Below are 283907 nucleotides of genomic sequence, written 5' to 3'. Positions count from 1 at the left end.
GGTTTAGCACAGTTCCGGCATTGTTCGTGTGTCGATAGTTGTAGTATGGTTTATTCCATAAGGGATGTTTAGCATTAAGGTCACAACCTATAATTATTTTATCACAATTTTTAATTTTGGAGGTTGATTGAATTATTTTGTTTAAGTCAGAAGTTGGAAGTTTGTGCTAGGGGGGTTTGTATAGTGAAAATTAAACGCATTTGGTTGAACGACCAAATTGATCAGTAGAATGGATTTGTATACCTACAGCTTCTATATATTCCATTTGGTCGATTTCGATAAATTCAAATCTGATGCCATTTTTAATGCATAAAGCAACTTGGTGTCCAGATTCACCTTTGTTTTTCTGATTTTTTATTGCTGTAGCGCGGGAGGGCGTTTTTTGCATTATAAATTGGTGTGTGTTTGTCATTGTGTTATGGGAATTAGTAAGATTGTGTTCAGCCAGCATTATAATTTCTGGTTTATGTTTTTTTTTAAATAGGTTTAATTCTATTCTTCTTCTAAGGAGAATAATTCCATTTACATTTTGGAAGATTAATTTCATGATTAATTTATGGCTATTTGAATGAAAAAATCAAGAATTAAAGTCTGTTTAGCTTTGGTGTCAGTATTAGCAGATGGATATTTATTCACTACGGATTTCATTATCTCATAGCATGAGAGGAGGTTTTTGCCGAAGGCATCAAAAGAGAGGTTATTTAATTTATCAAAGGATAAGAGATTGATTTGGTTTAATTATAGGTGTGTTGTTGTTTTTTGTTTTTAAGGCTGCAGAAAAGCTAAGGCCTTCTTTTATTTTTGTTTGTAGGAACGGAATCGAACTTGTAATTTTATTGTTTAGTTTTTTATTTTGTAATTGTCGTTTTTCTGTGATAGTTTTAATAAGTTTGATTCGGACGGGGCAAATTTTTGCATTAGCGGTGTGATTCCCTTTGCAGTTTGCGCATCGGGTCTCATTATTAGTTTGTGTGTTGTTTTCATCAGGTTTTTTGATTTTGCATTGTCCAGGTGCGTGCTTTTCAACGCATTTAACGCAACGGTATGGCATGTTACAGTTGGATGCAACATGTAGGAAGCGCTGGCAACGCTTGCATTGTTTGATTTGGTTGAGATGGGGCTTAAATGGTTCGATTTCTACTTTGCAGTTTAGTAAGTATTTAACTTTGTACAGTTTACTTATGTCATTTGATTTTTTTATTACGACTAGCCAGTATTTTTTCTTATAGGGTTCTACTGAGATTATTTCTAAATTAGGTACATTTTCTTTTAAGGCAGTAAGTACTTAATCTTTGTTGAAAATTAGGGCAGGTATTTTTTTTATAATAATATTATGAGGTTTTAGTTGTTTAGGGGTGTAAGTATAAAAGTGTAGGTGATTTTTGGTAATTATTTTTTAAACTTTTTTTTATTTTATTTTATTGTTTTTTTTTTCTTAATTACTATACATAAACTGGGGTTTATAATTTAATAACTAAATATAATCTTAGAGTACTAGCTACAGTGGCCATCGACTCGACGATTCGAAAAGAAAAATATAAGAATTTTTATAATTGCAATTAAGTAGTATTTGTTTTTTAAATTTTGTCAATGATTTTACATTTGCGTAAGAATGATAAGATTAGGTTGGCATTAATGGTTGAAAGGTTATTTAGTAATTGTGTGGAAGAAGTAAGTCCAAGGAGAGCAGTTCTGTCGTTTTGATAATGTCGGCATGTGTCCAGCAGGTGATTGACTGTTAGTTCTCCGCCGCAGTGGGGGCAGTTGGGTTTCCTTTCGCCGGTGAGGAGGTGTTTATAGGTGAGATCAGCATGTCCGGTTTTTACCCTGACGAAAATGGCGCATTCCCTTCTCGTACTCGAGGCCGGGACGTGGATATGCGTTTTGTCAGGGTTAAATTGCTTGTAACGGTGGTTGTAGTCCATCTGAACCAAAAATGTTACATTTTGACTCGTCAGCAAAAATAAAGTCATCCCAGAACAAAATCGGTGAAAGTATGTGCTCCTGTGACCAAATAAAGAGTTTGAAAATAAGCACCTGAAACCTACGGTCAAACATGGCGCTGGTCCCGTCATGGTTTGGGCCTGTATAGCAGCCTCTGGCGTGGGCAAACTCATTTTCATTGATGGAATCATGGATGCCACAACGTACCTCAACATTTTAGAGGATAACCTACTGCAAACTGCTGAAAAACTGGGCATACGCGATCGTTTTCGATTTTACCAGGACAACGATCCGAAGCATTCAGCAGGAGTTGTGAAGTCTTGGGTTACCTGAAACTGCCTGTCGTTATAACGCCAGCACAGTCTCCAGATTTAAAAGTCATCGAAAATTTTTGGGAAATATTGGACATCGCTATAAGGAACAGGAAGATTTCGAACAAAAACGCCCTGAAAACTGTTCTTATGGAAGAACGGCAAAAAATTCCAGTGAAAACCACTAAAAAGTTATTTTGCTCCATGGGAAATCATCTCAAAGATGTCCTGAAAGATGGACATACAGAACAGTATCTGTTAAATTAATAATAATAAGTTAAGTAGAATCTGCTGCACGAAATAAGCTGCAACATGAAAAAAGGCTGTTCATTTTGTTTTTATTAAATATTTTTTTTGTTTTTATGATTTTGAAAATCGCTTTCGTTCAATAAATAGGTTAATATTCCATATTAAAATACTGCATTTAAATTTTTCTGTTATCTTTCTTAATTTAGCAGGAATAAGGACTTGAACTTTTTTTAGGTTACTGCACGAAATAAGCTGAGAGCCACTGTATTTACAAGGGTGGCATATTCGGTGTCTTCCCCACAAACAGTACCCATGCATTTCTTTGGAAAAATAAAGAAAATTCCTCCATTATTCGCATTAATCGAAGCCCTGCGGTTTCTTATAATAAGTCCAGCCTTGCTGAACAGCCTTGCTGAACATACTCTTTTAAGGTTGCGGGAACACATAGAAATTTTGGATCGAAAATTTTTAAATTAGAACTATTTTTGTTTTTCATTTCTTTTAACCAAAATCTTGCAACCAAACCTCATATTTTGTGCCATCGTCAGTGATGTCAAAAATCCCCACCACCATCGATAGTATCAAAAAACTATTAGAAAGGCAAAAATTCGATACATCGATAGTGTCATCGATAGTTTCCCAGCTCTACTGTGTTTGTGAAATGAAAAAATGCCGCCGAAAAGAAGTGGAAAGCCAAAGTGACAAATTAAAAGAAACCCTAGGCCAAAACCAGATAGTGACTGATAAACAACATATTGCACATTATGTACAGGGTGCGGCGCTTAAATCCGGACAAATTTGAATTTGAATTTCCCGCCACATAGTCATTCCGACAGAGATCGCTACTGGCGTTCTTGTAAGCCATGGGCACCTAGTAAAAAGTCATAACCTAAAAATGGCCGGGATGTTACGTGCAAGTGCGGAGTACAACCGAAGAGCCGCGATTATCGAAAGTCTTCGCGCTGGGCGTTCGCCGACAGAAATAATTCGATTCTTCGGGTACCCGAGAGCAACTGTATACGACATTACATCCAAGTACAATGCTTTTGAAGAGTCAAGGGAGGGTTTTTCTAACCCAGCGAGGAGAACTCATTCGAGGGAACGCATTTTACGAACTCCGGCAGTCGTTGCGGAAATTGGCATCAGTATTGGGTGTCAGCGAGCGAACCATGCGTCGGATTGCAGAGGAAGACCTTCGTTACGCATGGTTAGCTCGCTGACACCCAATACTGATGCCAATTTCCGCAACGATTGTCCTGGGTTAGGCAGTCGAGTGATACCTAAAAGCATTACAAAACCAAACAAAACAAAAGATAGTGACTGATCAAAACAAATTGCACACTGTGCTTAACTTCAGTGAGTGCCCAAAAACAAAACATCAAAATGGAAAAGAAAACACAGGCAGCCATTAGGCGACAACAAAAGCAATGGTGCAACGCACCACAAAACTAAAACCCATACGCCGCCCAAAAAATCACAAAAAATGCAACACAACACAAGTGCCTTAAACAAAAACCCAAAACAAAAACCCACCGATCTCAATGGAGAAAGCAACTGCCTTATCTCCAATAAAAATCGTCGAACCGGAACCCAAACCTAAACAACAAATTGCACCTCCTGCAATGGTTAACCGCGAGGACGAAATGGACTCCGAAGTAATAAAAGCCAAACGAAAGCGCATAACTACATCTGAAGAAGACACCGACTTAAGTCTTGAATCGAGTACCGACGATGAAGACGAAGAACGTTGATGATCCTCCAAACTTAAACAAAGCCGAAATCCAAGGGCTTTTTATGGAAATAAAGAGGCTTGGAGAAGTAATTAAAACATTACAACAACAACTAAACGCAACCAAAGCAAAAAATGACAACTCTAGTTCAAACAATAACAACACACCCGGAGAAGACGACAACCTCTGCAAAGTGAACTACAACAACAACAATTCCACCTTCATGGACAACTACACCTACAGCGAGGACACTTCGTTCCCTCCACTCAATTCTACAAGAAACAAACAAAAGAGGACATCGAAGCTTGCAACCAAAAAGACATCGAACGCTGATGGAACTCAAGACTCTTATGGTAAAGTTAAGAACATTCCTATAATAGTTATATATGACGAAAATCCTAAAAAACTAAAAGCATTATTTAATTTTAAATACACTCTCAATCTAATTAATAGAAATATAATCCATCTGAAAGTATACTCTATAGAAACATTAGAAATAGCCAAAAATATCATTGCCGAAAATCACCTTCACTTTTTTACATACACCCCTAAACAATTAAAACCTCATAATATTATCATTAAAAAAAATACCTGCCCTAGTATTCAACAAAGACGAAGTACTTACCGCCTTAAAAGATAATGTACCTAACTTAGAAATAATATCAGTTGAACCCTACAAAGAAAAGCACTGGCTAGTTGTAATAAAAAAATCAAATAACATTAATAATCTGTACAAAATTAAATATTTGCTAAACTGCAAAGTAGATATAGAACCCTATAAGCCCCATCCCAACCACATAAAACAATGTAAGCGTTGCCAGCGCTTCCTACATGTTGCATCTAACTGCAACATGCCGTACCGTTGCATTAAATGCGTTGAAAAACACGCACCAGGAGAATGTAAAATTAAAAAACAAAATGACAATAACTTAGAAACCATTAATGAGACTCGTTGCATAAATTGTAAGGGTAATCACACTGCAAATGCAAAAATTTGTCCCGTCCGCATTAAACTAATCAAAGCCATCACAGATAAACGCCAAACACAAACTAAAAAATTAAACAGTAAAATCAAAAACTCAATTCCATTCCCACAAGCTAAAATTAAAGATGGTATAAGCTTTTCAGCAGCACTAAAAACAAATAACAACAATACACCAGTCCATAAACTAAACCAAACACAAACCAGCAATAAATCCCTGTCCTTCGAAAAATTAGACAACCTATCATTTGATGCCTTCGGCAAAGACCTCCTGTCTTGCTACGAAATTATGAAATCCATTGCAAATAAATATCCCACCGTAAATACCGACATCAAATCCAAACAATCATTAATTCTGGACTTTCTTATTCAAATTGCCACCAACTAAATATGAAATTAATCTTCCAAAATCTAAACGGAATTGTTCTCCCTAGAAAGCGAATAGAACTAAACCAATTTTAAAAAAAACACAACCCAGATATTATGATGTTGGCTGAACACAATTTAACCAATTCCCAAGCCCCAATGACAAGCACTCATCAGTTTGTAATGCAGAAAACAACCTCCTGCGCTACAGCAAGAAAAAACCTGCAAAACAAATGTGAATCAGGATACAAAGTAGCCTTATGCGTTAAAAATGGCATTAAATTTGATTTTATTGAGATTGAAGAAATGAAATATATTGAAGCTGTAGGTATCCAGACTTACTCTACCGATCAACTTGGTCGTTCAACCAAATGCATCATAATGTCGCTATACAAACGCCCCCAATATAAACTTTTAACTTCTGACCTAAACAAATTGATTCAGTCAACATCAAAAATTAAAAACTGCGACCAAATTATCGTAGGATGTGACCTAAACGCCAAGCATCCCTCATGGAACAAACCACATTACAATCAACGACACGTAAACAGTGCCGGAAGGATACTAAATAGCTGGCTTTCAAACCAACCATTACTCAATCTCCTTCCTAGTTGCGAACCAACCCACCCTAATCTAACAGTAGACTCATCAATAGACTTTTTTATAACATCAAACTCCATATCCATAGACAACCATACATTTACCTACGGTTGCAAAACCATACAAGACTTCTCCTCTGACCACTACGGAATTGAAATAAAAATTAACCAAACAAATGCAATATATAACCAACCTAAAACAATACACAATTTCAACAAAATAAATTACTTACTTTGGAACACAATCATATTACAAAATATTAGGGACATTCCAAACCATCAAAACATAAACTCAGACGAAATTGACAATCATATAGAAATTCTCTCAAATGCCATCTCAACAGCACTCGAATCCGAAAATGCCATCCCAAAAATAAAAATTAACCCCAATAAACCCCACCATCCGGTTGAAATGAACAGCCAATGTTTATTACGCATAAAAACAAAATGGAAATTAAGACGTCTTCTTTACCGCCACCGCCATACCCTAACCCAAGAACAGCGAACTCAAATCAATAACATCATACAAAATTTAAACATGCAAATTACAAATCTAATAGAAATGAGTGAAATAAAATCAATAGCCCACAAAATAAAAAAACTAAACAACAATAATCTTAGTTATAAAAAAATCAAAAACTTAAACTCTAACTCATACGGCAAAGATCAGCTTTATCCCAACCTCCACCTAACAAGCCAGGAAACTGCCCTTATTGACTTCACTCCAAGCAACCCACTAAGTTACCAACTTCAAGACCCCCATGGAAACTATCTGAGAACTCGTTAGATACACAATTTAGCAGATACAACAAATCAACCACACCAAAGGACATCTTTACAAAAGAGTTTTTGGTTAAAAAACGAGATTTGCATAACTATAAGTTAATCTATACCGATGGATCATTATCCCAAGAGGTTATTGGTTACTCCGTAACCACGGAGACCAATATCCTGAAATTGGGGATCCTGCCAGCTTACTCAACGGTCTATGCCGCAGAAGCAGTAGCTATTCTTGAAGCTATCAAAATTGGACTTCTTATGAAAGGAAAAATTTGCGTTGTTACGGACTCTCTTTCAGTTATTGAAGCAGTAGCAAACATCGATAATTCGACATTTACGATTTCCCACATCCGCAGACTTCTAACAAACTCCCCAAGCAAAATTAAAATACTTTGGGTTCCGAGCCACTCTGGAATCGCAGGAAACGAATTTGCAGACCAAGCAGCCAAATTAGCCACAATGTCTCCAGTTCTCACAAGCCCTAATATTAACAAACCAGAAATTCGTAGATTCCTAAAGTCTACTTTTTCTAATCGCAATTCTAATCTCCATTTAGAATCCTCCAACTGGTACAAACAGCTGAATGACGGTTCATTGACCATGGCTGATTTTACTAAGGGCGCTTATTTTTGCAATTTATCGAGAAAGGAACAAACGACCCTAATACGACTACGACTTGGCCACACAAGGCTCACTCACAAAAACAAATTCCTACAACCGCCCTGCAACCAATGCATCTTCTGCAACAATGCGAACACCTCTGTTTTGCACATATTAAACGAGTGCCCGACTTTTAATAATCTTCGCCTTAATATACCAAATTCCGATTTCCTTCCGCTCCTTGCTAATCCATCACCCATGAATTTAAGCCTAATCCTTAATTACCTTAAGAAATCGAAATTATTTAATCTCCTTTAGAAACTCATAAGCAAACAAACTGTGCCCGAATTTTGAAGTAATGAAGTCAATCAATTTATATAATATAATAATGAATTTACTTGCTTATAACTAAACTAATATTAAGATGTAAAATACTTTTTGTTTATTTAAATAAGTAGCCAGCCGAAAGCCCCAGCAGCTATGGCTGTTTCCCCTTCCCTGTAGCCTAAGTTTTAACATAGGTATACAGTGTAAAATAAATAAATAAATAAATAAATAAATAATCCACCTAAAAGTATTTTCGATTGAAACATTTGATAAAGCAAAAGATATAATCTCTAAAAATCATTTACACTATTTCACGTACACCCCTAAGCAACTAAAACCGCATAATATTATAAAAAAAATTACCGGCCTCAATATTTAACAAAGATGAGGTTCTTATTGCCTTAAAAGAAAATGTACCTAATTTAGATATAATTTCAGTAGAACCCTATAAAGATAAATACTGGCTCGTTGTAGTTAAAAAAAACTAATGAAATAAATAATCTTTACAAAATTAAATACTTAATTGCAAAGTAGACATTGAACCATACAAATTAATCACATCAAACAGTGCAAGCGTTGTCAGCGCTTTCTGCATGTTGCATCCAACAACAATGAGTTAAATGCATTGAAAAGCACGCACCCGATCAATGCAAAATAAAAAATGTGTTATCTGCACAAACTATCAATGAGACCCGATGCACAAACTGCAAGGGAAATCATACTGCAAACGCAAAAATTTTGCCCCGTCCGCATCAAACTCATCAAAACTATTACAGACAAACGACAAATACAAAACAAAACCCTAAATAATAAAATTACTAACTCAATTCCGTTCTCACAAACAAAAATAAAAGAAGGTATTAGCTTTGCTGCAGCATTAAAAACAAAAGCCAACAATGCACCAATCAATAAACCAGGTCAATCTCAAACCAGCAATAAATCCTTATCATTTGAAAAACTAAATAACCTATCCTTTGATGCCTTCGGCAAAGACCTTCTGTCTTGCTATGAAATAATGAAATCTGTTGTAAATAAATATCCCTCCGTAAACACCGACATTAAATCTAAACAATCATTAATACTGGACTTTCTTATTCAAATAACTGTAAACCAAAAATGAAAATTATCTTCCAGAATGTAAACCGAATGGTTCTCTTAAGAAAAAGAATTGAACTTAACCAATTTCTAATAAAACACAAACCTGATATTATGATGCTAGCAGAACATAACTTAAAATTAACTAAAATTAAGAACTGCGACCAAATTATTATAGGCTGCGACCTAAATGCTAACCCTCCCTCCTGGAATAAACCTAACTTCAACCGTCGACACGTGAACAACGCTGGAACTGTTCTAGACCAATGGCTGTCAAATCAACCAACTCTCCACCTCCTAGCTAGTGGTGAACCAACCCCCCAAATTCAATAGTAGTAAGTTCCATCTCCAAAGACAACCATGCATTTATCTACGGTTGTAAAACCATAAAAGATTTCTCTTCAGGCCACTATAGAGTAGAAACAACAATTACCCAACCTAAAACAACATACAATTTTAACACAATAAACTATATACACTGGAACTTAATCATACTACAAAATATTAGAGACGTTCCAAATCACCAAAATATAAACATAGACGAAATTGATAACCATGTAGAAATACTATCAAACGCCATAACGAAATACTTATAAGAACTCGACTCTGAAAATGCCATCCCAAAAATAAAAATTGATCCTAGTAAACCCCACCAAACCTTTAAACTAAACAGACAATGTTTGTTGTCCATTAAAACGAAAAGAAAACTTAGACGTCTTCTCTACCGCCACCGCCACATCTTAACCCAAGACCAACGAACACAAATCCATAACATGCCGACCGCTCGGATTTGTGACCAACACAGAAGTGAAATAGACGTAGAAATGGCAATGTGGACAGTGCTGCCAGAATTTAAAAGATAAATTAAGCTAGATTGAAGAAAAAAATAAGCTAGAATAAGCTAAAAATTAAAAAAAAGAAAGCTAAAAATATGCTAACCATGGAAAACATTAAAATAATTGATTTTTTACTTTTATTGATACGATATTGATATGATATTTATATAACTATTATAGTAAAGAAATAATTTTATCAACTTCATCATTAGATTCCATATATTTGGCGGATGATTGAACTAAAGCGAGGTATTTCGTTGGAAGTTGGTAGTCATGGCAACATTTGCTATGACGCAGTCCATATCTCTCGTCGTTTCTAAAACGACGCAACAACAATCGCAAAACAAATATGTGCAAAATTTCAGTGTGACCGGAACTTGCTAAAGATTATTATTAAAGTACAACATATATGAATTTGGTCCAAATTATCGAAAAAAATTACCAAAAATTATAATACAATCAAAAAAAAAAACATATTTTGTTATACATTTTTTTAAGCCGAAATTAGCTAAATGAAATTTGAAATAAGCCAGATTTTAAGCTATATGCATTTCAAGTATTTTTCAAGCTATTTCATTTTAAAATATGCTAAATCTAGCTTGAAATAAGCTAAAATGGCAACAATGAATGTGGAAGCTTATTTATGCACACGCAACGTAATAACAGCTGATTGACAGTAGGACCGCACGAGTTTATGGCCAAGAAACAAACCTTAATTTGCACAACCTATAACTTAGATGTACTGCTAGCCAAGACACAACCCTTAATTTGCATGAAATAAAATTTATCCGCAAATTTTTAAAATATTTCTGCGAAGCTAATTGGGGAGTTTTTCAAACACAAATTTTAATAAAATATAAAATTTTTCCGCCATTTCCTATTTCCAGTCCAGTAAAATTGTTATCGAGACTTTCACAATGCCGAACTATTATATCGTCGTCTTATTTAAATAAAATTTAAATCAAAATTCAAGAGCGATGACTCCAGATATACGGGCGTTATTCTTATACTGTTGGAGCAAAAATAAAAATTTTGTCCCTATTATTCAAACTTTTTGCACTTACAGAAGAAAATTATATCAAACGTAGCATCGAAGGACTCGTTCATCAAGGTCATAAGGGCCGCACTTGAACAAGAGGAATAAAGGCTCAAAAGCTTTTTTTTATACGCTTTACAGCTTTTTTTTAAACAGATTGATTAAATATAGCAGCAATAGTCGTCCGATTTTATAAAATTTAATTATTATTTCTTTAATTGTAAAAAATGCAAATCTAGGGGAGAGTGGGGATAGGTAAACCACTTTTTTTGTTGAACATTATTATGCCTGAACAACTCGACGTTAGGGTCTGCTGTTTATAGGAATCTAAAAGAGCATTCATTCCTTTGCATTTAAAGTATTTTGTGAAAATAATATGTCACGTTTTTTGAACTTTATGAGCATTTTAAATTTTAAATTTAAATCCCCACCCGTTGGGATACTTGAACCACCCCACAAACATAGTTGAACCACCTTTCAGGCTAATGTAATATTTTTTTGAAATGCGTGAGATATACGTGAAAATAACATAATTTGCGTCTATTTAAGTTAACAAAAAATTTTCTAGAGTTCAATGCCACAGGCGGAGCACAATCCTGATAGAAGGTGAAATATTACTAGTGGTTCATCTATCCCCATGGTTCACCTATCCCTACTCTCCCCTACATTATTTACCGAGTATGTTCAAGAATAAGAAGCTATGTTTATGTTTTTATTATATGATCTATTTTTTCTAAAATTGTCGCTATATTTGATAATTTGATAAATTATTCGAAGCAGATAATTTATAAAATTATGTTAGATTTTAGGTCTCTGAGGTTGTGTTTCCTCTGAAGGCGCCCGATAAACTTATTATGGAATTGATTCTTAATATAAAAAATAATATAGCTAATAAGAAGTAGAAATATTCATATTATGATTTAATAATACATACTTAACTTATGCACAATGTAAAAAAATAAATTATAAAATAATATTTAATAAATAGTTATAATAAAAGGATAAATCATACTATGTTACAGATTTATTTATTCTTTTATAAATATTGAATAAAGAAGAAATAATAATAAAAATAGGTATTACTTTGTTATAAATAATTGGTGAATTCACGTATGACATGTTTTAAAAAGTCACCAGGGTTTAGTGGGGTAAATGATTTTTTCATTCGGGATAATTTTTGAGTTTTAAAATAAATCCGCAGAAAAACAGTCCGCATGGCCACCCAATTTATGGAAGTTAAGCATTAACATAGAGATGGTGTCTTGGCACCTCACTCTGTAGTTCATACACTAGGTGATAAAACTTGCTTATCCGATCCATTTCATATATAAAATTCATACATAAAATTATTAAAAAATTGTCTTTAACTGAAAATATAAAATTTGACTAATTTCAGTCAGAAGTTTGCAACGCAGTGAAGGAGACACCTCAGACCCCATAAAGAATATATATTCTTGATCAGCATCACGATCAGAATCCAAATACGTCTGTACGTCTGTCCGTCTGTCTGTTTCTCTTCAAACTAGTCTAAAAACTTTCCCAAAAGTTGTGTAATTATCGCACGCAGTATGTAAGTCAGGGCGGGCCGGATCGGACGACTATTTCACTCACCCTCCGTTATTTTTGATCCGATCGACTTGACTTAACCACTATTGAATTTCGGATTAAATTTGATAAACATCGGATAACTCTATCATAAAGCTGCCAAAATGAAAATGAATTTTTAGAAATCAGAGAGAGCCTGATCTTGCGTTTCTAAAGTTGTCATCAATCACATAAGATTTGATGATAAGATGGTGCACTCCGCAGACCAATCAGAAATGCTCATAACCACTTATTTCAATATTCGTTATTTAATTGGTTCGTCACGACGTATGACTTACTCCGTTGTCTTTAAAAATATACATTTTCCTATGTGTGTCAATACTCGTATGCCACTTTCTTTTGATTTATTTGGAGGAGCATTATGCTACCGAATCAAAATCAAATCCGCCTGACAGCCTGATAGCTGCAACGGAAAACGTTGGTAGAATGAAATAAAATCTTAACACTGACACCTATGATAATTACGGTGAGAGTCAGTGCTGAGTTTCCGTCAAAGTTTTCCTCCCTGGCTTATGTCCGGGCTAGTGAATTTTTTAGGATTAAAGGTTTCTTTGGTAAGTTTATTTGCTTCACAAACTTGGCCACACTAATATCCAGAGCATGAAAAAGGGGGAATAAAAACTAATTTGGACAAAGCAACAACAAGCAGCAGTGTCAATTGCCAAAGCAAGCAACGGATCAGAAAATAGCTGCAGGACTTACTTAGATCGACTTGCAACATGTTTGCCAGCAAATTGTTGACCTGCTCGGCACTATTATTGCTCAGTGGGGCAGGTGAGTAAAATACGACGAACTACGCGAACTCTTTTTTCGCAGCCAAAAAAAAACTGCGTCGCGCTGTATGCCTTTGTTTAATGTGCTTATTCATCGCAAATTATTTATACTTGTCGTTTATTCGCTAACTGTTACTCGCCGTCTCGCTCGCGCTCACGTAACCAGCTGGGTTAGTTCGAAGTGTTTTTTATCTGCGGAAAAAGTAAAAAAAAGGAAAACAAGTACGATTGTATAGGATTTTGTTTTTGGGGTTCTGGCGTTGTGGACAACGAAAAACGTTGATACGCCAGCCCTGCAAATATCCAGTTAGATTGTATATTCTGCCGGTAATTTCTCTTCATTCTACGGAAATGGTGACCCTTATTGCTGCTTTGAAGTCTCTCCCCTGCCACTCTCTTTTGGCATGTATTACAGCTGGTATCGGCTACCTGCATCCCGAGAGTTTCAACTAGACAAATTCATGGGCCCCGTTATGCAGGCATATTCTATTTATCATACTTTTTTCCTTCCGCCCCCTTTAGCTAATACATATGTGCACAGTGCTAACTTAAGGCATTGCACGTAAAAAAAAATGGTTTAACTTGTTCCCAATAACTATTTTTGGCCACTTTTTAATTTTCAATGGAAAAACAAAAATCGAACTTATTACTTTTTTATCTTCTTGTTGTCCATGTAAAAAAGCTACTACGTAAATCTTAACTTAAATTAAAAACTAAAAAATTATTTTGCAAGATTCGGAGCCTTAATTCCTATTAAATAATATTGTGATGCGTAATATATTAAAAATATAAGCTTTAATTCACTAACTTCTAGAAGAAACTCTGTAAGTGCACTGTTTGAATTGTTTATTTGCTAACTAGATCGGTGGCCTATTGTTCTCAGCTTATCGCTTTCGTCTCCGACGATGAGGGCGTCCATTGTGGAACGTAATTCCCCTTTAGTACTGGCATTGCTCCCCACATGGTTGATGTCATTTGCAGTCTCCGATTTCTTGCGGTCTGAGGCTTGCTTGCTAATCTCCATATGCTGGGAGGTATTTGAAATAGATTTCCCAAGTAAAAACCCAAGTTGGCGCGATAGTCATGCAAAAAGGCTAGAAACATCGGAGAGCTTTAGTAAAACGTATATTTTTTCTATTTATTTTTTTTAAGTTAATCCTCTCCTAGCGATAATTTTTATTCTTTGTAATTTATGTGCTCTTAATGTTAACATCCTTTAAAGTTTAAACGATTGATTAAGTTCGTGGGTTCGTTTTTGATAAGAATAGTTAAATAACTAAAAAGTATACAGAAACCTATATCATATAGGCTATATGTGTTATTTTTACTCAGTTTGCGTTTAAAAGCAATGGTATTAAATAAATAAACCCTTTTACCAGATGCGATTTGTTTCCCTAGCATATTTTTCTGTGCGCCAGAAAATTATCTTACACGCCCCTTGTCTGTAACCTGTCTTTCCTCAGTCTTTTTGCTCGCTTAACTTGCATTTAAAGGTCATCTCTCTGCAATGCATTTCAACGGCATTGAACTAGACCAGGCGCAGTGGGTGAGTTCGTGACGGCACATTAAGTCGAAATGTTAAAGCGGATGTTATGATAAAAAAACCAATTCATTCCGATTAATAATTTGCTTAACAACAAGGGTTCAATTAGTAATGAATCACAACCAGACATAAAAACAAGTAGTTGATACATTTTCAAAGGCTGTTAAAAAATAAAAAGTATAGATAAAATTGTTTTATGCTTTCTTTGTATGCTTTATCATTAACTTGACAACTTCATAGCTTTCTGGTCAAGGCTCTCTTTTTTATTCGTATAATCGCTTAATTATGTATGTATGATTAATGCTTAAGTTCATATGCATTTTTAATAGCGCACAGTGAATTTGATATTCTCTTATCTTTTGTTAAAAACGTAAATAAATTATTTACCGAGCGAAAAGTGACTCACCCTATTTGTGAACCGCCTGGTGAAAAGAGAACAAAGAAACTACAAACACTGCTAAACTTTTACTGAAACCCCTTGTGCTAGCTTAAATTATATAGAAAGATAACAAAAAAAACTTAAATATGTATATAAAATAATAATAACTTTAAATTCTTAAACATCTTGTTATTTCAGTTCTATCTCAAAATTTGTTTAGTTTGACTGGTGCCGAATTTAAAACTCCTAAAACAAACTTGGATCAAACGAACCCATTGACCACCACACCCACATCAACCTCGACGACTTCAAAAACCACAGAGAAGCCAACCACCTCTAGTTCAACATCGATCACTCCGACGACATCCACCACTACCTCCACAGAGCCGCCAAAGACAACGACTACACCAGCACCGGTGCCAACCACGACTCATGCCCCACAACCCAATCCTCCGCCCTCCGTAGGCACTTGGAATGCCTCCTGCATTCTGCTTCAAATGGCAGCCCAACTTAACTTCACCTACGAAGCTAAGGGTAAGAAAACTTTGTAGTCTCATTATTTAGACGAAAAACAGATTCGATTAATTAAGAGCCTTAGCAATTGCACACATTTTTGTAAATATGTTGGAAGACACGTTTGCTATGTGTTTTAAATATTTCAAGTTGTTCAAGGGAGGTGGGGGTATAATAAGGTACTGGATTATATAGTTTTTTTTTGTTGTTTTTCAAATTTAGATGGAAACCTTACCCACGGCCTGTACAACATCCCTAGCAATGCCACGGTTGAAGACAAGGAGTGTAATAGCAAGACCACCCAGGATATTCATCTTATCTGGGGTCCCGATACTTCCAAGCAGTCGTTGCTGATGTATTTTGACAAAAAGAACGACACCACTGTGCTCTCCTCAATCCAAATTCATCTGACGGTGCTGCCCGAGGACTTCCCCGACGCCAAGGGTATGGAATTTTTAAATATGTTTTTATGAGAAAAGTTTAAGCCAATTGGGTATTGCAGAAAACCAAACTATTCAGCTCCTTCATAGGGGCGATGGTGAGTTTAAGACGCCGGAAAAGATGTCCTTCCATTGCACACGTGTTCAGAAGATGAATCTGACCGAGACCGTGGATGCTAAGCAGTTGATCGGATGGATAAGCGTCAGCCACCTCCAGGTTGAAGCCTTCTTATCGGCTAATGCCACTGGATTCTCAGCCGGACATGATTGCGACAGCTCTGAAACGTCGGACGTGGTGCCCATTGCCGTTGGCATTGCCTTAGCCGCTCTTATTCTGGTCGTTCTTATATCGTATTTGTGTGCTAGGCGTCGTTCTACTTCCCGCGGCTATATGAGCTTCTAAGAGAAGAGCGTCGACTTATTTGGGGCAGGTTAAAAACGCAATTGAAAAAGAATGGAAAGCAAATCGTTAGAGAGAAAATTAAGATTGATTTTAATAATTGGAAGCTGTCTGTGAGTATGCGAAAAGACCCATTTTGTTTTGTATCTTATGGTTTGTAGAGGTTGAAGTCGTCTGTTTTGTCCAAGTCGGCGTTAAATTGGCTGGAATGTGAGGTACAGGGAGAAGGAGATTCAGGAAGCTGAATAGTTGGTTAGGAATATCAAAAAGTATAATCTAAAACGGGGGTTATTTGTCTGTAGCTGTCGAAACTTTGTATTGTGAAATGAAATTGTTTGAAGAGAGAAACACCTAAAATTTTAAACTTACAATAGAAACACATATTTTACTCAATAAACCAGTCACCAAAATCAAACAAGGAAAGTCGAACAATGGAGAGATCGTACCATATGCTAAAATATGACGATATCAACGGCTAAATTTTCTATTCAAATGGTCAGCATTTTAACTTTTCCACCCCTGTTTTATGGCAACACAAAAGATGTATGTATTACTGGCCTTAAAAGCGTAATAAAAATAGTATTTAAAATATACTCGATGTAATTGGTTAAGGGGGGGTAAGGTTTTAAAAAATTTTTTTTTCGATTTTTTTTTTTTTTTTTTCTGAATGACCAATATGTCGAGAACATTGTGTAAAAATTTTAAGTCAATTAAAGTCAAACTAACGAAGTTACAGCGTTTTAAACAACCGTATTTGGACGTATTTCCACGTATAAAAATACTTTGAATCGATTTTGCCGAAGACGTTATTTTAAAAGTCGGTGAACATCAGAACTCAAAATCTACTGAACCGATCCTTTTCAAATTTTTAACACAAATTCTCAATATAAATACGCAGGTAATCAGGAAGAGCTTTTTTTAATTTTTAATTTTTTTCTATTTTTAAAAAATAAATTAACAGCGATTTTTAAAGCTAAAATCGCACTTTTCACTTTCAAGTGCTCCCAAAAATAGACAAAAAAATAAATTAAAAAAAAACTCTTCCTGATTACCTTGGGAAATTCATTATCTTTACAACGCATATCACATTTTATTTTTAAGATGATCCGTTAACGCCCTATGATGTTCACCGCAAAACAACTTTTTCTTCAGGCGCTTCGGAAGATTAACCGCCACAGGCTTATTTCTTAATATTTTTTAATAATTTTTTTTTCTAATACTCTTCAAAAGTTAAACAATAACATGTAATTAAGCTCAATAAAATAAACTTACTCATATCGCCGCAAAAAAAAAGTCAAACATGGACCTTTTTTTGGCCTTTAAAACCTTACCCCCCCCTTAAAGGGATCGTACTTCGGGATTGGACTACTACGTTTCATAACAGCTATGAAAAAACTATATATTGGATGAAAATTTCGACATATGTAGCTAGAAAAGTACTTTACAGTACACCTAATTAAAAAAAAGATGAAGGTTGGACTAACAAGAGAAAAAAATTGAGCTGTAGATATATGATGATATCTGGTAGTTTGTACAGTCAAGTTCTAACTTGGCTCGCCGAAGCTTGAAATGCATAATAATGTCCTTGCTAAAAGGACATTTAAGGAGGTAACTGATCACTTTTAGGGGCGTTTCTAGTTTTATAAAATGTGTTTGTTTTTCTTTGATACCAATCACAATTTTTGAATCACGTTTGCCGTAAATCTTTTTATGCCCTTGTAAATGCGATTATAATTTCAGTCAGTAGTTTGCACCGCAGTAAAGGAGACACCTCAGACACCATAAAGTATATATATTCTTGAACAGCATCACGATCTCAATCGAAATGCGTGTGTCCATTTGTCCGTCTATCTAATTTACTTAATGTTCTAATTTCTCAGCTTGAAGAAATTGCACGAAGAATGACTTTTGTCGTTACATTTATACTACATATAATACTTTACGATTATGTACATACATGTATGCTATACTCGATCAAGTTGTTTTATCGACGGACCGTTAGAAATATTTATATTGGCTGGGATGAATGCTAAGAAGAGTGCTGAATTACATTTGAACATTTTGTTTAAACTCTTATTGTTCTTGTAAAGTTTTACAAGGCATTTAAGACTATTGATTTCGTTATAATTAAAAAGCCATTTACTTAAATGGGCAGAAGGCTTTCGGCATTCATTTCCGCATCATCATCCGAATCGTCTCTGCTCTGTTGAGCTCGATACATGCCAGTGCGGGGACGTTCCGCCGGAGGACCCAAAGGATCGAACTGCTGGACTGTAAATTGACAAAATAAGAAGATTCCCAATGTTGTAATATAACTTTACCGGAATACGTGGCGGGACTTTGGGTATAGGTCATACCCTTTGAGATATCGCTGTTCTCCTGCAACCTTTCCTCATTGGATTGCCTTACAGCTGCAGTAAAAAGAAAAGGAAATTAGGTGAGCAACAACATGTACAACATGACCGTCCATTTACTTCGCAAGCGGCTGCTACTCGAGGTCGCTGATGACAGGCGCTGTTGCTGGTAACGCTGCTCGTTCTGCCGCTCTTGCTGCTGCTTTTGCAGACGCGCATAGTCCATTGCGTACCGCTCGTGCAGATCGCCCAGTCCCAGAGACTTGGTCACCTGCATTAGCGCCCGGACGCAGGTGAGGTTGTCTGGGAAACGGGCGTAGATCTTCTGGAACATGCCCAAGTACTGCTTGGGTGGCAGGTACGAGTTGCGGAAGCAGCTGGCGATGCGCAACATCAGGTTGGGGTCGTTTGGATCGGCCAACACCGCCCGCTCGTAGTAGTACAGTGCCTTTTCCGTGGCCTGCAGCTTGATGTAGTAGGAGCCGATGGAGCTGGCGATGCTTATGTCACTCATGTTTATACGGTACGCCTCGTTGTAGTACTGGTTGGCCTCCTGATGGTCCTGAATCTGCTCGTACAGGGAGCCGACCTTTTCGTAGAGCCGTGAATCGATGTCGGCGGCGGAGATGCCTAGCACCTGAAGGTACGCCTGCAGAGCCGCCCCAGGCGTGGCGGTGGGCTTGAATGCGCCCCCCCAACCGGCGTTCCTGCAACTTGGCCAGCTGGTAGAACACATGGCTGTGCTGCACAGAATGGGGCGTCATCAGTTGGGCCTTTAGCAGCTCAAATCGCTCCTCAGCCAGCTCAAAATCCTGCTGCGCCAGGGCCACCAGGCCGAGATTGTAGTTGGCCTCGAAATTCGTCGGCTGGAGCTGCAGAGCTCGTTCCAAATGGTCGCGGGCTGACACGAGGTTCTGCTTCCGCAAGTCGACAATGCCGGCATTGATTAGGCCAAGAGCATTGTTTTCTAGGGCCCCGATTTCCTGAAGCTGGTTAAGGCAGTGCGTGGCCATCTCCAGGTTGCCCAGCTGAAAGACATTACTTTACTGAAATTACTTGTACTTATATTTTTACACAAGAAGATATTTTGTACTCGAGTGTCGAGCCGCGATTGTCGGCCAATAATAAAAGTTTCAAAACATTTCAGTTCAGTTTAACATTTACACCGATTGTAACCCAGAACTTCACAATCTCTTCCAAGATTTAAATGTTCATACGGACACAAAGGCGGTCACGACTTCGGAAATCTTCGTTAGAATCCGAACTCCGGCTGCCACAGAATTTAGCTGTGTCCTCCTCTTTTAAGGCATACCATTTTTATAATATTGTCGGAACACTAACTTCACTTTTTCATCTGCTTAAACTTACACTTATATAGATAAAACTAAGGTTGGTTAGGGCACTGGCCGTCATGGATCCCTCACTCTTACGATCGTACATTTGTAGTGTTTCAATCGCTTGATTTACATCATTTTGTCGAAGGTATACTAGCGCCTTGTTTAGTTCCAGTTCGTTTGCCAGCCATGAAAGATTTGAAGTTTTGATGATCTCAATGCACCAATTGTAGCCTGCAAATTTGATTATTACTCCAGGTACTTCAGACATGAACAGTACTAGGCAAAAGAATAGTGTAAACTACTTTCTTCTTTATTTACATACCGTCATTATAGTTCTCTTCGATTAATGGGGAGATGAGATCCACAATCATTGTTATGGATCGCTTCTCCGCATTCCGTCGTTGATTGGTATACGCCGCAAGCTCGTCCTTTTTAATGGCTTTGAGTACGCTGCGCTGTTTTGTCTTGGCCGAAAACTTAACAGGCTCCTGAACCTTTTCGTAAGATCCGCCGCCCTCTGCGTCGATGACTGCCACGTCCGCACCCGCCATACCTCCGCGGTCCAGGGACTTTTGCGAGTCGGGATCCTCAGCTTGTCCACCCTGCTCGGCTTGCTGCTGCAGCTTGATTATATTGCTCTCGCTGCCCAAGTCGGTTTCCGTTTCCCCGGCGTGGACATCGCACAGGCTGCGAAAGGCCAGTTTTATCTTCTCGACGTCGCCCATGGCGTAGTAGCAGAGCAGGAGGTGGACGCCACTCTTGATGTCCGGCCGCTCCGACATAATGAACTCAAAGCTGGAGGCAGCATCCGAGTATGAGCCCATGCGGACGAAGAGGACTCCGATGTTTTCACGGATCTTCAGCCGCAACTGGCTCAAGTTCTTCGGCACCGAGTCGAGGGCCATGCGGTACATCTTAACCGCCTTCTGATAGATGCCCATATTGTAGTAGATGTTGCCCATGTTGATCTTCAGCTGGTTGACGTGGGGAAACATCTTGTTCTTGGTCATGATGCTGTATGTGTTGAGCGCCTCGATGTGCAAGTCATTTCGTTCGTATTGCTCGGCCAAGTTGAAGAACACCTGCAACAGATCATTTAATATCCTGTTATACATTCGATCGTTGTCGGTCCTACGGCATATGTCAAATCGAAGTTGTGGTAGACATTCTCGCCCTGCTGGTCTCGAAATCGGTGCAGTGTTCGGTCCAATGAGAATGCTTCCTTGGCCTTATTCAAAGATTCAGACAGTGCCGACTTCGCCTCCGAGTTAACATCTCCGCTCGCCCGAGCCGCCGTGCTCTGCCAGGCCAGTACGATGGACGATTCCAAGAGCTTCACAATCTTGGCCTCCAGATTCTTATACTTGATTTGGGGGCTATAACCGTTAAGGATATCTCAACTTAGATTTTTACGGACGATAAAAGCGATGCTTGTGCAACCATGTTTATTGAAAATATGAGGGTGCGCAAAAGGTTAAGCAATTAGAATGGAAAGTGCTTAGCAAAATTAGACAAACACCAAAACTCTGCACTGAAACGAAACACTGCATCTACTCACTTCACTTCCTTGGCGGCATCCACGGCGTTCGCCGATGAGAGAGTTTGCTGCTTGGCCTTTTCTAGGAAAAACTGGTCGAACCTTTGGCCAGCAGACCCGCTATTGGCCGCGTAGCCCACGGCCCTGACCGCTGTGGACGGTCTTGCCAAGCCTGATTTATCGCCCCCTGATGTCCGACTGCTAACCAGATTCCCGCGCTGAATGACCGGAATTACTAAGCGGACTAAGACTGCTTTCGTCTTTGCAAGGACTCACCGAAAAGAGCTGCGAGGTGGGCGGTCTGGGCCGGCCAGCCGCCGTTGGTGGGGGAGGAGGAACTGCTTCCGCTTCGGCACCACCTTCCACCGAGATGGACTTCTCATCGGCACCGCTTTTAGAAGCCATTGCAATCCAGTTTATACTTTCCGTCTATTCAATGCCTCAAAAATATATTCTTTTAAAATGTATACTCCAACAATTTTAGGGGTTGGTCCTTGTTATGGCCTAGTCTCCTTGGTGATCAGAGTACATTAGCTGGCGTATTACTATTAACCAAAAATACCAAAACAAGTATTGCTTCACGCTTAAATTAAAACATTCTATCTTGCCAGTTTATTAAATTTTTTATAACTAAAAACTCATCGGGTTTTTAGTTTTTAATTAGCCTTTTTAAAAATTATAGCAACGTTTCCCGCTATTATTTTTACCTGTGAAACTGTTTTATAAAAAAAGGATGCTACACCCATGTACTTAATAGCGTTGAGAAGCTTCTTTAAAATACTCAGTGCTTATCAAATAACAATCAATTGGTATGAACTTTAAGATTCTGAAAAAAAAAAATGGCCATAGGCAAAAAAAATTAAATTTTATATATCCTCTATAAAAATATGTATATAAATCTTATAAATTTTAGTTTTTGAAGATATAACAATATATTTATACAAATACATACTAAGGTTTGGATATGAGCTCAGTCAGTAAGACTAATTTAACATTGCATAATCACATATTTTGCAATGGACTTTTCAAGTTCTTTTTTTGATGACACTAATAGTCAATGACTTTCGGCTTAAACCAAAGAAAGTTGTTTGCCCAAGACTTAAAGTTTCAGTGCTTATTTTGCGCAGAAAGAATAATAGGAATATACAAATGTTCCCAGATGTGTGGGATAATCCCCCTTCACTATTTCTGACATTTTTACGATGCTTCTGTAACTATGAAACCTGGCCTGAGGTGAAAAGATTATAATATGGTTGCGCTGGAGATGTGAAAACGCTTCTTAGGGCAGTTCAAGAAAAGATGCTGCGTGTGGTCATGTCGTATACTTGATTTTTAACAGCAAGCTCATAATACCCACTTGGCTGCTGTCTGGACCTCTTCTTTTCCCTACCTCGTGTTATCGCTGACAATTTAGCTGGAGCAGCATTAGAAGGAAGAAAAGGAACGGGGACTCGAGTGCCAAGCGAAGTGTAATCTGATTGTGTTTGGCGGCGGCACAAAGCGAATGAGGACGATGAGAAAGATAGGGTGTCAGGTCCTGGTAAATGCCAACGGCGTTTCGCTTAATCAAACGTCGCCCTTTGTGTCAGCGCGATTTCCACATGGCCCACTTTCAGGTGTCTATTGCTTCGTTTCCACGCCTTCGGCGACACTCATCGAGTCAGTCAGTGATTTAGCCAGGCAGGGCATCGTTGAGATTGATGATGTCTGCTCCAATTTGGGGAATGTGAGCAACGTGGTTCTGCCTTTTGTACATATAGTTTAGCTTTTTTTAATGCTTATATTTTAAAAATATTTTAATAGGTTTTGTTAAGGATGCAATTATTCGAAACTTGGGTTATCTTGGAAGTCGCTCTAGTGCTTTATTTCAGTCAATCAATCGCTGGTTTTCTAAGTTTTTTTTAAATTATATTGCCTACTTCAAGTAAGTCCATTTGCAAACTATATTCAAAATATAATAAATAACTTCTTATCCTTTACACAAGGTATTTTTAAAGTACGTGCATACATGTCTAATTAAATCTTTATTTTACACTTTCGTTTATACAATATTTGTAAATTATAGGCAAAATTGGCAGCGGGCAAGCAGCAAAATTGAAAGTCAGCCGCCTCATGTGAGAACCTCCCGACGAACTACCAATATGACCCAAAGTTTCTGGCTAAAATTTACTTTAGAACAAATTAAAAGTTCAAGTTTTCTGCCTCGACGGGGTTCAATGAGCGTGTGAAGTTTTACAACCAATGGTCAGAAGTTTTCTCTTCCTGTCTCGCATGTGAGCGTGGGCGTGATTGCACTCAATATTGTACTTTGCCTTGTACTTTATGCGCCACCGCACAATCATTAAAGTTAGTATGGAATCGGGACTGTTCTCCGCCATCAGTCGCCCTTTTGGCCCCCTCAGCTGCGAAAGTTTTCGATTGTTTGTCATTGTGCCGAAATTCTTCGTTCCCTCTCTTTCGCCAGTAGGGGTTATGTGATTTCCTCTGTAAAATTGGTATTTGCAATTTCTAAGGCAGTTGCCAGATGGGAAAGAGGGTCTTGATTAATTATTTGAATCATTTTGCTGCTTAACTGTATATATTTTAAGCTTTTATTTTGCTTAATTCTACTTAACATTAAAAATACTACACAAAAAACCCTATATGTAAGTATGCATGTTATTATCCCCATATCTGTTTGTTCGAATTGTTTCGCTTTCGGAATATCCAACTTCGAGTATGTTGTAACACAGGAGAAACTGAGAAACACACAAAGTCGCTCAACTGCCAACATTAATTCGCTGTTCTTTAACAGATAACATATAATATTAAAGCTCCAACTCAAAGAGTATAGATGTTTCGGCACGCCCAAGTCAGATTTATTTTCTCGTCAGTGAAATACAGAATTTTTTCTCATTTTCAGTTGCCGCTTTTTCTTTCTATCTTCCGATCTATAATTTAGATAGTGTTCGAGCTCAGGTTTATAATCCTGTTGAAACTAGAATGTTTGGAATGCACATAGATTTTAATTTATTTTGTGGAGGCAAAGCAGTTTTTGTATCGAACCCACTTTGACACTTTTAGTTCTTCAGAAAACTTACCTTAGCTTTTCTTAACCATTAACAGTAACTCCAATTCAAAGTCAGAAAATCAGGATGAATTTCTGAATTGAACACTTGTTAATTCTGAAAAACTATTTAAACAAGATAGTTATTGAAGATGGTCCAGTTTGGCTAAACCCTTTTTTTAAGCCTTGTGACTTAAAATATTTCCTAGTTATACAAAAAGAAATATATCCTCATAATCATTAATGATAAATTGTTAAACAACCTTGGGCTATGAAAATATTCATACCCTTTTTCATGCCAATAAATGACCAACTGAAAACCAAAAAAAGGCGATAAGGCGAAGAATTTTTTGCAAGGCAAAGTAATAAAGAAGAACACACAATCATTTTTTATGGCAAATGCAAACCTTCTGTCAGCAGAACAAACGCCACAAGGGAAATCCCAATCTTTTTTTCCTAAAAAACTAAAACCGCAAAACCCCAAGCTACATCCTTTCCAGCAGCACACTTTTGTTTCCCATTTTATAGGTATCCTACAGTTGTATCCTATATTGGGCTTATGACCAATACCCCATAATTCTATAGGTGGCAACAGCGCTGACCATCCTGCGTTCCTCTTCTTGCGAATAAAATGTTTTCCTTAAAAATTGGGTTTGCGTACAAATTCGATTGAGCTATGGGAATATTCGATGCCCAAATATTTAGCTGGGAGGAAAAACAAAAATGGCTCCAAGAAAGCCACAAGAGCAGGGATAAGGGAACCTAAAGCCAGCCAATGCGTCCTAATTTGGTAAAGAGCTAAAACCGATTTGGTTTGCGGGCGCGTAGCTGAAAACTTTCTGCCAAAAGAGGTTCGGCGAACACAAAACTCCGCAAAGCTTTTGTGGTTATTACATTTCTTTTACTTTTTCTTTTCTGCCTTTTTCAATGTAACAATCATTGGTGCTGCCAAATACGCCGGAAATTTTTAATGATTTCCGCTTCTAGTAATTTTCTGTACCGAGCTCGGCCGATGAAAACAAATTGCAGTTGCTACGGCCAGCAAAAGTCGCGGCCATGGGCATTTATTGCGTTCTCTTGGATTTTTAACCTGTGCGTTTAAAAATATGAAGATTTTCCGAGTCAGACTCGGGGCAAACCAATCGCCTTCTTCTTAGCAAATGGTGGCTAACTTTCTTTCATAGCAGAGTATTTATGGGAATATTGCTATTATGTGTTTCTGGCATATAACAGATTGGAGTCATTACGTTATATATTTGTTTTAGTCTGCCTACATCAGTATATCTATCATTTCCACCAATACTTTCAACTCGATTCAAGAAAATAAAAATGATTAAAATACTTAAAGTTCGATAATACTTATGTAGCAGCAGCCGGGCACAATAATTGTTCAATAAGAATTAATCTTATACCTATGCAGGGCAAACTATTAAGATCTAAGCGTGGTTGAAATATGCAAATTCAAAAGTAATCTCCACCAGTTGAAAGTCCGGAAGTTGACACTTTGGTTTATAAATCCAATAAAAATCACATTAGCCCGGCGGCGGAAGTTCGTTTTCAAACAGAAAACTGGTACTTAAATATGTTGGCGTGGGTACGAAGAAGCCAGTCTGTAAGAAAAATTTTCCACGGCACTTTTCGATAGGCGCTTCTGAAATGCCAAGAAATGCTAATAATCGCCCGAGCTCGGCATTTTCGAGAAGTTTAAACGGAAGTTAAAAGCGAAGGCAAACAAGAGCGTAAATGGCTGAGACCACAAAAGGCTTTTAGGAGTTAGTGAATCGACCAACACTGTTGACGGCTCTAAACTTACAATTTAAAGCAAAGGGTGTGTTCTAAAAACATTTACAAGTATTCATTTTATGTATTCGGTTTAATTCCTTTTTAATTGGTCAAAGTTTAGCTGCTATAGAAAATGATTGGATTGATTTCGGTTTTAGCTGCAAGAATATGTTAAAGTCGGCTTGACGAAATAATCTTCCGTTCTCATTAATTGGTATCAATCTAAGAAAATCGTTTTTCTCCGCTCTGGATCTGCATTATGTCTGCGATGAAGCAAATAAAATGTGGGATTAAAATTTGTATCCATTGAATAAGTGGTAATTGTATACATTAGCAATTAGAGTGGAGCGTTGGTTCTTGTTTAGGCGTGAAAGGATACGAGCTGCTGCTGCGAGTGTGAAAGACCAATTATGCGCACATTTCATGCATACGAAAATTCAATTCCACGTTAATTTGCACATGTAAATCAAATTTATCTGCGGCAAACACGCTCTTCGGCACTTATTTAGGCGGGATGACATCGCCAGGCCACCCAAAGTGGCAGACGCCATCACGCTGCAAGTAGTTGATTCTATCATTCTGCCTCTAACACATATTTGAAGTTTAACAGCTAACCTTGGCAGCGATGTATCTGATGCATTTCAAAGATATTGTAAAAGGGATTTAAAAAGATTAAATTACTTAAAATTAATAAATATGCTTTCGTTTAAACATACTTAATTTAAATTAATTTAAATAATTTACTTGTATTACGTGGATTTTAAAAAACTCTTCTTGTTATGGTCGTTTAACGATTCATCTCAACCATTCCTGTTATAGATGATGTTATTATCACGTCGTTGTTTTTTATCATATTGGCATTAGTGCGGTTAAGATTGCTCTACTTTGACTACTATTCATGTTTCTGACATTTGTCATTGTCCACTTATGATAGAACCCTTTATTAGACTGGAACATTTTGCCACACAAAGCATGCCCAATATACAATGTGAATAATTGAAACCAAAATATTGAAGTGAAAGCTTCTGGTCAAGAAGCGGGTGGGTGTTTTCCTATTTAACCTGAGTATTTCATTCTCTGTTGTCCACTTAAGGAAAAGGGGTTCTTGGAGAGGGTGAGTATTGCAATCCCTGGTAACAAAGGACACGATGAGCACAAGCTGCACAAACAATCGAAGCGAAAGGCATGCGAACAGGAACGAGTTAGGAGCAATGTGGAAGAGCAAATCACCAATCGGCAGTTCTGGTTAATCTCTAACGATTAAGCAGCTTTTGTTCACTAATGTTAAGCACCTTTTCTTTCATTTGGGCACTTATTTTAAAACCAAACAGCTAAGTTTTTAATAATCAACGCCTATCCTTTTTCGAGAGACATAAACATATAGCAGATCCAGTAGAAATCACAAATATGGATGCAGGAATTCGTCCACAGGTTGGCCAACACTAACAATGTCATCTAAAAAATTGTTATGTAAAGTAATTGTATTATTTAGGTTTAAAACTACTATACCATCTGCATGGGTTTAGGATAGCCTTCTGAAGTGTTTTAAGCCCCGTAAAAATGCTACGCTTTTGCTTCCTAATGTTCTTGAGCAAACTCCAGCAAAATGTAATCTTCTAGCGATGGTCAGCTCTGGCCAAACAAAGACATTTTGTTGCCTCTTGTCAGAGCTTCTCCCGCCCACTCCCACTCCCACTCCCACTCCAACTGCCGCTGCCACAGTTGCTGTTTTATTTATTGTTTGCGCTCATTTGAGTCAATTACGACAAACGGAGATTGTTAATTGTTTTGCTGCTGTGGCTGCCTGGGCTGCCTGGGCAGTGGTGGCCGCTCAAGTCCAAGACAAACAGCGGCACTCTGGACCGGTGCCCCAGAGTGCTCCCCAGTTCATCGTGTCATATTATTTATTCGCCCAGAGCTGACTCCTTGTTTTTGCTTGACTGCGCGTCCGCGTCTGCTGCGTTTTGTCCTGTCGCATTTGGCGTTTGCTCATCGCTGTTGGCCTTTGTTTGCTTACGGCCAATAAACGGGCCATCTCAGTGCCGCCATTCTAGTTCTCTGGGCTGCGTTTAATGGCGCGTTTAACATTTCATTTGGTCGACTTTGTCCCCCGATCCCAGGCATCTGCTATCCGATCCGTCCGCAACTCGAAGTCCTTGCTCCCCCTTTTGCTGTTGACTTGTTGTCGTATCTTGAGTAAACTTTTATTGACATTCAGTTCGTCGAGGTAAGTTTTAATTAATTTTTCTTTCACGGTGCACATGTGTGGCATCAAGGCAAGACCCTTGATATTATAGACGGATAATGATAAGACGAACATGACACCTTAATGAAGTGCTAATGGTTAAAAACACAGTTTTCCTTCGGTTTTTATGAATACATCACCTGAACGCTACGTTTTCTGATGACTAGATTATACTTTACGGTTAAGAATACTTTTTGTATATAGCAAAATCAAAAATTTAATGATCCAAACTCATAAAAATAATTTCGGTTTAATCTGTCCAATAGCTGTCCAATTTTAATGGCATTTATTTTGTGTGCTAAGATTAACAATTTTTGTACCCTGGCAAGTTCAGTCAGAGCCCCATAAAGAGTATATATTCTTGATCAACATAACGATTTAAATCAGGACCGTTTAAAATACTTTAATAATTTTGCTTTACAGTTATTTTTAAGAAAATTTAAATGAAAACCTTGTTTTACTTTTTTCTTTATAAACATTGAATATTTTTTAATGATAATTTAACAAACTTCTAACTTATCCACAACCCTTCTATATTTTGGGCTTTGGTCGACAAATCGAATATTATAAATTATAATTTATTAATATAAACAAAAATGGTTTTTCATCAATAAATGCAATATTTGTTGTTGCCATCAAGACTATTTTTCCAACTAGCACTGATTTAGTTTAATCATTGTTTAAAAATTCTAAAACATGCATGTTGCCTTTCAAACTCGTCGGATTCCCTTTGATATCCAGGGCTTAAATTCAGCCACTTTGGCGAAAACTCCATGGGGTTCTGGATCGGTAGACCATTTTCCGAAGGAGACAATGCCAACCAGTTTGCCGTCGGACGCCAAAGGACCCCCCGAATCCCCCCCTGCAGGCATCTCTTCCCGGGGAGCCTGCAAAGTGCTGAACTTTATAGAATTGGACAGGAAAAGCATTTATGCAAACTCTCCGATTCAACATCTTCACCCTGGTTTTCCGCGTAACCTGGCAGGGAAGCGTTGTCGGCCAAGCGAACGAAGTTCGCATTGTCACCCATTTGAAGATTGTTTTCCAGTTCTATCACGGCTATTTCAAGGGAACACTCATCGTCATCATCATCATAGTCCTCGTGGGTAAGGATCTGCGAAGACTTCCCTCCGACTATTCTTTCCGGAATCCATTTGGAGGAGATCAGAGTGACGATGGAGAGCAGGAAAATCCGTTGAGCAAACATTTTCTACTGGAGCTTCCAGGAAGCGACACACACTTTTGAACATACGAGTACATATGTATCTTGCCAGCTTAGTGCATTCCGTTGGGTACAAACTATCACTGGAATGTTAATTGGCTGCATAAAGATATTGGGCTATGGGTTTATCGCAACCATTTGAAAACATGCTAACAGCGAACTGAAAATATCTGATTTATGACTACAGAAACAGCTTTTCTTTTTACAAACTAATCGATCCAACTGATTTGATCAAAGGTGACAGGTTTAGTAAAGAGAAACAAGTATCCACTTCCCAAAGCAAGTTATTTATTTTCCAAGTTAAGATCAAACAGACTCAACGGCTTTTAAAATCCAGTTCCGGAAGTAAGGTACGCCTGAGAAGGCTTCAAACTCATCGCAAAACTTACTTGTACCCCATGAGGTAACACCGACAAGTTGCTGGTCAACAACCAAAGATCCGCCAGAGTCGCCAGAACAAGTCGATTTTTTAAAAGAATAGACAAAAATGTTATCCTTCCTCTGGGAAAAACGTCGTATACGAAGGTGTACTCCTTGAAGATGTTCGTGATATTTCTCCCTTGGCTTTCCTTTGAAATCTGTTACTTTCACTGCTCCCCAGCCAGAAGCCATCGCGAGAATTCCAGGTGACGGATTCTTTTCGGCTAAGGGGATCCTCTGCACTTTGCTGGAGAACACAAGCGGATCACTTAGTCGCATTACAGCAATGTCGTTTAGAACTGAAGGTGGGCTGTAGTCCTCGTGTGATTTAATCGCTGCCACTTTGACCAGACTCCCGCCGCTGTTTTCCAATGAGGATCCTGCGCGAACTTGGAAGTCCTCGGCCTCAAGTCGTTTATCTTCATAGTCAAAGCGGCAGTGGGCAGCAGTAATGATGATGTCTTTGCTGTAAATGGAGCCACCACAATAGTGATGTCCTCGGAGCTGTAAGGACACCTGCCAAGGAGCCTGTTCTATTTCAATGTCTTTTCCGCCGATGATGCGTTCTTCCGGTTGGGGAGGACGCCCTGCGGACAGCAAGTTGATTGCTGATAGCAGAAGAAAGCACTTGATGAACATCTCGACTAGCTTGGTTGGGGTTGAAGGCTTCAATGTTTTCACAACAGTTAAAGACAGTCTTTTATAGGCCAGGAATGACATTCTTTTTTAAACCATTCTCGATTTAGCACAAGCTTGCCAACTGACACTGCCACCTTAGAGATAAGAAAATTGAAAAATGCCAACGGAACTGACTTACGTTGTCCTCCAGCAATTATATAAAGCTATTTATAGCTGCAAGCCTTCGCCTTTAGAAACCAGAAATATTAATTATTTTGTTTACTTATTATACCTTTGCACAGGGAGAAGACGTGTTCGTCCGTCGTTCTGTTTGTTTATTTTTTATCGCACGAGCATGGTTTTTGGAATATAGAATTTTCTTTCCAATCTTGAATTACGCAGGATTTTATCATATAGCTGTCATATGAACAACCGTCGAAAATATATTGTTTAATTAATGTTGTTTTGCCTTTATGTATTTTGTTAGACATATATGACGACTTCGGCTTGCCGAATTTCCATCTGAATGGTATGGAACCGGGTTGCCGAGAAACAATATTCTCTAAATTTCTTGTTGCTTTACTGAAATTTATTGTGCCAAAAATAATATATTAATCATAAACTATAATTCTTCTTCATCAATCTTAAGGACAAACGTAACCGAACTTCCTGCCATCGCCTACGGGGTACATTAAATATCTAGACGGGGTATGGACCTGGATCCTGTAGAACCCATTTATTATCATGCGTTATTGGAAAATTTACTCCACTTTTTTTACCTATTTTCCATTTAGTCAGGGAGTTTAAGTTTTTTGCAATCGGTTCCTTTGCTACCTCTGTCGGTTTTCGCAGAATCTGATTTTCCGAGGCCAGATTAATCAATGAAGCTGTAAGATTTATCAGTAAAATGCTGCATTACTTCCTAAAACCGAAGTTATTTCTACCTGTTTTTAACGCATCCACACTCGCAGCTTTGCCCAGTTTGCCTTCCACTTCAGGCGATTTCTGTTGAGGGAGCTCGGCCATTTTTGTTGGCTCAGCCAGCACTGGAGCGCTATTAAGATCGCCCTTCTGGTGGTCCTTTTCCACTTTCAAACTGCCTCCATTGAAAGCGGAAGCCTCCATGGTTGCTTTCTTAGGCTGCCAACGAGGGATGCGCTGGGTTTGCGGCTTGAAGTCGATAGCGCCAGTTGGGTGGCTGGTTTCCATGCCCCTCGCTGGCGCGCTGGAAGATCGCGGCCGCTTCGTCTCCACCATTGCAATGTTGAGGGACATCAAGCTGGCCAGCTTCTTGGCCGTCTGCGGCTCCTTAGCGAGCAGCTCCTCCGCGGAGCGGTCGATTCGCTTCTGAATGTAGTGCGCCTTCAGAGACTCGTTGCTCCTGCTGAGCTGCGCAGCGGCTTTCTTCAACTCGAGAGTCCTGTTGTGCTGCGGCTTCCGAGCGGTATCCACGAGCAGGCTGACAGGCGAGTTTTTCGACCAGGCCAAGTGGTCGGTCATTTTGGTCACTGCTTCGCCCGAGACAACTTGCTCTACTGCCGCTGGTCGTTGGGCCACGTGGCTATTCCTTGATTGCTGACACATCAAAACAACAACTGAAAATATAAAAAAGTCGCCCCATTTAATCTCTACTATACGGAGAAGGAAATGCCTAAATTGTGTTCTGCAATTCCATCAGCTTTTCTATCTACTTTATTTTACACAACCATTACACATCATCTCAAAAGGTTTCTCACCGTTGCGCCACCGATTTAGTTGTTTCGAAAAGCTTGTAACACCATCAATTTTATTAAAAGCCATATTTCGACCTAAAATTTTTTCACCAACAATTTTAATGTTTTAAACCGGTCGTAGGCTCGTTCCGAGTAAAACTAATTCCAAGCTGCCAACTTCTAAATTCAGAACGTAATTACAATGTCTAAGGTGACTTGTTTGAACCTCGTGCCAGAATAATAAATAACCCGAGCAGATCCCTTCTGATCTTCCGATACGCTTCATTAATGGGGTCAATTAATTATGACCTGCATAACAATGTTTCCCAATACGAAGAGTTTTGGGTTGCTCACCGCTCGTCGAAAAATCCGGGTCTGGTCAGTCCTCAACCAGCCGAGGCCATCGTCATCATCGAAAAGTTGAATCCCAGACGTGCTCTCCCCGAGGTCCGTGTTGTTTCCCGCTCAGAAAAATTGCTCACGCATTGCCCCACTCGTCCTTTGCTTGGATCGGGGATTGGGGATTGGGAGGAGTGGGGCAGGGCGGTAGCCTTTAAGTGCTGGACCGCTCTTGTGGCTTGCCTTGGCTTTGATTTTGTTGGCCGTGCAGCATTTACCATTCAGCGTTCGTGTATCGCCCGCCGCCTAAGCGCATTAAAAGTTTTTTTACTTTACCTCGCTTCCGTCCTTGCTTTGTTTCCTTTATTTCATGTGCACTTTATCGAAAGCACGTCACGTCCTGCACCTGATTTGCTGACAATCCTCGGACATTCTAAACAGAATCCATCAGTGCGGAGCTTAAAATCGCCATCGTTTCACTCGAGCTGCATACTAAACTCTGGCCAAATAATTGAGATTAATTGCTTCGAAAAGCATTTGGCTACGAAAAGCTAGTCCGGTCTGGGCTGTATAGCCCTCGAAAAGATATACGATATAATCAATACGCTTTACTAAGTAAATTCCATATACAAAAGTACAAAAGTAACGCATTGGGTGCTAAACTTGTAAAATCGCGATAAACTGGGGGTTTTACTTAAATATTTATTTCTTGAAATCTAAAAAAGATTCTGAAGGAGTAATTATTTTATTTGACTTTAAGGTCTTAGGTAAAGGTAAAGGTACTTATGCAGTCAGTTTTTATCAGATTTCTTAAACCGTTTTGCTTTATGTGAAGGTTGTAAGATTATAGGACAGAAATTACACGTTTCTTGGCAAGTGGCAAAGTTTTTTAGTTTCATCATTCGAATCAACCGCGTAAAACTACTTAAAATAAAACAGCCCTAAATTTTGCAGATTATAGGACTTATCCTCTAGTTGAATTAAACTTTATTTATAAATCCAAATACGGTGTAATTGAGAGATCGTTCTTAAAATGTATGTTAGCCGCGACAAGGGAAATATCTTTATTTTGAGCTTTAAAGCTTTAACTCAATACAAAAACGGATTTTATTTGGTTTATTTTACATTTGTATATATTATACTCTAAAGCCTCCTTAGCCCCTTAACAAATTCTTAGATATAATTCGAATTTATCAAAAAGATTGCCTTGAAATTAAAATCAAGCCACAACAATTTTCGCTGCTTTTTTGGAACCTTATATTTTTCAGTTGAACATTGAAATTCGAACTCTTCGGACAGTTTCAGGACTGACAAAATTTCTAAAAGTTTTATTTCTTTTGGTTTAAGTAAGTAATCCTTGAGAGTCTTGACTGCAATACAATAAGCGGCGTCTTTATAGAACAAAGCAAGTCACCATGTGCAGCTATCCTTGCTATCCTTGCGCAGCGTTGTGTCCCTGCGGCGGAAGTGGACCAAGTGGCTTCTACGATCCTTGCTTCGGCCCCTACAACGGTCCCTTTAACTCCTGGTGTGGGGCCAGTGGTCCAGGCTTCTGGCGAGGAGGTTGCTGCTAATTTCGGTCGCAGGTTGCGGGACTGCTCCTTCCTTTCTCTTGCAATTTTTATTTCTCGCTTGCACCGATTTCAGATGATAGAAGAACACGGTTACTGTCGCATACGAAGAGTAGAATGTTTATTCAATAAATTGTTCAACACGTATTTTTTTATAATTGTTTTAAATCGGGTGGAGTTGTTGGCACCACTGAAACATCGCTTATTTGATTGACTTAGGTGCTGGCATTGCGCAAGTTTTGGGTGATGGAAAATAATAAATTTTATTTTTCTGCCTATACACTGCAAACCACAAGTTAAGTAAATTTTGTACAGAAAATCACCTATAATAAATATGCCCCTTAATTAACAAATAAAATACTAGTTTTCATTGCCATGTACAATGTATGGGAAGAGACCATAGATGTTCTATTAAATGCACTTTAAATTTTTGAATGGCGGTAATGTTCGATTTGGGACTGTTGAATGAGATGGAACAAAACAAGCAGATGTTTCCTAATTTTCTTCTGTTTCACTGAAAGACCAGCTTAGATCCTTGAGAGATCAACAGCAACCGCCTCCCCAAAATCCGGGTCCACTTGGGCCGCACCACGAGTTGAACGGCCCGTTGAAGGGTCCAAAGCAAGGATCATAGAATCCACTGGGTCCACAGCCCCCGCAGGGACAAAGGGCGGCGCAAGGATAGCACGGATAGCCGCACATTTTTGTCTGCTTAACTACTAAAAAAATTTAAAAAACATTATCCGTGTGTATATATTTACCAAAGGCATCATTCAATTTCACTTACGTTTTCCAGCCAACACAAAAATAGGAAACTATAATCGAAATATTAATCGACTTTTGAACTTTCAACAACCCAAACCAAACGAGTGTCGGTGTACAACTGAACCATTTGTATCCATTTTATCATCTTGTCGATAAATTCAATTTCACAGCCTACTGTTGTCAAAAAATTGTGGCTTTTAAATTTAGTATAATTTTACTCTACGAAGCTCTTGCTGAATAATTTGAATTTTCATGAGTTTGAATAATGTTATTTTCATGCATTTTTCCAATATTAACAAGAATAAACGCCATAAGTTAATTATTCCACAGATATTATATAAAGAGCTTTTTGCATAAACAAACCAGGAATCATTATTCAATCGTCAAGTATTCCTTTACTTTTTTAACTGAAAGAAACCAAATGAAAAACCAGCTTGGAGATTCGAAGCTTGTAAAGATAAACAATAAAAACTGAAATTTGTCAAATCTTTAACAACAATTTTAATGAAAATTATATTTTCAGTCCTCTTGAAGGCGAAAGTGTCTCCTCCCCAGCAATGACAACTTCTGTCTAACAAAATGTCTTGTGCATTTTTAATATTTGTTTTATTAAATTGTTGATAGCAAGTAAAATAAAAGTGCAAAAGGTGAGATAGTACTGCGGTTCTCAGCATGCATCACCAAAGTTCAGCGAGTTTTACTTGCCTTTACTAAAGTTGTGCAGAAGAACAACCACTCGACACATCGAGCCCTTTCTTTGTAATTACATTTCCCTTTCTTATTTGAACAGGAAACTCGGCAGCGCATAATTTTTGCCTTCTTCTAAGTGACAATAAAGTTTATAATTAAGTTTAAAACCGCATGAACCGTAGGGGTAACTTTATGTATCGTCGCGTAGGAGAGACAACGCCAAAAACCAGAGCGGAAATGAATGCGCATTTCCACTCCCACAATCCTTGTGCAAGAGACAGCTAAATAAATGAAATAATATTAGCCGCCATTTCTGTGGGTTTTTGTTGAAGTTACGCATACGCCACATGTGGCAGCTGCAGCCCACCGTTACTTTCTGCTCATGAGTTAAGTGCGAAAATGCGTAAATTAGATTTTGCGGCATCTTGCGTACCGGTAAAAAACCATTTTTGACACCACCGCGTATAAATTAAATAGGAAATCAAAGCCTTTCATGGAAGTAGATTGTCTCCACGTAAAAAAAAGGTTGATCTCTGAAGATAAAACATTATTGGTTCTTGGTCTTATGGATCATGGGAATTGTTTTTATTTTAAAAAACTTTAAAACCAATTACTTCTTTATGTTTTTTATTCCTTTATTATGTTGCACAAAATAAAAAAAATTAATTATCCTATTACCTAGAAGCTTATCTTTAAAAACAGAAATCAATGCCTTCAGCAACTTCAGTCAGCCAAGTTATTGTCGAACGATTTGTCAGCCATATGTACTCGTATTATCAGATTCTTGAACGAAATTCATTTATAGTAGCTGTGAGTGAAGATTGATTTGCAGAAAGAAAAACAGTAAGTGCTGGGCTCAAGAAGAACCAAGCGCAATGTGCAGTTAAAGAGGAAAATGATTGATTTCTCACACTCGAAAAACGAACTATTAGAAAGCCAACATAATTTTAAAATCGCTCTAAAATTTGACCTATAAACAACCTATATCGCGCCAATGCTGGTAATGATTTAAAGTTAAAGGGCGAAAATGATAAGCTGGTATAATTTTTTCGAGAGCATAATGCCAGGAAGGCTGGTTTTAGTTTTCTACGTGAGTTTCGATTTTCCCACCCCGTTGCCCAGTGTTTGTTTGAAAACTGGAGCACAGAGGGCGGTAGGGAGAATTGGCTAATTATCTATCAATCATATTCGCTGGGCTCTGCATAAAATAGAATGAGGAAAGATTCCAGTAAGCCAGAAAGGCATTGACTTTGCTCCTACACAGTTTTTACCTGCAAAGTATTCGCAATGCTTGCATTTTGCGCTTCTGCTTTACCATTTTACATTTTATTTCAGCTGCCAATCAGCGTTTATGTTATTTTATTAAATACGGCTTTAAAACTGTCGGAAAACAGAAAGATTTTGCGTAAGCAGCATATGATAACAGATAGTCGTATATGATATCAACTGTTCAGATAAGGAAGACCAAAGGCAGAAATGTCGCAACAACCGTGTTCTTGTTTGTTTTCAAGATCCAAAAACTATCAGCTTAGTGTTTTTTGTGAAAATTTCTTAACCAAACTGCTTGATTTATTTTTTAACGACAAAGTTACATTTTTAACAAACTTAATGACTTTTTTCTCTAGCCAAAAGTAAACAATATTTTGTATCAACTGCCCACGAAAGAAATATTAACTAGCTGTTAACTGTTTCTAGATTTCGAGATTTCTTTAACTACATAGCCACGTTAAATTGCTTGAATTTTATTTTTACGGAAAAGCATAAAGTTTATTGGGCATTAACTGCAATTTGCAATCCGCTCCGCACACGTGTGGGACTCCAAGGAAAGTTTTAGAGAGCTACAACTCACTTGCCCTGCTCATTGCTCACTTACTTACGCCTTCTTCGGTAGCCAACCAAGCGTTGGGTATTTAGCCGAGTTCTGGCGCTCGGATAAGTGCTGGCCCAGGAGGGAAAATCTAGGATGGAGATCTGAATAAGCTGTGTTTAAAGTTCGGGCAAAGTTTTAATTTAAATTGAAACGCAAGTGCAACTGAAGCGAATCGGTTGAAGCTGCCTGCCAACTTGATTGACGCAATGAATGATTGCCAGGAATCGAATCCTGCGGCTGCCATCGCCTAGGATAAATGTCCCTGACAGTTCCGGTACGTCACCCTCCGCCGATAAATGGAATCTCAAGTTAAGTCTTTGACTAGGCAATTCGTTTCATCGCAGGTGACGCCAATGCTGTTTACAGTGCAGTTAGTGTGAAACATTATCAAAAGCATTTTATCTATAAAAATCAACGTTTTTCGCATGGTTTCGGAAATATAGTCGGCATTTTGAAAAAAAAACGCACAACTTATGTAAAAAAATAAACAAAATTGAAACACTTGCAAAAATCGCACATTTAAAAACAATTTATTCAAGAGGTATTTTATATAACAAATATAATATAATAAATTCACGTAATTACTATTGTATTGTATCAAATAACAACAGTAAACCATTTTTGGGTGCTAAAGAATTTTTTAATTTTTCTTTTAATGGCAAGGGTATATAACCTTGCTGAATATTAATAAAAATCACTGTTGAAAGGCATGCTTTGTATGTACTTTAGACAGAACAAAAAGTTTTACTTCAAATATTTTTAGATGATAGTTATAATTTTTAAAGTCAGACAAAAACCCCCCAAGAATTACGACTTTAATGGTTTTTCGCAGACAACAAGTGCCCCGAAATACACAGATTCTAACAATTTGAAAAAGGTCGGAGGTCAAGACTTTTCAGAAGTACGCCAAAATTTATACAGCTTATCCATTAGTCTGCAATAAACCTGATTTAATAATATTTCAGGTGAGTCCACAACCCACGTCGACTTCAGAACAATGAAGGCTCCAACGCAAAAGCAAGAAAAAAGAGACATGAAAAAGCATTGAAGAGTAGTGTGCCTGCAATTATGTGATCGGATCTCGGTTCGAATTGGGCTTGGACATGGAAGTTTTAAAAGTGCCTACATGTATGCGTACACATTAATTCACCTGAAGTAATAAATATATTCAACGACACGCAAGGCAATCAAAGCACCAAATGATAATTCTCGTCAAAGAGGTTTAATGTGTGGTCGATAAAGAGCCTTTTGGTAGAACTTAAAAATTTATGAAAACCATCAAAGGAAGCCACCGTAAAAACATAAATAATTAAGGTTTTACAGCAGAAAATAAGAGTATGCATTCTTCGCCTACTCGCTTTTTGCTCTTTACATACATACATTGTAAAGCAGCCAATATACTCTACAATTTCCGACTCTTAAGAAGATTTAAATGGTAGGTAGATCTTCCTCATGACCATCACAGTTGGGCGAACCTATTGTAATGATAGCCGCTGAGCACAGCGGTCATAATTGATAGTGACCCCGGTGAGCTTTGACCTAATGATGCTTTTCGTTTATTGAAATTGCCAATAATGACCGGTTTGGCGAAACCTGCAGTTCACCTTTGAGGTAATAAGTGGTAATCAAGGGGGTTCACCATTAGGAATTTCCTGCATTTTATATTAATTAAAGACTATTAAAGAAATCACAAATAGCTTCGAAGTCATTGCAACATTATTTGAACAAACATGAGTGCTTCTTTTGGTGCATCACATTATTTGTTCATGTTTATTGTTTCTTATTTTGGCTGGTAGTTTTTCTCGTTCGATTGCTACCTCCTTTGTCCCATATTCCCATTTAGGTCATACATACTTAATGTGGATTTAAAATGCCAGCTCATGCAATTTCTCACGCAAATCCTTTTATTGCACATTTGGCTTATGCCGGGGTTTACGTACCAATTTCCTACGGCTCCCCCACTCCCTCGGCCACGCCCCCTTTTGGAGCAATGTGATCCGATGTTGTTGCGTTTTTATTTGCCCAGCCACCGCTCGAGGGCCAACTGCCGCCTACTTTATTGGTCACATAACAAAAGATTACAGCCAGAGCGACGGGGAATCGCCGGAAGGGGAAGCCAAAAATCGTTTCGGCCCTTGTCCATGACCGTAGATGTGTGGCGATGGGAATCTTTATGTCTACGTTGCTATAAAAATATGATGAGACTTTTATTTATATAGTATTTCCATTTCCATTTTTGTATTCTCTGCTCTCTTCTTTTTCGGCTTCTTTGCCCTCAGTGGCCGTTGATTGTTGGTTTTATTGACCGAATGATGGTGACAAAATATGAGTAATTTAACGCTAACCTTTAGCATGTTGAAATGTGCAGAAATTAATTGAACTTGAAGCCGTTTGAAAGATTTCTAGCAACCAAGCTTTTCAAGAAAATTAGCCTAGACTGGTTCCCTTTTCTCTGGCAAAATCAAAACTCTACACCCGTAACCATTGGGGATCAGTTCGAAAATGAAATAAAAAGATTGCACATTGTCTGAATCAGTGGTTAAAATAATTTCAAGCTGATTAAATAATCTGCTGCAAGTCTGCAATACGTGAAGTGCAACATTCGGAGTGGAATGGTGGCAGAATGTTGCCATGCAGCGAGGAAGCTCTTCAAATATTCAGAAGTCACTCCATTACTAAAGTGACTTGAAAATGCTTGCAAAGCGAGTGAAACAAGAGAAAAACATTGGATTCCTGATTTTATTTTGTTACTCTATTCCTTTCCACGCTTTAAAAAACGCAGTGACGTTTCTTTGAGCAAATTCGTAGATGTTGCCGCATCCTAGTTGCGATTTCAACATATCGCATGCTTAGCTGCTTGGTCCGCTTTTATATTTTGGCAGCCTGACAGTCTGGCGCATTGAGTTCGCACTGACAGTTTGCCAGCGCCAAAGGATCAGACATTTCGAGGGGCGCCAGTTCGACGGCGGCCCAAATGAGGGCCAGAAGATATTTTACTCGAAAGCCTGATGAAATGCACTTTAAAGTTTTATTTGATATTTGGGTTGTTCTGCTTTATTTTGTATTATTTTGTTGTTTTTGTGAGCAGCATTCGAACAGTAGCTTTTACCCGAGTAATCACTTTATTCCTAAGCCCATTAAAAAGCGGCGAAATCGACTTATACACTCGTCTCTCGCCCGACAAACAACCACGCAAATTAGGGCACAGGTTTTACGCCCTGAAAATGCGCTAATTGGTGTCAAAATGTCAATTACTAAAACACTTGTCAAGCAAATGCCGATTAGGCTCTCCAGGAGAAAAGGGCTGAGCCTTAAACTTCCCCTGCGAGGGTAAAATCGATGGCCGAAAGTGTTTAATTGGCTTTGTGTAACCCACACATAAAAACAGATTTCCCATCGAAATATTTTCAACTGAAATTTGCATAACCCAAATGCCCGCAACTCAATGCCAGGACTTGAAGATGGAAAACGAGAAGGAAAACAGCCTAAATTGCAGCTCACCGAGAAACGGGAAAAGGGACAAATGAACGAAGACGGAGGAAATTCGGGGAACTCATATTGGGCAAGGAAAGAAGTTGCGGGCGCGGAATTTTCTTAGAGTGCCCCGCAACGGTCTTTCAATTTCATTTGGCTGAATTCATTAAACGTAATTACGAAATCACAAAAGGATGCAGGGAGAGCAGCACATCTCGCGATAAACCCAAAGTCTTTCCGAACCTCGAACCCCGGCTTTGTCCAACCTCGAGTTCCATTCATTCGTACGGGCTTTGGCCATTGAAATCTGAATATTTAATTGATTAGGAAATGAGTTGGGCGAGGTTCAAGCCCCTCAACGTAGATCTCTGGACTAAAGCCGTCGTTGTGGCTGAGGGCTCGCCATATTTTCCAATGCATCCAGAATATGAAACGTAATTAGGAGTTGATTCAATAGAATTCATTTCTACTTGTTCATTGCAATCTGCATATCGAATACAAAAGTTTCTTTCTTGGAACGAGCATTTTAGTTGAAGCCAATCAACAAATCGGGCTTCCTTACATAAAGATACTGTCTTACTAAAACATCGAAGACTTCGAATGAAAAGAATTTGGTCAATTGTTTGTTGTGCATATGTTTTAAAAGCAACTAAACCTTTAGATTTACTGAAAAACTCCAGTTACCCGTTTACAAGCATTCTAACGCGGGTAAAAAATATTTTGCTATTTACTTTGGTCTTGTTTTTTTCTCAAGACAAAAAATTCTATTGAGGCACACAAAGTGCGCAAGTATTATGTGAGCACTTTAGCAAATTCAAAACGATTAAGGAGGATGAAAAAGTACCACTGTGTAAAATGGGGCAAATAAAGATAAATTCTGGAGGAGCCTTTTAAATCCAAGCCTCTTTGCATAACTTCAAGATTGTCAAAAGGATACATTTTTTCATTTAAATAACTGCACTTGTGATTCAATCACTACTTCCTATTTAATTTACTTATGTCCGAGTAGTGGATGAGTACCTTTAATCTGCCTGTGGTTCACCTGCTCTTAAAACCACTGCTACACAAAACCCCAAGTAAATAAAACCTCCCAGAAAATTGTAGTGTCAACTTGCGCAATTAACTATTTATAGGACCGCTTTGCCTCTCTGAAGTGCATGACAATGCGGATCGCCTCAGGCAGGGCTACACCCATTAACATCGTGCATTAGTCAAGCCCTCATTTATATGGGCGACAGCCGTTCGAGCTTGGAAACCTCCCATCACGCCAGAGCTAATCTCTACTTGGACCAGGAATTGGGGCGGCTACGGTTTTCTCCGCCTCATTGGAAAAGCCGATGCTCACATATTTATGATCACTCAATTACTGGGGGCGGTGCTGAGGCGGAGGAGAACTTTCATTTCGCTTATGGGCTCGTATTATTTATTCCGGTTCGCTTTTCTTTCCTATTTTTCCAGCCTCCCCCTCGATTGGCAACCATCGACAGACTCGAGTGACCGCCCCCTTTGTGTTTTTGCATTAGCTCTGTCCCGTGCCGTGCATTAATGTTAATAATTGATATGGAAAATGTGCGGCAATGTACTCGTAAATAGTCAAAAATTATATTTGATTACACTGCCCGCTGGACGAAAGCCTCTGCCTCGCTAGTTCCCCTGCTCATTTTGTCTCCGATATTGAGATTGATTTTCTTGCGTGTGCAAATGTTTTTATCTCTGGAATAGAGATAAATTGTTCAGTAGCCACTTCGAGTAAGTGTTAAACAAGTATGAGATTGAATATCAACAAAGCCTCGAGCTACATTGTTCTTCATGGCGCAAAAAGTCTTACGATGCGGTTTAAAAACTTTAGGTGCCAGTGTTAGTTAATCAAAACATATGTACCTAAATATAGAAAATTTAATTGCCAACTCAACAACATAAAATGGGAAAACTTATACATATTTCACTTATATTTACTAACCGAAATTTTTTATATGTATGTACATGCGCAGTAAGCCGATCATGATAACAAGTAGTGATATTCTCATTAAACTAATTGTAATTTAAATATTTGTCAGCAAATTTGTTCAAAACCAAAACATATAGCTAACCGAATAAGAGGAACCTTACCTTCTCACTTATTTCCAGTAAATCACAAAAGTTCGTGTGAACTTTTCAAATTCTTATTGTTTATTTTGATGTTATTCTCGCCGTCTAGTTATTCGAGGAGTCTAACAGCTAAGTTAAATAATTTCCATTCTACATGGGCTTTTGCGTCTAGATATGGTTCTTAATGCAGTTTTCTTGTCAGCTGCCTGCATATAAAGTGAAAATTGTAACTAACCGAGAGGCTGGATGGGTTTTATGCAGTGAGATGCCACTTGAAGGGGCTTGTATGTCTAAACCAAACATCACCAACAACTCAGGGCAATTAGTCAAATTTTAATCGGTGAAACGGGCAGCGGCTCCGTTTTATTTGTAGTTTATTGAATATGCACACCGCCGAGAAATCAGTCCTCGTTCCTCTACATTTTCAATTTACTATAGTCAAGCTAAACCGGTTTCCAGGGCCCCGGACCTCAGTTGACCTTTGCGATGTGGCCAACTCTTACATGTCTATCTTAATCTTTTCTTTCAGATTCACCACCTGTACTCCTTTCAAACCTCCTGGCTGACTTTCGCCAAAGGATAACTGCTTCCGATTTGGTGAGCACATTTTCTTTCCACAGTTCTTAGTGCGCCCAGGTGATAAGAGCAACACGCTTTCATTCATTCCACGCTGGCGGTCCTCGGTTTTTGGCTTTCAGAAATGCTTGGTCAGGTGGAAAATTTTAATTGGTAACGGTCTTGGTCAGCAGTGTTCAATTTCTACGTTCCTAGGGATGTTAAAAAATCAACGCAGTATTTGCCTCGACTTTTGATTACCCGTTGCTTTCATAAACAACTTCTTTGGGTTTTGAATATATTTGAAGCCACCTTGCGCTGCCTATGAAACTTTAAAATCTAAGCCATCACCTTAGTCCTTATGGTTACAAAGAGGTTGATGTTCATTAGCACGGCCGAACAAAGTCCAACTCGCCTTACGATATTAATCAGGAAAAATGGAGTATTAAAACCTTTGTTTATACCTTTTTCCTTCAAAAGTAAACGGTGATATACAATATTTAGCTAGCTTGCCAAAACAAATAATTCATCCGTGCAATACTAAATTCTGACATTTTCATTCTATATATTTATGCTTGGTGATGCTAGTAACATTTGTGTAAGAAAAACTAAAAACAAATATATTCTAAATGCCGCATTTATAAATATTTTAATTTTTTTGGGTGTTCTTGATATCACAATTATTGGTCGGGATACTACATATTTTCAACCAGGTTAGTATTTTGTACTATTTTCCCTCTTATTAAAAAAAACTTGATCAAAAATCGATATTAACAATTCTTTTTTCCTTTTTTCTGTTAAAATAGTACACTTTAGCCTCTTGAGTTTTAAGACAATTGTGAGCAAATAGAAAACAGAAAACTTCCTAATAAAATAAAAAATGTTGGTATGTTTTGTAATCCCAATTGTAAAGTTCTGACTTTGCGCCGTGTTATTTTAGAACAAACTGGGGCCCCTCCTGAATTAAATTATATTTTAATATGGTGTCTTTAAAGGGCAATCGCCATTCATTTGTTAAATGGACGTTTTTGCCGTTGCTGCTCTATTTACGGCTGCACATCCGGAACCACATAAACGTTTACATTTGCGTGTGTTTTTTATTGGAGCAGCAACTTCAGCAGCTACAGCGAACAGTTAACCGTCGCTCGTAGGCGGGCAGAATGCATTCGATCGAAAAGTTTCCATTATGTTTCAGAGAACTTACATGTCTACGGATGGATACGGATACGGATCCTGAGCCCGGGTCCATGGAACAGGGCTATCAACGCTTCAGTTCATTTGTTTGCTGACTGTACGGATGTATGTTCACATTCATGAGTGACCTCGCCTGACTGAATGTAACTGAGTGTGTGGGGCGGACCGCTCAGTCAACTATTTAGCACTTGCACAGTAGGCAAATTGTCCTACGCACAGAGCCATGAAATTGAATTGCGATAGCTGCAGATAGCTGAGCAGTGCCAACGCGGACTATAAAAGGTTCAGAAAGAGCTACGTGGTAAGGAAAGTCCCTTCGTTTTAAATTTAAAGATTTACCTATTGTTGTCCAAATGGGGGTTTTAATTTTTTAGAGATCCTATAGTTTTTTCTTCATAATTTTAAAAAAGGTTATACCTAAAACTTATACCTATAATATACTTTGTAGGCATTACCAAAGTATTTCTACAGCGTTCTACCTATAATATAGTAGTAGGTTTAAGTTTTTCCCATATCGATCCAATTTCATATGCAAAGAAGTGTTAACATTTCCCAGATCAAACAGTCGTGTTGGCGTTAATAGGCTTTACACAAGAACATAAAATAAAATAATCAAGCATAATGTGCTCACAAAAGAAAGCGGTGACAAAGTCATATTTTTATCGTTCACTCGACCGCCAACATCGCAGCGGGTTTCTTGGCAGGAAATTTTAAGAGCATTAAAAAGCTTAAATTCTTTCTCGGCCTAAACAAAGCTCATTTGTCAGTTGAAAGGCGGGATAAGATTTATAAGCCATTCGGCTCAAACCTATCTCCTTCCAACAAGGTTTGCAACATTTAAGGTTGGATTCCACTTACAACTGGCAACATATCGTTTTCAGCTATCAATATATATTGTTTATAAATAAATTAAATAATTAAAAAATATGGAAAACGCATGTGAAAATGTAACAACTCGAAGCACAGCCAAAGCCCTACAAAGTCTAAAATATGAGTTGAACCATCGAATATTAAGATTTAAAATATATTTTTCAATGAAGCTGGACATCTTAAAAGTAATCCCAAGCAACATGTATTTGAGTTTCCATTACTCAATGTTGCCAGCAACAAAATTGTTGCTAGGAACATTGAGGGGAAAGTGTTGTTATCAGATACTCACCACACCCTGCAACAATTCCTGCTTTTCACTCAAGTGTTAGTTGCAGTTGCTAGCCTAAGCTTGGCAGCAATGTTGCTTGATCTCACCAACATGTTGGAGTTAATAAGCAACACAATGTTTGAATTGTATAGCAACATGGAGTTTTGTTTGTTATAAAATTCAAGAGCTCCCGCAGCTTCGCCCGCGAGTATTATATTATGTTTTTATAGACTTATGTATGATTACCTACTGAGTTTGCAATGTATAAGCGGAAAAAATTTACATCACATATTTACATCACAAAAAAAACCTCAAAAATAATAAATATTTTATTGAACATATTGTGAATCTAAACCATCTTCAAACCCCCTGGAATACACAAAAAAAATTTCATCAAAATCGGTCCAGCCGTTTAGGAGGAGTTAAATGGCTAACACACGTACAGAAGATTTATATGTATGTATATCTAAAGATATTACAACATTTTTAACATGTCTTGAAACTCAAAAGCTGAAGCTATGATTTTATTAGAAAAAAAACTATGGCACAGTCATTTTGGAGAAAAAAAAAGTATCCTGTCCAGCTTACCAATATATACTATAAGTTCTAAAAATATGAAATTTTGATGCCCTTGCAGAGCAAAAGGTTATTATAATTTCAGTCAGAAGTTTGCAACGCAGACAAGGAGACACCTCAGACCCCATAAAGTATATATATTTTTGATCAGCATCACCATCTGAATCGAAATACATTCGTCTGTCCGTCTCTCCATCTGTCCGTCTGCCCATTTCTAAAGTTTCCCAAAAGTTGTGGAACGGGCCGGATCGGGCGACTATATAGGATAGCTCCAATACGAGAGAATGATATAAAAAATTCTCCCGCTGTTGTTTTTGATCAGATCGACTTGATTTCTTCTAGAGAACGTTTTCTAACTACTATTGAATTTCGGATTCGGATTTTATCAAAATCGAATAACTCTATCATATAACTGTCATAGGAAAGAGCGGAAAAAAATATATATAAATATTGGGAAAAAATATGGAGTTTTCTACTAACCCTTGAACTGAGAAAAACATTTCATTAAAATCCGACAACGTTATCATAGAGTATAGCTGCCAATAGGAAAGGATCGAAAAATCTAACGGAAATTATAACATCGTTGTTTTTCATCAGACAAGCCTAATTTTTGGAATATAAAGTTTTCTAACTGCTCTTAAATTGCATATTAAATTTGAAAATCGGACAACTATATCAGCCCTTATTTATTTTGTTCGACATATTTGATGACTGCAAGTGTATAGTATGTAAGCTAAGTATGAAGCTAGCTTCCTTTCTTGTCATTCTTAAAATTAACATTATTACTTTATTTCTAAGCGAGAAATACAAAAAAAAAAAAAAAAATAGGAACCTAATTTATTGGTTTAATATCATTATTATGTTACTAAACAAAATACAAGTTGCTACTAAGACCGAGCTATTGGGTTATTTTGTCTACAGTTACAAAAGCGATTGACATCTAAACATATCTTAAAATATCTGTTATACAATTTTGTGACGAAAAACATGACGAAACATATTTCTTTATGAGATCAACAACATCAACTGGGTAACGGTGACTGATTAGTTTGGACCGGACATCCAAGGACATGTGGCGGCGCAATGAAACCCTGTTGCCCACTTCCAGCTCCCAAGAGTGCAAGCTCGGCGCTTAAACAATAGCCCAAGTTGTCCTGTCAGGAGCAGTGCACTGTGTTCTACTGTGGCATACCCGCAGACAATGGCTCGGGATTGAGTTTGCCCATCGAGGCGTGCATTGCATTGCATTACGTAAGGGGCCTGGCCAGCTAGCTCCGAGTGAAGTCAAGAGCAATGCATAACCGCAAGACAAGGCACGGCATTGCTGGGGACCAACAATCAGACGACGGAGGGAAGGCGGGAGTGGAAGGACTGGCTCCGTGTCAGGCATTAAATGTTCCTCCTGTCACTTGTCACTTCTCCGATCCGTCCCGCTGTCCCTGCATTAATTAAAGATGCGTGCCATTATCGGTTGGCTGGTTCCATTGCGACAATTGCTCGGGTCCAGTTCATTGTGTTTTGAATTAATGTCAAAGTGTCCCTGTAATTGGGAAGTGCCTTTCTTCGAAAATTGGAAAAGCTGACACTTGGCTACTTGGACTCCCTCTCGGCAGCTAATTTGCCTACTAAGATAGTTCCAATTAATCTGCTTTGGCAACCAATTGTTCGTCTTACCAAGTGAAGAAGTTGAACCGCAATAAACACCTTTTTTGGATTCGTTAAAAGATAAAAGTTCATGATTTAAGTTACAGCTTTGGCGATTACAAATATCCTTTATCTCCGAACCAGGTCATTGTACTCTCTGTGTTCATAAATTCAACACCTTGATTAAGAATTTGAAACACACATCTCAGCTTCTAGTATTTATTTATTAAAAATATACGCAAAAATATTTTAAACTCTAAAAACATACAAATTATTTCTAATAAGGAATATGGGATAGTTAGGTAGGTACATAAAAACACATGATTGTTCCTGGACGAGCTGTGGAGCTCGTCTGAATTCCTCGACTGGTCAAATAGAAATAGAAGGAAATTCGATACAAAATGTAACTAAGCTTTCAGTGTATAGAAGTAACGTAGTGGCGACTCGTGAGTACAATGCAAAATAATACTTAGATATCGAAAGTAGTGTTTGAAGATTATAAACAAAAAATTCGAATAAGTAATAAATTCGAAAGTTGAAGAAATGTGTGTTCTTGTATAGAGCATACAATGCATTTAATCGTTGATGAGCCTACGTAGATTTGGGGATGTGCTAGGTGCTGCCTGTAATACTTTCGATCAATTCTGTTGGGTGAGGAGAATCCAGTCCCACTTCCGCATCAGGAACAACAATTAGAGCTACGTTAAATTGTTGTTATCGTTTTATCTATCATCTGTCTCACGCTTTAATCACAGCAGTCATTGGGATTTTGCCTTTTCCTTTCAGCTTTATCAATTCTAAATAGCTAATTTTTCTATACAAAAATAAGTTAGTCTTTTTGAATGGTTCGATATCTTTCCCTTTTCCGTGTGAAATATTGAAGTAGTGTGATGACCTGGTTGTTAGCCAACTTGACAAAACTGCAGTACAAACTCAACTCCAGACGAGGAAATTGAAGAGCGGGAGAGCAGGGACTTTAATGCTAAAGGCCACTTAAGTACGGTTCTGATTCGATTTAAGTGAATATTGTTGATATTTGACCCTTGATTAACCTTTGCCCTCACTGCGATAAGTAGGCGGCCTTGAGCTTTTGGTATTCCAGAATTCGTGCAATGCCATATTCCTGGAAGATAAATGGTAGTTTAATAATAGTTGCTTATAACCCATCAAAAGGGTTTTATTTGAAACACAATCGTAATGTTTACTCACCCAGTAACCGAACTCGATGGCCGACGTGACATTGATCACGGACCAGAGGCTCCAGAAAAGATGGGAGAGCATCGTAAAGAACTGGATCTCGGCATCCACCTTGTCCAGTTCCTGGCCAGTGGGATTGTAGTTCTCGTCGTCGTGATACTTCTTCAGGTAGTTCACAATGAAGTCGCGTCGCTGCTGCACAGTAGCACAGTTGCTGGCGTTGTGGTAAAAGTAGGGGAACTGTGGATTGGTGTAGTCGAAGGTCCACTCAATGAAGTGATTGGCCAGATCATATCCACGGTAGTTGTACGCACAGTACTCAAAGTCAATGATAATGAGATCCTGGAAAGTATTTCAAATTAACGATGAGCGATTAGCTGTCTAACTGAATAATCTATAATAATTATTTATTTTTGAATGGAAAAACGTTATTTACCGGCTCATTGTCGACTGTAAAGCTGGCATCTAGCGCTGAGTCGTTCGTGGTGTCCAACTCGGGGCAAGGCGAAGGCGAAACGCTGTGCGATTTGCTGTGTAATATGAAAAGTTAATGAAACAGTTAGCACTTCCTTTACATCGCTCCAACCGAATGTCATGGATAACCTGTGTTCTGTTTTGCTTTGGCCAACAAATTTATTGACTTGACCAGCATACACTTTTTTAACTCAAATCACGACCGCAGCAAAATGGGGCCATCTAGAATTGTAGGTAGTTTTATATGGGTCTGGCGAGCAGAGACTTACGACTAATGGGCCAATGGCAAGTAGTTACTGGTTAGCAGGCCACAACAAAACATCGGGTTAGCAGTGTACTTGTTTCTCGAGTTCTCGAGGTGTACTTACTTGGTCTCCGGCTCGGAGATGTTGCTGTTGCCATCCAAGCTATCGCCCAATGTTTCGTCGAAATTGGATCTGAAAATATATCAGTTATTATATGTGTTTTCGGACACCAATCAAGTAACTCTTGCAACTAGCAACTAACACAAAATAAATAACTTTATGTAAATCATTGATATACATTGCAATAAAGATCTCCTAACAAGATATAAAAACAAGGATCATGGGTGAGTTAATTCTCCTGACCCACCTTGAAAGTGATAAAGGATTTATTGAAACCAAGAGCACAAGTTCCTTGTGATCAAACCCACCTCAAGCTGCTAATCGATTCCAGCGGCGTGCGTTCGTTGTGGCCAGCCGGTGGTTGGCGCAGCAGTATGTTGCCCTCCTGCAGATCGTTGTGGCAAAACACAACTGGATAGTCGCCCTCTTCGATCACCGACCGCATCCAGGCGATCTCCTGCACGTAGTCGAAGGTGCGCATCAGCTCCATCTGCTTCTCCAGTGCCAAGGACTTGGGCTCCGACTTGATGTTTCCCTTCACAATGCTCCCGAGGCCGGACACCCAGCGCTCCATACAGTTCCAGATCCAATCCGGCTCCTTAGACATTGGTATATTGAGGCTGTGAATCTCGCCCATTTTCTCCGCCACTTTCATCAATATTCGCTGCTCTGCCAACTCCGCGGTGGTCAACGCACGTGCCTAATGAACGATTACATAAATATTAATAAGTTGTATATAACATAAAGTCTTTCTAAAAGGACAAACGCATGTGTTCATCTTTCTAAATGTAAAATGTAAAACGTTATGTTGTACTCTTTCATATTTTTCACTGGTTTTTGTAAAACGTTGACCCGGTTTTCGGGTTTCTGAAATGAGTACGTATTACGTACCGGGATATACTGTTCGATGCGTCCGCCGGGGAAGATGCCGTGCAGCTTGGGGCCGAAGTTGCGCTCACTGAGCAGGGCGAACACCACCGACTCGGTGATCATGCTCTCCAGCGCGTGGTCGCCGTGGGTCTGTCCATAGATGCGCAGCAGGACCTGAGGAGACGGAAGGGGTTAGGAAAAGGACAGGGGCCGGTGTCTGCGGTGGGTGACCTACCTCACGGGGTTCCTGTTTGGGGGCGTGCAATCGCTTGAGCGAACTCGAGTCGCGGCTATCGCTATCGAAGCGCTGACGTTTGTGCGCCTGCTTGGCGCTAGTCGCTGCGTCGTCATCGTCGTCTTCGTCGTCGTCGTTGTCGTTGTCGTTGCTCGCCAGCTCCGTAGACAGCGATGTCACGCCCACCGACTTGGCCTCCACCACATCGTCGCGTGTGAAAACCGGGCTGTTGTTGGACAAAGTTGCGGTGGCTATGACGTCTTTGCCGACGCTCACGTTCGCGTTTGCCTGCAGCTGCTGTTGTTGTTCCACCAGCTCATCCAAGTCGTCCAAGTCGGGTAGACTTACGTAGTACAAAAAGTTTGATAAACCACCACTGAAAGCAAAAAAATTTTAAACGTTGGAACAATATGCTGGCTTAAGTATTCCCAAAATAATCAAAATATGATAGGCAAACTTAAAAACCGAACCATATATTAAAAATAAAAATGGTATACTTTGGAAATTAAAATTTCGATATCAAAGAAAAAAAAACATTTAGTTAGCAAATAAAAACTAAACTATATTGCAAATAGAATACATTATTTTGTAATATATATTATTGTAATATAGTACACTTAATTACAATACATTTTGAATGTGTGAAAAAAAAAATTACAACACATTTTAATTGTGTGAAAAAGTGAAATGAAGTTACCTTATGCGTTTCACCACCAAGTTTTCAGGAGTAACCACCTTCCAGCGTCCGGTTAAATAGTCCCGGCAAATGCGAGCGGCCGCATGGCGAATTTCCTCAAGGGTGGCCTGTGGGCGATGGGGAGGGTGGTAAGTAGTAAAACACCGATTGTCGCCAAAGAGAAAGTGCCAGAAGAGAGGGTCGAAAAAGAGAGGGAGAAAAACTTATAGCGAATCGACAAAACAATTGGCCCTGGCGGTGCACTAAAAATAACAAAAACACCGCAGGTACGAAAATCCAAATGCAATTAGAGGCGCAGACAAGCGAAAGGAAAACATATTGATTAAATAGCTAGAGGCAATCGAAGGAAATCCAATTTAATTGTGGTTGATTATAAAACGTAAGGAGTCCAACCTAATCAATAGTTTAAGGGCTAAATTTTAAAGGGCTTACATTGCGTTTGAAATGTTGCCAGATATTATCATAGTTGCAACGTTTACTCAGACAACAGTTTTGATTTGTATTTTCCTGCTGCTGGCGACGTTTAAGGGCTTTGTTGTTCCTTCGGTTGCGCTGTCTCATGCTACGGGTAGTGAATTCAATAACTAGGTACTGTATAATATAAATCGTATTATATAAATAAAGAACCAAGTAGCGAAGGCACACAGGAAGTCTTTCGGTTGCGTTCGGCGCTGAGCGATAAGTAGTTCCCAGCTGGGCGTACAAAAACAAACTGACTCATCGTTACAAGACCAAGACCCAGGGTAGCCGAAACACAAATAATCTCGCATCGCTCTTGCTCTCTCGTCGGCGGCAGTGGTTTCTGCACCACCACTGCGGACTAGGGGCGCCACCCCCACCGACCGGTTGCCACGGAAAACATATGTTGACCTTATCGAGGGTTAGGTAGGAATCGGGAAAGGATTTCGCTCGCTGGGATTTCGAACAGATGTTCCTCGGCGAAGAAGCGTCAAAGAACCGCGATGATGACAGGTAAAAATAGTGGGAAACAAGCCCGCTTGAAGGCTATAATTGCCTGTAATTCTGGCCAACACGCTGTTATTGGCATTCGACAGATAAGACAAATATTTAGCCGCGCACCTGTTAGTAATCTATGGTTCATATCTATTTGTATTCAGAAGGTGTTGATATGGTCAAGTGCCACTACTTTGTTTCTATTTAGGCAAGAATCGAGATCGTTTGCTAAGATCTAGCAAAAATATAATACGCTGACTCGATTTTAAAGGGTTTTTACTATATTTATTATTATTGAAAGTTGTTTTCGAATGTTAACCAACGATGGAAGTGCATCTTGCTAATACGATCTAATCGTTGACGGAAGCAGCGCGCTCTCGCTTAATCCATGGAATTTTCCACGCAACCATGGTGAAACGCGTGAAAATCTTCCATTCAACATTTACACAAAACACATACTCTTATCATCTCTGGCCAGTTTTGATTTTCAGTATGCCCCATGCTGTTTTTATATTATTTTTCCGCTCGAAAGAAGTGAAAACAAGTAAACAATGCTTCAAACAAGTGCGATATTAATGAATGCGATAACAAAATATACAATTTGAACTCAAAACTATTAAAGTAAGTCTCTAATTATAGGGGAAACCAATTGCGCCACGAATTGGCTGAAGCTATAGCCAATAATTGGCAAACGCGAAATGGCCAACTGTTGTAAATAATTTGCAAAATAACTTTCATTGGGCTGTTCCGGTGCCTTATCTTCGTCATAAAATGTTGCGTACTAATCTGGAATTTATTATAAAGATAAGCAAATACTTAAAGTCATTTCATTTAAGGCAATAATAAATGGTGCGTTTAGTGCGTAACTAAAAGATTTATATAACTCTAATCTACTGACAAAATTCTTATCAAATCGTTGTTAGAGGTGCAATAAACCTTTACTAAGATACAATAAAATTAACGGGTATCAATAAGCGTGTGCTGGAGGATTTGGCTTTGGTCTTTTTGCATGTTTGCGACTTGGTATAATCAAAAGGTTTGACGCCAACTAGCACTATGTAGGTCATTTTTTAATTGATAAGCCAAGTCGCCGAAAAACAGAGTGCAATCGATAAGATTTAGCAACTGAGCTCTCGGTACTTAACAATAATGACTTTGCGCCGGTCGCGTCATTTACTACGTCTCTCCTAGAAACAAGTAAAGTGTACACGATTAATCCAAAAAGTCCCATTTAAATGGACAAGTAACGCTTTTCTGAGTGCCATAAATATTATTCAAATGACTATAGTGATACCTATCACGTGATTTCTTTTTTGATTTGTAGACTCTGGTTATTGCCTGAACCTTATCTAATGCCATCAAGATAGCTTATTAATCGTTAAGTGGTGTTCATTAATAATAATGAGAAATTAACCCCACCCGATGGGTATTTAATGGTACGCCGTATTTAAAGCTTAATTTGCAAAAACGTGCAAGTTGGAAATGAAATTTTAACCTATAAGAGCACAATAATAACAATAATAACTATACCTTAAAATGATTCTGTCGATATTTTTTTTTAACAACCCAATGCTTTGTGGTGGGAAAAGTGTTCAATAAACTTTGGGAATAACCGGAATCGCGATAAATAAAAAAAGAACCATAATGTTAGATATAACCAGTATTAGGGCTTTTTTATAATGAGTCAATAAAAAGCAGCAATAGAACCTATCTGACTGCAATTGAGATAACAACTGCGCAATGGCAAATTAAACACGTGATTGAGACTGGTGACTATCTAACCGCAACAATGTTGTCGAATTCACCCTGTCATTTAATCAGATCTGGCCAGAACCCACCTTTAAGGACCGGCTGATCGCCACACGCAATTCAACGCGAAATATACGAAGTGACTATGCGCCAAATTGCTGATAACAGGGAATAAAGGAGGGAGGCAATGTACGAAGAAGTGATCCACGAGTCGCGATAAGAAGCCTTTCTGTACGAGTGTGAATCCAAGAATCGCAAACACTGTAAATGGAATGCGAGCCCAGTCCAAGATAACAAGGGGTCTCTGATCGAGCTTTAAGACAAGCACTCAAAGGCAATATTTGAGAATAGGAAAGTTGATTAAGTGATAAAAAGTCAATGAACCATCGAAGGACACATTTATCAAAATTCATAGTAAAAACCAAAATTCTTACTGGTTCATACATATTAATTTGGTTAACTATTTACAAACGTATATAAAAACGAAATAAAAATCCACCGTTTGATTATTAAAAAAGCGTTATTTAAATTTATCCAAGATACACTACCACAAACGCAGTTAAGTGCGTTTGTTTTTGTTTGTAATATTCAATTAATATAAGATGTTTTTTTTATATTTTTCTGGTGAAACCCCTGATTTTGTTGTCAATAATAACAAAGTAATCTAAATATATGCAAAAGCAACAGTCATGCACGAACGATGTGGGAAAACTCAAAATCGCAACTTGCTTGGAAAAAAATTTACAAGCGACGCCTCCGCCTCCGTCTCCGACTTGGACTTCGACTTTGGGCCCGGGGCTCTTACCTTTTGCAGGTTGGTGGACATCGTCCTCCTCTGATTTATTAAAGTTGGTTGGTAATCCGGAACGCAAACACTTGCAAGTACACGGAGGCAGACAGTACAAAATGGAGCAACAATGGCACGATGTTAAAAGCACTTGGACGGACTGTTGTTGGCCGATGTTTCGACGTCACTTGGTTTAAATATAGTTGCAACAACAATGGCAATATTGTTTTATAAAGCACATGCGCGAATTTAGTCACAGTTAACGGTTTCAATGCGTCTACACGCGAGAACGCTTCGGTTTCCACTACTTAACACTCGCCGCCTTCGATCGGCGCCAAGTGAAAAAGCTTTTGTTGGTTAGAGCAATTTGGAAAAAGAGAGCGAGAGGATTTTTAAATCTCTCCTTCGCCTCTTTTCGCGATTCTCCTGATCATGGTACAATTATACAAGGTAGTCTCGTCGGCAAAAAGCACTCCCTTATTCATTACTCATCACAAGTGCGAGTGAGAGGAGTCTGCGTAGTAAGTGCGAGTGAAACGACAAAAGAGCTTTTAGTTTAACCCTTAGATTGTGCATGGGGCTTAAATTGCTCATTTATAGTAATAGGAGTTGAAGTTTTTTATAAATTAATTTTAAATAGTTTTGAATTTAAAATTAAACGTTGTTTGTATTTTTGGATAGTTATTTCTTTGTTTAGGTTCTTAATTTTAAAATAAATGTCAATAATAAAGTAAATTTTTGTAATATCTAAGTTAATGTTTCTTAGCAGCTATTAATAGTTTCTCCTTTACATTTTTTGTTATACTAAAATTATCTGAAACGACATGTTAAAAAACAAAAAAAAGTTTGCAGCTAAGGGCAGAAAGACATCTTTGCACAAGGGTTAATGCTCTGAAAAAATTCGTCCGCACGCGTGCTCATCCTTCAACAAGCACGAACGCACTGACTAAAAAGCCGAACGATTAGGCAGCCGACGAGACTACCTTGTATAATTGTACCATGCTCCTGATATCTTATCTTTTTTGCTTTGCGATGTGGTGGGGCCCAGAAATATACTGAAATACTACACTACCGCCATCCAAATTTAAGTTTTTACTTTCAAAACTGTATCGAAATGAAGTACCAAATAAATTTGAACAGATATCTATCAAGCAACCTACCTACAAAATGAAACCAAATTTAAACTACGCATTGACAGCAAAACAAAACCAGTTTTTGCTGGCTTATGTTCCAATACGCCATGTTTTTAGTCTTTATTTATTTTTCTAGTCGTTTTCTAGGTCAAATACGTTTAATTGCGTTATCATATTATGTTTACAAGGGCTTTTCTGGATGTTTCCACGGAAATTTCGTGGCATGCGGCACGAACGCCTCGGAGCTTCAGAACGTTTTTATTTACATATATCAAATTGTTTTATATTAGGCGCTGTCCAACTTTTTAATTTATTTATATCATTTAACGATTTGTTTATTTTTGATATAACATTAAAAACGAAAAAACAAAACATGTTTTTGTTTTTTTTTTGTTTTTGAAATCTACCGCTTGTTTGAAATAGAAGTATGGCAACTCATAAACCAAACTTGGTCTGGTGCAGTCTGGCAGCCCTGTGAAGCCAGTGTTGCTAAGGTGAGTAAGCTGAGTGTAAATGCCTCAAATAAACATTTGTTATGTTAATTTAAAATAAAATTTGTATATCATTAAATAATATTTTCAAATAAAATACAAAACCAAATTTGTAGTAAATGCTATTTCTTTTTAAGAAAAACTTAATTGAACTAAAAGAAAAAGTTTATATGAATAAACATAAGTTTATATTTTAAGTTTCGAAGGTGCATACATATGTGGATATGTTTATCTTAAAGCCAGTATTGTTAAAATTGGTTAACTTAAAGTTACAAATAAAATTTGGCATATTCCGATCATTTCAAATTAAATATATTAGGAGTCGACGATCCAAAAGAAATTTAAGTGAAAGTCGAGAAAAATGTTTCAAATATAGGAAAAATTATGCATATGAAGATGAGAATAAAAAAATCGACTTGTCATAATATTTGGTCTTAAGCTAAATTTTTAATAAAACTGTCGTTTTGGAAATATACCTAACGGTACACATTTTCAAACAGTACAATAAGGGAACTGTACTAAAGGCAAATAACCGAGATAATCTATGTAGTTTTTCTTGTATTTATTTTTAAGACTTCAATACATTAAAAAAATACTTTAATATTCATACAACTGAGTAAAACACGAGCAATGATTCACGCAAAAAAGATTTGAAAGCTTTTCTACAACCAATTACTCGAAAACGAATGATTCACTTCAGATCGTACATATGTATATATGAATATACATATTTTGGTAGTACCAGGAAAGCTTTTTCGAGAAGATTCCGGATGAGTCAAAGAAATAATGATTCCTGAACGATTTAACATACACATTTCCTTTTCCTGAAAGGTGTTCATTAGATTCCGTGCGAGAGCTTTTTAAAACCTCTAAAATTCAAAACACCTAACCTCTAACCAAGAAAAATGCCAAAATTTTCAGTGTTTTTGTAAGTTTTTCTTCCATTTATTTTTAAATTTTCTTGTTGCTGAATGCCGGTTTTGTTGGCCCTAGTGATCTTGGGCCGCTAACTGATGTATGTATGTCGGTATCTGCTTGTGACAATCAGCTTACTAACTTACAAATTAGTAAGATAGATTTAAGTACACTCCCCAAAGCGTAAAGACAATAAAATTGAGAACGGAACATTGCGAGTAAAACAGAAGATATAAAACTAGTAATTATTTGATGAACAAATTGGTAATTGCAGACCTTTCTGACGAGTCGTCCGTCTTCAAGAAATATGTTTTGATTTATATATTATAAAAATGTAATTTTATATTTCATTTTTTTTTCTTTTTATTGTTTCTATATGGTATGATTTGTTGTCTCTTTTCGCTAGAGGGCAGCAACTTTTTTGGGGGTGTTGTTGTTGGCAGCTCGTTGTTACATTTTGCTGATTTTATAGTTTGCTTGTTTGATATATATATAAATATTCATACACAATATAGGATAAGGTTGTAAAATTATAAAAATTGTAAGTGACAAAAACGATAGTTTGCCTTTTAATTTCTTATTGTTTTTCTTATTTAGAGATTTTGTTTGCAATTTTTTTCATTCGCTTCGTATTTATTACAATTATTAAATTTGACGCTTTTTGTTTACAACTTTTAATCTTAAAACATAGAGGGTCTCGCATCTTACTTTCGCTTACTCTTTTTTTCTCATTATCTTTTGCTTTCTATATATAATTTGCTTTAAAGTTAAGTTTTTAAGTAAGGTTTTAAATGATAATGGATTTTTGTTGTTTCTCGTTTGTTGTTGGTTGGTTGGTTGGTTGTTAGTAGAGACAGAGAGAATCGGTACGCTTTAAGACTACGCTCCCATTGCAGGATATTATTAGGGAATTGTGCCCGCCCACCCACTCATCACCCGTTCACACGTGCGGATGTGGGTGGTTCGGTGCGTGTCGCCGGCGGCAGAACCATAATTTGTGTGATTTGCGTTTGTTTGTTTTTGTGTTAGTAAGTATTTTATATGTAGATTACTGAGTGTGCTGCTCTACGGGCGATTCCCTTAGGCAGCCACTTCGCTAGCCTCGGCCCCGTTCTGCACCTCGTCCTTTGTGCTGGCCTCGTCCAGCTTCGCCTTCTTCTCCGGCGTTGCGACGGCCTCGTCGGCCTTGGCGGCGGCTTCGTCCACCTTTCGCTTCACAGCCTCGACGGCGGGCGCGTCTAATGATGTATTTAAATAAAAAAAAAATAGGATTAACATTTGAGCGGAAAATCCCAATCTGACAAACTCACCTGTTGAGTCACCGTTGGCGGCCTCCTCGGCTCCGTTCTCAACAGCAGCTGGGACAGCTTCGCTACTATCTTTCTTTGCCTCCTCTCCGTCAGTGGTGGACTCCTCCTTTTTGTCCTCATCCTTCTTCTCCTCGGAGGCAGCAGCGGCCTCGGCTGCCTTCTCGCCATCGACGGCATCAGCCTCGGCGGATGCAGCGCTGTCGGCGGCCGATGCTCCGTTCTCCTTGGAGCTCTCCTCTTCGGCGGCACCGTTCTCTGTAGTGGTCGGCTTCTCAGCTGCTGCCTCCTCAGCGGCAACGGCATCCTTCTTCACAGCATCGACTTCCTCAGCTGCGACCTTCTCGACAACAGGGGTCTCGCTGTTGATAAAGGGCAAAACAAAACGGGTGGTAAAACTCTTTAAATTTAATTTTAAAACAATAGTACTTATTTAAAAAGGGATAAGACACATATGCCCTGAATTTGGTTAATTTTTAAGAGTTCTAAAAAATTATTCTACACACACGATATTTCAAGCAGTTGTGAAACTAAGAAAAATTTTCCATTTAAAGCCGCCTATAACGTTTGGTTTCCGTCATATTTGTCCCCTGCTCACCACCAACACCAGGACGCCCGGCAACAACACAAAGCATCATTGTAACATCTGCCGGCGTCGGCGTTGCTGCCGCAAAATGATAAATGGGAGCAACAACTCGTGCAAACTGCGACGCAAAAAGAAACCAGAAAAGGTGAGCGGTATTTGGCAGCGTGCTCTTTTCCATATAAATGGCTTACGCTCATGTGTGTGTTCTCCTTCTCTGCCTTCTACACACACAGACGAAAAGTGGGCAACATAAAAGAGATGCTTGCAGACTTGCAAAAAGTAAAAGCCGCGACTTGTTTGAAATAAAACGGACGAGCCAAGAGAGAAAAAACTGGTTTTTATGCCGCTTGAGCCACTATGGTCACCTCACTCGCACTCACCGACAATCTGATTTAACGTGCGCGCGTCACGTAGCAAAATGAACAAGAGAGAGGGAACTAAGCAGTGCGAGCAAGAGGGTTGCAAAGTGTGCAACTTAAAAAAAAAAAAAAAAATAACGGTCGAAAGGCGCACATAAAACACCCACTATGCTTACCTCCCCACTCCCCCTTCCAAAGACGAAAAACCGGCACAACCTAAGACAACAGACAAACGATTTAACGGGTTTCCTTGCAGTTTCTTTCCCACCCCCGTTAAACCGACAAAAATATGCCAGAGAAAGAATGTGATTCTCGAGCCGGCAAGCCAGCAATTATTTTCAGCTATGACAAAATACCTGTAAGCAAGAACTCGTCGCCAGTTAATACCAAGCTTTAAGCTTCATCGAAAACCGAGTGAGAGATAACCGACCAAAATTAATGGTCAGGCGGGAAAGAAGCAAAATGCTAAAGCAAACAGAGCCAGAAAAAAGACAGCTGAAATCAAACAGTACAAGACAAAAAGCGGCAACTTGAATGCTACACACACGCTAACACATTTTTGCGCACTTCGCTTGGCGCACGCACACTCACACAAACTTTATTGCCCCGCCACCGAACCACCACCGCACGCACATACACACAAGGCAATTCTCGTTGTCGATGGTTTGCCGGCCGGAGAGTGAACGAGAAGGCACCATGACGCCGCGCCAAATTCAACGGCGTCGTTTTTTGCGCGCACACCTTCTAACCAGAGGGGCGAGCGAGACAACTGTATTGATGCCACCAAGCGGTTTGCGTATATAGACACAGAATTCAAAAGAAAATTTTCCAAACCGTTGCGGCGAATAGCAAAAAAAAAAAAAAAGATGTACACTTGCGAAATGCGCTGCAAATCCATCCAATTGTTTAAACAAAATGCACAGGCACACACAAACTCTCGCATACAAGCCAGACAAAGTACTCACTTCTTTTGCTCAGCCACATCAGCCATTTTGATTTACTGTTGGTTTTACTTTTCAAAAGCGAAGCGCGAAAACACGTTTAAATTGTGGGTGCGTAAGCGCTAAACACGAATCGCAGGGCACAAAGATCAACACGTAGTTTTTAACAAACTGGCTAATTTTGTAAATTAGTGCTAACTGTCGTTTCCTCTTAGTAGCTTAGCTAGGAAAGTCGTTGGATTGCTGGAGATTTAGCCGCACAAGTGAGAACGTCCACACAGTCACGAAGAAAAACGCCGAATGAGAGAGCGAGGAGCGTCGGAGCGGCTTTTAAAGCCGCGCGCTCTAGTGTTGGTAGGCGTCGGTTCTCTGCCTGCGATAGGTTGGCCTGCGGCTTAACAATTTCCCTGAGATTTTGAGCACGAGGGCGTTTTATTCCGGTACTGCTGTATGTTCTTACAAATTCAGCTATCGATTTAGATTTTTATTATGAAACTGCCATTCCCTTAATGTATTTGTGTTCTATTCGTATATACGGAAAAAGCTAACGGATGAAGGCGAGAGCTTTGTAACTTGCGGCGCGAAGTTTGACGTTAAGCAACACCCCCAAAGAGAGCGGCATATCACGCTCTCCCTTAAAGAAGTAATGATAACCTTATATTTGAGTCGCAAGCATTTTTAAAACTAACCCTATAACTGCAATAATTAAAAAAATTGGTAAAATAACTTTCTAAATATTGACAAAAAATAAACTTCAAATTTGTATGACATTGGTAAAATACAGAAAAATGTACACAATTGTTAGGCCACGGTCCATCTCTAAAAAGGGTTGTCAGCTTTTTAATTTTTTTACTTACTAAGCGGGCAGTAAATTTTGAAACTGCTTGTAATTTTACATTTTTCTCCAAATCTTGTACCTAAGAGTTCAGGTAAAAATGCCCTACCAAAACCAAAATCTATGGATTAGACCGTCTCACGTGCCACTATGTCTGCGTAGGGATTAATTTTCTTAAAGCGGAAAACAGAGGTATAGGACAGATGTTAATGTTGCAGGATTGGGTGATGTCCTTCAAAACTTTTGAATCAAAAGTTTCCAGATACATTAACTGTTTGTTAAATTGATTTGGTGTACCATTAGCTTGTGCTTTACTCGACGCGTAAAATAAAAATATCGGATTTTTCTCATTTAAATGCAGTCGACAATCAATCAAAAACGATTGCAACTTTCTAGTCCGTTCAAAACCTTTTTCAGGTAGTCAGGTTTTGCGCGCGTTTTTGATCGGTTAAAGTCGAACTGAAATGGAATGCACTACCGAGCAGCTGCTGGGAAATTTTCTGTCTCGCTGTGAATTCGGTGCACATGTTTCCCTTTATTTGGGCTCTCAGCATGAGAGAAGCAGCTGTACCATCCAATAACATTAAATATTTTTTACAGCGTGTACACTACTAGACATCAAATTAGAAGTAAGATTTATTAAATTTACCGGGAAAACTAAGATTAACCAGCATTTCTTTGCTATGATGATCTAAACCACCCCAAAGCCTTTAAACAAAAAATTAAAATCATTCGTTTTTAAGACGGTTTAAGAAATAAAAAAAATTGTATTTGAGTTGGTTTTAGCTTAATATACGCAGACGGCTACAAATTTGTCAAAACTAATTTAATTTGCTCTCCAAAAATAGATTTTTATCCTAATTTTTAAAACCCTTGCTTATCAACTGTTTAATATCATCCGTATCTGTATACTTTAATCACTTTAAGCAAATGTACATTATATGAGTTAGAATATTAATTTTAATATTTATATTTTAAAAATAAGGGGAATACACACATTTTTACAATATGATTGCCGATAAATGGGTTTTGTTTATTTAAAATAAATAAATGTTGACAAGTTTCTTATTTATGCTAATTTTTATGAATAGTAGTGGTTTTGAATTTTTGTTTTGTACAAAAGCACATGAGCGCACATTTAAAATTGAGTAGTGCCTAGTGTTTAACGCCCTAATGTTGAGGAAACGTAATGTCTTCCGCATTTCTTTTGCATCTGCCCTCGAAACACTCTCACACACGTTCTTATCAGCAGCTGCACCATTTTCAATGGCCAGCTGCAACCTTTTCCTTCTTCTTTCCCCGCCGTCCATAGTTTTCGACAAAAGACATTAGTCCTAATGTCTTATTACCTTAAGGCAAAGTAAGGCAATGTAAAATGCATTTTTCTAAAAACTACATACTTATGTATGTATTTAGGTTAAACTATTGTAAAAACCGTTTTGAAACTAATCATATTTAGGAATTCAAAATATTAAAAACGACTTGTGAGTTGTTAACCTTTTATGCAAAATCGTTATTTTTTGAAAACAAATGTATTAAAAGAAGATATATGTTTTTAATTACTATTGAAGAATTTTCACTTTTAGAGTAATGGGGCATATGAAAAGTAATTAATCTTAGTTGTTTTTAAAATTAATAATCATTTTGAGCCATGGTAACAAACAATAATAATAATATTAAATCAAAATATAAAGAAATCCTAATATTTGTATTTATATTATTATCAATTCAGTGATTCAAACAACAACCGTCCTTACTTTTTAGAGATGAGCTCGAAGTTTATTTCGAAATACTTGATTTATTGCTTTAAGTGTAAGTTTAATTTGCCTTTTTCCCAGGCCGAGACTCTTTATTGTGTCGCTTCCACGGATTTTCATAAAGCAAGCCAGTAAGTTTGGGCGGCAGAAACACGAACATTAGCTTAGCCCCAACAAGTGGCAAAAAGGAGCGGTGTAAATGCAGTGAGCGTTGCGTTCTTTAAGGCGCTTTTATGCTGGCAGGACCCGAAATAAACTGGCATATGCGCCGTGCATTTGCAGTGCCAGAATCAGCAGCCGTCCAATGTCGTTATCAGTGGCATGCCCCGCTCGCAGACATGCGCTGCGTGGAGCTTTCAGCAGCGAAAGCTCGCTCCCGCTCAACTAGCGGAAGTCCTTGCTGATGGGGCTTGTTGACTGTCGAAAATTTTCACTCGACAATCAGTCAAGTTTATCGGGCGCTTTAGTTTAGTCGAAAGAAATCGCGCGGCGCCAAGCGTGAAAAGTCGCTAAGCAGCAGAAGCAAAACTCAGCTCAGCTCAGTAGCAAAAAGTGGATACAACGAAAAGTGAATAACTGCTTTGCGGCAGAAGTATGTTAAAAAACCTCCACAGTTTAATGCTAGGCGGAGTTGGGGGAGCGCAAGAGACGAAAAAAGACATAACAATACATGCAATAACTGTTCTTGCAGCCTCCCGAAACTGGGGATTGCAGGTCTTTTTGCTGTTGGTGTCACTTATTTGGATTAAAATTAAAACTAAGGTCCATCTGCAGTGCAATAGGAAGTGTGTACACACACACAACCCCACAGCTATACAAACAAAATCAGAACGCATTAAAACGAACCTTGAGCAAATCAGCCTTACCCACACAAACACGGACAAACACATGTATGCGCATACCTAGACGCAAAAAGGATTTTCCGTAAGGAAAAAGAAAGGAACCGTGTTACACAGTCCATCAGTCGAATATTTGGCAACGGGAAAAGGAAACGGCAGTCAAATGAAGAAGAAGCAGCAACGGTTGGGGCTAACGCTACACAGGGAGGCGGGGAGAGAAAGAGAGTGCGCGAGAGCGGAAAAGACTCTCCTAGAACCGTTACCGTGGTCTGTGTGGGTGTAAAATGTGGTTGAAAAATTCATAATTTATTCATATTTAGAGCAGGTGAACGGAGAAGGCCTCCCCTGCGAAAAATTTGACAAGTCAATTTCGATTTTCTTCTAAGTGGAAAACTCAATTTTGCCTAATTAACATTTAACGGAAATTGACTCTCTGCATTCGGAAGGCAGAAGAGAAGCGCATTGCAAGCAGGATATTTAGGTTTTGGGGCGAACATCCCAGTTGAGATTATTTACATGGAAAATTTGAAAAAATATTTTTTACTTATGTATGGAAGTAAGGCAGTCAGCTATCGGACAATGATAAAAATTAAAACTAACTTCAAAGAAAACCACGTGTTGATTGTAGTAATGTAAATATTTTACAAACCAAGCTAGTTCATTCATTATATAATATTTTTAAAATGTTTAGAGTACGTGTAGCCTGCTTTATGGAATTCATGGGTTATCGCTAATTGTTGCCATAGGAAAAGTGTCTAAATTTGTCAATTATTTCCGACCCGTGTCAAGAGATAAGAATGTGAAACTTTCAAACCGCTGTTATCAAAATTTATTTCTCTGGGGCTGACCATCGATGCAAAAGTGCGATTTTGCCTTATCGTATAGAAATATTTTTTAAGCGGGAATCTCTAAATATTCATTTGCGGGGGATGCGTGTACTTACATACATATGTACTTACCTATTTCATTCGAATGCTCGCCACTGTTCGGCACAAAGGCAGATACACACACACATACTTGTTCGCAGGGACACACTCGCCGCTCTCGTACAAGGACGCTTCCGCTTTGCCTCTCGCTTCCACCCGCTCACCTAAGAGAGGGGAGGGCGGAAACGGCGTTAAGTCTCAAATTTACCGTTAACGCGAGTTTGTATTTTCACTTGTTTCTGCTTGCGCTCCCTGTGTTTGAGTTTGTGCTTCGCATTGCTTCTATTTACCCAAGCGTCGTCTCGCAGCTTCCAGGGCCCCCAACATCATAAATAAATAAGACAGAAAATGGTCTCGCTTCATTCATAAACCAGAGAGCCCGTAGAGGGTCGCCGATCAACGAATAATTAAAGGGAATTCGAAACACCCCAAGGAGCAGGAGGCACCTAGCGGCCTAGCAGCATGCCGGAGGAGAAGGAGGCCAACCTGGAGAACGGCCAGGCGACGGCCGCCTCCACGCCCAGCAAATCGAAGCCGCAGCGCCAGAAGGCCACCGCCCGCCGGCGACAGAACGACAGCGATGTGGCCGGCGGCGTGGGAATCACCGGCGGCGGGGTCGTCATCCTGCCGCAACACGTGCTCAACGAACTATACCACAACTACTCCATCAAGCAGCGCCGCAGCGGTCTCAAGTGGTTCCTCTTCGGGGCAGTGTTGTTTAACATCTGGACCATTGTAATACCTTGGGATCAGGCGCTGCCCACAAGAGGTGAGTTGGGAGAAGTTGCAAGGGCACAGACGAGTGCCATTGTTAGGAACCAAATACCAGGATTGGGGACTTCAGACCTCATAAAATGAATACATTGTTGATAAGGATTATCAAATAAGTGGTCTATCGACTCGAGATTTTGGGAACTATTAGAATATTATGATTGAAGATGAAGATAGTCCGTTATAAGTGCGCATTGCAAGTTTATTAAATTTCTGTGCCACGCCCACATTTACGCTCATAAGCTTTGAAGGCTTAAACGTCGGGATCTCGGAAACTACATATAAGAAATAGCATATTAGGTTTAAGATTACAGTTTTTTGGGATAAATGTGCAGGAAATTAAGGTTTTTAGGAAGTTTTATTTATAATTTAAAGTTGAAAACTTTATGGTATGTGAATATAGCATTTTACCTAGTATTTTAATGAAAATAATTAGATTTTTCTCCATCTTAGTGGTCAACTGCTGTATGCTGGTGGCGTATTTGGCCTTGACAGCTCTGCTTCACATTGGTCGCCGTTCGGAGCAACCGGCATTGCGTCGCTTCCACCAAATACTCCTGACGGTTGTGCCACGAGCACTGTGGTTACTCAGTGTTCTTCATTTTGCAGCCTATATTATTCTGCAGCCTAGCTTTTCTCCAAGGTAAGTAATCGTTTGCAGCCTAAAAAAAGGGTAGCTCGTGTTTGTGTCTAGTCCTTACTTCTTGATGTGTGTTTCCTTAAAAACTATTGCCCTTTCAAGAGTGTGTTTGTTTCCTAACATATCTTGCCTTGCTATACCTAGTATCAAAAATACATACGCGATCACAGTCTTCATAAGTGAATGGTAGTCATAGAGCTATGATTTAAATGCTTATCACAAAATATTAGCAGGTAGAAGTATTTTTGAAAAAACACTTGAAAATTGTCAATCTCTATCTCAACATGAAAGTTATCTTTTGGTTAGTTTCACATGCATGCGTTAACAACGCGTTTAATAATATTTTCTTTTCTTTTAGGGATGTTCTTGGTTGGGCCATATTGCTAAACTTCCTGGTTTATGTGACGCTGCCGTTGCCATTGATATTCCTCGGCTTGGCGATTGGTTGTTTCACGTATTTTATTTGTCTCAGCCTGCCCGTGGGCTACTCCCGTTGGGATCCCCTGCTCTCCAACCAGCTGGCGGCCAATGCAGTTTTAATTGCCACAGCCGCGCTGATAGGGCTCCTGTACTACTTCATGGGCGAGGCCAAGCAGAAACGAGCCTTTCTGGAGGCCAAAAAGAGCCTCGAGGTGAAAATGGTCATCGAGGAACAGTCGGCCGAGCAGGTGAGCAATTATCACAAGAGTTACGACCCGCTGGTCATAAATGTAATAACTTAAATCGTCATCAGGAGCGTTTACTGTTGTCCGTGCTGCCCAAACACGTCGCCATCAAGATGCGGGAGGATCTGGGCTCATCCAGCTCGGAGGCTTTCAAAAAGATTTACATGAGTCGCCACGAGAATGTGAGGTATGTATGTCTTTAAGTTGTTTTATATTCGTTATATTGTTTCATAGGCATTGATGCAGGTTAATTTAGAGATTAAAAAGACGATTTCGACTTCTTTGTTAAGAATTCGAATTAGAAATAAAGTTGTGGAAGGTTTTGAATTCGCCTTGAGGGTCACATTTTAAGTAATAATTTCTAAAAAGCTAGTTTTATTGTGCCACACATGTTTTTACGGCTCCTGTTTCTTAATTTCATTAAAAAAGCTTAAAAGCTATGGGGATTTTAAAATTACCAACAAATGTGGCTTGTGTGTAGAAAAATTTCAAAAGTGGAATATTATTATGTACTTTTAAATTGTTTCAAAGACTAGGAATGTTGTTAAACGAACAGGGTAATCAAAAACATAATTGAGCTTAATTTAATCGTTTAAATTATCGCAATGAGTAGCCACAAGCGTTTCCAATTACTTCCATGCTGCATATTTCTAGGTGTTAATATTTAAATAAAAGTATATTGCACTGCCGTTTGTTTAACGCTTAAATTCCGGAATCTCTCCCACTTTTCCTCGTACAAAACAAGCATTCTATACGCGGATATCGTCGGTTTCACCGCCATCTCCTCAACATATAGCGCCCAAGATTTGGTTAAAATGCTTAACGAGCTCTTCGCACGCTTCGACAGGCTTGCCGAGGTAATATTTTTTGTGTTTTTCTCTCCAACGTTTTCCATTGTTTTTTCTGCGCTATTTTTGTTGGTTTTATTTCAGCTGTTCATTTACCTGACCGGGTGTTTTGGGGGTTCAACCCGTGGCGTTTTCTTCTAATGATGATTATGATGTTTAAGATACGCAATCTTGAATAGGGACTTTTTCATTTCCCCTTCTCGGATGGCTCTTTACTTTAATTTGAATTTTTGTTCTCATTTTCCCCGGTTTCTAGCTTTCATTCCGTTGCCTCTTTACAATTTTTGCTTTCTTTTTGGCCGTTGTGCTGGGCGGGTTGGAGGGCGAATGACCAACAAAAGTTATGTCCAGTCAAGCGTTCTTAATGTTTCGAGTTGATTTTTTCCTTATAGCGAATTTTTTGCGGTTATTTTGGGTGCGAGGGGTTTCCTGGTTTATTTTGGGTTCGGTTAATATGACTGCGACTTGCCTCGGCTTAAGTCAATAGGATGGGTCCTTGGTGTGCATGTGTGTGTCTGTTTATCCTTCCACTGATTTGGCGGAGTATTGTTTTTTCAGTTCATTTGCTTGCTTCTGTGGGCGAGGCAGAAGTGAGTGATGATGAGTATAGCTTTGCTGTGGGAACTGATGTTTGCCTTCGAAGCCTTAAAAACTTCGTAATGAAAAAGAGCAATTATTGTTTTGTTTTTCAACTCGAATTTTCCCCAACACAGAACTTCTTTGTTTTTTTGTTTTAATCATACAATGCTTTTTATTTCGACGGTGCTCCTTGCTTGAGTGGAACTAACTCGCTTTGTCCACCCAGAAATATCAACAATTGCGCATCAAGATTCTCGGCGATTGCTATTATTGCATTAGCGGGGCCCCCGACGAGCGACCGGATCACGCCGTCATGTGCGTGCACATGGGACTCTCCATGGTGAAGGCCATCAAGTGAGTAGCCCCCTTGGGAAAGGAGCTGGCGGGCAGCTTGGCAGGCGAGCGGGGACGCCAAATCAGCGTTTGTTCAATTAATAATAATTGCACTTAGCCACGCTCCCCGGCGAAAGCCCTTTCCCAAGCATACTTTCCGGCTCCACTGACAACCAACAACGAACAACCAACAAACAAATGCTCACCTGGCGATGTGCGTGTCGCCCTTTTCCCTTCCGTGTTCGCAGGTATGTGCAGCAGAAGGCCAACTCACCTGTTGATATGCGCGTGGGCATTCACACGGGAGCAGTGCTCGCCGGCATTCTCGGCCAGCGCCAGTGGCAGTTTGACGTCTACTCCAAGGACGTGGAGCTGGCCAATAAAATGGAATCGAGCGGCAAGGCCGGGTGAGTAGGGTTTAACTGCTGTCACGTCACTCCCTCGGTTGCATAATTGATAACGACCATGGTGGTCGTCGTCGCTTGTGGCAGGTGTTTATTATGATTTGACTTTGTCACTTTGCCACTTTGTCACTTTGGCATGCAAAATTGTGGGTTTGTTTGCGCACTGTTCTACTCCCCCGCCACTGCCCCACGCTTTTGGCTGGTATTTCCCCATGTAAACTGTATTTGCCCTAATCTTCTCCCCAGCCGTGTTCACATTTCGGACAAAACGCTGGCGTTCCTGAACGGCGAGTTCGAGGTGGAGCCCGCCTTTGGCGAGAAGCGGGAGGAGCTGTTGCGCATTGCTGGACTGAAGACCTATTTCATCACCAAGGTGGTTAAGCCGGTAAGTTGCGAGTAGCTGAATTGGATAAGTTTAACCATTTGGAGGGCAGTTTTTGTGATGTATATTATATTTAAAAAGTCTTAATACAGTAGCTTACCCAGGTTATAAAAGTTTTCATTTTGAAGCAAAACAGATACACTTTTTTTGATAAAAGCTTAGATTCCTGATTGTAAAATAAACCAGGAAATGTGGAACATACGTTGATGTCTATCGGTTAGTTTTACACAAATCATATTTATTCTCCCTACAGTTCGCCTCGCCTTGTGCCAAGAAAATCAACGAGACCCAAACAGAAAGCTCTCACCACAGTCCCAATGGATCGACTAGCGACGTCGTGGCAGGCGAGGATGAAAACGATGCCACGTTGGACGACGAGGAGCTCCTGGCCCAGAGTGCTGTTTCCAACGGGCACCAAACAGCGGTGGCCGAGGATGAAGAAGAACAGGTTAAATTGGAAAACTTTAAGCAACGATTAAAGGACGAACTAGTGACCCGCGATGGACATGAGTAAGTGCTTTTCATCAGAACTGAAAAAAATACTTACTTTTAATATCATTATTCATCGCACTTTTATAACTATTAATTATTTATTAATAATGCAACATAACTTAACCACCGACACCATTGAATACTTTTTAAATAACTGTGATACTTTTCCTTCAAGGAATCTCACCAAGGACACGAACATATTTCTGCGCTTCAAGAACCCTCAGCTGGAGCAGTCGTACGCCGTGTACAGAGAGCCGTACAGCTCCCTTCCGCTCCTGGCGGCTCTGCTGGTGCAGTGCATCGACGTGCTGTACTCGTATCTAGTGCTGCCGCGGTCCACGCTCCACTTCATCAACATCGCTGCCCCGCTGGTCCCGATCGCCATGCTGGTGGTGATCAGCATTGCCGAGAGCTTCAGCGGCATGCTGCCCAAGTTCTTCGTGGACGTGAGCAAGCGCTTCAATGACATCACCTTCGTTCGCGAGCTGGCCGCCATAATTATTGCTCTTACCATTGGCCTCAGCAATGTCATCGACATGGTTCGTCCCTGATTCCGACGAATAGCCCGTGTGCACTTAGCAAAACAGTCACCCTAAAAGTTTATTTTTCAATTCTTAAAAGCTGCTAATGGTCCAGTTTTTTTTCCTAGAGCTCCATTAAAATGAAATTAAATTGAATCAAAAATCAACCAATCATAAACCATATACTCCGAACTAGAGGATTATGTTGTGGAGTGAATTTGACTAAAAATTCGATAAGTTTCTGTATTACTATTTTGAGTACCACCTTAATCGTTTAGAGGTTTTGGCTTTTGGTTTTGTGAAAATCAATCCAATTGATTTGGATGTGACTTTTTTGCGAGTGCTGCACAGGCGTGCTCAAGTCCTGCCACTGATTTGCCTCCGTTTCCTCGACAGTTCTTCTTCGTTACCTTCGTGCGCACCGAGCACATTGTGAGTGAGAGCGAATTCAATGCCACGGCCGGCCTCGAAGGCGATGTGGACTTGGAGGAGGGGGTCATCACCGCCGAGCACCTGCTGCCCGCCTCGTTCGTGGAACAGATGCGCGAGGCAGTGCCCCCGGAACGAGTTCTATATCCGTCCTACTTGAGCAACTTTGGAGTACTCATACTGATTGCGATCGCCGTGATTGCCCAGCTCACGCACCTCACGAAGATTCTGCTGCTTTTGTCCATTGCAGGTGAGTCTGGTAGTTACGCATTTCGCGCATAAACAACCGTACTGATTTCGCCAATTCAAACAGCTCTCCACTGCTACTTCAATATATTCATTATGCAGGACCTTTACGCTCTAGAGGACGACTTTGCACATCAACCGTAAGTGGAGTGATAACCATTTGGCTTTTCCTTGGCTGAACTTGCGAAATTATCTTCTATCTTGTTGACAGTATCATATCTACGCGGTATTGCACTTCAGGACTTTTGCTGGTGGCTGCTTTGGCGTTAAGCACATTGGCCAGACACGTATGAGCAAATCATTGATATGCGGTCAACAGACCTAAAGAATTACGAATTTTAGATGGACCATGAGGACAGGGTTATTTTCAAGTGGAAGACCGAGGTGGCCGAGCAGAAGGAGACTGCTAACGATATGCGGCAGCGCAACGAGGCTTTGGTCTACAACGTCCTGCCGGTTCACGTGGCCGAGCACTTTATGAAAAACACCAAACGCTCCCACGATGATCTCTACTCGCAGAGTTATGCCGAGGTTGGCGTCTTATTTGCCAGCATGCCAAACTTTTCGGGTAGGTTCAAGCCACTTTAAACTATTTTTAGGAGATCCTATATAATAATATTTACCATATAAAAAATTTGTTCAGTTTTTACTGACATAAGTGAAGCAAAACCCCTAAAGGCACAACTCATTTTTCAGATTTCTACTCCGAAGAGACGGTGAACAATCAGGGCTTGGAGTGTCTACGCTTTCTAAACGAGGTTATCTCAGATTTCGATGCGGTAAGTAGATACTTCCACACATTTTTTTATATTTTTATATCTATAAAACATTGAAAACTACATTTCAGTTGTTGGAGCTGCCGCAGTTTCAGGACATCATTAAAATCAAAACCATTGGCTCCACTTACATGGCCGCCAGTGGAATAAACCTGCAGAGGAACCTCCGGAACGACGCCCCCATCACTGAACGCTGGTCGCACCTTGCGGTTCTGGTGGAGTTCGCCCTGGAACTGAAGCACGCCCTGCAGGGCATCAACGAGCAGTCGTTCAATCACTTTGTCCTCAAGATGGGCATCAATCACGGCCCGATAACGGCGGGCGTCATTGGAGCCCGAAAGCCGCACTACGACATCTGGGGCAACACGGTGAACGTGGCTTCGCGCATGGAGAGCACCGGCAAGGCTGGCGCCATTCAGGTCACCGAGGAAACATGCAACATTCTCCAGCCGTTCGGTTACACATTCCTGCAGCGCGGCTTGGTGGCTGTCAAAGGAAAGGGTCAGTTGATGACCTACTATTTGCAGGTACGCACATCTGAAAATTGAAGAAAGCTTTAAACAAAATTATATAAAGGGGGAAAAGAAAATAAGAATTTTAAAATCCTATTTAAAATACCGTGTTTATATCGCATGCTACAAAAATATTGTTTCGAAGACTCCTTACAACTGATCAGCCTTTGGAAACAATATCTATAAGTAGGTATGCAAAAAATATGGATTTTGAGAAACCAAATATACATTGCAATTTTTTGGTGTTTTAAATTAAATAAATAAATAAAATTCTGAAATATTGTTTTAAAAATGTTTTTAGAGAATGAACATATAATTATTAAAACTCATTATTTTCGGGGACTACTTTTTACTTACCTTCCAAAATCGTGATTCATAGTTTAAATCTGATGAATATAATATTATGTAAATTATTTAAAGCTATAGTTTATAATGAGTTACCATAAATATGTGATTGTGTTTAAGCCAACTAAGTTAAAAAAATACGTAGTTTTTATTTTCAGGGTAAATTAATTAATGTTATACAATGGTTGAATAGCCATAAAAATATGTTTGTGTTAATACCAACTAGGTTAACAGAATATTTTTTTTTAAATTTTCCAGGGTAAGTCCCAGTCAAGTGCCGAGCCGGTGGCGCCTGCTGCCGTTGAGCTTCATGGACAGGAATTATCCGCTTTGGAATCCACCACCGAACTGGAGGCCTCCGACATAAAGACGCCCCTACTGAAGGCGAAAGTCCCGGAGGCGTCGGCTGGCTGTGAGGGAATCGCCCAGGAGCAGGGATTGGGGAACGGCACTGCTGGCCAAGCGGGGGCTGCGGAGTCCCAGTCCTTGCTCGAATAATTTGCTAACGTGGTTTTATTTGCTCTAGAGCCTGTGTGAGAGTGTATCTATGAGTGAGCGCAGTGTGAATGCGTTGTTTGGATGTGTTTGAATTGAAAACAAAAGTTAACTGTTATAATGCTGTTATACTTGCTATAAATTTGGGTTTGCCTCAGTATTCGTGTGATATTCCATGCCAGATGCAGCAATTTATGAAACAAAAAGCAAAATTCCAATTTAGTTAAATTTATAAATTTGCTTTCCAAAAGTTTGTAAACTGTGTACCTAATAACAAAAATATATTTACCTTTTAAATATATTTGACTACGCCTAAGTATTTTCAGTTATTATGAATTAGCTTTTGTTTTAAACAAAATTGTTATCTCTTTTCCAAGAACTGTAATATATAAGCGAACCACTTTGCTTTACAAACTAATTGATGTGTAGTTTAGTAGGTCAACAAAAACAAACATTTTGCATCTCAATGTGTAAAATATGAATATGCGCATAAACTACGAAATACTTAAAAAACGACAAGTCCTAATAACATGGTTATAGAGAGAATATTAGTTGAGAATCCGAATCCCACCACAAACAAATGCAACCCACAAGTCAGTCCAAATAGCAAAAAAAAAAACTAACGATAAATAATTAGTTAACGAAATTACTTAAATATAGACAATGCAATAGAGGTCAAGCAGAATAATATAATATCCTTGGCATGCGTTCTTGAACGTCATAAACCAATATATATACACCTTCTAATATATAGAAATATATAGCTGTAAACAAACTTATAAATGGCATCGCATGCTTGTTAGAACATTTCAACGAATTAGCAAAGGAACAACAAACGAACTTACTAACAAAACATTAAACAAAACTTGAACTAAAATCGGTTTTATGCGTGTGTCCATCAGTCTTTACCCAACATTAATTTATCTTTGTTTGATGGCTAAAAGCGTGACAATCAAGACAAGGAAAACGGTATAAATGATTGGTTTAGCTTGAAAGATATTTCATTCCTTTTCACTGGTTAACTAAACACTAATAAAAACCGTTTTAAAAAATTAATTTTTATCCAGGAACTTACGTTTTGTTTTCATTTGACGATACCTATTTTTGTGTTTTTGAGCTATGACCACAAAAATGTTTTCCAAGCTTTCCAGGCTTTCCATGTTTTCTATCATTTTAAAATAGAGTATAAACAAAAACTGAAATGTAACTGTAATTGAAAAACAAAATACCAAACAATTAGCAAAATATATTGAAATAAATAAACCATAGTTGTAGATATGTGTAAATATTTTTGGGAAACAGGTCTTGCAAAAAGGTTAAAAAGTTTAGCTTTATTCTTAGATGAAAAAAAGTTGGAATTAAAAGTAATTTGACTTTGAAGTTGTTTATTTTCATCAAATGATCAGCTCTGGGTGCATTGATGACTATTTTTATTAGTCATTGAAAGTTCCTTGATGACTCGTGACTAATAAAAATAAACGCTTTAATATGTATATTCTTAAATTACCATTCGTCTTGTGGCATTCAAAGCTACCAGTTGTTTCTAAATTGGTCGAAATGATTAGAAAAGAAACGCGCGGTAAATTTATATTGCGTATGAAAGCCGAATTTCCCAAAGTATTTCGGTCTGATAGGTCAGTTTTATTTTGTGGATGTCCAGTTCAAGGAAAAAAAATATTCCAAGTAAAACAGCATGTTCCATAATTGAAACACAAAGCGGCCAAAGATAGAAGGAAGAAAAAGCCGATTAGGGAAGCCAATCGTTAATATCGGATCTTAAACCAAAACCAGGACCAAATTTTCGGAGTTCAAGGTGGATCTGTGAAAAACTTTAGTTTTGAAATAAAGAACCGTCTTTTCCAACATATTTTGACTATTTTTTGCATAATTCTTTCATATCTTTTTGTAATTTTAAATCCGTATTCTTGAGCGTATTTTACTATTTTTCGTGCATGCATATTTTGGCCTTTTTCCGTGCATAACTATCCGAGATCTACTTATTACCATCAATAAATTTTAAATTTTCGAGCTTAAAAGTCGTGCTCACGGATGCCGATTGCACGCAATTATCGGCAAACCATAAACTGTCAGGTTGAACGCAATAATGAGCCACTGAGTAGCGAAGCTTATTCTCCTAACCGATTAGCGAAAAAATAGTACAACATTTATCATTGTTATTATTATTATTAATATTTTCCCAAAAAAATGTTTTAATAGGTGCAAATAACAGAAATTCTTGTTATTTTAAAGGCGAACAGCTGGCGGCGCAGTGGAAACGTGCTACTTGCGGAAAACAGTGTGTGTGCATCCCTACCATCGCATATCAATAACAACATATCGATGTATCGATATCGTCCCCGTCTGACGACCCATTTTACGATAGCAAAAAAAGTGCAAAAATCTAAATTCTCGGCGTAATTAATTAGTAAATAGCGTAGTTAAGCAGCAGGTGAGTAGGTGCCCGGCCGCGCTTTCCCCGCTCGCCGTGGAGTGGTAACTGGCCAGCTGTGAAATTGGCCGAGGGCAAGGCCAACGAGCTGAGCTGGTGGCCCTCACACAAAAGTGAGCGAGCTGCGCGATTATGCCAAAAGGCAGAAGCAGTTGTCTCTGCCAGCGAACGAGGTGCCGATCGCTTGTTGTTGTAATCGCGCAGGCCGCGGGACCCGACCGCCTTCTAATCCGCCTCCCTCCGCTCTGCTCCCGTCAACCCCTCCAGCCAATACCACATCCACTTCCATCCCCAGACGGACCCAGGACCCAGACTCCAGACCAGTCGAGATGTCGCTCAAGCCCAAGATCGTGGAGTTTGTCGACGTTTGGCCGCGCCTGCGCTGCATCGCCGAGTCGGTAATAACGCTCACCAAAGTGGAGCGCTCGGTGTGGAACACAAGCTTCAGGTAGGTCTCTGCTGCCCACAGAAGCGGTCGGAGGGATAGCACCCGCTACGAGCAGAGATCTTGATAAATATTCCTCAGATTAAACCTTTTACTTCTAGGCAAAGAAGTATAGGTATAAGGGCAACCTTCATTTTGTAAACACTTAGTTTTTGCTAGGAATTGCAAGACCGTTTTGAAGTTCAATATGAAAGTAGTCCCGAAAAATAGTTTGCATTTGTTTGGTTTAACTTTCAGCTGTTATCTAGAATTCAGCCATATGTTAGGACCTGCGGCAAAATTATGGGAAATGATTAGCAAAGTTTCTTATTCTTAACCCTGATTGGTTCAATAATTAGTTAAATATTGTGTTTTAGCTAAGAGCAGGTAATATTTTAAATGAAAATAAATAATAACAATAAAATTGTGGGGTAATTACTTGGCTCCTTTGTTAAGTAGTGTTCATAACATTTATATAATTAGGTATACCTATAAAGGATTAGGAAACCATATGCAATTAATAACTAAGATTTCCAAAAACGGCGTTCTTTGTTTGCTCCGCTATTAATCCGACCTCAACTGTTCGCATATGTGTGTGCAGCGTGAGTTGCCAAAATGGAATTGCTAAAATAAAACACGCACTAACACATCGCCCTGTCCAATCACCTTCCCGAAACACAGCGACGTTTACACGCTGTGCGTGGCGCAGCCGGAACCGATGGCCGATCGCCTCTACGGCGAGACAAAGCACTTCCTCGAGCAGCACGTCCGAGAGATGCTGGCTAAGAAGGTGCTGATCGAGGGCGAAAGCTCCAACTCCAACGGCGGGCCGGACCTCCTCCATCGCTACTACACCACCTGGATGGAATACAGCCAAGGAATTAAGTATCTGCACCAGTTGTACATGTGAGTATATTGAAGAACCTGTCCTAGACAAGCACTAATCGTTTATTTTTTCAGCTACCTAAACCAGCAGCACATCAAGAAACAAAAGATCACCGACACGGAATCGTTCTACGGCAACCTGTCCAGCGATGCTGCAGAGCAAATGGAAATTGGCGAACTTGGACTGGACATTTGGCGTCTGTACATGATCGAGTTTCTGGCTAGGGAACTGGTGCGGCATATACTGGAGGGGATCGCCGCAGACAGGGCTAGCAATGGCACCTTGGATCACCACCGGGTGCAGATCATCAACGGGGTGATACACAGTTTCGTAGAGGTGCAAGACTACAAGAAAACAGGCTCGCTGAAGCTCTACCAGGAGCTCTTTGAGGTCGCCATGCTGGATGCCAGTGGAACCTATTATACCGACGAGGCCAACAAGCTGCTTCAGCGCTGCTCCGTGTCCGAGTACATGCAGGAGGTTATCCGGATACTGGAGTACGAAAGCAGGCGAGCCCAAAAGTTTCTGCATGTGAGTTCCCTGCCAAAGCTGCGCAAGGAGTGCGAGGAGAAGTTCATCAACGATCGTCTGGGCTTCATCTACTCGGAGTGCCGCGAAATGGTGTCCGAGGAGCGGCGTCAGGACCTGCGGAACATGTACATCGTGCTTAAGCCCATACCCGACAACCTGAAATCCGAGCTCATTACGACCTTTCTCGACCACATCAAAAACGAGGGCCTGCAGACCGTGTCCGCGCTAAAGGGCGAGAACATTCACATTGCGTTTGTCGAGAACATGTTGAAGGTGCATCACAAGTACCAAGAGCTTATCGCCGACGTCTTCGAAAACGATTCTCTCTTCCTTAGCGCGTTGGACAAAGCCTGCGCCAGCGTTATCAATCGCCGGCTTACCGAGCGGCAACCGTGCCGAAGCGCCGAATATGTGGCCAAATACTGTGATACACTACTGAAGAAGTCCAAGACGTGCGAGGCGGAGATCGACCAGAAGCTGACCAACAACATAACCATCTTTAAGTACATCGAGGACAAGGATGTGTACCAGAAATTCTACAGCCGGCTGCTGGCTAAGCGTCTCATTCACGAACAGAGCCAAAGCATGGACGCGGAGGAGGGAATGATCAATCGATTGAAGGTCAGAATTTCCAGGGCATAAAAGATAAATAATACATCAAAAGTATCGTGGGCATTTGAACAAAAATCGTCTTAAGAAATTGTATTCATTTAGACCGAATTTCCATCGGCAGTCTTGCAATGTGTGTATTCGTTTTTATGACGTACTTCTTTTAAAACTAGTAAATAGTAAGAAGTCAATATTTGACTAATAAGCATGATAGCTAAATTTACCTAAAGATAATCATACAAGCTGACAATGCAAAAACTGACCTTACATAAGTAACTCAATTGAGCGAGCCCCAAACGATAACAGAATTTGATTTATTTTTCATTAGTCTTTTTGTTTTAGCAGACCTATCTTATCTTGGAATTTTTATTTACAATAACATTTTTTTACTTTACAGCAAGCCTGCGGATATGAATTTACAAATAAACTGCACCGCATGTTTACGGATATATCGGTATCTACAGACTTAAACAACAAGTTTAATACTCACCTTAAGGATAACAATGTGGACTTAGGTGTGTTTTAAGTGATATTCACCTTTAAACATATTTTATTCAACTGTTTGTTCCTACACAGGCATTAATCTCTCCATAAAAGTACTGCAGGCGGGCGCTTGGCCATTGGGATCCACGCAAGTTATACCATTTGCAGTCCCACAAGAGTTTGAGAAATCGATTAAAATGGTACGTTTTTGAAAGATTTGATTTTATTTATTTAATTACCATACTTACAATTTTGATTGCCTCTTTCAGTTTGAGGATTATTATCATAAATTATTTAGTGGTCGCAAGCTGACCTGGCTGCATCACATGTGCCATGGGGAACTAAAATTGAGTCACTTGAAAAAGTCATACATCGTGACGATGCAAACATACCAGATGGCTATAATTCTGCTGTTTGAGACGTGCGATAGTCTAAGTTGTCGGGAGATCCAGAACACGCTACAGCTAAATGACGAAACGTTTCAAAAGCACATGCAGCCTATGATTGAGTCAAAGCTTTTAAATGCCAGCTCTGAGAATCTCGCCGGGGAGACTCGAATAGAATTGAATTTGGACTATACAAATAAGCGTACAAAGTTTAAGATTAGTTCAGCTTTGCAAAAGGAAACGCCACAGGAGGTAGGCATGTACACATTTTAATTGACAAGACATTTCTTAAGCACTGCCCATTATGTAGGTGGAACACACGATCAACTCGGTGGACGAGGACCGAAAACTGTTCCTGCAAGCGGCTATTGTCAGAATAATGAAGGCGCGCAAGGTCCTGAAGCACAATGCGCTGATACAAGAGGTATGACTGATAAAACATCGAAAGATAAACTAAAACTAAAAAGTAATTTCCCTAGGTTCTGTCCCTGTCAAAGGTGAGCTTTACGCCCAACATTGCAATGATCAAAAAATGCGTGGAATCATTAATTGACAAACAATATATTGAGAGAACTGCGAATTCGGGCGATGAATACAGCTACATGGCCTAGGCTGTGCCAGAGATTATTTTATCTAAAATCTATTTAAAACGGGACTACAACCCCCAAACACAGAAGGGGAAATTGTTGATCAGGCGGCCTGTTTTGTCTTAATACACCTCATTCATAGACAGGATTGTAGAAAACTACTAACATCCGTATGTTTACAATATCCTTAAAAAAAAGCAAAACGAAGCAAATGAATGGTTAAGCAATTTGGAGTTTGTTTTTTTTTTATGATCTTAGCATATTGGATTGAAAGATGTGTGGCGATCGAACGATGTTACTGATACTTTTAATTTAGTTTAGTTAGTTGCCCCATTTTGATTTATTGCGTGTGTCCTGTATAATTGTAGATATATTCCTTTTATGTATTGTATATTTATCTGGTTTTATGCACACACGCACAAAGCAGAACAAGTTGCTGGAAAATGTATAATAAAAACCGAAAACAAGTTTTCAAATTCGAAGCAAAAACTTATGTGTGTTGGTAAGACATTTTAATTTATGGTATACTTAAAAATCAAACTAAATTATGAAAATATTTTGAAGAAGATACGGAGAACAGCAACCCAAATATAGGCTTCCAGAAGAATCCAGATCTGCGTCAAGAAAACGCTTTATTTTGTTAATAAGCGATTTAATTAATTACAGCGAGCTTGATAACAGCTGCAAAGAGAATATTCTTATGTCCTCAGAATGAATTTTTTACGAAAAAAATCCACTAACTATCGACTAAATAATGCGAAAAGTGAAATCCTGATCCGGAAGACTGCGCTTTGGATAATTATTATTATTATTATTATCTAATGCTAACTTATAGTTAAAAACTATAACCTAACAATGGTTTCATTTTTAGAGCTATAGCAGCAACAGGCCTTAAGCTCGCTTTTTGTAGTTTAGCAGTTGTGATTATTATTTTTATTGTATTTTACAGATTTTTTATATCTTATATAGTATGTTGCAATTATTAAGGAAAAGTATAATTTTCTGGGTGTTGATTAAATTAGGATTTGAGATACTGTGGAGAGGGTCTTGGGAGTTGAACAATGCAGTTCGTTGGAGAGTAAGGGCGGGACAAGAGGTAAAAATATGGGTTAGGGTAATTGGGTTGTTGTTGCACATGGGGCAGATAGAGGAAAGGTTTATATCAATGTAATGCGCGTTGGTGAGCTTGGTGTGTCCAAGTCGTATTCTGTTGATGATAATTTGGTGTCTTCTATTCATTTCGTATTTGTGTGGGAATGTTGGGGGTTTTATAAGTTTGTACCAAGGAGAGGCTGTTTCCAAGGTGTCTATCAGTTCATTGTCTGAGCATTGTTTAAGGAGGCGAGCAATGTCAGTAAAGTTGTAGTTAGGGGTGTATATAAGGGGGGATTGAAGGGTAAGTTTGGCAAATGAGTCAGCAGTTTCGTTACCTTTTATTCCTATGTGGCTAGGAATCCAAATAAGGCTTATTTTTGGGAAGTTTTTGGTTAGGATGTTTCTTATTGATGTTATATAGTAGGAGTGTTTATTGTGGTTTTTAATCGAGTTAAGGGAGGAGAGGGAGTCAGTGCAGATTGCGTGTTTTCCAGACTTTCTTTGACAAAGTTTTGTGGCTTCTAGGATGGCAATGATCTCGCTCGTGTAGGAGGAAGAGTACATTGGAAGTAGACCGGATTTTAAAAGGTTATTTTCATCGGTAATACTGAATCCAGATATACCATCAGCCTTAGAACCGTCAGTATATACAAAATTGTGTTGTGGGTATGAGGATTGTAAGGACCTGAAAAGTTGTTGGTAGGTTGTTGCAGGGGTATTTTGTTTATTATGAGATGACAGAATAGTATCTATAGCTTTATGTATGGTTGGCATATTAAATTTATTACATTTACTGGTTCGGATAGGAGAAACGGGAAGAGATAGATGGTTGCATGTTTTGATTATTCTGTCTATGGTACTAGGGTATTTGTATATTCTTTTGTGTGGCTTTATTAGTTTAGTTATATGGGTGTCGTGGGCGAAAAGGATATTTTTACTTAATTTGGCTGTAAGGAAGTTTCGTTTTTGTTCTATTGTGTTTGTTTTAGATTCTAGTAGTAAGTTGTTTACTGGAGTGGTTCGATAGGCTCCCATGGCTGATCTTAGAGCTGCATTTATTATTGTTTTTAAGCAGTTTAATTTAGATTTGGGAGAATACCCGTAAATAGGCAGGCAAAAATCGATTTTTGAAATAAGGATAGATTTAATAGTATTGATAAGAGTGGATGTGTTACAGTTATATTTAAGGGAAGAGAGATGTTTGATGATATTTAAAGGTTTTAATAGTTCTGTTTTTAATTTTGAAATATGGTTGGACCAGGTGTATTTGTTGTTAATAGTAAGACCTAGTATTCTGAGGGAGTTGGTATTGGGAAATTTTGTGTCGCCTGTAAGTATATTGGCAGAACAGTTATGTTTTCTGCATATATGAAGAACTTGGCATTTTTCTTTCGATAGGATTGATCCTGAGTAAGTACACCAGTCGTCTATTTGAGAAAACAGGGTTTGAAGGTTGGAAGTGGGGTTTTTTTGTTTATTGTGTTCGATTATAAGATGGAAGTCATCGGCGTAAGCTGTTAGTTTTATTTCTTTGTGTACGGAGATAATATTGGAGAGTGCGTTGTAAGCTATAAGAAAGAGAATTACTGAGATTGGAGACCCCTGGGGGATGCCATTATTGAGTGGGAAAATGTTTGAAAGGTTGTTGCCGGATTTAATAATTATCTTTCTGTTTGTCATAAAGTTAAGGACGTAATTTAATATGCGTTTGCCAATTTTCCATTCCTTCAGCTGGTTAATTACGGAGTGTATGCCAATTTTATCAAATGCCTTGTTGAAATCAAGAGAGATCAATGTGATGTGTTTCTTGAGGGAGAGGGATCTAGTTGCTATGTGGTCTACTAAAAGTAGACTGTCTATGACAGATCTTCCCCTTCTAAATCCAATCTGATGGCTGTTGATTAGATTGTTATTTAAAACAAACCACCACAGTCTCTTGGCGATAATTTTATCAAGTGTTTTGGCGAGGCATGAGTTTAGGGATATAGGACGGTACGATTTTAGGTCTGTTTTAAGTTTTTGGGGTTTTAGAATAGGAAGTACTAGGCTATGTTTGTAGGCTTGGGGGATTGAGGAATCTAGGATTGAGTTAAAGTGGTTAAGGACTCTATGTTTGAATGATATAGGGGAGTTGTTGATCATAATGTAAGAGATGCGATCTAAGCCTGGAGTTTTGCCTTTCAGGGAGTTGAGTGCGCTGCTGAATTCAATGAATGAAATGTCCTTTTCTATTTCGAGTGCAGAATTGGAGGGTTGGTAGTCTATGGTGGGGTTTAAGAGAGATTTGTTAGTGCGAAAAGTTGGAGAAAAGTTACTGTCGTCGCCTTCTTTGGACCAGGCAAGTCCAAAGGAGTTAGCAATTTCGCTTTGGGATGTTCTGGGGGTGGGGAAGGAAGGGTCGTTAATGCAATGTATATGCTTTGAGGGGTAAAAACCGCAAAGCCGCCTGATGTTGGACCATGTTCTAGCTGGAGATGAGAAGGGGCTAATATCAGAAGTGAAATTGAAAGTAGAGATGCGTTTGGCTTCTCTAACTGCTTTTTTTAGTTTCGCGTTGGCTTTTTTGTATTCAATTGTATTATAAGTAGTAATGTTGCGCTTTAATATAGACCACTTAGACGCTTTGGCTTTCTTCAAAATTGATAAGTTTTGATTCCACCAAGGGACTGTTCTAGGAAATTGAAAAGTAGTGTTCTGGGGGATAGATTGGTGCGCGCTTTGGATAATAATTTTTCTTAACATAGCTGCTTCTTTATTGACATTTTCGCTTGGAGGCTTGTCAGTAGAATTGTATCGAAAAGATTTTTTGTATGCTTCCCAGTTTGCTTTTTTTAGGTTAAAGGAGGGTTTGGAGGTGTAGGATGAGGGGGAGGTATTAAGGTTCATTGAGATTAAAATAGGGAGGTGATCACTACCGTAGAGGTCGTCTATTGTTTCCCAGAGAAATTCTGGGGCTATATTGGATGAAGAAAAGGATAAGTCTATATGTGTGAAAGAGTTGTGTGTGGAGAAGTGGGTGGGACTTTTGTCGTTTAATAAGATGTAATCTGAACGGTCTAGGAATTTGGCAATAATATTGCCTCTGGCATTAGGGCTAGGTGAGCCCCAGTAGGGGTGCCAGCTGTTAAAGTCTCCGAGGACTAACGTGGGAGTGTTGTCGAAACAGAGGACGTTTTCTAAGTTATTTCTGTTAAAGGGCTTGGTTGGTGAAATGTAGGCTGATATTATGTTTAGTTTAAGTTTAGTGTCTATTGAGACTCCAGTTGCTTCGAAGTCTTGGGTGATTGAGATTTGTCTTTGAGATATTGAGTTATGTATCAGGAGTGCTGCGCCCCCGTAAGAGTTGGTGCAGCATTGTTGGTAGAGTGTGTAGTTAATGGGAATGGGTAGAGAGTTAAAGTTGGTTATGTGTGTTTCTTGTAGGGCAAGGATTAGGGGGTTAAAGGTCTTGATCAGGGATTGGAGTTCGATGTAGTTATTTCTATATCCATGGATGTTCCATTGAATAATTTTAAGCATTATAATGTAAGGGGAAGGAGTATTACTTAGTACTAGTTTGAGCGATTAGTTTTTAAAGTTCAATAACAATAATAAACTAAAAAAGAAAACTATTTAAAGCTCTTCTTCAGAGCTATTGCGATTGGCTAATTTGCTTAATTCGTTTGCTAATTTTGATGTGTTTATGGGCTTAGATTTGTCAGATTTGTCTTTAGCCTTGAGGGAGGGTTTGGAAATTACATTTGATTTATCTTTAGTTTGGCTTCTAAGCTTACGATCGGATTCAAGGGTTGTATTTTTAGAGCGGGTAGCGGTGACTTCTGCGGAGGTTTCAGTATCCATATGTTCGATGCCGGGGTTTGTTGTTTGCTTGATGAGTTTGGACGAAGTGCTGGGTAGTGGATTGATAATGTCGTTGTAGTTCCTTATTTCACGGTTGGTGTTAGTGTTGGTGCCTTCGGTGCTGGCAGTCTTTGGAGCTTGGTTTTCTGTGATTGTAGGTTTTTCGGAGGATGCTATCTTGGAGTACGGGGTAGATTGGTGGGTGTGGCGCGTGTGATAGATTTTTGTGGCGGTTTTGTAGTCGACTTTTTGTAGTGTTTTAATTGTTATTATTTCTTTTTGTTTAATGAAGGCTGGGCATGTTTTATCTAGGGGACTGTGGTTGTATTCGTTGTTAATGTCGTTTTTGCAGTTTATGCAAAACTTGGGTTTGTCGCATTCAGTGTCGTCTGGCGTGTGTACTTCTCCTGAGCAGTTGCTGCAGGCTTTGGTGGGGGTCCTGCAGGCTTTCGTGGGGTGTCCAAACCTGAGGCAGTTGCGGCATTTTAATGGGCGTGGAATATGTGGACGAACTCTTATTCTTTCCCATCCTATCATTATGGTATCCGGGAGAAACGTTGAAGAGAAGGTGACAATTACGAGTCCAGACTCTTGGAGAATGTTGTTCTTTTTGATGAAGATTTTTTCAACATTGTTGACCCTTTGAAGCTTAAGCTCGTTTAATATATCAGCTTCGTCTACATGCCGTAGTTCATTTGAGTATATTACTCCTTTCGAGGAGTTTAAAATTTCATGTATAGTGACTTTTACAGTGAAGTTGTGGAAATTGGAGAGTTTTAGCAGTTTTACTGCCTGTGCTGAACTTTTGGTTTTAACTAATAGGGTTCCGTTTCTGGTTTTAGTGCATGTTTCAATTTCTCCGCCGCAGGTGAATTCAATAACTCTTTTTATTATGAATATCGAAACTTTTTCAAAAGTCTCGTTATCTGTTCTGGAGATTATGAGGAACTTCGGGTCAAGAGTTGTTGTTTTATTACCCAGTGCAGGGTAATCTAGATCAGGTGGTCGATTCATTGTTATTGTGCTTGGGCTGTCGCCCGTTGCACAGAGCACTTTTGTAGCGGTTTTGCTGTGATAGTTGTTCTTGGGTTTTTTTGAAATCTTCTTTACGCACTTGTTTGTTTTTGCCAAAATTGGTAGAACTTTGTTTTTGTAACTGATGGTACTCGCGAAGTTCTGCCGATAGCACGTCTTTACTCAATGAGGTTTGGACTGGTACTGCGCTTTGGATAATATTGTGTACCGTTTCATTAAAACACAAGAAAAATATTTTTCAAAATTATTTCAATATTCTTCTTTTTATTCCATTTGGTTTACCCTCATATACAATTGTTTAATTTTTATATTAAAAATTTGCTTTTTCTTGCTAAAAAATTATATATAATATTTTTTTTTGCCGTCTGTGTCTGTATGCTAATGGTGTAACTTTTTTAGATCATTTGTTCGTTTTTTTTATTGTAATTTGTCATATGAATTGGATAATGTCTAAATGGTATCCCAGGACTTTCACAGAAATACATAACATTTTTTCAGTTAAATACCTTTCCAGTATGTGTGAGTGTCTGTTTAAAGATTATTGAAAATATATATTATAATTGAGTAAATATTATGTTATTGGCAGTTTACTTGAAAAAGAAATAATTATATCCAGTTCTCGAATGTTAAAAGTTATCTTTTTATTTAGTTTTTATTCCCAGTACTCCTAAAATGTGGATTTTAATATTTTATAATTTTGTGTTCAATAACCATTTAAGTTTCGCCTATACCAAAGGATCCAATTTTAAATTGATATCTATCTGAAAAGTATACAAGGGCCATGGATTATTGGTTTTTTTAAATTTTATTTTGTTTCATGCTACTTTTCTAAAAAATATATTCAATAATGTTAATTCAAATAATTGTACATATATCATTAATTATAATAAATACCAACTTGCTATAGCATATAATATAATTCGTTAATAATACTTTCAACTTGTTCTTGGGGGCCAGCTCCTGCTCATAAAACGCTGCCAAATTTGTTATTCTTGGCGCCTCAGTGAGTGTTAATAAAAAATATGTTATCTTTCATATATATAATTTTTTCTGTTGTTTTTTATATTTAATGACTAGTAAACGTTTACAGTTTTGTTGTTTTACATTGCAGTTTTCCTTCGACTTCCAACTATTTTAGCGCTCAAAATTTGAGAAATGCTCTCTGGTAAAATTGTCTTGAGCATTCATTATGCATTGTAAGATAATATTGATTTGTTATCAATTTCGAATTCGTTTTATTATCAAACATTCTTTGAAATGTGGAGGGCTTAACTTCATTCTTTTTCAGTTTTTGAAAATGTAATACATTATTAGAGAGTTTAGATTCTTGTTTATTACTGCGACTAGTTTTAAATTGAGTTATCTGGGGATGACTGGAGGGGCAACGCAACGGATATTCGCTAAAAGAGACCTGAGATATATGTTTTAATTAACTATACCTCCTCTCAAATTGCACTATGCCCATAATCCAGCGGCTCTAAGTCCCTTGACGTACTCCAAAAAATAGAAAATAAATTGTCCAATAACCCAAACCTAGATCTCAGCTACACAAAAAGTGCTTTAAGAATTAAACATCATCATAAAGTAAGTAATGTTGCCTAGAACCCTAAACGGTTCAGTTATAGTCCAAACTATATATATAGCGCTCATATCTATATACGTATATATAAATTCAGTGCTTGTAAAAGTTGTAAATTTCTTTCTGCGCTCAATGTTGCGTGCATTCGGTTAGGTTTTGGCTGTACGGCCTTGGAATAATTGCATTATTTTCGTTTGGCAAATTCAAGGTCGGGGGAGACCGCTCACACACAAGAACATTATAATATTGCCGTGCGATCCATACAACTGCATTGTTTTTTTTTTTTTTGCGAGAGTGGAATATTGTTTGCATGTGTCCAGTTAATTTCATTGTCGTTCATAACATTTTCGATTTCGGTTAAATTTTCTTTGTTTTACGCTTTTTTCATTTTCAGTCTTTACGATTCACGGCTTTTGTGCATTTGAATTATTCAGTTTTTCATTACTTTATGACCAATATACGATGCGATGTGTATATAAAATTGCTTCAATTGTCTTCAAGGTGAACGAACACGAGCGTGAGAAAGATTTGCTGATCGGATGAGCAGATGAGTGGGTGGGTGGGTGCAAAGGTTAACTCTCAACTTGCGACCCGAAAATCGTGAGTGTAAGTGCAGGTCTATTATCATCTTCGATGCTATTATACGCTTACGGTGTACATGAAATTTGGGGCAGTGCTTAGGCTTGCCGGCGAGAACTCTCTACTGATCCAACGAGGCGGTTTTCGTGCGTTTCCAAAGGGATTTGAATAGGCCCTTCTTTTTGGGTTTGGAATTGGTGGCTGCTGCCGAGGCACCGTTATCCTTGCGATTGGTATCTTTCCGCTTGGTAGAGCCTGAAAAAAAGGTATTTAATAAGCAATTATCTCCATTGATAAGTAATAAGAAATGTATCTTTTTTTACCGGTCTCGAATTCATAGGCGTGCTTGCTGTTGCTATCATCCATGAGTTGATCGCAATATGCCTTATGTTTTCGATCCTTGCTGTTCTCTGTTGGGAATAGAATAGTCAATTTATTACAAGATCCGATTGCTGCACACCAACTTACTCTTTTTGGTTATCAGCAAACTGGTCACTCGCCGCAGGGCCTCACGAGGAGATTTGTTTAAAAAGGAAGGCGTAAGATTTGGTGGCAGCGTAAGTGGCTTGCGGGACTGTCCGGTTCCGGACATGCCCGCCGGATTGTCCCACACTCGCACGGACGCCAGGCGGTCGATGTTCTCGGTGGAGACCGGACGCATGCCTCGTTGCTTGGGATACCAGCCGCGAGCCGGTGCACCCGTCATACGAAGCATCTCGTTGGAGGCCAACGCATGATTAATGGAGCGCTGACGGCAAATTTGAGCCGTACCATAGTTGCCGGCTAATAAGAATAATAACAAAATTAATATTACAGATTTATTTTAACTAGGCAGATTACTAATGAGCTTTTCCGGTGACCCGAAATGCTACTCATTTCCAAATGAAAATAATACCGAGAATCTGAGAATTCGGAGATAGACTGGCTTTTAAATGTGTAGAAAGGAGCTTTGACTACATGAAGTTATTTTATAGTTTCCGATATTACATTTAAAACAAGGAGATAGAATTGTCTTGTACAGAATATAAAAGATCAATCTAAGTTCTTTTTAAACTTGTTCCTCGTACAAATCATGAGAAATCATGGGTATATTGACCCGCGGCCTAGTGATGCTATGGATATACAACCGAAACTACCCGGAAATCCCTGGATAAATTATTAAGCCCTTTTGTGTTCCAAGCAGTCTTCCCCGAAACCTAAAAGTGACTTACCTCCAATCCCCAAAATGGAAGTGCCCATGTTAATGCTGTTCGATGTGCTAGATCTGGGCGCGGTGCGCGACCCGCTGACCACCGGCAGTGGCTCGTTTTGGCGTCGATATGGCGTACGTGGTATGTCACAGCTGCAGAGAATTGATAATTATTAGTGGGTAACTTTCCCGTAGGTTAGAACTCACCCTCTGGCAAAGATTGGCGTTTCAGGAAGACTACATGAGGTTTGCAGGCGGTGCTCCTCGCGCGGGGACTGCTTCAGGCTGCGCTTGGTGCCATAATTAATATACCGCCGTTGATAGGACCCAGACCCGCCCGCCATTCCATCGAGAGGGGGTGGCGGCAGCGGGGGCATCGGGCCCAGACCGGTGGGAGTGGTGATCCCACTGCCCCCGCTGCTGTAGTGGCCAAATAGCTTGGGCGACCTCTTCCGGTACTGCGAGTCGATGCTCCAAGACTTCATGGTGTTGGCCGAATGGCCTCCAGTGGCTCGATGCGGGGGCACCATGGGCGGCCCGGGCAGGCCCTCCACGAAGCTGGCCGACTGGTGGGCAGGCGCCGGTGGAGGCGGCAGCTCGTCGGTGAAGTGGCGCACGGCGGCGACATTGTCGCGACTCCGGCGCGTGTGGCTGTTGCTGCTGTGCACCGCTGCTCCGGAGGCGGTGGCATGCACCTCCACCACGGTGGTGCCGCGGTTCGGTGGCGGGGCACCGGTCGACGCCACTGCGGGAAGCTCTAGCTGTTTGCGCGGCTCCACTGGCGATGGCGGCAGTGGGGCATCGTAGTCAAACAAATCCGGATTGGAGCTCGGCGGCGACGGTGGGAGAGGGCCCAGGCCGGGCATCTGCGACAGCAGCATCTCCTTGGCACTCTCGGACTTGTGAACGCCTGGCCTGAACTCCAGCACCCGCTTGGCGTGCAGCTCGGCAGCCGTCGCAGCGGCTCCGGCGGACCCGCCTCCATTGCAGCCAGCCGGTTGACCCACGATGGGCATTTCTCCACGCAACAGAGCGCTAATGTTGTGCTCGATTTGCGTGAGAGGAGCACACCCATAGCTAAAGTCGGACAGCTCCTCATCCTCCTCCAGAGTTGGCGCCAGATCGGTGTGTGGGGTGGTGGCGTTTGAAACTCGTTGATCTACATTCAAGGAAAACAAGAGTTGATATTAAGGGTTTTTCTTTTACATTCTGAATAGTCAAGAGGTGCACTCTTTATCTGCATAGTCGCACCATCAGTACGTGGACCACTTACCGCTGCCGTTGTAGGTGTACAGCTCGTAGCTCCCGTTACCGTTGAGACGCGCCTCATCAAACTCCTCGCTGCTGGAGGTGTTGTCCGGCATGGACTCGGCGCTCAGGCGCTTCTCGGTTAGCATTGCGGTCTTGCTCTTCACCGGCTTGCAGTGGCCCAGTTGGTCCGGAGCCTCGGCGATGTCCAGCGAAAGGGCAGCCCGGTGTGCAGCAGCCATTTCCAGTCCGCGGCGTGTATGCGCCGCATTGGCCTCGCATTCTTTGTAAACAAAGTTCATCTCGGAGGCTGCCGGCGGCGGCGGCAGTGGAGCGGCGTCGCTCTGCTCGCTGTCGCTCGTGTAGAACTCATTGCTGATCGCGCCAGCTCCCACTTTGGATGCGGACCCTGCTCTCTCGGCCAACGAGGGACGTGGCGGCTTTGGTATACAAAAGACGTCAGCAGCTCGCGGCGGTTTCTTGGCAGTGGAGCGGCGAATAATGAAGGTTCCCTTGCCCAGCATGCTGTGCTCGTTGTATACGAAGCTGTTGTTGAAGTCGTCCAAGTTGTTGGCACGCTGTTGCTGCTGCAGAACAAAGTTGAGATGTAGGAGAATGCTCAAGTCCAAATTCTCAATGAAACACCGATCGGTAAAGTTACCTTTTTGGACGCAGCACCCGACGTTTTTTTGGAGTTGGACTTCTTCTTGTTGCTCTTGAAGTGGATTTCCCAGGCGACCCCGTTTTGCTTGACGGGCGTGAGGTCCGTGGAGATGGTGGACTCCTCCAGCGAGTCCTCCGAGTAGTCATCGTCCCTGCCAGCCGACTTCGAGGTCGCCACGTTGACGTGGGAAGCAGCCGGCGAGGCCTCCCCGCTGGACGTGTGCTGCGAACCGGACGAGGAGGTCGAGCTACTGGAATGCGGATTGAGCATGTGGCACACCTCCTTGTGCTTCTCCACCGAGCTGAGCAGCCGTTTGCCACGGGCCCCCTCCCCGCCAGCCGTCTTAGAGGATGGGCCCGGGTAGATGGTCACCGGATGTTCGTTGACGAAGGGCTCCGGCAGCTTGGCCAGGTTGCCACGGAGCACAGCGTTGTGCACGGCACTGATGTCGATGCCCAGTGCGTTGCGGCCACCGTTGCAGCTGCCCGGGTGCCGAATGGCTGCCAGCCCACTTGAGGAATTCCCACCGGAAGCTCCGCCCAAATTCGATGCCCTAGCCCCGCAACACGGCAGACTCGAGTAGTTCGAGTTGGTGGCCGGAGTCGAGCTGGAACCCCGGGCCTTTGGCTGCAGGAGCGGGATGAGAGAGGTGGTTGTGCGGTGAGTTAATTGGTTTCCCATTAGCTGGAGAGCTTGCAGCGGGGCGTCCCCAAACTCACCAGCGTTGTCTGGATGAGAGGAGTCGTCGCTTCCTGTCCGTGCTCCACCTCAGATAATTTGGTTAGATTCTCAGCCGTGCCATCCACCTCGTTGAAACTTCCCTCGGGCACGGTGTCGGTACTGGGTGTTTGTGGCACATCTTCGGAATCCTTTTTGGACATGCTGCGAAGTCAAAGTTGAAAATTGGTTAGCAGTGGCAGCAGAGGTGGTGTGGAGTGGTAATTGGACTGTGGTGACTCACATGGTTGATTGCAAGACAGGTTGGAAACTTAAACATTTCATGTGGCAAAAACAGATGGTTTAACTGATTTACGGTTTGCAAACTTTTAACTTAAGAAAAGATTCTGTTCATGGACAATTTATAAAAATTGTTCATTTGGGCAAAAGAAGAACTAGATTTGTTTTTTCTATGTTCATTTTAAACTTGATCCTCTATGGATTTAATAACATAATATAGTACACACATACTGATTTTAAAAATAAAAAAATAATGAGTTATACCAGAAAAAGCCTTTTTTTTTATGATTTTATATACCCTAGTAGCCATAATTACATATATGGACCATTTATAAGTTGTTAAATTCCACTTTAAAAATTTGGTTTACGAATTTTTAAGTTTATATGTATTAGTTGTACATAAAAGGTTAAAAATATGCAACAAATTTAAAAAACCATTAAATTTAAAAAATTATGCCGACGAGTAGTGTAGGAATTTCAATCATCAAATATTAATTTTACACTCACTTTTTGCGACTCAGGCTCATGTAGCCATCGTCCTCAGATTGATTTTCGCCACTGCTGCTGTGCAAGGCCACTGGCTTGGTTGCGGCCTCCTCGAACTCCGAAATAATCTCGTCGAGGACTTTGATGGGCTCAGGTATATCATCCAAGGAGATGGGCTCCAGCGACTGAAGCTGCAGTTGCTCATCGATGCTTCAAAAGAACACAAAATTGAAAATACTCATTACTACATTTTTACTACACATACTACATTTTAACTACACTACCCTGGATCGGAAATAATTTTTTTCTTTAAGCATAGCATAATAACTTTTAAAGTTGTATTGTATTTATTTTTGAAATGCACTGATTTGGTACTTCACAAATATCCAATTGTGAACCATAATATTGTACAGAAGTTGGACACGTATATGTATATATATTTCTCGAAAGTGTATTTAAATAAATATTAAAAGATTTCGGTGAAAGACCCTTTGTTCCCTTTAGATGACCAATTCTCCATTCTTGCTCTGTGTTCCATCAGGGGACTATTATTGGGGATTAACAATTGAATTTCGTTGAACAAAAAGTTGCGACATACTTTTGCTTTTGTTGGTCAGCTCCAGCCGCGGCAGCATCTGCATCTGGGTCTGCCTCCGCCTCCGCCTCTGCCTCCGTCTCCGCCTCCAGGGAATCCAATGCGGGCTGGGAGTCCGTCATCGCCACCTGGGACCGCCCCGCCTCCGGATCGAACGCCCCCTCGCTCTCCGGTTCGTTGGAATCGCGTGCTCCACACGATTCAGGTGCCGCTGCCATTATGCGATTCTCATTGAAACCATCGACGGGAGACCTGCTCTGTGGATTTCGGATGTTTCGTCGATTATGAAAATGTAATCAAAGCGCCCACTGACGTCGAAGTCGCTGCCTCAGTCAGCGTCGCTGCTGACGTTGCTTTGTTGTCGGCTGTTTCAATTTTCATCTATGCAATGTGTGAAAGTGATTGGCGGTTTTCCACGACTTCCCTCGCTGCTCTTGCTTCTCTGATTTCAGGTCATTAAATTCGTCATCGGAACGTCGAGGCTGCAAAGAAGGAAAAATGGGGGAGTGATGGGTCAGAGGTTTTCGGTGCGAAAGCCGCCGTAAGTCGCTATTAATAAATAATGAATATTGATTTAGCTGGCGTGATTTCCAATTAGGAGACCATTAGTCTGCCGTGCGATTTGAATGCGAACAGGGAAAGTTCCGCCGGTGGATATTGATATTTTCCGATTAGGTCGAAAGCGTGTGAGCGGAAATTGAAACTGACTGGGCAGGATAAACTTTTTGCTAATGCAAGGCAGGCAACCTGTCAAGGTTGATCTCCGTCTCGGAATGGAGCCCACGATGGCAGGGAAGTTATGTGTGTATACAGTTTTCAGATAAGTTCTCATAATCATTGAACACGCTATATGTTTTATAATACATATACTAAATGGCCGTGTCCCACGTTAAGCCTTCTGTCCGATTTAAGTAGCGGTATAACGTCATATATAATTTTGTCGCGACTTATGTATATGTATGTATGTATGCATATTTTTGGTTATTGAATTTGTGTTTTGACCTGTGCAAAATAATACTTTGTTTTAGTTTTTATATCTACCTGATAGGTTTTGGCGTTTACACTTAAAGATGTATATTTAACTTAAAGTCCAATAAGGGCATTTAAAAAGTTATTAGAAGTGTAGAGAAAAAACTGACTGCTGACATTTACTCCTTACTTTTAAGTTTTTATCGATTATGATAAAGACCGAAACCCAATACCTGTAATTTGTTTTATTTTTAACTCCAGTTCTATGACCACATTTTTGGCATGTAAAAATGTGTCTGTACAATAAAACTTTTTTGATTTTTGCCATACTTTTTGTTCCCTTCTATTTTAGTTCACCCGTTGTCTGTCTTTGTCCTGATTTAAAAATCGCTTACATTAATTTCGGATTTACACAAAAAAAAGTAAACACACGCGCACTCTGGGCAATTAAAAACGGTTCAACAAGAGATTTTTGTGCATTGATTTTTCGCATCTCATCTAGAAGAGAGAATTCGGGGAATGTGAGTGGCAGGGTGGGGGGTATGAGGAGCAACAACAAAGCGAGAGAGGTGAGTGTGGGAGTAGAAGCGCACTATTCGCACTCTGCCTTATCTTCATTCATATTTTCTATACACTTTAGGTTCCCGCTGAGAGGAGTTTGAGTTTTAGTATGAGTATGAGTTCGAGTCAGGCGCATTCACAACACAGTTTGAGATATCGCCCACCTCCCCCTACAAACATGCACACACACACGCACACTCCTTGTGAGGCTATATATAAACACGTTTTTTTGCCTTGGGCTAAACAAAAAACTTTTTGCAACTGCAACTGGGTTGGCCTGAAAAATATGATTCCAACGGATGCGTGCAGCGATAATAATAAAAGTTTGCAATATTTAAGTTTCTAATACGGGCAAAATTCATTTCCGGTATTATCGGCGACTGTCTATGGATTACAGTTACCGTTATAACCACCCACACACGCAAAAACGGCCACTTTGTCTAGCTGTAAAATTTACTGCTGTCGGCGTCGATGCTTGGCTTCTTCTTCTTCTACTCTCCTTTCTCTCGCTTTCCTTTCCGTTCCTTTCTGAATGAAGTTTTTGCAGGGAGTCTGGCATCGATTTTTTCATATGCAGACACATACACCCACACTCGCGTATGAACTGACTTTTTCGGCTCTGCCTGCTAATTACAGTTAGAGCTTTAACTTTCGGCACAGCAAAAGGTCAAATCAAAAGTCTTCCAATTGGAAACGCAGCTAAAAATAGATTCATCTCAAGCGGGGGCGAAGGAGCGACAGAGACAGCCACAGGGAAAGAGCGAGGGGGTGTCATTTGTAATGACAGACGCCGCGGCGACATAAAAAGCAACCGTAACGGCCGTTTGGGCTTATGATAGAAACACATGCGGGGCAATTTCCGAGAACACTCGCATTTTGCAATTATCTTATGAGTTTGCACACAGGCGAACCTTCTTTGCGTTCTTCACCGTTTTTCGACTCTGCGCTACAATACAAAAAATGACTGAGCGAACGCACCGACCTTTTGTTTATGACCTGACAGAGCAACGTTCGCAAATCTAGCGATGTCAGAAATGTATCAACATATTGTATCGATATCGTCCCACGCCACCAAAAATCAGTGGGACTGCCGAAAACCGGTTGTTGGATGATTTTTGTTTTTCAAATATCAACCACGATAAATTACTCAACATTAGTTTTTATGGTTTGACATGATAACGCAAAATCTTTAACGTCGTTTGGGTTTCCGTTTAAAACAAAATACGTCATGCATTAAAATTAAAAAATACTTCACTGGTTAACGTTATTTTCAATAATGATCTCAAGCTTATCACATTTGCCCTTCTAAGGTTTTATTGGCTTTTTTTGAGGCAAAAAACATATTTGATTTAAAATAAATAGTTAGTCAAAATAAAGGTTCGGGAGTCCCCAATATTTCAGGATATACAATGGGCTATCGATGTTTCATTAAAATGAATGTCGTGATTGTGTAGCCAGGTCTCAAACCTCCGACGGTTTGAAACTCTAATACCAAAATGTAATTTTGGTTCCCTTTCAGCAAACGGCTTGTTATAAATTTTAATTGATTTGTTGAAAATAAACCAACAATCGAGATCTAAAAAAAAAACATACACAAAAAGGCAGCAATTATAGAATAAAAAATTCTACGAAAACTATTTTCGTCCGACCATTTAGTAATTTTTTTTTATAGAAACTTAAGCATTTAATCATTTACTTGATTTATTATGTTGTTGTGTTTTTCTGTTATACAATTAATAATCATCAAAATTTCTTTAATGGTTTGTGTTTTTATTTGATTTAAAACACTAACAGCGGCCGCAGACGTTGTTCTAGGTGCCTTGCCGAAATTAGATGTTCGTTTCGGTCGCTCCACTTTGTTCTATGTTCCTCCCTCTCAGCCAGCTGCACATGGATGTTGTTGTGTGGGGGATTGGGTGGTGAGTGGTGGTGGCTTACAATTTGTCCAAGTACTGGGACAGATCGGGCAGACCTTCCTTGAGACCCTTGCGTTTGCGCGTATCCTGGACGATGGCGTAGGGCTTGCTGGAGGGCTCGCTCGGGTCGCCGGGCAGCACCTGCCAGTGATCGAAGACGCACTGAGGGAAGGCCTGTCCGCCAGTGTTGGAACGCAGATCGGCGGTGAAACCGAACGACTCGTTGACGGGCAGATAAGCCTTCACCACGAACATGGGGGTGCCTACAACCTGGTTCTCCTCAAACACGTGGCCACGACGCCTGTTAAGCACGCCGTAGATGCCTCCAACAGCAACCTCGGGGCACTGGATTTCGCACAGGTAGACGGGCTCCATCAGACGCGGCTTGGCGGTGATGGCGGCGGCGTACAGGCAACGACGAGTGGTTGGAATGATCTGGCCACCTCCACGATGGATGGCATCAGCGTGCAGCGTCACATCGTAGATGTTGAAACGGACACCGCGCAAGTTTTCGTCGGCGAGGATACCCTCCTTGGAGGCCCACTGGAAACCAGCGACCACGGAGTCCTTGATTTCGTTGAGGTACTGCACAGACTTGGTGCAGTCGAGGATGAAGTTGGGTCCGGTTCCGTCGGGGCCGAAGCACCAGATCTTACGGGCCTCGGTGACATCGTAGTCGTACTTCTCCGACAGGTAACGGGCACGGGCCTTGAACTCGTCCTTGGAGCTCACTTCGCCGTTGTCGATGTCCTCGGGCAGACCGTCGGGCATGGGCAAAGCCTTCATCAGCAGACGGTTGTGCTTGTTGGGAGACTTGGACAGACACATCTGGTCGGACTCCTCCGACACGGTCTCACGGTAGGACACCACGGGGTCGGACTTCTTCAGGGGGATGCAGGCGTGGTCCTCCTCCAGATCCTTCAGACAGATCTCCAAATGCAGCTCACCGGCACCGGCAATGATGTGCTCGCCAGACTCCTCAATGATGCACTGCACCATAGGATCGGACTTGGCCAGACGCTTCAGACCCTCCACCAGCTTGGGCAGATCGGCGGGGTTCTTGGGCTCCACAGCAACGCGCACCACAGGGGACACGGAGAACTTCATGACCTGCAATCGGGAAGGAAATTCGTAAGAAATCAAGTCAGAAACGAACCAGTTAAAAGTTAATATCATTTTAAATGGTTTGTAACTTTTACGCTACATACCTTCATGTTGTGGGCATCCTTGAAGGTGGTGATGGTACCGGTCTTCACCAAGAACTGATCGACACCGACCAGACCGCAAATGTTGCCAGAGGGCACATCCTCGATGGCCTCGACGTAGCGACCCATCATCAGGATGGTACGCTGGATGGCCTTCTCGTACAGATCCTCCTTCTTGCCAGGGGTGTAGTTGGGGCCCATGATGCGGCACTTCTGACCGGTGGCGACCTTGCCGGCGAACACACGTCCGAAAGCATAGAAACGACCCTTGTCGGAAGTCGGCACCATCTTGGAAATGTACATCATGAGAGGACCCTCGGGGTCGCAAGACTTAACGGCCAGGGCGGCCTCATCGTCATGGGGACCCTCGTACAGCATCTCCATACGGTACTTCTGGGCAACCACCGGCGACGGCAGGTGGATGGCAATCATCTGAAGCAGAGCCTCACCGGCGGGCAGCCAGGTGCGCATCACGGTCTTCAGCAGAGCCTTGCCATCCTTGTCCTTGTCCTCGTGCTTAAGGGTCACTCCGATCTTCTCGAGCAGAGTACCGATCTCCTCCTTCTTGTAGTTCATGATGGCATCGAACACCTTGTAGATGGGATCCAGGATGTACATGCAGAAAGAACGCTTGTTGTCGGCCTCCTTCTGCTTCTGCCATTTCTTGGTCTTGGCGTTGAAGAAGTTCTCTCCCCACAGACTGTGAACAAGCAGAAAAGGCATTTTGGGTTAGTTTTAATGGTTCAAGTGCTGGTTTTCCAAATGAAGAAAGCTAACCTATCTTAACCTTCAAAGCAAACTTAAAGAGTATTTCTTATCGTTTCTTTTTAACGCAATCATAATCTTGCAAGTTTAATCTTTGATTTCCACTTTTGTCAATAATTATTAATATTATTCTTTATTGATTATATAATGCAACCAAAGTCATTTGCTCCTTTCCTACAAGATGTATTTTAAAGCACTTAATATTTGACAAATCTATTAAAGCTTTAAATTATTTGCAATGGATTTACTTATATGCCATAATAAATACATCTCAGGGACAATAAAAATAGTGTGAGGTGACTGCCTTAGCATGACTCGTTAGGACATTAGGAAAGCGGTCCCGAGGCAGCGTTTCAACAGCTTCCTACGGTTTACTCTGCTTCTATTTTTGTAGCACTTGTGACGCCTTCACCACGCGCGACTCTAAAGAAGCTCACCCCCTGGGGAGCAAACCTCCAAGATGACGCCCGCTCAGCGCCACACGTGTTGTGCTAGAAGCATAGACTCCTAGCTAAAACTTAAAATCAGAGATCACTCACCGGTTCATTAGCTTCACCACGTCGATCTTGAACTTCTCGGAGTACATCTCGGAGAACTGCTTGAGGGTGAAGGCCCAACCGTGCAGGCCGGAACCGAAACCAACGGATCCCTTGGAGGGGTCCACGCGCACTTCACCCATTGGGCCTCCGTCATCGTTGTAGGTGGCGATGATGACGTTCACGTTCTCCACGATGCGCTGGAAAGTCTGGTAGAGTTCCTCAGCATCCAGCTGCAGCTCCAGCAGGGCGCGGTCCATCTTGTTCATGAACAGGATGGGCTTGATGCGCTCGGCAATAGCCTGACGCAGCACGGTCTCGGTCTGGACGCACACGCCGGAGACGCAGTCCACAACAACGAGGGCACCGTCGGTCACACGGAGAGCGGCGGTCACCTCCGAGGAGAAATCAACGTGACCGGGGGAGTCGATCAGGTTGATCAAGAAACCCTTGCACTCCTTCTCGCGCTGGTCGGGATGGGTGATGAACACCAGATCCTTCTCCTCCACCTCGAAGTACATGGAGATGGCACTGGAATGGGAAAGAACGGCGGATTAGATAGTTGACAAAGACGAACGAAGGCGTGGTTGTCTTACGTCGACTTGATGGTGATGCAGCGCTCCTGCTCGTCCTTGCGAGTGTCCGTGAAACGGGTCTCTCCGGCCTTTGCTCCAGCAATGATACCAGCCTTGGACACGAGCGAATCGGTCAGGGTGGACTTGCCGTGGTCAACGTGGGCGATCACGGACATGTTGCGGATGTTCCGCTTCTTGTCCATGAGGCCACGGATTTCGTCGACGGTGAAGTTGACCTGCGAAAATAGGGCATCGTTATGTATTAGATCGAGAGTTCGGGCCGCTTGTACAGATGTGTGCTTATTAAAAATGGCGTCGACACACACATATACTCGGAGGTCGTGCCACGGACTTTGAGGTTAGATAAGAACAGAAAACCACTTGCGTCGCCTATTTACAGAAAATCACATCACTCACTCACTCATACACTCGGACCGCAGCATCGCGAATTATAATTAGATGTGGCCGTCCCTTGGGCATTTCACAACTTTCACCCTGCAGCCTTACATTCTTGCGAAATTTCAATAGCAAACTGCATACGTCACTTCTAGTCTTTGTCTTGCATTTCACCACCAGGCACACACACATGCATGCCTGCACTATTTGTACGGGACATACATACATATGTATAAGCACAGGTAACTGTCCGTCACGTCCGCACCTTTTGACTCCACTTTCACGAACCGGACATTTTAAATAGCTGCACAGGATGCTTCGGGGCGGCGCCCTGCGATATGAGCTTACAATATTTCGGACTTTGGGCACCTACCATTTTTGATGTTTGGAGATTTTCTCGCGGACCAAAAAAACACTACGCCTTCAACGGCGTTTTCGACAGGAAAGAGCGAGACCTAAAGATGGGAAAACATGGGGCTCACAAACGGTAGTATCGATAATTAAACTTCAATTATTATTTCATTGAAATCATCTCTGGCCGCAGATGTGTTTCCACCTACCCGGGTGTGTGCCGCAGCTCGCCGTGTTTTTCCACCTAGGTTCAGGGCATCGGTTTCTAACAGAAATGCGTAACAAGGCAACATTCCGTTATGTTATTAGAGCAGCGGCTGAAAATTTAACATTTCTGTTAGAAAATCGTTGTGCATTAAAACTGTGACATCAAAATAGCACCTCTACCGGTAAAATTGCACAAAATGGTTGAATTTTTTGCCAAAACTTAAATTTGTTTGGTAAGTTGTTTTAATATTCTAACGACACGAATAAGTGTTTATACATACATACATATGTATACCTAGTTAAACATTAAATTTTTTTATAAAAACTGGAAACGGTTTATGTTTCAAGCACGTTGGTAATTATTATTTTAATTATTATTTTGATAACTACATATATGGGCTTAGTAAATATATAGTTTAATTAAACAACAATTACAATTTGAAAGTCTAAGATGTGCTAGACATTGGTGTCAGTATTTGTCAACAATTTGTTTAATTAATTTTGCTTTACAAAGTGTTACAAATACCATAGAAAATTCCGCTAAAACTTGCTTAAAATATAATTATGTGTTGCCGCTTGAAACATTGTTTCGCAACAAATGTTGGTGAACTGTTTTTATCTAAGCAAAGCTTCTACATAAGTTGTAGCCACTAAAGTTTCTAAATATTTCTCAAAAATGTTTGCTACATAATGCTAAAACTTAACTTCGTTATTCGCCAAAGTTTCCAAACAAATATCACAAGATGTTGCTCTTCAAATGTTTTCGATTTCTTATAGAGTTAGTTGTTATGTTTCCAAATGTTGTGTGTGGAATAAGCCTCAATGTTGTAGCCACATAAGTTCTTTGAAATTATTAGGAAATATTTTAAGCAAAAAGGACCTGATTCCCGGATTCAAGTGGAATTTTATCTTTGAATTTCAACAAATTCCTAAACAAACATCAAATTTAATTAATTCGCAAATTTTCTTTAAGAGGTTAATAAAAGCTATGCTGAAGAACACACAAGTTATTTTTCACTTTGGTCAACAAAAGCAGAATATTATAAATACATATACGGAATTAAGATGCATCATGTTCGACATGTTTTAAGTTTAACTTAGCTTCTGCTTTACAGGCAAGTGTTGTAAGTGTTTTCCGCAAATGTTTCCGCCTTATGTTGAGCTTAAATTTTGTTGTCCGCACAAGTTCCTAAGTTCCAGTCATCAGTTGAGTCTCTAAAATGTTTACAGGCAATATGTTGACAAGATATAAAATGTTTTGCCGCAAAAGTTGTCGGTGCAAAGCTCTTAAACTTCATTTTATACAAGTTCGTAAACATTCATCAGAAACGTTGCTCAAAAAAACGCTGTAACTTCCTTTTGATTTTCCATTACAAAAAATTTTCAACTTATTTAACCCAAATTTGTTTCCAATAATGTTGGGCAGAATTCAGGTTCTAACAAATTGTTTCTCTTTTGGCTTTACAAAAGGTGGTCACTAAATAAGTTTAAAAAGCCAGGAAGTCTTATGCCACATGTTGAGCTGACAAAAGCATCCAAGACAATTGCAACATTATGTTGGGCAACACTTGCCACTCCGGAGGGGAAAGTTGTTCGGATTGGCTAGCTCCCCGCCACGAACTCCCTCAAACTTGTTTGACATCCGACCATTGAGCTTCCCCTTGAAGCCAGCCCCATTTCCACTCAAGCCAGTTCCCCTGCCGCATGTTGATGCAACATTGTTGCCGTGGGTTGCATGATGCAGGCGCCGGCGGCCGGCGAACGATGCGAACGCGGCCGAACAGTTTTCAAGTGATTTTCTCAGCGTCGGGTTGTGCTTACGGTAGAGGAAAATTCAAATGTACTGGGCTTTTCACAAAGCACCAATACCAGTGGCCGAGTGCTCCTGCGGTGTGTGTCTGTGTGATTGTGGTCTCCGCTTGGCTTTTGGTGTTGTGCGAATGCAACAAGGATGAATTAAACTAAACTAACTAAAAAATATTTTAAAAGTTTCGGCTCTCCAAATGAAAAGAAATATGTTCAGTTGTCTGTTATTTACGACAAACAAACTTTGTTTTTTTTTTCTAAATCTTAAGTTATACATTCGGAATAAATAGGGATTTAAAAAAGTCTGCTGGTTTAATGAAACATAAAAATTATTTTGTTTGCAAGGTTAAATACTAGAAAGCCTTTAAAAACTTGCAAATTTTTTAACTTTATGTTCACATTATTTACAAATAAAAAAAAAATTATAATAATAGCAAATACCACAGATTTCTTGATGTTTTAATAAACTTTTAAATAGTATCAACAGCGAAGAAAACCATTTAAGCCATTTCTAAAATGTTAATGCTAATGTATAATTGTTTTAGCTGATAAAAATAATTAAGCCATTTTTTATTCAATACAAAAGGACGGAAGACGCAATAATTGGCGGCTAAACAGGAAGTGCTATTAAAAACAAAGCCGAAACTTTTAACGACTTTCCTTTGATACACAAATCCCAGCCAGGGACAATACAACAAATAAACACAATAAATACAACACAGAGAAAGTGGGTCCAGAAGCCCACAATTCCGGCAAAGGATAACTTTTTCGCGTCTCGCGTTTCTTATTAAAAAATCCTTTTCGCGCTCAGCTTCTTGACCAGCATGAAAAGTTGAGAATTTTGTACTTTTCGCAGGTTTTGGTATTTTTGCCGGTACTGGGCTGCAAACAAAGTAAAAGTTACAGGGAAAGTTATTGTGCAACGTGTGGCAAGTGCGGCAAACAAAAAAGAGCGAGTGCAACGGCAAGTTTAATTCGATTTTAGTGTGTAACAATCAGTGAGAAAAAACATCAGGAGCAGCCAGTCTTACCTGACTGCGTTTAGGTGCTTTGTGTGTGCGATTTGTGTGGAAACAGCAGGAGAATTGTTAAAGTGGATTAGCAGACAGCTCCCCTCTTCCACACCGCTCCTGGATTTTTTATTGGATGAGCGTGTCAAATCTTTCAACTTCTGCTTGCCGTAAGTCCCTCAACTTTACACGTTTAGCTCCAAAGCCCCTGAATTTTCCCTATTCTGCATTACCCTACTGCCAACGCGTTAAATAAGTTTTCGATAACGGGTTCTGTTTAAAAAACCGATAAGTATATGAAAATAATATCATTTTGAAGGAGATTTCCAGTTCAAAAGGGGAAAGGGAAATAGTTCTTCAATAGCTGTAACCCATTAGCGATTATGGCTCCGGATCACTCATTCCATCATCCGTGAATCTAGTTTTAGGGCTTTGAAACACCCAAAGTGTCTTTCTCAGCACTTTTATTAGAAATCCATTTGGAAGTGTGGCTGATACCGAACCTGAGCCCTAGTAGTAAACTACGTAAAATATTTTATGGTTTCACAACCGGAAAGTGCATCAACTTCCATGCAAAGGCTTTCAGCGGAACAACATTTGCTCTGAATAGAAGGCAATCAGCTTGGCCCCAATAGAGTTGTCATAAATATAACAGATGCTCAGGTCCCAATCTAAATCGTCGTAAAGTGCACACACACTCGAGACCTTAATAAGCCTGCTAATCTGAGGCACACACACACACTCACACACACACTCACCGCATAGCGAATGCCGAGAGTTCTTTCATGAGCTCCAAATGCCTAAAAGCGTTCCAGACGGACTCGCACAATGGGAATTACGCCGGAGATGTCGACGTACTTTTTAAGTAAATTATAAAGCATTCAAAAATGGTTTCTGCTGAATGGTGTTGAGAAAAGCGAGTATGAAACGGAATAAAGCAAATAAAGCGGCAGAAGTGTGTGGAAAGTCAACGACAGTTGAAAGCGTCGGCCAGACAGACTGGAGAGGTTGTGCGGTGGAGTCGAGAGGAGTTCCAAGGTGCCAAGGGAACTCAGACAATGTGGGGAAGCGGGTGGTGAGCCAGTGTTTGTCTGCCTCCTTCACCTCCTGCTCGTCCTTCTCGTCCTGCCCGTTCTGCACACATAGCTGATCCTTTTGCCACTTTCCTCGCAACTGTCTTTTCATTGTCCGAACCTCCTTTTTCTAACACCTGTCGCAACTTGTTCTGAGGGCTGGCCATCTTAAATTCGCCAGGCTTTCAGCTGGCATCTGCTTTTCAGGCTTGCAGGAGTTTACTTTTGGTGCGGTGGCAAGAAAAATAATTAAGTTCAAAGCTCGGGTCGGTCTGAGAAGTCATGTTTGAGCCTTTCAAAATAATCTCGTCTTGCAAGCAGGGCAATCTTCAGTTAAGCATTTGCTGTAGGACAAAAATAAATAAGTAACAGAATTTAAGCGAGTTTTCAGGCGTGAAGCAGAGGAAAAATGTAAGAAAATTAAAATTCACCAGAAGTCTCTAGGGAGCTGAGATTTTTTATAAGCTGCCAATATCAATAACCTCAAAATCAGAATACCAAACTTTAGACATGTTTCTATTTCGGATAAATAACTAGATTAAAGGAAATAAAAGCCCTTTGAAACAACTTATACTTCTAGCCCAGGCCGTTTGAATTTCAGCTCACAGCTTCAGGAACAACTTTTCGAAGCATTTTTTCCACAACCAAATCCGTTTTTCTGCGCTCGGCTTAACGCACCCCATAAACCCCATAAACCCCACAAACCCGTAAGCCTCTACGCCCAGCCCCAATCCAATTATCGTCTAATAAAGTGTTTCCGCAATCTCCCCAATTTGGAAGCCGCATTTGGCGACTTTATATATAGAGCTTTAAATGAGCTACGGCACAGCATCAGATGCTGTTTAAGATACAAATTATTGAGTTCAGGCCAGCAGTCTCAGTTTCAGCGGGAGTACAACAAAAGGAAAGGAAGGGCTGCTGTTAATGCAACTGCTGGCAATCCGAACCTTCCACTCCCGACACTAAATTATTAAACTGCAACCAGCTCCGTGCTCCTCCGCCAAGTTAAGCACTTGAAATCTGCAGACTCTAGACCGCCAGACATGCGAACCTTTCTCGAGTGCCTTGCAACTCCGGCAGAAATCGTCGACGGTGAAGTTGCGCAAGTTGTTTGGGTAGCCAAGTTGCTGGGATTTCTGCTGCATGTCTACCTTGGCACCTGGCTACGGTTACCCCCGATCCCCGATCCAATCCCTGACACATATTCGGGGAAATTAAAACAAAAAGTGGCAACATCTTCAGCGAATCAGAACAGAAACTCCGCTCCGTTCTTGCCCCATTTTACTCTCCTTCGAACTCGCGAAAGAACTCTGGAAATAAATCCTTGAATGGCCTTAACATGTTTTCAAGTTTCGTGTGCGCCGCTCGTGTTCGCTCCTTTCTTGATTTATACATGGTAAATAATTTATTGGCTGGAAAACTCCCTGCTTTTCCTCAAAGTGGCTGTGCAGTGTCTGCGGCTAGAACAACTTTAAGTGTCCATTGATTTCGAGCTGCTTTTGCTGATGTGCGGAACGTGTGGCTGATTGAATGTTTTGATCGCTATGTTAATTTTATTTGATTTCGGTTTCATTCATTTATTCGGACATTTTAATGGAATCCTCAAATCCTAAAACCTTTTAGCGTTTTCTTATAAACGGTCTGGTCTTTTATTCAATACTAATCTCTTAAACATACTTCAGAATCTTAATCGGTTCTTGTCTACGAGTGCTCACTTTTTTTAAACAAACTGTTTTTACTGTCATGAAAACGGAATTCGTTCCATAATTTTAATATGTTGAACCCATTTACTACCTTATCAACCAGGTAATTCTCCTTTGCTTACAATATCTCTTGTACAGTTTAAGTTTATTTTCTGGGCCTCAAAATCTTGAAAACATTTGGTTACGATATTCGTTTCATTGCATAAGGGTTCGATTTCCCTGAATGGTACTCCGATTTGGAGTTGATTTCGACCTTTCACTTCACATGGCTAGGGAAGAAAAGAATTTTTCAATTTGATTTTACGCTTTTCACCACTAAGCCTATCCCCATCTAGCTTTTCTTGGTGTACGGAATGAAATGCATTGAAATCGAATAAAGTTGATGTTCATGGAGGCGGAGAGGACGAGGTTGGCGGCGAGGCGAAAACTGGCAGCGCTTTGATTACTCCTCGCCCGTTTCGAGTCTCCATCGTCCTGTCCAATCCCACTGCCACTTCCTCCGGCTCACCCACTTCTCCTCTGTCCTCTGTCCTCTTGAGCCGCTTGACATGAGCGAGGACTTCGACGGAACTGTCGGCACTATTTGAAACTTATTGCTTGCTCGCCTGTCAACGCAACATCGTCGGTTCGAGAAGGTGAGCGATGGGAAGGAAGCGGAATTGTGATCGGAGACGGTACCATTTTCCACTATTTTCTATGTAGATGACTACAAATTCGATTCGACAAGTTTTCCCTGCCCCCACTCCCCGCGTTTCCATTCGCTTCTCAGGCATCAAGCTCTGCGCTTATTTCGTTATTTCGTCGGTATATTCGATTCGGTTTTGGCCTTTGTGTGATAAGTAGATGCGTCTACCTGTGCGTGGGCTCCAATCAAGCGTTGCACTTTGGAGCGCGGTTGTCGTCGCACCTTCTGCTCTGGGCCGTTACTAATGACAGGCAAACACCACTGACACGCCCTTTGCAATTGGCCAACTACGGAACACAGAAAACAGATATTGAGCAAAGAGGTATCCGTGGAACTGGAGGAGTTACGTGTCCGAGGGGAGATTGGTGCTTTCTCAACTCTTTTTATGACTGCCAATTCATTTGGTGGTGCAATAGATATTCTCATTGTTTGGAAACATAAAATAAATCGATTGATCAGAGAAATCACTTTATTTCAGCGCATTAAACATTAATTGAAGTACTTTATATTATGTTTATAAATAGAAATCTATTAAGCAGATGAGCAATTATTTGCATTCAGTCCATTTAAGTTTGGTATAAACTTTCGGTTCAACCCTCGTCTAACCCATTTTTAAGCCTGCCAAAGCGGCATTCAAAAGTGCTTAGCACCATGGTTTTTGGAACACCGCCGTGGAAAATCATTTAGGCGGAGGGTGCTGATGGGGGTGTGCACCATGTAACCGATGCAGTAACGAGCTGATTAGCCTGTAAACTGCGCAATTTGCTATTCTCGTTTTTATCGTCGGAATTTGTCCGATTTTGGTTCGTGTTGATGCTGTAACTGACTGACTGACGAATTGATGGCTCGTTGACGGCCTGTTGACTGATAATGATATATGGCCATTGAAATGTCAAAATTAATAAGCCCTGATGGTCGTTTAATGAGCCGCCGCCGTCATCGACTCGGCATCGATTTCGACGGTTTGCGTCATCAAATGAAACCGCTCTGTGCAAACGAGTTGGTCTGTCTGGGTGGCCCCAATGGGTTCCCAGTTTGAAAAATGGATTTCTCTATGACGGATCTGATGAGCTGTGAAACAACGTGACTTGACACCGCACTGAGAAGATTCTGCTGAATGCAAATGGATTTAGCGTGGAAGCGACTTACTGGTGGGAAAAGGATCTGGAAAAGGAGGGGCTTAACTCTGGAATAAACATTTTACCTTTTTTATTAGATTTATACAAATTAACAAGGGATTTTCCCACGGTTAGTAATATCATATAATATACAAAAATAATAGAAAAACCTAACATACCAAATTATCAACGCTCTTTGTCTTCTTGTTTTAAGGTTTAAATGAACTAAAACAAATATATAGAACTATATTTTGTAAAAGGATCACTTCAAAAATGGTTCTACTTTTTTTTCAATTTAAAATGAATATAAGACTTAAAACCAGTTTCATGGCGGCTTGTATTCTACAATTTATTCCATATTTAACTTTAATGAACTTAAAATTTTGTAATTTTGGTTCACATATTGTAGTTTATATCTTCTTTGTGGCTGGTTTGCTGTGCGTATCCTCGAGTTTGTTCCTCTGCTGCCTTCTCCGCAGTTCCTTGAAGTCCTCCGCTTCGCGAAGTTCCTCCTGGTCTCCATTGTTTATTGGCAAACCTGTGGGGTAGTGAACGCTGCATACGGATTTAGGCTACCGCAGGTCGCAGATACCTACATCACGATCGCGCACCTCCGCGAAAAATCTTTTAAAAAATCCTCGTTTTTTCGTTGTGGAAAATTTTGACGGTTTAGCGCTGGCATCGTGGTTTTTATATTTCGATGACTTGTCTTTTGACTTTTTTGAGGAGCGAGAGCGCAGAAATCCGGCAAGTCTTTGGAAGAAACTGCTGGTTTCACTCGTCAAACTTGCGTCGAGTTCTACCTCCTTGGTTATCGGTTCCTGGAGCTTATTTTCTGTTTGCAGTTGCATCTGCTTTTTGTTCGATTCGATTTCCGGGGGCAGAGTTCTGGCAGCGATTCGCTGAAATGCGATCATTTCCTCCTCAGAGTCCCGACTCCTGGATCCACTTTCGGTGAGGCTGTCGATTCGATTCAAGCAGCCGGGCTCCGAGCGGAAGTTTGATCGGCCACCGGCCAAGGTTCTTGCAAGTTGAGTTGGAGCCTGGTCTTTGAAGGTGGGACTCCGACTCTTTGTTGCACTTCTGACCAGAGGTTTAGCAGCAGGTCTGGGCTGAAATGAAAATAGTTGTTAAAATATCTATGGAAAGTATTGTCCAAAAAATAAATCATACAAAATGGAGTTTGCCTTATTGAATTTATAAAAGCGTTTTTAAACAAAAAATGTAGAATGCATCTGATGGTTTGCTTCAATGGATAGCAATGGATAGTTGTTGAAATGTAACTTAAATTGTTTATCATACTTGTATTGTGCGTTTTTATTAACACTTAGAAATACCTGGTTTGAAGCTCCATTCGGCTGTTGCTGGAAGGGCTGGTGCATCATCCCAGGAAGGCCGCGATTGACGGGCACAACTTGAGGGCCGTTGACTGTCTGTGGCCTGTACCAAAATTGGTAGCTGCCATATGGGTCCGATGGCCGCTGGTCTTGACCCAGAGCTGGGGGCCAAGGTCGAGGGTCGTACACCACTCCCATCTGGGGTGAAAACTGGCCGAAACAATATTGCTGTTGCAGATGCCGCTGCAGCTGCTGCTTCTGACGTTGCTGCTGTTGCTGTTGCACTTGCAGCCGCATCTGGTGTTGCATTTGCTGCTGCTGGGTCATCAAAGGGTGCGCCTGGGGCAAGGACATCGCAGGCTGCCTCTGAAGTTGCTTCTGCAAAAGCTGTTGTTGTGGAGATCGAGCCATCGCAGTTGGGTCGCAGGATTGCCTTAGGGACACGTTATTCAGGGCGGAGCGCAGACAACTTGCCACAGCCAGATTCAAGTTGTTGTCCGACTGTGGGGGTTATTGCAATATGAGCCATGCGTTTATAATCTAGATCATTTCATCTCTTATTTGTTTTGCTAATACAAGTTGCAAAGAGAATTGAGAACAATTCCCTTTTATTACTTATATATACTCCAAAATATGCACATTCTTATCGCTTCTACAAAAAAGGATTGTGCTGTGGTATCTAAATCACTAAGATTTTTGTTAATACAAAATAGAACGCCTGACAAAGTTGTTTATGTTAATTAGTAACCTAATACAACCTACTGAATAGTGGGTAAAAAACACTTAAATACCGCAGTAATTATGATTGAAAGTTATATTCTTAGAAGTGCTTCCCATAGGGAAAATCTAAAGTACCGATGCTTACGCTTGGATTTCGAGTGCGGAACAGGTCGTCTTGCTCAGAGCCGAATGCGAAAAGGGCTAGAAGCGGGTTTTCCGACTTAGCCGCTCTTGGCCTCTTCCTGCCAATGCCAGTGCTGCCATCAGTGCATTGTGACCGGAAGGATTCTGTTCTTTCTGTACTCGAAGGGCCGTCTCGGCTCGATCGGACTGCAGTCGATAGTCAGGCCATCGGGATTCTCATCAACGGCCGGCGCGGCTTCCCTTTTATCCGATGGAACAGACATGTGTGGATTTATTCGAAAGAGGGGTTTTAAATTGTGGGGCTGCCGAACTGAATTTTGAATGTCAACTGACTTAAGAGGCGGCAAATGGGAGTGGCTTCCTTTTGCCGCCTCCCCTGATTGTTTATATTTGTATTGCTTTTTCATGCAGACTATCAACAAATGCACATATTTTCAATAAACCTTTGAGGCAGAAAAAAGCTCGATTGTTTGTAATTTAAGAGCCAACGTCAGCAGACCCAAATGACAAAAGCAGTGAAAGGTAAATGTGAAAACCCTTTATCACGGCTTTTCCGCTCTAGCTTTCCCACAAAGGCGAGCAAGCGGTGCATAGGAATGAATTTCACTTTGTTCTTTTGGTCGGACGAGGCGATTCCCCTTTGCCATGTAAACACCTGCCGCTTTGTATGCGAAAATCTATCTCCCTTGTCGCTCGTTGCCCGACTTTTGCATCGCTTCTGTCTGCTAATTAAAAGTTCAATGCGCAACATTTCCAGCAAAGCACAACAATGAACGCAGCGACTATTGACAATGACAACGTCACAGAATGTGAAAGGGGTAAGGGGTCAAAGGGTCAAGGGGTTAACGGGAGAAACGGGAACTAGATGGCGAAAAAAGGGCATAGTCAATTATTTTTTTTTCTCTTTCTTGCCTTTTGTCTGGCGCGATGTCTCCCTTATTTTGATTGTGCACAAACGCGTTTTTATTTTTGAGTCAATTGAACATATACACATATGCTGCATTTGAATAAACAGGAAATGGTACAAGAACTGTTCACCAATTGCTTCTTTCCGTTGCTTACAAAAGCCAACATTTTAAACATTTTAAAACAGATTTAATTGGAAGTGATTAGGAAAGGGATAACTTATTTTAAGAATGCATCCTGTGAAGATGAATTTAATATTATTTATAATACTACAAAGGACAAACTTTTATATGTGAGTAAGCTTTACCATGAAGGAATGCCTTAAATTAACATTTACATGATTTATTCAAGTCGAAGCTGCCTGGTCCACAGCAATCTGGTCATACATATTTCAGGCGAATAAATCTGAAATTACCTTCAACTCACACCCACTCCCTCCCACTGAAATCTAATTACATTACACTCCAACCCTAAAAATGTGTCCCTGTCCCCACTAAAAATGAAACAAAGGGCCAAGCCAAAACCGAAAGCCAGAGACCGCACATAAAAACCACATAAAATCACCTGCGTGAGTTTTTGCGCAACAACGCCCACGTGACAACCCGAGGGAAAAAATCGGAGAGGGAGAAAGGGCAGTGCGAATTCCCTGCTGGAAATGATTTTAATTTATGACCTTGATTTGACGGAATAATTCTGATTTTTCCGCTAAAATTCCGAGGGGTCAAAACTGCTGACAACTGTCACAACGAATTAATTCGAAGGCGGGTCTAACGAGGGAATCGAGGGAGGAAGGCACAATTCTCATCTATAATTACCACAAATTCCCACAATGTTTCCCATCTGCATGTAAGATCACTGGGGCACTGGGGCTCCACTCGCTCCAAGTATTTTTTCGATTCGATTAAGGGCAAAGTTTTAGAGCTCCCCAGCGTGTATTTAAATTGATTTCAAATTCGAGCACTTTTAGGAACCAGTCTAAATGCGATGGGGCTAAGTTTGGAGCAATTAATGGCGAGTGGGGAATATTTTACTTCACGGGAGATATAATAGTTGCCCGCTTTTTAGGGAGAGAACTTATTTATATTTGCACGATAACAAATATTTTATGTATAGTCTTATTTTTATTCGAACTGCGCATTATGTATAGCTAAGTATGCCTTACGCTGTGAGTAGGAATAATTAGCGGCTATAAATCTTAATTAAGTTTTGACCAAGAAAGCACAGTAATATTTTTAGACCTAGGCAAATAAAATTTGTGTGCAGGGATGGCTTCCTGCTCGCTGCCAACTTCGAAATGAGTAATGTCGTTTGTACATAATTTGAATGACTAATGTTTCAATGCCACAAACGAATTTATTATGTTCCTTTGGGTTCCAAGGAGGCTGAGCTATCTTCCCAGCTTCTTCGCCTTCCTGTAGCTCCGACTCCTTTCCACTTTATCGTGGTCCTCTGAACCTCCGGTCGTATATCTTTGGCGTTCTTCCTTGACATTTCTGGCTGCCATCAGCTGGCATTTTGCTTCATTAATTGTGTGCCGTTGTTGCTTCGTACAATATTCTACAATATTTTGGCTTAATTATGTGAAAGAGTTTTCGCAACTCCCAAGTCTCTTTGTAAAGGGGAAAGGTCTGAGCAGACTTAGTGAAACTTTAAATATACTTCGAAAAAGAAAAACTTATTTAAATTCAGTACCTATCTATTTTAAGCTTACTAATTATTTTCCCCGTCTAATTTATTTCCAGCATGAAATCATGATTACGAGAAAATGCAGATAAAAATGTCGGCGAACATTCACTGGAAGTCTCAGCAAATTTGGGCAGCTTTGTTTGTGGTAAGAACATATTTTGTTAAAAGTACACATTCATTAAGTGTTAAGTATAGGGGGTCAAACAAAATCTTAAGGTAGTATTTGCGAACAATTAACCCCTCGTTTCGCATCGTAAAACGGGTAACTTTCAATAAATTTTAAAGCAGACACCACAGAGCCTCTTGGAAAAATCTAATAAAGAATCAAATTACCAATCATTTTTTTGAAGCGTTGAGCATTAAACCCTTTTCTCGACCTCTTACCCTCGACAGCAACACGTGCCGCTGTGTGATTGCCGATACTTTTCGATGAAAACAACCCATTTGTAATTCAAGTCGATGGTCAAGAGCGGAGTCATTGGCTTTCTGGCCGAAAAGGATATTGTTGGCCCAGTGTGTGTGCGGATTGCCGGGATGTCTTAATGTTGATGGAGGCGTGTCTGCAACTTGTTGTTGTGTGCACATTACCATAATGTGTCTTATCTGACTAGTTCGCCACACTCACAAACGGTGGGAAATCACTTAAGACACACATACTTTAACCGCCCCGAAAGTCCAAGGTTTAACCGTCCACGTCCTTTCCTCCGATCCTTGCTCCTTTCGCACACCAACGACCTTTGCCTGTTTGTTCCATTCCTTCTGCCCTTGGTTATTTGTTTCGGCTTTCGTGAAATTGCAAAATCAATCAATTCGATTACGTATACGTAATATTTATAAATATTTCATGTTCAACTTTTGTTCAATTTTCGCCGACCCCATTTCATCCCCTGCGTCTCTTATGTAAATGGATGTCTTATACTCGTATATACTTGTCTTTTTGCGTTCCCAGGGGTCTGTTGAATGTATTTGAATTTGTTGCCATGCGGGCTGTAACTTGCGGCTCAGAGTGTTTAAGTGGGTTGCGATTTGTAAACATTGCTTAGGCAGGCCAAAATGCGATGTTAATGGTAGTATTCATTGGACAACCTTGCAGGAAAGAACTGTCTTACCAGCATTAATTTAACCACAACCGAACAAAATATTATAATAATAATCAAATATTTATATGATTTATTCAAATTGCATAACGGGAAAATATTGATGGGACGAAAAGTAGAAAATTTTATTTCACTATTCCATTTGAACAATATCGAAAACTGAGTAGAAAACACATTCAAGCCTTTTAAAGATTTATTATCTTTGATCATACAATATAACAGATAGACCTGTATAAGAAAATAATCATTATTTTAGTAAGTACTCTCACTTTTCGATTTAGAAATAAACGACATATTTTGGCATTCAAACAAGCCGCTTTTGTTAAAAATTGTGCATGTAATAATCCCCTAAAACAATTTATTAAAATGACATCATTAGAAAAAAAAGTCATGGTTATATCCTTGTAGGGGTATTATAGTTGCAGTCAGCATTCGCAATGCAGTAAAGGACAAACGGCCCCTTTTGTATATTCTTGATCAGCATCACCGTCTAAGTCGATTTAGACATGAACGTCTGTTTGATTTTACAAAAATTTTTTCTCAGTTTCAAAACTGTCTCGATAGGAAATATATAGTCTTTAAACAATTATTAAATTACGAACCAAATTTTATTTCATGGTGGACTATATCAATAGAAAAATTATAAATGCCTATAACAAAGGCATAATTAATGGAATATAAAATTAGTGGACTATATCTCATAGCCTTAGGAGACCGAAGAATCTATATAACCTTACTGTACAGAAAAACCTTAATAGGCAAAGATATATAAATTTCGGTTCGCCGAAGCTAGTATTCCTTCTTGTTCTGAATAATAGCGCCCAATATACACAGTCCTTCCACCAAAGTCCATTTGAACGCAATCGAACCAAATAATTTTGAACGCAATTCCACACTCGCACAGATTAATTGCTTTTAATAGAAAAGCTCATTTCAGGATTATGTTTGATTTCTGCCCATTGATTTGCCGATTTTATCTGCGATATTTGTTTTGCCATTGGTCAGTTCGTTAAATATGTAAACGATTCTTCTATACGCGTATTTCAATTACACTCGTTGTGGGGGATATTTCACCGAAAACTCGTTTTGGGAAACATTTACGTTTGGGTTTTATGTGTTCGACGGTTTTTAATGAGAACAGTCCTCTTTATTTGCTCTCTCTGCATACAAAAGCTCGGTTTAATTGTTTTAAAATGTCGGTCTGGGTGAGTGTGAGTTCGATCTGGAGCCAATTGCTTTTGGTCTTATTTGTTCATTACACATGTCCATAATTTATGACTGATGTACTTTCTGCGAATGAAAAAATCGAACCTTGTAAAACGATGTGAGCCGATGATAAATATTTAAATATCTGAGGAGTGATGTTTGTTGTAAAACTGTTAAATTGGCGGAATAAAATTAGAAAACCGTCTTCCTAGGCTTTACTAAATGTCGTCTTATTCTTGGAGCAAATGTGCATGTAGTTATACATACATATACATACACATATAAGGTAACTTTTTCATCTTTATTAAAATTTTTGTCGTTAATCAGAAGTCTTTTATTTATATTTTTCTACAAAGTGTCATATTGTTTTTAGTAAATATACATTAGGGGAATAGGAACTACACCTACGATTGATATCTGAAAATTCCGAAGTTATACAACACTATTAAAGGCTCGAAATCTCGAATCCGCATTGCGGCTTCTCGTGATCTTTTTACGCATGAAGCATTACGGCACCATAATCCATGCAGATGGGAGGGGGGATTGCTTGGTATTAATCATCGCAGGACCGCCTGCACAACTCGCAAATCCTGTCAGCCACTTGGGCCACCAAATGTCCTGTCTGTTTTCGCAGGCGCAAATGTGCGCGTGTAGGTGGTAGTCCGTACACTGAAAGAATAAAATTAAAGATGTTATTACCTGATGCACCTCAAACGTGCTAACGGGTTGTAGAATTACGTGGTTCTTTATTTATATACAGAAATAATGTTGTTATACAACATATTTATTATTAAGCAAACATTTAAAAACTGCCTTAATTTAAAACACGATTAAACTCACATAAAAATGAATTTTTTGAATTTGAATTTTTGTGGTATTATAACTGATCTCCTTGAAAAAGTTACAAAAAATGAGTTAATCTTTTCTTTAGTGTTTCATTTTCCTGTGCATATGCGTGTGAGGTCCACTGCGCGTGTGTGTATGTGAACCTGCTGGGCCGTAATAATTGTTTGGCCAAGGGCTCAGCGTCGGAGAGTTCGTGTTGGAATGTCACGTGATTAGCCCCACCTGCAGCAGGATGTGGGCGAAAAGGGGCGGTTGGGGGAGGAGGTAATAACGTTCAGCGGTGTATATGAAATTATGCGGAAGTTGTTGCATATTTAAGTGGGCACGCGTGAATAGCTGTTGAAAAGTTTATAATCACAAATTTGTGTGACCGTTTTGCAAGCGTTTATGGTTTGGGTAATAAGAGCTAAAACTTCTCGCAAAGTTTTGAGTTCATAAAGTCTTGAAGGCGCAGGAAGAGAAACTTGTATTAATCGTCCATATTAAGAGCGTTTAGTATCTTGTACATTTTAAACTAATTACATACATACTTTTCTTAACCTTAGAAAAGGAAGGAAATTTGAACGTCTTTAATTTGAAGGTTATCCCTTAAATTCAGTTAGCTAGTTGGCAAATACGTTTTGTTTCTTATTGGAAGAATCATTCACTTTAAAATAATTTTATAATAATTCTATAATTCCTATGATTCCTTAGATCATTTTATATATTTTAAAAAGCTGTGTTATCTTAACATCATATTCTTTACATACTAGGATATGTCTTTGTATGACTGGTTCAGTCCTCCGAGGGCCACAGAAATCCAACAAAAACTGCTTATAAATGATAAATTAATTTGGAAGCATTGTAGCTGAAATTGAAATGCATAACTGAGTTCTTTTTGTTTACTCATTTGGTTAGCGCACAAAAACTTTGAGTAATTGAACCAGAAAGTCGAAAGCAAAATGCCAGAAAGAGGGAAGTCAAAGGAAAACTGTGGCCGACTGTGGCACACAGTCATAATGGAATACATAAGACGCTGACTTCTCCGCTTCATCTTCGTTTTTCATGCCCCAAACTCCGACTTTGGATAGTAACAAAGTCAAATGCAACTATTATTGGCATGCTGCTGGGGGAAGTTTGTTGGAGGGAAGTCGAAGTCGAAGTGGAAGAGGCGAACTGAACTCCGTATAACAATTGCTAATGTACGAAATATTTCATGATTTCAGCGGTTTTTTCCGGGCTCAGTCCCAAGTTCGCTGCTTCTTCCAACTTCGTTCTTTCTTATTATTCTTGTACTTTCTGTAGCTTTTGCTGAATCCTACATTCCTTTATTCATTCCGTGCTATTCAACTCGGTTTTCCCTCCCTTTATTTCAGTTCGGTTTGGTTTGTTGTCCTCTACAAACACACTTTTCCAACATACACCCTCTCGCCATGGCAATGGGCACGTTAAAGTGGAGCGATTTTGTTCTGCGGCATTGTTATGTGTTTGATGGCCCCAAGAAGCGGGGAGGGGCTGAATTTGGGGGAGGGGGTGGAAATGGAGCGGCGATGCATTCAATTGGTTGGCTTCATGCGCTACCGAAAGTTGAATTAGTTTAACTTTTTGGGATCAAGTAGAGCACGGCCACAAAATGTCATTTACTTCAGTTTTTATTTGTCTCAGCCATGTTCAGTTTTTGTTTAATTGCAATTTTTAGATGTTTAAACCAGTTTATACAAAAAATATTGGAAATGCATTCGTAGTAAAACTTGTTCCAAAATCTGCCAATAATATTTTTTAAATTTATTTATATATTTTTATATTGCAAATATTTATTTCCGTATAATTAAACTTGTTTCTTCAAATTGAGTTTTAAATTAATTAAAAAAATTAATCAAGTTTTAATGTATTATTACAAGAACGATTGTTATACTCCACACTTTTTGCGGTAGGTGACAAGCGAAAAAGCTACAAATTAATGATTTACTTGTTCATATAGTTTTGAGCACCACTCCATGGTTTTATTTTTGCCAAAATCAAAGCTCCTTTCGTCCTCATAACAACAATGGTCTTGCCGTCGATATATAAACCTTATTTACCAGCATAAAACTAGAGTACTATACGAGTATGTACAGAGCCAAGAGTCGAGAGCCGAGCAGAAAGAAAAAGCCAGTAATGAGAGTTGTCCATTTGTGGTAATTAATTTTAATGTTGGGCAGGCGACGCTGCCAATTTCGAGAAAACCAGAAAACAATGTCAATGGACATTTGGCGTCACATTTGTGCGGAGCATCAATGGTAAACCAGCTACAAAGGCAACAAAAAACAACAACGGAGGGGAAAACCAACGAGCCCGCAGCCAAGAATTGAAATTAGAAATGGCAGCCATCCAATTTCAGACGGAAAGTCAGCCACGGAAATCTCTTTTTGGACATTGTCCCGGATTATTTTCGTAGGACCGGTGTGTTAGGTAATTAGTTCCAGTCCTGTGACTCCAAACACCTGCACTTGCCCCTGTTTTCAGCTCCTGTTTAAGCTCAAGCCCGTAAATAAATTATGGCAAATTTAATCACCTCAGAAAGGCGAAGTGGCGTTGTGATTTAACTTCGCCTTCGCTTTGCCCTTTTCGACGAATCATTCCGCCAGGATTTAATCTTTGAATCAATTTGTCGAAGAGGGCGAGCGAAAGGTTCCAGTTCCTGCGCAAAGGGTTATTTGTGGGGTGTGACGTGAAAGGCTTTTTGTTGTGAATGGGGGCGGGTGGCAACCTCGCTCCACTTTCCCCGGCCCCTTCCTTTGGGGTCTTTGTGCAGGGTTGCCGTTGTTCGCCTGCTCCTCGAGTGGATTTATTGTTACGTGTAGCAAATATTTTTTCCTGCTCCTTTGCATAGTTTTTGCCTCCTTTAAGTACGTATCTTTTTATTTTGCCCGTTCATTTTTTTCGGGAAATCTGCTTACTTCTCCTACGGCTGCAATTTGACTTTGGTCCCAAGGCTTTCGGCTTGCGTGTGCCGTTGGCCCCAACTGTTTGCCATGTTGTCTGTATGTTCGGTAGGTACGTTTGTCCTGGCCGATATTTGTTTGTCAGCCATTGTTTGCGAGTTTGTCTTCTTGTGAGCCGGCGTGTTAATGGGCAGGCGTAGTTGACAAGTTTTTGCGGTGAGTGTTTTCCAAGAGTGCTTCAAGAAGTTGGAGAGCCGGAGTCGGAGAGCTGTACCATTTGCAGACATGATTAATGGCATCGGTGAGTGGTCGAGTTGTCAGGCGGGTTGTGGGTTGTGGACGGGGTGGAAGAGTAGTCGAGATGCGGCTTCTATTTCACAAACAGATGGGCAACTTGGAACGGTACAATAGCACTTGCCAGCTTTCATTTATGCTAAAAATATTTCTGTTTTCCATTACTATGCTGAAGAAACCAAACGGGACACTGGAGTGTCGAGTGCCTCGACCGTCAGATATTTACTACATTTCAATATCCTAGCTCTAATGGTTTTTTGAGATCTTGATGTTACTACAAATATTTTAAAGGGTTGCGAGTACTTTATTCCACTTATCATATGTTTTTTTACAAATACAGTACACTCCATTATGACTTACGGGATTCAAATTGAATACATTTAAAACTGTAAATTTTAAAGTATAAAAAGTGGATTGTCCTACCTAGAAAATAAACACAGTATTGTTCTCAGGAGGTTACTAAGTATTTCTGAATCGTTCCGGCTAATGTAAAGGATATTATTTAGCTTTAAAAAAAGTATTTCAAAATTTATAAATAGTACAAATCAAACGTATATAGTTATATTTTAAAATGCGCCACAATGGATTACTCAGTGTTTCAGCAAAATTTCGAGGACTCAGTTCGCTCACTATCTCCACCACTTTCCCGCTTGGCATTTCCGCGAGCAATTAATAAATGGAAATGGTCTACATGAAAACTCAATTTCACGAAGTTGCACTCTGCCCATAATTTGTGGGGCGGTGTGTGCTGAAATGGAGGCCCGGAAGGGGGAATGGTCGTGCCATTTTCCACTTCAAATGGTCGACTTTTGCGCAAATATCACGTACTGACTCCATAAGGAAAAACCGTTCCGGAATTCCGTTTCGCTTCCGCTGTCCTTTGCTCTCCCATCCGATCCTTAATCTCGGATAGCCCCTCTTTTTATCGCACTGTTTGAGCGTGTAGAACAGGCATAACATTTGTAGCGCTCTCGTGTAATCCTGTGTCTGTGCCTCTGGTTCCTTTCTGGCTATATGGTTATCCTGGCTATCTGGCGACAGCACTCAACGCCCCTCTTGCCGTTGTTAACCCTGTGGCGGGTCCATTTCGGCACTCCCACTCACCCCAGCAACTCCTTTGACGGGTTAACATTCGGCATGTCGTGCATTTTATTTCAATTTCATTTCGATACCGTTTCGAGTTAATGACTTTCCGACATGCAAAGCATCAGAGGCCCCGGGAAAAGAAAAGTTGCTCCTGCAGGACTGTGTGCATGTTTTCCATAACCCATCAAGTCATCGATGATATTTATCGACAAAGTTTTTGGCACATATCAATACTTTTGTTTCTCTTTTTTATTTACTTAGTTTGGTTTTTGTTTTCGATTTTATTTGGGCTTTCACATGTTTTTAACTGCAGTCAAGCAAAGTTTTTGGCTTTTTTATACTTCTCTTTATGGATTAACTTTTAGCAATGATTTATTTTGAGTGATCCATAAAAGCAAAAATTTAAATAATTTTTGTAACATTTGTAATTCAATTTTCATCATATTCTTAAAAAGAAAATGGGTTTTTATATATATTGGATAATATTATTATTTTCAAACAAACAATTAGACACTTTATACATAGCTTAACTGTATTAGATAAAGTGGTTAGTAAGCTTTCATGAATAAATATACCACCAACAGCGTCAGAATGAAACTCAAAGTTTCTAAAAACGAATTTAAATCTGTATGCTTATGTTTTATTTTTTGAAGTGCGGGGCAAAATCCCTATGATCCCATCCGTTGAAAATGCACTGCGTTGGTGGATTTCCAGCAACCCAATTCAAGAGGAGCCAAGCAAACCCGCCTGCAGTGGCCAGCGGAAAGTTGGAGGTCAAAGCGAAGCCATACGGAGTCGGGAGTCGAGACATATAAAGCCGGAAACAGTTAACGACGGCTAAGCCCTTGGCCACTTACAGCCGTTAAATGGCATTACAGAAGGAGACGGGCAGAGTTGGTCTTCCCTCTCTTTCTCTCGCTCTCTCTATATCTGAACTACGTCATTGGGCTTTTTTTACCCAGGGTTTGAGTTTTATTTTCGGAGGGATGTGGCCCGCGACACTTGACCTTTGCTTCCACATGCGTTAAGTGTTGCCATCGAAAATTAATGACAAAGTAATGTCAGTCAAACGGATAGACAAGCCCGGGAAATCGGACAGGTTAGACAGGCCCCCGAAGTCGGAAGACTCAGAACTCAGAGCTCAGAGCTCAGAACTCAGAACTCAGAACTCAGAACAGGGCGGAAGCAGGCCGGAGCGGAACCATCAATTCCGAGACCCAAAAGCCCTGAACTCAGATCCCAGAACCCAGTTCATCCATCCAACCATCCAACCATCCATCCATCCATCCATCTATCCCTTGTCATGTCAACGTCTCGGTTGCTGCTCTAACTGTAACTGTAACTGTAACTGTAAATGTAAATGTAACGGGAGCTGGAGCTGCTGTGGCCATAGCGACACCGACTTGACTCCGTCCCAGCCATTATATCAGCCATAAGCCCCGCCCCCGGGGTTCCGCCTCCCGCTTTGTGGCAGCAACCTGTGCAACCTTCGCATACGGAAATTTTAGCTCATTGACGTTTGCGCCGCCTGTCGCTGTCGCTTTGAATAAATAACTGACGTGGCGCTACAGACACATTATCCAACGAGGGTTCGCTCATATATCCTGGCACTCCATCCCCCCATTCCCCTCCTCCGATTCCCCAGGAACAGAAACAGAAACAATACAATCAGCCGCCGGAGCAGCGTTTACCTGAACAAGACCCCCGACTCAAGCGACTCCCCTCGTCGTCTTTGACAGTCTAATCGTCTGTTGTTCGACCCAATCCCACTTCCACTCCCCCTCTCACTTCCAATCCCGCTTCGGTTTTCGGCATTCGGCATTCGGCGGCAGCATCCTGGAGGGATGTGCTCCGTGCAACCCCGACCTAACCAACCGTGCCCCAGTGTTTATGCAAAAATGCTTACCTTCTCTTCCCCTCTGATGTACTGACTCTGTCTTCGGAAATAGACTTGGCAACTCGACTTGGCTGTCTTTTCTGCCCTGACAACTGACTGGCACAGTGGGCTCTGAATTAAGTGGGGGAGATGAGATCAACGGAGAGTTTTTGTATTTCATAGGTTTCCGTAGTTGATTAGGATAATTTGCTTCCACGCTCTGTGTAGGAAACACCAACAATTTGTTGTGTGCCAAGTGCTAAAGGGTTTGTTAGATCTAAAAATGCTTCACAGGTTGTCGGCATTTATTTTATTTGAATTTCAGTTCGACTTGCTCTTTTTACTTGTAAAAATTATATTATTTTTGAAAACCTCACCATGCTGATATTAAACTTACAAAATCCTCTATTGACTTACCGTTGTTTGATCGATTTCACTGGATTCTAATGAAATATGATTACCAAATGAATTGTGAAGGCGGTTGGATATCGCACAGCACGGGACCTGAATACTTTCTTTTTTATAATCCAAACGTTAGCTCGCCGGGAAGCGCTGACCTTTTTTAGTCCATCAACCATGTCCACTTTTTTACTCATATACTCGTTCGTTAAAGGAGGGCATATAGGAAGGACATTCGGGCAACGCCGTTCCTCCCTTAAGACCATAAATTCGTCACTTTCGCACCACTGTGCACATTAACTAACTACCAACAATGACTTCCTGCCGCGACCCGAGGAAACCCGTAGAAGCTGACATTTGACGGGTTCCCGAGAAACGTGAGCCGGGGGATGGAAGGGCAGGAGTGAGTTATTGAAACTGTTTCAACTCATAAATAAATAATTACCGGAATCGCAAAATGCCTGGGCACAGAGTGTTCTGGCCTGTCCAATACTGTTTGCTAATGTTTTTCCTACCGCACACTCACTTAAATACCCGGCTTTCCGTCCGGGGAAGGGAGGGTATTTACCTGACGGCGTTGTAAGCGAGGCAGGTCTTCGGTGGGACGGTTATTTGTTTTTCTAATGTTTGTACAAGGGTCGCCTAGGCTTGAACATTTCCATTAGGGGCACACACACACTCCGGAGACTCCTGACCAGTGGCAACACTTGCAACGTGGTAATAGATACTTAAATAGTAATTTAGTAGCTTTTCCTAACCGCATGGATGGACATATGAGATTTCACGCCGATTTCCCTGGCTTTGCTTTGTTCCTCCTCTTTGTGCAGGCTTTCGTTTTATTGCTCCGCACTTGCTTTATCGGACATTCCATCTTGTTGGCTCTACACATCCTTCGCCACTTATTCCGTTCCATCCGCACTGCAATCAAACGAAAGTGTGGAAAAGCGGAGAAAGTTCGGAGGGGGCTTGGCTTTTCTTTGGGTCAGGTCATGTTTCATGCAGGAGACAATCTACATGGCGTGAGCTTCCGTTCCATTCCGTTCCGGAAGGCCAACCATCTCCTCCCCTTCCTCCTTCCTCCTCCCTCTTTTCCCCATTCCACTGGCCACACACACTCGCTGCGATTTGTTGTGGCTGTTGACTCGCCTTTGCATTGGCTCCGGTCCATTTGGCGCTGATTTGCCTTTAAGATTGCCCCCCGGCCACCTCGATGCCTACGGTTTATCGCTCTTCGTCGGACTGACTGAGTTCAGAGGGCTCAGACCTTGGATTAGACAGAAAGTTGTTAAGCCGACTAGTTGTTAGCCGATTCCATTATTGTACGTGTTTTAGGTGAGTGTTGCCTTCGGGCTGAAAGCAGATATGGCAGATATGCGGCAGCGATTAAGCGAACACCGATGATAACTTTGGCCTACCAAATGGTCTCGGTTGCCCTGGGGCATTTCGATGTTGAGCGAGGATTCATGGACTCTAGGGAAACTTCCTGATGCAAAGGTGGACCTCCCTCGGCTGTTTATAGTATAAAAAAAGATAACTTTCATCGATAAAGAAAGCTATTCATTTTTGGTAGTTTAAAACGCTGTTGCCAACAGAAGCATGTTCCTTCCGCCAAATTTATGATACAACGCATGTATTACTACAAAATGTGATATATTATTGTTCAATTTTTAGTAAGTTCAAATAAGGTCACATTTTATCAGTACTGCTTAGTTGTCGTTAAAGAGAAAGAGTCTACTTCTGTTCTCGAACTCTCACACACTTGCTAAGTGGAAGCAATCCAGTCCGAGATTGCGTGTATATCCATACATAGTTGAGTAGTTTTCGGTAAATTGAAGCACGTGGACATATCGCGACACGCCATAAACCAGTGGTAACAGCAGGAGCAGACAACGTGGGTTAGGAAAACCCCACCAAAAGCTATTCTTCTTCTTCTGGAACCCTTGACACGACTTTACTGTGGGAAAAGTGCTTAAATTGACTGTGTTGTTTTGTTTGTTCTTAGATTAGGAAATCTTCACCTACATAAAGTAGTTCTTGTTGAACAGTTTAACTTCAGATCGGACAAATGGCTTGATATATTTATTTTTTCCTAGAATCTTAAAAGTTACAAGTAGCAGTCTAAGTAACACTTCTTTTGATATAAAATTGAAGGTAACGTGAATTCAGTTACTTGTGAGCGCCACTTTTAAGGTTTTTATATTTTCATTTTCTCATGGCTTAACTGCTTTTTGCAAAATTTTGATTATCTTCTGAAAGTAATTTCAAAATAATTTTATTTATTTGTAAGCTTTACATAAAGCAAAGCAATTCATTTTGCTTATCCGCCATTCTGGTTCTAAGGTCTGATCGAAGTAAGACTTATGCTTAATCTAATAGATACTTTTTGTTTGGATTTGATTAGTCAAACTTCCACTGTGCGATTCCAAGACTGCTTTCAACTCCTGGCCTTCTATATGTGCGAGTATATAGACGTGATGCGTGTCTCAGGGTTAATGTGCCTTCGATATGAAAAGCAGGAAAACCAAAGCCAGGAAGCCGAAATGCAAATTGTTAACGTGACTAACAGGAACGGCGCGTGCGAGAGAAAACAATTTATATCAATGGAGAGAGCTCGCCCTGTGGCTTCAACCCAAATGTCAAATATGTGACATACTTTGCATCGCGTTATTGGGCTCAAGTTGGCATTACGCCACGTGGTTGATAGTTTTGTAAGTGGCTCTGATGGAGTGGCTATTAGGAGGGGAATTCATTGGCGGATCCTGTTGTTTGTGCAGAAGCTTTTGGAACAAGTGGCTTAAACTACCAATTTCGAGGAACAAAACACGTTCTGACTGATTTCAATAAGTTAAAATACTCGAAATTAGAATTTCTTTATTATACATTTATAGGATTAAGATGCAGGTTAATAAGTGTTTGTAAGTATTTTATATTCAATATCGTATTATATTCACAATAACAAGGGGTTTGGAGGGTGGTTTAGTGTTAGTACACAAATTTTTGGTGGTCATGTTATTCAAAATAATATTTTTTCGACTTAATTGTAATTTATATAATTTTCAGACCACTCTCTGCCTGTTGGATACACGGGCCGCCTGGGCGAAGAAGCTGAATGCGAGTCAAGCATTCGACGACACATGGAACACGGCATCCGACCTAGAAAATGAACTGGAGGTAAGTGGCCTGGGCCTTTTATTCGGCTCAGCACGGCTCACTAAACCACTGGTGCCACTGCCCATTTGCAGCAACAGAAGCGGGCGAAGGGCCAGAACGCAGGAGGCGGAGGCGGAGGAGGAGGAGGTGGACCTGGTCAGTGGTCGTCCTGGTCGGACTGGTCGACCTGCTCGCGCACCTGCGACGGGGGCATCATGCAACAGATGCGGAGGTGCGGCAACCCTGGCAGCTGCCGCGGCGAGAGCGCCCGCTATCGCATCTGCAACATGCAGCCATGTCCGGAGCAGCAGGACTTCCGCTCCAGCCAGTGCGCCGCCTACAACGACGTCCCCTACGACGGCACCCTGTACAAGTGGACCCCCCACTACGACTACGTGGAGCCCTGCGCCCTCACTTGCAGGTGAGTGTGGGGGGTGTGAGGGGGTGGTTACCCTGCCAGGGAGGAGCACTCTCAAAAACCAGGACTTCGTATTTCAAGCGGGATTTGCTGGGCCAACGCTTAAATGCACGTTTAGAATTTAGTAAATCGTTATTACACCGTTCATATTTATATATGTACATGTATGATTTTTATGTACAGAATTATTTTAAATGTTATTTGCGTTTTAAAAAGGCATGTATTTATAAATCATCTGAGGAACTCAAGGCAGGGCCATCAAGCATTTCAATTCATGTTCAAAAAGGTTCTTTAAAATGTTTTGAAATATAAAGTTGTGTTTCAGTGAAGACAGATATATATTTGTATAGAACCTTTAAATCAGAGAATAATTTAAGCCAACTGTAGTTGGAAGTATATATTTTCTCCGAGTGCTGCTTGTTGCATGGAGCAATCGTGGACACACCTAATCGGAGTTCGCTGCAGCTGGTCCAGTCGGATATGCGCTCATTATTCATCATGCCTTCCGTTCGGCCAGACATGCGGTGTTGCTCCAAGTGGCTTCCATTTGCGTCCTGTGGCTGGGTGGTGCTGATTCCTGTTCCGGTGCCCCGTCCTGTGACAATAAAAAAGCTGTTTGTCCCTCCCGCTTTCCCCCTTTGCGGTTCAAATTAGTGGCTGCCGTGTTTGGGATAAGGATTCTGCGGTTTCCAGTTCTGCGGTTAATCCATTTGGGTTCTTTGCTAAGCGTTTTTCTTTTTTCCGCACACATATGCGGGCAAAATAAATCATTTGCTAAGCTTTAAATTTCTGCAATTTAGTTGCAAATGCAAAGGGGAGAGAACTCTCCACAGAGGAAAGCAATTTGTAAGTGGATACCAAGAAGGGGGAATTGCTTGGGGAAGTGATTCGTAGGGAAACGTCCGGGAAGACTCAATTTGTCCGTGGTTGTATGAAAAAGAATACACTTAACTCTGGGAGATTGCTTAGATTAGGTGCAGCTACTTGATTAACGTACTCAACGAAAATGATTAAGTTTAAGCTACATTTTTAGGTATTTACTTAAAATCCTCAAGCGCATATACTTTCTTAGTTTTTAAAGCGTACTCTTTACTTTAATATTCTTTAATATTTAATGGTGATTTGAAATACCCAAAACATTTAAGTTGTCATACACATAATCAGAATACCTGCCAAGCGAGCTCTTTGAAATCGTCCTTTCCGTCAGCCTTCACCAATCAGGCTCTGCGGGAGACGCCTTCTCCATTGAATCCGTGAATAAGCCTGATGCAAAAGATATTCTCCATCCGCAGGGGCCATCCGGCGCATCTCGTCGAGGACATTTCCCGGGAGACGGGAGGCGGGAACCCGGAGGAGGCGGAGCACTACGACGAGCAGAGCGTCATCGTGCAGCTGTCGGCGAGGGTCCAGGACGGCACCCGCTGTCGCTCCGGCAGCCTGGACATGTGCATCCAAGGAAAATGTCAGGTGAGTCCCATTTAGGCGGGATCGGGGTGGATACTTTCCTGCCCACTTCCTTCCTGTTCGCGCCGTCCCTTCCACTCCAACTGCTCCCCATTGGCGGGGCGAAATAAGATAAATTACGTCCACAATTTGGAAAGTGTGGGTGTGTGGGACATCGGAAAAACCCGGAGAGACAAAAACAAAGGCTACTCTCGCCGTGGAGCGTTAAGCATATGTATATGTATGTAGATTGCATAACACAAGCGCCTTTGTATCATTATGCTCTGGCGCATAAATAAATCATAAAGTGGGCGGCCAGAAGGGGTGGGCGGGGCGTTGCGGCTCTTCTGCCTCGGCTGCCACTGCTGCCGCCGTCAAAAGTCAACTATTGAAATGCCAATAAAGCGTGCCCCAGGGCAACGCCGAGCAGAGTGGCAGCAAAAACAGCTTCTGCTGCATGGGGCACGACAGGGAGCTCCACGAAATGCGCTGCAAAGTATGCTACGGTATGTCGACATGGGTGCCGAGGGGCGGCCCAAAAGTTGTTCTCGAGGGGGGTTCAATTGAATGCGATTAAAATTCAGCTCTCTATGTCTTTGTTTTCCATTAACAAAGACATTTAAATTACATTTAGTTCGTCGATGTCATAAATATAATATAAACAACAAGGGGAATTCTCACCCCATAGCTAGAAATTAATATTTAGCGTTTCCCAACACTGCGGCAGGATGGTAAAAATAATGAAAAATACCGCTTTGTTTACATTTTGGAATGTTAGCTTAGAGATCTTTATATTTTTCAGGTGAAAATATAATTTGATTATGGTAAATCGAGATTGCTAACCGTTGTTTTAGTACATATGATAAATGTTGTCTAGAAAAAGCTGTGTATTTTCTATTATTTTTCTTGCATATATTAGATTTTTTTTTGATTTTATTATCTAATTCAAACCTAAGTTTCGGACAGTACAAAGTACATTTTTTTCTGAACTTGCAAGACATAACTTATCCAGAAAATAATTTTTTTTATGCTAAGTGAGAAAATTATTAAAAATAGGCATACGAGTGTATGCATGTGATGATAAATTAGCCGTTTCCTCTAGTGTAAGAACACAATTACGTTCTTTTGGATGTTTTTCAAAAATGATTTGGTTTATATTTAAACTTGTTCGTAAGTGAATTGTTACTCACTTGATGAAGTCGTTTCGGGGCGACCCTCGTCAGCGTGGAGAGTGCCAGCGATGCCTGCCACCGCGTGGCAGGATTACAACGACAATAATGTCAAACGAAGTTGGCGACAGCCGCAGCAGCTACGACAAAACTTGGGCCCAGCCTAGGGGCTATCCCCCTCTTCCTACTCCCCCTTCCACTCCCCCTCCCCCTCCCATCCACTCACTGTTTGAGTTTCGGTTCGGTTCGGTTTGGTTTGAGATCCGGCACACAGAGTTGGCACACACGTTCCTCGGAACGTGTTTCCAGGATGTGGGAGCTCGGCATCTTATCCGAGCTTCGCCTAGTTTCTTGCTGCGCTGTAATGCCGCCAAATCGTCACCCCAATTTGTTGTAATAAACGCCAATATGTCATGCGGTTTACGCTGTGTTTTATTTGCCGCCAACCAGAGCGGCTGCCTGAGGATACGTATATATTTGTATATGGGCACCATGTACAGTGTGCCACTAAAGTCATGATACAGCAGACGATTTCTACGAAACTTGCAAAATATACCTTTATTAAACGAAAAATGAAAAAAACTAAGGATGACATGTTGTGTAATTCACTTGCCTTAACAATATTACAAAATAAAATAACAACTTTTCCTTATAGTTTACTTAAAAATAAGAAAAAACTTAAAAAAATCTTAAATTTAGTTCCACAAAAGTCATGATACACTTAAGAAATTACACACTTCTATCTTTTCTGTTTTGACAATTGTAACGGGACTTTTACCATATGCTTTTGTGTGCCTTCCTTTGCATTTGTGCAGTTCTGGGAAAAGCAAAGTTAAGAAGGAGCCAGAAAAATGACGCGTAAAGAGCTCACTGTAGAGGAACGGAAAATTATATTAAATTTACACATAAAAGAACGGAAATCGTATTCCGAAATATCTGAAATTATGTGTAGAAGCCGGTCCACTATTTAACACGTGATCGGACGTTTTAAGAACGAGGGCCGGGTTGAAAATAACCAAAGAACTGGCCGCCCGCCAAAACTTAACGATAGAGACAAACGCACAATTAAACATTTAATTGATAAAGAGCCCTTTCAAAGTGCCGTTAAAATAAGTGATGTGATAAACACAACTCTACATAAGGATGTCCACCCAGAAACTATCCGCAGGACAATAAAAGAGTTCGGGTTTGGCTCATATACACCACGTAAGAAGCCACACGTGTCAAAACAAAATCGGCTTAAAAGGCTTGAGTTTGCAAAAACATATAAAAATCATTCGGTTGAGTTCTGGCGCAAAGTTATCTTTGCAGACGAGTCCAAATACAACATATTTGGGTCAGATGGGCGTTTCAAGGTTTGGCGGCGACCTGGAGATGCCTATAAACCCAAATACACCATAAAGACCGTAAAGCACGGTGGAGGAGGAGTGATGGTTTGGGGTTGTGTGGGCTTTGCAGGCGTTGGAGGTCTAGAATTTATTGATGGTATCATGGACCACAAAAAATACATCGATATCCTTAAGCGAAATCTCAACCAAAGTGCAGATCGTCTTGGAATTGGGTCATCTTATTACTTTTACCAAGATAATGACCCGAAACACACGGCCTTAAACACTCGCCTCTGGTTGCTCTACAATGTTCCTCACGTCCTTAATCCTCCACCGCAGAGTCCCGACCTCAACCCCATTGAGCACGTATGGAATCAGCTGGAAAAAAACATAAGGGGCCGCGAAATTCGCAACAAATCCGATCTGAAAGCAGCGCTAAAGGAGGAGTGGGACAAAATGGATCTATCATATCTAGAGTCATTAGTCTCATCCATGCCAAGAAGGCTTAATGAAGTCATCAAAATGAAGGGATATCCTACAAAATATTAGATTTAATTTTAAGCCGTTAAATATAGTTTAACTGACCTTAATGAAAAGTGTATCATGACTTTTGTGGAACTAAATTTAAGATTTTTTTAAGTTTTTTCTTATTTTTAAGTAAACTATAAGGAAAAGTTGTTATTTTATTTTGTAATATTGTTAAGGCAAGTGAATCACACAACATGTCATCCTTAGTTTTTTCATTTTTCGTTTAATAAAGGTATATTTTGCAAGTTTCGTAGAAATCGTCTGCTGTATCATGACTTTAGTGGCACACTGTATACTCGTATCTCCTATAAATAAATCAAAAAGCTCGCTGCCAGCTTGGCGGCCTGTTATGCGACCCGCAGGCCTCGACTTTGCTTGTTTGTCTTGCGGCTTACACACACAAGCCGGCAGACAGGAGAAAGCAGAAAGCAGAAAGGAGACAGGAGAAAGGAAGTCGGAAGCTGGAGGAGAGTGAAACTCAACGTTACGCATCCAAAAACATCCAAAAGATCCTGACGTAGGTTTACCCTGCCTACGCAAAGGATACGAATCCACTTTCGTTACCCTTTTCAGGGAACTTGTTTGGGGAAATTAATTATAAATGGCTTTGGTCGTATTTTGTGCTGGGATTACTTCAGGCCTTAAAGTATATAATTTGGTCAGACAAATTATAAAATTCAAAATTAACCATTTGTTTTTTTTCTAAGCAGAATACAATTTATGGAAAATCCGTATGCTCAAAAGGTTGTGTCAGTAAAGTAATTAAACATTTCATTGACAAAATATAAGATAATGGTCTACTTGTATGTAAAAATACTATTCTCGATGCACATTTTAGTTTTCGATGTGTGTATGTTGCTAGAAGTCAAGCTCCTATGTATTATTTTATAGTCCAATATATAAAACGAAACACTAATAAGATTGTTAGGAGCCATTTAATTAAAAGAAATTTCGCAAGCCAAAAAAGTCTTAAGCAAATTTCTTTGAAATATTCAACGATAACCTTGTCCGTTAAAATACCGAGCTCGATGCATATTTTAATCAGCCTTCACATGCCACACAATCTGCCGCTTAATTCTCCGAATTTATAGCACGACAGGCCGTGAACTCTGGCCTAAAACCGAAAAAAAGCGTACGAGGTTTTTTGTGTTTCCATCTAGTCTACGAAAATGCCCATCCAATGGATTCTTTGCCATTGATTTCCATATTTTATTTACGACTGGCGTTGTTTTGTGTGTTACGCTATTGATACCGCTAACAGTTGATTTACACTTTATTTACGCAGCCATTTTTATTTACCTTCTGTGACTATCTCCCTCTAACACCAGCGCTTGTCATCTCTTTCCAGCGCGTTGGCTGCGACTTGAAAATCGGCTCGACGAAGAAAATCGACGGCTGCGGCGTTTGTGGCGGCGATGGAAACTCCTGCTCCCAGCCGCTCTACTACTGGGAGATGGCGCCGATGTCGCAGTGCTCTGCCACCTGCGGCGGCGGTAAGTTCAGACCTTATGTAACATGCCCACTTACACTGAGAAAATTGCACTTGGAACTCAAAAATTGCCTAATTCTTTCCCGAATAGTCGGAAAAGAAACCAGCCCTAGAAACAGTCACCTCATAACTCCTTTATAGATGCGCAATCATTAGAAATTTTTAGAACAAAGTATTGGTTCTCCAGAAATCATCATAAATTCTGAAACGTTACCCTTAACTTGAGTAAATGTTTAACAAATTAAAATTTGTTGTTCTTATAAAGCTTGGTATAATTTAATTTACTACTGTTAAGTAATCAGCAGATTTGGATACCGTCAGATTTTTTGATTCTTAAGAGGTTTTTGGGTCACCTTTTGATACAATTCGTGTTTTAAATATATTGGAGTGGCTGCAGAAAAACATTTTAATCCTAATCATTTAAATTATGGGTTTAGAATTCCTCCTTGTTTTTTTCCTAAGTGTAACCACTTTGTTGTCGCCGATGAGCGACTGTCTTTGCTATCCGTAGTGTAAATAAACAAGTGGAATATGTCAAGAACATTGGAACTGGAGGCCCGAGGAGCTCCTGGCGTGCCTGGCTGCCGTTTGTAATCCTGCCCCTCGCTTCCCCGCCCCGAAAAGTACTGTCAAATTTATTTCCCCAGTTCACTTACATATGTGGGTGAGCGGGAGCCAGCTATTTGTCGTGCTCATTTATTTTCATTGAATTGGAATTCGTTTCGATTGAATGTTTGCATGGTAATCGAGTGGCAGCAGCTATCAGATCCCAATCGCCAGGGAAAATGGCTGTTGAAAACTGCGTTTCTTTCCTTCTTCCTTCGTGGCTGCCTGTATATGATTAATAGTCCACGGGATATAATACATTTGAAACTAAAGCAACTAAAGTTTGCCGATTAGGCTGAAGTCAGACGTAGGTTAACTTTCGAGTGGCGCTCTGGCCATAAATTGGGTTGTCAGGTTGCCTTCTCTGCGTTGACTAGAAGCTTTTGTTCTGCAGAGCAACATGAAAGAAGGTAATAAAACTTGGCGTTGGCATATGTAACACAAGATATTATGCAAACTAATAGGATGGGGTGTTCCCGCCCTCAAACTTGTAAACTTTAGCAGGTGAAGGTGGTTGATTGTTTGTTTTCTTATGAAATGTTAAGTAAGAGCCACAGAAGAGTTTTAAATTAATTTTGGGAAGTGTTGCCGTTCAACTTTTAATATTTTTCACATTATATTTTTCTGCTAAAATATAAGACTAGACGAACAAAGTGAATTGCATAAAATATAGATCTCGTTATATTGCTGCTATTTATGACACTTTGAGTTGAATTTCGGATTAGATGTAAGATCGAATAATACCCATCCACCTTTGGGATATCAAATCGAAGCTGATCGAATAGAAGTCAATATATTGAATCACGCAAACGTCTAATCCAAAGCATTACTTTTGTCAGTACACTTCCACTGACTTCGTCGTAGAAGTACACCATAAATTTTTAATCATTATTTGGCTCGGCATTTTCCCGGCCGTTAGCCTGTCAGAGATAAGTTGTCGTTCGCCTTGGCCGAATGCCAGTTCGAGTGGCTAAGGACCTTCCGACCAGACGTTCGCTCGGGCATTATCCAGCGACAAATGGCAAAATCAATTTCTGGCTTCCTCCTCCAATTTTAATTGCAGTATCGCCCGGGGCGCCCTTCCTTAACCCCAGTGACCCACTCGGGGTTGGCTTGACCCCCGTAATTACATTTCATTGTGTCTGTCTGCCGTGTTTAGTTTTTAGATGTCAGTTAAATGTCAAGTGCACTGCAGTGCCCACTCGGGGTCTCTTTGGGGGATTCCCCGGCCAGCGGCCCACCCTCCAATTAATGGACACCTGTGAGACCAAACCCGGGCAAACCGATTTAAAAGTGGGGTTCTTGCTGGGGACATCGAAATGCTTTTACTCATGTGTCCCCTTCTGGGGCACATAATTGCACACATTTCACGAAATCAATTATGTCCAATTATACATATTTGCTTGGGTAGTTTTGCAGCTTTCGGTTGGACAACTGCAGTTTTCCGGTACGTGACAGGAGTTGAAACTGTCTGTTTGGATTACTTGCTAAATTTTCGACTTTTTTTAGTAACCACTTCTGCAGAGTTGTCTAATGGAGCATCTGCGTTGAGAACACTTAATCTTCATTTAGCTTGCTGTTTTTAGCTCTTTCTATTGATATTGACAAACGAGTGCCAGCGTTTTCGAGTGAAGATGCTAAGGGAATACTTAAAGAAATACAGATGGTGGGCGGTAGTAAAAGTGTTTAAAAAAAATAGTTAAGTTAAGGAACGGCAGCTGATGGGTTTATTAAGCATTATACGCTTCTTAGTAAGAACTGTGAAATGCATTGGCAATCAAAATACTTATATGAAATGGTAAAAGGAAAAGAGCCAACCATTTTAGGACTGAAAAATCTTAATCAAAGTCGATGCTCGATTGGTTTCACCTTTCATTGATCATATCAGCTGTCGAGTTTCGCTCTGAAAACGTCAATCTCTCTCCTGATTGAAGAGATTAAAGAAATTACCCATTAACGATTCCAGCTCTTGGTGATTTACCCAGGAAGCATGGAGCGAATGAAATCCGGAGTGCGGATGGGTGATGAAAATTGACAGGGATTCGTCCTTTTAAGAAGCTCCAGACTGCCGAGCTGCCAGAATGCCAGACTTTCAGCCTGCTGGGTGCTGTGAGCCCTTTTAAGTCCACTGGGTCATGGCCCGCTATTTGTTCGTGTCCGCTTCCTGAACCCCCTTTCCCCTTCCCCCAATCCCCCCTTTCCCCCACCTTACAATGCAGTCTGAAGACGGGGATGACTCCTCTTTGGGTTGCGACAATTGACGTAAATGCCATGAGAGGATATTACCAATTGCCTTAAGCCAATTGTGTCATGAATACGCAGCCAGCGGGATGCGAAGCTGCGAGGATGCGGAGGAGACATCCAAGGCATCCGAGGCACTCGCCCACACACGCTGCCAGTGGAGCTTATAAGCGAAATTCAATAGCTGCGAAATCAGCGTCACAGCTGCTCACACAGGGAGTATTTATACCGAAATCGGAGGCAGGGCAAGGATACCAAAACGTATCCGAGGGTTAGGAGCTGCAACGATTTCTCAAACTGACAGATCGTTATGACGTTATGCATTGTGCCAATCCTCCGCCGCTTTCCTCTCTGCTCACTCTGCTCCTCGTCCTTTGCTCCTTCGCTGGCTGCATTTCGCCATCTGCCAATTTCCGGCTGTGCTTTCGGGAGCTCCTCCCCTTAAATCCTTTCGCCTTTGCCAGATGCCCCCTTTCCCCAGTTAGGAGCTGACATTTAACCCCTCAAATCTGAAAAATTGATTTGGCAGTTTCTTTGGGATTTTACAGGGATCCTAAAGCGCTTGAACTGGCGTTTGTTATATAAAAGGGATTTCGGTGATTTGTTATTTGAAATCTTTAAAAATTAAGGAGATGTGAAAAGCGATAATATTTAAAAGTAGAAGGGTACGTTTTTAAGAATCTATTTTGAATTTGCTTTGAAATTACCAAGCTTTACTTTTTAGAGTTTCTAATAAATTAAAACAGGAAAAGTAGGATTCATTTATTTTCTAAGCAAGACATTATTGTTCAATTTTGCTTTTCATCTTTAACAGAATATGTATCTTTATAGGCAATTCAGTCTTGGTTACTTTCGGACTTTGTTAGAGTAATATAGTTAAAAAACCTAAAACCTTTTATAATTTTTTGAATTCCCACAACAAATTTCAAGACTCAACTGCAGCCTTGTCTTTGTGCAGTGAATATCTTGAGAACCTTAAGTGACATTAAAGTTGCACAAGCAGCGTCCTTGTCTCCTGCTCACAATTTCACCATCTCCTGACTTTTATTGATTTTAAAGTGCAGCTCAAGCGAAAAGGAAGAGCTGAAAATTTGAACAAAAACAAAGGAGGACAGTTTGGCTGTCGTCTGGCAGTTGAATGCGATTTCCAATTTAGCCCCTCACTAACATTCTTCTCCTCTGTTCTGCTCTTCCCGCCTTTGAATTTCGACTCGCCTTTCCTCCGCCTCAGGTTACAAAATGTCCCGTCCGATGTGCAGGAACCGTCTAACCAACGCCGATGTCGATGATACGCTCTGCAGCCTTACTAATCGCCCGGAGGCGTCGGTGGAGCAGTGCAACACACACAGCTGTCCGCCGCGGTAAGTACTCCTACCTGCGGAGTTGTCTGAGCCACCACCTCTCTCCTCCCACCTGCCACCTCCCATCTCCCACCTGCCACCTCCCACTGCCCCTTCCAACCAAACAAGTCCCCAAGGCCGCTAAGCAACCGCAGCTGTACTGATCGAAAATTTGTGGTTTAAGTAATGTGTAGGAACGAAGTAGTAATTTAAGGAGTGAACATTTATATTATCATTACCCGAGTTAATTCTTAAACTCAGTAAGGGAGGTCTTGAATGGTTCTGAAATCAGTGAAATAGTAACAAGTAAGTTTGAAGAACTTTTTCTTATTCCATAGCTAAGGTTTGATTATTCTTGTAATTAGTTAGGATTTTTAGATTTATATTCTTACTTGTTCTTTTTTGTAAGAATAGCTATAGATTTTTTGATATGTAATTAAAATTACCTTTATTAGATAGCCTTGATGCGTTCTCTAAGTGTAAACTCGGCTGCCGTGCCTCATCTGGCCAGCTATCAATTTCAATGGCGTCGGTTATCGTGCGCACGTTTTGATTGCCTTCCCAGGCACACTATTATCGCCCAGGAGGCACGAGGACGCGGACGTTCTCCCCCGTGGCTGAAGGTCCTGTTCCCCAGCTCGTCCCTCTCCCGCAGGTCCTTCCCCTCTCCTCCTTTGGTCCTGGCGCACTCACGCTTATTTATCGTTCGGTGACATTTCACAAGCCAAACCCAGAAACCAGGGCAACCGAAACCGAAGTGAGCCAAAGGCAAACGCCAAATTGGCGAATGTCTCCATCCAAGGCTTTCCCCGAATTCTAATCTCCGTCCTTGTTTTCCGACAATATGTTTATTGCTGTTCGCGGCTTTGCGTATTTGCCTTCGGGCGCAGACATCGTTTGCGTTTTTTATTCTTTTCTTGTCCGTCCGAAAAGTTTGGCATTTCCACTTCTCCTAGTGGCTCCTTGTTTGGGTCATTAGTATATTTTTTCATTTTTGCACAGAAGCAGCTTGAGGTTCCAACTACCACGAAGAAGATAGATTAGTTGGGAAGTTCAGGCTTGTGCCTTTTGATGATGAATTGTTTTGACAATGGATAAGATTAGGTCAAGATAGTTCGCTAGGAGTTATGAGTTGGTAACAACTGTTTTTTTTGTAGCTTTAAAGAAAAGATATCAAGGAAGCCATTTGAAAAATAATGAAAGAACTTCTTCAGAATGCATTGTGTTACTATCAAGGAAACAGATAAACAAATTGGTAGCTGGTTTTTCTTTCGCACAAATAATTTTCCAGGTTCAGTTGCTCAGTTGCTTCAGCGATTTACCACTGAACTATTCAACAGCCGATAACAGTGGCTTGCCTTTGTAGTCCTTCCCTTTCCCAGGAGCCTTTCCCAAGACCCTTTCCCGCCCAACCGCATGCCCTTTACGGTTGAACGTTTTTCAGAGCGTGTGAAATCGTTTTTGTTTGACCCAAACCACTTACTGCCGCTGGCAACTACTCATTTACTTTCTGTTCCGCCGACTCGCGATGAACGCCCTGACTGACCGACCACTTGCACTCAACCTTGTGAATCCGCAGCTGGATAACCGACGACTGGAGCACTTGCAGCCGGCTCTGTGGCCACGGCTACCGGGAGCGGATGGTCGTCTGCGCGGAGGAGTCGAACGCCATCAAGACGCGGGTGAGTGAGACTGAAACTAAGACTGAGGCTGAGAAGGACTCGCCAAGTGGCCGAAAAAGTGCCGGCCATTACCTGCAGTTCCGCCCCTCGAACGCCGCTAATTTTGCATTCGGAAGTGGGAAGAACCGACGCCGACACGCTATTGCCATGTTTTCTCACACCTCCCCTTTTTCCCTCCCCTCCGAAAACAGGTTGCAGACATCATGTGCCGCACTCCCAAGCCGCCAACACAAGAGACCTGCATTATCGAGGAGTGTCCGCATTGGGAGGTCGAGGACTGGACCGGCGTAAGTACTTGCCACCGCGGCCCCACTTCCCAGCTGCTCGTGTAATAATCGTGCACCTTCCGCACTTTCTGTGCCGCAGCGAGGCAGCAGAGTGGGGCACCCAGACGCAGACGTTGCAAGTGGCTCGTTGCACGATGTACGATGTACGTTGCACGTTGCACGCTGCTCGTTGACGAGCCGTGTCTGGGCCCTTTGTGTGTACTTAGCTAAATGTCTGGGTTGCCAGTGCTCGCTGCTGCCTGTTGGCTGGTCAGGGGCATAGCCCTCCTAGGATGCCCTTTGCCTGGCTGCTTTTGGGGCTCTACACTGGCCATTGAATGGGGCACAGTGGGGACAAGGGTTTTGAGGTTGTATTCTAATCCCAGGAAGGAGCCTACGTTTTATTTTCGTGTACTGCAATTTAACAAATTATGCAGAAAAGCGCTTTCACCTCTCATTCGGCTTTTGAAGATGGAATTGAACGCCTGCCTTTTTGTTAAAAGAAAACAATTAAGAAGAAATTTTTATTTTATTTAATTTTAATTTTTGAAATGCAACTAGACCCCGTTTCTGACCCTGTTTTGCTTATTTTCCCTTTGTATTTTATGAATTAAAATATGGAGCAAAAATTAACTACTATTTCGTACAGAAACTTAAGTTCTTTCGCCAACCTTTTTTTCCCACTTTAAGTTTAATACTTTTAGAAATGTTATATCATTGGCAATATTCTTTTATACTATCATAAAATCCAAATATAAGCCTTGTCCTATAAACATTATAAAGTCTGCCCATATAATTTAAGCATTCTAGTGGAAAAGTCGCCCTGCAACACAAAAACATTGTTTTTTATGTATTCAGAACTGTTTTTAAAACAGTATTTTTTTGTAACGATTTAGGCACTTTAAATCTAACAATGTAAGAGAACATGAGAAAAGTGCTTTTTAAGGAATATTCAAATTTTCCCTGCAAAAAAGATTTCAAAGTTTTTCCAAGCCCTGTTAGAGGATTCACAATTCGAGTAGACCTCGTTCTGTTATTTTCTTGTTTGTTTTTTCCGCATTTGAAGTTGCTTTGCTTGGTGGCTCGTAATAAGCTGCTGGCCGCTAGACTGCGACTGAGACCGAGACTGAGACTGAAATTGAGACTGAGAGTGGGACTCCTCCCGCCAGTCGGAAACGGCCTGGCCGTGCAACTTAATCAACTCGGTGGCCGTGTCGACGGCGTGGCTGCTTAAGTTCGTCTGGTCGCCGGTTCCCACACCTCGTGGCTCCACCGCCCAACTGGGAGCCACTCCCAGTGGGTTCTGCTTTGGTTGCTGTTCATTTAAACTGCAACTTTATCAATGCTTCCCCCAAACTCAATCTCCGCCTCCACATTAATTTAAAACGTGTATGTGTGGGGACTTAAGACGCCCGCCGGGTGTCAAGTTTATGTGTTGCTTAATTGAATTGTCTCAAGTTTTTCGCCTAGAAGTAAGCCAACGAAAACGTTGGGGTGGCTATAAATACATTTTTGGGTGAGGTGTTGATTAAAATGTTGAGTTGCGGCGAAGGCTTTATTCAAATAGGTTATTATAGGGGAAGAGTAAAGTATAATTAAATCGTATTGAACTTTATTAAGTGAGAACAGTGAGTTATAATATTAGGAAAGCTTTATAAGTTTGCCTTACATCACTGAAAATGGAACACAATTACGTTCCTCAACTTTCGCTTTTTGTGTGCGGAAACGTTGTCAGGCAATAGTCTTTTATTGCAGGGCTAATGGAATTTGCAGAACACAATTAAAAAGTCTTTTCGCTTTTAACTTTTCTGCAAAGCGAGAAATATGAGTGGAAACTACTTAACGCCAGCCTATTAACAACTTAATGAACTTCGCAAATATAATGAAACCTCCTTGCCTCCTCCCCCGAACACTTTTTTGTTTGCGAACTCTTTTGTGTGAAAAGGTAACCGCAAACCTTTCAGCAGGCCCATCCACTTTTTAAATGAATTCTCATAACGCTTATGAGATGAAATGGGAAGAAGCGGGCGCGTGAACGTTTATGTCCATTAATAAAATATATGCCACAAAATTAAGCGCCATTAAAGCGGGGAGTGAGCAGCTCCGAACTGGGCTCCGTACGAATAAACAATGGAGGTGGAGCTCGGATGTTACGCATACGCCCCGTGGCACGACAAAACGCAAACAATATGAGAATTTGAATTTGTATGCGGGATGCGGATTGCGATGGGGTTGAATGCCTACATGTGTGTGTGAGTGAGTGTGAGTGAGTGTATGTGTGTGTGTGGAGGGTTAGGGAGCCTCAGTTGGGTTGCCTTTTTTGTTTTTAAGCCGCACAACTTGAAACTTTTGCGAGGAAGCAGCGCACTTTGTCATGCGGCGGCTCATCCTTTGTGCAAACAAATGCCTTTTTATGACGGCGAAAGGGAGCGCATTGAAATAATTTATAATGCTCACGGATGCTCCATATCCTTCCCCTCTTTTACCCCCTCCAAACCACAGTGCTCGGTTTCCTGCGGACAGGGGATACAGATGCGAGGCGTCGAATGCAAATCGACGGACGGCAGCCTGAGTGCCAAGTGCGATCCGCTGACGAAGCCCGGCAGCATGCAGCAGTGCTCCACGGGCATCAACTGCGGCGGGGGCAGCGGATCGGCGAACCAGGGCGGCGGCACCATCATCGTGGGCAGCAGCCGCTCGCTGAACGAGGTAAGTGCCGCCCGAGTCCATCAATGATGCAAGGCCTGCAGCGGAAGTGGCATCTGCTCTTTGCAGCGGTCGGAGCGGCAGATGGACAGCTCGGATGCGGACGACGACGACGACGACGAGGACGTGGACGACGAGGCGGACGACATCGATGACCTCGAGTCGGGCCAGGACACCGACGACGGCGAGGGCCTCTCCTACGCCGACCAGCCCTCCCGCTACTCCCTCCGCACGCAGAGTCGCCTCCTCCAGGAAGCTCCGGATGAGCCGCGCACCCTGCGGCTGATGAGCGGCAGCTCGAACAACAACTACAACCGCGGAGGAGGAGGAGGAGGAGCGGAGGCGCCCTCATTGGATCCCACGTAAGTAGTATAATCTGTATTGCATTTACCAGCAAGTTTGGTTGAAAGTGCTGCTACCTTTGTAATTATGTCATTTGGAGTACTCAGATAAGTTGCGTAAGCTTAAGTTGTTTTAATTGCACAAAGGTTATAGTAAATTAATTTAAAATTCAAAGGAATGCTTATAAAACTGCTTTAATTTTAACTAACATTTTATGTATTCGTGTAGAAACACATAGATAGATTAGATTTTTGTTGCTAGGGTAGGGAATTGCATTATATTTATAATATTTTTAATGAAATTGTAGTGACCGTTTTAACACTTTAACAAGGGAAAAACATTAGCAATTTACTAATCACCCTAGAAGTATTTTAATTTTTAATTTGTTACAACTATTTCCGCATTGTTTGTTCTACAATAACTTTAAACATAACTTTAAATCTGCATTCCATCCATAGATAAAAAGGGAAGGTTTTATCTATGATAAAAACACCTATGAAACCAAGGTTTTTCCGTCCCGCTATTGAAACTAAGTTGACAGTTCGTTGCCTTTCGTTCATTGTACATGTATTTCAATCATTATTGCCGGTGCTAATTGATGTCACGCCTCGGAGTGGTTAGCCGTGTCCCCTGGGACATGAGGCACCACGCTTTCCGGGGGCTTTTGACTGGAGCCCACTGTCTCGAAAGAAGTGCGAGACTCCGGCTCCTGCGGCCACTTCTCCTCGCCTTATCTCGCCCGCAGCCAGCACTTGACATATTTCAACTTTAGTGCGTCGCCATCCTCCGCGTCCTTCTGCTTCTCTTAGCCTTCTTAGCCTTCCCCACCCACTTGGCCGCCACTCGACTCAACTTGGCGGGAGCACTTGGCCAGGGAGGCCACTAACACCACCCACCCTCTTCATGACTCATCACAACGTCCTTGAGCACTGTCGACACCTAAAATTAAGGCTATTAGACAAACTCACGAGCCCACATCGAGTCGAGGAGGAATCGACTCGGAGTTGAAGTGGATCGCAAGTGCGGTGAAGTGCGCCTAATGACAATTAAAGTGCCGCCCTGGCGTGCCCCACTCGTTGTTATTGGAAAGCGATAAAAATTGCGCCGATAAGCCCGGTCAAACATATCAAGTTGTGGCAAAGTACCTCTTAGGTGTGTACACACTTCAATTAGCCGGCGAAACAAGCGAAATGAATCCGAATCCGAGTCCGAGTGGAATCATTAGAATCTGGGGGACCGATCCAAGTGCTTTTATCGGATAATTGGTGCGTGGGGAATACTTAGCCGAAGTAATAAATTACCGCTCAGATTGGAAGTCCCAATCCACTTGTCGCGACTTCTCGCTTATTTATGTGCCAGAATGAGTCGGGTGCCAGGAAATTGTACTGCTCAATTGCCAAGGAAATCCTGCTGCTCTTATTTCAAAGATCTTTGACATTTCCCGGAATTACAGAGGGGGAATAACAGGAGTGAGTAATTTGCTTAATTCTTTGTTATTTTCTCAGAAAATATTTTCAAAAAAACGTGCAATTTCTGTGAAAGGTTCCTAATGAATGTATTTGAATATCCAAATTGAACGTAAACCCAATTATGAATATTAGGAAGTTGAATAATAATAAAGCCAACTATTTTTCTTAGCCAATTACCCTTTTGTCGAACATTGACCCATGGCTTCCTCAAAAAATAAATGTACTGAGGGAAAAACTCATATATTTTGAACTTAATGGACCGTTGACTGGGAAACAACGAAATGCCGCTTTTATTTCGCTAAAAAGGCAGTCAACTTATCTTTTCTTTACATTTCTCTCGATGGCTTTTTGTTGCGATGCCCACTAAGCTGAAACTATTCGAGGCTGGCGCCGCCATAAAGTCGCGTCCTGGTGCCGCCACAGAACCTTGGCCTCCGATGCCGATGCCGATGCCGCTGCCGATGCGGCAACAATAAAGGCCATGAAGAGATTGGCGATGGCAGCGCGCCAGGCAGACAAACAAAAAAGGAAAGATACAAGCAAACAAAGTTCTCAACACGCGCCTAGCCTACGTGGCGCGATGGTTATGAAATCAGCAGCATCACTGAGAAAAAATACCAGTTTATAACCACATTATTAATTTGAAGTTGAGAATATAATACAAAGTACAGTATTTTTAACACATAGTTAAAATTCAACTTCTTCAAAATAAATAAAAGTTATTAGGTATTGCATTCACGTAAAAATTCATATGTACAAATTCTAAAAATCAGATACCTTTTCTAATTTGTACAGATCATAGTCCAATAGTAGACATTAATATAAATATACTTTTCAACAAAAAAGGTCTATATATTTATAGAAAATATTCTCTCTATTGTTTCGAAAGTTTATGTTGTTTTCTTCTTAAATTACTTAGAACAAGTTTCTTTTCAACTTTATTTAAAAGTATAATCTTCACACAAATGCTTTTCTGACTTCTACAGATAGCCTTTAAACATTTTAGTAAAAGCAAGCAAATTCAAAGACGTCTTTATTTCTCTCTGTGCATCCTGCAAGCTGACCTACTTAGAGAGCCATGCTAAGATGTTTGCGGCCATTTGGCGCCACATAAATGCGACATTCGCATCTTCAATTTGACTGCAAATCAATACGGGGTCGAAACGCTCCTGGCCAGCGGACCTGTCAACCTCCGGCCCTAAGTTTGTTTCCATGAACGGTCACCGTGGCCATAAAGTCCACAATCCGACACTTCAGTGCCCAGCACAAGTACAGCTCCACTGAGAACACAAAGTGGAGGTCATGCGGGTCTCACTCGAGTTCCTCAAACGATTCATTCGCGTAGCCCACTTTTTGGGGCAGAGTGGCGCAGGGGTTCAATAAACACGGCTCCTGGCACCGAATGAAATGCAGTGTGTGGAACGTGGCGAGCTCTATTGTGGCATGGAATTTGCCTAGCTCCAGATAAAATGGACGACGCAGAGCGGGATGCTGCAGGTCGGTGGTTTTTGCGTTGACACACGTTTTAGATGATTCGATTTGTGTGCATACGGCTAAACACACAAAGGAATCGCCCACGAAACACGGAATGTGTCACCAGAGGCTTTTGTTTGTCCATTGGAGAGTGGAGTGGAGTGGAGGAGTTGTGAACGCTCTGCTGGTCAGGCTCGAAATTTGATAAAGGTTGTCACTGCTATTTAAACCGTATTTAGGAATATTTCGATTCCAAGTCTATAGATTAACATCCCAGTGGAACCCTGTGGTTTATGGATTCAATGAGTTTCACGTTGATGAATTTCCATTTGTGCCAACAAAAAACTTTAATAAATAATTCAAAACGTTGGTTTCGAGTGCTTCTATGCAAGTTATGAAGAACTGCATTTCTTTTTGCACTTTGGCTGTTTGTTAATCTACCATTTCAGCATTCATTACTCTTCATTATAAAATTAAGGCATACATTTGGAATTGGTATTGGAGAAAAATAGTAATAATTATTATTGGTATTGTTTCGTTATTATTATATGTTTTATTATATTTATATCTTTTTTGTTTTTTCAAACAGACCGAAAGGCTGTTTTCAACATATTATAGCAATACAAGATCTGTAGTTACTCAAACCGACTTCTTTTTATTGAAAACAGCTACATCAAGGACTCGGAGTGGTCGCCCTGCAGCGTGACCTGCGGCGAGGGCATCCGGCGGCGGGCGTTCAACTGCAAGATCTTCCTCGAGTACTCCCGCACGGTGGCCACGGTGAACGACTCGCTCTGCGAGGGGAAGAGGCCGCACGACGAGGTGGAGCGCTGCGTGGAGGAGCCGTGCATGCTGCCCTCGCACAGCTTCGACGACCAGTTCCCGCGCGACTCCATCAAGGTGGGCGTCTCGGAGCCGGGCAAGACGTACGTGTGGCGGGAGCAGGGCTACACCTCCTGCAGCGCCTCCTGCCTCGGCGGGGTGGAGGAGCTGATCATCAACTGCGTGCGCGAGGACAACGGGCGCGTGGTGTCGCCCTTCCTCTGCTCACCGGAGACGAAGCCGGAGGCGCGGGTGCGCACCTGCAACGACCGGCCCTGCCCGCCCAGGTGGAACTACTCGGACTACACGCCCTGCTCGAAGAGCTGCGGCATCGGGATCAAGACCCGCGAGGTGCAGTGCATCCACGAGGTGACCCGCGGCGGCGACAACACCATGGTGGTGCCGAACAGCATGTGCCCCCAGCCGCCGCCGGCGGACCGGCAGTACTGCAACGTGCTCGACTGCCCCGTCCGCTGGGAGGTGGGCGAGTGGGCCAAGTGCTCGCACACCTGCGGCTACGGGTTCAAGGAGCGCAAGGTCGAGTGCAAGCAGATCATGGCCCAGGAGCACAAGATCGAGCGCCCGGAGTCGATGTGCCCCAGCGCCAAGCCGGCGGACAAGAAGCCCTGCAACGTGAAGCCCTGTCCGCCGGAGGACCCCAAGCCGGTCATCCAGGTGAGCAACTCGACGCACATCCAGCACGACCCCAAGAAGACCAAGATCACCCTCAAGGTGGGCGGCGCCGGGGTGGTCTTCTTCGGCACCCAGGTGAAGATCAAGTGCCCCGTGAAGCGCTACAACCGCACCAAGATCAAGTGGAGCAAGGACCACAAGCCGCTGCAGCGGTCGCGCAAGTTCAAGGTGTCCAAGAAGGGCGCCCTCCGCATCCTGGACATCACCTTCCGCGACGCCGGCGTCTACTCCTGCCACGCGGGACTCAGCTCCGCGGAGATCGCCATCGAGGTGAAGGCCAAGCCGGGCCAGCACGCCGAGGAGCTGGAGCGCCAGGAGGCAGGTGGGTAGTCAGTGCAGAGTGGTGGCTTCCAATCCAGTGATGGTCGAGCAGAGATGAGCATTAAGCTGTTAGGTAACACAACATAAACTGTTTATGTCTCCACAAGGTAGTAAAGACTCACCAGAAAAAACAGGTTGGGTTGGGACTTCTAAATATTATAGAATTTCCTTTAAAGGGAGTAACTCATTTAGGATTCATAGAACATTATATTTGGTCATTTTATTTTAGAGGAAGGAAATACATTTACCAACACACATTTAACTTTAATATGCATTTGGGGTACTTGAGGTATTTTGGATTCTAAATATGTTTTTTAATAAAGGCGCCCCTTCCAAAGAGGTTCACTTTTGTGCTTGGAAAAAAGTTCAAACTTTTTATATAAAACAAAACAATGTAGTAAACGCTTATTAAATCTTTAAAAATAAATGTGGTGAAGAGGAGCTAATAAGTTAAATACGAGCGCCAACCCAACAATTTTTAACCCCATTAACCCCATTACTATTTCATCGAATTTGAATGAGATTTTTACACAAAAGATACATATTTTTTAAACTTTTTTTGCCTTACACGTTGGGTGTGTTGCTAGGTAGTTTTATTAGTAGAAAAGTCCTCTTAACCATATTACTAGCGTCTTGCATTAAGAACAAAGTGCTCGCCCTGCTCATCACTACCTCTAATGAGCTTAAACTTCCAAGTAACCTCTATCCTTGTCCTGATTTTCCCAGATCGCTTGGTGCGTGAGCGAAGCGGCACGGAAGCACTCACCTCGGCGGACATGACGTCGGCGGGAGCGCCGGGAGCGGGAGGAGGAGCGGGAACTGATGGCCCGACTAATGGGTAAGTAAGAGGCCTGTCTTGCGACCTTCTGCGAAAAGTTTCCGGGCTCAACTCCAAACTTTGGAGCGGTTGCAGATTGGGCGGGTTGCGTGTGGCAGGGCGTTCCCTTTTACATTATCTTGATGGGGCTGGATTCCGGTTGCTGCAAAGTAAATTCATTTTAGAAGCGTTGAGGTAGGGTTGCTTACCTTAGCTTATGTTTACAAGGTTAATGCATCTCCGATAAAGAACAAAATACATAATTTAAATGCAGTTTCTTTAAAGATTTTTGTAGCCTTACGAACAGTATTATTATTTCACTTAGAGGAAAAAATAAATAGAATTCGTATGAAAAATGAGTCTAGCTTGTTATTGAAAGGGATTCAATGCATACTCCAAGGTATAGCCTATATTCTCAAAAAATTACAAGAAAAAACAAGAAAGGAAGCTAGCTTCGGCAAGCCGAAGCTTATATACCCTTGCAGTCATCAAATATGTCGAACAAAACGCATAAAGGCTAGACAACATCGAATCTAAGACGATTTTTCTATTCATTTTCCATATTTTTGACTATAGATCATATGGGAGCTATACGATATAGGTGTCCGATTTTGATCAAATTTAATTCGTAATTCAAGAGTCGTAAGAAAACTCTATATTCCAAAAATCATACTTGTCTGATGAAAAACAAGGATATTATAATTTTATTTCCATTATTTCTATATAGATTTTTCGATCTTTCCTATGGCAGCTATAAGATATAGATGACCGATTTTTATGAAACTTTTTTTCCAATATAAACGTTGATAAAAAACTTGATATTCAAAAAATCATGCTCGTGGGATAAAAAACAACGATGTTATCAATTTATTTCCATTAATTCTATATATAATTTTCGATCTCTCCTATGGCAGCTATATGATAGAGTTATCCGATTTTGATCAAATTTAATCCGAAATTCAATAACAGTTAGAAAACGCCATCTTGAAGAGTTCAAGTCGATCTGATCAAAAACAACGGCGTGAGAATTTTTTATTTCATTCTCTCATATGGGAGCTATCCGATATAGTCGGCCGATCCGGCTCGTTCCGACTTATATACTGCGTGCAATAACTACACACCTTTTGGGAAAGTTTCATCAAGATAGCTTCAAAGCTGAGAGACTAGTTTGCGCGGAAACGGACAGACGGACAGACGGACAGACGGACAGACGGACAGATGGACAGACGGACAGACGGACAGACGGACAGACGTACATGCATATTTGGATTCTGATCGTGATGCTGATCAAGAATATATATACTTTATGGGGTCTGAGGTGTCTCCTTCACTGCGTTGCAAACTTCTGACTGAAATTATAATACCCTTTTGCTCTGCAAGGGTATAAATATTGTTATTTTTATGGCATGCTTTTTAATGCTTCAGTTTTAAGCATCTTGTTTTTAAACAAATTTTGGGAATCCTTTATTATTTTGAGCATAGTTGTTTTTTTTTATATATCCTGTATGTTGACACAGGTGAACATTTTTGTTCAGTAGTTCCATTTAATAATAAGCCAAAACAAAGTTTGCTGTTGCGTTAAAAAGGTAATTTAATTGAGTGGCGGTTGTCTTGTGTTATTGAAGCATTAAATAAATTGAAAACAAAAGGCACAATAACAATAAGGCATAATAGTTTTTGCCGCAGGAAGTGGGTTAACAGCTATGGAAAGTTTAATTCGAGCAATTTCATTGCAAGCGTTGCTTCCGATTATGCATTAACTGGTAAAGTTCATTTTCACATCCATAAGTTCCCGGGCATAACGCAAATCGACAGTTTTTCTTGGGCACTTTGCATTTTCCCCCTTCGCCGACATTCTCGCAACAGCTTAACAACATCCTTGCAATAACCTAATCTCTGACTCGATTCTCCGTGGACCCTTTTACTTTATATTGCCAGCGCCTTGGCTGTCCAGTTATTACCGGCTGCGCTCCGTGAATTTTCCTTCCTTTCCAGCAGTAAAGTAGAGCTTTTCTCCGAGCTGCCAGTTCCGCTCGGGAACAGCATGGCGTATACTTTATTCGCGCCTCCAGTGCAGCAGCAAAGTGGCAACCGCTTAGTGGCGGTCAGTTGTGCACTTCCTCCACGCGCTTTTCCCGGCTTATCTGACTGATTTTCCGACCCGCCCACTGCCGTCCTCCCCCGCCAACTTTTCCAGCAGCCTACGCTGCGTATGCGTGTTATCGGCGTTTGCCGCTGTCTGAGAATTACATCCGGCACACCTTCCTTTCCCGTTCTGCGCCACTGGCTGAGTTTGTGTTTTATTTGCCCTCCCTGCATTAAACTTTTATGCGCTCAAACAACAACAGAAGGTAAGGAAAACAAAACAAACTTTAAGTAAATTTTATGGTTACTTAGTTGGCTTGCCTCGGTTTGTATGTTATCCTCCGTCTTTTCGGGCGGAACCACAAACAAAACTTGGCTGTGACACTTTACCTTCGCTCTGCGGTTGAGAATTGCGTCCTTTTCTGGGAGAAGGATATGCGGGAACGACGTTTGCTGATCCTAATTAAATGTCATGAAAGGCTTTTGGGGCTTGTTAAGTCAGTTCTCCGCCTTTGATGCCCTTTAAGGGCAATACAAATTCGTTAAAAAAGCGGCAAGCCTTTCGGAATATATTTATATGTCCTTGCGTTGAGGATGCTTCAATGTTACCTACTCGGGTGGCTCGGGACCTCGCTTAAATGCCGCTCTCTGATTCCCTGCAGAGCTCTTCAACGTTTAACTCCATTGAGCACCGGAGTACCCCGTTTGCAGCCCTTCCCCATCGAAATCCCCGACTTCCCCCTCCCAAAACTGCATATTCACGCACACGTGTCTGCGGTTTATTTCGCAATTTGGGTTACGTGTTCGGTCGGGTTAGGAGTTTGGCATGCCAAAAATTACAGAGATACCTGCATACGTATGCGTGCATTTACTATATGTATATATGCGCCGATGCAGGGACAATAGTTCCATATGTTTGCCATCGTGTAGTTCCCCGTCCGCCTGCTTAACGCAAACGGTTAAAAGCAAACAGCCAACAGCGAAATGCATTTTGGCAAAGCCGCAGGCTTTTCACCACTCCCCCTCGAAACGAATCCCCCTCAGCAAGGTTTTCAAATTTACGGCGGTATTTCTGGTTTTCAAATGCATCGTCAACCCCGCCGTTCGACGTGAAAAAGCGTGCCACAACTTTTGGCGGCGACTGTGGAAACAAACATCGAAATGTAACTCGGCGAAGGGGGAAGGTGAAGGGGCACTCGTGTTTGATCGCTTTTTAAATATTTAAAATACGTATTTCATATCTTTGCGGTTGAGAAACGTTTGCCCCAACATGTTTTTTATCGGTGAAAGCGTTGCACACACACACACACACACTCACACAACAATTTTTGTCAATTTCCTGCAGCAGGGGAAATATGCAAATATTTGCGAAAAGGCCAGCAAGGCGCTTTGCTTAGTGGGCTGGATTTCGGTCTTTCGACTGACTTTTTTTGTATTTCGTAACTGTGTCTTGCTTTTATATTATTATTTATGTGGCCCTAAAAGGGCAATTTAAACAGACGGCTGGAAGTGAATTGCAACGCCAGTGTGTGCAAATATGCCGCAAATTTGTGAATAAATAAACGCCAGGGCAAATATAAATTGAGTAATGAATTTCGTCTCAGGGCTGGCCAAGGTAAATAAATTCTAATGTTTGGCCAAAGTAATATTTAAAATTGGATGCTGTTTGACTCGTAAATTACACCCGGCATTTAAGAAAGCTGTTGAAGATCCTTTACGCAGGCTTTAAGTTTCTCTTATGTAACCGTAATATGATTTATTATTATTTGTTGATGCAAAGCGCTCTGGTTACTAAAAGAAAAGTGTAAGGTATTGAACTGGCATCATTTAATCTGTTTTTTTTCTTGTTATTTATTGAGTTTTTCCCCCCAATTCCTTTGGCTAATCTTGATTGGCTGTCAGTAGGGCTGCAGCATGCAAGAGCAAGCTCGAAATAAAGGCATTTTAAGCCAGCTCCTTCGCCACCAAGGGCTGTTGAAGAATGCAACCTGTAACACGCTCACAAAGCTTAGTTATTTGGGCTCGGAAAGGGGGTTTTCGGCCGAGAAGGCCACCGCAAAGTGGCACTCGACAGGGCTTTGTGGGTGTGGGCACGGGAATCTGCGTCTGACATCTTCCAGGTCCCGAAACCGAGTTCCACCGCCGGCTTTAATGTTCCCCTGATCTCTTCCCGCTTCACAGGTCCACGCAGCAGCAGGGCAACCGGAGGAGGCAGCAGCAGTCCGAGCGCCTGCAGAACGGCAGGGAGCGGAACCGGAGGCCCAAGTCGGACGGAGTGCAGCACGCGGACAGCAGCATCATGGAGGACGATGTGAGTAGAGGTCACCGGAGGAGTTATGATTGCCCACTCGATCAACGTCGCCCGACGTTCCCTTCGGCCGGGTTTTCGGTTTTCGGTTTAAATATGTTCCGGAAGCGTGCGGGATCGGATGGAGTGCGAGTGTCCCTCCGGAGTTTACACGATTTCGTTGTGTATTGGATTTGCGGTTTCACCCGCTCCCTGCGTCCATCGCCCTGTGTCAACATCTACGTAATTTGATAGTTTTTCCACTTGGCTTTCCCCATTTCCTTCGGGCTTGGCCCATATCAACAGAATAAATATCTGTGCCAACTGTTGGCAGTTTAGATTTGTATCTGCCTCCCTTCCTCCGCTCGCCTTGTTTGCTCCTCGCTCCATCTTTTTCGACTGGCCAAACATATAATGTGCTTTCGAATGAAATTACGTATACGTACCGTTGCGAGACGGACGGAGGCGAGGAGCGAACACTGCTAAGCCGAGAGGAAAGTAAACCGAAACAGTTTACAATTCCTTCCCTGCGAAAACGACAATAGATGAGGCATGGACTGGCAGGAGTGGCAGGATGGCCTGCTTTTGTCCTTCGTTGAGGGGGGAAAGTAATAAGGATTCGAATCCTCTTTCGGTCAGGTGGGCCAACACCATCTGCCCAAATTGCTGTTTGTCTGCCGAGTGATTCTGGGCTCTGGGTTCTGTATCCTGGGGGTTGGGTTTTGGGTCAGAACCATTGCGGGTATCCCGCCCTCCGGTGGAAGGGGCAGCCAGGAATCAGCGTAAATACCTTGATTGAGTTGTTGCCCAGTTGGGAATCTTCGTTCGATATGGAAAGCGATGGAAATTCGATTTTTGGTAAATGTGTGGGAGTAAGTTGGAAGGAAAACTGAATTTCGTTGAAGATATTTTTCAAATAGAGAGAGTGGTAAGCTTAAAGATTTTACTTTATATAGGAATATAGTAATATAGTTTGATTTACAAAGTAAGCATGATAGGGTGCCCTTTCCTCTGAGGATTACTTCAGTCTCCAGCAAATGTCGTATTAAATAGTCCGAATTTGAATGCCTTCGCTTTCAGGTTGAACCGTTTTAACGCTCTCCAGTATTCCCCTCCCACTAACACTTTCAACTCCATCTGTCGACCAGCACAGTCTCCCATAATAATATATAACACTCATATCCGTATCGGCACAACCATAACTCTGGACCAAAACATATTGCTAATAAATAACGCCACACTTAATAACTATTTTCGCCATATTTCTTCCTCGACCCAACCCAACCTGACTCGATTCCAATCCCAATCCCGCTTCCAATTCCAATTCCAATCCGAATCCCTATCCGAATTCCAATCCGAATCGCGATCCCGTGAACCTGCGTGTGTGGTCGTGCATCCGCATCCGCATCCGCATCCGCAGCAGTCGCAATTAGTGCAATCGGAGGACAGGGTTCCGCAGCCGGCCAGCGCCAGCAGCGGAGGCAGTCGCACCAGGACCCTGCTGGCCATGCCCTACTTCCAGGCGCTGCTGAGCAACCTCCAGGTGAGACGCATCCTTTCCGCATCCTTCGGTTCGCCCGACGCGTTCATTTCGGCACCTTGGGTGCCCGCCACTGGTTTCTGTTCTGTTCTGTTCAAGCTCATTCATTTCGCCGCTTCCTGAGTTCACTGCCTTTTGGTTTGTTTGTGTTTGCTTTCATTTCATTAATTTGCGAGGAGCCGCACTCGCCCGCTCGCCGATTAAAGGACTCCTCCTGCATGCGTGTAATTAGTGCACTTCGAGTGGGCGAGCCGTGCAAATTGCCACAGAGCCGCATACAAATGGGGCAGCCTGTGCATATTTGTCTTCGCTGGCTGCAATTTGTCAAATGACAGGGCAGCCGAAACTGAAAATCGAGACTTCTAAGTCGGGCTTTGCAGCCACACACACTCGTTTGTTGTTGTTTGTTTTGCATGCTTCCTTGTTTGACATCTTTGTGGACTTTGCAGTGAATTTAGCTGGAATTAGCAACAATATAAGGCACTTAATAAGATAAGACGATGAGTTGTCTTTGATTTGAGACTTTGCTGAAGCAAGGATTGTAAAGAAAGCCACACAATTCATTCATCTATACTCGTATGTGCAGAAAGAGCTTTAAAGTCAATTGCATATTTCGTAACACTAAAGCACTCAAATTATTTCAAAAAATGTTAAAAGAAAAATAGATAGATAGATTTTATAGTTAAACAGTATGTACAGTTTTTAAATTCTAGGAAATCATATTATTAACACAGATTTATCTTCCAAAAGCGAAAGAAGTTAATCTTAGAACACTTAAGTCAAGTGACAATTCACATTTTTTTTAAAGACTATGTTTTTTAGCAATGCTTATCTAGATCCCACATTCTTCTTTTAGTTCTGAGCATGTTTCTGAATTATTTGCACACTTTGCATGATTCTTAGAACAAAACAGTTGTGAACATATTTCCCACTCTCAACGATAATTGACCAACTTGTCTTTCTTTTCACATATCCCGACACCAATATTTTTCTTTACTCTTCGGTTTGTTCGGGGGCCTCTGAATCGAATTGTACAACACAAACAACATACAAAAATAACAAAACGGGAACCAATTTCGAATATACCCAAACCAAAACGAATGCAACGTAGGTAAAACTCTCCAGTTATACAAACCTTTTTGCCTGACTCCACTACACACCAAACACTTTTCACTCTACCCTCGGCGATCACAGAGCGCGTAAACAGTTTACCTAATAGCCATGATATCCCATGAAAACAGCCCGAAGGCATGAAATTGGTACCGCGGAATATTTAATTAAAAGCGCTCTATGAAATTTGTCCATCCTCTCCCGAAATTCGCCCTCCGGCAACTTTTTGCGCGCCCGCCATCAAAGAAATTTTTTGCTGGCTTTTTATACATTGTAAAATGAGCAAACAATTGGCATAATGGGTGAAAAGAAGCTTTAGTTCAGTCCCACCCAAAACACGCAAAAGTCAACTCCAGCCGAAAAAATGCATGTCGCCAATTTAAAAGCAAAAAATCGGCGGAGAATGCACAAAGAAATATTTCAGGACAAATTTGCTCGCTGCTTTTTTAAAGTTTATTTTTTGCGTCTCGGCAATGAAAACATTATCAACTGACTATCAAACGTGTTGCCTTTCATTAATTTTCATAGTGCTGTTTCAACAAACTTGTGAGATAATATCCAATACTGCAATTCACATTAAATACGTGTAAATAAGACCGTTGTTTAAAATAATTAACTTATGCAAATGATATTAAAGAACCACAAAAAAAAACAATTCAACAAAACAACATTTAAGCTTAACACAGAATAAATCTAATTGGCAAACATAGCGAATAAATGCAATCGTTATTTAATCGTATTATAGAAAAATTTATTTTTCGTGGAATACGTCTTTGGTGATCCTAAAACTATTTCTCTATAACGTAATGTATTTTATTATGCTTTCACGTTTAGGTAATTAACTCTTTGTTAAAAAGTTCATTATATTTTAAATTACATATTCAAAACACATCTTTTGTTGCATGATAGCATACTTACACTTATCCAACTATTATACTATTGTTAATATATTTATAAAGATACATATATTTAAATTAATAACATTTTTACTAGAAGTGCCGCAAGCTATTCGTCGATTTGTTGATGTTCGATATGCTGGGTATTAAGTGTCGTGCTCACCGGAAAAGCTAGGGGAAATCCTATTCATTTTTTCAGCACTCCGAACAAAAGAAAAACTTTTGTTAGCAACTAAATTGAATAATTCAAAAGTTTATTCTTTAATAAACGACTCGTGGGGGCGGTTGGTATCCTGTATAACTTTGCCTTTATCCCTTTCACCGCAAAAAAGTTATGTAAATAACGATAAACAACTAATTTTGGCTTAGAGTTTAGCTATCAGTCAACGGGTTGCTGCCTTTACACCTGCCAACAGACCGATTCCGAGAGCATGTGTGCTCGGAAGAGTCGCGGTTTTTAGCAGAAATTTATAATGCAATAGAAAATAAATTAAACTCTCCAGGCCAGCAGCACACTGCTAAAACCGAGCAAGGAAAGGAAAAGTTCACCCATAAAAATGAGGCATGAAGACAGGCATCAGCTGCTGATTTGTGGATACAGTTCAGATAGAATGCTGGTGAGCTCAAGTGGGGCAGATTTTCTTTTTTTTTTGGAGTATCGACATATTTTACCACTCTCATAAAGTCTAAAGCCATTGATATTGCAGTAGATTCTATGCTAGAAATACTTTATTTTGAAGAGGAATAGAACACTGACAAAATTTAACTAGACCCTGAAAATAATCTTCCATTCCAATCTTACTGAAATAAAAGTTCAAGAAACCATAGGTGGCATAAAAATATGTCATACTCAATATTAAATACTGAGATATTCAACTACATTTAATGTTGTTTTCACGGAGTGCCAGTTACGCCGGCACACTCCATCCGACGAAAAAGCATCAACTCGAAATCCTGGGAAAGGGAAAGGGCGGCACCAAATATTACCGCACAAACCAACCGAGAGCCGAAAGCCGAACTGCTGGAGTGGCAGAGTGGAGCAGACGCTCCCGTCCCAGTATGCAGATTAGGCAAAAATAATTTATGATGCCCGGCCAGGCGAGTCGCAGGATCCGGCGGAACGAAGTTGAACCCGGGTGCTCCGAGTGCAGTTCTGCGTGTCCTGGCGGAGTGGGCGGGCCTTGTGATACGGCGACACTTTCGGGCGGCATTTATCAAAGCTAGTTACCGGAAAATTGTAAGCCACACCCCCCCACCAACACCCACTCCCCCACCAACACAGCTGCAAGTGCTCGCAGAGTGATACAATCAGCCAAATAGAGAGGGCAATTATAACTAATTTCGGCGGCATTTTCGCAGCCAATTCCCGTAGTGATACGAGCACAGCAACCCGCAAACCACTAAAAATATGCAGTGGTTTAAAGGCCGCCAGAAAGCTTCCCACACTGGCGAACTATATATAGTATTCCATATACTCGTGTGCATATGCCAACTGTCCGGAATATTTGTGTGCGGGTGACAATAAAACAATTTGGGGCGAGAGTTTGCGGCGCATTGATTAACTCTTTGCGGCACCCGCATCCCCTCGTCCCTCGTCCTGCAACTCGCTCGCTTTTTGCGCCTCGCTGCTCGTAATGATAATTTCTCATAATGGTTAAATATTTAATTTATTTGCATTTCATTCGGTCGCCGCGAAAGCCCGTTAAAGTCGAGCTTTATGTGACATTTGTGCAAATTTGTGCAGTATTTATGCAGGCGTGAAAGTTTGCAAGCTAATTAAATAAAATATTTATGGGCTATTATAACTTGTTCTTCAAGCCTAAGAAATCATACTGGCTTGCAAATACTTCTACACAGAAACTCCATCTTTGTTTTAAAACCTTTATGAAAAGGTTTGAAATGGACAGCTAAACTCAAGCATGAATAGAGTTTTGATTTGCTAAGGCGATTATTGTCGTTCTCTGACTTCTTGGCTAATTAATATCTTGCATCGCTGAAGTGGGCCATTTATCCGAGCCATTCACTTTCAAGTCGGTGCGATAGGCTCTTTGTGGAGGCCACAAGCGTCCACCTCATCACTCATTTGCTGTCCTTATTAACCGGGCTTCCTTCGCATTCGCATTTGAGTATCTGTGAATGCAAGTCCTGGCCATTCCATGTTTAATTGCATTGTTGCCTGTGAATTTCTAGAGATGCTCATTAGCAGCATCCTGCTAATAAAGCCAGTGAGGTTTCCCTTGGCGTCTGGCACCTGAATTATACCATTGATTAGCCATCGGAAAACAAATTATTGCCTCGGCAGGATAATGCACTTTCATCATGGTCATCCAGTGACCGGAACAGGGTTAGTTGGATTTGCCTTGCGCATTCCCAATTAGCTAAGTAACTGCAGGCTGTCCCGACATTCGCCTCCTGTAATTTATGGAACAGCATTTGGCCTATTAATTATATTTCGCTGGGCCCACTCCGAACAACTAATTCTTTTTTTAGTTGCCGCGAACATCACGTTTAGCTGGCTGCGGATTCGTTTGGCTTCGTTTGGTTGCGGCTTGGCCTGAGGCGCGCCAAAGCGCGATAATAAATTTGCACAGCCGGAGGTCCTTTACACCAGCCACGCCCCTTTTTCGCTGGTGCCACATATTCGTCATGTCGGGCGTAAACGGTTTAAAACAGGCAAATGCGCCAGCAGTGCCGGCTTTTAATTTTGATTGCAACTATTTATTAATGGCAGGACGAGGGCCGCAGGATGCGGAATGCAGGATGCAGGATGCAGGAGGCAGGATGTAGGGTGCCGCATCCGCCGGCCCCAGCCTCCGAGGCATTTTAGCCGCGCTCCACTTAAACTCCATGCCATTTGCTGCCACTCGCCGCTGCATTTGATTTTCCCCCATTCAGACAGCGCGTGTTTTATTTATTCGCAGGCGGCGCGCATTTAAAGTTAAATTAAACGAAATAGCACACATCGCAGTCGAAAACTGCATCGCTTCCGTTTGGCTTGGCTTGGTCGGTTGGGTTTTGGTCGGTTTGAGTTTGGGTTTGGGCCCGGCTTACTTCAGCTCGGTTTGGCCGGGGTCTCCGGCTGTCTCCGGCAGCGAGTTCGCCTGTCAGGCGTGAGAATTTAACGATGTGCGTGGTCCAATGCGGCTGGCAGCATGGGCGAAAGTTGCTAATGAGTCGCTGCTGTGTGTATTGAATGCAGTTAAGTCCTGGGCGACGAAGGCGACTGGAAGTCGTTCAAACTTGCCACATAATTAACAGTCGAGTCGGAGATATAAATGCTCATATTAATGAGGTGTACACAAAACCATAAACGATTATATTGCGACAGTTTATTCGAATCTCAGGATAAATGGCACTTCCCTTGAAGTAGTTAAAGGCATCCATAACTATCAGCCAAAAGTAAATCTGATTTACGGCCTAAGAAGTAAAACACCCACTTGGCATAACCACACTGAGTTTGGTCATTAATTAATTGATCTTCTCTGCTACCAATTTCCACTCAATAATCACTGAAACTCCGAGCTGCAGACTCCTCCTTGTTCTCCTGATAAGACGTCTCTGATCAGAAAGTACTTCTGGTTATTCGGGCAGAAGCGGAAACCACACTTCCGGTCTGTGTACAAGTATCTACCGAATGGCCATTAAATCTGAAACAATAATCCGACTACTTGGTTGCCAAAAACAGGGCAAAAGCCTTGTGCTAATTACAGTTGCCACTGCGAAGGGAATGAGAAGTCGAGGGGGAGTGGGGGTGCGTCTGGAAAGCCTCCCAAAAATCCCCGAAAATTCCAATCGGGCCACGCCCCATTGTTATCCGCCCACAGCCTCCACTCAGTCCACTCGAAAGCGCTGCAATATTGACAAGAGCCAAGCAGCAGCGGCAGGAACAACAGGCAACGATTCCGATTGCGGTGACAACAATAAAAGGCAGTGGAGGGGTGTCAAAGGGGGAGGGGGGAGGGGGTGGCATTGTCATTGTCGCTCCTGCTCTGTGTTCGTGTTGGCCAACAAATGACAAAGGGGGGAGCGGCAAATAAAAGCGCAGCAGATGCAGCCGACAATGCAGCAACAGCAGAAACTATGCAAGCGCATTTGTCGGCTTCAAGTGGCACTTGGGAAATCATCTTTGTGTGCCTCCGCCTTCCACCACTCCGCCCAGCAGAACAGAGCCACCCACACCACCCACCCATCCAATCCTTTTGCGGCATCGGCTCTGGGCAGCTGTAAATGCAAACGACCAGAGAAATGACGTTGACGTTGGCAGGAGCGTGGTGTTTGACAATGGATCCAGGGGGGAGTTGCGGGGGAGCCATCGGAGCATCGGAACATCGGAGTCACAGGGCAAAGGACAATTTTCGGGGATACGTTGCGGGTTGGGGTTCCGTGCCGCACACGAAATTATGAGACTTTACGACATTCGAAAAACGAAATTTACGATGTCGTTCGGGTGTTTCGGTTCGAAGATTAAGCTGAGTGCAGTTTGGGAAATCGAGGGAACTGCTTCAGTTCTTCGCACTCTATATTGTCCATGAGAATTTATTGTTCCGGCAGAAGTGTGCATATATTTTTGGGTTCTCTACTTTCAATTCACTGCTGTATTTAGAACTTCCCTTTCTTTTAGCGAACACTATTCAAAGAGCAGCATTATTAAATTACAGTCGTACAGTAGGAATTCAAGAGTTGTAACCAGCTGGCTAATCTAGGTGGGACGAACAAACCGAGTTTGCTGGCTGACAGGGGATTTTGGGTCGGGAAACCCACGGCTGCATTTGGTAGTCAAATTCCCGCCACTCGCAGAAAGGGAAAATTAGAGGGCAGAGAAGGGGAGGGGGGGTTTAGAGGGGTTTTTGGGATGCTGTTCGCTGTTCGCTGTTCGGAGGCTCGGTGGCTGGCTAATCGGATTTGGCAGTTCGTAGTCAGTCAACGTGAAGCAATTGATGAGGGTAATTCAAGTGTGCATGCATGAAGCATCCCACCTATCCGCCTCCCGCTCTTCCCGCCCACTTTGCACACACACACATACACACTCGTATAGCAGATCGATGGAAACGGAAACGGAAACGAGGTGGCCTGGCATATCGAACAGCAGCAAACACGACGACTGGCTTGGACCGAGGTGCATGAGCGAGGTATTCAACTGCGGAACTAACCGCCTTTCACCCCAAACAGTTTCTATGGCCGCTGCAGCGATTCAAGGACTCGCGTGGCCAGCACTTGCTCCACGGCGAGGCGCTCAAGTACGGCGTCGATTTGGAGGGCGGGCACTTCGAGCAGGACGAACCGGTGCGTGCCACGACCAAGGAGCTGCACTCCGAGGCAGGACCCATTCGCACCGACTCCCCTTCCAATCCAGAATCCAAGGGAAAGGGGGATGCAGAAGGAGAAACAGATGCGGAGGCGAAGGCGAAGGACGTTCCGCCACACATGCCACACGCCCGGTGGGAAACTGCAGTGGCAACCACCACGACGGCGGTCTCGGTTCCAGCTGGGAGCCTCGAGAGCGGCGGCTTCCTCTTCAAGTGGGTGGTGGGCGAGTGGTCCAGGTGCTCGCAGGAGTGCGGGGCAGCTGGCAGCGGCTTGCAGGTGAGTCAAGTGGTTGCCAGGACCGGCGCATTGCCCCTCTGACTAATGAACAGTGAGTCGATGCCAGAAGTAGGCGGCCACATGCTGGGTGGGAACTCAACCTGTCAATCCTAATCTGTGAGTTCCGAATTTGATTTCGAGCAGCCATAGCCTCTACAAACCCAGTGAACCATTTCTAATACATCACATACAGTGGCAAGGATAAGTGCGGACTTATAAAACCATTATCAACTTAGTTGCACTTCTTAATTCAAATGAAAGGCATTAATGGCTGTGGTTATTACGTTCTTAACTTCACTCCCCTTTTGAAAGGTATTAAATATTTCAAGCGATTTATTTCAAGAAAAGACCCGCTTTTTCGCTCGCTTTATCCCCAAAGCAAGCAGAACATCATAAAATGGAAAGAGAAATGCGTCCCACGGCAGCCGACGACATTTATGCAATAATTAGCCAAAGGCACGGGATCCCCGAGTCCCGGCTCCAGCGGACCCATAAACTCAAGAGCAGGCTTACATATTTCAGCAGTCAGAGGTCCTTAATGTCGCTTGTTTTATGTGTCGTTGGTGGAAAGTAACAAAGGAATCTCACTCACTTCTCCCGTCAATCCCCAGCGGCGCTCGGTGAACTGCCAGAAAGCGGCAAAGAGCGGCGGTGGCGACTCCAATGCCGACAACGAAAACGACGTCGTGGATAATTCAGAGTGCACCGCCCACGGCCTGGAGCTGCCCGACTCGTTCCGGAGCTGCGGCAACGAGCCCTGTCCGCAGTGGAGCAAGGCCGAGTGGAGCTCCTGCCAGCGGTCCCGCTGCCACGGGAGGAACACGGCCGTGCAGCGCCGCGAGGTGTCCTGCCGCTACGATAACGGGACCCTGGGCAGCGCCTGCGACGAGTTCGAGCGGCCGGCGACGCGGCAGGACTGCTACAACGAGCGCTGCAAGGGCGTGTGGCGCGTGGAGCCCTGGTCCGAGGTGGGTCTCGCATCCCTCCTTAGCCCTGTTTAAATATTAATTTTCTCCACTCACTCCCCTTTCCTCTCAGTGCAATGCGCCCTGCGGCCGTCAGGGCATCAAGTACCGCATCCTGCAGTGCGTCTGGTACGGCAGTCGCCGGCCAGCGGGCAACGTGTGCAAGCACCAGCCACGCCCCCCGGTCATGAAGGTCTGCAAGAGCCCGCCCTGCCAGGCCAAGAGTGAGTACCGATCGATTGCTCCTACAAAGGGGAAACACAGTCAGACAGACAGACAGGATTAGGAAGTGGAGCAGACTGACAATGCCAATAAATGCAAAGCCGTATTTGAGTTACTTTGTTTGCAAGCAAAACTAAATACACTGAACTGAATTTTATATTTCTTGTTATTCATTTAACATTCATTAAACTAAACAAGCTGTTTTGTATAACTATTTTTAAAGGTGGCTGAAAAAATTTTTTATGTTTTTTAAATCCAATGTCAAATTTTTAAGTTTTAGAGCGAAACATATTTTATTTTTCACACATATTATATTGTTTGTCAGCGAATATTTCTTGTTTGATAACATAGTTAAGGTAAAATGGTAAAATTTGTGCAATGTACCAATTTTTAAATTGGGTGGACGTTGTTTTTTTTTTAATCTTTTTGACTACCTCTGTGGTTTTCGGTTAAAGTTGGCAAGTTAATTGAAAGTATAGGGACTTGTAAATTTGTAAATTTCTTTTATTCATTTATTGAACTTATTACAAGAGATTCTTCTATACAACATATCTGTGCCACTTCTTTCAACCTGTTGGATTGCACTTAACACTTTCGTTTTCCCATCCACAGTGTCGTCCTCGTCCTCGTCCTCGTCCGCTCTGCACTGCCGCGACTCGTCGCGCTACTGCCGCAACGCCCGCGCCATGGGGCTGTGCCGCCTGCACCGCTACAAGGAGAAGTGCTGCGGATCCTGCCAGCAGACGCAGCTGCAGTCCAACCAATATATATTCCATTAGCTCCACTGCGGCCTACCGAACGAAGGAGAGGTCTACGAATTCTGCAAGCAGTTACTCTAAGTACCGTAACTCTAACGACTATAGCAAGATATAAAGTAAAACTTATCCATATGTATGTATTGCCAGGCACACCACACTCACGCGAACTCATATTGTTTTCGGTCGAGGCAGACACTAGTTAGATATATTCGTTCGATCACGGGAGAAGGCATAAGTATTGTTAGATCTGTCCTAGACACGTTCCCTCTGGCCAATCAACTGATTTGGTCGTGTGAGCAGGTCAATCGCAGCAGCTTTGCTTTAAGCAATTAAAACCTTTAAACTTTAATGACCTGAAGCACTACTAACTTCAGCACGCGACAACTGATGACTAGGTTGAATTTTCACTACGCCTCAAAATATTCAAACGCAATGCATGTTACACAATCTTGAGTCAAAAACAAAAACATAAAAATATGGTAAAAGAGTTAGGGGTAAGCTCACCTAGCGAATAATGGAAGTTTAAGTTTAGGAGCGTAAGAAATGCGCATGATTCGATTTACTGCTGACTCAAATGGCCCACAAAAAGTAGTTGAAATGTTTTAGCAAATATCTCCGACTAGCCATTAAACATACATTTATCAGCTGAAACCACAAAGCCTACGATTATTATAACAAATCCGCACTGTTACCTAATGTGAACAAAAAAGAATATTACCATGTACATATAGCAAAGAGAAGGAGGTAACCTTATCGAGACGCACCTTTGACTATTCCATCGTCAGTTTATAGCACTGAACTTGCTTTCGTTTTGCATTTATCAATCTACCACTAAGGATATTGTAAATAATTCGAATTCGACACGAAATCAACACTTCATTTAAAGGCCAACCATGTAATTTAGTGGAGGAAGAGCTATGTGGAGTGAATATGTACGCCTATTTGTAATTAGTTTTTTATGAACAAATTGTTTTATAAACATTAACATAAATTTAAACGATAAATAAATATTGCGGCGTATTAGCTGCTTACTATAGTTTAAATATATGCATTGGAAAACACAACGCAGAAGAAAAGCGTAAATAAATATGTGAGCTGTTAAGTGAAAGTTATTAATAACAAACCCATAAATGCAACCGTAACCAATGTTGAACACACACCGACACTAACAGACATGTTAACACTCCAACGGGGCTAGCCGAGTTGAGCAGAAAATTGACATACATATGCTATATGATTATTAAGTAATTTTTCAAAAAAAAAAAACTAAACTGAAAACTAAAAAAAGAACCATTTTTTTGAAAAATTAAATTATTTAATTAATAATGATTTTGTGGCATCTCTGACATTGGTTTTTTATGTGGAAAAGGCGTTCATGCGCAACTCGGATGTTTTTGTTTTTTTTTTACCATAATCGGTTTTCTGCTCAACTCGGACGTTAATTTTTTATGTGCAAAAATCGTTTCTGCTCAACTCGGACGTTCATTTTTTATGTCCAAAAATCGTTTCTGCTCAACTCGGAATTTTTTTTTTTACCGTAATCGGCTTTCTGCTCAACTCGGTATCGCCCACTCCAACGCATCCCCATAAACACATACGCTCCGAACCCATAATACAGCAAACGATATGAACAACTGCGAACTAATGTAAGAATTTAAAAGAAATGTGGAATAAATATTAAATACTGACAGACTTCAACAGTGTTTTCTTATTTTCGATGGTATGCACAGTGGCATTTCTGAATTTCATAAGAAAACTCAAAAATCCTGGAATTTAAGGTTTAGTTTAAGCGAGATAGGCCTAAAACTGAGAAACGTTGCCTGGAAACAAGCAGAGGGACAGAAGGTCTATATCGATTGGCAAGGAGATGCCGATCTAGTATTTGTAAATCACTTATCTGGTTAGAAATACATATCTTATTAACTGTGTTGCAAACTTCTGACAAAAATTATCAGAGGAAGTGGACAAATTATAGCTAAATTTATTTAAATATTTTAATATAAAATTATTTTAAAATTTTTAGATTTGTTGTAATTTTTCAGAAATACGAATAAAAAATGTATATCTCAGCTGCTTTAGGTACAATAAAAAACAGTAGCAAATTTATAGAAAAATCGTCATAACTTCGTTGAAGCTCGCGACATAACAATTTGTTTGGTTTTGGAGACACAAAATAATTTTTGTAAAAGATCGGATGACTATATTTCATAGTTGCCATAAGAACTGAAAGAACTTTAGATAAAATTGACCTAACCCGATCTTAAGATTTTAAGAACTCGAATTCGAGAAGAACTATAAGATAATCCTAAAACCTGATAATTAAAATATGAGTGATATATATAATTTATGTTTTAGATGCAAAGGTATATAAGCATTAACTTGCCTAAGTTAGCTTTCTCTTTTGTTTAAATAAATTTTTTTAACATTCCTTTCATCTATTGATGATATTGATATACGGAAATTTGGTTTGTGTCTCGGCTAATGGTTGAAATAAAAAAACTTAAATCAATAAAAATTTATGAATTAGTTTTTTTCTAATAAGAAATTTAACTTTAATAAAAATTGTTAAAGAAATTTTACAGCTAAACCAGTGCAATAAGAAATATAAGTAGATAAAGTTTGGCTAGAGACGATAAAATTTCTGGTACTTCTTTTTTGTTAAATAAAGCATACCCAACAAATTTAAGAACATACTTCATTTGTAACGAGGTGACTTGCTACTTGTTTTAATAGTCTACCAAATCCTTCAATGAAGTTGCGATGCTATCGAGAAAATCAGGCAAAACCATTGTTTTTGTTTTTAATAAACGTTATATAATATTTATATTTATTTGATGTTTAAATATAATTTTGTATAATTATCTGTTCTTGTTACTGTTAAAGCAATACAAAATACTAAACTACACTATAGTTTACTGGCGAACTTATGTATTTAACATTGAGTTGTTATGACAATATATACAAACTTCTGATTTCTATTTGCTAGAAATGCTAAAACGAACGCATTCAAAACGTACGCTTAACCTAGACAATTTAATTTACTACCCATATATAGAACAAACATTGTATGGAACATAATAAACCTCTCAGAATTAAGCACTAATGTATTTCGCATTTATTTACATTTAATTAAGAGTAACCAAAGATATAATACACATATATATTTAAAAATAAAGACCGTAGGGTTATTTGAAGTAGATATACAATGCTAGCTAAATTATTAATTATATATTGCAAAATCGTTTGGGACTGCTTTTTCAAGATAGTTCAAATGATGAGCGTGTCCCAAAGTGGAAATTCAAACCATATGCTAAGATGTCAGTTGACATTGACGATCGATGCAAGTGGGTTTATTAAATGTGATGTGATAAAGTTTATCCCTCAGTCTCGAAACATAGCAAACCACACAGGATCTGCTAGGAGCGCTTTCCCATCAATGGTATCACAAAGGCTCAACACACAATCTACTATTACATATAACAGCATCTTACGGCTATCATAAGATTTATGCTGGCAACCGAGTTTTTTCATTGATCTTTCGAACTGCTGACATTTCCTATTTACACATTTATCATCAGTGTGCTGTTTATAATACGCTAACCGAAATTTATTGTATGCGAATTCGACTTTGGCTGGAACACTTTGCGGTTGGCTCGTTTCTTACTATTTAAATTAACAAACTCCAAACAAAATGCATTTTCGAAACACTTTTCAATTGACAAATAAATATTTTAAATACATAATGAAAGTGTTTATTGGAGTTGGAAGTTGGCATATTGTAATAGTTGAAATCAGATCTTTGGTTAACCATAAACTTAGTTTGCCTACTCCAAAATTTCTTTAACAAACCTGTTCGCATTCGGATTGCATTTATGTATTGGACCTGTTAAATAAACAGTCGCACTTTTTACACATTTTAATTTTCATTCGTTGTTAGCTTGAGCTTAAGGTTCTCAAAAGGCCTTCTTGTAGCTTGCACCTATTTTATGTAATTGGTTTTACAATTATTGCCAAGCAACTTGTTCACGCTGTTTTCATTTGCATCAAATAATCATATACATATATATAAACTTCAGCACTACAACAGCGTTTGGTGGCTGGGATATGTTTCATAGCACTAAGGATTTCTACAATAAAGGGTGGTGGGACAACTTAGGTGGTAAACGCTAAACTGGAGACATATTCGTAGACTTACGCCTAAAATGAAACTAAACAAAAATTTGCACTAATGAAAATGTGTATAAATGTATATTTCTTATTGATGCAATTTTCAGTTATTTTTCATATAATTCGTATTGTTAATGCTTAATGTAAATAAATTATATCACAACAATAGAGACAAAGTTTGTGGTTCGAAGTGCGTCGGCGTGTGATGGCTTGTTTCGAGTCAATCAAACAGAATACAAAGACATAATTGGGACAGGGCAAACCACGATGTGATCTGTTTACAGGCATTGGCTTACATGGAAATTCGCACACACATACAGCGATTAATTTATATAATTTAGGTTTATGCACAAGCACTTGTTTAAATAAAGGAGAGAGCAGCCACACACGCGTAGCAGAGTTTCACTGAGATCCAAGACACAAGTTGCGCCGAGCTCTGTCTTAATATTAACTCTTGCTGAGCGCCTTTTTCTTTCTTTGTACTAGGATGTCGTAGAACGGATTGTGGCTGATGGACTGCGTCAGGCGCTTGATCCACTCCTGCTGGTCCTCCTCCGTGGCAGCGGACATGCGGTACACCGTATGCTTGCCCTCCACCACCTGAAACAGGAATTAATATATGTATTTAGTATTTAATACAGGCTACTTATAGGGCAAGTACTCACCTTTCCCTCGGAGTCAGTCTTGCAGGCCTTGATGATGTCAGCACCGCCAGTGGCGAACAGCTCAAAGCAGTGCGGTTTGCTGCGATCGTGGATCTCGCGCACCGATATGTTCTCCAGGGGGATAATGCCGCGCGGCTCCTTATCGGTGGTGTATTCAAAATAGTATAGGCAATTGTCGTTCAAAATGAACCAACGTCGTTTCCACGATTTGTATCTTCAGCAAAATAAAATGCATTCGTTAGCTAGACAGCAGAGAATTTAAGGGCTAAATGATCAACTTACCTGCCGCCTTGCTTCCACAGCCAGCCCTCCTTGTCGGGATTGAAGAAGGTGTGCATCAGATCATTGCCGTCGTCCTGGGGTATTTTGAATGGCTCCGTTCGAATGGACTCGTAGAGGGACTCCAGCAGGCCGCGGGGCAAATCTCCGCCGTTGTTGATGCCACGATTCATCGAGATGAACTGCTCAACGGTGGGTTTGTCTTTAACCTGTCAAAATCAAAGCGAAATCAAGGATTAGCATATAGATCACAAAACGACATAATAACGCCCCAACAAGGAAAGAACGAATAAGGCATAAAGAATGTTTGTCTGCATATGAAATCTCTTTTAATTAGCTGCTTCTGTGCTCATCGTTCTCAAAATGCAAAGCAAAATTCAGTAGTGTTTGTGTTGCACTTTTCACTTATTTATAGTCGCACCATCAATTGGTAATTGCTTAAAGTTCGTTCGGAGGAAAGCCCAAGACTTTGGGGCACACAGAGAATGTGAAGGCGAAATGCGGAAGTAAATAGCTATGTTCTCAAATAAGAATTCAATTTCACAGTTGAAGGACAGACCGGGGCACGCGTCGTGCATTTTTCTTTGGTTCTTTCTTTTTTTTTTTGGTTTTGGCATGAGCAACAGCTTCCTGCTGCCCCGCAACATCCGGTTGAAAAAACGGGATGCTAAATAACCCGAAGTTCATGCCAAAACACAAAATTAGCAAACTGTTTCAAACATGTTACGTCAATGGAGGTTTTATATAAAATAAACTATAAACTATAAAGCCAATGCATTGAGTTTTTATTATTTAATTTAACAGCTTTCAACTTTAGTACTTACCGATGGATTGTGCAGCGATGTATTGAGCATTATAATGGCGAAGCTGAGCACGTAGCACGTGTCCGTGTTGGTGAATATATCCGGATTGAGTTGGCAATAGCGCTGTGCGAAAGTCTCCATCATGCGATCGATCTTTTGCGCCTCGCCGGGCAAGCGAAACGACCACAGAAATTGTCTGTGAAAGTGAAAAGCGGGGAGGGGAAAGTGTCATTAGCGATAGTGGTAATTGCGAGTGGGTGGGGGGACCTACCTGAGGGCCTGCACTAGAATGAGATTGGTGAAATCGTGGAGCGCCACAAAGGCCTTCAGCACATCCTCATTAAAATCGTTCTTTTCGCCGAGGTAATCGCCTGGAAGAGAAAAACCATTAAAATGTATGTTTTCGGTGCGTATAATTGATTTTTATACCCTTGCAGAGCAAAAGGGTATTATAATTTCAGTCAGAAGTTTGCAACGCAGTGAAGGAGACACCTCAGACCCCATAAAGTATATATATTCTTGATCAGCATCACGATCAGAATCCAAATATGCATGTACGTCTGTCCGTCTGTCCGTCTGTCCGTCTGTCCGTCTGTCCATCTGTCCGTCTGTCCGTCTGTCCGTCTGTCCGTTTCCGCGCAAACTAGTCTCTCAGTTTTGAAGCTATCTGGATGAAACTTTCCCAAAAGGTGTGTAGTTATTGCACGCAGTATATAAGTCGGAACGAGCCGGATCGGCCGACTATATCGGATAGCTCCCATATGAGAGAATGAAATAAAAAATTCTCACGCCGTTGTTTTTGATCAGATCGACTTGAATTCTTCAAGATGGCGTTTTCTAACTGTTATTGAATTTCGGATTAAATTTGATCAAAATCGGATAACACTATCATATAGCTGCCATAGGAGAGATTGAAAATTATATATAGAATTAACGGAAATAAATTGATAACATCGTTGTTTTTTATCCCACGAGCATGATTTTTTGAATATCAAGTTTTTTAACAACGTTAATATTGGAAAAAAGTTTCATAACAATCGGTCATCTATATCTTATAGCTGCCATAGGAAAGATCGAAAAATCTATATAGAAATAATGGAAATAAAATTATAATATCGTTATTTTTCATCAGACAAGTATGATTTTTGGAATATAGAGTTTTCTTACGACTCTTGAATTACGAATTAAATTTGATCAAAATCGGACACCTATATCGTATAGCTTCCATATGATCTATAGTCAAAAATATGGAAAATGAATAGAAAAATCGTCTTAGATTCGATGTTGTCTAGCCTTTATGCGTTTTGTTCGACATATTTGATGACTGCAAGGGTATATAAGCTTCGGCTTGCCGAAGCTAGCTTCCTTTCTTGTTTTGTCTTTCTTTTGGCGAAGGCCATAAAAGCAAGGTCAATTTAATGACTTCTGGCTATTTTAACTTACCAATGGCCGTTTTATTCAGTCCCTCGCCCTTATAGAGGAAATGCGCCACATCCTGGGGATCGTGACGAAGCAGTCTGTTCTCTACGAGATATTCAATGCCTGAAACAAAAAGTAGTGAACGTTTAGTAAAAGAATATTCTGATAAGCAATCCGGACTTTTTAATCTTTGGAAATGCTCCCGGCAACACAAGCCATCAACATAGAACAAGAAGCAAATCGAGTCACATAATGTACCCATATATAAATGCATGCATTTGAAGCCAGCGACCCGCAACAAAACCAAAGCAATCTCAATAAAGAAGAAATAGGGAAAATCAAAGCAGAACAAAGAGGGAGCGCCCCACTATAACGATGTCATTATTTGCCAATCAATGAAGAAGCTCAACCACTTGCGATAAAAGCTGGCGAAACGCGAGCAAAACACACGCAAACCAACAGAAACCCATCTAGAATTATTAAAAGTAAACAAAAATGTATCAGAATAAATAGTAACGAATTGCCATGACCGAAGCCTCTGCCACCGCCCGCCAGGTGGCGCCACAACAGTGTCAGGCGTTTCGCAGATTGGATTTTCAGATAGAAGTCAAGTCAAGAATGACATGGGGAAAACTCCAATAACGCAAATGATGTCGATAATGACAAATCAGGATGGAAAAGTGGGTGGTGCAAGGGCTGGGTGGACTGAGGTCCTTAGCCGCATAAGTCCGCTCCTGTTTTCCCGCCGAGATTATCCAAGCTGCTAGTCAGAAAGTTTTGCGTGACTTCGGAAGCTTCACGCGCGATTAACGTCGCCTAGTTGGAGGCGCCCACTCCCTCCCCCAATCCGAACCTCGCACAATCCCCCACTGCGGGGGCATCGTTTGAGCGTTATGGATGGCACATTTGTGTGCCATTAATTTGAGTGTTCGTGTGTGGATCTGTTTGCGTATATTGCTGATAATCGGACGATAAAGCGACAAATGACGGCGACACCACAACCTCCACCACCACAGAAGGCTCCTCCAATCCTCCGCTGATGCCACCCCGTGGCACATTGTCGTGCGGAAGTTTTTTAATAAGCGACGACAAAACATCTCGTCTCTGGCCGGGATTCGATTGGGCTTTTGTTATTCCGCCATCTATGGCACATAGACACTCCCACATCCACTTTGGATTAGCATTTTTATTGTGCGCCCTACAGATATCCGGAATGCCGGGCAGGATGTGCTGGCTTTTTGCTGGAAGCTGCGTGGCCTAATTTTGACTTGTCGACGTTAATTTATGGCCAAGAGAGGTTGACGTAAATATTTGATTGGCTTTAAACGAGTCGGGCCACGGAAAACAGCGGGGTTTGCGGAATGCGCGGAGATATGGAGGGGAAATTGAGATGTTTGAGACATGGGTAGCAGGAAAACATGTTGACATGTGGGTCACCGATGTAGGTGCTCCAAAGTGTTATCAATATTTGATGTGCCTTGCAGAATGAATTTTAAATATAGCTGGGCTGTACGTTTAGCTTCCTCCCTTCCCTTTAAAAACGAAAATATTTGTGCTTACATTCCAAAATATAAGTATATATCATTCAACCTTTACAATTTCAGGAGAACGTTTATTTAAAGACTTCTTGGAACAGGAATAATATCTAAAGGGCCTGTCGCATACGTAAAAGTAATTATCGCTCGCTCTCTAGATCGAGATCTCTAAATGATTTTAATGAGGTGAATGATGCACCCATTTGTGTATTTATCTGGTATGTACTCTTCGTACCCCGAATTACTCTTTCCCTGGGTTTGTCTTTCAGCACGATGCCCCTAGGCATCCTCCCCTGTCAAGTTCTCGGTAATATTGCGACATTGACATTTCCATTAAATTAAACACTTGAGCATTCTAGGGGTGCATCGTATTTGAGGGACGAGGAGGGAGGCGCACACGCACGTACTTCAGATGTCAACGAACCGTCAAATTTGTCAGCATTTTAAGATAGTGAACGAACTGTAGCCCTCACCCACATAGACAATCCCCATCCCTCGAAATCCTTCGCATCCTTCACACTGCAATCGCTTCACTTTTGTCGGACTGATTGCGATATTAATTTAATTATCATTGGAAGGACGTGTTCGCGAGTCGCTCCCTTCCACCCCGAATTCTGCATTGTAATTTCGCTTTCTGGCGCCGAGGCACGCTCCTCGGATTCGGGAGATGTGTATACAACCTCTGCCACACCATGTTTGTGGTGTCGTCTGTGCCCCTCTCACCAGCCCATCAGCCCAATTATAAAGCATTTTGTCTGACTTCATTGTCGTCGCTTCGGGGTGTCGCCCGCTGTCATTGGAAATTCATTTAAATAGTCGCATCTGCAAAGTTTACATTTCACGACTTTGAGCGACACTCCCTTCCTGATTGCCAAATAAGCTGTTCTGGAGCAGGGGATTTCGTCTGATTATATGGGAAGGCCCCTCCAATTGCACTGAGCTCTGGAGCAATTCACATTTGCATATTGATTCGCACTGAGTCACCAGGAAATTACAGCCGCCATCGAACAATAACTTTTCGAGGGCTGGAAGGGAAAACCCGCATCCCCATTCGGAGGCATTTTAAACGCCTTTATTCCCAATTATTCACTCACCTTTTTCGGATCCATATTGAACTTCTTGCGGCCAATGGACATCTGCTTGTCCTTATTGGAATGCTTGCAGTCTTCGGGCACGTCGAGCGCCTCCATTTCCGAGACAACCTCGCCCAACTCATCTTTGATTTGCTGAAACGAGAAATTCAGAAACGGAAAGGTTACTCACTTGCTGCACTCTGCTGCGAATTTAAAAATAGGTTGAGGAAGTGCCTGCAACAAGTGTGGCTATAAATACGAATGCAAACACAGGTTGCACTCGACGGTTCACAGTTAATGGAAAAAGTTCACTTCAACTGACTGCTGTTAAAACTGCGTTCTATATTTGCGAAGAAAAAGCCATAAATTCTATGCAAAGACACAGTTGACAGTCGAGTAATTTGCATTTCCTCAGTGCCGTGTCGCCTGCGGACTGGCGCCAGAAACCACAAGCAACGACAGAGACTCACTCGAAAGCATTTTAAAATTTGTCCGTTTAGTGCTAAAAATACCGAGCTGGGGAAAATAGAGCAGAGCAATAAAACTCAATGCAAAGCTGATTTAATTGAATTAACGAACTACCTGACACTGAACCGGAGACGTCGCCTCTGGACACTGATCCCCAAGAAGTGGGCATGGCCGAAGAGGAGGCGGGGGACCCTCAAGGGTCACTCCGAAGAACAAGAATGTCAATTCGATGTGGTGCTCGGAGAAGCGGAACGAGCGAGGCCGAAGAGAAGTGTGTGCGGAAAGTATCTTGTATCTGCGAGCTACTACACTGATGGGTTGACGCATGAATGACGAGAGGCCCACGAGACCGGAACATATCAATTGCCCCGTACTCATTCGCAGCCCCTTCCCCCGGCGAGTGACCTTCTGACTCGCGGGAGCGGAGTGAAGGGGCGGCAGCGAAGGGAGAAATGTTAATTAAGCGTCATAAAATACAATTGACAAATTGTCCCACTGCTGTAATAGCCTACACGCATATGATTCTTAATTCATGCAGTTGCTTAGATCGTTGAGATTCCCGATGAGATCACTGGGACCTTCACTCGGGCCTAACGAAATTGAAATTCTCATTGAACGCGGATTCGATGAGCAAACTTATTTATGCCCCCGTCAGTGACTTGTCAGAATATAGATCCCCCAACGGTGCCAATGCTTATATTCCATTGACATTGAATGAGTTTGAGGAATTTTAATTCTCAGTGCGTGCCACATACCATTTTTTTAGAATGATTCTTTGAACATCATGATGATGACTTTACAAACATTCAGATCAGTAAATAAAGAAAAGTAGTTACACAAAACTTACTCTTTGGAATTTGATTACTATCCATATTCTGATTTATGCTACAAACATTTTCCCCGCATTCATCATAATTTATTTTTGAATATTTTACTCAGCTCAAACTAAAATATTGATAATTTTATGACTCAATTTCCTTCGGCAACAGTCTCCCAGGCTTTAAAGACCATTAATTTTCATTACCCATATTCCACACCGCTTCCGTTGCCCCTTCAATTCCCATAAAACACAATCCTTAAATAAACTTTTGGGCAAAGAAATTATGTAAATTTCCATAGGTCCAATCGATACAACGATCAACAAACCAGTGATACCCCGAAGCTACCAAGCTACGCCCCATAAAACCATAGAAAAATACATAAAACCCAATGAAAACTTTTAACGATGAACAGGTTCTCAGTCCAGTGGTCGGCTAAAAGCGACAATGATTACAAAGCCCAGGTGGACACGGCTTATTGAAGGAAAGAGCGACTGCCGGGGAGACAAAGTTAATGAGCGTCAAACTTAAAAATAAACCCGAAGCGGGCTGGAATCTTTGAGATACAGCGACAGGTAAAAGTGACTTGCCGACGAGTGTGAAAACATGCCGCTTGGAAGTTCCGCAGAAGCAGCAACAAGTGCCGCGAGTGGAGGGAACCGGTTCCCCAATGCAAATTCTTCGAATCGCAGGGAAGTTAAACACAAATGATGGGGTCTCCGTATCCAACGGAATCGAATACAAATTGATTGTCATATGAAATGGCAAAACAAGGTGCCAAAAGCAAAAGACAATGAAAGCCCCAAATTTATTTTGCTCAGAATCGTCCACAGGGTTTCACCAGAAATTCAACTTAAGACGAAATTTGTTTAAATTTAGAAATTAATAATAAGACAAACTTTACGATGTGGAGTTTTTACGGCTCAAATGAATAGCCAAATTTACCCAAAACTAAATTTGTTTGTGGTTTTCTTTAATTAAACGTTGTTCCTTGGGAATTTTCAGAGCAACATCCCAATTTACTAAGGTTGGTTGGAAATAAGAGCTGAATCTTGAACTTCAACGTTCTCAACTTCAACCTCCTTTGGTTTGATTTCCTTTTACACCTCGATTATGTACTAGACGGGTAAATGAACATGTAACCAACATGTACAGCACCATAATCTCTACTGAGGAATGTGTGGAATGCAGTTGCTGTCCCTCCTCCCCTCCATTTCCCCGCTGCATACCTTTCCTGGCCGCCTGAGGATCACCAGGCTGCCACTCTGCTCCGCGTTGCTGCGGTTTCGCTCGAGCAGCGTGCGGCAACTCTCGCAGAGATTCGATTGCTGGCTGCTCCGCTTGCTGCTGCCATTGCTGCTGCTGCTGCTGTGGTTGTTGTTGTTGTTGTTGTGGTTCATACTACTGTCGTTGTTGTTGTTGTGGCTGATCGAGTTTCGCTCGGATTCGCTCTGCGAGTTGGAGCTGTCGTCGATGAAGCGCAGATCGCCGGCATCGGGTGTCAGCGGTGAACTCAGTCCCGAGCTCGGATCCGTTTCCAGTTGCAGTCCGGGATTGTCCATTCCCATGCCAAGACCCGCTTCCGGCTCGCAGTCCTCCACATCGAGCATGCAGCCCAGGGAGCTGGAGCGCGTCTTGCGCGGCGATCTCCTCGCGATGATCTCCCCCTTCTCGTTCAGGAGCAGCTCCACGGGCCGGGACACAATCAGCGTCCTGGTGGTCGTCGTCGTGGTGGTGTGCTTGAACTCCGTGCGCCGGCTGAAGAGCTCCGTGTTGGGCTCCTCGCAGGGTAGGCGCGTCAGCTGGGTGACCCTGTGGGTCACGTCGCTGCAGCTCACCGTCTCGGTGCTCAGCGATGGACTCGCTGGTTCGGGAGGAGGACTGCCGGCTGAGGGAGTGGCGGGCGAGGGACTGGCGGGCGGCGGGCTGTCCGGCGTCAGGTTCGTGACGTTGTAGGTGGCCACGCTGGTGTAGGGCGCCAGCGAGGGGGAGCGCGGCTTGGCGGGCGGCTTCAGCGAGACCTTCGGTGTAGGAGTGGGCGTGGCCAGGGGGGTGGGCTCCTTGCTCTGTTCGCTCTTCGCGAGCAGGTTGCAGAAGCAGCGGGTGCAAACGCTGGACAGGCTGCTCCCGCTGCTGCTGCCCGTCTCCACCAGGCGACGGCGATCGTCCTTCCCTCCGGCGGAGGAAACATTCAAGGGGTTGATGTAGAAGGTGCTGTTGCTCCGCCTGCTCGCCGGCGATCCTGCCGTGGAGAATCCCACGCCCACTCCGACATTCACGCCACCGCCTACAGCACTCGAGGAGAGGTCGAAGCAGCTGCGCTGCAACTGCTGCTTGCTGCCGAAGCTGCCACTGCCTCCCAAGCCGGAGGAGCCCTTCTTGTTCTTCGGCTGGCGGCGCAGCGAGGAGAACCAGTTGCTGATGCTGGGGCGCTTCTGCTGCAGCGAGGCCATCCTTCTGGTCAATTGCTCGCTTCCGGGCAAACGGGTTTCGGATCGGGGCAGTCAGACGCACCCCTCCATGTCCGCTGGCTCACTGAAAGTGGGAGAGTCTTAGTTCGGGGGATCCCTAGGCCGCAGCCTCTTGTGGCGGGCAATTTACAAGTACAAAGCGGCGTCTTCTGGGCGAGATCTTTTGTAACCCGTAAATTAATTTGCTAATTAGGGCTGTCGTCGCCCAGCGCAGAGTGCAGTGCGGAGAAACCCTAGAAAGCGCCGAGGAGGAAGTGCCAGGACGGCACAACCTCAGAATTGAGTTTGTCTGGCGTCGCAGCATTTTTCGGGTTTCCCATGCCAGCGAACGGGGACACAAAACGAATTACGCTAATGGCCTGCAGGTTAACAAGGTGACGGCGTTCCCTAATCCCAGGACACGAAGACACAGACGCGACGAAGAAAAGGACACTTCCGTGTGTGATTTGTCGACTTGCGACTTAAAGCCTTGAATCAACAGAGAACCCAGCCCACGAACTCTGTTCAGGATCGGAATAAGGGATAAGGAATAAGGGATACGAGATATGGGATATGGGAGCTGGGATCTGGGAACGGGAGCGCTTCTGCTGCGGACGCACATCCATTCCTTTGTCTTGTGATTTATTGGGACTTCTTTCTGGTCCCTTTTGCACTTGCTGTCTAATGATTGCTGTGTGCATTATTTTCAATTCGGGCAAACAGGAAGGAAGTCAGCACGATAAAGCCCGGGAATTGTTTTTGGGGAGCAGGCGACAGAAATCTAATTGGGGTCGGTGTTCTGGGCTCTTGCAAACACGAGAAATTCACTCAAGCATATGCAAAAGTTAAGCGAGACGAAGATTTCGGTGAATTTATGACATTTTTGGGGTTTTCGGAGTGAGCAATACTGCAGACGATTATGAAGAACCGAGGAGTAAAATATTTACCCAAAAGCAAAGTAAAGAAATGTTCCCCAAGGGAGGGTTCTTTTTTAACTAAATGTCACAGGAAAGTCATGTCAAATCCTCAAAGTTTAATAAAATTTGCCAATGCAAACGAGTCAAACGTCAAGAATTTCATTCCATCCCTTTGAAACTTTGAGCTAAGCCAATTTCACTTGAACCCTAAAATATCCTCGGATGTCAATAAAGGTCGCTATATTTAGCTGAAATCACTCGAGAATTCGCTTTGATTTTTAATGAATAACCCGATAACGCGTTCCTCATCGCTCCCAATTAGCAAGGTCTTTCCAGTTTCCAGCAGCAATATTTACTTTAATCAATGTCAAATAGCCCGGGTTGCCGACCTGAGAACGAGGCGAACCGCTCTCTAATGGCCCATCAAGGACCTGAGAACTGAGCGAATGACAAAGTCCCCCGGGGAAACTTCTGCCGCAGCAACAATTGCCCAAGTTTTGGCCTTGTCACGCCCACACATTAGGCAGTCCAAATGAAGTCTTTGAAAGAGTTTTTGGCATCCTTTTTACGGCGCCTACGTGATTGGATTGCGCAATTGGCGAACATTCAAATGGATTGCATTTAATATGGTTCCCGCTCGGGAGCCTATGGAGATGGGTCGTTCAGAAGCGCTCCTTATATAAAACAGCCGAAGAGAAGGCAAACACGGCGAGGCGGCGACCACATAAAAGGCGCGGCCAGCTTCGTTGGCCAAGTTGAAAAACATTGGGCCAAAGACAAACACTGGCGGGGCAAGTGAGGCGAGATGGGCGGGGAGAACACACAGGTGAATGCCACAGGCACTCGGGGAGAAGAGGAACAGACCGAAGAAGGAAAATAAGTAAAATGAAATTAAATTTGTAAACAAACTATCAATCAAACCGAACGAAGCCGACACTCACACACGGAGTCGCAGTCAAATGAGTGAAGAACACAGGCAAACAAAAGACGGGAGATAAAAACAGATCCCACAGATATAGATACAGATACAGCGGAGCGGAGACCACTCGAAGTGGCCCATCAAATCTGTGATTGTGATTGCTACCTGTGCCGTGGGCAGGAAATGCGCTTTGACTATGGAAATGTAATGGCGTGTAGGACGTAACCCTTGCCTGCCTGAGTTTTCCCAAAGTCTTAGCACGTGATGAATGGGGAAAGGAGAATAAAAGACTCCGACACACAGTAGCCACAGAAACGGGGCGTGTCTTGCGCCATTTATCTTGACAATTTAATCTACACTTTACACTTTGCAGCCACACAATTGAAATTGTTGCTGTGGCGAACGCCCTTTGCTCGCCAACGCGCTCTCTTAACCCTTTTGTCTGCGATTGGCAAGGCGACTACGCTCTGAGCCCGACGAAAACCAATTAGAAAATCAGACACATAAACAATGCCCTAGACCGAAATACAGCTCGTATAAAGGGCAGATAATGCAGAAGGTACCATCTGGGACTTGGGCGAGCGGAAAGGAGGAAGACCTTTATTGTCGACCTCGTCTGGGTGGATTCGGGTTTTCCCATAAGTGACTTTTACTTTCCGCCAGCAAAATGCAATTAAACGCCAGCTTTCCTCTCTCTGTCTGCCATTGCGACAGTTTTCCCTTCTTTTTTGTCCCAGCATTAATGTATCTACGTATCTCGACTCGGGTCAATGGCTCTCGTTGATGGAAAGTGTGAACACTTTGGCTGCAATTGTTATTGATTGTCTGTGTAAAACACGCTAAGAGGATTTTCCAATTCGCTACAGCGGAAACTAAGAGTCTGAGCTTTGTCTGCCCAGGGGAAAAAAGTGAAATTAGAATAATATTTAGGGGATATGACTTCACTTTCTTGTCGGGAAGCCTTTTAAAGACTTTCCGTTTTCGAAGCTCATTATTATCTCTTCGAAGACAAAGGCACTAAAAACTAAAAGCTATTTCGCTAATGATCAAAACTTGTCCATAGCTCATAAAAACACGCAAAAAGAAATCTAAAATGCCGTATAAAACAAAAAACACTTTACAATAGCCGATGCTGAGTATAGTATAACCTCGCCATATGTAGGATATACTCGTGTATTTTATTTTTTTGTAGTCTCGGTTTGCGTATAGTTGCGTCATTTTGCTAAATCGAGAAAGATGCAAATTCGGGCTGCCATGAGGGAGAAGGGGAAGTAGTGCTCGCATTAGTTTCCAATTTTTTATTTTCTGATTGTTTTTGCCACATAAATGGCAGGCAATCCGGAGGCAGCAGCTGGAATTAGGAGCGTAAGGATGAAGAGCGGCACAAATAGAAGCAAAACCAAACAAAATAAAGGCAAAACAAATAGATAATAATAAACAAACACGTCTGGGCTGCCTTGGCATCCATAAACGTAATGAGCAATGTCCATAGAGATACAGATGGAAATATTTATACTCGTATTACGTGGAGTCTAGTCGGCCGTCCCTGGGGCAACAAACAGCAGTAGCAGCTGGACCTCCCGTTTCAATATTTTATTTACCATATATTTGGTATTTGTTTATGATATGTAGAATGGCATTTGGTCATTTTTTATGCTCAAGTCGCAAATGGTGAAAGACTTCGTCTACCCTTGCCCGGCGTGATTTATTTTGTTTCCATTCGGGTTTTCGTTTTGAAAAATCACATGTCCAACACTGAGCAACATCTGTGCTTAGATAGCCGATTTGAAACTAATGGAAAAAACAATGATACAGAAAACTACGAAAATATTGATCCTGGTTAAAGTTAATTAACTCTCGAAGCCCCAAGGCCTAAAGCACCAGCTAATAATCAAAACCACTTTGAACTAATAGGAGCACACCCATGTAGGCATATAAGTAAATACCTTTTCCCCATAAATCTAATTCTCCCCGCTATATTTCCCTGCTCGGTGAACCATCAAAAACGCAAGTTCGTTGGCCCACTTCAGCCGCCGCACAACAAACAACAATGTCCGCCAACAGAATATCTAAAATAAATGTGTTTTTAATTAAATGCCTTTTGTTTCTACTCAGAACACAGGAGACAGAAGACAGCAGAAAGCCGGACAGAAGGTGAGTCGAAGAAAGGCAGAATCGGAGATGCGGGAACGTGTTTCTACAGCCCTGTAAGAAAATATACCTGAACCTCCGACTTTGTTTCTACTCCCACATAAACGACATGCCAGCCCCCTTTGGTTAATTCTTTTTTGGCAGGCATTTCCCACAGCTCATTAGAATGCCGCCTGGACTGCGACCGTGTATTTTCCAATGTAATTAGAGAGTATTGTAGCTATGTGGCACTGGCACAAAAAAGTTGGCGACGCCAGCTCGACGCTAAGAAAACAACAGAAATTTATACTTTGCTCACACGTTTAGAAGGAATTTCTGCTGTTTACTAAAATGTTAGTTACACGCGCTCTGCATACTAAACACTTGCGCCCCCACACAGACAGTCAGGCACTCAGATACTCAGACAGAGATACAGATACATTGTGTATTGCGAGGTTCTCTGTGGATCCACGAGGTAGCAACAGGTGCGCCTACTTTTACGGCGGTTCCCAAACAACAACAAGGCTTTTACGCAGCTCAGTCGGCTTGTGGCATCGTATTTTACCGATGTTTATTGATTGGCTTTTCCGCCTCTGTTTACTGGCGTCAATTTGCTAATTGTGCATTTCGCTTTCGGCCTCAATTTGCCGGCTAGTTGTTATATCTGGCGGATACGTTCTAGCTCTGCTCGGCTTGGATTACTTTTACTTTTGTGCAACAGCGATTCGCACTGGAACGCTTTTCGGGTCAAGGTGAGAGGGCTCGTTGTCTACGCATTGGAAATTCAATTTCCCCAATTGACTGACAGTTTGCTAGTTGAATGCGAATTTGATGGATGGATTGATTGACTGATGCGAGCAGAATGACATGGAGCAACATCAAAGCAAATTGCATAGAGACGAATTCAATTTATGAAATTATTTCTGATTTATTCCGCTCCCCAACTCAGTCACGCTGCAAAGTTTTCCAACGTAACTGGAACTCGAAATGGAATTTTTAAGTTTTCCTCGTAAGCTATGTTTCTTGCCCTTTTTTGGCACAAAACTTTCTGCAGTCCGTGAAAAACTTTCCGTTAGCTGCCAGCAAAACTAATTAGCAAATGAACTCCAAGCACAGGCGACTTCAATTAACCAAAAACATAAACCCACACACCAGGGCTAACCAAATCTTTATCTAGAGCAGGCACAGACTTTATTAGGCCTAAACGATTGTATATTAATAATTCGATCAACCGGTTCTGCGAATGTTTAGTTGAAAAGGGTGTTAAACGTATTTAACATTCAAAATTATTGAAATACCAAAACCAGTTTAACGAACCAAAAATGCTATAAGATACGCGCAACCTAAGTAATTTTTCTTGTTTCAGGGTGAGATTGTTTCAAAGAATTAGCATTGAAGCGAGCTTTAAAAACAACGTAATTTCATTTGATTAACCATAGCCCAAAGTCCAAAGGCGATAGCAAGTTTCAGTGCCTTTGTTGCCCCACACTGAGTACAACATTTAAATGAAGAAAACTCAGATAAAACATTAGCTTTGCAATACGCCAGCGGATATGAATTTTTGTGTACTATCGTAGCTGGGAATTTCACTAGAACCAGCGCTGTTTTCATATAAAAAGTTACAGATAAAACTCTGGATTTCCCAAACAAATGGGCACTGCGGGATTAAAATGCATAAGCAATGCTTATCTAAATTGTTCAAGAGAAGCATTTGGTATTTTGTTTTTAAATAATTTTTAAACCATTTTTAAGATCCATTATTTTATTCTTTATCCAAAAAAAACTGAAATACTGGGAAGGCAATTTAAGGAATATGTACATTTGCTATGCAAATTCCCGCTGAGTCAAGTGGTTTGCAGAAGCGCAACCCTTGTAGAGCTACGCAAGCCGGCATTCCAGAGTAACAAAAAATAGAAAACATCGGAACTCCATGCGTTGTTTTGGGCAAACACTTTCCATTTTTGCATTTGAAAGTGATGCCAAGACGGAGCGGCGAGACACGGCAAGGACCACATAATCGCAGTCTGGTCTCCGCTTCTCCTTTCCTTGGCCTTTTCCCCCGCCATCGAGACGTGAGTTGTCTGCGAATGCTGTTGGCCGACGTGATTTGAACGCGCAAAAGACATCCGCACTGGGTTTCTTCCCTCTATCAGCAGCAGCTCGCCCCTTTGTCGCCACGTCTCTGCTTGAACCGCTGGCACTTTCGTTTTATTCTCGGTTCTTTTGTCTGACTCGCTGTCTGTTGCTTCCTAAAAATGTTCATCTACACAATGTTTTTTGGCTGCTGCTCGCCGAGATAGACACGCGCGTCTTTTGCTTACTTTTATTCCCGGCTTGTTTATAAATTGGGAATTTTATGGCTGCTTGGCTGGGCAAGCCCAAAACACGAAACACACAAAGTCCATTGCCTTTTCCAAGTCAACATATGTGCGTTCGCTGCAGGTCCTTGAAAATAGCTGTCGACACGCCTTCTCGGTTTTCCTCTAGGTCTTCTGCTTTGTGGCGTGTTAATAACTGAAATGCATTCTTAAGTTGTTCTCGAAATTGCGTCGCAGATACTTTTGTATCTTTGTTTATGCATCCCAGGCACATCTCGGATAGATTTTCTCGATTTCCTAGCCAGGCAGTTCAACTTTTGACAGCTCGTTACGCTTGCATTCGATTCCGAACGGTTCGCTTTCCTTCGCCTCGGATATTTATTTTTATACACTGCGCTGACATATGTTTCGGATTCGAAAACACATTTAGTGTGTCAGAGATTATTATGGCCTGTAGGAGTCGGACTGGGACAGCAGACCCGAGAGGCTAGTTTTCCTGCGGGAAATCGCGTTAGATAACGATTCCGGCAGCCAGTTGGTCTGGGCCATTCCCGTCCCTGTCCTGTTATATCTAATCGGAGAGATAGCATATGGATTGGGGTATCCAAATCATTCAGCATATTGGCGCATGATAGATGATCAGAGCCAGCCCAAACCAAAACAAATGCCTCGAGGTCATTCGAGTGATTCGATTGGCAAGAGTAAGCACTTGAACATTAAATAGCCAGATATTTCACAAATGACTCATGACAGATTCTGCGTTGAGTGAAATTCCAATGCCTTGGCCCAGACATTGTTCAACTCTTCTCTTAATTAATATTAATATGCTTGAGCAGCCACAGCAGACGCTCCCAAAATGTCTTTCTTTCTTTATTAATTTCGTTTGATTTTCAAGAACACTACGTGTGGAAACATCCAAAATTTCACTTTGACTTAATAAACATAAATATTGTTAATTTTTGTTGTGGTACGCTTTGACACGAGATTTTGGCGAGCGTTTCCCTCTGTTTTATTTCTGTGTTTTTTCCGTTTCATTTTCGTTTGTTTATTTTATTGACAAATGCTAGCAAAACTCGTGCGCGGCAATCTCCCAATGTGTATCAAATAAATAAATAAAGATGATCTACCGCCTAGCTAAAATGTTGCAAAAACATTTACTTAAGATGTTTTTGCTTAAAAAATGTCTTTAATTTGCCTAATTTGCACGCCCACAGATAAATAAACATTCCGAGACCGACTGATCATCGTACAGTCCGTTTCGCTACTGTATCTCAGTTACGATTTGTGTTTTTATTTAAATCGATTTAATGTAAACTTAATTAAATAAATAAATACAAATTAAAAATACAACTGGATGAAGTATAATTTAAGGTTATTTATATTTGACCTATTGGATGGAAACGGCTTTACAAATCTGAACCGAAGTGTCGCGATACACAATCTACCCACAAAAACCGCATGTGGGAATCAAGAGTCAACAATGCAAAGTATACTGACTAAAGTAGCACAAATTAATTTGCGCGCAATTCTATTTTCCCACGTGTTTTCAGATCATTTTTAAACATTACTAGTTCTGGACAGTTTTTGGCACATTTAAGGGGTTGAATTCAACCCACTCAACAGAACTCAGAGTTTATCTGGCCCCACATAAAAGCTTGGACAGGTCATAAAATGTTTTGTGGAACTAATTTATGTGTTTTACTAGACTAAGTTTTTTTGTGTATACTCCAAGATCTGCGGTTGGAGGAGGTGTAGATACTTAAGCATCTACTGGATTAACGCCACTTTAAAGCTGCTGCGACATAAATTACAATTCTCGAAACCCTCTCAGCGTAACAAAAAATATAGCATTTCTCTAAATTGAATTTTATTCGCCCAGGTTGGCTCTATTTTTAAAGAGGAAATAAAAACAAAGAGTGAGCATCTAAATAGAAATGTCCGCCCGGTCTGGCAGAGTTCTTGGACCCCAACTATTTTCTCCCATCGGATTCCTAATGCATATTTGTGTTTTAAATTGAGTTAGCAATTGCCTGCTTGGGAGTGTTTGTGTACTCAGCCATTCAGTTAGCAGGTTTAGCAGGTAAAAGGCACTTTACATTTCGCTCTTTTGTTATTATTTACATTCGGAGACCAGCAAAAAAAGAATATGTAAGCTACATTAGAAGGAAAATGAAATTTCTAGTTTAAGATTGGCAGAACAAGAAACAACTTATATTTAGTTTACGCAAGAGAATTAATATAGACTTCAACATTGATAATCTTCTCCATAAAAAAGTCCGGAGTTAATTAGGAAAATGCGATAAATACTTTTCCTAAGAATTGGCTCTTTCTCCCTTTGAGTAAATATATTCCTTTGATCCTAAGGTTGTTGCCTCAGTCACAATAGGACTTTTCTTTTATTTTCTGTGCTGGCTTCGAACTTGCTTCAGTTCCACAAGCATTTGTTCATCCTCTCTGTGGCTTAATGGCAAACCATTTACAGTGATACTTATAAATCGAGGACTTTCAGAGTGAAAAGCGTGGCGTTTAGCGAGACGCTGGAAGTCCTTCACAAAACCCTTGACACACAAAACCGCGCTTCTGAGGCGGTGCACTAAAAGCCTCCTCAAACTGCTCCAGATTCTTCTTCATCGGACCCCCTGGCAATAGCCACGAGTTTGCTTTCTCCGCTACAATTTTATAGTATTTTGCATTTCTATCGAGGCAAGATTGGTGCGGGTGAATCAACAATTGGAGTGATTCATACGCGGACTATTAATGAGAGGAGCCATACGTGTTCGCACTGCCAAGAGTTCAAATCGAATGGGTGACTTTAATGGAAGTGTCGCAATTGTATGCAAAATGAAACTACAAGACAAAAGGCAATTGCCAGGGTGCGGCAACCTCTGTCGAGCTCAACATTTATGTAATTGAGCAACGGGCGAGAGAACTGCATAATCAAGCGAAGGGGTCAACGGAATCGAGAAGAATGCCAAAGCCTTTGGGAGGGGAAACCAGTTTCGTGCAAAGGCTAATTGCACGCCAGTCGAAAAGTTGTGTCAAGTGTCTGTAGGAAGCGATTCTGCATAGTTTCCAAGCAAATGGAAGGCAGAGCCAGGCTGCAAATGAGCAAGTCAAACGCTAAAAACTTTAGTAAGTACAGTTAGGGAAACCACTTGTTGCATTCCCAAATGGGCGAGGATCGGTGGAGTTCGAGGGACTATTTGTCATCTCTATCGCTCGGCTGTCCCTCTTTTTTCCCGGCCTGAGTACCCGTCATTGTCTTCATGATGTTGTGTGGCCCATTTGCATCTGCGGACCCTGCCACTTCTCTGGCGCATTGCAGTTTAGATGAAATTGCCCAGATAGGCCTAGACAGGCCCAAGATACATTGCCTGCTCCTTCGCATTCGCACTAGCAATGGCAATGGCTCTCACAGCCCACTCCAGTGACTCATGTTTTGTTTGCCCTCGTGTTTATGACACACGCAGTCACTGGAACGGACCAAGACCCAACACCCAAGACCCAATATCCAATGGCCACAGGAGCTCCAACGCCAGGGCAGCAGCAATCACAAAGTGCCTCGCCTTGTCTGCATAAATCAGAAAGTAGATAAAGAAAATTGCAACTACATTTTACGAACAGCTCTGCGGCGCAAGGCAGCCAAACTCCCAATCCGGCGGCGATAAGTGAGCTGCATATAGAGATATTAGCGGTTCTTAAAGTGCCACAAACCGAGTACTCTGTGCAAACTGGCAAGGGGATCGAGTGTGCACACACAGCGGGGTAAGTGGATTACGCCACCAACGGAAGTTGAAACAGTGCCAGCGTTTTAATAAGGAGCGCGTCGAACAGAGGAAGTCTTTTAACTATATCAACTAAGCCATGGTAAATATTTTCGAAACTTTATGGTAAACATTTTTCTGAATTAAGTGGAAATATTTTGGCTATTTGGAAGAGATACTTTTAGTTTGGTAATCAATAAATACAAATAGTTTAATCAAATCACCAGATCTGATTGCCCATTCAAATCGTATAGCTATAATTGCCACACTCTTGACCTTTGATTGAATCGCTTCGATTTGGGTGTTCGCCAACTTAATTGCTTTATTCAATTTTGTCAATCCGTGCTCGTGTTCCAAGCACTTTAGCAATAGTGAAATAAACAAGTAAATAAAATTAAACAAAGCAAGCGTGGAGAACGGCCGCAAAAAACAGCAAAGGTAGGGGTAACAAATTCCACAATGACACTCAATTCCGTGTGTGCTGGTCAAACAAACACAGGGGCCAAGACTGCAAAAAATTGCAATAAATTAATTTAATGGTAGCGAAAACAAGCGGCGGCAGTAACAGCAACACAAACAACAAAAACAACAACAACGGACAACTGTCAACAACAAGAGCAACAGAAGCTGCTTTAATTGTTTACAATGGCCCAGGGACAAAGTTTCAGGCGTCTGTTTCAATTCCCACTGCCTAGAAAACGTGAAGGGAACTGCCATTGGAACTTGCTCCTCATTGATCTTCATTCGTTTGAGTTGACAAACACTTTGTGACACGCCCTAGACAGAGGGTCTCTTGGACGAAAAGAAGACGTCAGGAAGATTGCCATGATTGCCAGCGAAAGGGTTAAGGCCTCTGCAAACAATTTTATTGGTTCCCTTTCTATTTATTTTGTAGATTCGGCGCTCGTGTGCACATTTGAAATTCGAAATTCGAACCCTTGCAAAGAGTCTCTAGCGCCATATGCATGCATATATGCATATACGTACTCGGACCCGGGTCTATTCCCTCCTGACCTTCTCCTTTCGTGGCACGCGAAAGGAAGTCGAGCTGAATGTAGTAAAATGGCTCTGCTATCGCTTTTTGGTATAATTAGCATTTCCGCCGCCCGCCAGCAGCTGTTCCCATGCGGGGTCGCTCGGAACCCTTAGCCCCATATGGTTGGTGGTGGCTGCCTTCTGCAGGTTACTACCCGAAATCGATTGCACTTCGAGCTCTTAGGTAGTCAAAGGGCGAAGGTAGTTCGATTTTATGAAGCTATCTGCCAGAAGCTGGCGAAAATAAGTGTATTTTGAAATGGACTTCACTGTTTTCCATTGCCCTAAGCTTACTTAAATGGTAAGTTCTCCCTTTAAATTGGATCTGGATTGCAATCTGATTTTATTTGTGGTTATATTTATATTTGGTTATCCACATACTTTCCCAGTCTCTCAAGCTCCTTTGGTTTCACCACCCAGTATAGAACACCCCGAAACCTTAAAAAGCGTTTCCCCAATTAAATTTTACACACTTACAGAGGGTGCAGCCAGAGTGACTCATGCACTTCCCCTATCCCTGCAATATTACATCGATAGTGCTTCCCTCCTTTTATTACAGCATTATACATATTTCCTAAATTTAATGCTCGGCAGTTGCACTTGGTCCCCAATAGTGCACCACCCACCGCAGCCGCCCCGGCTTGAGTTGCACCCCGAATGGCGGCAGAGGCAATTAGCTCGGTTCCGACGGCTGTTTGAGGGGCTGCCATGGAGTCCGGTCTTCGAGCACGCCTCTCCTTGTCTTGCCCTTCAAAGCCGGCGAGAATATGGATACATCGCAGGTTTTATTGTCTGGCGAAGTCGAGGCGCAATGTGGCCGTAGATGCACACACAAAGTATCTAAGTATCTAAATATCTGGGCGTATTGTTGGGTCATGAAGCCGGAGAAAGAGGGAAAGGCGCTGCTGCTGGGGACTGGAGGTAAACAGGACGGGCTAGGTTACGTGCCGTGTCCGGGGGCTATTAAATTAATTATGCCCGCTTTAATGGCTTTTGTTGGCTTTTCTATTTTATAGATTTATGAAATGAGCGGAATATCAAGAGAGACCCTTCCATAGTTACGGCTTTAATTGTTTTTTACATGAAGTGACCTCGGAGTGTGCAATCGTAATGGTCCTAGGCTGAGCGTTAATCTTGAAAATATTTCCCTTATTAACGCAATTACTCGTTTGAAAACTCTTCTCAAATCAGCAAAGGTGTGTCATAAAGCCGCGGAAACGATGTTCTCATTGGGTCTGTTTACTAGTTCCGGGTAGTCTTGTAGTTTTCGCATTTAATAATAATCTGCTTTGGACGGCTCTCGTTTTACGAAGCGTGCAAGGCGAATTATACTTTATTTACACTTGAATGTTTGTGTTTGTTGCGCACTTCGATTTCAATCGCCCCATTCAAAAGTGCAGTGATTGGGATCGCATTGGCGACGCTTTACTTGATTTTGAAATGCGCAGTGTCTGCGAAGGGAAATCACAAACAATTTAACGCCTTTTGCCGGCCCATCCGCATCTTAATGTGAATTGGTTGTTGTTTTGATGCCAGTTTTAGCGACCCGGTAGGAAGTGGCCGAGTTCAGAGTGACCCAGACAACGATTGACATTGTTGGCTCGGCCAGAAGTAATGATATCAATTTTGAAGCGGAATAAAAGAAAAGCATTCAAATTACACACACGCCTTGCACGAGTCTCAGATTCTCAGATTCAATGTGTGTCGTGACTTTTTTGGCTTCGCCTCAGACATTAGTTTTGAGTAATTGCAGCCAGAAAATATAAAATTTCCTTTGAACGCAAACACAGCCAACCAAAGTTGCTGGCTCGTGCAAAAATTATATCAAATTTTCGGAACACTTGCCCAAGGTTTTCTTTCTATTTCAATTTGACGCGTCTCGACTGACAAAGTCTGACTGAATTACACGTTATGGAAAAGGGTTTCATGTTGGTTAGGGAGGGGCGAATGGGAGAATCTGAACATGTACCATTTCACTGAAAAAAAAAACACCTTTAAATTTATAAAATCAAAGAGAAGCTGGATTTCTACACCAAGTTGGTATGTTTTGAATCAAATCTTCTACCTAAATTAAAATTTGCCATTGAAATTAGTTTTCGAATGGAAAACCAATTTTAAAAATGTTATTTCAATTTAAAATAAATCGAATGGAAATATAGCAATGTTTAGCATGGATTGGAAACAAAGCCAAATATGTTCAACACATTTTTGCATAGATATTTAGCTAAAGCGTTTAGCTGACGCAGGAAATTCTGCGGTTTGCAGGCAATAACGTTACCCTTTTCGCACCTGCCGTTGATTACATACGCGGTGATCCCTGTTAACCCCGCCAACGTCCTTCGAGCAGAACCGATTATGGCCAAACCACACGTGCCCAGCCGTTTTCGAGCTGAGTCGGCTAATGGACATTTAGAAAAACGGCCATGGGTGGGGTCCAATGAGTGCGACTGACTGCCGAGCATTTGCATTAAATGTTAATGGCAAAATTCAATTATTTTCGCACATGCAAGGCACTTGGCGACCCGGGAACAGGGCATTCAACACGGGACACACGAGACACACGGGGCACGGGGCTCGAGGCACACGCGTTGCGCATGTTTGTTGACAATTAATGCCCGGTTTTTCTTGCTCCCGTTGCAGTTGCAGTTGCAGTTGCAGTAGCAGTTGCAGTCGCAGCTGAAGCTGAAACAGGGCGGTGTCTGGTCTAAAAATGCCCGGTGCGGTACGAACCCAATTTCGCATTAATTTCCGCATAGCTCGGACAGGAGAGGCACACGAAACCGAATGCGATCGCAGGGGAAAAGATAAAGCCCACCGAAACTATAAACTCAGCTCCACTCGCCCGAGTGGCCAGCGGGAAATTCTTGCACGGCAGTCGGCAGTCGGCAGTCGGATGACCCCTTGCGCCATAACTTAAATGAACGCATCCGCTGTGGCATGAACAGCGCTCCCCTGGTTGACAGCACAAAAAGTATTCCAATCATGCATTTGCCCTCCGATGCACTGAACTCTCCTCCTCCGGCTGCTCTGGCTGCTCTCGCCGCTCTGGCTGCCTTTTCATCATCATCGCCATAGTCGCCATCGCCGCCGCTACCCAACTGGATTATTACTATGGGCGAAGTCGCGGTTTGTCCGGGTGGCACTTTGATGTTGTTTTAGTGGCTTCCACTCCTCCCTGCCGCCGGCAGAGGTTATTATCCCCTGATTAACCGCAATTGCCGCTGCATCTTCTCCTCTTTTTCTTGTTCGCTTGCCTCACTAAACTTGTTGCAATGTCTTGTGTCGACTGCTTTTACACAGCCTCGCTGACTCCACAAAATCGCAGCTCGTTCGGTTTCCAATCGGTTTAATTATTCAGTTTGAAGATCCCAAATAATCAGCCAATAATTTCTTACAGCGGTAAATAAATATGTTTAATCGAAAAAATAATATAAAAGCCATATAAAAGTAATATAGTTTCTTTAGTTTTGTTGATAGTTTGTACTCTCTTTTTGCTAATTCCAGCAGATTAGATACCAAAAATCTTTTTATTATAAGCTTCCCGCCTTCTCTGGAAGTAAATTCTTAAGCTCCCACAGTCAAAATGCAGATTAGATTGGCGACAAAACGTTCAGCATGATTTCGATTCAGCAAAAAAACCTCGCCTCGCATTAAAGTTAAAAGGACAGTAGTGCTGAAAAAACGCTCCTTTTCGCGAATCCAATTCCAAGCCATCTCACTTTTAATCAAATAACATTTCGAGTACTCTCCAAAGCCACAAAAGCTCGGAAAGTAGTCACCCAGTACGATTTTTTGCGAGGCAGCGGAGTGGCAGCAATAAAAGAGCAAACGCGACGCATAATTCCAGTGTCAACCCAAGTGGCAAGTATTGATTTTTAGTTCGCTTTTTATTCGGCGAAACTCGAAATCCACTCGCCGCGCAATGCACAAACATTCCCGGCCATTTGGGGAGAAGTGAGCTACGGAGCTGCAGGAGCACTGCAGAGTGACTACTGTACAGTGGCCCAAAACAGCGACGAACTATGCGATGGCTATGGGATGGCAGCGCGCGCCATTTGCATTCTTGGCACCATCGGCGCGAGAAGAAGGAGAAATGTTGGCAACACTCGGGGCCTTTCATCCGCCTTTCCCCGACCTGTAGTTTTGTGTGTTTTTGGCATGTTTCATTGGCAGGCGCGCTTAAAATATGCTGAAAAAGTCGCGCAGCAGGTGGACGGGTTGAGGGGTACGGGATGCGGGGAGCGGATTGGATTGGTTTGCAGAGGAGCCGAGTTAAGTGAGTTACTACACACCCAGTTTTCAATTGCTTCGGCACGGCAATTGTGGCCGTTGTGTTTATTGTTCGCTCGCCTGATAAAGTATACCGCACCACCCACCTCGAATAATGGGAACAGGAAGCCAAGTTAGAACGGGAGCAGAGTTGTCAAACTACTGCAATGGCGTGCTAACGTCGGTGCAATCCTTTCCCTCACTTTCCCTTACCCCGGTTCCCCTGTTCCCCATTTCCCCATTTCGATTTGACGCAGTAAACTCGCCTCGAATTTATTTCAGACTCAACTCGGAGCTAGCTGAGCTGGAGCCCCAAACTGTTTAGTGGCTTCCACGGCGGTCTGAAGGTTAGAATTGGTCGGACATGCTCTGTCTGAATGTCTGAATGCTCATCGAGCTGTGTCTGTGCCGACCTTTTTCTATAGAATGATTTGTTTCGGATTTTTCATCCTTTTCTTTTCATTTTTGGCAAATACATCAGCGGGATGTTGTTGGGCTCGCTGGGCATAAAATTTATCTACTGCTTGCTTTATTTATAGGAAAAAAGCTGATTGTTTTCGCAAAGCTAAACGATTATTAGTTGAGGATTCGAATAGAAGGTGGGAGAACCGAAATTCAATATATGTCACAAAAGGGGTGAAATTGGTAAAGGTCTGGCAATAGGACCAAAATTGTAACAAAGAACAACAGACCATTTAAGTTATTGATTAAAATAAATTTAAGCCCGCAATGCACTAGAGTTCCTGAAATATTCAGGTATAACCATTTAAAAATAACTAAAATACATTGTAATCCATACAAATAATTGCGGTGTAAAATCAGAATGCAACGTTCAGTTTGTACCTTTCAGCATATCAATTACCAAGTATGGCACATCAATCAAGAGAATCTTTCGATCGGGTCAAATCACGTGGTATCGTCCCACGGCCCACACAGCAACACACTCAAGTTAATTATTTTCTCAAAACAATTAAAAGTTAGCTCACGAAAGTGTATTCCCCAACCAATTGGCAACAGAAAAAATCAGCTATAAAAACGACTCTCGTGTCCATAAATGTTTATTACTCATATGGCGATTTAAACAAATAAAAAATCAAAAAGAATTCTGAGGAGAAACCGGCTGCCGTCAGAGCAGCGAACAAAACAAACAATATATATTGATAATTTAGGCAAAGTCTGGCAATAATTGATAAAGGTGAATAAATCGACAACACGGCAATGACGTCACGGATTGCAGCAACCATTTATCAGCACATAGACGGCGAGTAAATAAATATAATAGGGTAAGATGGGGTAAAACCGCCGGTGGGTAAAACCGCCATTTGGATTTCAAATTCAAATGAAGCGCCGAAACGTTTAACCGTTGATAATGTAGATTCTGATTGATAATGCGCGGTTTTTGAAGTCGGTCGGAATACTGCAGCTTTATCGTGACAATTTCTATAGCGCCATTTTTGTTTCACTCGACGGCGCCAAAAAATTTTTTTTATAAAGATTGCTCAATCAAGTGTAAGTGAACGGCTTAAAAAAAAAGAGGTAAGTGTCCGCTTATAGTACGAACCTTGATACTGATGTACATGTATCAAGTTAGTCAATATTTCCAAAATTGTACAAACTAAGTGACCTCGAAAAAAAATTGGCGCGTGGGGTAAAAACGCCGCGAAAAGGTGGGGTAAAAACGCCACACAATTTGATAACGGAAAAACTCGTTTTAATCGAGAATGAATGTCTTTCAGCATCATGCCTCGCAATTACGCAAGAAAAAAATCAAAAATTGATGAAAATATATTTCAACGGGCAATCGAGGAAGTTCAGGAGGGCAGCAAGGTGGCAGTTGTTGCCGAAAAATATGGGATTCCCTGAGAGACTTTGCGAGACCGAGTCAACAAAGCGCACAACGCTTATTATGGCCATCATCCCCAGGTAAAGTGTCTAATATTCACAATTTTTGTCAATTGAAACAATATGTAATGTCATGATTTTGAATTCAATTCAATTTAAAAATAACAGCCTTTCTTTTTGAACAGATAATTGCAAACAGTTTTGTATAAAATGATTTTATCTATTAAATAAGAATATTTTAATTTTCAGTTTCAAACCTTTGTTAATGCGACATTTCTTCTTAGTTTAAAACTATTTTAACCACGTAATTCTTATTTTACAGATTTTTACTGACGACCAAGAGGCATCGCTTGAGAAATATCTCATAAAAGCATCAGCTATATTTCATGGTTTCTCTCGGACAGCAGTTCGACGACTTGCTTATGACTTCGCTTCAATTTCTTATTTTTACTTTTATATAATATATTCGTTGTAACATGAAATATCCATTTGAATTGAATAAAAATTTTTCTCAGAAGTTATTGACATTATTTGGGTACTTAACTACACTAAAACCAGAATGGCGTTTTTACCCCACTAGGTGGGGTAAAACCGCCGTTTTAAACTTTTCTTCTGAACGATCACAATTCTTTTAAAATAAAAGCTACATAAAAACTTTCAAAATGAATTATGTAGCCAAGGGATTAAACTTTCAGAAATATGATTTGGATCATTGATCATTTTATAAATGAAAGCTTGACATCGTCAAATATACATTTTTGGCGGTTTTACCCCATCTTACCCTATTCAACGTTGACTTTAGTAACTGTCTGGTTGTGAGGAGGACACCTGAACATATCTATTAATAATTTTCAGTATGAATAACTGAAGTGCGAATGACGCGCATATTTTTGTACTTGTAAATTGCTTGGACAAGATATAGAGCGGGAAATGAACAATCATAATGCATATTTACATGGAAAATTCCGATGATTCAAATGGCTGATTTCCTCGGCGCTTATTGCGCTTTGTTTGCACTTCGCAGCTTCTAGGAGAATCTTTCTGTTTTTTCTGTAGTTTGATTATTTTTTTTTTTGTTTTGCACTATCGACACACACTCACAGATACAATTGATAAGACGTCACCTTATCAGTTCAATTTTCAGCTCTTTGGTTTCGGCCAACTTAATCTTTGCACATGGTCAGCGTAAAAAGCGAACACACATAAATAAACCGAAAAGTATTTATAAATATTTTTATTTTGTTATTGCCACAAAGCTTTTGGGATTTTCTATCACCAAAAATAATCCAAGCTGTGCGCTAAAATTTCTTTTATGTTTCACTTTCTGTATTTTTGTTTCATACAATTTTTGGCACTCGAAAAGCGGGAAGAATGCGAACGAATACGCGAAAAGGAATTTCAATTCAGTTTCAGTTTGAAAAGCGGCGCACTCCGACGATTCCGCATCCGTCACCTCAACATATTGTGTGGGTTCTCCGACTCAGACTGAGCGATAGTATCGCCCGATGCCGGGAGAGACCCGAGTGGCGCACAGCTGATTGCTGGACTGCTCCCAACAAGTGGCTTTAAGAGAGCGAAAAACTACGAGAGCGGTTCTCACAGATACAAAAGTATCTATCGAGTACAAAAGTATGTTTTAGACACGGCACAGAGAGCACTATAAGTTACTTATTCTGTTAAGAGCAGGCGTTCTCTTGACTGATAGCTGTTGACGTTTTCAGTAAACGGTCGTTACTTTTTAAATTTCCAGCGTGAACTGTGTCTGGATAAAGGGTTTTTAAACAGAGCAGTATTTATGCTCATTTGGAATTTGATTTCAGACCTCTGAAAACATTTTTATATATGTATGTACATACATACACTCTAAAATTTAAAAAATCCTAGCTAATAGCCATCTCTCTTTTATTACTTATAGTTTAAAAATGTCATCTATATTTACGATTTATTTATTTTTATAATCAGTAATGAAATAAAACGAAATATTTTAGTACATATACATGTTTAACAGTTGTTCCAGCACATACTAATGCAGCCATAACTGTGTCGCAAGAGTTAAAATGGGGCAATGGCATGGGAGGAAGTCATTATCATTTAGCCTGCTCCTGATTTAGCATAAACACATGAAATTGAAACACGTGAGAGCTAAGTGAAGCCATTTGCATGCAGACGCCATAAACTGCACTGGTTGCTCCTTCCCCCAATCTCCGTTCTCCATCCAACATTCCCCGTGCCATTCCCATCCGTGTTTTGTTTGCTGACTTCGATTAGTTTTCCTAGCCATTGTTTGGAGCTGGTGGAGAATGAAAGGAAGGGAAGGAAAAGAAAAGAGGAGCGCGGAGTAATGGACAGTGCAATGGTCATTGTTGCCACCCGTTCCCTGACCCTTCCCATACCGTTTCGTCTCGTCTCGTCCTGTTCGTTCATAACCTCAAAGCAGACATCATAAATCACAGAACAAATTTGCACTTCAAGTGCGCTTTCAATAAGTTTGCCTCTTTGGACATTGTTGTGCAACTTTGTGGAAAGTTTTTGTTATGTTGTTGTCATAAATCATAATTTAAAGCTTGGCTAGAGCTGAGAATGGAAAACATTTCAAACAACTTAATGAGACAAAAGCAAGAACCTAAACTTTTCTATTAGCATTTTAAAAAAGCAGAGCCCCAAGAAAAAGAGCACTTCAATAAGAGAAACTCAAAAAGAAAGAGAGTGTCACTGGCGCGACATTTGTGGATCGGATGACTAAACATCCGCGCAATCTTATAATGCAAACAACAATAAACAGCAGCAAATAATGATGGGCAAGAAGGAGAAGCAAGCTCAAATAAAATGGCGAAAGTTCAACGGAACATTCTGATTGTGTGTCTTCTCTCAAACTTGTATATTTGAGAAAAAACAACAGTTTATCAACGCTCGAGCCCAGCTGGCCATCACAAGAAAGCGTGATTAGCGAGAGACCCGCCAGGCTTATCTGCTTCGCGAAATAAACAGATGGGTTAAAAAAGCAAAAAAAAAAAATCATATAGCATCCATTACTTTAAAATCGCAATTGGCGGTCGTCTATGAGTCCCCTTAATCGGATAACAGCTACTACGTCAGCCATAATTCATCCATATCAGTAGAAATACTAAATTATTTAGGGGTGCATGCCGGATGGATAATTGTCGAGATACGTATAAAGAATTCGGGGAATTTCGAAGGAAAGGGAGAGATAATTTCAAAAGAATGCCAGATAAGTTAAGCACGATAACTAATAAGATATCTTGATATCGTTTAAATTTTTTGGTTTCATATTAATAAAACGAAATTTAAATATAAAGGGTAAACAAATTTAAAATTTTATAACCTCTTTTTATTAGTTTTATTAATTAATTTTAAAAAGTATGTGAATCTAAATCAAACGATCTTAATATCTTTACTGTAATATTTTACATATTTATTATGAACGTGAATTTGTATTTAACAGATATTTTGTGATGTATAGTACATCGCCTGTCGAATGCAAAGTATATTGCAGGGTTTAAAGTATACTTTCGGGCTGAACCATTCGCACCAGAATTGTACAAGGAACTGTGCTGTCAATTTGGCTATCTTTCTAGCTATAGTTTAAAGGACATGAACTTCTTAGATACTTTTGGTGCGAAATACATTAATATATATTTTAAATGAACTGTAGTTTACTTGTCGGTTGCGAAGTCTATATGGTACTGAAGTTTAATTTTTGCCAGAAGGTATACATATTTTTATTTAAGGATATTGCCAGTTATTTTAAAACTTGTTTAATGAAAAATTCAAGCTAGAAATGGGTACGTACTTTTTGTTTTATTTTTGAATCAATATATGTTTCTTTGCCAAGAAGTAATAGCTCTCCTTTTTACAAATACTCTCACATCTTATACCGCCCAAAAAAGGATTTCTATAGGCAAGCCCTGTCAGCTCTTCCGAAATTTATTGCCGCCGCAAACAAAGCAAATTCAACTGCACAACACCCAAAAACTTGACCCAACTTAACCCGAAAGCTGAACTCAGCTAATTGCCGAAAAATTGAAACTAAAACCCGACACCAGAAGCCAGGAGCAAATAAATGGAAAGAGATTTGGTAATTTATGCACTGCGGTAAAGGGCACAGAAGTCCAGGTAAAGCAGGGAAAAGCTGATAATAAAAAGGGAAGGACCGAGGTGTCAATTGCCCTGCCAGGTAGAAATAATGAAGCGGGATAAGTGGCAACCAAATGCAGGCCAAATTATGCGTAATAAGCCGCGGTGGAAATTTTGCGGAGGCAGCGAAATTTAGTGGAAAATACAGCGGTATGGAAAACGAAATATTGTGGAGAAAAATACATACATAGGTATTGTACGTACAGAGGATTATAGGACTTATGCTGACGTACACACTTTAAGTGGAAATATTCTTCTCAAAATAGTATAGTAGACCTATTTAAAATCTTATCAAGTCAAAATAGCGTGCGTTCTTAATCAAATTCCTAACCTTCTCAACCACTTAAAGAATGCTTTATTATTTCCATTCACAAATTCATTTCTTGCCTGATAATCCACTCAAGGCGAGATATGGCTAGTATCGATTAAACCACGTACGCGGTAAGACACTCACCTTAGGTTTAGTTTTGTTCAAAATCTTACGATATAGGAATTTGTACATATCACTAGCGTAACAACGATAAACACTTAGGTATATCAAACAATAAATAACAATTGGTTGGCTTTTGATCACGTTTTCTTGCCGCACACACACACAAAACCAGAAACCAAGAAATTAACCATTTAACGATCACAGCACTCGAAAACCTCTCGAAAACGCTCAGCGTGTGTTGGCGGGACTGACAAACGATCGAGGAACGAAGGTTTCCTACTCCCGCGAAACGTCATTGATGACTAAGAGGCAGTCGCGTAGAATTACCAGCGATATGAGTTATGAGAGGGAAATCTCGAATAATCTGCATGTGCTCGGAGCACAGGAGCGAATCGCAGAGAAGGCCGTTGTTTATACAAGACATACAATGGTTGTCCTCTTTCATAAACAAGTTTTTGCTTTCCTTGTTAGGTTTTTTGACGGAAATGAAATGACTAAAAACCATATGAAATTTTTAAATATAAATATTAATACATAATACAAAATGAAAAAGCAAATTTTATGATATTTTTTATTAATGTAAACCCTACTCGTTAAAAGCCAAATTCTATTTTCTATTAAAAAAAAAAAACAAACAAGCAAAAGGCGTTTCATTATGTACATAACTGTATTGACAAGCACCTCGTGCTTCTAGATTCCCCTCCTGGTACCAAATTTTGTTTTTACAGCTACTTTTTCTCATGCTATGAATTCAAAAGGCTCCCACGTTGGTTTTTCTCCTTTATTTTTGGCAAGCCGAAACCCAAACAAAAAAAATAGCGAGCGGCGATAAAACAAATGTCAACCAAAAAGTTCAAAGATGAGCTGCGCAGCAACAGTAACATAAACAACGTAAGATGGGCACACTCCGCGGTAACGGAACTTTTTTATTACACTGTTCATTAAGCATACTTTTATATGATTTTTGTCCGATCAGCTCGGAATCCAAATGAGGATATATCAAGCGACAATGGAAGAAAAGAAGACGCGCCAAAAGTCATCAAAGCAATCAAATAAATTTACAACAATAAACGCGCTTCAACCAAATTGGTCAAAGCGAAATGTGAGCAAACTAATTAGCCTGAAGAACAACGGCACAGCACAACAGAGTCGAAGCAGAGGAGCCCTCGACGAAGAAGCCTACATACTAACTATACAGGTGCGCAGAGGTGAGCGCCTGACATTTGCTAAGAAAAGGTTAAGGCCTCCAGAACGAATCGGATGAATCAGCAGACTATGAAAATCGCAAGTGCAGAGATTATATTTACATATATTCAGGGAATACTTTTTGAAAATTTAATGTTTTTGTTCAACCGAAGTAAATTAACTAGGAAGTACACCAATTTGCAATGCAATTCAACTAATAAACTGCGCCCTTTAAGCACTAATAAATATTTTTACTGAACTTAGTTTAGGTAATTTCGTTGGTGTGTTGAAATGTTAACATATAATTTTTGTTTCAAAATATTTCTCTAAATTTCTTAATAGCAATAAAAGTAGTCCAAGGGTGCAAATAACGTTCTGTAAAATATTTCAAGAAATTTATAACTGTTTAGGGTGAAGTAATATTTTTTTATACGAAAACCAACTATACATGATTGGGTTGAAGAAACATTTCAAATACAACAGTACATATTAATATATGTATATTTAAACAAAAAACACTTTTAAGCATCCCTATTTCCAAAACATTATTTAGCCTAACATAATGTATCTATGTATGTTTGCTAAAACTTTTCGTTCTTGTTCTTTCCTTTTAATTAAAATTTGGTTTAAAAGTAACCAATTTGATTCCGATAGTTAGATGGTCTTTTGACGCTTAACCTTTTTTTGAGTGAAATCGATTTTTAGTTCCATTTAGCTTATTATTACTTTAAATTTCATTATTTTCTGCTAATTTTAATTATTTAATTTACGATCGAAACTACGTTCACAAAAAAGTAATAACATGTCTCACAATGCGATTAATTTGTAAATATGTAGTAGGAACGCTTAAATTCGATAACTTAATTTCTGCATATATTAAACTTTTAAAAGACAGTTTGAGTTATCGAGCATCGACTGTATCTTTTGTCTGTATTTCCACGCACCGCTGTCCGGTGGTCACTCACCTGTATTTCGAGTAAAAGTTCCTGCTTCTTACGGCGCAGCTCAATCAGCAGTTTCTGCTGCTCCGGCGTTAGTTCTGCAAAACGAGAGACGTAACGAAAATAATTGAACTAATTCTTTTGTGGATTTTTATTTGGTTAATTGGAACGCAGCTACAGCAACAACAATGGCAACGACGACGGCATTCCAGGCACACGCATGTAAACACACCCACACACATACACATATCTGCATTCGCTGCACGCGCCAGAGCGAGACGGCAGCTGTTTGTGACGTAGCCAGAAGCTTGGCCTAATCAATAAACAATTTACGTTTGTTAGCGCTTCTTCGCCTTTCGCTGCCCAAACACAATGGGTGGCTAATAGCGCAAATTGACTTATTAGCGTTAATTCGGCACTGCGGATTAAATTCGATTGAAGGCCAGCAAATGAGAACACACACACACTGCGCACCTATACACATACACATACAGACGTTGCTTGTTGCTTCGCCTAAACTTTTGTTTTTTGTGAGACTCGCCCACTTCTGTATATAATGCATTCGCTGTACATAGAGTGATTTAACTGAGGATTGTCCAAAGGTGATGCTGATGTTTACCTGGCATCGAGAATTCACTGCGCCCCTTTGAAATGGCTCCGTAAGATCTGTTGTCGAAATTGTCCATTGCGCTGATCATCGTGGCGCCAGCGAATACACACACACACTCGCGGACACGGCACGCAGTCTAGTTGTACATTATTCGCCAACAGCTGGCTAATTTCCGGAGATTTTCATTGAACAATCTAAACAATAAAAATAAACAAATCAACACCAAAAAATTCTATCGCCATTTTCTTTCAGCTCTCCACCAGTGTGACCGCCCAAAACTCTTAGAAAAATACCGTTGGCTCACAAAGAAAATACTATCTTACCAATTTAATTTCCTAAAAATACCAATTTATTTCTCCGTTTTTCAAATTCAATTAATTATGATAACAAAAACATATGGGGTTTGTTTACAAATGGATCATTAATTTTTGTAGTTTTTAGATTTAAGAAACAATTTTTATTTCAACCCAAAACATTAAATTTAAATTACTTGCAAATCGGTCGGTCCATATTGCGCGTAAAATAAGAAAACATGTCTCAACTAAAACAATTGTCAAAAATATACCAAAAACGCTATCGATGTTTGCGCAAAAAATGGCAAAATCATTCAATTCCATCGATAACGTCTTGGGCGGCTAATATCTCGGCGGTGCACCACTATGGACTTAATAGTGATGCACTATTACCCTTCAGATAGTATTGGAATACCCATAATGAGAATTGAGTGTAGACGAAATAAAGGTGAGTGATACAAAATTAATAAACCTACTTAGCCAATCAGAAAATACCATCAGTATATTACCTATAACACTGCTATTTGACTAATGTAAACTGGTATAACACTGGAAAATCAGAAAAATGGAGAAGGCATTGTGCTCTTATTGTACCTGTCTGCCCTTTCGTGTACGAGCCTAAAAAATCCCACGCACTGGCAACTCTGCCAACATATGTTTAAGAACACGGATTATTAAATTCCAAAAATACTTAAAGCCAAGAACATTCAAAGCCATACAATTGTTAAAATTGACAGAAATAACAGTGTTTTAACAACATTTTCTTTCAGAAAACTGTCAAAACAGACGATACACTCAGTAGGTTTCTGCAACGGCGAAAAATCGCCAGGTGGCAACGCTGGCAACATATGTGCGCACTGGCATCGATAATTTTTTACATCCCTATTTTGAACCGCAGAATTCTAGAAAATTCCACTCCCAAGCAAACGTGAATTGAGGGAATTAGCTACAGCAAACTCTGCCGGATAAGAATTGAACCCACATCGCTTAACCCTTCACTCAATCGCATCAGTTAGTCTAAAACCAAAATGGCCAAGTGGGGAGAAGGAGATCCGCGCTGGATTGTGGAGGAGCGTCCCGACGCCACCAATGTGAACAACTGGCACTGGACGGAAAAGAACGCCACGCCGTGGTCCAAGGACCGCCTCCACCAGCTTTTCCAGGACTTCAAAATAGGCAAGTGCCGTAAGGAAACATGTCTGGGCCATCCTAACCTAAAAGTTTCTCCTCAAAACCGCAGGGCACAGCGACATCGAGTGCGCCGTGGACTCCGTGGACAAGTGCACCGGCGAAGCCACCGTCAACAACCGCAAGGGCAAGCTCATCTTCTTCTACGAGTGGGAGCTCGTGCTCAAATGGTCCGGCAAGCTGCTGAAAAACAGCAAGCTCAGCCACAAGGGCAAGCTGACCATTCCCAATCTGTCCGAGGAGAACGACCTTGCCGACGTGGAGATCACGGTGACCATCGACGAGTCCAACGACGAGTCGGAGACCCTCAAGCAGTTCATGTACAACGTAGGCCGCGACCGCGTCCGCCAGCAGCTGGGCGCCTACATTCGTGAGCTGAAGGAGGAGTACTCCAAGAACCTGATCCTACCAAAGAAGGGAGACGAGGGCGCTGCCAACCCCGTGCCGAGCGCCAAGGACGCCAACAATGCCAGGAACGCCGCCCAGAAGGCCGCCTCGAACACCTCGGTGGCGGCGCCCAAGGCCAACAACTCGGCCGTCGGCTGCAAGCTGGACGTGCGCACCCTTTCGATGACCGAAGAATTCCACTGCAGCGCCAATGACCTGTACAACGCCCTCACAAAGCCGGATATGGTTTCGGCCTTCACGCGGGCCCCCGCCAAAGTCGATGCCGTGCGAGGTGGCGAGTAAGTTTCCCATCCTGTTGTTGCACTTGCTAGCAAGTTTAGCAATATCGCTACTTAGTGGGTTGGTTAAGCTGGACACTTGAATCATTCCTTATTACGGTCAATATATCAAATTTTCTAGCCTTTGACTAGTAATAGTAATGCAGTGCATATTCTCTATTCGAGAAACACGAATTTTTCTCGTTTTCACTATCAAGTTGTTGTTTAAACTATATTAAAGTTTATACCACATTTTATTCATCATATGTAACACAATAATTATTTGCTAGCTATTTTTTTATTGCTTAAAATCAGTAATAATACACAAGTACTTGATATTTTAAAGCCAACCCTTTTAAGAACAAGAAGTGTTCTTCTTACTATCAATATTTTTTTATCTACATTAAGATTAAGATAAATTTTACCCAATAACATTTTAAAAGATCAATTTTTACATCATATGTATGACACTACTCTATTTGTTTTTATTTTAGATTCGTTCTTTACGGAGGCAATGTACTGGGAAAATTCGAGGAGCTCGTGCCTGAGAAGAAGATCCAGCAGAGCTGGCGTCTGAAAAACTGGTCATCTGGTCACTTCTCGAACGTTGTCATAGAGCTGGAGGAAACTGTAAGTAAACCGGAGAACGAAAATCAGATATTGTTTGGGTGCGCATATTAACTATTGCTGTATGCCATAAGAGCTACTCTTCAAAGTGTCAAATGTTAATCCAATATATAGGTGATCAGTGAATAATAAATAACCTTTATCCTTGCAGTCATCCAGCACAATGATGTCGCTCAAGCAGACCGGGATTCCTGCCTCCGAGTACGATGCGATGAAGACAAACTGGTACAGGTACTACTGGCACAGCATCAAACAAACCTTTGGATTCGGTACCTCTATATCCGATGCTTTATAAGAAAAAGCTTATAGTGCGTAAGGCACTGGATTAAGTGGGAAATTGGTGGCCGGCGGATCATTAAACGATTTCCATTGGTATTCTACCTATTGTGCTGCGAGAACTTCATTTCCACCCTTAGCTGTAATTTCTGTTAACCTTTGAAGGCTCTTTCAAAACCTCTTTTGTAATGTTCGATAACGATCGAACTGAACAGTCACCGACTCGTTTACAACAGCTACAGTAGAACCACATTACATACACGAAAACAAATACGATTCACGCTTCCGACATTGATTTCACACATTGAGAAAATAAACGATAAATTAGAAAAAGATTTTTTTGTAATTTTGGATTGTACATTGCTAATAAATTTGTTATAAATAATGGAGATAAAATTCCAATAAACCTTGGGAGAATAAATAAAAAAAGTAAAACAACAAACAAGTATTAAAATAAATGTATAGATCTTTTAATTATTTGAATGGTGAAAACTATGTAATATTGATTTATTATAAAGTAATCCGCAGGGCCGTGCATTTGGCTAAAAATTGTTAAAATGTATTCTTTTATGGAAACAAAAAAATTTTATCAGACCTTACGATTTTTGTACCAAGCCTATTCAAGCAAAACAAAGAAAACTTGATACAATAATTGGCGAGTAAATTAATGAGGTAAAATGATGAAGAAGTGCACTACCCGTAACTCTTAAAGCAAAAGGGAATATTTGTTGAAAAGTATATAACATATCAGTATCAGCATCAGAATATAACATATCAAATTTAGCGTCTTAATTTTAGTCCATTTGAAAAGTACACCTTAAAAAAAACTTAGTTTCCAGTTTTTGTTTTAAACAATTATTTGTAACATTAAAATAGCAATACCAAAAAAAAAAAAATGATGAATAGTGGATGAAGCCACATTTTGCTCCAATACTTTGCACATTCTGACTGAAAATGAAAGGTATAATTTTTCCAAACACATAATTTTTTATCAGGATTATTAGACAGGCCGGTCTATCGGTATATTGATCGTAGAAACTTTAAGAGCTTGAATATCGGGATTGGGTTGTACTCCAAATCAAACAATTCTGTTGCACCCACAAGTTTGATGGTACATTATATGTATTTATACACTATTATGAAGTAATCATGTCATTTCAAGTGAAAAATTTGCTACACCCACTAAAAAGTTCCCAACTAGCGAAACTAAATAGCCTTCACAATATTAACGTCAACACATAATAATTTTTTAAGTATTATAGCCATAAAGAAATTGTTTGAACAATTTGCCAGGAGTAACGGTTAACAGTAAACAGTTTTCCTACTATATTTGTTGTGTGCATTGCGAGATCGCAAGAAGTTTCAAATTCTTCATTAAAATTTATAACCTCAACAAGTACTATCGCTAAATTATCTACAAAAATAATATTTTCAAAAAGCATACCTCTTAGTCCGCTTTGTGAGTTTCCAAGTGCTTCTGGTACTCCTTGAAGCTGTTGCTCTTGAAGATCTCCGTGTCTGTCTGGTCGGAGGAGCACCTCCCGCACTCGTAGATGAACTTGCCGGGGTGCTTGCCCGTCTTGAGGATGTGCTTGCGCAGGTTGTCGATGGTGCTGCACTGGAAGTCGCAGTGGGGGCACTGGTGGGGCTTCTGGCCCGAGTGGTGCAGCGAGTGCCGCCGGAGATGGCCCTTGGAGCGGGCTCTGAACTCGCACTGATCGCAGGGGAACCACTCCGGATCACCTCCCTCCCCAGAGTGGGCCGACTTGAGGTGCCTGCGGAAAAAGCAAGAGGAGAACAGAGAGAAGCTTGAGCGAAGCCATATTTAAAATCTCAACGCTTGATTAGGAGGTAAATTCCAGTGGCGGCTGTCCCGCCACCGCAGTCAGAACTAATTGCTAATTTCGCATTCGAATCGCACGCTCGAAATCAAAATACGAGTAAGTTGGCAATTGCCAATTGCCTTTCGGCCAGCGGGAGGAGGAGAAAGAGCTGGCTTAGCCAATCCGGGCTTGGCTTAGATGGCGATCAGTTTTTGGGTAAAGAGTGGCAAACCAATATTGGGTAATCGGGCGGTCCGGTCTGCACGAATATTCGGTGAGCTTCTTTTAAGAGGGAACTTGGAGGTTTCGGATTTTTTTATTTGCAAGCTTGGTCTTCAATTAATCGCCATAAAAACACAAAATTTATGAAATTTGTTGAAATGTGGAGTACACAGACTTAGTACCTTTTTGCATTATGGTAAAACTAAGATGATGGGAATTAAGCATACTAGCGCATTTCGGAATTGTTTTTGCCTCATTAAAGTTGCTGTGTTAATTTTTGCAAGTCATTAAAAGATACAGGATGGGTTTTTTTTTAATTGGGCTATGACAATTCTAGTAAATAAAATTTTACGACGTTGTTGTATTTTTATTTAGACAACTCAGGGTAACAATTTGCACTTCCAACCTTATCAACAACACAGAATAATATAATATGTTGGTCCGTTATAACTCAGCCTATTCATAAAGATTTATAGTGTTATAAAATTTCAATAAACACCCAGTAAATGTAAGTTACCAACCAGAAGGATGTATTGAAGGACCACGAAATCTTAAGTATAAATTGGTTTGTTAAGTTATAGTACAGCAAAGAAAAATATTATTAATAATTAATATAGAAAACATTTTAAATTGAACTCTTTGAAACCGATATGCTGCTCCAAGAAGAGAGAGGCAACTAACTCACACGATTTCAGTTACGCGCCTTCAATTATGCCCAATGCTCCTGGAGCTGTTCCCCCAAAAGCGGACTGGAGGAGTCTCCTCTCGAATGTGTGTGTGTGTGTGTTGTCCACTCCACTTATCAGCTACTGTCCAAACCGAAGACTCACAATTAATTGCCAATGTTTTTGTGAGCTCTGAGCTCGGGCCGCCGGAATCGGAATCTGTGTGAAATCTCAAGCTTCGCCTGCATACAGTGAGCTGAAAACTGAAGGCTGAAGCCCGGGAAGCAGGAGAATCAGACGGACGCGACTCATGCGCGACTCGGTAGGCTTAATTAGCGGCGAGTAATGGAGCTTCAAGATCGTCCCGCCGGTTGTAGGAGGCTTCCACCCCCATGCCCCATGCTCCATGCTCCATGCCTCATGCCCACTGCCATCCCCGCCCCTCGGCATATCTCTGTGTGTCGAATGCCGACAAACTGGTGGATCGCAACTCGCGATTCGCGAATCGAGGCCGCGACTTCCAAGCAACGCCTTTTTGGCTGCGCTTCGAAATTCCTGGATCAGCAGCGCTGCCTTTTGATAGCTAATTGAAGATCTCGGATGTGAGTTAAGCGCATCACAACAGTTCGGATGTCTGGGCAAGATTTATTCATGCAAGCCCTGATTTTCGGCTGAGGTCATCCTTGTTTTAATGAGGCGAGGGCCTTTGTTTTCCTCTTGATTTAAGTTTGAGTTTGGTGGGTGAATTACTTCTTGATCGAGACAGTTAGTGACAAACGCGTGTTGCAAAGTCTACAGTAAAGAATTAGAACTACTTGAGCAAACCTTTAAAAACATATAAATATGAAGCCTTCGTTACTAAAATCAGGTTTGCATAACCTACAACCTATATTTATTTTTCTGAAGAGGACAGTCAGACAGTCTGTAAAATTAAGTATATATCGGCTAGCCTGAGATTGTGATATCCTTTGCAAAAATCATAAGAAAACTTTTTGCAACTGTTATTTTTTAATACACACGAATGTCAAGTTAAGTCCATTTTTACGTATGGCTTATCTTTGGCTTTGTTACTTGTTGTTTGACATAAGCAATTAAATAAATTATTTTCTGATATCTTAATCATTTTGAATATAAAATACTTTTACCACTGATTGTTTCCTTGATTTGTTTGTACTAAGCAGGCAACTGAAGTATTTATAATTAAACATAGTGCTCTCCCAAGTTGCAGTACACTCAATAAATGTGCAAACTTTGTTCAGGTACAGGCTATCCTACTCCACCCAAGAAGACAGAGATCCCCGAGCCAAAGGTTAAGGTGATCTGGGGTATTAACCATTATCCATCCACTGCCCCCACATTCAAATAAGCAACTCGCAGGGCAGCCAACCAGCCAACCAACGGCGCAGTACAAAAGAAGCCAAATGTCGTCCCCATCAAAGCGATCTGGGAATCGACGACGACGATCCTCCTCGTCCACTTACAACTGAGTCCGCAACTCCGTTCGTTTGGATTCCCCCTTCTGGTCTTCTGATCTCTTGGGGCGGACAGCTGCACAGTGGCTGGCCAACGGTGGCACTACCATATTGCCGGCAATTTGGCCCTGAACTGATCGTCCGCATCCTCGCGGGGTGGATCCCAGGGGGGAGGGGGAGGGGCCAGTGGAAATATTACAAGAATTCAATGCGCATATCAAAGGCGATCGATAAGTCACGATTCTGTGGGGATCGAGCGGCGACTCTGGCGACTGTCCTCCTCCAACTTATCCCCTAGTCCCCGATCCCCTGCGAAGTGGTTCTCCGCTGCTGTTGTTTTCATCAATTTATGCAATTGCCGTTCAAAGTCTGCAATTATGGATGACATTTCTGCTCTTGTTGCTCCTTTTATCCTCCATTTCTTTTTCTCTTGCGAGGAATTCAAATTCGTGGGGAAAATGTCGCTCGTTTATTTTGTTACCTGCAATTGTCTTGGCCTCGTCTTTTTCCGTTTGTTTTCTTTCTTTTGAGTCCTGATTAGCATTTTGCAGATTAGTAATAGAACGACAAAATTGGCAGGCACCTGGGAGACCTTGCAATCGAGGAATGCATTCAGTATGCATAAGGGAAATAATGGATTGCAAAGTAATTAGCGAAAAAATATTTGGAGGGAAAAGCATAAACAAACAAGTTTAATAACAGAAATAATAACAGAAATTATCAGTTAGTGAGAAAGTCTTGGTCCCCAAAAAAAAGAAACATAAAGAGAAACTTTTTTCTTTGGCATTCAAATATTTTAAAATATACCAATAATGTTCGTTATTTTTTGATGAGGTGAGGCAATTTAAAATGAACCTTTGTATAAGAACACCAACTACGTTTTAAAGTACCAATAATTCGTTTACTTTTTAGTTTTGACCTGCCATACCATTTTTATGCTTATTCCTATACATAAAAAACATTTTATCAAATGATGCGATTAATTCGATTAATTTTCGATTTCTCAATGCGACCTTGTACTAATAAATTCTTCTCACTCACCTCCTCAGGTGCAGTTCGCTCTTTCCTACATAGCTGCAGTTGTCCCGCTCGCACTTGTGGGTTCCGTGGGCGTGGGAGATCAGATGAGTTTTAAGGCTTTCCGGGGTCAATCCTGCATACGAACACTCCGCAAAGTGGCAGCGGTGTCGTCGCTCCACTGCCTTCGAATGAGCGAGCTCGTGGAGTTTCAGGGAGTACCTGGAAAAGTTAGAAGGGAAATTTAAGTCTAAAGCACCTCGATATGGACCATGACCAAAAGTCTGTCACATGTTTAAAACCTCCCTCCGCCTTTTGTTGTTGGAATTGGAAATTTTTTAATTACATTAAATCAAGGCAAAAGTAATTCGCACCAAAGTCACGTTTCATGGACGGCAAAGACACGGGGCACGTTCACGTCGAAGTCCAAGTCCAAAGCCAAATCCAAAATTCCGCCAGACCAGTTCCTGGCCATGTCCACGTTTGTCCGGCCGCAGCTCAGTCAAAAGGACCCGCAAAATGCAAATGCAAACCCTCGTAGGCAAAACTTTTCTGCACATCAATTACGGATGCTAATTAATCGAAACAGCTGAGCGTTCCCCTCGTTTTTGGCCTGTTTCCCAGGGAGTTCTCGGTAACGGAGCAACATTGTGATTCCAATGAGCCAGCACAGAATTAGTTTTCAATGGAAGTGGCCCTGCCTTTAATTTAGTCGGTAAATAGCTTCGTGTGTTTTTAAAAATATTGATTTGCCTTAATGACTCTTAAACTATGGCTTAAGGGAGGGTTGCCGCGTAAAGAAATTTATTTTATCATTTATTTTTACTTTTTGTTCCCACTACCGTATTGGGAAAACCAATTTGTTGCGTACTTCATAACTTAGGTGGAATTTCATGTAAAAACATGAAAAACCATATCAATTATTAAGCGCTCTCCTAAAAAAGCCAATTTCATGATATTAAACCCCCTAATGTAAAAATAATTTTTATTTAAATGGTTAGAAGAATGCTTTCCAAAAGGCATTAAAAGGTAAAACAACAAGAAATAGAGAAAAAATTTGGAATATAAAAACCCTCACCTATTTTTCTAATCGCAGATATTTAAAACATGAATATAAAAGCATTTCTAAATTTGGGATAGTTAAGATGTGATTTTATTTATCTTTTCAGATATTACTATGTAGGTATCTTTGAAATACTTTGGACACACCCTTTTATTCCCACCCGTTATTCCCACATTGGCTCCGCTCATTTGGCATTCAAGAAGGAAAAGATTCTTCTTAATAACGCGCGACATTAACAAAGTTTCAATCTTTAATCTAAATTCGTGTGAGAGAGAACACCGAACAACGGATTCGGGGGAGAGTGGGCGGCATTAAGGGCTATGGGGCGTGGCCAGTCTGGTGAATGGGGGTAAGACAACATTGTCATGCATTTCTAATGATGCCATCGCAAGTTGAGCGGGGGAGGAAGGACCAGAGGGCTGGGAGGGAGGCGTCGTTGATATGTGAAATGTCACTTTGTATGGAGTTTGAATAGCAACGACAATGACAACGACGGCGACAAAACAGGATGACGTGAAGGGAAAGCTGGGAACTGGAAACTGGAGAAGGGCGGGTGGGATAAGAAGAGGCGGTGGGTGGGGGGAGGGAACTCCTTGAAGGTATTGCAGGACTTGACAAAAGGATGCCATTTTACCTGCAGGAGTTTGCCGTAAATTGTTCTTGTTTCTGTTGCTTCTGTTGCCAAGGATAATGGGGGGCAACAACAACGGAATCGGGACAACAGGAACACAAACATAATGCTGAAAGAAAGCAAAGCGAATTAGATGCAACAACAACAACTACAACAAAATACCAACAGCGAACAACAAAATTATCTTTCGCTCGGTTCGTTTTGCCAGCTCCCAGTTGTATTTTCACCTCCGACATTAACTTTTATTTCCTCAAATGCATTTTCCAGACCTCGTCTTCTCCGGCAAGTTCTTGAGTTTTCCCAGCTATAACCGTCTGTCTCGCTAATACGTTTGTCTCTGCATTCGGGAAGCAGAGGGAGGTATCTCCATGGGCCCAGACCAGGCAACATTACTTCCCAAATTGAATTGCAGCAGTCTCGGGCTAATTTGAGTCAGGTTATAGCTGCTGAAACAATTCTATTGTAATTCATATTTCAACGAAACCTCAGTAAAAAATAGAAAGCAAGATATTTTCTACCCCGCAGCAATACATACTGTTCTTTAATACATATTTAGTATATTGCAAAACATAAAACCACTCTAATTTAATTTTCTGAATGTTTTTGTGGAAAAATCTAGTAAGATTTCAAAAAATTTATTGCAATTGTGACAATTTTCAGGAAGGGTAAGTTATGGGTATCTCTGAATTGGGTAACTATTGTAAGTTTTTTTTACATTAAGCCTTAATTTTGGTTGTGGTTTAAAAATAGGTTTCTTTGTTCAAAAAATATTGCAAAATGATTACAGTAGAGATAAACGTAAGCATAACAAATCGTTTTGACTTAATATGAATAAGTTTTTATCCACCTTTCGGAATTTTTGAAATGCTCTACACTGACTGTCAGCAGTTTGGAAATGCGGAGATTAACCATATTTTTAAGTCAGTCACATAGCCAGTCTTAATTTGCAAAAGCTGTTCAAAGGCGAAACGCGCCGAGAATCCACATGAACGCCTTCAATTCGGGGATGTTGTGACAGGAAGGCGTATCCTGGCATATCCTGGCGTCTCCTGGCAGCAGCTCCATTGCCGATTAGTTGACGAAAACGCCTTGCGATGAAAACTTTGCCCTTCTCAACGCTCCTTTCCTTGGGCGGAGGATGAGCTGGGGGGATGGGACAGGGTTGAGCTGTCATCAACACCCCTCCGAGAGGAGAGGCGGCGGAGTGCAGCAGCTGCAGGCCAGGACGAAGCTGTTGGCTCTGTCCGGGTGTTGTGTCAACTTTTGCACGCCATCCATTAGAGGGATGCCCGTGCCCTCGACGGATGCTCCTCCCCGCGCCGCCACCGAAGCGCCGAGCAAACATGTCGCGGGTGCGGCAGGTGCAAAGCGTATCCTGCCGCTCATTGTCAGCTGCACGAGGATGCAGGATGCAGAAGGGGGCTAGTGGGTGGCTGGCTCAGCCCCTGAGAAGGACTCCTGTCTGTGGCTGTCTTAGACAATCGCATGTGTACTTTCGAGCAGCTGAATGTTTGCCCTGGTGCGCTCGCATTGTTGTTCCCCAAACTCGCATAAATATTTATGACAGCGTCTTTCTTGTCTTGTCTTGTCTTTTGGGCGCAAACTTCTGTGCCGCGGGGCGTTAGTCAAGTCCCCCTTCCCCCTCGCAGGCGACTTCCGGTGTCAGTCACCAGGATGTGGGCACACACAGTGCTGCCGGCTTGTCCTTTTCCAAGTGACCCAAGTGCCTTCGGAAAGCTGTGTTTTTAGGTTTTGGAATCGTTTCTTTTTACACACGATAGCTTTTGAACTGAGCTTGAAACCAGCAATAAAAGACGAAAAAAGACACAAGATTGTTCTGCGTTAAAAATGTTAATAGGTTCTTCACACAATTTGCAACTTTCATGTATACAGGTGGTAAAAGGAAATTAGATTAAATCTGACTAGGAACGTGTGCTACAAACAATTGCAAATGTGTAAAAATACCTTACAGTTGATAAAAAAATCTGTTTTAGCAAACTTATACTCGAAATAAGGTGTCACCCAAACCTCCTTCAATGAAATCTAATTGATAAAGTGTCCTTAACCAGTATGCTTCCTCTGATCGTGGAAAACGAAACAACAGTCCTGAAAGGTTGTAACAACCTTTGGGATATCCTTACATTAACCTATCGGAAATGATGTTAATTCCAACAGAAAATCTAGTTTTTTTTTATACACATCTGATGAACTTAAATAATTGTCCTTTAGTGTGTACAGTGGCGGATCTAGGGGGGGGCGAAAGGGGCAAGTGCCCCGGGCGCCAAATCTAAGGGGCGCAAAATCGTATTTGAATTACACTGTGTGTTTCGAAAAATCATGTTCATCTAACAAAATAATTATAACAAGAAGGAAGCTAGCTTCGGCAAGCCGAAGCTTATATACCCTTGCAGTCATCAAATATGCCGATAAAAATGCATAAAGGCTAAACATCATCGAAGCTATGACGATTTTTCTATAAATTTTCCAAATTTTCGACTATTGTTTAATTCGTATTTCAAGAAAAACGACGATGTTATAATTTAGTTTCCATAATTTCTACTTAGATTTTTCGATCTTTCCTATGGCAGCTATATAACAACGTTGTCAGATTTTAATGATTTTTTTTCTCAATTCAAGGGTTATTAAAAAAATCCTTATTTTGCTCGTGGGATTAAAACCAACGACGTTATAATTTTTTTCCATTATTTACATATATTTTTTTTTATCTATCTATATGATTATAGCACTTGGAAGTCAAAAAGACGATTTTTTGAGCTTAATTAAATTTTATTGTTCAACTTTTAAAGAGTGTTAGAAAAAATTATAAAAAAATATTTAGAAATAAGCCTGTGGTGGTTAATCTTCCGAAGCGCCCAAAGAAAAAGTTGTTTTGCGGTGAACATCATAGGGCGTTAACGGATCATCTTAAAAATAAAATGTGATATGCGTTGTAAAGATAATGAATTTCCCGAGGTAATCAGGAAGAGTTTTTTTTAAATTTATTTTTTGTCTATTTTTGGGAGCACGTGAAAGTGAAAAGTGCGATTTTAGCTTTAAAAATCGCTGTTAGTTTATTTTTTAAAAATAGTAAAAAATTAAAAATTAAAAAAAAATTTCCTGATTACCTGTATATTTATGTGGAGCCTTTGTGTTAAAAAATTGAAAAAGATCGGTTCGGTAGATTTTGAGTTCTAATGTTCACCGACTTTCAAAACAGCGTTTTCGGGAAAAACGATTCAAAGTATTTTTATACGTTAAAATACGTCCAAATTAGGTCGTTTAAAACGCTGTAACTCCGTTAGTTTGACTCTGACTAAAAATTTTTACACAATATTCTGAACATATTGGTCTTTAGAAAATAAAACTTAAAAAAAAAAATTAAAAAAAATTTTTCTTTAATTTTAAAACCTTTCTCTTAATAAACCTTCAAATACTCAAAATATTTTAAATGTTATTAATTTGAAAAACAATAATCTGTCACGTTCATTGGACAGAGGGGGTAGGGGGGCGCAAATTTTTCGCTTTGCCCCGGGCGCCAGTAACCCTAGGTACGCCACTGAGTGTGTAGTTGCTAATTTGTGAGCCACTCTATTAAAAAAGAGAAAAGTGCTCGATAAAGTTAAGCTATTTTCAGCTAGTTTATTGCTAGAGTCCTGTAACTACATGCTTGCCATCACTGGTGGATATCCACCCACTGGCGCATCGGTCCACCTCCCGTTGGCTGTGCTCGTGTAATTGGTACGTAAGTCTTGTCTCGCCTTTCCTCGTGCCTTTGTCCCCTGAAGTTGGGAGTTGTTCCTCGCCGGCGCGACATTAGCCGGATTTTGATGCCTTGGCCCGGGCTGCATGTGAAATTAGTTGTTGCACCGCACCGGCACTCCTCCCCCTCCGCCCACTTTGCTGAAGGCGTGTGGGCGTGGCAACATTTATATACCATGTGTAATTAGGGAAGTGCCGGGGATACCTTCCTTTCTATTCCCTCATTTGGACGACTCCTTGGCGCTTATCTGGCAAACTTGAGCGAAACAAAAATCGTTGCAGGAAATTACCGTTAAATGTCACCCTTGCACTTGTCTTACAGCCCACCACCTCTCCCTCCCCTTCCCCCTCCTTCTCCCTCCTCCCCTCGCAAACCCCTTTTAACCCCTTTTAGCGATACGTGTGTGTACTTTCTTGACTTTGTTTGGCTTTGTCGCTGTTATTAATTCCTGGCCGGGTCTTAACTTGAAGTTTTTAATGTTCAGCTCTGCCCGTCTATTTGGATTAGCTTTATGGCACGGCCAATGGGATTTGAATGCGACACCAACGCGTATGAAGGCAGTAATTGCCGAGTATGCTAAGTGTACATTTTTCTAAGGACGTGATTTGGCTTATTTTGCGAAATTTTTTTAAGATATTCATTACATAATATGTAATTATGTAAAAACCTTGAACTCCCTTAAAACGAAAGGTTTGAAAAGTAATTACAATCGACGAAAGATAATAGCATGTATTCTTCAGAATTATATTTTAAATAGACATTTTAGGCTAATGCGTCTTTGAAATGCTGTTGAATTAGCAAAGAAATTATATTTTTAAATCAAAGATACAAAAATGCTCTAGGAAAGGTCCAACTCTGGGAGTAATATTTTTTTATTTACTCTTGAGTTACGATAAATTTCAAGTTGTCGCTATCTTTTAAATTGTCACTAGGCCTTTAGCTATATGAGTAATAAACTGGGTCATTATTATCATAATCACCAACAAACGTTGACACTTAACACCTGGTAAAACTTTTGTCATTAAGTTAATAATTTGTATTCTCACAACTAAGGCGTACTTTAAGGAAATCTAAAATTTTTAAATAAAATAATACGCAAATTTTCTACTGAATTTACCTATAGGTAATACCCCCATGAAACAGTCCTCGTATTTAACTCCTCTTTTTGATTTTAAAAGCAACCACTTGATGGGAATCTTTGCATTCTGACAGGACGCTCGTGAGAGGGGGCAGACAACCATTTTCGCTGAATAGCGAGTACAAAACAGAAAAAGCCAGCGCAAAACACTTGCCAATGGCCATCAACAACATGCCGGAATCCGCAGCGGCGGATGGGTGATTGGGACTGAGACATAAGACCGAGGATTCGAACAACACGTTCCAGTGCCAGCCGACCGCAAACCGAACAATGTCCGACTCAATTTCGCAGATTCATAAAAATGAATGAATGCAATGTGGCAGCTGAATCCCTAAATCCTCCGATGGAGCGGGCCGGCGTCATTGGAAATGGAAAATCAAGTTTGCGGAATTGACTCTCAAGTGATGGAGCTTGTTGGAGGAGGGAGGAACTGGGAGGATGAGGAGGAGGAGGAGTCGAGATCACTGGAGGACGACGGCGACCATTAAAATGAATTGCACTGCACTTTGTGCCATCAACAGAATCAACTGCCGGCAAACGAATGATGCACCATAGGAATGACTTAAAATACAAAATAAAATAAACCGAAAGGAAAAAGGCGAACGGACCAAGGCAAGAAAAACAACAGCGCTCTCGTGGGAAAAGGGGCAGCGGGAAAAGCAGACGGATCGGAAAAGCCATTGGCCAGAGCAAGATGGCGAGAGACAGGAGATGGAACCGAGTCCAAATCCGAATCCGACTCGCAGAGGCAGCCAACAGAACATTGCACGCCATTTCAATAAAAGTGAATTGCCCGACGCTGCGATGGCGACGACGTCGTCAGCGACGCCTCAAACTTCAGCCTTATACCTCCTTTCTTCTTTCCCCTGCCTCCCTTCTCCTTTCTCCTCCAGGAGGAGGAGGACTCGTCCTGTCTCGTCCTCGGCGCTGGCGAAAGTATCCGCAGAGGATATCAGCAGGCGATGGGAACGTGACACGACTGATTTACTAGGTATGGAATCAATCTTCTGAAAATATAACCTCGTTTTCAATATATTAATCTCTATTGATTCTTTTAATAAATATTTAATATCTACAGCTTAATGTTTTTAGTAAATCAAATCATTTTAAACTGCAAAACGTTGAATCGAAGAAAAGCAATTATATACTTTTTTTTTGGTCAGGTTTTAAACGTTCAAAAGGTCTTTGATAAACAAGTTAAATTTTTAGTTGCAATTTCTTGCTGTACATCATGAGAGGATTTATTTCTGTAGGAGTAACATATAAATGTTGTTTGGAATTTAATACTCAATAAAATTTTTAAAATGTGACACAATAAAGTTTGGTTACTATTTATGCCAAAGTTGAGTTCCGATCTTAAATAAATTATAAAGGTAACGTGTTGTTAAAAGTTTAAGGTATTTCAATTGGAAAGCCTCCAACCAGCCTAATAAGGTTTTTTTGATATGGAATTGGATCTTTATGAAGTTTAACAATTCTTCAAAGACTGTCTCCTATAAAACACTCGCATTCCTCATCTTTCGCCCATCTCTAGCACTTCCATCTCCGGGAGGAGATGCCAGCTAAAAGAAGCGACCGTAAAAGTTGAGTTAGCTGGAGTCTGGAATTCCGGAAGCGTGTGTAGCGCTCCGCTGTTGACATGACTGACGATGTCGTCGTCCTCGGCGTTCCCGTCGCTCCTCCCGAGTCCCGAGTCCAGAGTCCTGGGAGAGAGCCGCACTGAAAGTTTGCCTGAGGACGGGTACTCGAGTGCGCAGCAGCTCCGCTGGCCACTTGGTCTCGTTAGTCGTAAAAGCAAAGTATCTACATCAAGCGAGCACAACAATAACTTCAAATGAGCATTTTAATAAATTTTTCAAATAATCACTTGAAAAGTGGAAAATTCTCTGCCCCAGCGACGAGTCTCAGTCTCAGTCTCAGTCCCCGTTTCCATCTCGCTCCCGATTGCAATTCAACTTAATGTTTGCTTAAGGAATTAGTTGGCAGAGGCGAACGTGAAGTGGAAAAACTTCGCAAGTTATGAGTAGTTACGAGGAGCAGCGGAATTGGACGGTGCGATTTAGATCTGGCAGTGCTAATGGGTTTCTTTGATGTGATACGACTAGGGGGAATGTTGATTAGCAGGAGTGGGAATTGCACGCGAAAAACCAGAAGAGATAGTTTGGCTGTCGATTTGATGGGATGAATGGTATATTTTTAAAAGAGTTTGCGGGATGATCGGGACGATTGTGAGTCGTACAGAATACTTTAAACTGCAACAAGAAAGGAAGCTAGCTTCGGCAAGCCGAAGCTTATATACCCTTGCAGTCATCAAATATGTCGAACAAAATGCATAAAGGTTAAACAACATCGAAGCTAAGACGATTTTTCTATTCATTTTCCATATTTTAGACTATAGATCATATGGGAGCTATATGATATAGTTGTCCGATTTTGATCAAATTTAATTCGTAATTCAAGAGTCGTAAGAAAACTTATACTCCAAAAATCATACTTGTCTGATGAAAAACAACGATGTTATCATTTTATTTATAAACAAATCTATATAGTTTTTTTCGATCTTTCCTATGGCAGCTATAAGATATAGTCGTCCGATTTTTATGAAACTTTTTTCTCAATATAAGGGTTGTTAAAAAACTTGATGTTCAAAAAATCAAGCTCGTGGGATAGAAAACAACGATGCTATCAATTTATTTCCATTAATTCTATATATATTTTTCGATCTCTCCTATGGCAGCTATATGATAGAGTTATCCGATTTTGTTCAAATTTAATCCGAAATTCAATAACAGTTAGAAAACGCCATCTTGAAGAATTCAAGTCGATCTGATCAAAAACAACAGAGTGAGAATTTTTTATTTCATTCTCTTGTATTGGAGCTATCCGATATAGTCGGCCGATCCGGCCCGTTCCGACTTATATACTGCGTGCAAACACTACACAACTTTTGGGAAAGTTTCAGCACGATAGCTTTAAAACTGAGAGACTAGTTTGCGCGGAAACGGACAGACGGACAGACGGACAGACGGACAGACGTACAGACGGATTTCGATTCTGCTCGTGATGCTGATCAAGAATATATATACTTTATGGGGTCTGAGGTGTCTCCTTCACTGCGTTGCAAACTTCTGACTGAAATTATAATACCCTTTTGCTCTGCAAGGGTATAATAATTATTAAAAACAAGAAAGGAAGCTAGCTTCGGCAAGCCGAAGCTTATATACCCTTGCAGTCATCAAATATGTCGCTCAAAATGTATAAGGGCTAAACAACATCGAAACTATTCCTATTTTTCTATTAATTTTCCATATTTTCGACTATTGTTCGTATGGCAGCTATATGATATATTTGTCCGATTTTGATGAAATTTATTATGTAATTCAAGAGTAATTATAGAACTCTATATTCCAAAAATTATGCTTGTTTGATGAAAAACAACGATGTTGTAATTTTATTTCCCGTATTTCTATATAACATAGATTTTTCGATCGCTCCCATGGCAGCTATATAATAAAGTTGTCGGATTTTAATGAAATTTTTTTCTTAAATTAAGGGTTATTAAAAAACTTCATGTTTTGAAAATCGTGCTCTTGGGATTAAAAACAACGACGTTATAATTTTTTTTCCATTATTTATATATATATTTTTCGATCTTTTGTATGGCAGCTATATGATAGAGTTATCCGATTTTAATAAAATTCGAATCCGAATTCGAATCCGAAATTCTATAGTGGTTAGAAAACGCCATCTGGAAGAAATCAAGTCGATCTGATCAAAAACAACGGAGTGAGATTTTTTTTTTTCAATCTCTCGTATGGGAGCTATCCGATATAGTCGGCCGATCCGGCTCGTTCCGACTTATATACTGCGTGCAATAACTACACAACTTTTGGGAAAGTTTCAGCACGATAGCATCAAAACTGAGAGACTAGTTTGGGCAGAAACGGACAGACGGACAAACGGACAGACGGACAGACGGACAGACGGACAGACGTACAGACGTATTTCGATTCAGAAGGTGATGCTGATCAAGAATATATATACTTTATGGGGTCTGAGGTGTCTCCTTCACTGCGTTGCAAACTTCTGGCCAAAATTATAATACCCTTTGCTCTGCAAGGGTATAATTATTGCAAACATAACCTTTAAATTGGTGAGCCCCGGAGTAAAATATGGTGTTAATTTTTAGTAGCATTAAACATAGATGCGTTTCAACTTCACGTCTAAATTGTATTAATTTTACTTGACTGGTCTTTATCTTCAAATTAAAAGTTCAATTATGACTCGCTGAAAGTGTACAAAATTCCTTTCGTAATCTCCATTGAAAACCCTTTCGTATCCCTTGAAGCTTACAACTTTTCCGTCTCGGAAATCGTGCGATTCCAGACCGAAAAGTGGAATTTAGCCGAATGTTGCCCGCTCAAACCGACCCAAAGGGATTTATTCAAACTGCTCGTTAGAAGTAACCACTCTAATAATGTTTTTGGCGTTCCCCTAAGCGAAGAGTGCGAAATTAGAACCGACCACAAGACCCGACTGTTGTCTTTCCGCCTGCATCTTTGTTTATCCCTAAAAATATTTATTTTCGGGAGCGGGCAAATTGCAGTTTTCGGTGGAATGGCCGCAGGCTTGATTTGCGAGTGCATTGCATACTTTGTGGCTGCAGTCCACACATGGGGGTGTTCCGCGTTTTTTGGCCGGAATGCCCGGCACTTAATGAGTTATATTTTGTTGTACTCTTTCGGTTACTTATTCTCACATTCGCAGCTTGGAATTTTTAATTAATGCAACACACAATCCTGCGCCGGCATGGATTTCATTTGCAGGAATTCCCAAACCGCCCTTTTTTCCCGCCTTTCTTGTTGTTTATTCGAGACTTTTATAATGGCAAACTATTTGGGCGATTTTGGGACTGCAATAGGTTGCATGACACTTTCATAAGGCAAGCACTTCCGCTGCAGCCAGTCGGAGGCCTGGAGCTATTTTGAGATTCTAATTAGCGGTCTTTGTGCGGGTTCCTCGGGTTGGGTAACAAATTGGCGGAGGGTTTGGTATTGCTATTATTCGGAAGACGTTTACTTACTTTTTTGCCAGTGTCTTGCCACAGGTTCCGCATTGAAACTTCGGCTTGGGTTGATCGCCATCCTTTTTCTTGACCGCCTTGGCTTCTATCCGATCCTCCTTCTTGGCATGCATGGTGGCCATGTGGTTCTTGAGGTTGTGCCTCCTGGCGAACTTCTGGAGGCACTCCGTGCACTCGAATATCCTTTCGTCGGTGTGGTTCCTCAGGTGAGCTCTAAGCGAGTGCTTTTTGAAGTGCTTGGGGCACAGGGGGCACTGCAGCAGCTCATTTTTCCCTATCGATCCGGGTCGAGTGTGGAAAATGCGGTGGTAGACCAGATCGGATTCGTACTGCGATCGGAAACTGCAATGGTCGCAGGAGAAGGTTGTCTTCCTTTGGGCCGCAGATGGATTGGCAGAGGATGAGCTGCTGGCCAAAGGTTGACAACTGCGAGTGTGTCTTCCCAAAGCTTGGGCAGATTGAAAGCTGGTGCCGCAGCTCAGGCACAAGTGGTTGTCAGTGGGATGAGCTTCGGCTCGATGTTGGGCCAGCCCCTGAGGTGAATCAAATACTTTCCGGCAGTTCGAACATTTCGGGTTGACCGCTCTACTCCTTTTGGGCGGAGGATTGGGAGACGGCTCCTCCAGGACCTCCCTTAGCATGTGCTCTATTTCCTTCTCAGGCTGCGAGTCCGACTCCTTGGGCTTGGCGTTCTGCTTGTGTTGCATGAGGCTGCGATGACGTCGTGCCTCCAGAGGAGTATCGAACTCCAGGCGACAGATGGCACAGTAATACCTCGCCAAGTGGTGCTTGTGCTTCTCGTGCCGCTGGAGGGCCAGCCGCGACTTCTGTGGAGCTCCACACAGTTCGCACCGGAATCTACTTTGGTACTCATCGGCAGCCGTTCCGGAGGGAGGAAGTCCGGGGTGCTCGGAGGCGAAGTGCCGCCGCAGCTGGAAGTTGGACAGGAAGCCCAACCCGCAAGTGGAGCAGTGGAGGCGCCTCCTCTGGGCGATGCACACGGGAACCGATCTATTGAGAGCCAGCAGCACCTCCTTGTGGGAGGAGTGCAGCAGGTGGAGCCACATGGAGTCTGGAGTCGCACTCGAACTGGCAGTAGCCGCACCAGAAGGTTCCGCCCATCCTCTGCGTGAGTTCCAGGTGATCGCGGGACTGCCAGTGCTGCAGGAAGGCCTCCTCCGTGTTCGCGTAGAAGCTGCAGGGCAGGCACTGGAAGGGCGAGTGCCGCACAATGCTGCCCATGTGGCTGAGGATGTCCTGCAGGCAGGACTGCCTGCGCAGGCGACTCTGCTGCTGCAGCCTGCGGTAGTGGTAGTGCGAGATCAGGTGCTTCCCCATCAGATGCCTGGCCATCGTGTGCCGGCAGAGATCGCACCGCAGGTGGTTGGCCCTCCTCTGGCGTTTCGGGTTCCGCGGCTCCTGCTTCTCCTCGCCGGCTCCCACTGCGAAGTCCTTGCTCAGGGAGAGCTCCTTGCCCAGCGTGGCCTGCTCCAGCTGGCACTCCGCATCCGCCCTCTTCACGTGGTAGCCGCTCCGCAGGTGCTGCTCGTAGTTCGTGCGGCTCTTCAGGCGCCGGCAGCAGATGTTGCACCAGTAGCTGGCCCCCGGCTGCTCCAGCTTGGTCAGGTCGATGTTCTCGCGGTACTCCAGCTGCTTGCTGCCCGGCACCCACTTGCCCTTCGTGTGGTCCGCCGGCGGGTGGCTGGTGTAGGCCTCCTCGGGCGGCTCGTCCCAGCTGGGCGAGATGCGCTCGATGCGCTCGATGTGCGGGTGGCGGAGCTGCGGGCGGTGCTCCGGCCTCCACTTGCCACCCGTGTGGGTGGCAGGCACGGTGGGCGGGGAGTGGCGCCGGGCATCGTACTCCTCCAGCTCATCCTCGGCATCGAACTCGTCGTGCTCCTCCTCGTCCTCCTCATCCTCGCTGGCCTCCGGGGAATCGTGGTCAAAGTTGAGGGGCTTGAACACCGCCTCATCCTGTTCTCTAACGGCTTTGAGTAGGGGATCGCCACTGGGCTCCTGACGAGCCACCGACCCCGTTTTGCCGCCCGTCGAGACGCTCTGCAGTTGCAGCGAGGAGAAGAAGAGGTCTGCTCCCAGTTCGTACGGCAGCTCGTAGGCTTCCGTCAGGGACTTGGAGCTCTTGCCCCCGTGACCGGCTGCCGTTTTGCGGAGGTAGCTGCTCGGCGCCTCCGGTTCCGCGAAGTGGAAGCCATCGTAGGTGTGGTCCAGGTTGCTGCTGCTGATTATCGTCGGCGAAACTTGAGTGGGAGTGGAGGTGGTGGGTGGTCCATCGGTGGTTGGAGTCGCTATTTGCTTCTCTGCCACCAGACAGTTCCGTTTCCGGTGCTCAATGTACTTCGTGAGACCGAGAATCGTGGCGTTGCACTTGATGCACAGATGAGCGTCCTCCAGATCGTCCGGGTTCATGGTGATCTGAAAAAAGGTTCGAAAAAAACCAAGTATATAAACAAATAGTAGTCAATATTAACATCAATAGTAGTCAGTGTTGTATTACACTTTAAATAGCATTTGAAAGTTTCCTACAAAACAAATAATAAACACGACAAATTCTACAAAATTGTATCCTTATTTTATTAATATACCTACATAAAACATTAAAGGTTTATCCGGTTAGAGATATATTTTTGATTAAAATATATATATATTGGATATACCCAGATCTGTGGGTATCAGACGTGTCATAGGCCTAACTATTTATTTTATTTATTTATGAAGCTCATATAGTTTATATAGCATATAAGAGCCATCAAAATGGGTTGGGACTATTCCCTATACTCGAGAATGTTTCTTGTAAGTGGTTAGTTAATTGTTAGATCCTTGCTTATCTGTTTTTTAAACCCCATTTCGTCCAGCAATTTGGCTTTGTTTTCTCTACAGCAGACGGATAACTGTGGCTAAGCCCGCAACCGAATGATTTGTGGTGATCCAGTCTGGTGACTAAGCTCTCTAACTACCGCCTCTTCGTGGGAGCTGCACAGAATGAACTGAACTCTCCACTCCGGCGGGGTAATATTTCAAGTCCGCTTTATTCATTAGCCGGAGATCCAACCCGGCATCTCCACCACCACCTCCTCCCCCTCCATTCCGTAACGAGCAACCCTTGCATCAGAGCAACAGTCATGGCCACCGCAGCGTTGACATGGCCGTGTCCGTATTCGCGTCCCGTTTTCCGAGCTGCTCCGCGTTACGTATCCGCCTGTTGGCCCGTTGGCGTGTGTGTTGCGGCCTGTCAGAAGTGAAGTTTATGGCGTCTGTGTTGCGTCCGTGTAAGCGACCCCCTCCCCCGTCCTTCCCTCCCTCGTTCCGCCGTCCCTTTCCGGCCCACTCGCGATGCTAAATGTAAAAGTGTCATTTCCGCCATATGTGAACGCGATGAACGATGCGTCGAAGTCGACGTTGACGTCGGCAACTCTGATGTTGCTGCTGCTGCTACTGCTGTTGCTGCTACTGCTGCTGTTGCTGCTGCGTTGTCATCTCGGTTGTTAATAATTTCAGCGCACAATTGCAGCAACAACAATCGTTGGCAGCAGTTGGCTGGAATTTATACAAACGAGGCCCATGTCTGAGGTTAAATACGAAAAACATAACAATTCCAATGCAGAGCCTCGTTCCCATTACCGTTTCCCTGCCCGGATGAAATGGATCCGTGTGGGAATGCGGGATGTGCGATAGGGCTTATATGGGCGACAAACCATGGCCGATTGCCGCCTTCATCCGTCTAACAGCAAGGACAATATTGGCCGTCCCCATCCCGATGGCTGTTGTTTCTGTGAGTGATAATCGCACATTTGTTTAACAATTAACGTGCTCGCAGCAGCACACGCAGCGCCTTATTTATTTGTTTTGTGGCCCTGACAATTTTAGACTTAACCAGCAGTCGCTATTTTTACGGCGCTAATTAAAGTTAAGAGGGGTGCTGACATTTTTAAACACAAACAGAAAGTGCTTTTGACTTTGGTGTAATTATGATAATAATAATCGATAATTACATTTATTGACAAAGGGCACAAAAAAGAAGAAATTCTTTTAAATTCTAAGAAAGTGTTAGAATACTCCTTAGTAAATTATTTTATTGCATACATTTAAGGGTTCTAAGGGGTATCATAAAATGACTTAAAATTAAGGGATATATAACAACTAATTATGATATTGCATTAGTTAAGATGAAATTGATGAGAAGTTAAATATACAATCTAAGTTAAGATGAAATTCAGGTGAAGAATTTTCAGATATGCAACCAAAAAAAACCATTGCTTTGTGATACTATTTTGGGTCACTGTTGAATGTTAATTTCCAGGATGGCTCTATTGAGGAATTAAATAATAAAACCAGTTAAAATCCTGCATAGCACAATTGTACCATTATTTGCATTTGTGACAACGGACGACGAGGACGATCCAATGCCCCCCAATTCCCCGACCCAACCGAGACCCACTCTCAATCCGAATCCGAGTCCCAATCCCAATCCCGATCCCAGGGAATCCACACCAGAGTCGTCGTCAGGCTCTGCGTCATCAACAACAATAAAAGCAATGGGGCAATAGCAGAACAACAAATAACATGACAACGTTGTTGTGTTGTTACACTGATGTTGTTGCTGTTCGAGGGCATCATCGGCAAACACTGTACGACACAATCGAGGAGGATGCCAATGGAGGCCACGAGAAATCCTCGTGGTTGTTTGATTCGAAAATTGAGTTTTAGCGAGACAAATAAAAATAAAACTTAGAACAGCAGCAGCAGCAACAAGAACAACAGCAACAAGCCAGCCAGGCGAAGCGCAGCCATTAAAAAGGAGTTATCACCCAATTTAGTACCACAAGCGCGAAATAACGCACACATATGCCCACAAGGATGGGGTCAAATGGGTGGGAGTTGGGTGTGCTGGTGTGTGTGTGTGTACAACCCGTCGACGTCAGTTGGAACAGCAAGTAGACATACTGTACAACATGCCATTTAACGTCAAACCCAAACGGTCTGCTTATGAAAGGACAATAAACTGGGCTGTAAGGAATACTGGAAATTACATTAAGCATCTTGAGAGCATTAGGATTTTAAAATGTTTTCTAACAGCTGGGAAGAAAAATAAAAGGCATGCTATTACCTAAAAAGTGGTTCCTTTTGAAAAATATTTTGGTTAGCTAAAAACAATATAAAAGGGAACCCTATTTGCTTTCCATTATAAATGCTGTCAAAATATATCAAAGAACATTATATTGCAATATAATATGGATTTATTTCAATTGCAAAATAAATATTACTAGCTGTTTTCGCGAATAACAAAATGTTGAAGATTGGTTTTAATCTTAAAAAAGTAGATAAGGTATATTTTCATAACGTACTTTTTTAATAAAAAAAAATGGAAAATTTAAAGTTTAGTCATCATCCCACTAAATTGTCATCTGCTTCGCTTAACTAAATTCTATAAATAAACCAAAAACAGAAACAGGTCAAATCGCCTTAAAATACTTAATTTGATGGAGCTTAAGTGGAGTGTCATAAATATATCGATTTAATGGTAAAAACTGCAAAAATTCATTGCCATGCAGGCGAAGCTGGCAGCTTGACAAACGTCATCAAAAATTTTAACGACTTCTCTTTTATGAACGGGCGGAATAAAAAAATTATATGCCACATAAACCTGATGACCGTCGAGCGAATCGCGCGGCACTCAACAGGTAGACTCGACCAACCCAGATCCCTGATCCCCGCTCCTGGATCCCAGATCCCCGATCCCGGATCCCGAGTCATCCTGAGTGGCATCTGCGACCGTAAAACAGTGAGGGGGAAATTCAATTGGAAATTAAAAATGCCTGGCAGCTGACGAGGAGAAATCAAGAGATGCCAATAATAATAAATTCGGCGATGTAAATTATTGCGCATCGTAAACGAGAATATGCTAATCGATTGCATTAATCCGATAATGGGGGTAATTAGTTCTTTGTTTCGTTGGCAGGGGAATCTTTGGCTCTTACAAAAACTTATTTAAAGAATCCAGACATGAGGATTCGTAATAAAAAAGTAATTCGAAGTATACAAAATAACAAAAACGATTTGATAAGGACTGGTAATCAAACTAAAAACTTCGAAAAAGTAATTCCACAATATCAAGTGCGTACCAAGCGGCCATCACCAAGGGGTAAACCAATTCGGAACCCATCCTTGATCGACTGATCGAGCCATTAGCATTCAAAATAAAGTCAATACCAGACAAACCATGAAATCGAACCGAAAACGTATGACTGGAATTAACTGCAAATCGTTAACAATAATTCAGCGGGCAGTTCAACAGGTCCGCAGTTCATTGGGACTTGCAGCTCGATAGCTCGATGGGGGGATGGGATCAGACTAGTTTGCATTTAAGGCGAGGATGATCGTACATTTTAATGGGCATATTTCACGCCGCTCCCCCTCCGGATTCCTGCAGCGGATCCGTTTGGCCACCCGATCCCGGCCCACGACGAATTCATAAAGTATCTCGCACTTTTTAATGATTTCTGAGTTACAAGCTGGCCGATCCGAGTGGGATCTTTAACTCTGATTTCCCTGCAACTCGCATCTCGCATCTCGCAGCAGGTACAATGCAACAATTTGGCGGCAACTTATGACAGCGCGGGCATCGCAAATAAACTCAAATGGCACCACACTAAAAACTGATCTGGCCAGCGAGAATTTATGCAGCTTTTTGTGGCCAACAAGCGAGGCGATGTGGACGAGGCGGCTTTCGTGCGCACTTAAATTATGAATATTACCAAATGGGTCAATTCGAAATAAATAAGCAACGGTCTCGCCGATCCCGGCTCCTCTGGCTCCTCTGTTTCCTCTGTTTCCTCTGGCCGACTGGCCAAATAGAGTTGTCTCTGTCGCAATTTCTCATTGAGCTGTCGCCTCTTGCCGACGAGGACTCGTTTCCTGGCCAACACGCATTCTCATCCAGCTCCCCGGAATCTGGAACCTGGAATCGGACATTGGGGATTGGGGATTCGGGATTCGGGATCGGGGATTGGGCATTGGGCGGCCTCGCCTGCAATATCGCTCATGCATCTGGTAATCTATGCGCAATTAGCGGCGTACATCAGATTTAGTATTCTGATTGCTTTTGCCTCTCCCTATCTGTCTCCCTCTCTTTGGCCGATTATTGGCCGTAAATATGATATGGAATTTGTTGTTATTCTTTTCCTTAATCCGCCAGAGTGGCTCATCCGCTGGATGTTTAGGAGACAGGCAGGAAATGTATTTAATTTCACCGCCACTATGTTTACCACGGCGGTGACTTTGAGAAGGCTGCGAATGGCATGATAAAATAACAGAGTTGTTGAGTTCATTTGACGAAAAAAAGTTATAATAACGATCTACTTCTTTACGACTTTTAAGAAGACAAATCAAATTATCGACAAAAATGTAACATATTATAGGTATTTAAAAGTATTTTATCTATACATATAATGCTTTTTTTATTTTAATAATCAGCTATTGCAATCATTTGACAACGAAGAGATTTAATATTTATTGTAAATCTTACTTTTTATTTGTGTTACAAATAAGCGTAATAAAGAGTCTACAAAGTTTAAACATATCACGGAGATCAGATTAAAAATTTTTGGCCTAATGCATAACATTTTTTACAAGACAACATATTGAAAAGAATATTTTTTATAATTTTTTCGTATGTTTCCATATGGTTTATGGTTTTTTTGCGTGTTTACAATTCATTTTATTATGTTTGGTAACGGCTTTTTCAACGCGCACTTCTCAAGCACATTGAAAGTATTTTCATCAAGCGGTTAATGTGATGATCTTGGGAACCGCTCCCACAGAACCCGCATCCAATTCGAAAGCGATAAAGACCCCAAGAGCCTATCAATACATCCATCAATTAGAATTTGCGCAGATAGGCGCGGCCCAAGGCAAAGTGAGTCCCACTCAGCGCATCTGCATCCATCAGGCGACCTCATCCGCTGGGATCCTTGTGCATCGGCGATTTTTATGGCACCATAACCGCTCCGTGGGCGGAGGTGATAAATCCCAGTTAAGTGGCTCCCATTAATGCATCGACTCCGGGACTTTCAGCGACTCTCCGACGAGGGCAGCGCTTCCGTTTGCTTTGTTTTTGACGCGTGGGATCGACGCCTTCCCCCGATTCTTCCGATCGTAAATTTCCTAATTTTACCTTCCACTTGATTCGGGGTTTTCGGTTTTAAGACGTTTCAATTGCCGAGTGCCATAAATTCAGATTAGTATTATGCACTCGCGTCCAGTGGGCGTCGGCCGAGTGGGCTTCAATCTTATTTAAGCCAGGACAAATGACGGGTCACCGCGGAATGACAACGAGTGTTTCACACCCAGGAATCCATTTCGAGTTGGAGACATAAGAAAAATGCATAATTAAATAAACAGACAGCCGGTCCGCCGAGGATCCCTCCGGTCCTCGCTGGTCATAGATTTTACGATGCACTTTTAAGACGCTCGTAAAGTTAAGGGTTTTACGAGGCTGCCATTATTTGACAGTAAACAAGGGTAAACAACGGGAACCCCGGTCCAAGTCCAGGTGCTTCTCGACCCGCAAAACAGGCGTGACAGATTTGTCGACCTCAACGCCGACCCGCTCCTGTCAGTTGTCAAAAAATTGTCGATGATGACGGGCATTAAACTCTGCCGGCGGACAATCAACCAACCCGGCGAAACCACAAAGGAAAACGTCATCAATGTGACTTTTATTGCTGTTTAATTGTCGAACTGTGTTCCGCCGACTTGGTACGCGTTATGTGTACATAAAATTAAATTTTATGTCCGACTGCCAGCGAGAAGGAACCATTTGAAATAGTCAAGTCGAGTCAAAGTGACCCGCTGGTTTTTAGTGTGGAAATCACTTAAGCGCGTTTACCGAATTTACGACTCTAACGACTCTTGGAGCAGCGCGATGGGAAGCGTTTCCGCTTTTACGAGCTGCCAGCTCAGAACAAGCTTATTAAAATGATTTAGCGGCATTAGAATGATATTATGTGGCCCTTCTCTAATTGTGTAGAAAATAATTATGCTTTGATGTAACAACTGACTGTAAAACTTAACCATTTTATGCGGAATAATATTTCAATAAAATTGAAGTTAGAACTTAACGATAAATTGAACCAAATTAACTGAGAAATTTAATAATCCAAAATGAAAGAAAAGTGAAAGTTTGGGTACTCATTCCCAAAAACACAATTACCATCAATTGTTTGCTTAATTTTCATTTCCAAAATAGACATATTAAATAATATAAAATTTAAAATACTCTAACAAAACATAACACATAATGAAGGTTAATAGTCATGAATTCAAAAGTGCTATCTTTCCTCGTAGATAATTTTCGAAAACTTGGAAAAGAACCCCCAAACTTCTCTTACAAGGAACCAAGATCAAGTTTCATATGTTTGTACGTATTTTTAACACAAATTTCCTGGAGTTGTCAATCAGGCATAAATCACACGCCGAATGCAGGACCACAAGGCGGGACGGTTTGCGATATTGTGCAGGAGGTCCATAAATCAGTCAGAAAAACGCATTATAAAGGAACTATAAATATTTGTGTGATTGACGCCGGCTGCACATAAAAGTGGAATTAAAAAGCCGTAAAATTTTTACACATTTATGGGGAGTCAGCAGCCGAACACACACACTCTTGGCTGATAAGGTCCTGGCCCGAATGTCGCAGGAACGGAGAAGATGGGGAGAGGAGAGGGGAAGCGGGGAACGGGGAGCGAGTGCCATCATAAAAAGCATAATTACGGGCATTTGTGCTAATGTGACTTTCTGGCCGCCGGCGTTGGCAAAACATTTCTTATCATGGCGGCAGGATGTGATGCGAGCGAGGAAGTGGGATCCGGGGAAGGAATAATGCAGGCCGGAGTTAGACGCCGAGGCAGGCTGAGCTCTCGCATAAATCACTCATTATGAGGCGTAATTAATGCGACTGTATGGCGACCTAAATTTTCTATAAATCATCAGATTAAACCCAGCGCCGAGCGCTCATCGTTCCGAGGAACATATGATGTGGACTGTCTGTATGCGTGGGGAAGCAGATAGCCACAAATCTATTGGCAGCTTGACTGAAGCTCCGCCCAAGCTCATCCAGATGGGCTAATGATGTCACCCGAAGGAACTGGCTAATGTTTATGGGGGTAATTAGGCCCACAAAGGATCTAGGATTTGCATGGATGCTGTAAGAGACAATCTATAAACACAGACTTTTGAATTAATTATAATAAATATCTAACTAGTATGTAATAATTTAAACAGCATTAACAAAATGGTATTGCAATAATACGTAAAAAATACTTATATACCTATAAAATGTACTTCAGACACAAAAGCAAAACTTTTCGATCAGGTAGTTCTGAATGCAGTAGGAATCGTTTCCGTAATCGTTTACTCTTCTTATGGGTCCATCGATTGCTAGTTTATAGCCCGTGTATCTCACGACAGCTTCGAACTGTCCCGCTCCTGGAGTTGCCAGCAGCTTCACCTTGAACTCCAACTGGTGCTCATCCGCCGTGCGTCGCCACTTGTCGGCAGAGAGCACTCGATCCAGGAACAAAGTCGCGCAGGGCGGAGTGGTTGTCCAGAGGATCTTGTTGATGTTCCTAATAATGAGGCGGGCAGCGCGCAGAACATATCCATCCGAAGTGGAGGCGTTTCCGTGCTGCTGACACAGGCAGAACTCCGTGGGAATGGAGGCCAAGGAGCAGTTCCTGCTCTCCGGAATGGGAAGGAACAAACTGATTCCCCGTGGAAGATTCTGCATCTCAGACGTGCGCTTCTGAAGAGGCTCTTCCTCCAGGGAAGTCAGGTTCCGCAGGTCCAACAAGGTGGCGTACAGATCAAAGGCCGTTGTCAGTCGATGGTTGTTGGTCTTAAGGTTGTCAATCGCCTGGGGATACCGCTCCTCCAGCCACCTGGGGTAGCAGAGCACGGCCAGCGGCAGGCCCTCCTCCACCTTTCCCTGCACGGTGTCAAAGAAGCGACCCTTGTTCAACCCGTGATTGGAAACCACCAGCAGCACTGTGTTCTTCAGCAGGCCGCTCTGGGCCAGCATCTGGAACATCTTGAGGAACGGCTTGTCCAGCTTCCGGCCGTAGTTGAACATGTGGTCGATGCCCTGCGTCCACCAGAGGAACGTGAAGAACCTGTGCTCGCTGTGGTGGGGCAGCAGCTTGAAGAGGAACTCCCGCAGCACCATGGCGTAGTTGTCCTTCTCGTTGCAGTGCGTGCCGAACAGCTGGTCCGTCCTCGTCTTCAGCCACATCTCGAGCAGCGCGGGTCGGAGGTAGAAGTCCGTGGGAGGGTGCTTGAATCCCTGGGCGAACAAAGTCTTATCGATGTTGTCCTCACCCAGAGCAGTTTCGTAGCCGGCCTGTCGGAACAGCTTCCAGATAAAGGGGCAGCTGTCCAGGGTCTTGAGATCCGAGGTGAGCTCCCTCATCTCCGAACCACTCAGTCCGCTCAGCAGGGGCATCAGGCTGTCGAAGGTGTTGTTCCCCAGCCGGTTGAAGCCCTTGAGCTCCACGTGCGGCAGGGAGAGCAGGAAGTTGGCCACGCGCGCCATGCTCCTCGAGAAGTGCATCTGCGAGATGGAGTCCAGGCCCACGATCAGCACAGACAGACTGCCGGGATCGAAGGCGGACTTCAGGGGTGGAAGGCCTTGGATGTGGCGCTGCCACTCGTCAGGTGGTCGCACGTAGAAGTGGACTCCGTTGTAGATGCGCGTTTGGTTAAGGAAGCACTCGGCTCTTATGATATCCGCATTTGGCTCGATCGTGTTGTTGCCATCCACCAGAAGGGGAAACTCCCGGCTGTACAAGAATCGGTTGTCGAAGTCCGTGCTCCGCTCCACAACGTGATACTGGCACTTGAAGCCCTCCAAGCTCTGCACTCCGTACCGCGGCTCTATGAACTCCATGTTCACCTCCGTCCGCAGGTAGTTGAAGTCCCAGTTGCTGAAGGACGTGAGGTCCAGGTCGCTGGCACAGTATTCCCTCTGCAGGCCGCGCCACAGGAACATCACGTCGCGGTCGTCGGGAACCATGGTCAGCATGCGACAGCCCCTGGTGTTCACGAAGTAGCTCTCGCCCAGGTGGTGCTCCTCGAAGATCAGGTAGTCCACCATCACATCGTTGTAGTAGTAAACGAGGGAGAAGAATACCAAGCTGGAGAAGAAGCAGCAGCGTATGTTGCAGATGCACATCATTTCCAGCTCTTGAGTGGCGTTAACAAGAATACAGAATCCACTTATTATCTCCAAATTAACGTCGCTGCTTTGTTTGGATGATTCAATTAATATCGAGGAAAGTTTCGGTGAGAAACTAAGGTCAAGATTCCACCATTTCACAAAACGGGGTTTTCGGGAATATTTTAATAAGAAACAAGCAAAAGTATAAAAGCCTATGTGATGATCCGTTTGTGAAATAGATTGCTTTTAGTACAACCAAGTTAAAAGGTTATTATATAAACTGTATCTTCATTATTTATTTAAGCTTTTATAAGGACCCTTGTGCTGAAGGCTGTTGAGTCCTTAATTAGCTAACCTAAGTCAAATGAGATTGATACTCGATGGGGGTGAAACATAAGTACAGCCTCCACAAAAACTAAGTACGTCCCTTGTTTAATTTCTGGGCCACTTTTCGTAATTATTCGATTCAAGCTGAGCTCCTTTTTAGCCCGACTCCTTCTGAAAATAACAATAAACTAAAAGGTCCACTCGTGCATAAAGCATTCCCATTCGCGTCCGGAGCTCCAGTCCACTCCAATCCTAGCCAGAACCAGAAAAGATGGCCGGCGGAGACCGGGGGGCAGTGGCGTTAATTTATCACTTAACCTTCTTTAGCAGCCAAGTTTATAATTTCGATGGCGTCCATGGCCGACCCAAAGCGAGGATGACGACGAAGCTGGCAACTGCGGCACTTGAACGACGACTGCCCATCAGAGAAATGCCGGACACCGGAGTGAAGGGGAGGGGACAGTACACTGAGAGAAAAGGTAGTTTCAGAAAATGAATTCAAGGGTTTCATTCAAATGACTATAATCCACTTGGAAGAAACATAGCGAGTAAGCTTTTTATGATACCCCAAATAGGAAAACTCATTTAAGCCATTTTGCTACATATCCTTGATAACAAGCATTTGTTTCAGTGCAGTGCCACCGTAGCTGCAGAGCTCAAATAAAATAAAATAACAAACGGCTGCCGGGGTATATATATTTTTTGCCATTGTACGTTTAGCCAACTGCTTCACCCTGATTCTGCTTTTCCGACCCCAGCCCCCTTTTCCCACAGTGACGTCGTCGTATTTCTTCAGCTTACGCATCAGCCCCAACACCCCACTCCCCCATCCCCCGCCCCATCGTCCGTGCAACGCCGCTCTGGTGTTGTCCTTTTTGTTGATGGTTTACGCTCTGGCCGGGCGCTCTTTGCAAAATGAAAATGCAAAAGGAATATTCATGAGGAGATTAGAATTATTTTTCGTGCTGTCATTTTCATTTTCACTCCTCCTTCTGCGTATTTCGTCTCGAAATGCCCTACACTAGGTTTAAAAGGATATTGCGTACAAATCTCTAGAATAAACTAAATTATGTGAAAATTAATCAGACTAAAAACAAAACTTTAGAAAGAAGCGGGTTTTCAAACTGTTTCCTTACCGTAAACACTTTGTTTTTAAAAAATCTGATTTTACCCAGAATGACAAACATTTTCTTACCACTTTAACATTCATATATGTACGAGTACATATATCTTTATGAAATTTCCAAAAATAATTGTTACTTTCTTCAAAAATAAAGACTTCAAGTTTTATAAGAAATTTAAATACTATGACTGAATTATATATGGTCTACTTTTTACCTTATATACTTTGTTGGCATTTAATTTAAAATTATTCCTTTGGCTTTAACGGCTTAAAATAAACCTGAGCCTCAATCTTCCAAAATATTTTACAGTGCAGACTAAGTCACTAGAGCCGAATTTCTAGGACCAATTGCTTTCTCCCAACTCCGTTTCCATTTCTTTTTGTTTCGAGCATTTGCTTGCTTTATACTCGTATTTTCGCTGAGCGCAAGAAAAAATATGATTTCGTTGTGCCAAAAGGGATTAAATTCACGCTCGTTTGTCCTGTTTATGATGAGTGCTGTTCGCTGGCGCTGCTCCTTTCTTGCATAAAAGTTTAATGATTCAAACAGCCAGGCTCTGACATGAATCACCCGGTGGCAGGCAGACATCGCTTCCCGGAGAGGAAAGCCTTAAAAAACGAACGAAACGAAACCACCCGACCAACGTCGCCATCGCATTTAAAATATTTTGTGAAATTATTATGAAAATGCGTAAAGGGATTTAATAAATAACTGTAACTGCTCCTCACTCACCCCCGAACCAACCCGCTGCCCCTTTTCGCTGCTGCTCATTTGCCTTTTCCCGCCATTGTACCGTAATTCATAATGTTGTTGTTTTTTCGCCGCTTTCCATCCAGACTTTTCCTTTTTCTTGTGCATCTGTGTGGGATGTACCCCTGCCCCTCGATTCCCTCGCTTCCCTCACTCCCCTTCTACCCCTCTGTCGCTCCTGTTGCTGTGTGGAATTATGTTTTATCCTGAATTATGGATTTTGTTTTGTTGTTTTCTGTCAAAATCATATTTTGTTCGCCTCCAACCCCCCGGCTAACAACCGGCTCCCATCCAATCCCACACCCACTTGATAACCCAAGCCCGACTCATTTACATGCTGCAAATTTCGCTTTGGGCACACTAAGCAAAATTAGTGTTGAACAATTGCTCCTTTATTGTGAACAATAAGTTTAGGTTTCTTTCTTAACTTCTTGGTTTTGTTTAATTATTCAGCCCGTCTAAAACCATTCGTGCATTTTGTGAATTTGTATGTTATCAAATATATACATTACGTTTTCAAAATTGAATGCTATTTAGTAAAATATATCAGCATTTAAAATTTAATTAAAAAAAAAAGATTTAACTTATTTTTCGGTGTACCAATTCTGGGTTAGCTCAGCTCTCAGCTCAGTTTCCAGCTACAGTCTTCTCTTCCATTAATGAGAATTTGTTTGTATCGACGTAAGTCGGTGGTCGAAGGGGGGTTGAGGGTGTCGGGGTGGTCGGCAGGGGACTCCTTTCCCGGTTTGGTTTTCCGTTGGCTCGGCTGCTCAGTTTAGTTGTAAATTTACAAGTCGGAGCGAAAAGTTTTTCAAATAATTTCTACTTAATGTTTAGAATTATTTTTAGCCGGAAATTAGGAATTATGAAGAATATATCACACAGGACCAGAAGGACACGAACGCAGGCCCAAATACTCTGAATGGAATGAATCATGCATCTCTGGCTTGTTACCATACATAAAATGGCCGGCAAAACTAAACAAAGTCGTAAATCGTGCACTTAACAAACGAAATTTGTATATTTCTGTTGTGCTTTGTTTTCTTAATTTCACTTTTAATAATTATTGGGGGATGCCAAGTTGAGTTAAGTATACAATTTATTTGGTTATATGGGAAACTATCATATTTATGAATCTAATGAACAGTGTTTGGAATTTAAGAAAAATGGGTTTTATCGTAAAACGTTCAATTTTATTTTAACGTTTAAAATTGTTTGTTTCGCAATAAAATATATTTAGAACATTCGATTGGTTTTATTTTTCATATTTTAGTACAGAAGAATCCGTTAAAGTATTTTCTCGTTTGGCACCATAACTTTAAAAATGAGTAACTATTAGGTTTTTATGACTTTTTTTTTCAAGCCAGTTGCTTTTACCACAAATCAAAGCACTTAATAGGGTAAAATCCTTATGCTACGGCATCCATCCAGCTTAAGTAACAACCATTTCGAGGACCTCCATTCGATTCTCGGCTTGGGGGCATAAACAAAATATCAGGTGAGCCCTCGTGGGTGACAAATTAATGAGAAGCTCATTAACGCACTGAATGAGGATTACGGATTTGATTGAAGGTCCTTTGGGCATAAGTACGCCCACCGACGAGCCAGGTTATATAAACTGATAAGGTACACACACACACCTCCGCAGACAACATACTCGTATATACATATATATATCTCGCCCCCATTCGCAGTGCTCAACACAACAGAACAACAGAATGGGAATAGTCAGCGAAAAGTGTCATTATGTGTACACATAACGGGATCCGACTCCACCTACGAATACCCCAACACCCACACACCCCTCCACAAAACCAGGATCCGAAAGCCAACAACGACAACGAAACGACGGCGCAAACAAGGAGAAAATGTGTACATAAAACAATCTCGTTATGTCGGCATTATCCTGAAGAATTCTGGTTCGTCCTCGTCACTCGCAGCGCCATAAATCACTCACACGCTTGGCACATTTCCCCCCACTCTCGCTCCGTCTCTCTCGCATCGCCTATCGCTGTCTCTTTCTCGGCTGCTCTGTATATCCCCGAACATCGTTTGTTTTGTGTCGCTTTGTTTGTGTGAGGGGCGCGTGTCCTGTCTGATGTTGTCCCGCTCACACATGGGCATAGAGCAGCGCCTTTGTTTTAGGGGAATCTTTCTATCGAATTTTTTTTCAGTGACCACAACGCCTAATACACTGAAATAAGTGGTCAGATTTTTATTTTTAAGTAATCAGTTTAACCTCGTTTAAGAATTATTTAAAGTTGATTAGTAGTGACAGTAGTTGTTCTCTATCTATTTAGTTTTAAAACATGATTAAATTTAAGTGAAAGTTAACTCTAAATGAAGAACTTCTCTTATGACAGGGCATTCTTTGCCGTTTGAATGATTCTTTCAACTTATTTCAACGAAGATTTTAATTTAAGGCTTACCCTAAATTTTAATTATTTTGATAGGGAAAGTTCTATTAAAAATAAATAAACTATCAGCTGAAATTATTAGTTATGTATTGGGATTTTAGTGTTTTACGTGTTCTTTGTTCACCTATAAGGGTATTTCCCAGACCAACACCATTTTCCCAGAAACCAAGAATTTTTGTTGTTCAGCATTTTTCTCTCTCGGTCTGCCAGTAATTCACCCCGCGGTGACATTTTGGTGTGACAGACAAGACGTGTCCTTCGTCCTTTTTGCATTTTTCTCGGTCGGGTGTCTGTGTGTGTGTGTGTGTGGCAAGTTTATCGTTTTAAATGTTGATACAAGCCCGGGTCGTGGTTCGCTGGCTGTCCTCGTCCTCGTCGACGTCCGCGTGGGGATAATAGGATGTTAAGTAAATATTTAAAAGAACCCACCACCCGTCCGTCCAGTCACAAACACAGATACCCCTCTGGCAATTGAGAAATTGTAGGCGACCGCCACCAGAGTTGAGGGAAAAAAGTTTTCCGGCCATGTCCGCTCATTTGCGATGGGTGGAAAAGTTTTGGCGGGTGGGAATCGAAATGAGCCGGCGCTGGCACTCTCTAATCCAGTTTTTGGCCCCGACTCTGCGGCCGGGACACTTTCTGGCATAAATCATTTGCATACAAAATGAGACCAATGAGGAAAGCCTGCGAATGAGCGCCGAAGATGAATGCCGCAACAACAACAGCGTCACCAAGAAGGGCCGGAAAAATCCTTTCAATTTTCGCACACATTCAATTTTATTAATTAAAACATTTTTTTCCTCCCTTTCTCTTAGCTTCTTCTTCTGTTTGTGATTGGAGGAGCTTGGGCAATTAATTCCAAACATTCAGGACGCTTTTTCTTTGTTAAGTTTCGCTTTTTTTTTTTTTTTTTTGGTTCGTTTTGGTTGGCTCTGTTTGTTTTGGGTGCGCAAATTATCCTTCGCTATCCTTGCGCGAAATAAAATATCACAAACAGTTACAGCCCCCCATAAATAATGGGAATTTATGCCAGTCACACACAAACGCACCCAAACAATCCCATAGGCCCGAAATACAAAAGGCAGAAGCCAACTTTTCTCGCTGAAATTACCATTCAATCATTTTGTAATTGCCAGCTCAGAGGGAAAGTGGAGTTGGCTGTGGAAACCCGCTCACCTCCACTCGATTCGTTGTCCGGATGGGTTCATTTACTTGGCCGGCTCTTAATTTTTGCAATTTATTCTAATAAGCCTTCTATTCCATTCTATTTTGCATTCAAATTGGATCCTTTTTCATAACCTTTTTCGAGGGGCAGCGAGGGCGAATAGGGCCTCAGGCAGGCCAAAAAGAGATTAAAGTTTATCGATTTTATATTGAAATTATGTTTTCAAAGGAAGGATTAACAGAGGTTATTAGGGCAAAACTTAAGAGCAATAGCTGACTTAAAGTAACTAACACATAACTTGTTATAGTACTAAGGTTTGAATTTATATAAGTTCATTTTTATATTAAAGATATTTCAAATTATTTAAAATACGATTAGAGATATTCCCTTTGTAAACGGAAAAAAACTTCATCTAAAAGAATTATCGGAAGCCCTCAGGTTTAAGCCAACAAAGTCAGGCACTCCAAGACAAATCGTTGACATTTGCGAGAGCTGCTCCCCCTCCGTTGGCCGTTAAATCTCATTTGGACAATTTTGCAATTTTAATCAGCTATATCTTAACGGGGGTTGGACTCTGGGGGGCCAACCCCCCCAAACGACTCCCACCCCCGACACTTTCGCTTTGTTTTTGGATACCGCTTTGGCTGCTGTCTGTCATAAATCTATCAAGTTTAATGGCCGCCTCAGCGCTGCACATAATTTTATGTATTTTATGCTGCAAATTGTTAGCCAAAGCGCACACAAACACAAATCAGCAGAAGCAACCCTCCGAGAGCCGCACAGCCAAAACGAACACCCACCCACCGGGTGGAAACCACCCCCAGAGAAATGGCAGGCGAAAGAGAAGACGAAGACGAAGACGAGAACACGAATTTCCACGCACATCTCCGAAGACTCACAAATTTCATAAAGTGGCAATTCAATCAATCAATTCTGACAGGGGGTGGCCATTGGGGGTGGACTGGCCCGTCCTTGGCCATTTTAACCGTTATGCTCACGTACACAATCACACAACTCAAACTGATTTTGCTACGGGTCTGCAGAAATGTTGGTGGCGGGGAAAAAAAAAAATAAAGCGGGGAAAAAACAAAAGGAATACTTCGGAGGGAAAAACAAGAGCAGGGATCCGGCCAAGTTAAGGCGAGGAAAGTATGCATAAATTTCCTTTAGCCCCCGTTTTTAAACACCCCGCCCCCTTTTTGGGGGCAGTGACTCTGCCTCGAAGGCGTCAGCCCAGTCAGTCAGTCAGAAACGGGTCCGAGACCCTTACAGTTGGCAGTTTAAATATTTTTTAATTGCCTTTCGTGAGGCGCCCCCATCCGCCCACAGAAAACTCCACCAACCAGCCCATCGACCCACAACCACCCCTTTTCGTAGGCATTTGTCGGCTTCTCCTTCTTTGTAGCTCTGCTATTATCCTTATTTATTTGTGTTTCGCTTCTGTTTCATTGCCCGCTCCGCACTCTTGCCATTGTCCTGCCATTCGATAAATTTTGAAAACAGAAAAGAGCCTAAAGGAAACGCTAGACAAAAGCGTTGAAACAGAAAAATGGTTTGACGGTTTAGGCACGTTGAAACGTGAGAAAGGAGTTTACTGATAAGTCTTCAGTTCAAAACGTTAACTATAACTGGTATCTTTAAGCAGAGGGAATCAAAAAATAATATAAAATTAAAAAAATAATAATTTCAAATTTAAAGAGAACAATTTTAAGACTAGTTAACAATATACAATTATCTCCTGGACAATTTAAAACGTTTTGTTAAAAAAATCGAAGCCGTTTTGTCCAATCCAATTGAATCAAAGTCCACCATTTCAAGCAAACGAACCTCGGCCATGGTTGATTCGAGAGTTCGTATGTATCTTCCCGATGCTGGCAAGAATATTGCCCATGTGAGTGGGTATTCGCCCGATGCCTGTGTATCCCGATGGCCAGTGAGCGTGGCCAATCTGACAGGTGATTGATTGACACTCAGATGGAGAACGAGGAGCGAGCGAGACAGGGAACACAAATTTTTGTTTTCCTTTCCGTTCTCTTTGGTTCCCAAACAGTCTTGCGCTCGAGTTGAAAGAATCTACACTCCTCCCCGAAAGGCAGAAGTCACAGAATCTGAACAACAAAAACATGTAAAAATACAAATTCACATTTTGGATTGTTCTAAAACTACAAATTACCATTTGCGTTCCTATAAATGAGAAGGAAATTTATATATCGTATACTTGTATATATCTTAATTGACTAATTTTTTAGTTTCATGGCTTCTTATGAACGAGCTAAATATTTATTTTTACACCCTGATAGAGGGTATTATGATTTCAGTCAGATGTTTGCAATGCATTAAGGGGAGGGTAAGGTTTTAAAAATTTTTTTTTAATATTTTTTTTTTTATTTTTTTCTGAATGATTAATATGTCGAGAACATTGTGTAAAAATTTTGAGTCAATTAAAGTCAAACTAACGGAGTTACAGCGTTTTAAACAACCGTATTTGGGCGTATTTTCACGTATAAAAATACTTTGAATCGATTTTGCCGAACACGCTATTTTCAAAGTCGGTGCCCCTAATAACTTCAAAACTACTGCACCGATCCTTTTGAAATTTTAAATACTATTTCTGTACATATTTTACGAGGTAACGCTGTCGAGTTTTTTTTTTTTTTGTTCATAATTTTGATTTTGCAATGAAAAAATTACCGATTTTTTCCCAAAAAATTGTGTTTTTCACTTCAAAATCTTCCAAAAAATTAAAAAATTGCAATTTTCAAAAAAACTTTACAGCGTTACCTGGGGCGAACTATTATCTAACGAATGAATTTTCATTTTTTGATTTCGGATGATCCAGCACCGAGTTATGAGGGGCACCGCAATTCAACTTTTTTTGGCGACACGTCCGGACAATTGCTACCATTGCCACATTTTTTAATATTTTTTTGTAAAAATTTGGTAAAACATTCTTCTAATGTCATACCTTAATATACCGTTGGTTGAATAAATAAATTTTAACTATGTCGTCAGGAAAAAAATCTCAAAAACATGGCTTTTTTCGCATGATTTGACCTTACCCTCCCCTTAAAGGAGATACCTAAGACCCCAGAAGGCATATACCTATATTCTTGATTAGCATCACAATTGGAATCGGACGACTATATAGGATAGCTCCCATAGAAGTGAACGAAACAAATATTAAGCCGTTGGTTTTATCATATTGACATGATTTGTTCCAGGCGGTGTTTTTAAGACTCTTGAATTTCAAATTAGAATTCATGAAATAATAATGAAAAAATAATAAATTTGTTTATACAAACATGATTTTTAGAATTTCGAGTTTCTAACAACGATTAATTAAAAAAAATATATTAATATCGGGTTAAATATATAGCTGGCAAAAAAATATTCGAGTTCATGAAATAATGATGAAAAAATAAACAACTTTGTTTATACAAACATGAGTTTTAGAATAGTTCTTAACAACGATTGAATTAAAAAAATGTATAATAATATCGAGCTACATAATCATATAGCTTCCATAAGGAATATCGAAAAATCTGTATTCATGATACAAGCAAATTTTTTGAATATACACTATGGAATTTTAAATTAGGTTTTATGGAAATCGGACGACTCTTTAGCTGGCATACAAAAAATTAATATAAAAATTGTTATAGATTGGATGATGTTTAGCCCTTATGTTAAATTATTTATATTTTTTTTAATAGGCTTATAGTCGTAAAAAATGGTAGTTTCTATAAATCGTTATTTATTCCATACATTTTGACAAATTAACACATACAAATTAATTAGAGTTTTTAAAGAACCAAAATGCCAAATTATAGAATAAAATACAAGTGTTTTTGAATAATTTTATAAATGGCACATGTATGTACATATGTAAGTAGGTCTAAATTTACAAAAACATCAATTTTTATATGGATATTACCAAAAACAGACAAATAAACATAAACAATTTCAATCCTTCTGGCAAAAGAAAGTTATGCAGTTTTTTATTACGAAAATACATCATTAAAGCCATTCTGAAATTCATTGTAACAGTGTTTACGCGCTCACAAGTATTTTTCGATTCGTTTTTAAATCTTTAACGGTCATACATACATTTCTTCATTGACTCGTTTAATTCGAATTTACTCAACCAACTTTCGAAATAACTCAAATGCTCGAGAGCGTAAACCGGTGTAGGCTCTCGCGCTCTCTCTCAGTTTTCGAACTTTTAAAACACGCTGTGAGCAGTGGCTTTCGGATGGGGGTTGCAAATATGTGCGTAAGATGTATAGTTTATGGATATTCCTTATAAAAAATGTTATAGATTATTAAAAAATGTTCTTATGTTAAGTAAATAAATAATAGTCAGATAGATACCTATAATTTTTGAAAATTTTAATAAGTCAATTTTCCGATTTTGCCCTTCACTCTGGTGCCTACGTCCCTGGGTTCGGCAACAATCAAACAGCTGATTTCGATTGGCATGCAACCAGACTATGCAACAAATCTAAGTTAAACTAATAAATACAACCAAATAAGGTTATTTGTAGAATAGGGTACAATTATAATTAAAACGTTATTTAACTTTAAGGGAAAATATATGTATTATGATAGATCCTTTTGTAAATAATGTGTTTTGTTCACTTACCTAAGCAAGTAATAGAAAATTGTAATGCGGACCTAATACACCTGAGTACTTTCGAGTGAAGTGAATCTTGGGCACTTGTGTTCAACACTTTTAATGTTTTGTTACGTTTAAATTTAAATATAATTGTTAAATAATACTTATTATTTCACAGCGCACTTTTCACAAGCAACCATACGGCAACGCGACGCGATGCTTCTCTCGCACAAGTTCGAAATTCGAGCTCGGTTGCAAGTGAGAGAGAAATGTTCGAATTTTGAGTGCTTTTTGAGCTATAACCTTTTCGACGATTTCATTTGAGAGAAATTTAAAACTTAAGTGTAGGTATAAATATAAAAGTTAAACGAATATTAACATTCTTATAAAGTTAAGGAATACATTTCGTTAATTATACGTATTAGTTGAACACAAATTTATTTAAAAAAAATATTTCAGTAATTTAAAGAATTCGTTTCCGATTTGATTTTTTGTACCCAGAATGACTATTATCTATTATCTATTATATTTATCATTATAAACTTTTTTACCTTCTTGGTCAAAAAGAGAATAACTTGTTTCAATAAATGAACAGAAATATTAAAAGAGAACGCTTCACACACCATTAACAATTTCAGGTATTGAAACTTCGCTTTTAAACAACTCCCGGAAATACATTTGAAGAAAATATTAAAATAAATTTAGTTTTAACAATAAAGTTGACTTGTGAAAAATCATTTATTTATATCCCTTATTGTGTTCCTTCTTCTTATAAAGATTACTTACTCTCAGTTTAAAGCTATAAGGCTAAAATGCTATAAATTTAGTCAACGAATTTATCGTACAGATTTCTTTTCAAATATGATAAATATATTTAAATGTAAATATAAAAAATAAATAATATTATATGAGATAAAACAGAAATACGTGAAATTATTGTAACGACGTTTTAACAATATATTATTATTAACAGTGCTATATATAAGTTGTAAACATCTGCGAATATTCATCCAAAATCCTAACATAACATTTCACTTCCTTGAAGGGAAGATCCGGATCTTAGAAAAAGTTAATCCGTTTGAAATTTATATCCCCACCTATATTAGAATCACCCATAAAAGCTTGTACATTACATTACATTATTTCAACTATTATGACAGAAAGGAACTAAATGACTTGCCTATCGATATAACCATTTAACCGATTATTTCAAAGTAGCACTTACATTGCGTTAACACCATTAACCGGTTTAAGTCAGGTGTTGTTTGTTTTGATTTTAAAACGGAAATATAGATTTCTGTTGTCGGTTCTACACTTAAGTTCACACTGCAAGGGTATTTAAGCTTCCGCTATCATTATTGTAAAACTATTAGAACCACTTTAGCACGCAACCTGTATGTATAATGTGCTAAACACTTGTTGTCCTTATCAGGATCTCTTTTGTATTACAAGGAGGGATCCAAACTGGTTGGGGAAAATCTATAATTATCGATAAATTAATCTGGCATAATTTTAATCTACGAAGGCAACTATCTTTGGACACGTTCCTAGGGGCACAATCTTGATAAGATTGCACACATTTCCTGTGTCATTAGCCATCAGTTTGTTGGATCGAAAAGGGGACAGGCGCTGAATCAGAACCACTCATTTTGTACAGCGAAATCAAAACAATTTCTCAGATGTCATTGGAATCATTTTTATTTCAGATTCTTCTTTCAATCTCTAGATGTGAGTTTGGGTAAGAGGGTTAGGACGGGACTAGAGGAGAACTAATTGCGTGTTCAGTGCAAAAATCGTTTCAATTTATCGCCTCAGGTTGATTTTATGCTTCACATACACACATCCCCATATTAATGAAGCCTCCAGAGGAGCGAAAGAGACGGGGAGAGGGCTCAAGAGGGAGAGGGAGCGAGTGCCCGCTGATTTATACGCTTCAATCCCACATTTTTATTTCTTTGGCTGCCATTTAGCTAAAATATTTCATATCTGCACTGCATCGCCATCTCGAGTCTTCTGCTCCTTCGTCTTCTTTTGGCTGCCAGGCAGAAGACTAGAGCGGGATGCACTGATCGCTAGAGAAAGAGAGAGGGAGAGGGCAGGCAATGGACAGCCGCTGCCCCGTAATTATGCGATTTGTTATTCGAGATTTGAGGCGATTGTGACTGTGAATCATGTGGACGAGGAGGCCGAAGAAGGAGCAGCTCCACTGAGAGATGATTTAAAATGCGATTTCAATTCTGGCATTTCTGATTCGCCGGGTGTCTACACTGCAGCTCCGACTCCCCATCCCCCGACCTCCCCAATCCGCTGTCCAACTCTCTGGTATCGCATGCCGATTCCATCCCGCCGAGAACTGAGAGTCCCAGGAGGCGATACCAGGGCCATTGCATGTGCAGTGGACAGACAAGCGGACAAACGGACAGAAGGACGGACGGACGGACAGCCTCCCGGACAAACGGACAACATTCGTTGGCTCGCATTCGCTGACTGACTGACGTACTTGGGGGCTGACTGATATGGGTGGAACCAAAAGGCCCCAAAGAGCGGCGGCCGCATCTCGCTGGAAGCCAGAAAACAGGTCTCATAGCCAGTGAAAAATGTTAGCATATCCGGTGGTTATTATAAACCCTACACAAATGTGTTTCCGCGAAAACCAATAAAAAAATGTTACAAGCAATCAAGATAAAAATAAGAAAATTATTTTTTATTAGTATCATTAGTTTTAATATTGCTGTGCATGTGGGACGGAACCCCACTAATTAGCTTTTTCTTAAATTATTTAAACCATTCAGTTATTTAAGTAATTAGAGAGTGAAGTTCGCAAGCCGATTCCATCTGCCTAAACAATAAGTATAAAATCGAATCTATAAATTCCACAAACCACAGTGAATAAGAAGAATGTCAAATACTTCAATATTCAGTTTAAACCTATATAAGTCAGCTATAAACATGGGGAATTGCAATATCGAGTTATAAGTTTAACAAAACTTTCTAGCTTACAAAGTGATACCTTTTATCTTACCTTATGTTCTCTTCTAGTAATACCAGAATATAAAATCTTATTAACAACTGATTCATTATCAAGTTCCATTATTTTTCCTTGAGTGCGTGACCTTATGTGCGATTCTCCGCTGAGTGTTGGCCTGGCTTGATTGCATTGGCCTTCGTCTTCGTCTCCGTCTGGGCCTTAGTCTTCATCTCCATCGCCGTCGTCATCATCGGCATCGTCCATCTTGGCAGGAACATTGTCAGTTGGGCCTGGGTTTTGGGCATGGGCATTGGCTTGGCTTTGAGTTTGGGTTTGGGTTTGGGCCAGGGCCTGAGATTCGTTAGCTCTGGGAGCGGGGGCTCGCGAGCATAAATCACTCTCGCGGCTCGAGGATCGCAGATCGAGCAGCGGGAACGGGGCGTCGGAGTCCTCCTCCTTCAGCTGCTTCCTCCGAAGAGCTGGCTCGGATCGGCTCACTCCGTTGATTAATAATTAATTTGCGTTGCCTGTTGCCAGTGATTGCCTGCGGTTGTCGGTCTCGCTCGCTCGGCTCACCTGACGACCTGACTCCTTTATAATGAACGGTTTGCACCGGCATCCGTATGTGTATGTGTGTATGTGTGCATGTGTGTGACTGTGGCAGGACATTCGTCGTACATCATCCCATCCCGAAAAGCGCGCCCAATGCTCGATGTTCGATGCTCGGCCTGATTGCTTTGGCTCACAGGTTGCTCCTCCAGTGCATAAATTCTTTGACTCCAAACTGGTATTTAAAGAAAATACAAAAGAAACACAAGCCCATCCCCATCCACATCCCCATCCCCATCCCGCTCAGACGGCAGCGGCATAAATTAAGCGAAAGGTGTTTATACACTCGACAATAAATCAATTAGCAAATTTGTAATTATTATGTTCATAAATCTTCACAACTTCTTGGCAGCCTCAATGAACCGACATCCACAAAAATCCGCGATTAAAATATTTTGATAGCCCCGAACGGCACGAGAGCTTCGCCATTGATCGCCGATCAGTGGGAAATGCATCGCTGATCTTCACTGTACAGGCCCACGAAAAGGGGGCAGAACTGGTGGGCGTGGACCGGCTAGTTGGAATTCTTTCCATGTGAGCATCAACTGAGGAATTTACTTCGCCACAAGTTCAGAAAAATAGCAATGGGAAAAATATTATGGAAATTGCCTTCAACTTTTGACTCTGAAAACTGAAGAACCCCACATCCAAGCAAGCTTAAAAAAATAACTACAATATGTGAGAGTAATATTAATATTGATACCTACCAACAAAATCTATCTAAAAATTATCCTATTTTGCTGTTCAAGTATATATTTAGTCTTAATATGCTAAAAAATGTAGCTACTGAAATGTTTTAGTTAAAATTTTACTCGTTCCTAATAAAATTACGATTAAAAGACCTCTTCAATTTATTTGTAATCATTTCCCTATGTTTGATAAATAAATCAAAAATTAAATATACCATATATTCTTAAGTATATACATAGGTATTGTTGGGGGTTTACCTGTGGCTATAGATTAGTATCCAGATCGAACGACCAAAAATAACACTCAGATTTTAATTTTTATTTCTTGTCGCTTTCGCTGCTTGCTGTCGCTAGTCCACACATTACTTAACACTACTTTTTTTAGAGTTACCCTTCTTCATTTTTTTATATTTTTTTTAGCACTTAATTTTTAAAGGAATTTATAACACTGAGTTCTTTCGTTGTGGATTTGAAATTTAAAATAAACAAAAATAAGAATACAACAGGTATTTTTGATTGATTGATCCCAACAAAATCCGCCATTCATCGCTCAGTAACACAGCCTTCGGCTCCGCTAATGACTCAACTTTCGGCCATCGCATCCTTCATTTAAATTCAGCCAGGTGACGCCCACAATTTGGTGTGTTTATGCGCCATTATTAACACGTCATAACTTAGCACCAGCCAGGGCAATAAAGTTATTCAGGGCAGGAAAACATCAGGCCACTTAGTCTTTGGCGAGCGCCAAAAGTTGCCATCAATCAACGTTGTGAGTCGGTCCAGAAGGATAAGCAAATGACGGGATGCAAGTGCGTCCTGCAAAGGAGCCAATGGAGTTAACCTCCGCCACATCACACACCGTTTATTTATGCATAACACGAGGCGAGGGCGAAGCCGCAAAGTGATTTTAAATGGGGCCACACACCGAAGCTCACCGAAGCACAGGCCTTCAAAAATCTGTTGATGAAGCCTGGCCAAAATCGGGGCTCGTGATGGAGCATCTGGGGAGGGCGACAGACTCCAGTTAGCCGCTGTTACTGAACCATTAAAAAATTCCCCCTGAAAGGCGAAACAAAAAATGCAACGCAAATTGTTTGTTTTTTCAGGGGAAACAGGGACGTAGGTTTAATTAAACAGGAAAGAAATATGAGTGACTTCATCAGCAAAAATGATAGAAGAAAACAACAGGATTAAGTTTGCTTTTGGCTTAGATGAAAACAAAAAAAGAAAAACATTAAGAGAACATTTAAGAATACTTCATAGTTTTGTGTTCTTGAAATGACAAATAATCTTTTGCCACATTTACGTATACTACTTTTAAACTCAATACTAATGTTTACAAAGTTTATTGTGCACTGAGGTGCAAACAAATATACCTACATATATTTAGTTTTTAAATAATCTGAAACTAATTCAAGGATTTAAAGCACCCGTTTACAAGTTATAAATATAAATAAAGGTTAATAGAAACCATTTTCCAATTATTCTTCAGCCAAAATGTCTTTTCATTTCAAAATATTATGCTTTGTAATGCATTTCCTTTGATCAGCAGTTAAACAAACTCATACGCCCGCGGAAAGATATTTTTAATAAGATATTACCAACTATGTATATGTGAAAAAGCAGTGAAATCATAACGTTACAAAGGACTTTCGTCTGGCAAAATTAAACGAGGTCTGTTCTGTGTTTTGTTAGCCGGCTTCAATTGAAATTCAATTTGGGTTCACCCGGCAATTCCCGTTGCAGAAAGGATCCTTTCCCGCTCGAATCCCTCTGCCTGGATATCCGACCATCGAGCAAGCCAATCGAATTCAATTCGCAAATATTGCAACTATACTGAGGACGAGGATGAAATTATGGTCAAAGCGCTTTGCCGTTGTTCCAGCTGCTCCATTTGGGACCGCCTGCTTCCCCTTTCCCCTTTTCCTCCCCCTCCCTCTCTTTCCTGATCTCTATCCCCGTCTTTTTCTAGTGTCACCCAACCCCCTCGCACCCCCTGCGTTGGCCCACAAAACGCCGTAAAATGCTCCGTGGAGTAAATCTAATTTTGCTGGACAAGTGACTGTCATTGATTGCCGATATTTAGGAGTCCTGCAACGCAGCGGCAATGCTGACCAGTAGTGTCCTGGCCTGGCCCATGTGTGTGGTGTGGCTCGCAGGATTGTTCCAATCGTCAATCGTGTTGCGTGCTGGCCAGCATAAAAATGGTTAGAGTGCGTTGCACACAATTGGTGACTTTGCGTGGTCCACGGACAATGCTGCACGGTGGGTCTAAAACATATATAATTTCTGAAACTTCATTTATTTTTTTTATTCAAGTGTTAAAATACAAATAGGTCTTATTCAATATATTTCTCATCTGAAAAAACACGTATTACTCTCTATCGGGTTGTTACCTATCGAGTAACTATTTAGTCGATTACACCAAGTTTATGCTTCAAACACTGCGATAGCTTCATTTATCGTTGTCTGTACTTTGATTTTAATTTGAAGGATTTAGCTAACAACTGAGTCATAAAATTAATTAATTCATAAAATAAGTATTTTTTACCTTTCACTGCGTTCTTTCATTTCGTTTTGTTTAATTCTCTAGTGATGGACCATCACCTAGCTGAAGATACCAAAAATATATCATAAAATTATTAAGTTTTTACAAAGGCTTAACTTTTGACCAACTCTAGATGTCTATGCAATCCCTTTATAAGCCTTGTGTTAACAGGCACCACGTAAGCTCATTATGTTGATTTCTTATTTGGTATAGGGAGTATTAACTAAGGGCTTTAAAATTATAGTTTTATTTTTTTCAAGGAAAAATAATTTTTAAAGAAATTGTAATAATTTAATGAATTGAAAGCCCCAGTGGCCCAATGGATAGGGCATCGGCCTTCTAAGCCGGGGGTTGTGGGTTCGAGTCCCACCTGGGGCGGAGTATCTTGTTACTTTTTAAATACTCCAAAACTAAAATTAAGGATATGCGCAAACTGGTAAAAAAAATTCAATCTATAAAATTTCAAAAAGTTATTTTATTTACACTGCTCTACCAAAAGTTACATCTTCTCTTTAAGATTATTAGCTGGACAATTATACTTGGCTGATCGCATCCACTGTAGCAACAGCAAACCAACTTTCCCGATTAGTCGTCCTGGCCTAAAACGCATCATTTCATAGCCGATTGGACAACGGCGACGTTGGTCAGCCCGACCACTCTGCTGTGCCCCCCATCCAATCCGATTCGAACTGCCGGCAGGAAGAGTCCTTCTGATGTCTGGCTTCCTGTGGGCGGGCTGCGTGTGCGACTGGGTGTGCGACTGCGATGGAATGTGCGTCTGTGTTTTAGAAAATAAAATTGCATTTTCATGAACCTTTTGGGCTCGGAATTTATCTGGCGCACAGATTTCACAACGGCAGCCGAATGGGCAGGGCACGCACGATGCATAAAGCGCATAAATAGCTGCACCCGGTCCGGCCTGCTCCCCCAGAACGGATGGAGTCCACCCCAAAGGCGCCCAGCCACCCAGCCACCCACTGAACATGGGCCTGGACATGCGTGCATATTTACGAGTCGACTGTGGCGGCATCAGCTGCACCGAAAACTCGATTGCCCGGTCAAAGGACCGAGTCCACAGGCCTAGTCCTGTGGCCGGGGACCTGGGACGCAGGTCCTGCCCGTTAGCCTCCCATTTGGCGTCACAAAATAATTACCAGAGCCAGGGGTTTGCACACCCAACCCAATCCAAACTCAAACCCAGCCCAACCCAACCCATCTCGACTCGACGCCGGTGATTGAGTTGGTAAAACGCTGCAACCGATTTTGATTTTTTGGCCGGGTTCCGGGGCTGCGGGGTTGTGGGGCTGCGGAGGGAATTTATGCGTATGCCATTGGGGGCTCCAAAGTTTCTGTCGGTTTTTAAGCTAATTTCGGCAGCATCCTCTGGCCACGGACCGAAAAACCAGACCGACCAGCACCGAAACACATTTGAGTGAGTGAGCAAGATTTAGTGGCACACATAAATGCCAAAAACGAAATGCTGCTCTCCCAAATCACGGATGCACCACCGACACGCCCCCAACTCGGTTTGTGGGCATGGCCCTGACTGGACTTTTTGGGAGCCAAGTGCAGACAGGCCATTCGTTGAGGTGCAGCCTGGCTTTGAGCAAGTGCAGCAGGGAACCTCATGATTTTCCCATAAATGCCACAACAACAAGGATTAGAACAGCCAGAGTTAAATCCGGAAAGGAATGATGGGGAGCCCTTTGATTGAGAAATGGCAAGACCAGCAAAATAATTCTCAAGAAGGATACTTAAGAGGATTTTGGGAAACGATGTCATTTAAATGTTGAGGCTTCATTTATATGGTGGGTGTACGCAAAAAAGAAGCAAAAGTCAACTTAACTTAGAAAAATGTCACCGCATTTTACACATTATTTTCTTTAAAATACACATTTAATTCCATAAAGTTGTTTTAGATATGCTTGGAGAATGATTTTTTATTTTATTAGTAATTCAGTTCATAATTAAGTCAGTAATTTCTCCCGCAAGATTTATTCCACTTAATTGCCTCTCACTTATGTAAATCACTTATCGGCCGCATTTGTCAGTTGTCCAACCCACGTCAGGCGGTTTTGCCCCACCATTTGGTGGTTGGTGATGTGGCACCACCAAACATCGGATCGGATCGGATCAGTCATCGTGTTTATTTCCGCCAGCCAATTGGCCAAGTGCATCCTGCAGGCTGCAGCTGTTGCTGGATGTCATGTCTCCCGGTGACTCTGCTCCGCTCCCTGGTCGCTCCTCTGCTGATTTGTCACGCGTGGACTTCCCACCACATTGGCACCCCTTTCCGAACCCGGAGTGCCATTGTTCCGGGCTCGGCGGACTCCTCGAGTGACTTGGGGGCTTCTCAGACGTCGATGCCAATAAATCAGTTTGATTTATTCACCTCGGCTGCTCGTTCATTTTTCGATTGTTGTCGTCGTTGTCGCTGCTTGTGGTTTCTCGGTTGTTGGTTGTTGGATTTCGGCTGTTGGATGTTGAATGTCGCTGGATGTCTCTTCACGCGCGTGCTTGCATCTTTTCTCCCATGCACCTCGGAATCCTCCATCTCGCGGTGTCGAGAGATCACCTGAGTGCCTCTAATCCAATTTCGCCGCCAGTCTCTTCAGTTACATGTCGCAAATACCCATATCGTGACTTTTGATTTCAAATTAAGATTACTCCCAATGGCTTGCTGGCCATCAGCCGTTCACAGTCTCGTGTGTTCGTCGCATTTGCATTTATGGGTAATTTGTTGGGGGTCAGCATGAGCGATGAGCTGCTCTGAATTCAATTTTTCCATCACCCATTTTGGTTTGGTTGTGGGTGAGTTGATGGTACCAAAGTGTCTTTGTACAAATTGCTTTTTTGATCTACTAAGGACAACGATCTTGAGGAATATATAAGGAATGTACTTAAACATGGAAAAATTCGTTGAGTTTTGTGATCCCGTTGATTCCTTGTCTGACACTAGAAAGCATTGGAAATAAAAGGCTGATTTTAATGATAATCACACAATGTTAGGTGTTTTAGAAAATGTTTCAAACTTCTTTATAGTACTACAACTAGTATATTGAACACTTTTCTAATTTTTAACATAACTATTTCTCGATTAATAAGATTCAATTGTAAATAATGGATCTTATCAAAGTTGCCTTTTAAGTAAAGATCTATTTTCTTGACTTCGTCCACCGCAAAGCCACACAAAGTCTTAGTCATAACTGTGGCTCCCCGCATCCGCAGACGCAAAATTAGTGACATAATTAAAAAGTGTCAGTCTCGTCTAGGACTTCAATTATAGAGCAGGCCAGTCGGGCGATTCATGAATGGGAATACGAGGCACATAAGCATGCCCCCATCTCCAGCTTCTTCTTAATGAATTGCGAGCAACAGAGAACGCAACAGGAAAAGAGACGGAGTGAGTTTGGCAACTGGGTCACTGTCTATGCGTAAATACGCGAAGAAAGAGACGGCAACAGGGGCGAGAGAGCTAGACGGAAGACAGAAGACAGAAAAAGAGCAGGAAGGCTGGCGAGCGGAGACGAGCGGATTGAATGATTTATTTTTGACAGGTTTTTAACTTAAAATTAAAACGGTAAATCAACTTTTGACAGCGGAGGCTGCGACAAGGCTGCCAACAGCTCTTTTGCTAATGATGATGATGCCACAGTACTACATTCACACACACGTATATATGTACGAATGCAGTGTGTGTGTGAGTCTGGGCTTTTGAGTGGCGTTTGACTGTACCCAAATCAAGCGACAACTTTTCGGCAGAGCGGGACGGGGCGAGAGGTCTGAGCGGGACGGATGCCAACAGTTGGCGACAGTTGCTGCCGAAAAAGAAGGAAAAAACTGTCGCGACAAAATGTTGCTGTCGCTAAATTGTCTCCTCGTGCTGTCTCTGTCTGCTTCGTCGGTTGGCTTTTGTCCTTGTCGCTTGCGATAGATCACATCTTGACTGATATTCGCTATAGCCGCTAAATAAATGAATTCACTGAGCGTTACGCGATTGATGGGACGGGGAAAGAGTCGGCGTACTTGATATGCATATTTACATAAATGATTTTGTGACCCCTCCCCCGCACTTTTGCCCGCTTAATACGCTGCAAACAAAGCCATAAATTGTCTGACGCTTAATTCTCTGTCAGCCAAACTGTAATAAATTAATATAAATTTCTTGTCAACCCGCAGCGAAAAAAGAATTGAGCGGAGAAGTGCCAAAGAACTGCTTGAGCCGTTCGAAATTGTTTCCCTGAGACATCTGTGGTGGCGAATTTTGAAGAGTTTGTAACCGAAGGGAACATTTTATAAAAATGAGAAGGGCTTTTCACGTTCATTTTGAACCTATGTACATCCATATCTGAGAATCTCAGACTGACATAACAGAATAAGTTTAAAGATGTTAATTATTTTAAAAACATTTCAACCAAGTAATATCAACTCATTTCCACTTAAGCGCAGTTTTAATTTGAAATCATTAAATGGTTTAATTTTTAGAACGCGATTGCATCACTGCCCACTGACAAGGTTGATTAAGATCAATTACTCGACTGATACATGGTGTAACCTATTACACGCCAACCGGTTCGAAATACAGTTTTCTCAATACCTGTTCGGAGACAGAGTCCATCAATAGTGACAACTCGGATTCCGGAGGGGCCAGTGGGAACGGGGCATAATGCAAGAGAACGTTCACACGGGTCCAGCGCGAATGATAATTGATGCATTCAAATCGCGGGCCGAGCTGTGATTGATTATGACAGGTGTGCCCAGTCATGTGGAAGCTGAAGTCGATGTCGAAGCCGAAGCTAAAAGCTGAAGCGGATTCCGATGTCCGCCAAAATGATGGGACTTGATTGACAACCAGGTCAAGTCGATCTGCGATCGGCACTAAGACTTCCGATCCGCCGTGAAAGAGGGGATTATACTGCCGAAGGGGAACTGGCCAGACTGGCGACAAATTTGCGCTTGGTGCGACAGGTTCGTTTCGAAAACAGGTGAAAACGTCCCCTGGAACTGATGTTAATTGATGTGCACACTGTCGCCCCACGAGCTCCACGGAGCTCCAGCTCCAGCTTCTTCGTTGCGTGCGGTGGCCGCTTTTGGTGGATTTCTTAATCGATATCGAAATGATTTACGTTTGCCCGCCTAATGAGTTCGCACACACACTTGTGTGCGTTGGTGCCTGTTTTCGGACGGACAGATCGCGGCTTTTCCTTTCACGCGAGCGGGGCTTTCAAGCCTCCAGTCGCTGGCTACCGGCTATCAATCTCTGACATGATGCGGCAAAACGCAGCATTTTACATTCACAGTCTGGCTTGGATAACTTCAACTTGATCTTACTGAAACTGAGGGGACTGTTGATTTGATATAAAGCAATCCATCTCAGATTCTGTGTTGAGTGACGCCTAATCTAAGAACTTTAAGAGAAAATCTTAATAAGTCTTGGCAGTGTAGGCCTAATACAAATTTGTAATTGTAATTATTAAGGCAAAATAAAAAAAAAGTACCTGTAATAACGTATTTAACGTATTCACACAATAAATAAATTAAAGTTTAAAGGAAATTTCAGTGTAGCTTCTCTTTATCATAATGATGTTTTACTGTACATTAATTCAGTTATCTATTTCTTATACTTCTCAGCCGCTTGATTGGCATTTCAATTAACGAATTGGTCATTTGCATGCAGCACCTTGGACGCTTGATTGATTTTATAAGAGTTTCCTGTGGCTTGGTTCGCGAAAAGAGAGTTGGGGTTTCCTTTAAGAAATCCTGAATATAAGAGGCTCAGTCGTTTTTCTTTGCAAACTCCATTTTCAATGGGAAATACGGGTTGATTTGATTCTTGGTTTCCTCCATTTCAGGAATCGTCTCAACTGATGCTTTAATGACAGCAATCCATCAACCTTTTGGGGTAGTTTCCTTAGGTCAAGGGTGTTTCCATTTCAACCCTCAAAAAGTGATTGATTGGTGTCCTAGTCGAAGGATGGAAGTGCCAGACAGATATTTTTACTCAGACATTTTGTTTATGTATGAGTTTTTTTAAATTGGAGAAAAAACACCCGTGTTGTTTAAATAATTATATTAGGTAAGAACTTCCCGAATTTTGCTGAATAAAATGTCGACCTCCATTACGGACCCAAATCCAAATTTATGAGTACCATATCGCCCCGCATCGAGTTCCTAATTACTGCACATGTGATCCGCCTCATGCCATTTACGAAAGCTTTGTAATTTGCCATTGCTTTCAGGACGCTCCTCTGTTGCCCACCCCAGGAAACCCCTCCCCCAATCAAGAGGCGATGGTCCAACCCTGAAGCCCTGGAACGCTGAAAACCTGAAACCCTGATGCTGCTCGGCATTTCAACGCACTTCTGGCTGGCACTCGTCTCGTGTGCGGGTGCTGTGGACATATTTATGTCGCATTTGGGAACATTTCATCCTCATAAATATTATTCATGCTCCCGTTCCTTCTCTTTTGAGGGTTGTGCTCCTGCCAGCCCCAACCGCCCTTTACAACCCAGCAGCCGAGCAGGATTGCTGAGCTTTCAAAAGCGGAGAGACACGGAAAGTTCGTTACTGTTGTCGACGGAACATGTGAGGAAAGTATCAAGGAATCCATCAGATAAGTGAGAGTCAACTATGAGGCCCTCCCTTCCTCTCGAGTTCCACTCCCTCGGCGTCTTGGCCAGTAAATTGTCAAAGTGACAGCTCCCAGGGAAGAGCAGAAAAAAGAGATCTGGGAAATAAGGGGAGTTTCGACCATCACCTTCCCTCTGCGATGTTGTCCTACGGGTTCGGCAATTCCTTGGGTTTGATTTAATGTTGCGTGTGATATATCACGGTCCTCACGACATTTTGCTTTTATTTCACGCTTATCGAAGTTGGTCCTTCGCCTTGTACCGGGTTCCCCTCCTCTCGACCACTTTGCCACATTAAATGTTCGGAATTTTCCTTTTTTCGGTTCAGATGGCGTCAGTCTGGCACTCAGTCAGCTCTGACACATCTTATTCACTCGCTGTGTGCCTCTTTCACTCTAACTCCCGGCTTTTGTCCTTCGCCATCAACTTCGATTCATTTGCCGCAACCAATAAATCACTCATTTCATTGTGTACTATGCTTTTTCTCCTACGCCACTCTGAAAACTTAAAAGCCACACTGGGGCAAGATGGCTATTGGGCAGCCAACATGTTAAACTATTTCTAGGAATTCACAATTTGTTTACCATTGCATGTTCCTTTCAGTCATATGCATAATTCTCTAATACTTGTTTTCCGATGGCTAAAACGTGTGCTGATATCGATATCAATCTGCTACTTATCTGTCACACATTTTTGATTTAATTATTCACAGATAAGATACAAACTTGTATCTTAAAATGAAAGTAGATAGCTTGACCTTATAAAATATACATTCTCCTTTGATCAAGTTTGATATATATAATCATGTCGGTATTTAAAAATTTAGTATTTTAGTCCTAAATATATTTTATTTAACATTCAACTTATTTAAATTGCATGAGTGTAATTACCTTGAAACATAATAAATTGATTGATATTATCAGTCCGATTTAATATTTTCAAAATGTCTGTTGTTAAATGTTAAGTTTTCAACCTTTTTTCGAGTTATATTATTCAATATTTATTTTAATTATCCAGCTCACTTTTTTTCCCAATGGACTTCAGCCCACTGTGGCCATGTCAAAGTCAGTCGGCACATCGAAGTCGGCTCCAGTACGTCATTGGACTTCTTCAAGTTGGGCCTGCGAAGCCGGAGAATCGGATTGGATTAGGTTTGGGTTTCGCTCAGTCTCGGGTGGTTCGGTTTGATTTCGACACTTTGGGGCCTGTTTGGGGTGTCTACTGTATCGAGTGCGCTGCTTGGCACAAGTTGAGCTTTAAATTGCAGTGACGTCAAGTTGGCAGGCTTCATGATTATGTCCCTTTCCAATTCTATCCCTGTGCCCGAGTATTCCGGCGTCCTGGTTTCTGGGGTCCTTCCTCTCGGTTTTCGCTTTCGTCTCCGCTTCCTTCAGCTGCCTCGCCAGTTCGAGTTGATTGTGTAAAAGTGCGAAAACGAGACGAAACACTCCTTATCTGGCGGGGCCCATCGATAGATGTCATCTTGAGTGATTTACCGTCAATTGGGGATGTTGTCTTCAATGAATTTCTGCTATACCTCTCTGCGAGGTCTCCTGCCCCCTGATTTATGTTTATATTTATTTACGGTGCGTTCCGCTCGAGCCCGAGTATCTTTTCCATCACATACCGCGCCGAAAGCTATTAAGCGGAGTCAGAGCTTGCCGCAAAGTGTGAGAGCCTCGAAAATTAATCAATATTAAATGTCTGATTCCGAATTAAACTGTGGAGCGAAAGTCGATTGAGTCGACAAAAATGGCAGACATTCGAATCGCGAATTTAATGGAAAATATCTAAGAGGGAGGGTGGGATATTTTTTTTCACTCCCTAAGACATTATACAAATTCTATATTTACTATGTTATAGTTAAATCAAGAAATATTTTCTTTTTGTATTATTAAAGAGATGATACACCTAAAATTTATCTGAATGTTATTTGTAAAGAAAGAGTAAAAATGAATGTATGTATTTAAAGGTAAATTGTACCTTACACTTTTTTTCCCCTGTCCCATTGGAAATTAATAAATTTATAATAAAAAAATCGACTTCTAAAGAATGGTAAATATTTGTCAATGAATTCTTTGGAATATTGTCCCCATATCTTTGAGGAAAATCCTGTCTGTAACTCCATCAAGCCACATGTTCTCCGAAGCAAAGGCAATTGCAGTTATTAGCTCCAGTGTCACTTGCCATTGACAGGCTTCATTATTAACAAGTCTGGGAGGAAAAAGAGAAACCTGTTTGCGAATAATTTAGGACTCTGGCACTATGAGAAAATATTTGCGGCTACGGGGAACCCAAGTGACAAGTGAACCAGACGGAATTACATCGGCCAAGCCTACGCACAAAGGCACAACCAGAGTGTTGGGTCCAGAAATGGAACCAGTTTAGTGACAATAACAAACCGTAAGTGTCACCGGGCTGAATTTAGTTTATTGATGGATTATACAGGCCCGAATTCAAGCACACTGGTGGATGGGGCAAGTGGGGGCACGAGCCACATGAAAACACTGCGAGACATAACCATTTCAATTCCAGAGCCAATTTACATGACGATTATTAGCATTGACATTCCGCTCGACTGCAGTACGGGTCCCCAGACAATTGCAAAACAGAATCAATTAGACGACTTTACGGCTGATAGATACACAGTACTTAACACATGTTCGGGGAGGCAATGCCCCTATAAATACGAATTTGCAATTATTCATATTTGCGCAGCCCAGTAGTGCCCTTCGGGCAGAGCAATGATTAATATTATAAGACAATTAAAAACATGCTTTAGATAATGAATCTGGTTTGTACAAAATATTAAATAGTTTTAAAAATAAATCATAAGAAAATTATTAACTTATTTAAGATGCTGTGCCTAGTGATACAAACAATTTAACAATTCTAAGAATACAGAACCAATATTTTAACCTTGCAATTACATATTACTTTTTCAATAAAAAGCAATTCAAAAATGTTTATTAATTATAGATATGGGCTATCTAATTAATGATCAACCCATTATCTGAACTTAGAAACACAACATACCAACATAACTTTTAACATTTTTTAAACACCAGAATTCCGTATGAATAAAGAACTTGCTTCTTTAATTCCTGCTGCTGATACAAAACCCCACCAGCAATCAGCATTGAACAACTGAAAGTTAAAGATATGAGCATCGACTGCATTTTATTTGTTTGTTCTCGGGGCCGCCAAGATTTTTATGATGAACATGCAATTGCCGGACACTGATGGCTTCATGAGCTCCTTCGATCGGTTCGATTGGTTCTCTCAATTCAAGGCATATAAAGCCTGACAATTTATGGGCCATTCTCCGCTGGGTCAGTTGGAGTGCTTTGATTTTGTGCCCGTCTTACTTTCGACGAGATTGGAAAACGTTGCATGTCTGTCGATTAGCCGCCAGCTGGAGAAATATCTCCAGCTCTTGCAGTTATTGGCGAGCGCCCGCGCCGGGCAATTATTCACAATATCGTTTAAATTATTACCAGGCACATTGGCCGGCTTGGCCGAACGTGTTGTTTTCTAGTTTGTGAGCTTGTAAATTTTTGTTCCCCTGCTGATGAGGTTGTTGTGGCTGTTGTTTTAGCTGTTGCAGCCTCAACCCAGAAGCGTTTTACCATCAGGGCGCTCCTTCCTCTGCTCCGGAGCCAATCCTCACATCATGAGCACGCAATCGCAGTGCCGCCATCTCCACGTCAGCCACATGCGATGGGCCAACCGCGGAATGCACCACATGTGGTCACTTGGGCCAAGGGACGATCGCTCCAGATCGGTGGATGCGGTGGATGCTGCCTCTTAGGAGCTATTTGAAGGACATGGCGTCTAGTGCTCGGGAGCCATTTATTTGCTGCTAATGGAGTTCAATTATTAGGTTAAGGTATTGGTATTTAGGAATCTTAAAATAAAACAAAACAATAACTTTATGTACCCATTCTAATTGAGGTTTGTATATAAGCAGTAGCGGCCGAGATATTACTGTCACAGAAAAGTTAAATTTAAGAGTCGAAGAAATGTAGTTTACTTACCAGAGAAGGCATTACTAGGCTGGTTGCACTTAAGTGTTAGTACTATATTATTATGATAATTTAAAAAGAAGAATAAAGTTAAAAAGAAATAAGTTACAAATCTTGATATACACGGTACTCAACTCATAGGCAAAATGTAAAAGAAGAAATGACATAAATGGAAAATATACTATCTAATCTTTTTCACATACTTCTTAAGTAACAAAATGTACCCTTTTTCTGAGTGAATACGGGTAAGTTACTGGTTTGAACGTTGTTTATTACTAACTCATATTAATTGCTTGATTATTATAAATGTTTTAAGTAAAATGGCAACCTACTTTCAAAAACCAACTAAATAGTATATATACACAGCAGTACAGTAGTAGACAGCTGGTATACGTAGATTACAAACAGCATTCGCTTTCAGTCGAAGTACAACATATGGGTACTTTTAAGTTAATTCCAACGAAGATGTTATGATTTTTTTTCATTGCAGAACAACTCCTGAAGTTTTAGTTTATGGACAAAGCGGGAGAGAATAGGAGGGACTTTCGCAACCAAATAGAAAACCAAGCTCAAAGCACATGCCAAATTAATACTAAAACTCCGTTCTACAAATCTTTTATTTGTCCCGGCCAGTTGTCAAAATCAGAAGGCAAACATGGACTCAAATTAAGCACAAGTGTGGAAAGCTGGACACCACACCTGACATATCCACCTGCAGTACTCGCTTTGAACGCAGTCCGCAGTGGCGAATTGCAGTTTAGAAAAGAGTCGAACAATTTGCAGAACGCTGTCAATTTCAAAGTCAATTTAATGCAAAATGCGAAATGTTTGCCATCTTTTTTGATTAGCAATAAACTAATCTTTTGGACGTTGCTGCTGCCGCTGCAGTTGTCGTTCGCCAGACAATCGGAGTGCGGGGGGAGCGGATTCGGATTCGGACTCGGACTCGGTGGATTCTCTATCACGAGTCTGTGCATTTTTCAACATGGAATCTCATCAATGGCAGGCTACAACAATGGCAACAACAATGGCAACAACGACGACTGCCCAGTGTGTGGCCAGTGGTCAGTGTTCAGAGGTATGTGGCCAGGACGAATCCTTTCCACGGCATCGCTTTCAGATTTCAGAGGAAAAATATGTTTATTTAGAATATCAAAAACCGAAAGTAATCGATTTAATAAACTGTCACCAACATGTGACCCACCGGGTTGGCTTTCGTTGCTCCGCCGCATTGTATTGTATTGCGGCTTGTCTGGCCCTCGCTCAGGCCATCTCAAGTCACGATAATTGCAAATGTATCTCAGAGATACACACAGCCAAAGCGCACACACAGCACACAGCTGACTGCATTGACGTTCACTTTGGACAACATTTCATAAAGGGTTTGCTCTGCGCTCCGGTTTCTTCATTCTTTTCTGCTCGGTTCAACTATACACACATATTGTGTGAGTGGACTTAGCTTACTTAACCATGGTTAAAGGACTATCAAAAAATAGGACATTTAAAGCAGACATTTTAAGATTTTATTAATTTTTAAAACTGAATTTCATACATCCAAAAAAGCTATCTATCTAATATGAATGTCAAAGTTACCCATAGTTTAACCTACTAATTTATTTAATGTTACAATTAAGTGGTTGGTCTTTATAAATATTGTTTACATTCGAGAAAAGTTTAGTTACAATCTATTCAAAATAGGTTTTTACGTTTTATTTTTTACAATTTTCCGATTTCCAATTTTTTTTACCGTAAACCACTGTGCAACTCAGTGCGGCAGAGTGAGGTGGGTGGACGTCGTCAATGATATCTACGTGGTATCTCGTTAAGCGTTTCCATGCTAGCATCAGCAGCAGAAATTTCATATATGCTTGTGTGAAATCCTTTATGTTGATTACATTTCTGGGTTTATTTTATTAAAAATACTCTCGCATCGCATCGCATCGCAATGCAAGGATAACACACACACGGACATGCGAGCAGAAGAAAAAAGGGAACTGAAGCGAGAACTGTGGCTCAGTCAATATTGGCAGCGTCTGTGGCTGCCCCTCCCACGGTATCCTGGCCCTCGTCCTTTTCTGGATATTGTTCCGACTGCCAAATGCACGTTGCATGTTCGGCTGCAAAAATTTGCAATGCAGCCCACCTCCTGGCAGGTGGGCATCAATAAAAAGCCAGCCTACTCTCATCCCACCCAGCCTCGTGTTGCAAGTATGATGAGTGCACTCGACAGCACGAAATGTTGCCTTGAAAGGTGGAGCAGGTGAAAAGCGGGGACGGGGCGGCAAAAGTGCGAATGTTGGCCAACGAAAAAGGTCTTGATAAGCTCAACCAAATTAATGCGCAGAATAATACCAACAACATGCGAAACTTTTCTTTTTCACTAGGAAACTCACCTAATGTTATAAATGATTTACATTTAAATTTAAGTACGAGAGCAATGGTCCCAGAATCATAATAGTAATAGAAAAAGTTAACCATTTCAAAGGCATAGTTCATAAAGAAAGGAAATATATAAGTACAGTTTCAATGTTTTGAGGTTTGGGCAATTTGTAATAATTTTTTAGTATCGTGTTCCCATTTTTAAATGAAGTGCCCTTATCGCTCATTGAGAAAAATGCAGTTAATTTTACTTTTCAAAAAGACAAAATCCCCTCAACGATAAATCACGTGAACTTTGTCCGGCCAGTAGAAGCTCACCTGGGATTAGCTGATGAAAATCAATTTGAATAAAGTTCTTCTTTTCCATTTTCGTCTAGTGGTTTTCCGGCCTTCGAAAGTGTCAGCGGCGGAAAAAGGAGGAAGCCGTGGCAGCTGCCACACACTCAACACTTTCCGCATCAATTACGTCATGTTAATCCAAGTGTCCACTGCATGTCCGCAAACTGACCGACCATACATCACCCAACGAAGTGGGAAAGGGTGCTTGGTGCAACAATTTCTGGTGCAATGTGCACGAAAAAACCGAATGCCAACCAGCCGACATTTCAACTGCTTTGATGTCCCCTCCGTTTTCCCCAGAGCTGCAGTACCAGCCAACATTTCAATCAAAGGGACAGAGCCGGGGTTACTTGGCGCCCACCGTGGGGCATCGCAATGGCGCACATAAAACTCGCAGCGTCAGCGTTAAATGCGTTCGTGTCCGCATCCTGTCCGTGTCCCTGCCCGTGTCCGTGTCCGTGCCCATGTCCCTGTCTACTTTCCCGGCTGCCACTGTTGCGATTCACTCACTCACTCACTTCATTTCATCCTGCCTCATTCGCATGCAAAGGCGGTGTGCGAAATGAAGAGCTGCCGGGGCAACGACTGAAAGTGGAGCAGTGGAGTGGCACGAGTAGCCAACGAGAAACACAAAAAACTCAATTCGATTTAATTAAAACCAATTTTCGAGTTTGAGCTCTCTTCAGCTTTGGTTGGTTTACAACAAGGCTTTCAAATACCCTTCTAAGTGTAGATGCAATAGTTTCTTTTTATTTTGGGATAATTGATCCCTCCAATAATTGAGATTTAAATAATGTGCCTCAACGATATAAAACATATCTAAAATTCCGAATTTTGGAGTTGTAATAACCACTAAGAATATAATTATAAGTTAACTACCTATATCCTTGGTGTAATTTGAATTCACGTCTTTCTTTTTAATTAATCATAAGCCAGAATCAATACACCTTTATGAAGTTGTATCCTCATAGGGTATTTATCAATTAAATTATGATTATCAATAGGTATTTAGGATAGAGTATACCCTAGTTGATTGCCCTGTTTTGTAAACAACTTGCTAATAGAACCAACAGCAGTCCAAAAAGAGAACAACTGCAGTCAAGTTGGTCAGGTTGAGCACTGGATGCGTCTGGGTGCAAGCTGTCGAATTTACATTTGGTTTTTTCACTCCGGCTAAAAGTAAAATGTTTCACACTCTGATGAAGGTTGATTTAACCAATTTTTGTGTGTGTTTCGGTATGCAAAATAGGAAAAACAGGGAGAAGAACCTTTGTCAGTCGGACGGATTAAGTCGATGAAACGTGTTCTGGAAGTTTGATCAAATCGACAAGATGCAACGCTAATTAGTTTTACTTAAGTAAAATGTTGAAGTGAAGAATATTGTGAAGTTCTTCAAAATTAAAAGTACTTATGGTCAATTTCCTTTATAGATTTTGTTGGTACCTTCTGTCTGCAATATAGTCTTAAAAAATTCCAGAAAAAAATGTAAAAAAACGTGCATAATACTAAATACTTAATGTTTTTAAAAATCAACTAAATGTATACAATACAATACAAATATATATATTTAATGATTTCCTATTTATACACCAATTAAAAAATATTTACTATCAATTCCTGCAACCGTACCTACATTAAACGGCTTTTAAGGCGTAATTTTTGTGAAAAAAGTCGATTTTTATATTTTGTTAATAACAGTTCGCCCAAGTATTTAATATGTAAATAGTTCAATTTAGTCCTAAAATCCCTTTTTAATGGCTTTATGATATCGGTATTGAAAGTGTTCAACTTAAACTAGTGGCATAGGTACGACGGTTAGTAGCAGACAACATCCTATGGACAACCGAATGGTGCATGCTGCGTGTTTCATTTTCGGGCTTTGCTTTATCGAACTTTCCGCACAATTCGCATATTATTTTACGCACTTTTCGCCCACTTTCCCCCCGATTCCCCCTTTCCCCTCCTCACCAGTCATGGCTATCTCGTTCGATGTGCTGGCGGCCTAGGTCCTTCGTCCTTTTTGCTGGATACGCTGACATGGCTGGGCAGTGCATTGAAATCCACTTCATTTCAGTGCGATGGCAGATCCGATTGGCAACGGGCAAAATCAGAGTCACTGCCTCAGCCGGCGAAAGAGACGGCAGCTGGGTGCGCGAAAGAGACGGGACGAGCGACAGGGACAGAGACAGAGAAAGAGGGAGACAGAATCCGCGCACATTGAAGGGTATTAACAGTCATTATTCAATGATATCTGACTGCGGACATTGCAGGACAGGGACATCATCATTCGTGCGGAATGTTCGGATTCGCTTTCGCAGTTGTAAATGGATCGATTTACCTCCCACTCTTGGCCACCAGCTTTTCACGAGAGGATCAAGGCACACTGAACAAAAAAATAGAAACAGGATAAAGTACAATTCATATAAGTAAATATAGTAGTAGTAGTAGTTTTAGATGTAGTAACATTTTTTGAGGTGGGACCAATGATTCATTTTAGCCACATTACTTCTGAGTTAAAGATAAGTAACATTAAATAAAGTTGTTTAATATTTAGATTAGGTTAGAAAAATTAGTGTATTTAATACACTGTGTAAAAAAAGGGAAAAATATCTACTTAAAAAGTAAGCTCTGCTAAGTAGATTCAGTAAGTAGAATCTCCTTAAACGTTATTAGGGTCATTAGGGTACTTAAGCGATATAAAAATCATATACTTTGAAATCCTTTATATTACTAAGAGTAATTTTTTGAGTCCCATAAAATGTAAAGCATATAACAAACTATACATTTTATGTGTGGGACGAAAGTACACTTCTATATCCCGAATTCGATTTTTTTCTGTGCAGAACTTGGGGGTGGATGCATATGCATATCCTTAATTATGATTATTGTTATTTTCGACTCTGAATGTCGCATTTAATGCAGGCTGAAGCCTTGTGCCCCCTGCAACCCCATCCCAATCCCCTTCCCCACCCCCTCCCCCATTCCTTTTTCCCCACCCCCCGCTGTCCATCGTCTGGCTCGTTATGTTGTCATAAATTTTGCGCTTTGGTGGCAGCCAGTCTCCAAATGGCGGACCCCAAAATGACGTCTGGCCCATTAAAATATCGAACGCAGTCAGTCGGCTGTCAGTCCCTCGGCCCTTCGTCCTTATTGCCCCTTTAACCCCCTCATCCCCCCTCGTAACCCGCACCCAATGCTCTCCAGCGAATTGCATTATGACGCCATTCCAAAAATACCATTATTTTTTCCCGCTCAGTCGCTCCGCCATTCTGTCAGTTGTTTTTCGCTCCGAACTCGCATGTTTCACTGTAATTGATGACCGCCATTTTGTTCGATTTGTGTTTCAATAGCTCGGGGGAATAAAATAAAAACAGCTTCGACAACAATTGCAGATATTCCAGCCGCTTTTGACTATAAAGTAACTCGACTTGCCGCTCCAAAAGCTTAATTAAACCATAATATATGTTTCACATATTATTTTGGAAGTCACTTCCCATAAGGTAAGCGAACCATTTGAATAGTACCAGCTGATCAAAGATTAAAACCAATGAAGCCAAACAGTTTCGCATTCAATTTTTGGCCATTCACTCTACGGAAACCCCTTAATCTGTTTGTACTTAGTGTAAAAGGATTTTTGGTTCGAGCAAACCATTTTATTTCACCCAATTTATATGCACTCGTAAGTCTCTCCCCAAAGGGGGATTAATTTGAAGGGGATGTTGTGTTGAATTGTTTTGGAAGGGGCTCGTGCCCCACACGACTCATTGAGCAAACATATGAAAAATCATTAGTTTTTAGTGCGGCTGGCAAACAATCAGAAAATTGCCGCTCGAAAACCCTTTTTCCGGCACTCTCGCTGCGGAATTGTTGCTTTCTTGCCGTGTTCGGTTTTTGGCGTTATTTTTACGGTCCTTCCGGATTTTTTCACACTCTGTTTTTCTTATTTTTGCGCCTCATAACGTATTCAAAATCGAATTGCTTTCGCCATTCGGCCAACACGATACTTTTACTTTCCATTTCGACCAGGGCAGAAAATTGAAAATAAAAAATCATTTTTCGCCCAATAAAATACCGAACCAAACCCCAGAAATCCTTTCACTCCCCGCAGCTGAAATAGTTTGGGTCCTGCTGTTGGAATCCTTTTATGGGGGAGGGGTGTGGGAATTAGTTGCGCCTGAATTGGCGGACATTTGCCACGCCCCCTCAGCACCGAACTCTTCGATGTAATTTTTTTTTGGCATTGGTCAATTTGAAACAATGTTTTCTCGCTTGTTTTGCGTTTGATTTTATTTGATGTGTTTCCTTTTATTTTGTCTTAAGCGACCCTTTTCCGCTTTCCCCAATTGCAATCGAGCTTTCATTGCTTTCATGGTTCTCATTCCATCCATCCTGTTTGTTCAATGGAACGCGAATAATATGTGAATCGAAAATGTACATATGCTTGGCACAAGTTTTAGAAAATGGGGGCACCAAGCGGGTCAAACAAATATGTTTAAACATAAATGATTTCAATTCGTACAATTATTTTGTCATTTGTTAAAATGTTTAAAATGAACTGACTTTTATCATCAATAATGTAATAAAGTTAAACAAGCTCAAAATTATGTTTAAGCAAATTTATATAATATTTACAATCTATATTTTATTATAATTAATATCAAAAAAAATTAAAAAACTAACATATGAACATATGTGCCAGATAAAAAATGTTCATTCGTTTTAACAAATCTAATTTCCTATACAATTTTTGTTACAATTTATTTTGAGAATGGAAATAGTATAATTATTACATTACAATTACAATTACAGTAAGAAAACATAAAATAAGCTTCGTCCTAAAGGTAAACTTTGGTTTGTTTAAGGTTTTGGCAGAGCTTTAAGTTTTTCCAAACCAAAAAGATTATTATAAATAATCATACTTTGATCCTGGAAGGATAACAAAATGTTTGATAAAAAATCAAGGAAAATTTAAAAAAAATATGGTAATTTTCTGTGTAAGATAGTATACAAATTTATTTTTTAAGATCGGTTCAAGCAGAATGAACGCAGTTAATCTGAAAAATATTTGCTGATAAATCGGCACATATACGCACATATAGTATATTCCTGGCCAACTCTCTGCACGGCTGCTACTGTCTGTTCGTGTCTGTCATCATCTAAATTTTCATTGTCCTTCTGTGTGCGCTTTTCCCTCGCATTTTCCGGGCAGCGGCAGCATTTCTTCGCTGCGTTATTTGACTAACTGCCTGACGTGTTTTCCTCACACTGGCAGTAACATAAAATTTTACTATTATGCGTTTTAGCTGCTTTCCAGCATTTTAATACAATATTTGTTTTCCTCCGTGCCGGAATACAGCGAAGGGCAAATAAGGAGGTCCTGGCGGGAAGGAGGAGGGCTGGATAGAATTCATGGACATGCAACGGCGTCTGGGCAAATTTACATTCAAATGTGTTTCGCTTAGATGCGAAAAGCGTCTTCTCGTCGCTGGAAAAGTACCTCAGTGCAGCCAATTCCCCCGAGCAGCATATGTTCTCGGGAAAAGCGGCAAAACGGAAAAGGGAAAATGTGAAATGGAAAACGGGCAAAGGGAAGGCGGCAACGGATTTTTGATGAAATTTCAAAAAATTTCCCACTTAGCAGCAAAATGACTGACATTAAATTGATTTGCAACCGAACGACATGACGAACGGAATTGTGGGGGGAAAATTCCTTATCGGCGGTGGAGGGGCAGGGTATTTGGCAAAAATCAAAATTCCATGCACACTTGAGCATTTCATTTAGAGAGCGAATGAGAGTTGTGAGTGGGTTGGTTGGTGGGTGGGTTGTTCATGTGGGTGGTTTTCCGGCTCGGGGAGTTGGGAAATGCGGAAAATATTCAGGTTTTTGCTGCCTTTGTTGCCGCTCCTTCCTCATTGGGCTCTGGGTGGTAATACAAATTTAAAGTTATGCTTTCTGCTGTGTGTGCAGCTCTCCTCGCTCATTTATTCATTCCATCAGTCAGGAGGTGTGCGTGTGTTTAGCCTTTGTTCCCCGCCCCCTTTCCCCCTTTTCCCACATTTTCATAAATTGTTCTTTTTGCATTTCAAGTGGGACAAAAGGGGGCCGAAATGAGAAATGAATAAAATAAAATTTTATTTTATGTGTGCAACATGTGAAATTATTCTCATCGGTCCCAAAGAACGCTTCGAACATTTATTCAACGTTTTCTGTTCCATTAAGTTTTAGGGGCATTTGAAGCTGTGCCATTAATCCTTAATTTAGCATTAAAGACATACTTTTATTTATAATTGCTACACAAGTGTTTCAAAAAATAATAAAAAAAACAACATTTAATAAATACTTTTTGGTCAAATGTGATTAGATTAGATGCCTCTTTATTTACACATTTACTATTCCTTTTAATGACAAATGCACACGTTAAAAAATAAATAAAAAGCCTGTTTTTCAAACTCAGCAGATATGTCAGTAGTATAGTAATATCTTAATAACCACTAAATATTGTAGTTAAAATATCCTACAGCGAGCAAAACTCTTTCGTGCATTATAATATAGTATAAAAAAGTAACCATCCATTTGCTTTGAGCAGCATTTTTGACTGCTGACAATCGATTTACCATTCTGGACATTCTTCCATTTCGAGCTAACATTATAAGTGATGTGTCTCATTCAGTGACATTTGCGCGGTAATATATTTTTGATCTATTATGTAAAATCGATTAATGTCAAACATTTTTTATTCTTAAGACAATTATCAATTTGATTTTTATATCAATCAAAAATTGCATAAACTTTAATTGATTGGGTAATATTATAGTTTTAATTGATTTTAATTGGTTGTAAATAAGACGTTATGTCTTTAATGAGATCAACGTGAATCACAAAAATAAAGTAGACATTTGAAATTTTCAAATTTATTTATTAAATGGGTAGTTGTATTTTCTATATTGACTTTTTCAATCTTTCCAACTTTCTTTTTGTTTGACGTATGTTTACTCAATATATTATAATTTATAATAATTTTTATTATTGTTTTTTTAAGGTAAACGCAAACGCAAAAAGCTTCACTTTTATAGACCTTTTAGGAGCAAATGTGGGCTATTGGCGCGCATTAGCAATATCAACAATCGAATGGTGACACCTCGATTTGGGGTTCATTATCTTGGACACATGCTCGAAATAAAAACGATACAGAACCGAACTGAAATCGATACAAACGCGGTTAAGTAAATTTGCGTTGAGCTTTGTCGCAGTGCCCGGCTATCAATCAACGGGAAAAAGAGTGAAACGCCCCGAAAAACAACTCAACTCTCTTTTTGTGATGTTTCAACTGATGGATGGCTGATTGATCGATCGCCCGACAGTTGGCCAAATGTCGGAGGGCCTTCGACTGATTAGGCCACGAACCTACAGCCGCGCAAGTGCGCTGCGTCATCGAAACTCACGCAACGGGCAAAGGAGCCAACCAACCAGCCAGCCAGTCAGTCAGTCATTCAGTCACTCACTTGGACATCCGCCAGGGCGCTTGATTGATGGATGATGACGATTGCCGACTAGGTGCTCGCCGGCGCACAGATTCAGATAGCCACCTAAGTGGGTCGCCGTGTCACTTGATCCGCCCAGCCCCGCGAAACCCAGAGGCAGTGCGTCAACGGGCTACCAGTAATCGATTCAAATGCAGTGTTCGCAAATGTTTGGTGGCTAGAAAAAGAAACTGAAACAGTTTCAAAAGATATATAGAACGTTATTTCTTCAAAACTCGAGAGCATGTTGTTATACTATAATAGAGCAAAGAGACCAATAACAACTTTTGATTTTTATTTATATACAAATAAATAAGAATAATACCGCTGAAATCCCGAACAGTGAACGAAATGTCTATGAAAACTAATAAAATGTTTTAAATTGGTTGAAAAAGATATATACATATGTATGTTTTTAAAATATTGAGACCCATGCAAAAGAACATCTTAATAATCAACGATATTACGTTATAGGATGCAATTTGGTTTTCAACGGATATATAAATCATACATATACAACCATAAATAATTATGGTCATTAAATAACAGTTAAAAATACAACATACATTTGTGATCAACAAATAACCGACATTTTTTGACTTTTGAGTAACTAAACTAATTAAAATAAATCTCAAAGTTTATGAGTCAGTAATATATACTGCATTGTTGATTATTCTTTTAATAGAAAATCTAACTTCTACTTTACCTGTTTTAATACAAACCTCTTTATCTCTAGCATTTAATGCAGATTAAATTTTAAAACGGTGAAGCTTTTTATTGACACTCATCGCAATTTCCAGCGATTAGAAGAACATGATCCGATGCCCAAAGCGATCGAATAGCCGCATTCACGAGGCAAGTCAAGCACTTTTCGTTCACACCCTCGCCCATTTGGGAAGACCATTAAACAGTGTGACTCTCGAGGCCTTCGAATGCCAACTTGGCTTTTACACATTCCTCAATCGCTCGCGGGGGACTCAGATCTCAGAACTGTGAACTGGGAACTGGAATCAGCCGTATATAGCGATATCGGGGCCGAGAGTGCGATGGCTCAGCGTTGACGCATGTATCGTCTAATACCTGATAAATCTGTCAGTTTAATGTTTAAATTGAAATCTCTCACCACGGAGCCGCGCGGGCTTGAAGTGCCAGCAGTGAGTAATTGCTGGAGATCGGGAAACGGAGAGTGGAAAGTGGAAGGAGGAAGGAGGAAAGCCGCGCGACGGGGAAAATCCAAGCAAATCCGAGTGGAAAACAAACAAACAAATCCACGAGATGCATTCGCTCTGTGCAGATACAATTTAGATAATTTGTATCTCAACATTGTTGTCAGGCTGCGCGCGTTGACTGACAGATGTTTTGATTTGTGAGGGGGCGAGGGGCCCCTCCCACTTGCCCCATTTCGTGGCGAGTGGAGTGCTTGTGGGTCTGGCATCGCCGAGATGCGCAGCAGCGCCTCCTCAAATCAAAACAAATATCGAAAAGTAAAATGCCCGGGCATCCAATTGAATCGCTGGCCGGCGAAATCAGTGAAAGATTTATGAGCCATGCTTCTGGTATTTATGGCCCACTCTTGAATTATTTTCCAGCCCCTCGAGGGAGCGGGCCATTCCTCTTAGCCCATTAAAAGCGCATAAAACTCTAAGCTAACTAAAAACTTTAAACACGCTGCATGTTTGTTGTTTTCGCAAGCGGGTGAAAATAAATAAATACCCGAATCTGATCAGAAATCATTACCTGTTCAGCTCTCTCTCGAGAAGATTGGATGCACGCAGGGGATATGGGTTTCTGTTTGGGCCAATTAACGCCATCCAAACGGTGGAACACCCATCGCGATCCGTTTTCTGAAGGCAGCCAATTGAAAAGCCTGATGGCCATCGACAAAAGATATTTTCTATATTGCCCGGCAATTGACGGGAGCAAGTGGAACCTAATTAGCAGATGATGTATCACAAATGTGGGTTGTTTGAGTAGATTTAAAAATTTAAGCAATTTTGATAGCAAAAAAAACATATATAGAATTTTTAGTCTTTAAATAAATGTAACTCCAATTGCATACTTTTATTAATGATCAGTAAGATTTATCTGTGGGTAGCTAGTTCTAATTTATATTTAAGCAACTATAAGTGAAAGAAAATACAGCGAATAAATCTCTGGAAAAGAGGGCATAAATACAACGATAAATTAAGCGATTGGTTAATACATCCGATGGCAATTGGGCCTGAGTGAGACCCAGCCAATTGATCACTGCCACCACCCACTTAGCCCACTGTGTTTATGTGCGCGGCCACAAATCACGGCAGAACCTTAAAACAATAACCCATTCATACATCAGCGTCACAGCGAGACAGTTTATTTGCTTAAGTTTGTAAACCCGATTCCGTTTGCACTTGCCTTTTCTTTTCTTTGGCTGAGACATCAATCAGAAAGGGGGAAATGAATTACTAGCGCCGCTCTTTCGGTGGAAGCCCCGAAAAATTAAATCACCTGCTCAGAGGTGAACGCGTGGCTCAATCAATTTTCCGAGCGGGCGAAAACTTAAGCTCGCCGAGCGAAAGAGCGATCGGCGGTGATCCATCTACCATCCATCATAATGCGGTTTAGGCCCGAACCGAGAATTAATCCGTCAAGACCAGACCGAGTAACGTTGCGTCGGCCTATTGCCAAATTCACAATCGATCAATGGGCCTTTGCTGGCGGTAAGTGCGGTCAGCAGCGGTAAAACCTTCCGCAAGGCTTTGGCTTTAAAGTTGGCCAGCGCTTCCAGTCGTTTTCTTTTCGGTGGCCAGTGGTCAGCAGTTGGCAGTCAGAGGGGAGGGAAGGGGGAACTTGAAATAAAACGAGGCAAATTAAGTGATTTAAGCGCTAAGACCGTTGATGGATGTGCCGCTGGCAAATGCCATATAAGATATATGTTATGCCATGTTATCAATTACAAAGAGGCAGCGCCCACAATCGGACCAATTAGCCAGTCAGGGCAGTCAGGCCAGTCAGCGGTGATCAAAGGGTTTCGCGCCGCTTTCACCTTTGAGCGATGCCGCACCGCTGGCGCCCCCCACCCCCTTCCACTCCCCACCCACTCCCACTGCCACAGCCACTCCCACCCACAGCCAGCGGGCAAAACAGAAATAAAAACATTATATTTATTTATTCCATCCAATCTGGTAGCGAATTTCAGCTCCCTTTCTGCATCTGGCGCTATTTGCATTTTGACCGACGAGCCCGAAAACCACAACACCAACACAACCAGCACACAATCGCTGACGTCATAATTATGACTGTGACTGTATCGGGTCACTACTTCATAGTTTTCCGCCCCTCCGCCCTTTCTTTTGGGCCTTTATCTTTATCGCAGTGTCGATAATTGGCGGCGCTAGGCGTTGATTTAAAACAAACAATCCCCCCTCGCCACTTGCCACTCGCCCCTCCCCGAAATTATTGTTGTGTTTGCGGCTGATGGCGGTGTCAAAAATTAACAGCCACAAAATCTGAGTTATTATTGCCGCATACTTTTCGACAACGAAAAACAAAGTAGATTGCGAAATATGTTCTGTTTTTCGTCGGTCAAAGCGGCGGGGAATTTTCCCGGAGAACGCAAAGCTGCGAATTAATGAACTTCGATGCGGAAGAAGTCGACTTACGAACATCTTGTGTTCATTCAAAATTTACAAAAAAGTTAAAAATAAACATTAAACATTTATTAAAAAGCCAAAATGGAAATTCAAGAAATTAATATTAGGCTCAGCAATTTAAGAAAGGTTTAATTATTAACACAGTTTTAAGTTTTTGTGTAATGAAATATAGTTTTGTGCAATTTTAGTAAATCAAAAAATAAAATGCAAATTTGATTATTTTTATAAAAGCAACTTACAAATATATACATAAGGAAAAAATATATATTTTATGCATTTCACATTTTGAATTTCAAAATCCAGTGCAGTCAATTTCAACCTGTTTGAGTAAGAATTTTTTGGTTTATAAGACGATTTTTTTTGTGGGGTGACTAACTATTAGCTTAATAAACCAGCTTGTAGATTCGTGATAAGCCAATAAAACGTCAATTCTTAATTCTAGACCTGAAGACATTTTTATGTCTCAAGCATTGAAAACTAACTTTCAAGAATAACTGATCGATCTGCCATAAAAACTTTATGTTTGATTTTCCGTGTTGAACAAGTTCGGTTAACAAGCCGAATAAACCAGAGATGGTAATCACATAACTTGCGCCCAGTTGGGGGAAGACACGTCATAAAACCGAGCACTAAATAAAACCATATCAAAATTTTTGTTTTCAGTTTGACCGAGCCAAATGAACACGATCGTTAAAATCGGTCCTACATGGCACAAAGTATATATCGAAGGCATAGCAGGTTCGATTCTGGGGCGTAACCAGATGGGGTTTGATAAAAAGGCAAGCGTATTGGAGACATTTCCCGATTTTACGACCGCACTAAACACGACATCGGACAGCAGAATGGGAACGGGAGCGGGATCGCGGGGGAAATACTTTCTCGAGACTTTCACATAAATAAACAGCAGGCCGGAGATCCACAGGAAGGGACTCGACTCAATACGATTCGATTGGATCGCCGAAAGTGACGAGCGATTGCCGCCTGCGAGTGTCAATATAAAGTAACAACTTTATTGAGCCTTATTTATTCGAGGGCGACCCAATAAAATGGGCGACTTTATAATGATGCACATAAATAACGCTCGGGCCAAGAACAAAGCGAACCAAAGCCGATCGGATCCGATCCCCAAAGAGACCTGCCCAAAAGGAAGCTGACGAAGTCGAGCAGAAGGCGCAGGCGCGGCACCAAGTCGACATCTTGTCATCGCCGCGCGGCATTGAGGATGTGGATGTCTCCTTGGATGTGGCAGCTGATTGCTCAACTGAATGCCGATCAGAAACACAGGCTTCTTTGTGACTCAAAGTGCTAACAATGTTTTGAAGTACAACGATTTGAAAACAAAGATCAGGGTTTTATCGCACAAGTCCAGTAAACACTTTTACAAAATAAAATAAAAAATAATCTTACTTCATGCTCAAGGTAAAAAAAGTAAACTATTTCTTAAAAATATTAGGGCACAAAGAATGAAATGTTTAAAATGGTTTAGTATGATAGTACTACAAGGAAATAAAAGTGTTATTGTCAAAAAATACACCTACGAAATATATTATTAAAGAACTTTTTAAATATTTTATTACAGAAATTATAGTTTTTAAAGAGTTTTTTTTAAGTATAAGCACATACACGTAATTATATTTCTTTACAGAACCAATATAAATGTCCTAAAAACAAAAAGCATATTAATAAATACTACTAAATACATACTACTATTAGCAAAAACATGTATTAATCCTCCCACGACTAACCGTAATTTGAGATTACGTGAGTCAAAACTACGTAAATAGATCCGGTAATAAATTTAGCCCCTCGAAAGCTGAATGAAATTTATATGAGTTCATTAAGTAAGGCAACCATATTGAACCGGCTTCACATTTAGTCCGAAATCGTTTGCATTAAATTAAAATTGTTTATCGGCGCTGGTCAGAGGGAGACACTTCTGAATCCAATAACTGCGAGAGAGAGTCGTAAACTCTCGAACTCCCTATAAAAAATCGGAATATCCTAAAATCCCTTTTCGCTGTTTCGTCCATCTTTATATGGTTTCCCCCCTCCGAACTCCTCCTTTGCGAACCCATCTGTTTCTGATTCGCTTCCATTTAATTTACCGGCCAGTCTGTCAACTGATCCCGCAGAGCTTAACACTGCCGCTCATAACTTTGCACAACTTTGCGATTTCTGTATTTTGGTTTCACTATTTTCCGGAAGCGTTGATGCTATATTGCACGTAACACCGTTAATCCAAGCTATAAAGTGCATAAAATGTTTGCCCTCCGATTTTTATCGTCAATTTGTGGTCACAAATTCTCGCTGTTTCGTTTGTTCATTTTGTTAACATATTTTAAAATAAATGGATTTAATAGGAGCACAAAATTTAACTTAACAATTTAATGTCACAAGTGCAAAAACCCAGAAATCTGCTAACTTAAGGACTTAAAACATTTTTTTTTAAGACAAGCTTCCTATATGCTGCCTTCTCAATTTCAGTTTTATTTATTTCTGGCCAATTATTTAAATTTGTCAGCAGTCATTAGCAAGTTTACCGACTCAAATAAAACCTGAGACTTGGAACAAATTTCTATTTAATGATGACCATTTACGAACCTTTAGTTTTAAGTGCCAAACCTGCGGCTGATCTTTCTCCCGTGGGTCTTTAGAAAATAAATGCTCGGCTATTTAAACCGAAACACATTTGGCGGCTCACATATATAGACATATTTCTTTTAATGATCTTTTGTTTTTTGCCATTAATTAATGCCACCGATCGAAATTCGAGTTGAAACGAAGCGAAATCTTTGCGATCGTCTTCGTCATAATTTGAATAAATGTTTTACGACCCGAATTGTTCGGCTCTGGCCATTAAAAAATACTCTTTGATCAAGACGAACCTGTGGGCAAAACGAAACCAGATTTCGATTTCAAGATGTCATCGAGAGTCGTTTCGATATCTCCAATGATCAATTTGTGGAATTTTTCTAGCCGAGAGTGGCGCTATAAATTTCACATTTATAATTAACAACTTCTTAAACATTTTATGTGTTTCTCTTTTGATTGTCTTCTTTTCTGGCGCTTTTGATTTCTCATATTCATATCGAATTTATTTGTTGCCTGCTTTTTGTGCCATTCATTTTTATGACTTTTCGTTAATTGTAATTTATTTGATTGATTTATCGAATGAATAAATATTGATCACAAAAATTTCGCAGACGAGTTTCGCAATCAAATCGAGATTTTAGTTTATCAAGCGACCAAAATATTTTCGACAAAACCCACACGTGGACCGCTTTATGGATCATTATAATACATATATGTATACTATACACCGAATATTCCGCAGCTCATCAAAGTAATATTTCAGCTTCAGCTGACTTTTGTTGGCCGAGATTTACGTCTCTTAATAATTCAAAATTGGATGGCGTCGGTTGAAAGAGTTAATCCCTCGGTCGCATGAAATCTTCCATTAAAAATAAATCCGAGGCACTGCCGCGATCAAAATCTTGAGCAGAATCGTTCTATTTGACAACGCCACAGCCAATAACTCACGACAGCCTCGTGGGCGAATATCGCCGTATACATCAGCATATATAGCATATGCAGGTCCGATCCGTTGGTGCCATTTGGGGATCTGCTTTGTTGGCACCTCCTCGCTTAACCACCGAAATTGACTGAAACGGAAGCGTTGACACTCGGACAAAAACGATTGCCGCCAGCAAAGCCTTTGATAATTTGCAATATTCGCTTGTTCTTCTCTTTTGGTTTCTTTTAAATTTTGAATGTTTCTCATTTTGAATTTTAGCACACGCTTGATGAGTTTTTAAGCTCTTGATTGTCTGTGTTCGCCCATTAAATTAATTGCTTGCCATTTGTATGTGTTTGCTGTATTTTTGGATTGATTAAATGAAATAATTAATAATATAAAAAGGTTGAAAGATTAATACCCCGAATTGACGAACGTATAATAGTTAAGGTATCATAGCATATAACTTATATTACTTATCAGACGTATCCCTCTGTAAATGAAAAAAGGTATCCATAATAACTACTTTGAGTTGAAAAAAGGGATAATTCATGTTACTACTTTTACTCAAAAAGTAAAAATACTCAAAAAAAATATCATAATCCCACTTTTCTTAAATGATTAATACTTTTAACACATTAACAGTTTAATAATGTTTTTAACTCTACCAGAAACTAATATAACATGTTCTCTCTCTTAATAAGCAAAGACCATTGTAAATTGTAATGATGATAAAGTTAGGTAAAAAGCGTTGTATACTTTAATAACTCATTTTTTAGAACCTATTATAAATAAATCAACGTTTAGTTGTCTAGAAAACTAGATTTCTGAAATTGAAAATTTGTTTTGTAGTCTTAACATTCCAATCAGCGATGACGCTTTTAGAAGCTTGCGTATCCAGCGGATACCTTGGCATCGAACTCCAAATAATAATTTATCAAACGAATTTTAACGATCGAACACATAAAAAGTTAATGTGGCGCGGAAAACAGATAGAAGGAACAGAACAGACAGCCATCGCGATGAGATCTCACTGTCACAGTCTCTGGAGAAGAAGAAATATTAAATAAAAATGCCCAAATCAAATTATAGAATCGTAAAAGTATTTATTGCCCCAGGGACCCCGAGGATTCTGATGGGAATGAGGATGAGGATGGAGCCCAGGAATGGGCAGCAATGGCTGCTCCCGCCTCATTACCTCTCTTTCCCACCCGAGGGACTCCAAGTGATTTGATTATTATCGGTTAATTGGTGGATCGTAAAACTTTTACGATTCGTTCGCCAGCCTTTAAGTGAGCCCGTTTTTGGGAGCAACAAGTGCAGCGAGGACTCCCATTGGACGAGAGCCAGTGATCAATAAAATCAGCGGTAAATAAGCCAAAGAAGCGGACGACTTGTCCACCATTTCCCCTCAAATGTCCCCACGAGATGGCCACTTTATGGCTCCACCAGGCATCCGTCAACTATTGGCGGCACTGCAGTCCGGATAATGTACGCCTTTTGCCCAGAACCACTAATGGACCTTAACTGCAGAAATTGCGATGATCGGAAATGGTGTACTCAAAAGTATTAACTTAATTAAAATTGAATTTGAAACTAGTGCTCTCTGATGTCTAGACACTTCCTTAAAGGGAATAAGGACGGAGTATACTACTGTATTAAAAATATTTTAATAGTTTATAATGACAGATTAACTTTAAAGAGGTTCTTTTAGCGTTGTACGCAGTATTTATGTATGTATATTGTTATAAACCTTATAAAGCATAAGCACTTAAAAAAAACTATTATTGTTTTTAATCTAGTGAGAAGTCATTTGCAAATAACTTAATAAACTCTAGGTCATACTGCCTTCAAACCTTTCTATATCATAACTTTGTTTAACTGTTTCTAAAATCAGTGGTTATACGGTTAAAAAGGTTTTATAATTTGATTAAAAAAGTATATAAAATAATATATGTATATAAAACATAACTCCTATAACTATTATAATAATAAAAAAACATTTAGATTTAATATGTATTGCTGTGCTGTCGCCGTATTTGTAACCATATCTTAACGATATCTTAATATATCATGAACGCAAAAATATTATTCCGAAATTAGACTTTGTGTTCTAGTTACAAAGAATAACTCAAATGGATGTACTCCGAAGATGGCTAAGGACTGTTGGGCCTGTTGTTAGCTTGTTTTTGGTTTACCATAACTTTGTTGGATAAAATAAAGGGGAATTTGGGAACGAATCTTAAATTTAATTTTGGTTTGAATTTTAAAAATATTATGTTTTTTATATTAAAAGTTAAAAAACAATCTTTTTTTTAACTTTTATTTTAATTTTTAATATTTAAAAGCGTTGTGTCAACCAGCTTTTATTCAATTAATATTAAATTTGCGCCAGCTGTAACTATAAATCTTTAAAGATTCAGTTAGTAAATCCTTTAATGTCATGCTATAATGTTATACTTAGTATGTACTTGCTACTGAAAATATAATCAAAAAAAAAAAAAGATTCTATAATTTACTCTAAATGGTAAACATACCTACATATTTATGGTCCAATGGAAAATGAAAATACTTTATTTTATTGACCAGCTCTGACCAAAATCAATACCTTCCATTTTTATTGCTTTACCGTGAGAAACATCCAAAAACTTTTAAGACTTTGTGCTTAGAACATTAGTTACTTCTTAGTACATATTACAATTTTCGAAGTGTTAACATATTTTTGTTAAAATTTTTTTTTTTCAACTGGTACAAAATGCGAAATTAATTCAGTTAACAAGTTAGCTTACGGATTTGTTAAAAATATATTTTTAAGGGGTAATAACTATAAAAGAAATGCATGGTTTAATCAAATTTATTTAATTTAAATGTTTGTGCCACCACCAAGATTTTTTCTTCCTTTTACATTAGTTCACAATTTACAGCTGTCCTAACACCTTACGTGCCCAAATTTAATGTTTGGCCATATTTGTTTGCCTCCGTGTCCCGCTTTAACACCCATGCTGGTGATCACAACCCAGCCCAGGTTTATCTTTTAGGATCCGCAAAAAATTTAAGGGCATTGGCCTTATTTCCAAGCAGGAATAATTGTTTTAGCAGCCGAAAAGAAAAGCGTAAAAAGTTGTTTCCCTGTCAAAATCGCACGGGAAACCAACCCCAACCCTTTTTCAAAGCGCACCCTCTCTGTCGCAGCCGCTCCGTCCCGCTCGCACGACAATGCAACGAAACAAAAAAGAGACAAAAAAGTGAGACTGACATGTCAAGTGAAGCGAAATCCACGAAGAAGCTGCAAAAAGCGAAAAAAAGTTAACAGCGAGGGGGAGCACAGAGAGAGCGAGAGGCAGAGCACTCAAAGTGACGAGGACGAAAAGCTCAAAAAGCAACAACTTCAGTGTTTTCTTGCAAAAAAAAAGCAAGGAAAGAAGAACAGAGACAGCTGCAATTCAAAGCGACGCGCGGAAAAGGGACAGCCTCTGCGGGCGAGAGAATTTGTTTTGAACTGTCATAAATCTTAATTGTGATGGAATCGGAATAGGGACAAAAGAAGGGTGACGAAAAAGCGACAAAACAGATTTCACACATTCTCGGTGCGAGCGAGACGGGGCGTCGTGATGATTTCCCCTGTTCCAGTTCCACACGTTCGCTTGTAAACATTCCAATTGGCGCGCAGGGGAAAAGAGAGCCCTGCGCCGGCGCACTCTCTCTCGCTCTCGCTCTTTGTTGTTGCTGCCCAAGTGGCTGTTTCAGACTCAGTTCTGGCTCTTCTCTTCAGTCAACAACGAACCAGTCAACAACGAACCGTTACAGCGAACGATCACGCGAGAAAAGCTCAGCGGCTCGGCGCTTTAGAAAATCTTACGGTAATTAATTAGCGGGAGCGGTGCTGCCGAGGCGCGAGCGAGACAGCAGCACATTTAATCACGCTGACAGCCAGCTGTCGTGCGAGTGTGTGGGTGGTACACACACACCGGAACACACAGGGCCGTCACACACACAACTGCGCAGCCGTCGCCTGGACGCAAAATCGAATCAGAAATTGCCGTCGCCAAAATCGCGCGCTTCGTGTTTGCGCTCGTCAAAAGCAGCGCAGCTTCCAATCGGTGCACTTCCCGTCCGCCGTTTCATTTTTTTCCGTTCGTATCAATCAGTGGCGGCAGAGGCGGCAGCGCATCGTTGTTGTTTGTCAGTTTGACAGCAGTGGCAGCGCGGTCGGCAGTGGCAGCGCAGTCGGCAGCGGCAGAGGCCAGTGACGAAAGAACCCGGCCAGCAGAATTCATTCGCTTTTGGCCGTTCATTCGCTTTTGGACGTTCATTCGAGTAACGACGGAATCCGGATGAAAGACGCCCGCACTCCGCGAAACGCGTGTTCCGCCAGAATATTCAAAACGCAGTGTGATACGAGTTTATGGATCTGAAAGACGAGATTTTCCACGGTGCCGCCATCATATCTAGTCAAAATTGGAAAAGCCAAGCACTAACTATCGCCCGAAATGCTCGATCAAGACTGAATAAAACACACAAAAAAACAACTAAAACCCCACAAATGGTTCAACAAAGTATACGTAAAACAACCACAAATTCAAATATACCACAAAAATATATTTATTAATCTAAAGCTAAAGATAAACTACTACGAATATTTATATTAAACGGTATTTGCTCACCCAAATTACACTTGCATACATTATGTAAAAGCAGTTACTTAAATCAACAAACCTTAACGAAGTATACGATTCAATGCAATTATTAAATTAAATTTAAACCCACACACAACACAAATTACAAATTACAAAATATAAAATACAAAATACAAAACGCCTCGAAAGAAAACAAATATTTAAACGTCATTTTTGTCTGCCATACGAAAATTTATAAATTTAAATCTAAAACACAATTAAACAAAGTTATACGCTACGACAACAACAAATTCTATACGACAACGTACCAAGTGCAAAACAAAAAGTAAAAACAAAACATAAACAAATTTTATGAATATTGTGTCAAATTAAAATTAAGTTACAA

General features: G+C 41.0%; 21 protein-coding genes, 1 long non-coding RNA gene and 1 other non-coding gene across 48 annotated transcripts in view; 11 read left to right on the top strand and 12 right to left on the bottom strand.

Moving 5' to 3' along the window:
* The first annotated feature begins 4235 nt into the window (after positions 1–4235).
* LOC108095830 (putative uncharacterized protein DDB_G0286901) lies at positions 4236–10813 on the top strand. Of its 3 annotated transcripts, XM_017197125.2 has the most exons (3): positions 4236–4587; positions 9162–9318; positions 9389–9895. In XM_017197125.2, the coding sequence occupies exons 1-2, from the start codon at positions 4236–4238 to the stop codon at positions 9314–9316; spliced, it is 507 nt and encodes a 168-aa protein (XP_017052614.1). In that variant the 3' UTR covers positions 9317–9318; positions 9389–9895. The 3 variants fall into 3 exon arrangements, with proteins under 3 accessions (XP_017052614.1, XP_017052622.1, XP_017052604.1); XM_017197133.2 differs by lacking the exons at positions 9162–9318; positions 9389–9895 and adding an exon at positions 10032–10813; XM_017197115.2 differs by having other exon boundaries at positions 9162–9895.
* A 2225-nt stretch (positions 10814–13038) lies between these two features.
* On the top strand, positions 13039–17101 carry LOC108095808 (lysosome-associated membrane glycoprotein 1). The gene is made up of 4 exons (XM_017197082.2): positions 13039–13234; positions 15354–15689; positions 15891–16112; positions 16171–17101. Exons 1-4 carry the CDS (start codon positions 13180–13182, stop codon positions 16509–16511), a joined length of 954 nt encoding a protein of 317 aa, XP_017052571.1. The 5' UTR covers positions 13039–13179; the 3' UTR covers positions 16512–17101.
* Positions 17102–17777: 676 nt separating this feature from the next.
* On the bottom strand, positions 17778–22314 carry LOC108095817 (intraflagellar transport protein 88 homolog). The gene is given in 9 exon segments (XM_017197103.2): positions 17778–18779; positions 18830–18919; positions 18983–19535; positions 19537–19890; positions 20231–20430; positions 20522–21281; positions 21335–21575; positions 21758–21954; positions 22013–22314. Coding segments are annotated over 9 exon segments (2652 nt in total). The 5' UTR covers positions 22142–22314; the 3' UTR covers positions 17778–18651.
* Positions 22315–30297: 7983 nt separating this feature from the next.
* LOC108095765 (trypsin epsilon-like) lies at positions 30298–31138 on the bottom strand. The gene has a single exon (XM_017196978.2). It carries the CDS (start codon positions 31088–31090, stop codon positions 30338–30340), a length of 753 nt encoding a protein of 250 aa, XP_017052467.1. The 5' UTR covers positions 31091–31138; the 3' UTR covers positions 30298–30337.
* A 498-nt stretch (positions 31139–31636) lies between these two features.
* On the bottom strand, positions 31637–32944 carry LOC108095846. The gene is made up of 4 exons (XM_017197146.2): positions 32806–32944; positions 32014–32664; positions 31849–31956; positions 31637–31792 (listed from the first exon to the last, which is right to left on the bottom strand). Exons 1-4 carry the CDS (start codon positions 32867–32869, stop codon positions 31761–31763), a joined length of 855 nt encoding a protein of 284 aa, XP_017052635.1. The 5' UTR covers positions 32870–32944; the 3' UTR covers positions 31637–31760.
* Positions 32945–34332: 1388 nt separating this feature from the next.
* LOC108095747 lies at positions 34333–34838 on the top strand. 2 transcript variants are annotated; one of them, XM_017196940.1, is made up of 3 exons: positions 34333–34466; positions 34520–34706; positions 34768–34838. In XM_017196940.1, exon 2 carries the CDS (start codon positions 34536–34538, stop codon positions 34692–34694), a length of 159 nt encoding a protein of 52 aa, XP_017052429.1. In that variant the 5' UTR covers positions 34333–34466; positions 34520–34535; the 3' UTR covers positions 34695–34706; positions 34768–34838. The 2 variants fall into 2 exon arrangements, with proteins under 2 accessions (XP_017052429.1, XP_017052421.1); XM_017196932.1 differs by having other exon boundaries at positions 34520–34838.
* A 217-nt stretch (positions 34839–35055) lies between these two features.
* On the bottom strand, positions 35056–35598 carry LOC108095757 (male-specific sperm protein Mst84Db-like). Of its 2 annotated transcripts, none has more exons than XM_017196953.2 (2): positions 35479–35598; positions 35056–35410 (listed from the first exon to the last, which is right to left on the bottom strand). In XM_017196953.2, exon 2 carries the CDS (start codon positions 35391–35393, stop codon positions 35235–35237), a length of 159 nt encoding a protein of 52 aa, XP_017052442.1. In that variant the 5' UTR covers positions 35394–35410; positions 35479–35598; the 3' UTR covers positions 35056–35234. The 2 variants fall into 2 exon arrangements, with proteins under 2 accessions (XP_017052442.1, XP_017052451.1); XM_017196962.2 differs by having other exon boundaries at positions 35056–35407; positions 35479–35584.
* Positions 35599–48890: 13292 nt separating this feature from the next.
* Positions 48891–56325, bottom strand: LOC108095790 (choline kinase A2). 3 transcript variants are annotated; one of them, XM_017197061.2, is made up of 9 exons: positions 56032–56325; positions 52524–52630; positions 51827–52202; positions 51613–51765; positions 51030–51421; positions 50725–50793; positions 50319–50412; positions 49895–50224; positions 48891–49808 (listed from the first exon to the last, which is right to left on the bottom strand). In XM_017197061.2, the coding sequence occupies exons 1-9, from the start codon at positions 56050–56052 to the stop codon at positions 49746–49748; spliced, it is 1605 nt and encodes a 534-aa protein (XP_017052550.1). In that variant the 5' UTR covers positions 56053–56325; the 3' UTR covers positions 48891–49745. The 3 variants fall into 3 exon arrangements, with proteins under 3 accessions (XP_017052550.1, XP_017052542.1, XP_017052558.1); XM_017197053.2 differs by lacking the exon at positions 56032–56325 and adding an exon at positions 52956–53241; XM_017197069.2 differs by lacking the exons at positions 48891–49808; positions 49895–50224; positions 50319–50412; positions 56032–56325 and adding exons at positions 50490–50578; positions 52956–53242.
* Positions 56326–58890: 2565 nt separating this feature from the next.
* On the bottom strand, positions 58891–62065 carry LOC108095782 (uncharacterized protein DDB_G0286299). The gene is made up of 3 exons (XM_017197039.2): positions 61770–62065; positions 59863–60221; positions 58891–59790 (listed from the first exon to the last, which is right to left on the bottom strand). The coding sequence occupies exons 1-3, from the start codon at positions 61793–61795 to the stop codon at positions 59633–59635; spliced, it is 543 nt and encodes a 180-aa protein (XP_017052528.1). The 5' UTR covers positions 61796–62065; the 3' UTR covers positions 58891–59632.
* A 2734-nt stretch (positions 62066–64799) lies between these two features.
* LOC108095767 (adenylate cyclase type 3) lies at positions 64800–75808 on the top strand. 2 transcript variants are annotated; one of them, XM_017196993.2, is made up of 18 exons: positions 64800–64929; positions 66411–66871; positions 67327–67516; positions 67872–68181; positions 68247–68365; positions 68924–69035; positions 69832–69959; positions 70187–70345; positions 70589–70727; positions 70978–71234; positions 71392–71755; positions 72134–72416; positions 72480–72552; positions 72624–72699; positions 72755–72980; positions 73109–73191; positions 73260–73715; positions 74304–75808. In XM_017196993.2, exons 2-18 carry the CDS (start codon positions 66565–66567, stop codon positions 74541–74543), a joined length of 3522 nt encoding a protein of 1173 aa, XP_017052482.1. In that variant the 5' UTR covers positions 64800–64929; positions 66411–66564; the 3' UTR covers positions 74544–75808. The 2 variants fall into 2 exon arrangements, with proteins under 2 accessions (XP_017052482.1, XP_017052493.1); XM_017197004.2 differs by lacking the exon at positions 64800–64929 and having other exon boundaries at positions 64971–66871.
* A 1081-nt stretch (positions 75809–76889) lies between these two features.
* LOC108095771 (cullin-2) lies at positions 76890–81384 on the top strand. Of its 2 annotated transcripts, none has more exons than XM_017197026.2 (9): positions 76890–76989; positions 77285–77437; positions 78095–78319; positions 78374–79451; positions 79837–79954; positions 80016–80122; positions 80192–80560; positions 80619–80732; positions 80788–81384. In XM_017197026.2, the coding sequence occupies exons 2-9, from the start codon at positions 77319–77321 to the stop codon at positions 80917–80919; spliced, it is 2262 nt and encodes a 753-aa protein (XP_017052515.1). In that variant the 5' UTR covers positions 76890–76989; positions 77285–77318; the 3' UTR covers positions 80920–81384. The 2 variants fall into 2 exon arrangements, with proteins under 2 accessions (XP_017052515.1, XP_017052506.1); XM_017197017.2 differs by having other exon boundaries at positions 77257–77437.
* A 5725-nt stretch (positions 81385–87109) lies between these two features.
* Positions 87110–96726, bottom strand: LOC108094387. Of its 4 annotated transcripts, none has more exons than XM_017194950.2 (11): positions 96675–96726; positions 94166–94644; positions 93589–93777; positions 92844–93006; positions 92122–92751; positions 91486–92047; positions 90420–91371; positions 90235–90365; positions 89492–89806; positions 89347–89433; positions 87110–89278 (listed from the first exon to the last, which is right to left on the bottom strand). In XM_017194950.2, the coding sequence occupies exons 2-11, from the start codon at positions 94378–94380 to the stop codon at positions 89145–89147; spliced, it is 3378 nt and encodes a 1125-aa protein (XP_017050439.1). In that variant the 5' UTR covers positions 94381–94644; positions 96675–96726; the 3' UTR covers positions 87110–89144. The 4 variants fall into 4 exon arrangements, with proteins under 4 accessions (XP_017050439.1, XP_017050438.1, XP_043064558.1 ...); XM_017194949.2 differs by having other exon boundaries at positions 96604–96675; XM_043208623.1 differs by lacking the exon at positions 96675–96726 and adding an exon at positions 96094–96280 and having other exon boundaries at positions 91486–92044.
* A 649-nt stretch (positions 96727–97375) lies between these two features.
* LOC108094381 (eukaryotic translation elongation factor 2) lies at positions 97376–101582 on the bottom strand. Its single transcript, XM_017194943.1, has 5 exons — positions 101459–101582; positions 100711–100925; positions 100118–100645; positions 98817–99513; positions 97376–98718 (listed from the first exon to the last, which is right to left on the bottom strand). The coding sequence occupies exons 1-5, from the start codon at positions 101459–101461 to the stop codon at positions 97627–97629; spliced, it is 2535 nt and encodes an 844-aa protein (XP_017050432.1). The 5' UTR covers positions 101462–101582; the 3' UTR covers positions 97376–97626.
* A 1859-nt stretch (positions 101583–103441) lies between these two features.
* LOC108094378 (protein madd-4) lies at positions 103442–164979 on the top strand. 12 transcript variants are annotated; one of them, XM_017194933.2, is made up of 20 exons: positions 103442–103465; positions 104306–104629; positions 113888–113976; positions 126599–126709; positions 126781–127109; positions 128399–128573; positions 132923–133067; positions 137142–137271; positions 138830–138932; positions 139124–139219; positions 141701–141907; positions 141974–142266; positions 145857–147025; positions 147751–147862; positions 152108–152237; positions 153634–153756; positions 160929–161342; positions 161954–162310; positions 162381–162531; positions 163142–164979. In XM_017194933.2, the coding sequence occupies exons 3-20, from the start codon at positions 113911–113913 to the stop codon at positions 163306–163308; spliced, it is 4278 nt and encodes a 1425-aa protein (XP_017050422.1). In that variant the 5' UTR covers positions 103442–103465; positions 104306–104629; positions 113888–113910; the 3' UTR covers positions 163309–164979. The 12 variants fall into 12 exon arrangements, with proteins under 12 accessions (XP_017050422.1, XP_017050421.1, XP_017050420.1 ...); XM_017194932.2 differs by having other exon boundaries at positions 103443–103465; positions 104261–104629; XM_017194931.2 differs by having other exon boundaries at positions 103443–103483.
* On the bottom strand, positions 109369–111569 carry LOC108094379 (adenylate cyclase, terminal-differentiation specific-like). Of its 2 annotated transcripts, none has more exons than XM_017194939.2 (4): positions 111241–111569; positions 110376–110876; positions 109631–110150; positions 109369–109576 (listed from the first exon to the last, which is right to left on the bottom strand). In XM_017194939.2, exons 2-4 carry the CDS (start codon positions 110784–110786, stop codon positions 109449–109451), a joined length of 1059 nt encoding a protein of 352 aa, XP_017050428.1. In that variant the 5' UTR covers positions 110787–110876; positions 111241–111569; the 3' UTR covers positions 109369–109448. The 2 variants fall into 2 exon arrangements, with proteins under 2 accessions (XP_017050428.1, XP_017050429.1); XM_017194940.2 differs by having other exon boundaries at positions 109635–110150; positions 111241–111568.
* A 1376-nt stretch (positions 164980–166355) lies between the features above and the next one.
* On the bottom strand, positions 166356–201755 carry LOC108094373 (cytohesin-1). Of its 2 annotated transcripts, none has more exons than XM_043208632.1 (9): positions 201492–201755; positions 200897–200970; positions 173251–173381; positions 170645–170745; positions 169473–169572; positions 169223–169397; positions 168402–168607; positions 168120–168333; positions 166356–168054 (listed from the first exon to the last, which is right to left on the bottom strand). In XM_043208632.1, exons 1-9 carry the CDS (start codon positions 201568–201570, stop codon positions 167902–167904), a joined length of 1233 nt encoding a protein of 410 aa, XP_043064567.1. In that variant the 5' UTR covers positions 201571–201755; the 3' UTR covers positions 166356–167901. The 2 variants fall into 2 exon arrangements, with proteins under 2 accessions (XP_043064567.1, XP_043064566.1); XM_043208631.1 differs by lacking the exons at positions 200897–200970; positions 201492–201755 and adding exons at positions 175744–177049; positions 195114–195650.
* On the top strand, positions 198826–200864 carry LOC108094374. 2 transcript variants are annotated; one of them, XR_001771546.2, is made up of 2 exons: positions 198826–199658; positions 199723–200864. XR_001771546.2 is itself a non-coding variant. In XM_017194920.2 (2 exons), the coding sequence occupies exons 1-2, from the start codon at positions 199584–199586 to the stop codon at positions 200008–200010; spliced, it is 342 nt and encodes a 113-aa protein (XP_017050409.1). In that variant the 5' UTR covers positions 198826–199583; the 3' UTR covers positions 200011–200864. The 2 variants fall into 2 exon arrangements, 1 of the variants encoding a protein (XP_017050409.1); XM_017194920.2 differs by having other exon boundaries at positions 198826–199637.
* Positions 201756–202586: 831 nt separating the features above from the next.
* Positions 202587–204866, top strand: LOC108094391 (activator of 90 kDa heat shock protein ATPase homolog 1). The gene is made up of 4 exons (XM_017194956.2): positions 202587–202951; positions 203016–203649; positions 204123–204258; positions 204407–204866. The coding sequence occupies exons 1-4, from the start codon at positions 202804–202806 to the stop codon at positions 204548–204550; spliced, it is 1062 nt and encodes a 353-aa protein (XP_017050445.1). The 5' UTR covers positions 202587–202803; the 3' UTR covers positions 204551–204866.
* Positions 204867–205900: 1034 nt separating this feature from the next.
* Positions 205901–244236, bottom strand: LOC108094398 (zinc finger protein 808). Its single transcript, XM_017194966.2, is given in 5 exon segments — positions 205901–206306; positions 209755–209952; positions 221406–222491; positions 222493–223838; positions 244060–244236. Coding segments are annotated over 4 exon segments (2952 nt in total). The 5' UTR covers positions 223833–223838; positions 244060–244236; the 3' UTR covers positions 205901–205978.
* On the bottom strand, positions 231651–233754 carry LOC108094399. Its single transcript, XM_017194967.2, has one exon. The coding sequence runs from the start codon at positions 233650–233652 to the stop codon at positions 231766–231768; it is 1887 nt and encodes a 628-aa protein (XP_017050456.1). The 5' UTR covers positions 233653–233754; the 3' UTR covers positions 231651–231765.
* Positions 244237–251151: 6915 nt separating the features above from the next.
* On the top strand, positions 251152–251224 carry Trnar-ucu. Its single transcript has one exon. It is a non-coding gene; the product is annotated as a tRNA-Arg (tRNA).
* Positions 251225–261459: 10235 nt separating this feature from the next.
* Positions 261460–262704, top strand: LOC108094358. The gene is made up of 2 exons (XR_001771540.2): positions 261460–261745; positions 261991–262704. It is a non-coding gene; the product is annotated as an uncharacterized LOC108094358 (long non-coding RNA).
* Positions 262705–282678: 19974 nt separating this feature from the next.
* Positions 282679–283907, top strand: part of LOC108094385 (protein teashirt) — an 8639-nt gene continuing 7410 nt past the window's right edge. Inside the window, 1 exon segment of the mRNA XM_017194946.2 lies at positions 282679–283907. This exon segment is cut by the window's right edge and continues 143 nt beyond it. The gene's annotated coding sequence lies outside the window, so the exon portion shown is untranslated.

This window comes from Drosophila ficusphila, unplaced genomic scaffold, assembly GCF_018152265.1.
Source record: "Drosophila ficusphila isolate 14025-0441.05 unplaced genomic scaffold, ASM1815226v1 contig_607, whole genome shotgun sequence".
In the NCBI taxonomy this organism is placed as follows: domain Eukaryota; kingdom Metazoa; phylum Arthropoda; class Insecta; order Diptera; family Drosophilidae; genus Drosophila; species Drosophila ficusphila.
Note: the sequence above shows the minus strand (reverse complement) of the source record. Positions and strands in the feature narration are given on the sequence as shown.

What these genes read in the sequence shown, in the direction of transcription:
- LOC108095830 (XM_017197125.2), top strand. Translation starts at nt 4,236, where the DNA reads ATGAAGACGAAGAACGTTGATGATCCTCCAAACTTAAACAAAGCCGAA. An exon ending in TGGAACTCAAGACTCTTATG is followed by an intron (nt 4,588 to 9,161) that starts GTAAAGTTAAGA and finishes AAATTATTATAG; the next exon opens with GCTGCGACCTAAATGCTAAC.
- LOC108095808 (XM_017197082.2), top strand. Translation starts at nt 13,180, where the DNA reads ATGTTTGCCAGCAAATTGTTGACCTGCTCGGCACTATTATTGCTCAGT. An exon ending in ATTATTGCTCAGTGGGGCAG is followed by an intron (nt 13,235 to 15,353) that starts GTGAGTAAAATA and finishes TTGTTATTTCAG; the next exon opens with TTCTATCTCAAAATTTGTTT. An exon ending in GGACTTCCCCGACGCCAAGG is followed by an intron (nt 16,113 to 16,170) that starts GTATGGAATTTT and finishes TGGGTATTGCAG; the next exon opens with AAAACCAAACTATTCAGCTC.
- LOC108095765 (XM_017196978.2), bottom strand. Translation starts at nt 31,090, where the DNA reads ATGTTCATCAAGTGCTTTCTTCTGCTATCAGCAATCAACTTGCTGTCC.
- LOC108095846 (XM_017197146.2), bottom strand. Translation starts at nt 32,869, where the DNA reads ATGGCTTTTAATAAAATTGATGGTGTTACAAGCTTTTCGAAACAACTA. An exon ending in ACTAAATCGGTGGCGCAACG is followed by an intron (nt 32,665 to 32,805) that starts GTGAGAAACCTT and finishes TTATATTTTCAG; the next exon opens with TTGTTGTTTTGATGTGTCAG. An exon ending in TGTGGATGCGTTAAAAACAG is followed by an intron (nt 31,957 to 32,013) that starts GTAGAAATAACT and finishes TAAATCTTACAG; the next exon opens with CTTCATTGATTAATCTGGCC.
- LOC108095747 (XM_017196940.1), top strand. Translation starts at nt 34,536, where the DNA reads ATGTGCAGCTATCCTTGCTATCCTTGCGCAGCGTTGTGTCCCTGCGGC.
- LOC108095757 (XM_017196953.2), bottom strand. Translation starts at nt 35,393, where the DNA reads ATGTGCGGCTATCCGTGCTATCCTTGCGCCGCCCTTTGTCCCTGCGGG.
- LOC108095790 (XM_017197053.2), bottom strand. Translation starts at nt 53,084, where the DNA reads ATGAGACAGCGCAACCGAAGGAACAACAAAGCCCTTAAACGTCGCCAG. An exon ending in CCAAACAGGAACCCCGTGAG is followed by an intron (nt 51,766 to 51,826) that starts GTAGGTCACCCA and finishes CCGTCTCCTCAG; the next exon opens with GTCCTGCTGCGCATCTATGG. An exon ending in ATCTCCGAGCCGGAGACCAA is followed by an intron (nt 50,413 to 50,724) that starts GTAAGTACACCT and finishes CATATTACACAG; the next exon opens with CAAATCGCACAGCGTTTCGC.
- LOC108095782 (XM_017197039.2), bottom strand. Translation starts at nt 61,795, where the DNA reads ATGGCTGATGTGGCTGAGCAAAAGAA. An exon ending in GATGTGGCTGAGCAAAAGAA is followed by an intron (nt 60,222 to 61,769) that starts GTGAGTACTTTG and finishes CTTTATCAACAG; the next exon opens with CGAGACCCCTGTTGTCGAGA. An exon ending in CGCCAACGGTGACTCAACAG is followed by an intron (nt 59,791 to 59,862) that starts GTGAGTTTGTCA and finishes ATACATCATTAG; the next exon opens with ACGCGCCCGCCGTCGAGGCT.
- LOC108095767 (XM_017196993.2), top strand. Translation starts at nt 66,565, where the DNA reads ATGCCGGAGGAGAAGGAGGCCAACCTGGAGAACGGCCAGGCGACGGCC. An exon ending in TCAGGCGCTGCCCACAAGAG is followed by an intron (nt 66,872 to 67,326) that starts GTGAGTTGGGAG and finishes TCTCCATCTTAG; the next exon opens with TGGTCAACTGCTGTATGCTG. An exon ending in TAAGCACATTGGCCAGACAC is followed by an intron (nt 72,700 to 72,754) that starts GTATGAGCAAAT and finishes TACGAATTTTAG; the next exon opens with ATGGACCATGAGGACAGGGT.
- LOC108095771 (XM_017197026.2), top strand. Translation starts at nt 77,319, where the DNA reads ATGTCGCTCAAGCCCAAGATCGTGGAGTTTGTCGACGTTTGGCCGCGC. An exon ending in GTGTGGAACACAAGCTTCAG is followed by an intron (nt 77,438 to 78,094) that starts GTAGGTCTCTGC and finishes CCCGAAACACAG; the next exon opens with CGACGTTTACACGCTGTGCG. An exon ending in GGATAACAATGTGGACTTAG is followed by an intron (nt 79,955 to 80,015) that starts GTGTGTTTTAAG and finishes GTTCCTACACAG; the next exon opens with GCATTAATCTCTCCATAAAA.
- LOC108094387 (XM_017194950.2), bottom strand. Translation starts at nt 94,380, where the DNA reads ATGGCAGCGGCACCTGAATCGTGTGGAGCACGCGATTCCAACGAACCG. An exon ending in ATGAGCCTGAGTCGCAAAAA is followed by an intron (nt 93,007 to 93,588) that starts GTGAGTGTAAAA and finishes TTGACTTCGCAG; the next exon opens with CATGTCCAAAAAGGATTCCG. An exon ending in TTTGCTGATAACCAAAAAGA is followed by an intron (nt 89,434 to 89,491) that starts GTAAGTTGGTGT and finishes TATTCCCAACAG; the next exon opens with AGAACAGCAAGGATCGAAAA.
- LOC108094381 (XM_017194943.1), bottom strand. An exon ending in GTGGTGAAGCTAATGAACCG is followed by an intron (nt 99,514 to 100,117) that starts GTGAGTGATCTC and finishes GCTTGTTCACAG; the next exon opens with TCTGTGGGGAGAGAACTTCT. An exon ending in AGGATGCCCACAACATGAAG is followed by an intron (nt 98,719 to 98,816) that starts GTATGTAGCGTA and finishes TCCCGATTGCAG; the next exon opens with GTCATGAAGTTCTCCGTGTC.
- LOC108094379 (XM_017194939.2), bottom strand. Translation starts at nt 110,786, where the DNA reads ATGGCTCGATCTCCACAACAACAGCTTTTGCAGAAGCAACTTCAGAGG. An exon ending in CGAATGGAGCTTCAAACCAG is followed by an intron (nt 110,151 to 110,375) that starts GTATTTCTAAGT and finishes TTTTCATTTCAG; the next exon opens with CCCAGACCTGCTGCTAAACC. An exon ending in GGTGCGCGATCGTGATGTAG is followed by an intron (nt 109,577 to 109,630) that starts GTATCTGCGACC and finishes ACTACCCCACAG; the next exon opens with GTTTGCCAATAAACAATGGA.
- LOC108094378 (XM_017194933.2), top strand. Translation starts at nt 113,911, where the DNA reads ATGCAGATAAAAATGTCGGCGAACATTCACTGGAAGTCTCAGCAAATT. An exon ending in ACCTAGAAAATGAACTGGAG is followed by an intron (nt 126,710 to 126,780) that starts GTAAGTGGCCTG and finishes GCCCATTTGCAG; the next exon opens with CAACAGAAGCGGGCGAAGGG. An exon ending in CGCTGCTGAGCAACCTCCAG is followed by an intron (nt 153,757 to 160,928) that starts GTGAGACGCATC and finishes CACCCCAAACAG; the next exon opens with TTTCTATGGCCGCTGCAGCG.
- LOC108094373 (XM_043208631.1), bottom strand. Translation starts at nt 176,967, where the DNA reads ATGGCCTCGCTGCAGCAGAAGCGCCCCAGCATCAGCAACTGGTTCTCC. An exon ending in ACTGAATAAAACGGCCATTG is followed by an intron (nt 169,573 to 170,644) that starts GTAAGTTAAAAT and finishes TTTCTCTTCCAG; the next exon opens with GCGATTACCTCGGCGAAAAG. An exon ending in CATCGCTGCACAATCCATCG is followed by an intron (nt 168,608 to 169,222) that starts GTAAGTACTAAA and finishes TGATTTTGACAG; the next exon opens with GTTAAAGACAAACCCACCGT.
- LOC108094374 (XM_017194920.2), top strand. Translation starts at nt 199,584, where the DNA reads ATGTCAACCAAAAAGTTCAAAGATGAGCTGCGCAGCAACAGTAACATA. An exon ending in GCAACAGTAACATAAACAAC is followed by an intron (nt 199,638 to 199,722) that starts GTAAGATGGGCA and finishes TTGTCCGATCAG; the next exon opens with CTCGGAATCCAAATGAGGAT.
- LOC108094391 (XM_017194956.2), top strand. Translation starts at nt 202,804, where the DNA reads ATGGCCAAGTGGGGAGAAGGAGATCCGCGCTGGATTGTGGAGGAGCGT. An exon ending in GATGCCGTGCGAGGTGGCGA is followed by an intron (nt 203,650 to 204,122) that starts GTAAGTTTCCCA and finishes TTTTTATTTTAG; the next exon opens with ATTCGTTCTTTACGGAGGCA. An exon ending in TCATAGAGCTGGAGGAAACT is followed by an intron (nt 204,259 to 204,406) that starts GTAAGTAAACCG and finishes TTATCCTTGCAG; the next exon opens with TCATCCAGCACAATGATGTC.
- LOC108094399 (XM_017194967.2), bottom strand. Translation starts at nt 233,652, where the DNA reads ATGATGTGCATCTGCAACATACGCTGCTGCTTCTTCTCCAGCTTGGTA.